This window comes from Streptopelia decaocto (assembly GCF_964273445.1).
Source record: "Streptopelia decaocto genome assembly, chromosome: 1".
Lineage (NCBI taxonomy): Eukaryota > Metazoa > Chordata > Aves > Columbiformes > Columbidae > Streptopelia > Streptopelia decaocto.
The window spans coordinates 148,004,961-148,239,608 of NC_138663.1; the positions used below are offsets into that span (position 1 = coordinate 148,004,961).

At 41.2% G+C, this 234,648-nt stretch overlaps 4 protein-coding genes across 22 annotated transcripts; 3 read left to right on the plus strand and 1 right to left on the minus strand.

Moving 5' to 3' along the window:
• The first annotated feature begins 2,892 nt into the window (after positions 1-2,892).
• On the plus strand, positions 2,893-82,400 carry LIMS1 (LIM zinc finger domain containing 1). Of its 10 annotated transcripts, none has more exons than XM_082069535.1 (10): positions 2,893-3,023; positions 62,814-62,973; positions 69,681-69,747; positions 71,781-71,901; positions 72,867-73,016; positions 74,434-74,584; positions 75,381-75,473; positions 77,367-77,415; positions 79,988-80,063; positions 80,896-82,400. In XM_082069535.1, exons 1-10 carry the CDS (start codon positions 2,992-2,994, stop codon positions 81,008-81,010), a joined length of 1,014 nt encoding a protein of 337 aa, XP_081925661.1. In that variant the 5' UTR covers positions 2,893-2,991; the 3' UTR covers positions 81,011-82,400. The 10 variants fall into 10 exon arrangements, with proteins under 10 accessions (XP_081925661.1, XP_081925666.1, XP_081925663.1 ...); XM_082069540.1 differs by lacking the exon at positions 2,893-3,023 and adding an exon at positions 4,180-4,202; XM_082069537.1 differs by lacking the exon at positions 2,893-3,023 and adding an exon at positions 32,418-32,492.
• Positions 82,401-87,084: 4,684 nt separating this feature from the next.
• On the plus strand, positions 87,085-120,299 carry RGPD4 (RANBP2 like and GRIP domain containing 4). Of its 5 annotated transcripts, none has more exons than XM_082054291.1 (30): positions 87,085-87,305; positions 89,757-89,824; positions 90,325-90,436; positions 91,361-91,513; positions 92,327-92,557; positions 92,982-93,127; positions 94,560-94,752; positions 95,422-95,512; positions 96,466-96,672; positions 97,181-97,359; positions 97,447-97,622; positions 97,939-98,062; positions 98,411-98,572; positions 98,887-99,024; positions 99,115-99,261; positions 99,740-99,922; positions 100,004-100,087; positions 100,607-100,742; positions 100,912-101,009; positions 101,490-106,086; positions 107,119-107,196; positions 111,571-111,738; positions 113,123-113,215; positions 114,128-114,321; positions 114,847-115,075; positions 115,587-115,685; positions 115,854-115,996; positions 117,133-117,406; positions 117,567-117,901; positions 119,687-120,299. In XM_082054291.1, exons 1-30 carry the CDS (start codon positions 87,231-87,233, stop codon positions 119,990-119,992), a joined length of 9,219 nt encoding a protein of 3,072 aa, XP_081910417.1. In that variant the 5' UTR covers positions 87,085-87,230; the 3' UTR covers positions 119,993-120,299. The 5 variants fall into 5 exon arrangements, with proteins under 5 accessions (XP_081910417.1, XP_081910416.1, XP_081910418.1 ...); XM_082054290.1 differs by having other exon boundaries at positions 87,086-87,305; positions 114,125-114,321; XM_082054292.1 differs by having other exon boundaries at positions 87,086-87,305; positions 107,152-107,196; positions 114,125-114,321.
• A 1,600-nt stretch (positions 120,300-121,899) lies between these two features.
• CCDC138 (coiled-coil domain containing 138) lies at positions 121,900-157,955 on the plus strand. Of its 5 annotated transcripts, XM_082071279.1 has the most exons (16): positions 121,939-122,031; positions 122,128-122,231; positions 124,080-124,140; positions 124,768-124,906; positions 125,414-125,523; positions 128,287-128,471; positions 129,368-129,526; positions 132,791-132,910; positions 134,342-134,419; positions 134,499-134,609; positions 136,722-136,886; positions 137,631-137,747; positions 138,803-138,995; positions 142,518-142,694; positions 156,153-156,291; positions 157,328-157,955. In XM_082071279.1, exons 4-16 carry the CDS (start codon positions 124,773-124,775, stop codon positions 157,497-157,499), a joined length of 1,860 nt encoding a protein of 619 aa, XP_081927405.1. In that variant the 5' UTR covers positions 121,939-122,031; positions 122,128-122,231; positions 124,080-124,140; positions 124,768-124,772; the 3' UTR covers positions 157,500-157,955. The 5 variants fall into 5 exon arrangements, with proteins under 5 accessions (XP_081927404.1, XP_081927408.1, XP_081927407.1 ...); XM_082071278.1 differs by lacking the exon at positions 122,128-122,231 and having other exon boundaries at positions 121,900-122,031; XM_082071280.1 differs by lacking the exon at positions 122,128-122,231 and having other exon boundaries at positions 121,907-122,031; positions 124,093-124,140.
• Positions 157,956-169,820: 11,865 nt separating this feature from the next.
• Positions 169,821-234,432, minus strand: EDAR (ectodysplasin A receptor; the record flags this gene model as incomplete). 2 transcript variants are annotated; one of them, XM_082053474.1, is made up of 12 exons in its annotated part: positions 169,821-170,140; positions 171,537-171,597; positions 174,598-174,757; positions 175,516-175,588; positions 175,902-175,976; positions 176,065-176,193; positions 177,404-177,490; positions 188,329-188,414; positions 193,438-193,619; positions 194,681-194,803; positions 195,504-195,572; positions 234,400-234,432. In XM_082053474.1, 12 exons carry the CDS (start codon positions 234,430-234,432, stop codon positions 169,821-169,823), a joined length of 1,398 nt encoding a protein of 465 aa, XP_081909600.1. The 2 variants fall into 2 exon arrangements, with proteins under 2 accessions (XP_081909600.1, XP_081909601.1); XM_082053475.1 differs by lacking the exon at positions 234,400-234,432 and having other exon boundaries at positions 176,065-176,190; positions 195,504-195,554.
• Between the last annotated feature and the right edge of the window lie 216 nt (positions 234,433-234,648).

Consider the following 234,648-nt stretch of genomic DNA (forward strand, 5'->3'; position numbering starts at 1 on the left):
AAGAAAATGCTCACAGGCTTTCATTTTACTGGACTGGAAGGAAAGACCTTTATTTTCTTTGGAGTTTGCAGTGTGTGTTTGTGAATCCTATTAAATTATTTGCTTAAGTGTTCTGGACTGAATTTTACAAGTTAATTAGAATGCCAGCACGCTCAAATGCTATGTAATGGAGAATTAATAACAATCAAGAATTGTTATTTCTGTTGTACAGCAAGACACAACAAAAACTTAAATCAGACCCCAAGGCACAAACTTGCTGCAAAGCGCACAGAGCCTCGGGAGGTACTCTGAGAAACTGAATTCCCGGCTTTTCTTGGTACGGCGTTTCCGAAAGCTGCTCGTACTTAACTTTTGGCAGATGTACATGTTCAGTGGAGGCTCTCCCACTCTCTCTGAATGCCTTTGCTACTTGGAGATTATATTGCTAGTGGATGAGGCTCTAGGGATGTCATCTTTAAAAGCACTGGAAAACTGCGCATGGTGCAATTCACTTGCCATTAAATCTATTAATGTGCTCTCTAAGGGAAGGACCGTAACGGCTGCGCTCGTTGGCAGGCCCTGATGGTTAATTATTTCCAGAGTTTACTGTTTTGGAGTTTGCTGCCCTGGCAGTCACACGTCTGCTCAGCCACCTCCTCCCATTCCAGGCAGTGCTGGTCAGAGGTGCTGCTCTTTGGCCGGGCTCAGCAGCCAGGGGCAGCTGCCTCGTACAGCTCCCCAGGAGGACGGGCAATGGGAAACACCCCAAAAATCCTTGCAGACAAACTGAGGTAATTAAAGACATTCATGAAGCTGCCCCAAGTAGTAGCAGACCGCCCGAAGTTGGTTAGAAAGAAACCCAAAAGGGTACCATGACCTTCAACTGGCACAGAATGAGTACTTAGATGAAGTAAGGAAGCTCTGCTGACAGACTCATTAATTTTTTTTTTTTGGGGGGGGGTCGGTGTGTCTGTTTCATCTTTTAACAGACACACAGACTGTTTGATGTTGTCATGTACCTCTGGAGGTCATCTTGTCCAGCCTCTCTGCTCAAGTAGGGCCACCTTCAGCCAGTTGTCCAGGACTATGTCCAGGCAGCTTTTGAATATCTCCAAGGATGGAGCCTCCACAACCTCCCTGGGGAACCTGTTCCAGTGCTTGGTCACCCCCACAGTGAAAAAGTGTTTCCTAATGTTCAGAGGGAACCTCCTGTGTTTCAGTTTGTGCCCTTTGCCTCTGGTCCTGTAACTAGAGAATGCTGAGAAGAGCCTGGCTTCCTCCTCCTTGCACCCTCCCTTTTCAGGTATTTAGATCCCCCTGAGCCTTTTCTTCTCCAGGCTGAGCAGTCCCAGCTCTCTCAGCCTGTCCTCATAGCAGAGATGCTCCAGTCCCTTAGTCCTCTTAGTGGCCACTCATTAGGACTCTTTCCAGTTTGGCCACGGGTCCTGTACTGGGGACCCCAGAACTGGACTCAGCCCTTCAGGTGTGACCTCACCAGTGCTGAGTAGAGGGGAAGGATTATCTGCCCCTCTTCTGGCATATCATCCTTTCCCTTTTCCAGACATGTATTTTATTTCCCTCTTTGTACAGAAATGTATTCCCTGTGACATTTTGCTCTGTTTGGATTCCTAAACTTGGCAAGCAAAACCAAACTGTGCCAAGGAGCAAACAAACGAACCAAAAGCCAATGGTCTGATGTCTGTGTTTTTACAGTTGTAGTTCTGTCCAGAACCATACTTGCAGCATATCTGTCAAATATGCTTTGTGAATTATATTCCTGAGAGTTTATATTCTTTTCCTAGCCCTGACACATACTGTTCTCCATGTAGATGTAGCAGATGTTCTCCATGACCATGTAGTTTGAACTGCTCTCTGATGTGTATTCACTTGTACCTGCCTACACTGGTTTTCACTGTCTTAATGTATTCCCTGAATGTATTGTCTTCTTGGAGCCATACAGAGACCTCCTTAATCCCAAAAGTCAAATATTTGCATTTTTCATTTCACCACGGCACTTCCTTCTTCTGATATTAAGAATGGCCATGGGTGGTGATACAGATTTCTTAATAATCCTGCGCTTTTTGTAATGCTCCTTCCATTCATTCGTAAGTCCCTAAAACTTGTGTGGTTTGGAATGAGATTGCTTCTCTCCAAGTAAAGCAGGGCCTCTGCCTTCAGGTTTGGCAGCTGTGGTGTTGAAAGTTACTTTTTGGTATTTACTTTCTGAAAAAGGTTGCTGAACCTGAGCGAGGTGCCGGCCTTTTCCCCCGCAATTCTTTATTAATACCGTTACATTTCCAAATACGTTGATTAAAATTGGAATCCTACTCCAGCAAATACTCACCTGGACGTGTTTGGCACCTCAGGGTGAGGCGATGGCTCTCTTGCTAGAAACAATACCATATTATGCAACCACGTGTGAGGAATAGTAAAAATGCTTGCAATTGTTTTGACAGCAATTTTCTGTTCTGGAAAGACGAAAAAAAAAAAAAAAAAAAAAGAAAAAAGAAAAAAGAAAACAACAAAAAAAGAAAACCCAGCAAGAGAGGCCTCCAGAATCTATTTGTGACTCTGGAGGGCTCGCTGACCGTCACCGCTCCCCCAGCCAGGTGCGTTTCCTGACAAACGGTGCAAATACCCTGATTCCGTGGACTTGGCACTGGTTTAACATCCCCCGGCCCGTTGCGGGGTCACTGGGGCGGGCGGTGGGGCCCGGCTCGCCAACACCTGCCGGGGACTTTTCTTCCTTAACGGGGCGCGGGTGATGATGAGGAGGGGGCCGAGCGGCGCCCCCACACAGCCGGGACAGCCGGCCGAGCGCTGCCGGCGGGCCGGGGGTGGTGCTGCCCGGGGCGGGGCCTGCGGCGGGCGGTGGCGCGGGCGGAGCGCGCCCCCTGGCGGCGGCGGCGGGCAGGTGCGGCCGGCCCAGCGCCATTACCGCCGCCCGGCGTGGCTCCTCCCGGCGGGCGCTCGGCGGGAGCGGCGCGGCGGAGCAGCGCGGCCGCCGGCGGGATGCTGGGGGTGGCGGGGATGACCTGCAACAGGTAGGAAGAAGCGCGGGGGCCGCCCGCCCCGTCCCGCCTCCAGCGGCGGGCGGCTGCTGAGGGCGGCGCTTTGTCTCGGCGCGGCCGGGTCGCTGTCACCGGTTGCTTCCCGTTTGCTTGAACCCCCCCGCTCCCGGTGCCACGGGAAAGGCGCTTCCCCCTGCTCCGCCCGACGCCGGTTGGGAGGCGGGCGGCGACGGGACCGCGCCGTGCGGGGCGGAGGGCGGCGAGAGCGGCGTTCCCGAGCTCCGGCGGGGGCGAGAGGGTCTGAGTTGGTCTCTCGGGTGGGTACTGGCATAGGGGACGGGGTCCCGCCGAAGGGCTGGGGGTTGCAGCCGTGCAGGTGTGCCGCCTTCTCGCCCCGTGAAGTTTCCGCGTCACGGGGGAACTTTCCCCGTCCCTCCGGCAGCACCGGGCACGGGAGAGATCCCTTCTCCCTTTGTGCCCTCACTTAGTGGGGTGGTCTGTGCGTCCTGGCTGCAGTAAACTGGAAATAATACACAAAACTCAAGTATAACACATGTTGAATGGAGCGTGTGCGCGGTTTAATGCTCTGTGCATTGAAACACATCCTTTCCTGAGGGAGGGTTATTGTTTTAAAAGTGTGGCGCTAAATAACCTCGGGTCTTTACGTGGTGAGGTTTGTGTAGTTTTATGCATATCCCATAATTACTGAGTAGTTGTATGCTAGGGAGAGGTTAATGGGGATGGGTTACAGAAAGCAGAGGCTGTTCTACTCATGGCCTGGTGTTTCAAAGCCTCATCCATTGTAGCTGTTTCTCGGGAAGAAACATCCCGAATTAAAATACTTGGCAAGTGTTGCTCTAATGCGTTGAAACCTGGGGTTCAGGGAAGGGGAAAGAGTGATTTTGTAGCTGCAGGTTCAGGATTGCTGCTGGCGCACAGACTTTAGCCTGGCTAAAGACCGCCTTATCTTTCCCTGCGCGATTTCTACCGTGAATTCCTCCAGCTCTGCACCACACCTTTGGAGAAAAGCTGTGGCAGCAGCAAAGTCAAGCCCGGTTGGAGCTACCAGTGGCACCCTGTGCTGGCGTGCAGCAAGGTGGGCTGCTGGGCCAGCTCCACTCCTGAGGTCAATGCCCATGGACAAGGGAGGGGACGCGGCAGGATCTCGCCAGCCTTGACCAGCTTTAGCTCTAGCTGCTGAGAAAAAGAAAGGTAATGTGATTCAGATGTTCATGTGTATTAAAGTAACTGTTTTATTTTAGTTGTCTCAAAAGCCACTTGCTTTCTTGGTGGGTGATGGGTGCTTCCAGGCCAGGCTCCCTTCCTGCGTTCCCTAAAGTGGCTGAGTTCTCAGTATTTGTGCTGTGAGCGTCAGTCTCTTGTGACTGCGAGGATCTGCGCGTTGTTCAGCCCTGCACAGGTGCTTCAGCTCCAGTGTGGAGTCTGCCTCTCCGGGTAAATAGAGCAATTGCATATTTGGCATCTGTTCTGCTGAAGTCGTCAGGGAGCGGGCCAGCTGCCCTGCTGGTACACGCTTCCCAGGATATGAACCAGGCTACACCCCTGGCAGGGTGAGAAATTTTGGGACAAAGTCAGGCTAGAGCTGACGCTTGCAGAAACTTGCTGAGACGAAGTAGCAGAGCACTCTGGTGGGAGCCCACCTCTCTCAAAGCTGTCTGGGGGAGCTTCTTCAGTGCAAAATGCAGGCGGTGCATCCCACAGCAGGCAAGGGGGTGGCCGGCATCCAGGGAAGCGGCAGCAGCAGAGCACCCATCCCCGGGTACGGGCAGCAGCTCCAGCATCCTCCCCAGGCAGCGGGGACAAGCCGGGCCGCCTCCTGGCCAAGCAAATCCTCCCACAGCTGGGAGAGTCGACGTGGCCTCCCATCACTGCTGACAGGCTTTGAATATGAAATGCTCACCCAGCAAGGGCTGGACGTGGGACCCCTTGCCTAAACTGGCTGGTCCCCCCTGTAGCTCTCCTCTCCCCATTCTTTGGGTGAATTGGCATATCGAGGACAAGGCGCCGCAGTTAAGGAGGTGAAGGTGAGGTGCTGATTCTTGCACAAGTGTGGCTGTGGGGAGCAGAGGGAGCTGCCGGTCGGTGCAGGGAGCACTGGTCACCTGGCAGGGCAGCACGATGGGGAGAGGCTGTGGGGTCAGCGCCTTTGGGGTAGCTGGTGGCAGGACTTCTAGGCAAAGGGGTTTTCTTTAGATGATTCCAGCCCGTTAGGGACAAAATAAAACAAGAGGGCAAGGTTTGTGTAAGATACATTTCCATTTGGTAAAACACAAGGGCAGGAGATTAAAAACTGGTGCATTTTTTCTTGTTTTGATTCATTGGAGAAAAAAATACTAAAAATGCAAATGTTTAATTCAAAACCACTTTTCAACAAAAATAAGGTCATCTCAAAAGCTTTCCCAGGCTGAAACTCCTAAGGGATTTTGGATCTTGAGTTTTTGCTGTGATTTAGAGAGTTAAAGTAATCTGAGTTTGGGAGAAGAAAACAGAAAAAGGAAAGAATGACTTGAGGTCTCTCCAGATTTAGTACATGAAAGAGGAGCAGACATCTGGTCAGCAGGTACGCACGAAGGGCTCGTTATTGTCCTTTGAAAAACTCTTCTTTTCAACTTTTTTTTTTTTTACCTCTTCACTTTATGGAGTCTTTTTGAACTCCATTTGCTGCCACAGCTTTTGTTTTGCAATGAAAGGAACCTGCAGGCTGGCACAGTAACCTGAACGCCTGTTAGTCGGGGCATGGCCATCGCACTTGGCATCGGGCTGGGAAATCAGATTCTGTCCCGGAGAAGAAGGTTTTGGGCAGGGAGAGTTGTGTGGTTCTCCCTGTAGCTGGGGTGATGCTGAGTAGCAGTTTGGGTTTCAACATTTAAGAGCTGGGTTTTTTTTAGGGGGTGTAAAGGGGATTGCAGGCTGGGTTTTGCGGGTGGCTTTTCCAGCTGCTTGTCCTGAGCTCATACTGATGTATTATAGTTCGAATAACTCTTTTTATGCAGTTCAGAGAAAAACATGAGCTTGCAGTTCAGAACCAGTATTATCGTGAGCTTTTGTAGTTACCGAGCTCAAACTAAGTTTTTCTTTGTAGCAATAAATACAGGCCAGCATGCAGTAAAATACCAAACAAAGCAAGCTGTTCTTTATTCAAAGCATAACTACATTTGAAAAACTAGCATAAACTCACAGTATTTACAAATCTTGGTCCACTGTAGACTGTGAAGCTCAAAACTGGGCAGTTGGTGTTACTGGCTTTGATAGGGAACTCCATAAATAAGAAGGTAAACGTGATGCTACAGTTAAATCTCGGTTGTAACTCACAGGTCTTTTTCTTAGAACTGGCTCCATGCTATTACTGCAGGGGAACCATCAATAGCCTGAAATATACAGAGGATGTTTTGCATAGTTAACAAATTCTTTTTCAAGTTGCAATAAAATATTTATTACTGAAGCACTTAAGGCAGGCTTTTCAGCTTCTGCAATTGTGGCTTTGTACTAAGTGTGTTAGGTTAGACATCCTGATTCATCTGTGTTTTGTTCTCCTCCAAAGTCTGATGTAAAGGTTTTTCACGCCGTAGCATAATGCAATCTCTTATTACTTTTCAATACAGGGAGGCTTTAACTCTTAGCTGTGCTAAAAGCAGCTTGATAGTTGGCAGGGAAATCACTTGCGTCAGGTCTTTCCATGATGGCAGGTGAAAAATCAAATCGACGGTCAAATTCTGATGGCTAAAGCCTTCCCTTGTATGAGCTGCCCATAGCATGAATTGAGCAGCCGTGTACGTGGTCTCCTGTCCTTGTCGTTTTAGGGATGTGTTACAGTGCACGTCACCCTGGCAGCTTGTGCAGGAATGCTGGTGTTGGGACAGAAAGGGCAAAGGGATGGGGGAAGGTCCTGATTCAATCTGACAATTAGAGAAAACACAGCAGAGGGCTGTGCCCTGGGGTTAATACTTTTCTTCAAATTGGGACACTCCTTTGCAATTACTTCGGTATTTCCCTTCCTGCAGTGTCGAAGTCTTTATGAAAGTGCTTACTTGTGTTTTTCAAGCAGATAGAAGGGGAAAAAAAAGTGCTCAAGATACTGTAATTTCCTTGGCTGGATTTGCGTACCCTAACAACCCTTTATGCAAAACAGTTTGAATTTATCTCGGTGCCTGGAGATTGTCAGTGAGGTCCAAGAGGCAGAAGCTGATGGTGTGCCCAGTGACAAACTATTCATAGGCCAAGTGGACCTCTTGTCTGCAGTCTGAAACCACATTCCTGCGCAAAAATGACATAGTTTGGAGTATCCTTGGATGCATGAAAAATAGCGTAACAAGAAGGCCAGCACCCAGGATGAGGTTTTATGCTCTGCATTTTTCATACTAATTGCTTTTCCTTATATTTTAAATAAGATGTCCTTGAATTCCAGCTCTGATCATGCTTTTTTTCCCATCCCTTTTTAACTAATTAAAAAAAAACCACCAGCGACTTCTACAGAATTTGATAAGAAGGTGAGTCCTAAGTCAATGTATTTAGGGTTATTTCATTCACTGCTTGCATTAAATAGTTTGAAGAACTGGGAACACAGTAGTGGATGGGCTTTTAATTGAGTAAAACCTAAATTGGTGGGAACAGTAGAGTTAAAACCACGGGATTTTTTGCTTATATCCGATGGGGAGTTGGTGTGGATAGTCTGGGAAACTAAGACAATGTATTGATTTTATATATGTTTCCTGAGTGGCCTGAGCAGCCTGGGTGAGCTCAGAATTATAAGGGTTTTCTGTATTAATACATTGTTTTAGTGTAGTTGGGGGCACGGGGAAGGACCACAGCAAAGCATTGCAGTAACGCCAGCAAATATTTGGGAGGCAGCAACATGGCAGAGTGGCTCCCGTCCAGACCCCACGCTGACGTGCAACAGCTGTGGGATTGATGTGGGGAGAGGAAAGCAACGCAGAGGAATAGTTTCAAATCTGCCCTGGGAGGGGGAAAGGAGCCCTTGATGCTTTGCAAGGACTCTCGGGGGGGGCTTGGCCATCCCTGCTGAGTCTGGGTGCTGCCTGAGAGGGCCAAGGGACCGGCTGTCAGCCCTTTGCCTTCCGGAGCCGCAGCATCTCCACCTCCGATTTGGGAATGAAAAATACAGCTTGGCAGGCAGGACGGCACAGGCTGCCAGCCGGTGCTGCTGGGGGAAGGCAGCGCCTGTGGATTCAGGGCTGAATCAGCACAGCAGCCTCTGCTCACAAAACCCTTTGTTTTTGGTGAATTCTCTGTCGTGAGGAAGCGTTTACAAGTAGGCGCATAATTTGGTCTGTAGCTTTGCAGATAAACACCGTGCGCTTCTGAACTGCACTGGTAGCAGGCCAGACTTGCGTTTTGTGGCAGAGAGGCCAACATTTGTTTTGGATTAAGTCATTTATTTTTTGCCAGGGCCTGCTGGTCAGTGGACCGAGATTCACTTGGCAGTGATCATCTCCCAGATCCAGCTCTGGCCAGTGTCATGAAGTGGGGCAGACCATTCCTGAGCCATGCCAGGGCAGCTGCTCTTCCCCTAGGCGGTGATTACAGAGACATTTTAATTAAGCATGCAGTCGTGCTGCAGCTGACTATGGTGACTCGCAAGCTCCTGTCCCCCAGCATCTATTGTGCTGGCACCAGGGAACTGACCCAGCTGAAAACCCATGGCAAAAGATATTGGTAGATATATAGATTTAAAGCCGAGTTAGTCTCAATCTGGATCGATTCCTTGATCTTGTGAGTGGTGGTGATGTTGGGGAAGGGGAAGTGACATGGGAAAGGTGGAAATACCCATTTCAGCAGAAGCATGGAGTTGTGCCTGCGCTCTTAGCTGTGGCCTCAGAGAACAGTGTTAAAGGTGGGGTCCCATGAGGAGGTGCTGGAGATCTAAAGGAGTGAGCAGTGTTTGATGGTCTGGATGGGGCTGGTGCTTGCTGTGGTGTCAGGAAGGGGCACATCTGTGCTGCGTTGCACTGAAAGAGGCATCGCCTGTCTGTAGGTTGTGCGTGGAAGATGGATTTCAAAGCACACTTGCGTGCGTTCTTTATGCAGCTTGTCATCTGCTCCTGCAGCCTTGCCTGAATGGAAACCTCCCCAGCAGTGTTTTTTTCATGGCTGTCACAGAAACAGTTTGCAGAAATTCACCTCAGAGCATTTGGAGGAAGGAGACCCCGTGTCCCATCCCTGTGACACATAGGTTAGTTAGAAAGGGCATGGAGAGCAGCAACAGATCGATGCTTGTTTAAATCTGTCTAACATTCATGGGCACGACAGGACTCCATGATCTGAAGGTGCCCAGGGGCTTTCTTCATCCACTGCTTTCAGGTCCCAGAGGAATTGGATGCTGTCTGTACCCACTTGTACTGTTGAGGGGAAAAAAATGGAGCAAGAGTTGTGCCCGTGAGGTCTCGCAAGCTGAATCCCACCATATAGAGACACAGCTGTGTGACACCCATGGCACAGGTGCCTGCTGGCGTGTTTTTCTCAAGTGCTGTGCTGGGGGATGAGGTTCCCTTCTTTTGTATTGTAGGACAAGGTTTCCCTCCAGCTGCTGTGGGAAAAGGGGCTTGATGGGAGCTGTCAGTGAGCTTCACCAGGACTCGAAGAAGGGCAGGAACATCTCAGGTGCAATATTGTGGTAGTACTTTTACATATCCCAGAAAACAAAAGTTTTTTTTTCCTCTCATAAATATATGAAGTTGTAAGAGAGAGGCAATATTCTGATAATATGAGAAAGGAATGGAAGTGGGTCATTTTAAAGCTGCTGAGAAAAAGCTGACTTCCGAAATCTTTGTTCCTTCATTCACATTTTTTTTCTTTTTGTTAGCCAGCCTCAGGAAATGAGAACATTCTTTTGGCTTTCTGTGCCTGAGTCACATCTTTTATATATATCTCTGTCTATATATAAAAATATGTTAAAACATCTGGAGATGTTTGTTTCAGAGAGGTACTTGTTTTGTATTAGGGTTTCTGAGCTTTAAGTGTTTGTACACAGTTGGATGTTTCCAGAGTTTCCCATACTTCTCCAGTTACAAGGATATGTGTATTGCTGACAGAAAGGCCTAGGGGAATATGCTGATAACCTAAAGAATATACAAACAAGTAAAAGTAAAACCTTTAAAGAAAGTAAGAATTTGCTTTTTCTTTCAAAAATTAAACTATCAAAGCGGTTGTTTAATGTGAGTTGCATCCAAATATGTAACTGTTTAATGTTTGACAAGTATATATTAAACAAAAAAAAAAGTGTGAGGAGGAAAATCAGAAAATCCCAGTAGATCTTTTCTTGTTCTTTAAAAAAAAAAAAAAAAAAGGAAAAGGAAGTAATTAAAAGCTCGTTACACCCATTTCAGGCAGCTGACACTCTCTGGGCTCTGGCAGTGCTCGGAGTGCACACTGGGGTCTCGTTGCCTCCCTCTGCCCTCCCACCGGGGTCACACGGGGATCGTGAGACTTCATTTTAAAAGGGGAAAAAAAACCCCTCTCTTTAGTTTAACCAAAGGCCAAATACTTAACTTTGGTGGGGGAGGTGGTGGGATTTAGGAGAACAAATTGAATTTCTACTCTTGGTTGTTTAATGTAGCTACACCAAAAATAATGGGAGACTGGGGACGGTGAGTGCTGGCAGTGTCCCTCTGGGACATGAGGGGAATGTCCCCCCAAGGGGATCCATCTGCTGTGGTCATGCAGCCTCCAGGTGTTCATGGCAGCTTCTCCTGCAGCTCCCACTGAAATGCCCTGGAGTCTATGGCTCAGATAAGAAACCTCTCACTGATCAAATATTTTGATTGCGCCCTGGCCTTCCTGTTAGTTTCTTTGATCTCTCTCATCAGTGGATTACAGTGGACTTGAAAAAGTCGAGCTTGTTGAAATAGTTGTATAAATACGGTCCTCGGGGTAGGTGTTGTTTAGAAAGGTACTTATCTCCTGGAAAAAAAGTCTAACTCTTTTTGGCCCTTCAACATGCTCGTTTGCCATCGTGCGTCAAAGAAGTGTGACTTCTATAATTACATCAAAGAATAGCAGCTTATTGTTAATTGTTTGAAATAATCTAAAGACCGTTGGGCTTATTCTTTTGGCTGATTTCCTGCTCATTCAAACACTGAAGAATGTTTCAGGTTCACATTTTAAAAAGTGTATAAAAGAAACCCATACAGCCAAGAGAGTCTCTCGGGGAAACGGATGGGCTCGTAGCCCTGGGACGAATCCCACTCTGTTGAAATCTCCAGCAGTTACAATTTCTCTCTTTTTTTTCAAAGAGAAAAGGCTCTCCTTCTCCCCATGTCCCCTGTGAAATGGCATCACTCAGCCCCGCTGGATGCCACACTGGGAGCTGGGTGTCTTCAAGTGGTGGCACAAAGCCACTGGTTACCAGGCTGGGTTTAGCTTTGGAGCATGGCCGGGGTGGCAGGGGATGAGTTGTACCACAGCTTTGCACTCCAATGAAGCAAGGGAGGAGGGATAAAACATTGCTGGTGCCTATGTACAAGTGTAAGCCCAGAGGTCAGAGTATCCAATCTTTGTTGCAGACTTGAAGCTGCATTTTCTTTTTTGCAGAATCACAGAATGGTTGGGGTTGGAAGTGACCTCTGGAGATCATCTAGCCCAAACCACCTGCTGAAGCAGGTTCACCTAGAGCAGGTTGCACAGGAATGTGTTCAGGCAGGTTTTGAATGTCTCCAGAGAAGGAGACTCCACAACCTCTCTGGGCAGCCTGTTCCAGTGCTCTGGCACCCTCTGAGTAAAAAAGTTTCTCCTCATATTAAGATGGAACATGTCTGTGCCCATTGCCCCTCTTCCTATCGTTGCCACCACTGAAAAGAGTCTGGTCCCATCCTCTCGACACCCACCCCTGAGATATTTATAAGCATTGACAAGGTCCTCTCTCAGCCTTCTCTTCTCCAGGCTGAACAGACCCAGCTCTCTCAACCTTTCCTCATAAGAAAGATGCTCTAGGCCCCTAATCATCTTTGTAGCTCTCTGCTGGAATACATTTCATTGCATGCAGGATGGGAACAATGGCTCTGGCCTCTCCAGGACCCTGTGGAGAGGGTCTGAGGGTTTTCAGTGGTGGGGGGTGTTTGAAGTGCCCAGGTCAGTTCAGATCCCAGCACTGTTCTCAAGGATGCTCCTTGGTGTAGGCTCACATCTGAGGTAAACCCCACACAGCAGATGCTGCTCTTTGGACCCATCCATTCCTCAGTGTGCATTACATCTCCTGCTGGTCCAGGGCTTCATTTTGAAAATTACAGAGAAAATTAAGTGCTATTTTAAGTGTCGTGTATTAGAGATACTGCTTCATTTTGATGCAAGTGAAGCTCTTTGTGCTTGTGATTGCTTAGCGAGAAATAATTTGGATTTCATGTGTCCAGTTCCATCTGAGTCACAAAAGTGAAAATCAATATTTTTATCATTAGCATGCAGAAATGGGCAAACAGTACAGTTAAGAGGATCATTGACATCAGTCTTGGGAAAATTACTAGAACATGATGAAATGGCAGAGGATCTAGGAGCAGTAATATTGTGTTATTGCTCAGGTTTCGTGAGAAAGCTTTCTGCTCACCTTGTGCTGTTTATTCATTTATAAATAGCTTTGTGAACCCGTATTTAAGGGAAACGTTAAAGGATTTTAATGCTGTCACATGATATTGATATCTTTTCAGAGCAGTTTCAGCATGGACAGATTCCCAAGGTAGGCAGAATTACAAAATGAGCATTTTGTGTCACTTGAGGTAAAATTGGTTTAGTCATTTTTACCTGATGGATTTTGATAACATGTGGCTGAGTAGCTGTGTAGTGGTTCAACTGGCATATTGTTTTTTCTTTTAAGTCCAAAACCACACAGTTTAAAATGTGCAGCGGTGTTACTTCCACGCATGCATCAAAATAAGCGCTGGAGTCTGCAGAGGGAAGTGATGGGGAAGATGCCGGGTTGTGAGTCACTGTGTGCCCAGCAGAGCCAGCACGGCCATTGCAGCCATCACTTGCATGAGTTGGAGTTGGGTGGTGGCAGCGTGGCGCTAAGCTCTTCTGGTGGGGAAAGGGCTCCATCCTGCCAGAGGAGGAATCATGCCACTGAAAGCTGTCTCCAGGTGTCCCACTCATGTAGGCATGAAGGACATTGATGGTACTAATGTTAAGCAGAGGATTTTTCTTTCCCTTGTTGAGTAATGCTCCTTGTTTGGTTTGTATTACAGATATTTACCAGCTCTCCCTGCTACAGTGAGGGGAGATGATAATGAAAAACTGCTGAGTCCAGATTTTCCAACACATCATGAATCCCTTTTCATGAAAGTATTTGAAGAATGAGCAGGGCCTTAGTTCCAGATCAAAAGCTTTTTCTTCCAGCTTAGAAAAACTAAGTTATCCACTGTGTGTTCATGGCTTAAATAATACTATCTTGTAGCTGGTCTTGGGGATGCAAGAGAGAGGCAGGGTCTACCTGAAACAGAAGAAAGATCTTAGTTCATCACAATAAAAATATATTGTTCTGCATTCTACGGAAATATCTGAAGTTCATTTAAAGTTAGTGTTGATCTGAAGTTCAATAAGCCAAAAAAAAAAAAAGTGTGCCATCAATTACTAATATTTCAGATTGAAGTACTGAATGTTTTGTTAATGCTTGAATGGAAATGTTGCAAGGATGTTAGCAGAATTGCATTTACTGAAAACTTTGTTTCACTTGCTTTTTTCCTTACGATATTAGTAGAAGTCAGGAAAGACAAGCAGCTCATATTTGTCTCAAATATTCTTTTCTTAAAGTGAACGTTAAAAATGTACAGAAAGGACATACTTGTTCTTTGGAAATTCATAAACAGCAAAATGTATCTAAGTAAAAATAATTGGATAAGTTTATTTAGTCTGAAGACAACATAGTCCAAATCACACAGAGCACTTGAGTTAAATTCCCGAGTTCACTCAGGTCAAGTTACGAGTTTAAATTTTTCTCGGAGCCAAGAGCTCAAGTGCATGGAGCTGGCACCCACATGTCTCCAGTAACAGCGCCTGGGTTCGCCCTCCTTGTCTGTGGCTCACGCAAGGCTTAAACTGCATCTACGCTGCTGTATTCTTTATAGGCTTTCTTAAGTGATAAAATCATAGAATCATTTAAGTTGGGAAAGACCTTTAAGATCACTGAGTCCAATCGTTACCTAGCACTGCCAAATCCCACTAAACCATGTCCCTAAGAACCTCATCTACATGTCTTTTAAACACCTCCAGGGATCGTGACTCAACCATTTCCCTGGGCAGCCTGTTCCAGTGCTCGAAATACCTGTGTTACAGCACATGAAGGTGAAAGAGTGGCAAGAGAAAATGTAGATTCTTTTTTTATTTGCTACAGTGATTCTGTCATAAATCATTCCTTAACTTTGTTCATTGTGTACAAGCAGGGGTTGCAATAGGATGTTGTCTCTAAAATATTAGTAGCAATTGCCTGGTGAGGTATATAAACAAACACAGGATGCTTCTACTGAAGTCTTCACTCTGAAGCCAGAAATGCACCAACAAGAATTGCTGACATTTTAAAACCGCAGTAGGTGATGGTACGGGGTCAAAAGCAATTTGGCAAGGAGCGCTTCGGTTCTGTCTGTTGCCTTCACAAAATGTCATTGCTGGCATTTTTCTCCTTGGATGCTGGGAAGCTGCAGCTGCCCCTTGGCAGGATGATGCTGCCCCTACCAGAGGAGAGGCCGATGGGGTGGCAGGGCACAGCTGGGGGAGGTGTGTGAAAGGGCTGCTTGGTGAGCAACAGAAGTGACAACTTCCCTCCAGACCTTCCCTCCAGGCTTATCCTAATGGGCTTTATGCAATGAAATGCAAAGTTTGCTCCATGGAAATAAGGAAGGAGTTGAGAGAAGCAGTGGCAGTCTCTGGGGACATCCGAACATAAGGCAGTGGTCAGCAGCCAGTGTGGTGACATGGGTGTGGGTACCCTCCTGGCAACCTCGCCAGGTGGGGATGTCACCTCTCTTTTATTCTCTCAACACCAGAAGAATTCTCTTTCTCATGTAACTTATCATCTTCTATTATCTTATTGTGGCATGCTAGGATATTTATTTTTCTAATAGCTCAGGCGTATCCTGTTGCTTTGCTTCTGTAAATATGCATTTTCTGTGCTAACAAATGTGTGCTTTTACAGAGGACATGTTCAATGCTTCGTCAGTCCAAGCTGCAGCAGTGTCTCTCTCTTCCTCTTCAGCATGCAGGCATGAAGCCAGGTTGTGTGGATATAGATGAGACACTTGGGGACATAGCTTAGTGGTGGACTTCGCAGTGTTATGTCAATGGTTGAACTTGATGATCCTGAAGGTCTTTTCCAACCTACGTGATTCTATGACTATGTGAACCGATTGCACCAGTCCCTTATATACAGGGATGGGAAGAGAGGAAACTGCAGCTGAACTCAGGACCTACTTGCTTATTCATTAGTTCTGAAGAGCCAAACTGAGGTCATTTCTGGCTGCCTGGCCAACGTGCTACTGCTTGCTGCTCTTGAGCTCTCTCTGCAAAGTCGCTGCCTGCATCAGCCCTGTGGCTGTATCTTTTGGGAAGGTGAGACCAGCAGCCTAGGAAGGAGATTAAAGAGCCCCACATTTTTTTCAGGGAATACAGAAATGACTTCTACAGGGGAAGAAATGTGTGTACCTCTCAGAATTGGAGAAGTATGATTCAGAGTTTTCCTGCATTTCCATGTCAAGAGGGAAAGATGGACCACCAGCTGTGTTTAGCATTTTTTTAAATAGAGCAGCTTTTGCAGAGGTATTTTAAAATGGGGAGGTTACTTCTTTTTTTGCTGCTTGATAATGATATGAAAACACCTGAGGAGCAGGTTTTAAGAACATTTCCCTCATCACCTTTTTTATTTCTTTTTTATTTTTAACTCTAAAAAAATGTCAGTTTTGTCTTCCCTGACTCCTACATCTGGAAGATTTGAGCCATGCTTGTTGGTAACAGATATCAGTTTGTCCTGGTACAAAACCATCTGTGAACAAGCCCTAAGGTTTTACTGTGCCATCCCACTTGCTGTTGTCATGCTAATAGCTTTTTCAGTCAGATGTTAGTTTTGTAGCTTAGACAGGAACTGATTTTTTAACTGAGATAATAAACTCCCCAAAAAGAAAAACAAAAGTTGTTTTGATTTAAAAAATGGTTGTCCCAATCTATCTTTTTGCCAGCTTCTACAATAAAGGTTCAAAAGATTACCTGTCAGAAATGAAGGTGATTTTAGCTTATTTGGAATCAAATTCCTTTGAAATCTGCAGGGATTGTATCATTAACTTCAATAAAAATAGATTAGTAGAGCTTTGTGATAATTCCTCAAGACTGCATCCATATAAACAGAGAATTCTGCACCAGTTTAAAGTAATATTCTGCATCTCTTTAGGAACACAGAAATACCTCAAACCGTGTTTGATCACTCATTGTTTAACGTTTCTGATAATGCACAAACGCTAGAGGTTAGCATGATTAGCGTGATTAACTGATTTGGTGCTAATGGATTACAGCAAATCTTTCCCAATTCCCCTCGAAGCCAATTGAAATTCTGTTGTTCTGTCTAATGGGGTTTGGTGTAGACTCAAGGGTCTGTAAGTGGAACATCGATGGCCAAATAGGACAAAATACCTGCTAATATTTGGGAAATAATTCTGTCATTTTTGAAAGCTTGCTTCTACGTCTTGAGTATCGAGATGAAGCTATTGATTTTTTGAGTTAGTTTTGTCCAGATGGTACAGTTAAGCTTGGGAAGATATTTTCCTAATCTATCGTTTCTCATATTTAAAGAAGAGTAGCTGCTTGTTAGATAAATATGTATGGTATGCCTGCTCAGTGTCACATCCCTGTGCCACAGATAAATGCTTTCAACTGAAGATGGCACAGGTTGGATTTTACACCTGGTAAAGTATATTTTGTAAAATTTATGTCTTGCTTATAACCAGTAACTGAAGTTGTTTCAGCTTTTTTTTTTTGTACAAAAGGTCCACATTTAAGTAAAAAGTGATTGTCGTGCTATATGACTCTATGGTTTTCTTTACAGCATTTTTCAACAGATCTTGGCAATGCCCTTTCACTGCTGTAACTGACTTTGCATGGTTTGGCAAACTGTCATGCAAATGTAAATGTGAGAAAGAAAACGAAAGTCCAGACCCGCAGGCTATGAAAAGCGAGTCAGCGCAGGTCTGCTTGCTCAGAAGGTCGACACCCAAGTGACAGTTCAGTTTCAGTCTTACGCAGCAGAGTATTAAAAGTTGTGTATTGACCCAGTATCATGCTACCTGATTTAACTTTAACTACATTTTAGCCCAGTAGCCACTTGGCTGATGACCTACATGACATTCTTTTGGCTTTGATGCAAAAGAAATGGTTACGAATGGGTAAACAAGTAGAAGGTGCCTGTTCATGGGAGCCTTTATGGATCCTGACCAGAAGAAAGACATTGAGGTGCTGGAGCGAGTTCAGAGAAGGGCAACGAAGCTGGTGAGGGGTCTGGAGCACAAGTCTGATGAGGAGCAGCTGAGGGAACTGGGGCTGTTTAGCCTGGAGAAAAGGAGGCTGAGGGGAGACCTTATCGCTTTCTGCAACCACCTGAAAGGAGGCTGTAGCATGGAGGGGGTTGGTCTCTTCTCCCAAGAAACAAGTGACAGGATGAGAGGAAATGGCCTCAAGTTGTGCCAGGGGTGGTTTAGATTGGATATTTGTAAAAATTTCTTCACTGAAAGTGTTGTCAGGCATTGGAACAGTCTGCCCAGGGAAGTGGTTGAGTCACCATCCCTGGAGGTGTTTAAAAGATGCGTAGATGAGGTTCTTAGGGACATGGTTTAGTGGCAGTGTTAGGTTAATGGTTGGACTTGATCTTGAGGGTCTTGTCCAACCAGAATGATTCTGTAATCTTCAGATGAGCTCCAGGGAGTGAATTTTACAGCAATCGTGTTGCGTTTCTGAAGGGGAGACAAGGTTTGGGTTAGCAGTGGGGTTACTGCTACAGATGTGTGGGAGTGGGTTGGGATTGAAGCCCATAGGACCACAGGCTGCGGGGCTCCTGGTGACCTGTGAGCCAGACTCTGCCTCCAGCAGAGGTGAGGTCCTGGTGAACACGAGCACCCATGAGTCTGGTCTGGGGAGTGGTTGCTTGCACCATGGACTGGCAGTGTTTTAGCAGAAGTTCAATTTTGGCAAAGCCAGAACTCCCCTTCAAGAAAGGGAGAGCAGGGAGTGGTGGTGTGTCTCATAGCAGTTGTTGGTGAATGATGTATGTGAAAACAACAGCAGCAGAGAAGATGGCATTTATACATCACCTTGGTCAAAGGGATTTTAATCACAGTACATTCCACAAGCAACAGGGCCCTGGAACCCCTGTGGTGGGGCACTTCGGTACTGAAGAAGGCAAAGAAAGAAGGAAGGAAGGAGGTGAAAATAACACTTAGAAACCACAGTGACTTAGACATCCTAAGGTGCCTGGGTTATTTGTACTGCTTGCTTAATGTTTCTTGTCTTACTTGGCATTATACCAGTGCTTTTCAATGACATTAGGAACAGCACACTGGGATTTAATGGCAAAACCAGGATTTCTGTTCGTTTAGTATCATCCCCCACTCCCTCGTGAACCAGATTTGATTCTGGACGACTGTAATGATTTACCTATGAAGTTGCTGAAACCATAATCTGTGTGCATGTTGCGTTGTGTTTGTGTTCCTAATTAATTTATGCTGGTAATTTCTGCTGAATGTTGAGCGCTGGTTTGGGCTGCTCAGAGCTACCTGTTATTATCTCCTTTATAAATATATATGGAAAAACCAACTTCTGAAGGGAGTAGTTGCAAGGCAATATTAGAACAGAAGATTTGCCACTCTGGCAGCAACAGCGGCAACCAAATGTGGTATTACACAGATGCTTGTGCTACTTTTGCTTCCTCTCTGCAATATTCCCTTCGTAGCATCCCCAAAGGTGAGGGCATGGGAGAGGGAGTGCTTTGATTATAAGGATTGCTAAAAGCCCATAAAATGAGGAGGGTGTCTCCACTGCAAGAGAATTTTTAGAAAAGTTTCCTTCTCCCAGGCTTGTTTTGTGGCTGTGCAGTCTTCAGCAGCAGCAGGGTGGTGAAGAAGTGCCTTGGTCCACCCTGGTCTCTGCTCTCACCTCGGTGCTGCTGCCTCTGAAGGGGCAGTGGTGGGTCCAACACAGAGCTGCTTTTGTGGTCCGGCCTTGCAGGTGTGGTGGGGGACAAGGTTTAGCTGTGGGAGCAGAGAAGGAAAGGATCTTCTGAGAAGTGACTTGACCATCTTCAAGTCCATGTGCTGGTCATTGTTTCACCTGCATTGCTGGTCAGAGGGTTGGGTGTAAATCCAGGAGTTCCTCAGTGCTCTTCCAGAGAGATGCCACATCTTACTTGGTCTTTCCCCAAGCATGCCTGAAGAGTGGAAGACGACTAACCAGAAAAAAGTGGTGTCTGCTTGAGAGGTTTTCCCAGTAACTGGAAAAAAATTCCCATAAAACGCCAAACTTCATGCATATTACAAGTTAACTGTCTTCTAAATCTTTTTCTTATAACAGTGATGCTCTCCAGTGGGTCATCCAGGTGTGAATCCAGACTTTTAAATTGCTAGAGCGTGTTGTGCATGGTCTTGACATCTGAAAAGTTGCCATAGGAGTACAGGGCAACATTTTTAGATATGCTTTATTTCAGTTAAAAGTATTGGCAGATTTTAATTCTGCAATAAGCAACTCTGATTCCTATCTCAGTTCCCGAAAACAAAAAATTGCTGGTGATGTGCAGGGGCACACATGGTGTGTAATTTAACTGTAGCTTAGGGCTGGGCTCAAATCTGTGTACGATGCTGCTCAATGGGACAAATGTGGGTAGGCACAGGTACTTATGGTATTTCTGTTTAATTGAGTAGAGCACACAGCACAGAGTCTATGCCAGATGTGGGAACACTGGTGATAACTTTATGTTAGTAGGTTTTATACTGGGACAGGTCACCTGCCAATATTTAAAAAAAAATATCTGATCTGGATAGGAGAGTTAATAGTGACTTGGTACATAGCATTGCACTGTTGCAGCATGTTTGGTCCAGCCTGAGAAGCTGTGTGTAAACTGTGTCTCTGAACTGTGGTGTCAAGGAGATTGCAGCTTGCAGAAAGCCAGAGAGCAAGGCCAGGAATGGTGTACAAGTTTTGTTGTTGTTGTTGTTTGGGAAAAAAAAAAAGAACTTAAAAGCAAACAAACACAAGCAGCAAAGAAAGGAAGCCTTTGCTCTGCCAAATGTCTTGCTCCTCAGAACATCAGCAAGGAGATGCTCTTGACCTAGCATCCATCTCCTGCCTTAGAGGGAAAAACAGTCTCTGTTTTTACTTAGGGGTGTCTGTTTTACAACCCCTCTGTTTTTATACCCTCAGTTATAGGTTGATTGGACCAATTATTCTCTTTGGGAAGGTGCCTTTGAGCAATCTAAGCATACATTAACGTTGGCCTGAGGAATATTATGTCCTGGAATATTGTGTCCAGTTCTGGGCCCCTCAGTTCAAGAAGGACAGGGAACTGCTGGAGAGAGTCCAGTGTAGGGCAACAAAGATGATTAAGGGAGTGGAGCATCTCCCTTATGAGGAAAGGCTGAGGGAGCTGGGTCTCTTTAGTTTGGAGAAGAGGAGACTGAGGGGTGACCTTAATGTTTACAAATATACAAAGGGTGAGTGTCATGAGGATGGAGCCAGGCTCTTCTCGGTGGCAAACAATGGTAGGACAAGGGGTAATGAGTTTAAGCTGGAACATAAGAGGTTCCACTTAAACTTGAGAAGAAACTTCTTCTCAGTGAGGGTGCCAGAGCACTGGAACTGGCTGCCCAGGGAGGTTGTGGAGTCTCCTCTGGAGACATTCGAAACCCGCCTGGACACGCTCCTGTGTAGCCTCGTCTAGGTGTTCCTGCTCCAGCAGGGGGATTGGAATAGATGATCTTTCGAGGTCCCTTCCAATCCCTGACATTCTATGATTCTATGACAAAACAACCTCCTGCTCCCCAAGTGGAGGATGTTGCTCTGAACCAACAAAAGCGTGGCTCCCCTTTGGGAGGGTGACAGTAGCGTAGCATGATCCCACAGTAACATTCATCCCTCCCTTTGGGTAGGCATGTGCTATTTGGCATGGTAGCCTTTATAATTTTTTTTAAGATTTTATTAAAACCGTACATTTTTCTTGTATTTTATCTAAGTACAAATAACATATTAATGAAGGTCTCCATAGCTGAAAAGAATTTGGTGTGAAATCCTGTGACCAATCTGACCATAAGGAAAGATTTTTCTTTGTCTTTCTTCCCTTTTGCTTCTTACTTCCAGTATCTAATTGCCATTCCACGGTTACTGGCACTGGTGGTTAAAACTGAGGTCTGGTCTCTTTCTTGTTACATCTTTAGGCTCAAAGCCAGGAAATGGAGAGAGCAGAAGTTAAAGGAACTCTGGACAACTTTGAGGGTGTATTTCATGGAAATCAGATTTAATTTCAAATTTTAGGTGCAGGATAGTTTAAGACAATTTAAATCTGGATAATTTAAAAGTTGCTTTTCTGTAATGATTCCAGGAAGAGAAGGCACTGGGTTACTAGTCCCATTTTTGGAACTGCTGAGCATCTGATGCCATTCCCATTAATTTCAGCAGAAGTTCAGATACATTTCGTCAACCATCTTTTTGAAGGTGCTCCCCTTGGTTTCGCTTCCATTTCACATAATTTATTTTATATAATACGGATGTATATCATCTACTCTGGCTGCATTACTGTCTTTAATCCATTTCCTGGAATTCTTGTGCTTTATTTTCAAGCATTTACTGCTAACCACTAATAAATCCAGAACATATTGGGGCTTGGTGGGATGTTGGGCTTTCCAGGATGAAACTTCATTGTTTCCCGTTAGAGGCTGTGGCTGGTAATTGCCTTCTCCTCCCTCCAACCCTCAGTCATTTGAAGTCCTCTCATACTGCACCAGCTCTTTCCACCCCAGCTGTCCCTGCTTATGGCTGCTTTTGTCCCCCCTTCCTGCCGGTGTCCCTTTCCAGGGTGATCCTGCTGGAAAACGTGCCCACAGTTGCTCCTGCGTGGGGGGGCAGAAGCCTCCTGGCACGGGCTCCTGCAAATGCCATCTGAACTGCTTCCTCTGCAATGGCTGTGAGAAATTTTAACTAACCTGAAATGGCTCAGAAGAGCAGCCATGGGCCCAGCATGAGAGAGAAGATTTGAAATAAGTCAAGAGTACGTATCACATCTTTTACTGAATTCTCCTTTTGACCCGTCTTTGTTTTCATTTTAAGCATGTAGGATGGAAAGTGTCTTTTCACGTTTCTGTAAATGCCCAGTGTATTTTGAAGCTCTTACATTAACAAAAAGTAGCCAAATATGTCTATTAAATCCACAGTTGTCGCAGATGCCAGCATTAAGCAGCAGGTTTCATGGGCTGCAGTCTGGCTGACCATCTTTTCACAGTTTTTATGTTTGCAGTTATATGGGAACAAAAGATGACAGAAAGCCTCTGCTTTTCTCCCGATTCCCTCAGCTCACAGGTGACAGCACAGCAGAGCAGTCACCCCCCTGCAGTGACGGAGCGGTACCCGGGGTGAGATGGGGACGGGGGCCCATGGGGAATGCTGTGGGGAGGCAGACTCCCACAGCTGAGCTGAGCTCCCCGCTGCCAAACATGGTTTTGTGTTACGTTGCCTTTTTTTGAATAAAAACTTCCTCTGCATTTTTTTTTTTTCCCCTTAAGTTGCTGGAACCCAAATTGTTTTTCCATGTGTGGTTTCGGATGGAAATGCTTTTCTTCCTCTTTTTCTTTCTGTCTAAAGAACTAGTGGAAATTTTTTTTTTTTAGTATTATTCAAAGACCTTTATTTTTTTTCCCCATGTGCTTACTCTTTACTTTGGACTGATGCCTCATTTTTCAGTAGCAGAGCAGAGCTACCAGAAAAAGTGTCTGCTAGACAAGCAAAGTAACTTTTAAAAATTTTATTTGGCACTCTTTTTGTACATCAAGATTGATAACTGTATTGTTACTGGCATTGCCATGATCTAAAAACGGTAGTAAAGATTCTTGGGTCTGGCACTTTTTTTTATGTCCTGAACGAATTCTGTTATGGGCTGTGTTCAAAATAACTTGGCATCCTTGCAGCTCTGTGCTACTTAGAAAGCACAAAAGAAAATTTTGGTAGTAACTTCTTTCTGTTATTGGAATATCTAGTCCACAAAATGAGTGTTTACTTTTTGTTAGGCACAGCATCTGGGGATTTTGATTTCTTCTGCTAAATCTTATGTCTAAATTAGGGTGGTGATGATTATTCTGAAAGAAATATATCAGATTTTTTTCGACATGTATGGCAGCAGTATTTTCTAATGAGTTCTTCATAGGTTTTGAGTGTTTATAGAACTTCCAAGTTAAAGCACATCTCCTTCTAGAGCTTATGTTTTTCTTATCTATTCCTATCATTATTATGAATGTGTAACTTACCATAAGAGAATTAAGGGAAAAAATAAGCATATAATTCTGAGTTCTTGTACTGCCCTTATTCTTCTACATTTGCCCTGCTTTCCACACAAATAAAATTGACCTGTACCTTACCTCACAGCTGATGTTAATATTCATATTTATATTTAATTATATGCTGAATACTTGATGTATTACTGAACTTAATGATTTGCTATTTTTATAGCAGTAAATGGAAGTAGAAATAGGGAATGCCTGTTGTCAGAGCAAGCACAAATGAAGTGCCAAAAAAACACTGCAGCTTAGTACTGACCTCAGTTTTTAACTGCTTGTTAAGGGTACATCGTGACAGTAATTCTTTATCCGAACATGGTCATTATATGCATAGCACACTTCATATGCAACCCATATTTAGATCTCTTCTGAGATCTCTGTGAATGTTCCTTCTTCACATTCTTTGATGAAGGGTGTGTGTCCAGAGAGACTTTAAAAATTACTTTTAAGGGAAAAAAATTTTGAGAAATACCACACCCTCTTATTCCAAAGAAGCCTTGTGCTGTTTTTTCTTTTGGCTATGTTTCTTTTTGTTTTCTTTTTTCTTCCTGAGATGCATGCTACCTGAAAGTCACCCAGGAGTATTTGATGGTGGTACTGGCGTAAGGGCCTGCATGATGGGCTGGTAGCAGGGGACAGATGGTAGTATTTACATATCACTCTTAAATCAGTGTGGAGTTGTGCATGGGATCATCCTTAAAGTTAAACCTAAAAATTCATCTCCTTTAAATCCAAATAAGGGTGGTTATCCCAGTTTATTGTAGCCAGTTTGGAACAGATCTTAAATCATGGCACTCTTCATGTGTGAACAGATGCACTTGCTCTCTGGCTCTTTGCATGCCCTTCACTTTTGCCATTAGCCTTCCCCCAGCAGACACCACAAGCAGCATTTTTGATTGTGGTGGCTTCCTGAGCAGGTATAGCTGCAGAAGGGTAGAACTTGATGTAATCCTTATTTTAATCCCTGCCAAGGAGAGCAGGCTGTGGAGGGGCGGTTTGGGGACAACTTCACTTGGATGAGCATTTTGGAGAAGATGAGGTGGAAGAAAAAAGGGTACTAGAGGGCATGCCAAGGTACAACCTCCTCATACCCCGTTCTATTCTTCATCTCCTATCTGTTCATCATTTGTCTGTAAATCTCTTCACCTGGTATTGGACTGTCTGGATTTCAGCAGTTGTCTCGCTAGCTGTTGATATTTGTCCACCTTCTGGTACCAAGCGGTCACTGTCACCATGTTATCTGGCACAGCAGTCTCCAAATGGGTGTGCGTGCGCAGGATGATGCATTGAAATACAGGAAGAAAATATTAGAACTTCAGTAGTACATACACATAATTTATAAATATACATAAATATATGTGTATTGGGGGTGCACACTCAAAAGGTTTTGCTAATAAGGGGTACATGATCAAAATACTTTGGAGACTACTTCTCTAGCAGATGGAAAAATCTTTTTTCCCCTTATTTGCCCCCTGATATGTCTCTGCTAAATTCAGCCCTCCACAAATACAGCTCCTTCCCAGCTTTTAGACACTGTGTAATGAAATTAATCCCTCCAGTAACTCAACTGAATACAACCCCTTCTCCAACAGAAAATATAAATGAATGGGTCTGGCTGAAAGAGAAGCGTGCTTGCTGCCCACCTCACCAATGCAATTAATTGAAATGCATCCATGTGATTTTTTTCCTTTTTATTTGAGTGGGAGCTGGTTGGTTTCCCAGTGCAAGCAAAAGAGCTGTTTTCTTTTCCTAAAGTGAAACACCTGGTATCTGATGCTCGATCTATTGAGGTCGGTTAAGGGAAAGAAAGGCAAAGGGGCACAGCTGGGCAGCAGGATGACTGATGTGGAGGGGAGTGAGCAGGGTGCCAAAATTTGCAGGACCGGTGGGGAGCAGCAAAGGTGGAGGTAGAGTGACTCAGGTTGGCCCCCACTGTGCCTCTGGGCCTGGATTCCTCCCATGCTGCTGCTCCTTCTCTCTCCAAAAATGAAAAAGGGGATCCTGCCAAGGCGCTTTGGAGGATGATGGGCATGGCAGTGGGATCCTGCTGCTGGCAGCAGCTGGACAAGCTTTGGGTGAACCCAAATTCACCCTATTTGCTCATGGGCACCCAAGTGGGTGTCCGGCACAGGGGAAGTGATTTGCTCCTCTTTGCAACTCCTGGTGTAAACACTCATGCCAAGGAATAGGGAAAAGGAGTGGGACAGACAGACAAATGGACATCTCTTTTCTAGCTGTGTCCCCAGCCAGTGCTTTCAGGGTCTTAAATGCGAGAGCACCCCAGTCTGGCTGGCAGACAGGCTGCAAATCCAGTTAAGGTGGGACTGTGCTGCTAATGAATGCTTTGGTCATGAGCTTGAGGGCCTTTTTAAACTATCGGTTTTCTTTTTTTCCCCTTTTTAACTAAACAGCCTTTCTGCAAGGGCATACGTCCAGGCTTCAGGTGCTATGAGGTGAGGATGCAAGCCTAGAGCATGATTTGGTTTCCTGTTCTGCACCCTCTCTTGCTCCTGGACTGTAAGGGGTTTTGTCTCTGTCTCAGCTCCACGGCTGCCACCTGGAGCTCTGCATCACCTACCAGTCTTACAGGAGTGCTTGAGGGCTAATAGTTTAAGGACCACGAGATGCTCAAACACTGGAGCCAGATCTGTACACAGCTGAGGGAAGCAACTAGTGGTGGACTAATATGTGAAGAGCTTAATCATCTGGGGAATGGGTCTCTGCCTTGACACCCTCTTCTTCCTACCCGAAATAAGCAAAATCAGGTAAAACTGCAAGAGGAACAAAATTCTGGAATTACAGAGTGTTTAATATTTCATAGGTGGAATTGCATAAACAAAAACACATTGATGGTAAATTAATTCATTATAATTTATTATTCAGTACTAAGCAGCCAGGCGATAAAACTTGATTTATCATGAAAGTATTTTTGTGTCCTCTTAATTATTACTTTTGTTACAGCCAGCAGAATGGAGTAGTACCTTAGGTTATCCTGCAGGTATGCCCTGCTGTGCTGTCAGGTGTGCCCATTTTTTGAGGTGTGAGGGGGAAAGAATCAGATGATGGTGCCAGCTTGGAAAGTTATTGCATAGCTACTGTCACATAAAACAGAATTAATTCCAAGAGCTTTAAAATATGTGCAGTATGTGTACTGAACTTCTACAAACTGGTACTCTTAGCGATTGCCAGTAGCTATTATGTCAAAACTTTATGCTTCTAATGTCAAACACAAGACTTTAATGGTGAATGATTACAGATAAGTTTTTTATCTTCTGAAGGGTATCATTTTGCTTCTTACCAGCTTAAACATGCAGCACACACTCCTGCCTCTCTCTTGCTGCATGTGTTGCTGTACTACTATCAAAGCACTGATACAGACAGTAAGTCCCTGGATAAGCCAGTGGGTGAGAGGAGGAAGGTGCTGAGAAAGGAGGGGAGGGTGAGCAGGGAGCAGCGATCCACCCAGGTGATGTTAGGGGAGCTGGACGAGATGCTGGGATGATTTCTGCAGATGCGTGGCCCCAGTGCTGCTGACCTGAAGGGGTGGAGGAGTTCTTGAGGATACTGCACTGACATGCAAGGCAGACGTGTGGACTAGAAAGGCCTGTCCCATGAGTCATAGAATCATTTTGGTTGGAAAAGATGTTTAAGATCATAGTCTGTGTCCAACCATTAACCCAACACTGCCAAGTCCACCTCTAAATCATGTCCCTAAGAACCTGATCAACACATACCTCAAGCTGTCATGGCCTTCAGAAAGCAATGTTGCATGTATTTCCAGTTGGTTTGGAAGTCCCTCTGCTTGGAGAAGCTGAGTTCTTCTATAAGTCTTTGCACTCTTTTCTCCATCTGCCAAAACAGTGTGTGAGAAGGGCAGGAGATGAAAGCAGCATGGTGGATCAGGTGGGAGGACGGATGGTGAGCACAGAAGTTGTCAGTGCTGTACATATGTGGTAGTAATTTCTGTTGATTCTGCAGTATGCAAATATTGCAACCATTATGTAATACAATACTTCAAAGTGGTTTCATGTTGAAACACAGATTTATTAAAACAGAGGACCCAGCTGATAATGTGAATGAAATCCAATAATCAAAACAGTTACTCGTAGGTGGGATATTTGAATCTGAACGCCCGCAGTCTCTTTCTGAGTCTTTAAAGTACTTTGCAGTCTTGTGAGAGATTGTATCGAGAACTCTTGAAATTTTAAAGGGTGACTCACTTTATTTTCCCCTCCGAAGAATTAAGCTGTTTCACTGAGCTCATCTTCACTGGTCTGATATGTAATAACTTGTTTTTCCCTCTGCTACTACCTAAATTTATTGTTCTAGTGCTGTTGTTAAATGTGAACCTTTTCATTTATAATTTTTTAATGCTATGGCTGATCAGTAACCCAGAAGTTTGTAGCTGGATGGAGGATTGCCACATATAAAGTAGTTCCATGCAGCCTCTCGATCTGGGCATCAAGCAAACTGCTCTTGAAATAAATCCAGTCTTTGCAGCAAGTGGGTTTTCCTGAGTTTTCACTCACATTGGGACAGGTGTTTATGTCCCAGCTCTCTTCTGCTCCATGGTCTAGCACTGATCAAGTGGGCAAGTTCAACCAGGCGTTGACAGACAGAACCATGAGGTGGATGTGAGCTTCAAAGACAAAGTGAATGTCCCCTGATGCCGTGAGTGTGCTGGCTTTCTTCACCAGCCGAGCTGCTGCCATCATCTTGCAAAGGCCAGGGAGCAGGGCAAGCCCTTGCAGTGCCCTGGTGAGACACTGGCAAACAATCCAAAGCTATTTGGTGTTGCTGGAAGGAGGTGGGGAAAGAAATAATTTATATCCCTGACTCCTGACAGGTGAGACAGCGGGGACCAAGAAGGGTCCTATTGGAAGTGGAAGGGTTTCTTGAATTGGTGCTTGCAGCAGGGCTCAGGGAGAGTCCGGAGGGAGGCAGGGCGGCCACCAGCAGCCAGCTGGCCCCGAGTCCACAGCAGCGTGCCTGGGAGGGAGATCCCTGGTTCACTGCCAGCCAGTTTGGGAGGAAAGCTGCTACCAATGGTGTTAGTCAGACTGTGACTGCAGAATGCTGTTCAAAGGGCTGGCGTGCTGTAAGAATGACGGGTTGGGTGTTATCTCATTTCCCCTTTCACATAACCCCAGGGATGAGGGAGACTGTTAATGAAACTCTGGTGGTGAATGGAGCCAGAACCAGGCTGCAATGTGTAAATAATTTCTCATGGGAGATTTGTCATTTGGTCCTTTTGTACCACTCCACAAGCATAGCCTTCCCGTTTGCTTGTTGTTTATTTTCCCCTGGCTGTCACTGTTTCTGTTTAATCCTTAAAAATAATAATATGCAGTAATAATGGTGAAGAAGAATGCTTTTCTTAACATTGATGTCAAACACTATGATACAATTTCCGTAATATTTTGGCTTAATACTATGCGCACAATGCCAGCAGTAGCACTGAATGGGTTCAGAGACTGCTGTAATGCTCATTAGGGATGCTTTTTCAGAGCTCATGTAAGAGGCCCCTGAAGACATGCAGAAGAATGAACACACTATTTGTGTATGAAATGGTGGCAAAATAGGCTGCTGGAGAATTAAAGCTCAGTCAGCCTAACTTTGATCCCTAGCAAGGCATGAATGCAACTAACAGTCAATAAAGAAACACTTACTGAGTAGCACAGCATTAAAAACGCTATGTAGATTTTTTAAGAACAGATTGTTTCAAAGCAGCTAGTTTTCCAACTCTGACAGGTGAGCATGCCTTGTAAACAGAAGGGAGGGAATAAATAAGGTGGATCTGCTCATGCTGTCTCACAGAAAATTTCATAAGCAAACAAGAGAGGCTCTAGAACTAGAGCCACTGTGGTTAACCTTGTTGGAGCACAAGCCCTGCCCCTTCTCTTTCTCTGTGTATCCACCCCTCCTCTCTTGCCACTGGTTTGTTGCTGTCCGGTACTATTCACAGAAGTGCTGCAGCTACCTCCTCCCATTCCTTCATCATCCCCTTGCAAGATGCTTGGACTCAGTGGTAGGTTTCACTGCTGTTGGCCTTGTTCGAGAGAAGCACACAGCAATCTGGAAATAATAGTCTAGGTGAAATTGCCAGAAGGGAGGTGTGCAGCTGCTTGAAAAGAAGCATTTGCTCAGGAATTCATGTTTTGATACAAAGCCATCAATGGGACCCCTGCTACCAGGACCTTTTTGACAGGCCCTTGCAGGAGTTCCTCCTTTCTCACTTGCATTCATTAACTGTATCAGTGACCTGGATGCTAGAGCTTAAAGTTGACTTATGCAGCTTTCGTGTATCCCTAACTTTGAGGAACCTTGCGGGGCACAGGAGATAAATTCAAAACGATCTTGGCAGGCTGGAGAGAGGGTCCATGATGAAGAAGCTGAAATTTCACAGAGAAAAGTGCTAAGAGTGGTACTCATGACGGAGAATCCAAATGGCTGTGACCTGGGCCATTTGGCAGATGTATTGAAAAGACTTAGTATATCTTACGATGTGCTTGTACAGAAAACCAGATCTTGTTTTGGAAACATTATATGTAAAATATAAAGGAGGGTCAACCTAGATTTTTTTGAAGAGACTGTATGTTCATTTCTGAAAAAGCCTGAGAGCTGTTGTCCTGCCAGAGGAGGGTAACAGAGAGGCCTTGTTGAAACGAAAGTACTTGGAGAAGATTGGAAAGAATGCAGCAGCCGCTGGCTGGTGTGTGCTGCTTTACTGAAATCTAGTAACAGGGTTGCCTCTGTGGATGGCAAATCTATTTTGGTTGTGAGTTAATGTATCTGTAGTCTCTGTAAGTGAAACAGGAGGAATATGATAGCCTTACCCAGGAATTACGGTCACTTTTTTCTCCAAAACGGCATTTCCTCCTTCCATGTGCTCTTCTGCCAGAAAGGAGTTGCATACAGCACGGTAGGTAGATGAAGTCAGAGATCCCGAAATGGGACCCATGCCCTGACATGTTCTTGATGAGCATGTGTCAGTTTGGGATAAGAAGTGCCCACGGCTGTGGTGGGCACCCTGCATGCAACAGGGTGTGCACGTCCCCCCATGTCAGGGTGCAGACTGCAAGGAACCATCCAGCCACACTGGGCAATGAGTAGCCGTCCTGTTTGTCTTCGCCTGTCACGGGAGCTGCAGAGGAGGAGGATGTGGAGAATGGCAGGGATGATGTCCTCCCTTTCTGGCCATGAGGATTCTGGGGTTCGGATCTGGTCAGTGCAGCTTTGGACTCTGCAGGTGAAATTATAATGGTAACCAGGACTCACAGCAGATAAACATTAATGTCTTTGGGATTCAAAAAATAACCTGGGAGTAGCATTTATGGTTTTTGGAGCAAATTCCATTGTTTAACTGCTAAACAAGAGAAATGTCACTTTCACTTCTTCCAGAAGTACACTGGTGGAAAGGTAAAGCCTTTCTGCTGTTATTCCTAAGCACATTAGAGGAGAGGAAGCTCTTGACAGCTCCCAACATCAGACACTTCCTCCGATCAGCTGCTGCAACTCTGGTCCCACAGCGCAGTAGGTGTGTCGTGTGCTTGTGCCTGGTACTCGAGTGCTGGCGGTCTGCTCCTGCTCCACTCAGCCTGCTGGTGCTGCTGGGCCCGGGAGAGGACACTCAGCAAGGGGAGCAAATCTGGCCATGGAGCTCATGTTCTCCATCACTCTCTGGTGAAGGCCCTCAAGCAAACAGTGCAGCTCATCCCAGAGCATCACTCTGGGCCTGTATCAGATGTAGCAGTAGCACCTTTTCAAAAGTTGTGTTTAAATATTGAAAGGGGAGAGAAATTATTGTCTGTTCTCTTGTCAGCTGAGAGCAGATTTTATTTATTGGTGCAATTTCATAGAATCACAGAATAGTTTGGGTTGGAAGGGACCTTCAAAGATCATCTAATCCAACACCCCAGCAATGAGCAGGGACATCTGAAACTAGATCAGGTTGCTCAGAGCCCTGTCCAGCCTGGCCTGGAATGTCTCCGGGGATGGGGCATCTCCCACCTCTCTGGGCAACCTAGGCCAGTGTTTTGCCACCCTCACTGTAAAAAACTGATTCTTTATTTGTACGGCTGCGATTTTTGACTTCTTGCCTGAACCTGAGAGAGGCTAGTTTGGACGTCCAACTTTGATTTAAGTGAATTTGCTGTTAGACTGCAAGGGAAACCCCAGTGGCTTTCCTCCCCCCACCCCCATCCCTCTCTTTCCTTTTTTCGAACAGGCAGCGCCTCTACAACTCTTGTGGAGATTTGTGGGCAGAGTGACGGGCACGGCTCGGCCTGGCAGGAGGCGGCAGCACATTTGCATCTGGAATATTGTGTCCAGTTCTGGGCCTGTCAGTTCAAGAAGGACAGGGAACTGCTGGAGAGCGTCCAGTGCAGGGCAACAAAGATGATTAAGCGAGGAAAGGCTGAGGGAGCTGGGTCTCTTTAGCTTGGAGGAGACTGAGGGGTGACCTCATTAGTGTTTATAAATATGTAAAGGGTGAGTGTCACGAGGATGGAGCCAGGCTCTTCTCAGGGGCAACCAATGATAAGACAAGGGGCAATGGGTGCAAACTGGAACACAGGAGGTTCCATTTAAATTTGAGAAGAAACTTCTTCAGAGTGAGGGTGACAGACACTGGAACAGGCTGCCCAGGGGGGGTTGTGGAGTCTCCTTCTCTGAGACGTTCAAACCCGCCTGGACACATTCCTGTGTAACCTCATCTAGGTGTTCCTGCTCCGGCAGGGGATTGGACTGGATGATCTTTCGAGCCCCCTTCCAGTACCTAACATTCTGTGATTCGGGCGGGGGACGCTGTGAAGCAGCCCCTGATCGCGGCCGATCGCGACTCTCGGGCTCCGACTGCCGGTGAGGCCGCGGCGGGGCCGGGGCGGGGCTGCGGGGGCGGGGCCAGGCCGGCTCCCCGGCGCGGGTCCCGGGCACGGCGGGTTCGGCGAGCGGCTGCGGGCGGGGGCTCCTCCTGCAGGTCGGTGCTGCCGGGCGGGGGTGGCTTTGAGGGCGGCAGCTGTAAAAGCTGTTTGGGGCGAAGAAGGGAGGGAGGTGAGAAGCGGCGGTTCAGAGCTGTGGCCGCACGGCAGCGTGAGTCAAGGGTTTTAATTAAGTTGGTATTTGCAGGGGGAGGAACGCAGCTCGCATGCGGATGACTTCTGAAGTGTATGAAAGCTGTCTTCTAATTACAAGTGCTTTACTGATTCCGATTAATTGGCAGAGATGACTGCAAGCCTTGCGAGACCTGGGGTCATCAGGTCCTGAAAAGATGATAAATCCAGTTTTCACAAAGATCCCCTCCATTCCAGTGTACCCATGCTGGTCCCCAGCCTGCAGTGTTACCCCCTGCTGCAAACCTGGCAGGAGGGGATGCGTCTGCCCGTCCTGTGCCTGTTGTCCCAGCACAGGATGCCCATGCTGAAGGGAGCATCTCGCTTTTGCTGCAATGGGGAGATGCTGCTTGCATCTTGCTCCCTTGTGCTGGGTGTGGTGCTCACTGGTTCCTTGCTCTGTCCCAGCTGAATTCAGTAACCCACTCCCCAAGGTCCAGTCTTCTGCTGGTGTGGCAGGTCGTATCAGCTGGGAGAGGGCTCTTCTGAGAGCAAGAGATGGTCTGAAGGAGGGTGCTGCTCCTTGCAGCTAGGGTGGAGCTGAGGGGAAGGAAGGAGTGTGGTGGTGGGGGAAGGAAGAGCATCGGAAAGAGAGAAAAGGAACTAGACTTTGCCTTTTTGGTGTTGGTGAGCTCCTCAATCAGCTCAGTCATCTTCTATGTATGCCCTCAGCAAAGTGGAACAGCTGAGACATGAGTACGTGTTTCCTTCTGCTTGCTTTGCTGGGGGAATGGTGATCTCACGGGGTGGCGAGGCAGACAGCTGCAGGGTGTGACTGTCTGGCTTCTTCGCCAGGTCCTGGCAGTGTGGGCACCTCAAAGTTCTTCTTGCAGAGGGCTACCCAAGCTGCCTGAAGCAGGGAGAAAGACACACACCTGGCCAGAAGCTGCAGAGCGTTGAGCATCTTGGAGCAGCCCTGGGGACCATGGGCTACTGTTCCAGTTCATGGTGGCCTGCTAGAGGAGCAAAGAAAAATACTATGGGAAATGTGGATCTGAAGTGATGGTTCCCTCTCATAGTCAACCTTTGCTTGACAACACTGCTCTAATTTCATGCCTAGTGCAGGTCTAGCCACTCTCCTCTACCTCAGGAGCTTCATCATCACTGCAGAGCTATGGCTGCTGGTCCCATCTTCTGCTGGTGCAGGCAGCCCTGGTGCCAGGATCAAGTTGATGGGCTTGGCTGGGCCATGCAGCTTTGTCTGGAGCTGTTGATGTGGCTTCTTTGCTGTAGTTCCCCTAACACCTGCTCTGGATGACCACAGACCACAGCGGTCTGGCAGTGCTTAGGAGCCTGGTCTCTGCGGAGCTGGCCTTCTCCTGCTTTCCTCAGCTGTAATTTTGTTCACAAGTTTTCTTTCAGCACAGCCCTTTTGGAAAATGGGTTGGTAATAGAATAGGGCCCAACTACTACTGCAAAGTGAACAACACTGAAAAACATAGTTTAGCCAGGCCAAACTGGTTACTAAATGACTCAAATGTGCTTTAAGATGTGTTAATTGAAGGGTTAATGTTGTTTTTTTTTTTTTTCCTAGTTCCCTTTTAACAGATGCTTATTGGCATTCTGCATGAAGTCTTGCAGCTTTTACAGTCATCATGAATCAACAAACTGTCCTTGTCTTCCCATAAAAGTGGAACTGCTGGCATATGAGCAATATATGAAATAACATGCGTTGCAATAGCAAGCGAGGCCTCTTCATTCTCTGTGGCAACTGGTTTATTGTGATTTTCTTTATCCTCAAGAACAACCTGCTCTTACCTTGACATTTGCCACATTATTTTGAGAGACAAAGCTGTAGCACATTCTTTCTCCTATGTTAGTAACCATCCAGTGATAAGTTTAATAGAACTTTGTTGCTGTTTTTGTGCTTGAAGGGCCTTTGCAGGAAGAGATAAAAAGCTCAAATGAGGAAGCACTATGTGGTGGTATGGGAAACAGCAGCTTGGAAAGATAACTTACATTGTTAATTTGTTCACAGAAGAGGGTTAGCGATAATGTTAAGTGGCCTGAAAACAGAAATGGAATGAGCAAGAAGCAGGATGTAGAGAGACATGGTGGAGAAGGGAAAGCAAAATGAGGCTCTCTTGGTACAGTGTAGCATTACTTGGTGCCTATGGTGAAAGGAGGTAAGAAGGACTAACAAGATGCTTGAGCATTGACTGCCAAAAATCTTGTAAGAAGGCAAGATATTGTGCACCAGATTTCACCAACATGCATTGAATATTGTAGCTAAATACACTACAGTGCGCTAAGTACAGTTTTAAATATCTGAATAGAGAAGATTGCTGCATTACCTTTAGGGTCACTGTCAAATGCCAGCACAAATGTCATGTCTGAAATCAGCACATCGGTTTCTCATTTAAATGCTGCTTTAGATCTGGGGCTGGCCCTGCTCAGTTTCACAGCTGGGAGCATGGAGGGCAAGTAGTCATGTTTTCACATGATGTATTTGCTTTTAAGTTATGTCTGTCCATAAACAGACGATAAGTACCCTTCTGAGTGACCAATTAAAAAAAAAAATCCATTTTTTTGTATTTCTTTATAAACTATGCAATCATACTTTGTAACCATTATTGTCAGTGAGTGGTAAAATGAGGATTATGAGGATTAGATATTAGGAATTAAAAATATTATACTTTTTAAATGTTTTTGGCTCCCTCTGTCCAAGCTAATAGTTACATGGAAGAAAGCTGCCTTTAAATGGATTGCATGATACAGGAAAACTGTATCTTTGTATTTTTTTCTTTGTAACCAATAGCAGGCCAAAAGGCATGTTATTAAGCATGGGCAGTGGAAAATGCTGTTGGGTTGATTTGTACGTCACAGAATTACAGAAGATTGGAAGGGACCTCGAAAGATCATCTAGTCCAATCCCCCTGCCAGAGCAGGGACATCTAGATGAGGTTACACTTATAGGTAACCTGGAGCTGTGCTGCTTTATGAGCAGAGCTGGGGACAAGTTCTGCCTGGAGGCATGTCCTGCGTGTCCTCTGTGGACGTCAGGTTGTGGCCTCGTTTCTCTGTCCCCATCACTGGCAGTGAGCAAAGTTTTAATCTCTGATTGATACTGGTTGTGTAGCAAGTGGCAGACACACATTTGTCAGTCTTGCGGATATTGCTGCTTTAACCTGCAAAGGGTTTGGATTGCTCCAGGAAAACTGAGTTTGAGCCTCTTGTCAACACAAGAGAGATGCAGCTCAACTCTTGCTTGGTCATGCAGGTTGATCACCCAGTTGTGCTTTAGGAAGTGGTGGTTATTTTCTGTCCCCATTTAGTCCTTGCCCTGTGCTGAGGTTGTCAGAGGTGGCGATGGTCTTCCAGGAGATGGAGAGTGAAACTGTATGCCTTCATCTCAGCAAAGAAGAAAATCAGAGGGTATTTCTCCTTTTTCAGCAGGTGGGAAGGTGGGGAGAGAGGGTCTTTCCCCTTCCCTTGGCATTGACCAGGTGCTTGAAGTGGGGTGGGGTGGCCCTGTGTGGCTGTTCACAGCTCACTGGTGACCCCAGGGGTTGCTCTTTCCAGGTGGGCACCTAGAACCCTGTTATGCTCATTGAGATGTCTGGGGTTATGGTCACAGAGTTGTTGCCTGTTCCTTTTCTCTTTGTCCCCAGAATAACAGTGTAAAAAGCTACAAGTTAAGGTATAGCTCTGGAGGGACTGAAGTTGTCACAATCATCTTCAGTCCCTGGAATATTAAGAAATTTATAAGATGATGACACCTGAATGATCCCAAGAAGTGGATCTACAGCTGTTGGCTCTTCCCTCTCCGGGTTTTTGTACTTTTGTCACTTAAAAAATAATGGTGGTTATAACTAAAGCTATACCCTTTCCTGCAGGGAGAAGGATTTGCTTCCTTTTCTCCATGGTGGTTTGGGGATGGGGAATTAACATGACACAATTTGTGGACCCAAACTGTGAACTTTGATGAATTTGTCCTCCTCTTTACAGCCTGAAATTTTTACAGGGTGAAAGAAGGAAGTGGTTTGCTAAGTCACTTTTTTTTTTTTTTTCTTTTTTTTTTTTAATCAAAAGGACCAGTAATAACCACAGGGAAAACATACAAACAGTGAGTATTCGATGTAAAGCTATATTTGGGAAAGGCTGCTCATTGCGAACGCACTGACAGCGAGGCTGCAGCCGGCGCGTAAGTGTCCACCCGTCGGTTTGGGCTGGGGGTCTGGCTGTCACGTCTGCCTGGTGCACGTTGTGCTGCTTGCCAAGCTGACAGCCTGGTGATGAACTGCACGGTCGTTTAGCCCTTCAGGGAGAAATTGTTACGAGCAGGAGACCTGTTTGGCAAAGGTGATAAATGAAGTTAGGAAGAGGATAGATAATAGGTTTGATCCCTGGGTTTTATTACTACTAAAAGCAAGCAGCAGCGGTAATAGAGCTTTGAGCGAAGTCCTTCATCGTTCTTGAAATGTGTAGAGGTGTTCTGATATTTCCAATGCTTTTTTAAGCTGTTGCTCATCTGGAGTGTTTTTAGGGACGCTGTTTTGTCCCCACCCTGAACAGAGGATTCATGGTGGGTTTGAAGGTGCCCTGTTGCTGATGGGGGTTTTTCAGCAATGGGGTAACTGTCAGTGCAGATTTGGCTGATGAAAAGGTCACTGCAATGGAGCAGCTGAACCTAAAAATGTCATTTCAGTGGAAGGAATTGCTTTGTCCCATCTGTTACAGAAACTGTATTGCTTCTCGTACAATTTGAGGGAGTCTTTATGTTCAGAAGTCAGTGAAGCGAAACTTTTAAGGTAGGGCAGCTGTGCTTTTTTTTGCTTTAAGGCTTTTGCTCTAATTTAAGAAGCATATTTTTCATATGCTTTAATATATTATGAAAATCCATATGGGATCATATTTTTTGTGCTGAATCCAATAGTAATTTTTGCAGCGTTAAGGGGAGCGGGACGGTGTTTCTGTTTTACATTATTCTGAATTTTTAGGATGAACTAGTTCTGTTTCTTTTGTACTGTGCATTTCTTTTTCAGTATGGATTTTTCTGGGTGGATATGGATTACAAGGTTTAATCACTTTGAAACCAAAATGTATATGCTTAAAAATTAAGGATTTTTTTTGACTGGTTGAAAATTTCACCCTGCCTGTGTTTCTGAAGTCTTTACATATAATCAGCTTCATTTTTCGAGACATGAGCTACTTTCTATGTTCTACATTAGAGAGTACATTAGTTTTTATGTGAGAAACCATCATACTATTAGTCTCTGACCTTTTAATAGTGACATGGTTGGTTAGTTACTTAACTGATAATCTCTAAGGAACCACGGCTTTCTACCTTTCTTGGGAATGCCAGTCAGAGTATAGGTGGCTGTGTGGTATGTTCACAGATGTACAGCCATGACCTTTGCTTCTTCTGGGCTGCTAAATTTGCCATCTCTCACCATTCAGCTTATCCTTCTTCTTACACCAGCAGCATTCAAAGGCTCTGCAACCCTCTTGGGAGCTCAGGGGTGGACTGTCCTTCTAAAACGCCAGCACTTGCAGCCGTAAAGTCGCATCACGTACTACTTGGCGGTCACATTTGGTTGTGTGCCATGAGGTGGTGGTGCCTTGAAGCATGTGCATGTTGTTGGGATCACCGGGACCTCTTCCATCCTTTGCAAGGGGAGCATGCCATCTTCTGTCCTTGGCAGTTTCGTTTCGGTGTAAAGAACACTAAACCTTGGTGAGAGACTTTTCTTTCTCTACTTGTAGTGAGCGCTAGTGATTTGAAAATAATTTGTGAGATGGAAATCAAAGGGGCCAGGAGAATAATTGCTGGGCAGTCAACAGAGGAAGCAGTTTATAGGCTGCTTTGGGCTTTTTTTTTGCCTTTATTTAACCTTGCTAAGTGGTGTTCTGGAGAAAAATGAAGACTTTGTAATACTCCCATTCCTTCAGTGAAAGGGCACACTCAGCCTGGGGCCTGTTTTGAGATCTCCTGCTAGGTCTCCAGCAAAACCAGGTCTCGGCGGTTGCCCGTCTGGATCGGCTCCGTTGGCTCTTCTGTAGCCCTGGAAGGGCTTGCTGCTTTTCAGGGCACACACCCGGCCATCAGAGCAGGTAATTCCTGAAGGTATGTGGGGCAGCAGCTCTCTAGGCAGTTTCCTTCAGTTGCCAGCCATTTTCAGCTTCCACCTTGTTTTTGTTTGTTGGTTTGGTTTGTTTTGTGGATTTTTATTTTTCTTTTTCCTTCTCCTTGAAGGCTTCCTCAGCCTTTTGTAGCATCTGTGGGAAACTTTTCATCACCCAGTAAGCCAGTTGTTACCAGGGGCTTTTACCCCTATTTCCAAGGGAATTTTATCCTATTACAATAAAGTGACCATTCTGGATACATTTGTAGTAGTAGGGCTTGAAAATCTCTTTTGAGAAGAGGTTTTTAATTCAAAGGCAATACAAATTATTCTGAAGGAACGGTCCCACATCTAGAAATGCAGATCGAGAATTGCTTGTTTACTTTACCTGTGTTTTTCCACATATTCTAGGCTATGAAGATTAATCTGAAATCTGAATTTGCTGGCTTTGAACCCTCCCTTCCTTCTCCTTCTCTCTTTTTTGAGTTGTTTATCCCATGGAGTTCAGGGTCCACATGAGTAATTGTACCAATTTTAAAGTTTCAACTGCTTGCAGCTTGTTTATCACTCTTTTTTTTTAAAGAGGCTTATTTACAAATGGCAGGACAAAACTGATTCATGCTACGTCACGTTTTTTTCTTTGTGCACCTGCTCATGCATTGGTCATCCACTGCATAATGGCATAAATTTCTAGCTATAACGCTAACCTGCATCTTCAGCTGCTGCTCTGTCATTCCTTTCTGCTCTCAGCTTGGGCCTGGCTTGAATTATGAAAGCATATGTGGGTTAATCCACACCAACTTTTCCCAGTAGAGGGAGGTATTGTAAAGCTCAGCCAAGGTAGGATTCTACTTGCTGGAGAAAAATGTGCCTTTTGCTTCCCCTCCCCCCCGCCCCGAATATCAAGAATTCGTGGGGCACTGTGTGCAGAGAGCCTGGAAGAGGCAGCTGAATGAGATTGCTCCACATTTGAGTACACAGAAGATTTCCCATGCTTGCTTCTATAGTTTTTCATTATTATTGGAATTTAATAGTTGGGATGAGAGCAGGGACCCCTGCCTTGCCTCACCAAAACCTCATGGGCCACCTGCAGTGGGGGTGGAGACGCCTTTGGTACTGCCAGTGAGAGGAGGGGACCCCATGCTCACTGCAGCAGCCCCTCTGCCTTCCCTGTTCCCCCTCAAATCCCAAAGAACTTCGGTATTTTGAGTGTGATGCTGCTCTGAAGGATATTGACGACACCATCATGTACTGTTTTTTTACTTTACATTGTATGGCAGGGACGTGCATCCATAGAAGAGGTTTTAAAAAATGCAGCAACTACTGTTAAATTGCAGCAAGAAAAGCATGGACATAAACCCATAGTCTGCTTTGCAGTGTTCTGGTAGGTAGTTCAAATGCCTCAGTACGTAGCCTAATCCGCAGATTAAATACGCATGCTTCAGGATTGATGGATCGCTAAGTGGAAAAGGCAGGAAACATCAAAACAGATGTTGGAGTCACATTAGACAAGGAAGGAAACATGTAATTAGTTAATCATTAAACTCCTTGAATTTAGGCTCCTATGAAGCTTTGAATTTTTTTTTTTTTTCAAGGTTCGTGTCCTTAGATTTGTGGCTTGATTTCTCTCTGTTCATTTCCTTTTATCACCGCCGGTCCTAGCAGGGACTCAAGGCACGGTACAGTATTTCTTGACACCCAAACCCGTCAGTGAGGACTCTCCTGGGCAGCCTAATTCAGGGAGGTGTAAACCTTCATTCGCAGTCAGCACGTCGATTGGGTGCTGTGGGGATTTTTGCAAAACTGCTGGAAGGGTCATCGGCACCTTCCTTTGCTTGCTCCAGGGAGTCGTGTGCATTCCTGCTGACATACAAACCATTTCCTTTGCTTTAAAGAGTGTTTTTCTTCCAGACATTGCAAGAAATAGCAGAAAGCCAACACTCTTGGACACATTCCTCTGGAGGGACTCATCCCAGTGATAAACTGGGTGAGCAATATGGGATGGAGAAACATGCTCCCCCTCCTGCCCCCACCACAGCCAACTTTCAACTGTGTGTGTGCTATGAGCACTCCTATACTCTTCTTACAATGCTACTCCGGTTTTTCTTTTTTACCATTTATGCTGCTGTGAAACAAACTTTTCCTGTTGCTTTGAAAATCTTCAGCTAAATTTAATTGAAATTTGGTGGTTTGTTCAAAGTTTAAAAAAAAAAAACCAAAACAAAACTAAGCAAAACAAGAATGTGTCACTGGAGCGGAAAAAAGATCAATCACGTTGATAAAGGCTTCTCTGTGTGGAATGAGAGAACTAAAACTTCGTCTTTCCTGGTTTCTATAGCTAATGTGCGTTATCTGTAAATACAGATTCATGAAGAAATGTACTGAATTTGAAGTACTTGGCATTTTTTGTTATTCATAAATTCAATGACATGAGCTAGCAATATGACCACAATAGCTACTCACTCACCTCCCTCCCCACTCCCCAAATAGTGGGGGAGAATCAAAAGGGAAGGGAGAATCCTGGATTGAGATAAACACAGGTTAATAAAATAACAAAATACTAATACACTACTAGTAAATATATGTCTAAAATAGAAATAGAATATAAATTAGAAGATACTCAATGCAATTCTTCATTAACTTGGTTCACACCGAGCAGCCAGTCCCAGGGAGCAGCACCTGGTACCGAACAGCTGATCCCGGAGAGAGAAAAGAGGAAAAAAGGTGGAAAGGCCCAGAGGCCTCTGCAAAATGGTGAAAGGCCAAACTAAAGAAAAGTCCTAAACAGAACTCCCCTGAACTGTCTTGGCCTTGACAGAGAGAGCAAAGATGACAGAATGTGAGAGAGAGAGAGACCAGAAGATCCCGACTCTCCTTAAATATGAAGCATGATGCTAATGGGATGGAATATTCTTACTGATCAGCCTGGATGTCAGTCAAGCCCTGCCCCATCCATACCCCCCTTCCTCGATGCCTCACACCTGTGGGCAGAACGCTCAGAACGCGCTTGGCTCTCAGGCCAGAGCAATTAAAAACGTTAACTCTGTCACAGGTTAGCTCTTGTTCTTGTTAGCTCTTGTTCTCAGACCAAGTCCAAATAATGACTCGCTGTGAAAAAGAAAGATTTCTAAGTGCACGAAGAAAATTAACTCATTTTCAGTCAAACCAGCACACATGGTTCCTTGCACCATGGGTTACTGTTCACATCCCTTTGAACACAGTGAAAAGTAACCAGACATAACCTGTCTTAAAAGGTTTTTAAATTGCATAATTCTGATTAATACCTACAGTCACCAGAACAACAGTACTTTCACAGAAATTTAAGAGAGAACGCTTCAGGCCTGGTATATCAAGACAAATGCTTTGTAGGACTGCAGTGAAAACTCAAGCTGGAGCCTTGTCCCACATAAGAAAAAGTTATTTATTGCTTGGGATGAATGAAGGACTGCATGGTTTCTGTCTAGGTTCTACCTTTTGCTGCTTAGACATAGGTGACTATTTTCCTCTAATAAAACATTGATAATACCATGCTTATCCATCAGATTGCAGTAGCAATGTTAGCTTTCTCTGGGGTGAGAAGGAGGTCGGTTGCATGAGACACGCACTGAAGAATGAAGACTGAACCTTCAAAGTACAGGGCATAAAAGCAAGCTGCGTATTACCAGTAACAAGAAAAGCTGTGGTAACTTGGCCAGTCCTCAAAAATTCTGACGGAATGTGAAAGGTCCAAGTGGCCTCATCCCACATGAGAAGAATGTAATCTCTCAAAAAAGGAATTATAAACAGCAGATAGGGGCTGAAAGGTAAAAGGGGGTGTGGGGAGCAGGAGGCACTCACTGGGGAAGTTCTTTTAACTGCAGAGTGATGTTCATCTGAGTTGCTTTCTAGTAACCTTTGAGCAAGTTAGTGGAGAAATACCATTTGTATTCTCCAACTTCTATCCAAAATACAATATGTATTTGATACTCAGAACTTAAGATTCGTCTGTTTGAATAATTTCAGATTTGAAACCTTGTCTCTTGTAAGGATTGGTGGAGGATCCCACAGGACAAAGAAGGAGTCTGGTTTGGATTTTGTCATGTAGCAAGCTTTTAGCTTGTCCCCAGGTCCTCCAAGAAAAGTCTTTCCCAAATCAGCTTAGACCCCTATTGGAGTTTTCTGAAGAAACTTGTGAAATAATGCTGTGGAGCTGACTCCCAGGTCTATTTTAAAAAACTAACCATCTTGCCCTCCTTTATACTGAAATGGATTTGATCTCAACAAAAAACAATGTGGTTTTGTGTCTGGACTTCTTGTATTCCTTAAATTCATGTGCTCTGTCTGGTGGTGTTGATTTTAAATTTTAGTAATACAGGTTCAGTGCACCTCTGGTTTCCAAGTACTTTTTAGTAAAAGCCATTTTGTCCCATTGGCTGTCCAAGTACAGGGGCTGTTTGTGCAGATGAACATGAATTTTAATGTGATGTACTTCACACTAACACAGTTTGCAGCAAAGTGGGTGAAGAGTTGTCCTTTAGTTTTTGATAGACTTGTTGCGTTGTTAATAAAGAAGTATTCCATGTACATTGAAGAGACTGCTACTGTAGTGAATTAAAATTTCTGAACAAATTTGTGGGTAATAGTTCTGTTTCATTAGTTTAGAAGGAGCTTTTTCACAGCAAAAAAATCTGCTGTGTCTTCACTTTTTGGATTCTCTAAAATTGATTGTTTGGGCAAAGAGAAATCATTGGTAGACTGATATTTAAAGCAGAGTAAAAACTGTTGGTAATGTATAGAAGCAGCTGTGCTATGAGCCTCTGTTGTCTTCTGTCCTTAACTCCGTTTGTAACAGCATTAACTTTTCATTGAATCACTGATTGACTGACTGTGGGGAACTGGCATTTAATTATGTTTAAGCTTATCCTGCTGCATATTGAGAAACAATTTAAAATACTTTGAAACTGGAATGCAGCGTGTTTAGGCAAATATCGTGACTGTTCTCCCTTTTATTTTCTGAGGACAGGAGCTCCGTGGTATAGCTCTTGTTGACATTTCAGTGTGTGCAGCCTTCTAACATCATATAAATCATATTGAATTTCTTGAACCATTATCTGTTTGGCACATTATGTGACTTCTTTTTCCAAATTAATTTATGTTATTTTTCCATTGTGTTATGTTTTATATTATATGTTGAAGACATTCCAGACTGAAGCACATTGATAGTATTATATAAAACTACTGTGCTTGTGTTTAGTTTGGTAATCCTAACAAAATTGGTGTCAAGTGGCATAACCAGTTTTACATATGTTACGCTTTTCTCTGTTACAGACATTCACTAATGCTCTTTTGTATGTAATCCTCTACAAAACAAACACTTCAATAATGAACTATGAAATTCATACGACATAGAACTTGTTTCCTATCCTAGTCAAAACCGTCCTTGCAAATTGTTAGATTTCTTGTCTTTCATTAAATGCAAATTCATTTAAAAACACACACCCTCTGAAACTCTCAACATAGAAGTAAAAACTCTGAATTAGGTTTTTGTTTATATGTGCCATGGATAATGTTAAAGAAGTTGTAAAAATATTTCAGAAAGTGGTAAGCTTTTCTGAAGCCTCCTTTTAAGTTGAAATGAAGAGTTTTATTACTAAAACATTACTAAGTGAGATGAGATGCAGAGCTTGCAAATCCCTGCTGGTCACCTTCCTGTTTTACAGGAAACCTTGAGCACTTTCATTCCGGTTTTACAATTACACAGGACACTCCATCACTGCAAAATGTGACAAATAGTTGTGGTGGTTATGTTTTGATGGCTGAGAGTGGGAAGAAAAATACATCGCGCTTTTCTTCTGATTCTCAAGATTTGTGCAAAGGAGCAATGTCTGAGCAGCACAGTGCTGTTGTGTTTCCAAAAGAGCATTTTATCTGAAGTTACTTTGCTACACTATTTGCTGCATTAATCTCCCTGTCAGAAGCTTGGGTAACTCTGAATTTTCCTAGCACTTGTGACTTTCTTTTCATCATAAATTATAGCGGGAAAGAGTTAACAGCAGATTGCAGCCCTGCAAAATTTGTAGCTGACTGCAGCAGGCGATGGGGAGAGCGCAGGGCAGAGTGGCTCCCGCCGTCGGGGCGGCCGGACTTGGAAGGAAAGCTGGAGGGAAGCCGGTGAGCGTGTCCTTTAGACATCCCTTAGGTGTGATCGAGTTATAAAGGAAATGTGGTGCCCTTCGGGAGGGTGTGTACCTATGAGAAAACAGGAAGCCGAGCAGCGGCCGCTTGCCTGCCCTGCCCGCCGAGGTGGGTCGCTCGGGCGGGTGCAGGTGTGCTGACACACCGCCCAGCCTCTCCTCTCCAGGCATCTTGGCAGCCGCGCTGCTCCTTGGCGGCAACATCTGGAAGAGGCGAGAGCGGGGGGAGAGAAACCCAACCCAAAGCCAAAACAGCACCCCCCCACACCCAGCCGCCACACACACACCCCTCCTTAAACCAACGCTTCAGGTAGAGAAATATGACGGCCTTGCAGCTGAAAGAGTTGTCACATTCGGGTCTGTACAGGAGGAGAAGGGATCGCCCCGATAGCGTGGGACTGGCCGGGTCGCAGGATGAGAAGCTGAGGTGAGTGCGTATTTGACGGGTACTGCTGGGGCGCTGAGCCCTGCTCGGCAGCCTGCTTGCTTTGGTGGTGCTAGCAAACAAAATGCAGTCACGGCTCGGGAAACTCACTGCAAAGCACATGCATTGGGAAGCAGTCCTGAAGAACTACAGAAAAAAAAACCCAAAGGAGGGATAACAGGAGCCATACGGTCACCTTGTGGGTTTTCGCGATTGTGTGACTCCCTTCCCTGACTCTGGGAAGGGCAAGTGTTACCCAGTGGTTACTTCTGCATCCCTTCTGACAGCCAGCACTTGCCAGTAAATAACTTTCTGCAGCCTGACAACTTTGCTGGGTATGGTTTGAAGTCAGGTTTGGGTCACCCAGACTCTGTGGGTTGCTCTGTTTCTCGGGGGTCTTGGTGCAGCCCCTTCCCTAGGCTGGTTTAGTGGTGGAGGGGCTGGGGCAGCTCCTGGGCTCTGGCTTTCCTCACAGGGGGGTTCTTTGTTGCGGAAAGGGCTTTAGACAAAAGAATGCAGGAAGACCACTTAGCCTGACCTTACCCAGGAAGGGTGACCAAAAATCAGAAAGCCATTTAATGTCTGGCGTTACCTTCCTGATGCTACGTGCCTTTTGAAGGAGCAACAACAGATTTTCAAAAAGCTGCTGTTTGGAGCAGGGATATTAAAGAATTGTTTGTAACCTGACTAAGAGCAGACAGCAAAAATAAAGTAAAAATGCAAATGTTTCTCCCTAACTGGGCTTGGCGTGAAAGCAATCTGTTCCCACTTCAGGCTCCCCAGAAAAGAATCCCTGTGTAAATGCTAACAAAAGCCTCGGAGGAGAGGAAGTACTTCCTATCTCCTAATGCCTGTTCTCTGGTTGTATTTTTAGATTCTTTTTCAGTGTTGGTGGTGGTTGTGCATCAAACTGGAGTGCTGTGTGATTTAAAGGGTTTTTGTCAACTGCGCTTTTGTTATCTGAGTTAGCAATTTCAGAAGGATGGGTATCCAGATTTGGGGGATTTACCCTTTTGTTATAACTAAGCACCTTAATTAAAAATTATTGCGGCAAAATGTCTGGTTGTAACCTACTGAAATTATTTGCTATGAGATATCAGAAATATTGGGTCAGTTATAGGAATGTGTTAATTTGTGGGACTGATATGCGTGGTTGGTGTCTATTTATAGTATTAATTTCCTAGATGGATTTCTAATAGCATTAGCAGCATGTATTCATATGGCTATAGATAAAAGAATAATTAGTAGAGTAAGAGATGTGCAGAGATTCTTGACTTTTTGTGTTTAATTTCTTTTATACAAAACTAGCCATGAGGAAGAAGAGATCTTTTAGGGAAGAGAAAACTGCTTTTAAAATAATATACATAAAAATGAGTGCTAGCTCTCTACAGCTGCATTGCTGTTTCTCCTATTTATATGCACATCCAAGATGGGAATGAGATCCTTTATGGGCTGAATAGGGGGAAGGGGTTGTCTGGATCAGTATAAGTGTAGGCATTTTGATCCTCTTCTGAGCCTCTTCCAGTTAAAGACAAGAAATATGAGAAACAGGGGTTGATCTTGACAAATAAAATCCAAGTTGGAGGAAACGGCAAATCAGGAGACTTAGGAATCAGTTTAGGTCAGGGTATTTGAGATACAAGAAGGTGAACAGAGCAAGGTGAGATGGTGCTCCTAGAGCAGGGAGACAACTCATACCTAAATAAAGAGCTTCTCTTATATTTGCTGATAGCTTAAGCTGGTTCTTATTCAAACTAAACCTTGCTCCTTCCTAACTCATTTTGTGATATTTCAGTGTGTTGCCAGGCAGCCTTATTTGTCATTTTTACTGCATTCTCTATGACAAAAGGCTATGGCATTGTAAATACAAAATAATGACATAAAACCAGGGCAAAGATCAGTCAGGAGTGAATAGAAAAAGTCCTTTAGTTTTCTAAAACTGGAAACTTCTACCTTATTTCATGTGCTCGCCCCGGTGACACTTAGGTGCCTGTCCTTAGCAAATACTTCCAGAGTATCTAGAGTGCCCAAGAAAGACAAGAGGTTTCTTTCATGTCTGCTAAATATAGCTTGCTATCCTCCATGGCTTTGCAATGCCCTCCTGTAGTTTCTCCAGTTCTTTGTTCTAGTGCCTTTGTATTTCATTTTACATACATCCACGTGTTAAATAATATCAGCCCTTGAGGAAAAGTTCATAGAAAGCTGCTTTCTTGGTTCAAGTACCGTATTTTTCTAATCCTGGGCCAAATTGTACCCTACATGCCAATGTCCTCAAGATATCCTGTGAGAATTTCTGTATTTAAAGAAATAGAAATTAAAATCGCGCTTTGTTAAAGTCATATATGATACCTACCAGTTTTCGTTTTACAGCCTTTTGCATCTTACCCCACTATGGGATTTCTCTCTCCTGCCCTTTTTGTGGCCTGTTGCTCCTTTAGGAGCAGTTTCCTGGGATCCAGGCTGGGCTGTTCCTTTGCTAAGGCACAAACCAGCAGTAAGTCACCCAGCAGACAGCCATTCACACCCTTTCACCTTGCTGCAGGGTGTCTGGGGTGGCCTCTGCACTGCTGCAAGCGCCGCTGTAATTGTGGCTCCGGGGTCCGGCCGTCACAGCAGGACCCGGACGCTGCTCAGTAGGACAGGGGCTTGTGCGTCTGCAAACTGCAGTGGAGATCCAGCGAAGTGTTGGCAGTGTCAGCGCTGCAAAGCAGCTTGAAATTCCACCTTTGCTCTTTCCTGGGAAGGTCAGTGTCATTTGTACTTAAAACACACAAGATTACTAATAATTAGGGCACTGTCAAGCAATGTACTGGAACTCCTAAAGGTGTGCAGAACATATATTTATCATATAATGCATCACATACATTTTGTCTTCCAGGAACCAAAATTTATTGAAACAATTCTCTTTACAGTATAAAGTAATTTCCTCTGTTGAGGTAGCTTCATGATAGATCATGTGCCATGGGACTCTGAGCTCCATAACAGGAAGGTGAGCTTTAGCTTCTACATCTGTCTCCACTGATGTCACTTCACCCAGAGGTTTGACTCACGTCATTGTCTTCCAGATCTGCTATTCAGTTTGTGATTAACTAGTCTCCACACACTTCCCTCAGTCTTTTGTAGGAAAGACCGTCGGAATATAGTCTGGCTCTTTCCATTAAGTTTCGTAGCTTGTCATATTTCCATTTGCAGTAGAAGCTCCTAAATAAATGTTTAAATATAACAAGAGTGTCTCCAAACACCTCTTGCTCTAGCAAGTAGGTTCCAGGTTGTCTTGGGGGGGAATCTCATCTCACGCAGCTGTGGGTATCTGCAGGGCCTGATTTGCAAGCAGCAGAGCTTACTTTAGTGCATGCTTTTGCTCATTTTGCCCATCCAGGCATTGTCCTCCTGCAGACAGAGTTCAACACCTTGCCATTCACACACTGCCCTGCTGTGGTATACACGCTGATTCTTGGGGCTAGCCCCAAATCTGCCCCAGCTGCTTCAGTGTTGCAGGTGGTATGGCGCAGAGACTGAGCAGCTGAAGCTGTCCCACTGGCAGTGGTGAGGACCTGAGAGGGCTGGGAAGGGCCACCGGAGCCCAACCAGTTGAGGAGAGTAAGGGTGTTTCAAGTGAAGCCACCCGCAGCTGTAAATAGCAAGCCCTAAGCTCAACTGAGATCAGGACTGGAGTGGCAGGGTAGGACTCACAGAATCACAGAATGTTAGGGACTGGAAGGGACCTCAAAAGATCATCTAGTCCAATCCCCCTGTCGGAGCAGGAACACCTAGATGAAGTTACACAGGAAGGCGTCCAGGCAGGTCTTGAATGCCTCCAGAGTAGGAGACTCCACAGCCTCCCTGGGCAGCCTGTTCCAGTGCTCTGGCACCCTCACTGAGAAGTTTCTTCTCAAATTTAAGTGGAACCTTTTGTGTTCCAGATTGTACCCCTTAGCCCTTGTCCTATCATTGGTTGTCACTGAGAAGAGCCTGGCTCCATCCTTGTGACACTCACCCTTCATATATTTGTAAACATTAATGAGGTCACCCCTCAGTCTCCTCCAAGCTAAAGAGCCCCAGCTCCCTCAGCCTTTCCTCATAAGGGAGATGCTCCACTCCATTATTCATCTTTGTTGCCCTGTGCTGGATTTTCTCCAGTTCCCTGTCCTTCCTGAACTGAGGGGCCCAGAACTGGACACAATATTCCAGATGTGTTGTCACCAGGGCAGAGTAGAGGGGAAGGAGAACCTCTCTTGACCTAAATCTTGACTCATCCCCCTCTTTTAGAAACCCAACCTAGGATAAGTGAGTTTCACTCCATGGAAGCCTCTCTCATCCCCTGCACCCCACCTCCTCCTGTGTAAGCTGTGCACAGCTGGTTCCACTTGCTACGGTGAGGTGAGAGGAGTCCCAGCCCTTGTCCTGACAGCACAGCACATTGGTGGGGATTGGAAATTCAGCTTCTCTTTCCACCTCTCTGACTTCATTTATCACTTAACAAACTCCATAACCTCTCTGGGAGCATTTTAATCTGCTGCTGTGGATGTTACCGGTGCTTTACTGGCCTGCCCACCCCACGTAAAAGGTGGTCTGGATAGCTTGTCCTTTTATTGTACTTGCACAGTACAAAACTGTGCTTGGTTTAGACCTCCACTGGGGTAGGGATGCTGAATGCAGTCCTCTCTTCTGCTGCTTAAGCTGGGCTTACCAATGCATAGACTACCCAGGATGCTCCCCAGTTGCAGGGCTCAACGTGCAGGGGGCTGCCCGGCACCTTCATCTGACCCCATCTGCAGCAGATGCAGCAGCCATTGAACAAAATGCAACCTGAGAAATCTGCTTTTCAGAATGGAGGGGAAGACTTGTTCTTTACCAGCTGTATTGATTTGGTGGGAAAAAAAAATGACATCTCTCATAAATCTTGTCTTGCCTTGTCTTTAGAAATGGCATGTAAAAAATTCTGAACTGTATGCTGAGCTCTTCTTTGTTGCTTTTCTCAGCAAACAGGATGCAAAGGAAATTGTACACATACATTTATGATTAATCATTAGGAGTCACTTAACAGTAGCAGTATGCTTGCTATTTTCGCTCTTTCCCCTTCGCATCCCATGGCCTTTGTAAAAATAGAATGATTCATCTAAAAAAATTAATTTCCGAAGATCAGCACAAGGTACTGGGAAAAGCAGGGGCAATTCTCTTTTTTTTGACAATTACACTTAAAGGGAATTGATCACTGTTATCCATAGTTCTCTTTTCTAAGTTCATATGCATTCAAATGCAATTAAAAATGTAAACAACTTTTGAAGAAGTTAGTCTCCGGTTTTTACCAAACAGTAAATTGCAGCATTTGCAACAAATAACCATCAGCAAGCTTCAGTCTGTGGCTGTCAGTTACTCAGATAGTTCACTGCTCTGTTCTCTTATGCAGAAATCACCATAGACGTTTTCCACATTAATGGCTTTCAAGATCTGCCTTTCTTTTGCTTTCTGCTGCTGAAGCTGGTGGGCACATCTGCATGAGTAGGTGCAGGCAATCTTCTGCTGGGTCCCTCCAGGCTCCCACCTGCCTCTTCACACAGACTCCAGGCTGGAAGGCATGTGGATGCGCCCCAAAATTTCATGCACAAAGGCTCCCTCAAAGGTGAAATAGGAGACACAAGCACATTCTTATGTCCCGCTGAGCCTTGTGGGGAGAGGCTCTGCACAACAAAGCTCGTAGGTGAGTATAAAAGGAAACTAATGAATAAAATCCCTCAAACATCGGCAATGCGGTAGGCCTGAACGCCTCTCTTTATGAGATACAGCAATTGGGAGTTGTGCGAGGTCACGGATCTCCTCAGCTTGCCATCAAAAACCCACGTGTAACAGCCAGCCAAGGTGTGCAGCTGTTTCCAGCTGCACGTCGCACCTGAAGATCTCCTGCTCTACCTATTGGGGAGAGAAGATGATGCTGATCAGGGACTGCCTGGGGAACCAGGGACCCTGCTGAACTTTCAGAGGGCAGGGAAAGGAAGAAAGGAAAGATCTGTCTACACCTGGAAGCATTCTTAAATTTGTTTTCCACTGGTAATGTTTCTTAACAGCATTACAAATGTTAATATTTATATAGCTGCTTTCTGTAAGTATAGGTTTAACTTGCTAATGGTGCCAGTGCCAGCAGGTAAAGCAGTAATTGTTCAATACATTGGTAAAAAGGACGCTAATTTATTAAACCAGGAGGAGCTTGAAAATAAATGTTAAGCCATGAAAAATTACACTTCTTCATTTGTTGTGGTTAGAAAATGTGCTGGAATAGTAGAGAGTTGGGACCTAGAAATACTCATTTGAATCAAATGTTTGGGAACTCTTGATTGAAAAACACTTTGGCTCATTGTCTAGCTGCTGTAATTGAAGAAGGATTTCTCCATGTAAATGTAACACTGAATTAGTATTATTAATTATAGTAACCTGGAGCCAGGAAAAATATGCTTCATGGTTATATTGTAATATTGTGATACTTAGAATTTGCTTTGAGCCTTAGTTTGAGGTATCCAAATGACTAGAGGCCTTACTTTTCATTTGTGCTTTACTTTTCGTTGCTCTAGGGGTTAAAATAACTTAGGAGGAACACACCCTTTTTTCCTTACCTCCTCTCTCACCCCTTGTCTCCTGCATTGCATAACAACTCCTAAGTGATTTTCTTTGGTCACCCTGACTGTCACCTCACCTGACTGCAAATGACCCGAGGTGGCTGCTTGTGTAACAGAAACCCGAGCAATTACTGCTGTTCCTGTTACACTTGCCTCATTGTAATAATCTCTGATTTCAGTAAATTGTTTAGCTTCAATGATTACAGCAATTAAGATTGCTTTTTCTTACAGAATAAGCTGGCTAAGGATAAATTGTAGGGTTTTTTTCTTGTTTTCATGTGTTTTGATAACACCTAATCAGAGATGTTCTCTACAGAAAATGTACTGTGATTGCACATTATTCTTCTTTATAATTAAGTTCTCCTTTGAATGTAACCTGTCACACTGAAGTGAATTTACACACAGCAATATTCTGCAGAGGAGAGAAAAACTGAATTATCTCAGTGTCACCACTTAATAAAAATTACCAACTTGCAGGCATCAGGGAGAACAAACTTAAAGGCTGTAAGTTTGGGTTCCCTTCCTATTTATTTTGTTTTCCTGTGGCCTCTGAGGTGTTCTGGGAAACGTAAAGCTAACAGACATGGTGTTCTTGAGACGACCATGAGCTTTTTACATGATGCTCTCCAGACATGGGAACAGCTCCAGCTTGCCAAGTATGTTGCCTCTGATAGTGACCAAAAGCTGATGCCTGGGGAGCTACGCAGAAGGAAAGAGCGGACCTTTTATGGGATTTCCCTTGGTAGTAATCCCAGCTCGCTCCCAGCTGTGGCTCAGGGACTTCCTACAGGATTTGTGACATTCAGTGTTTTTCCCTTTGGTTAACTCCTCTGGTCTCACCTCACACCTGGGAATCTCAGGGCGTTTCCTAAACATGAGTGACACTCCAAGTTTTCACTTGTGTTATCAGACGCCATGATGCACATGGTTATGGGTTTATAATTTTTTTTGTTGTTTGCTTTGTCATAGGGGTTTTGGGCGTTGTTCAGTTTTCAGCTTTGTATCTGCCAGCTTTGAAGAGACTTCTGATTTTAGGTAGTTCCTGGTAGTATTCTGAAATGATGGTTTCATATATAACGCTCTGTGAATGGTGTTTTTGGATGACACTGCTCAGCTTCATGAGCAGATTTTAAATCATCCTGTGACACATCTTTATGTATCAACAAGATGAAGTTTCATAACCTTTTGGAGCCTTTTGTCCAACAAGAGAGGTTTGGGTTATGACTTCGGTGACATATTTCCCTGTAGTTTTCTGCTTCTATGTGCTCTAATGGCCATGACAAAGTGAGAAGAAAATTAATTAACAGCTATTAGCCATTAACCTCAAGGGAAGTAACATACTGGCAGACACAGTTGGCACTACCTGGCAGCATTTTTCAGCTGTGCCTTTTTAAATGAAAGATTCAAAAGGTTCAAGCTGGTCCAGCAAGAAATGAACAGACAAATGTGAAATGGATGTGAAATAGCCTTTGTCTTTTCAAGCATGTTAAATCCATGCATGCCACTGTCTTCATAGATCATAATGTTCTTGATCCTGAGTCGAGTCTGTCTTTTGAACTCTGTTTCTTTGCAGCTATTGGAAAAATGTTACTTGCTTAGGGTCATGACTCAAAACCGCCCTGGCTGGTCCCCGTCTTGTTCCGGTACGGAAAATCTGCATTGAAAGCTGTTTGTCTCCCTTGATGTTTGGCTTTTCAGTTATTGTTTTTACATTTCTCCTTGCTGATTACAGAAACTGAAGCATAAACTATATTTCTGATATATTAAAAAAGCTGTGTCTTATATATATATCATATATATTTAAAGGACACGGTAGCAGTGCCGCTTCAGACCAGAATAGCTCCATGAGTTACCAGGTTGCAGGTCATGAATTTTGAAGTGTACAAGTAATTGCTTAGTTTTAAACTACATTCCTTTCTAAAGCTAATCTTCAGATTACACCTACATTCTCCATGGTATGTAGCAAAGGGCAAGGAGGTTTGGCACAAAATCCCATTGTCTTCGCTTATTCCTTTGCTTTTGTTCTGCCAAGCAAATAACCTGCACTGCTCCTTCAGATAATCCCAGCAGAATACACTGTTGTGAGGGGTAACATCTACATCTTCCCTCACAAGTCTTATGATATATATATTATAACCATTCTTTCCTGCTTTGCTCATTCAGGATGTCAGTTGCTGGGGTGGAAACCCTTACTTTTAAAACCACCTTGCAATAGTTACTAAAGCCTTTGGTGTGGAAAATGTGTAGAAGTTTTGCTTTGCACTAACTGCTACTGAAATTCATTTGTGCTTACTTGACAGGTCTGCTACTAGTATTGAAGAGCTCATAAATATAAAATACAAGATGAAGACCTTCAGTTTGTATTACCTCAAGTGTTAAGTTCACCATAATGAAGTATGAAGGCAATGTTATTTTGTATTAGCTTTATTTGTCAGTAACGTTACTCATGCTCGACTCTTAGGAACATAAATTGCTTCTGGTTATTCTCTTTCAGTTGCTGAATATTGGGGCCATTATTTAATTCTGCAATGTTAACTGCAGATGGCTCAGCTGTCTGCCATCCTCTGCTGGTTTTAAAGCTCAGTGATGCTGCAGTGAATGTGGAAAATAAAAAATGTGAAACCGAAACTGAGGATGACTAATAATTACAATTTAATCTGTGTGTGAGAGAAGAGCAACAGCTGAGGGGATGTTTTCTCTACCACATTCTACCTTCTGCCCAAAACAAATTAATTCAAGATATGAAAAACTTTGCACTTCCTCATATAAAATAAAAAAAAAACTTAATGAAGGTGAAGAATGGTTTGAGAGGCTATGTTGCTGGAGGTGTAAATTAATAGTAATGTTCGAGAGGAGACATGTGGAAGTGGCATGCTGGTTAGTAAAGCTAAAGGTCCGTTCTCAGCGTAGTGTCTGCAGCGGAGATGTTACTATAATAAGGATGTCGCTACGAGAAGGGAAGCTTGGTGTTGGAGTTATCTCTGCCCTACAAGGAATGGTGTGGATGTAATGGAAGTCTTCTGGTAGCTGGGGTGTTATGTTGAGTCATGGTATTAATTATAGCTACTGGATGAACTGCTTAGATCATGGTGTTCAGCTTGTTTAAACATTGGTTCGAGCTAGTGTGGGCAGATGGTTAAGACAGAAGCACAGGCTGGCATTTGCCTTCTCACTAAGGATTTCGTGAAGGATTTTTGGTGAATTTCAGTGACAGATGACATGAGCTGAATATTGGTGCTAGGAAACTATGACTCTGAAGAGAAACATGGTAGTGCATCATTTTAGAATTGTAGAATAATTTAGATTGGAAAAGATCCTTAAGATCATTGAGTCCAACTGTTAACCTACCACTGCCAGGTCCCACTAAACCATCTCCCTAAGCACCACATCTACGTGTCTTTCAAACACCTCCAGGGATGGTGACTCAACCACTTCCCTGGGCAGCCTGTTTCAATGCCTGACAACCCTTTCTGTGATTCAATTTTTCCTAATATCCAATCTAAACCTCTCCTGGTGTAATTTGAGGCTATTTCGTCTTGTTCTCTTGCTTGCTACTGGGGAGAAGAGACCAATCCCCTCCATGCTACAACCTCCTTTCAGGTGGTTGCAGAGAGCAATAAGGTCTCCCCTCAGCCTCCTTTTCTCCAGGCTAAACAGCCCCAGTTCCCTCAGCTGCTCCTCATCAGACTTGTGCTCCAGACCCCTCACCAGCTTCGTTGCCCTTCTCTGAACTCGCTTCAGCACCTCAACATCTTTCTTATGATGAGGGGCCCAAAACTGAACACAGGATTCGAGGTGGAACCTCACCAGCACCAAGTACAGGGGGACAATCACTGCTCCAGTCCTGCTGGCCACACTATTTCTGATACAAGCCAGGATGGGATTTTCCTGAAATGTCAGAAAATACAAAGGTCAACATCATACATTTTACATATTTGAACTTTAAATTTGTTTCTTAAGCAACAGATGAGGAACACGCATACACTTAGTTGTAATTTGCTAACAATTGCCTTTTGGTAATTTGGTAATGTTTGTAACCAGCAGGCAGAAAATACAACATTTTTTAAAAATATGACTTACAACAGGAACCTGCTATAGTTAAATATTGCTCTAACTTTCTACAAATTCTGTCAGACTGATTTTTCACTGTGCTTGTATGGCTGATAAAATGTTGTGTGGGAAAGTGCTGCTTACCTGTTTATTCCAGTTATATTCATTTCCTTATGGAGACATGGAATGTGAACCTTCTCTGTGGAGACCAAAGCATTTTTTGGACATGTTTATACAAGAATCAATTTATATTGAAGTATATGCAACAGCTAGAGTTGCCTTTTGTTTGCCCTGTTTAAACTCCCACCACATAAGTTTATTCAAGCTTTTTGTGGCAAAGACTAAAGAATGAAACTTGTAGGAGCACTCAGAATTCACTTGATTTTTATTGCAGTGGTTTCAAGATGGTTTTATATTCTTTTTAATAAGAAACAGAAGTTAGACCAGTGCTAGGCACATGTGAAAATCCTACCTTTAATGAGCATTTTTATGATAGAATATACCTTCTTTCAAATTGCCTTAAGAGATCAGCTTAACACAAAAAGTATTTTATTGCTTAAGAGATAAACAATTGCAGCAACCAGAACCCAAGAGTGTTTTTAATTTCAATTAAAAAGATGCGAAAGGTCAATCATTGCTTTAAAAGTTTGGTGCAGAAATCAGTGCGTGGCACTGCAAGTCCACACAGATTTTGCAGCAAAACTTCTGTTCCAGTTGTTCTGTGTTTTGTCTGGAGGGCCACTGTGTAGCATCAGTTTTAATACAATTAAAATGAAATCAGCCTTACCTATGCAGGAAGGGGAGGGATGCACTGTGAATACTTATTCCCCCACTGCATAACCAGACAGGGCTCATGGCTTTCTGACAGTGCCGGTGACGCAGTGACATTTCATGGTGGCACGAGCAGGTTGCCAAGCAGCAGCTGCTTTTGCCAAGCACCTTGTTTGGAGCCGTGACTGCTCAGCACGTCTATTTGTGGCAGGGAGCAGAGCACTCAGCAGGGCTGGCTGGCCACCGAACCTTCTCTGTAAGAGTCCCTGTCTGCCTCGGGCAGCCAGATTTGAAAGGTCTCCAGAGAATCACAGAATCATAGAACAGTTTGGGTTGGAAGAAACCTTCAAAGACGATCTAGTCCAACCCCCCTGCAATGAGCAGGGACATCTTCAACTAGATCAGGTTGCTCAGAGCCTCGTCCAGCCTGGTCTGGAATGTTTCCAGGGATGGAAAAGCAGCGTGTGAGTGGGGCAGCAATTGTCCGTCAGCGATGACAAAGCAGTGCGGATATTTTTGCTGCTGTTTTCTGAAGCCCTTCTCTGTAGCCACGGTGGGACCCTTCCCTTCCCCTCTTCTGCTGTTTCCTTTAGCATCTTCCCCTCCATCAGCTTTGGCTTCTGATATATCATCAGTGTGCCAGGAAGAGCCTCTCTGCCTCCTTCCTTCCTACGTACCTTTTCCAACGAAATCCTGAATTTCTCACTTTTCTCGTCTCCTTATGACTGCTTCCTTAGCAGCAGGCTGGTAGGTTTTGTCCCAGATCCCAGGGAATGCCCTTGGGAAGCTGATACTGCAAATCAACAACCCCTCTACACACTTCTCACTCCCCATGGATGGCTTCACCTCAGAGTAACATAGAATTCCCTAAGGAAAATGCTGTGTATTTTTAACTGCGTATTTCAGCTCTTGGCAGCACTCCTCCAGCAAAATGACAGAAAAGAGAAAGATGGCCAGCTGCTGTGGATTTGTGGACTACCAAACCTTCACAGTAGAAACTATGTTTTGCTTCAGTAGCAGAAGAGCCCTTTTTAAACTCCTGTCGAGCTGCTTTTTTGCTTAATGGAAAACAAGTTGGGAGTAATTCCGCCAGCAGCAACAGCAACAGGCCTTGAGAACCAGGAAGCTTCTACTTACTGTGCATATGGAGTCCCAGGACCATTTTAGGAGTGCTTCTTGAAAAAAGCTAGGAAGATTAAAACAGACTTTTTGGATGGAAATCTTATTGCACTGACTTGCTGTACTACTTGCTTTGCTACAGCCACGCAGAAGACTGTACAGTGGCAAGCTGAAGAAGCAAGGAAATATTTTCCTGTTGACCTCAGAAGACGCGAGGCAGCACAAGTGGCTTCCAGCCACCTTGGTAGTCTGTGGATTTCGCATTACTACAAGGACTAAAGTAGTCCACTGGGAGAAACAAACTCTTCAGGGCTCCCTGAATCTCAGCAGCAGCAGCAGCCTCCTGGGAGAATCGCCTGTGATCTGGTACTAAGGAGATGGTCAGTGATAACAGTAAGAGACAGACTGCCTTGCTGTTTCTTATCATAGTGGCTTGGTGTACCTGCACTAATCCTGGACGAATCAGCATGGTTAGTCCATTGCAGTCACTCTCCCTGGAGATTTTCATACCCACAGAAGCTCAGCGTTTGACCTGTGCAGGAAATGTTGGGAAGCAGCACGGAGACGAAGAGCCAGCATCACTACTCCTGCATCTCCATTAGCAAACAGCACTCATTTTCATCACTCCAGCGGATGCAGAAACCTTTTCTTCCAGTGCTGTTTCCTGCTACTAACCATGTTCTGGCAAGTTCATCATGGCCTAGGGCTACAAGCTGAGCATTACTTGATCTGGAGCTTGCTCCGTGACAGATAAAAATAGGGCTTGAGCCCCAGCCAAGCCATGTCAGTGGTAAGGGTGCAGCTTCTGTAGCCTGTTACAGCTTGTAACTGCTGGTAGCTCTGGTGCAAAATGCATAATCACACCTACAAATGAGTAGATGAGCAGGGTCATGCTGCCTGGGTCCCACCGACTGTGATGTCCTGTGGCTCAGGACATCTTGCACCTCCTGATGACAGGAGTTGAAGGAAAGATGCCTGACCAAACCCATCCCAGAAATTTGGCAGCAGCAGCAGAGATGCAGCGCTGTGTTGGCCAGGATATGGGAAAGACGGCTACATGTGAGCCCAGGCCTGCATGGAGAGTGGCGTGTGGGCTGCTGTACACTTACTGAGCAAGCTGTCCTAGCTAGCGATGAGAGGTATGACCCAAAACCATCATAAACCAGACCCTCTGAAGTACGTCCTAGGAAGTCAAAGGCATATTCAAAAGTAGTAGCCTTGACTGGACTTTCTGTCATGTTGTCATCTTCTAGTCTTCATTTCTGCTCTTGTTCCCTTTCTTCTTGTTTGTCTCCTTCCTGTCCTCCTCTGCCTTTCCATGCCCCCTCGCAGATGAGCAGATTCTTCAGATGCCAAGGCACCGTATGTCATGAGCCCCGAGTGGATGCGTTTCTGTGGTTCAATCGATTGCTGACAAGGCTGAGTGAGTTCAACACAAGGGATAGTTAATCAGAGAAGCTTCTCCAAACCCTGCTTTGTCTGGAGTTACGAGTGGCTGGAAGTCTAGTACCCCACATCTGCTGCAAGCTCTGGGCTTGAAGCAGGAAGAGCTTGCAGGTGTGTAATTATTAGCTGCAGATCTGCAGCTAATCCACCCCGCCTTCCCTAGTAGGCAGTGCACAACAGGTTTTTAAAAATAAAATGTTAAATAATTGCAACATTAGGAGGGCAATCTGTGGTGAAGGAATTATTAATTTTATTCTTTCTGCCTGATTTTGCTCTCTCAGTTCCCTAATATCCACAGTAAATTTCTTCAGTAAGTGTACTTAAATTAGATAATTGTTTTAAATGCAGTACATCACTGGAAATCAAGCTTCATTTATCCTCCTTCATATATTGCCCATCATAGTATACCTGGCAGTTCGGTAAATGGCCTGTGAAGCACAACAGAAACCAAACTATTCATCCATAACTGCCCCTTTTCTGAAATGCTGACAAGAATACACCTATAGATAAATTCAGCACATATGACTTAGAAGACACAAGTGGAATATGAAAGGCCATTTTTACAATGAAAAATAAACTGTAGCATGAAAGCAATATTTACCTAATGACAGAAGTCTTCGCACTTTCCACTGCTGTTTTGCCCATGATCAAATATTATTGGAATCCACCTCCACACCCAGCAGAAGGAAGCTGAGGACAAGTTTGGTGGTGGTGGTGTTTGCTCACGTAGGTGACCAGCACCGCAGCTCTCCTGGGCAGCTTCTGTCAGCAGCTGACAGCAAAGCCCCTCTCCAGCATCTGATTGTGCACAAGGGCCTGGCAGGGGAATGTGCAGCTCCGCTGGCAGCCAGCGTCAGTAAATCACAGCGTGACGGGCTCACCGCCCCGCCACCGAGCTTTTAACTTGAAGCTCTAGCAGGGCGCTGAGTAGCTCCGGCTGCATGACACGGAGCTGTGAAAGTAAATCACTTCGCTGGGAACAAGGGGAAGGCCAGCAGATTGTTTTGCAGCCTGTGCCTACAGCTTCTTTGCAGTATAAGCATAGAATATATACACCTGGGAAAGAAATTAGAGAGAGATGAACTTTCAGCGCAGAGCTTACCCTTACCCCATCCCGGAGGATGAAGAGGTTGCACACAAGGTCGCTCCTGATGCCTACAACTCTGCAGGAAATGAAGACGAGAAACCGGTGTCAAAATTGCAACGTAGGCACAGTGACATAAAACTCTACAAAGAGTTTTGTGACTTTTATGCAAGATTGTAAGTTCATTCTGTTCGTCTGTGGGGTATAACTATGGTGACATTATTGGTGTATTGTACATTTGTACTTTATTATCTGAGCTGCAGGCTGGCTGTGCAAGCCGTTCTCTAATGCAACCTTTGCCACGGTTCTGCTTGATACTTTGCCAGTTGTAATCATCAACGAAAATTTGAGCCGTTGCTTTAAACTTCATAATTAATTGCGTCAGAAATTTTTATCGGCAGTTGAAACAGGGTTGTGATTTGTCAAGTAGTCTCTCTGACTTTATGTTGTTTGCCTACTATTTTGGGCAGACCAATAAACTGCTTCACTAATGCAAAAGTATTATGTACATCTCTGTGTCTACATGTGCATTTCAAATCAAAGTGAAGTGCTTTTGCACACTGAGAAGGAAAGTTTTATACTTTCATTTGGTTTTGAACTTCGTTTCATATTTTGCTTGGAGTATAATTTGTGTCTTACAGCTCTTAACATTGAATAATTTTTTAAGTTTAACATCCTTAGTGCCCAAGAACTGCTGAGGTAATGATGAACATCCTAATTTCTGTTGTGATTATTCTTCATTTAGATTGATAAAGGGGACGGGTGAAGTGATGGAGGTTTTCCTGCACAGAAAGCTCATAGAATCCATGGAGAACATTGGCGAGCTTTATAGTTAACCACAGTTCATACATATAATCACTCTAGGCTTGTCTGTTATGTATGGGGTAGTATGGAATAGACCATTCTCCATCTGATATCCTTGTGAAATTTGCTTACTTGTTGTTTCACTGAGAGAGTGGTGAACATTTGGATAGCAGTTACTGTTTTCCTTTTCTGCAAAGATCTCTAGAGAGAGAGGAAAAAAAAAGGCCAGCTAATAATAACTGGTCAGATGTGACCTTGCCTAGGGCTCTCCTGTGAGAACAGTGTAAGAAAAAGACAAAGCACATTCCTTTTTGAAACTTGTGCCAGGTGTTTGCTTGCTCCCTTGAATGCCATGCAAGGAATGAGTTCAGTTCCTATTGAACCTGGTGGGAGCCAGGAGGTCTCACCCCTTGGAGGGAAAGGCAGTGCGAAGGAGCACCTTGCAGAGGACTAAGGGCTCTGCATTTGCAGATACAGCACGATATCTATATCAAAATGTGTACATGCATGCACACGTTTAAAATGTCAGTTGTTTAATAAGCTTCCAGATAGATGTTTGAGTCAGTGGTTTTGTCAGCTGTGGTCAGATTGTAACGAAACTAGACCATTACCCTGTATTTGCTGTCTGCTATCAAATGGTATTGGGCAGAGAGGTGAACCTGAAAGGCATAGCTTTGAGAGTCTAGATATGAGTGAGAAAATGCTTGCAAAGGAAAAATCAAGTGAGCCTTTTTCTGGCCTTAATTAACTGAAACACAGCTGTACTGTCTGCTGCAGATGTGGACAAGATCCTAGTGAAGTAGCTAATTCCTCTGATATTTTGCAGCTACTCCGTTGTCATTTTATGGTCACGTGCCTTTGAGAAGCCACCAAGGTTGCAATTTGAGTGACTTGGCATGGGGTCACCAGGTCGTGTGGGTCACAGTGGGGCAGCCAGAGCATCCCAAACATCTCCCTTAGCCCCCCTGGACCAACAACAGCACTCTGTGAGCTGACCTCCCTAACAAACCAACCAAAAATCCCAGGGCTTCAAACTAAATTTGTAAAATGACTTCAAGTTATCTGAAGCTTTTAGAAGGAATAATTGTTTATGTACTCTGGTTTTCAGTAATATCTACCAGACTAGATACTGTACACACCTTCACATTGCTTATTTAGAACTTTTGAACTGGTGCTGTTATATGCATTTTAGAATTGGGAATTATTTTTGAATTATCATTTATGCTTTCCTATGTGTTTCCAGTCCTCAGTTATTGTTAACATTTGTACTTGTATGCTGTAATTCTAATCTATTTTGTCATTTTTAAAGTACTTCTTTGAATTGCCTGCCTTTTCTCATCATAAAAAGCCTGAAAATGTATCTTTAGTAATGGTGTCTCTGTTTGGGTTTCTTTGAATTAGTATTTGAGTGCATTGTGGGGATTTTGTTTCTAAAGAGTTTGGGAGCGGGGGAAATGGCACTTTTATTTCTGAGGGGATGCCACAAGTCATTAAGTCCATTGAAAAACTTTTGTTGAGCAGCCTAGCTAGGCTGATGCAGCTGGCTTTGTGGAAAAAAAAAGAGACCCACAACCAGTGTTGTTGCCTATTTGGGCTAATTTTGTTTCTGTTTCCTTTCTTTTTTTTTTTTTTTTATGACAGCAACATGGCAAATGCACTTGCAAACGCCATCTGCGAGCGCTGCAGAGGTGGCTTTGCCCCTGCTGAGAAAATTGTCAACAGCAATGGTGAGCTGTACCACGAGCAGTGCTTCGTCTGCGCCCAGTGCTTCCAGCAGTTCCCCGAAGGGCTCTTCTATGAGGTGAGTCCCTGTCTCACCCCCAGCCTCTGCCTTGTGCGTTCCTTCTCATACAAGAAGTAACTACAGGCAGGTCGATAGCTTAGGAAGTCCTGTGGAAAGAGTGGGGCTCTGAAAGGATATGCCTAATAGAGGGAGAAAAAGCAGAAATGTTTCTGTACCAATTTGGAGGACATCATTGGTGAGGCCACACCTCGAATTCTGTGTTCAGTTTTGGGTCCCCCACTACAAGAAAGACATTGAGGTGCTGGAGCAAGTTCAGAGAAGGGCAATGAGGCTGGTGAGGGGTCTGGAGCACAAGTCTGAGGAGCGGCTGAGGGAACTGGGGCTGTTCAGCCTGGAGAAAAGGAGGCTGAGGGGAGACCTTATCGCTCTCTGCAACCACCTGAAAGGAGGTTGTAGCATGGAGGGGGTTGGTCTCTTCTCCCCAGTAGCAAGCAAGAGAACAAGAAGAAACAGCCTCAAATTGTGCCAGGAGGGGTGGATATTAGGAAAAACTGATTCACAGAAAGGGTTGTCAAGCATTGGAACAGGCTGCCCAGGGAAGTGGTGGAGTCACCATTCCTGGAGGTGTTTAAAAGACACATAGATATAGTTCTTAGGGACATGGTTTAGTGCTAGAGTTAGGTTAATGGTTGTACTTGATGATCTTGAGGGTCTCTTCCAACCAAAATGATTCTTTAATTCTATAGCCTTATTTAAATGTGTAGCCTTATGTTATCAAAGGCGAGAAAAGAGCTGCTGGAGATTTGTCTCTCAGTGCAGACTTCTTCCCCTGAAGCCTGTGAAGACAGCCTAGGTATCACACCAGAAGTGTACAGAGGAAGCATACTTCTTAGAAGAGAACAGTCATCTGGAAGGAAACCCCAGCATCATGTAGTCCATCGGAGGTTTATTGCTGAGCTGAGTGAGGCCAACATGGCATGTGAAAAGTTGCTCAGGGAGGTGACCAATAAGTCAGCATGCTGAGATCAGGGTGTGCAGAGAGCCCAAACCAGATGGGGCCTATGTATGGTCAGCTCTAGGTTTAACAAATTGGAGCATTCAAAATCAGCTTTTCTTATACTCTTTCAAGGGTTAAAACCCTCTCTCACTTGTATTTCTCAGCCCAAGATAGGTTGCCCTCAGCTTAGATGGGTATCTTGATATTAGTGTCATTTTCTTTCACCTGTTGTGGGGATCCAGGATGTGGCTCAGCTATCTCAAGGACAAAGTGGCTTTAGTGAAAGCCTTAGACTGGTTCATAAACTAATGAAGTGACTGGTATAGGGAAGGGTAGATGATGCAAGACAGGGAATTATAGTTTGAGAGATAAGGTCCTGCTCCAGTAGCTTGAAGTCCAACATACAGTAGCAGTTGCAGGATTTATGTCATGCCATGATCTGGAAAGGAAGGTGAGCAAGTGTGTAAAAAGCACAGCGCTGTGCTCTTATATACTGTGTGCCATCTTTCTGGCAAGAGCACAGCAGTAGTATTTCTGATTTTACAGGACCATGTCGACAAGGAGAGGCTGAGGGAGGAGTGTGGATTGGAAAAGAGATGGCAAAGGGGATTCCTGGGGTTTGCTTTCTCGCATCTTGTTTGAGGATCAAAAGACTTTTCAGTGCTGTAGGGATAGTGTTGCACAAATTGTGGTAAATGAGCCACTAGTGTTCCCTAAGACATCAAAAGGTGAGCTGCAAGGCAGTAACAATTAAAAAGAAACAAAACAGAACACCCTCTAGATACTTACACATTACATTACAATTGTTAATATCTACTGAGCTGCTGCTGTCTTGCAGCTGTGGTAAGGAGTCCTGACATGTTAAGACCTGAGGCAAAAGTAGAGTGATACAAATGTTTTAAAACTAAAATCTTTGTAGCTATGTTAATAAAATTGTCTTAAAACAATAAAATGTAGTTTATTTACATAACAAGTACTTTATTCATCCTTTTCCTGACTCAAAAAACAGTGGGGCAACCCAGGGACCTCTTTCAGAAAGTTGAATGGTCCTTCGTTTAAGATAAAATTTTGAGAAATCCTGCTCTGGGCAGGCTGTACCTCCTAGCTCAGGGCTGTCAAACTCATTTTCACTGTATAAATGTAGGAGTAGTTACATTTATACAGTCTTAAAATTGCACTCGGCCCCTTGAAGGCACGCATGAGGCTGATGTGGCCCCAGGTGAACATGAGTCTGACACCCTTGTCCTAGAGGTTGGAGGAGGACCGCAATGGAAGGAAAGTCTTACCTTTGCACCTAATCCAGGAATATGACAGTATCTCTGTTGCTTACTATGGCCATGTCTGGATGTCCTTGGCAGGACCAAGTATCTTGGTGGTGTTTAGATATATTGGATGCAGGCACTTTGTTTCCTGCTGGTACCTTGTTGACATTCATATTAGTCTTTGAGCACTCTTACTGCAAAGTGATGCTCCCTGTTAAAGACAGTTTGTCAGAAGTGAGTGTCGATAGATTTTCCTGGGCATGAAAATAGCCCCGTGTACTAAACACATTTTGGTTAACACTGTTAGGGATTATTTTTTTTTTTCAGGCTGGATAGATGTTTTGTTCTGGAGAAATGTTACATAGAAAGTGGAAAGTTTCAATTAAGAATAGACACTTTTTGCCATAACTATTACAGAGGTAAAATAATTGTGGTGAGGATTAAATGAATACGTAAAGACTTGTGTGGGGGTTGAACCCTTCTATCACACTTCTGCCTCTAGTCTTTGTAGTGTCTACCACAAGATCTTGCAGTTTCTCTCCACACCAGCAAGTCTGTCTGTGGCTGCTAAAGAGAGGTATTTTTCACTCTGCTTGAGCCCTCTGACAGCCTTCAGGTGATAGCTCATACATCTTACTTGGCCTTCCTCCCTCATCTATACTGGCCTGTCCTGGGCATCTTCTAGAGAATGGGGAGGTCAGTAGATATCTGTGCTGTCCCAGCCCTTGTGCCTTTGCGGCTGTTTCAGATGGGAAATCTGCAGCAGGGCATTCTTCTCTATCTGTGCACCCCTTTAGGGGTTCTGTGCATGTCCTGTGCTGCCAGAATGGCTCTCACTTAGCCATGGTGGTCAGTGAGATGATTGCAGTGGAAAACTCCAACATGTTTCCTGGTGGTGCTGCTCAAAGGAGAAGGGGGGACAAAGGTACAGCTTGCTCGTCTTCGTTCCACACCTCTGTGCCAGAGGTGTGAGCATACGGGGTGATAGTGTTTGGGGGAGAGGGAGGGACAGCCCTAAGGAGGTAGAGGGTGAGCTTAGGTTGGCCAATGCTCAGGAGATGACTGACGGGACTTGAGGTGACCTTTATCACTGTCAAGAAAAAATGTCTGGAGAAGACAGGCAGAAAGGAGATCTTGCTCTGACTGGCTTAATGCACTCTTTGAGAAGATGGATGTGTTTGGAGGTGTGGCCAGGTAACGTGCTTTTCTGAGCATGTTCCCTGTGGGTAAACACAGACATTGTTGGTCACCCTGCATGAGTTTGTGTTTATTCTGTGCCTGGTTTAGCTAAGCTAGTGTTTTTTGGAAACAATCTCCAGCTCTGAGCAATGGGGAAGTCAAATATTCTTCCCCTTCTTATCGCAAGCCTTGCTGGGTTTCCCCAGTTAGTCATTAAGCTGCTTATCACGTTTGCCCTCAGACGCTGCTGTGATAAGCTTTCATGCTCTGCTCCATGGGGTGAAGGGGCCAAAACTAGTTTGGCCATGTGGGAAGAAGTTCTGATGCATGGGACATGTCGCCAAACTGTCTGTAGGGACCCCGACCAGCACAGCTCACTGTGGTCTGGCACCAGAGCTGAACCTCTTGCAGGCACAAGCAGTGCCGTGGTAGAGCAGTGCACCTCTGCAGCTGGGAGTTCGCACAGTGTAGCAGCAGGCATCAGCTGTGCCAGTCTAAAAATAAGTAATTCTGGAAAGAGAAGGACTTCCAGGATACTTTTTAAAGTTTTCCACATCTTTTTGATGTTTTTTTAGGCACTCGACCGAAACAGAAATTAGCACAAGTGCATGCCAGCAGAATTTCCAAACTCACCATGCTTGGCCATCAGATATGAAGCAGTAGCAATTCTGCTCTGCTTTTACTCCTCTGCCTGAAAGCCATGTATTCCCTAGAATTGCTGTTGCCAAGTCTTACAACAGGTAGCAGCACACAGTCCTGTACTAATAGCAGCAGAACAGCTGGCTTAAATGGAGAGCTTCAGAAGCAGCGTGCTCAGAGGGACGGGCTGGCCCCACTGCAATCGGTCAGCAGGCATTTCTTCCAAGAGGGTGCAGGAATGGCTCCTCCATACTAGAGGTTGCCTGTGTCTCCTACTGGGGAGTGTGGGCCCCTCGCCTTTAGATATGGAAGGTCTGGAGAGATGAGTCCTACCCCTGGTCCAGGTGCCCCTTAAGAGCCTTTTGCTGGGCACTTTCAGAAGCCGCCAAACCTGCTCTGCATTGTGCTGAGATCAGGGAGATGGAAGGACTTAGCGAGGTGCATCCCACAACAGAAGAAATACAGCAAAATCCTTATGGAGTACTCACGAAAGCTATAATTGAGGAATCTTTATTGTTGTTGTCATTATTCTATTATTATTATTATTATTATTATTATTATTATTATTATTATTATTATTGAATGGCACGTGACTTTTGATATTGCTGATGGTATTGCTTTCAGTTTTGGGTTTTTTTCCTAAGATGTTTATAATAACCTATAGGAAGATTAAAGGAACGTGCGGGTGTAATGCGCTTGTCAGAGTTGTTTCTATTCCAGTTGCACCTTGAGTGTTTTCTTAAAATGTTCTTCACCAGGAGCTGCCTTAGAGGACGGGTCTTTAAAGACTCAGGTTTTGTGCATGTCTTTCCACTAGGTTAGATAAAACCATGGAGATCAGCTGGAGGTTATGTCATGGTGAAATGTTCTGTGCAGAGCCATTTAATGTATGGCCCTCCAGCATACAACAGTCAAATGACCTGGCTTTTTAAAATATGTGCTGTGGGATTTATTGTAGAAGCTCAAGGCTTTCTCTGGTGGATGAACTGCTGGGTCATCCACAAGAGGTAGCGCAAATGAGCCAAGAATGTTGAAAATATAAACAAGACTGAATGGTAACTAACCTGTCTGATGCATATCACAGGAGTAGAAAACCCATTTGGTTTGCCCAGCTCAACATGTGGTGGTTCTGAAATCCAAGAAAACCTATGCATCTCCCATTGGACCGCTTGTTTACACAAAACAGGAAGCTTGTGGATTTTTTTCAGTTAAAAAGTATTTTATTGAGCAGGAAGCAAGTACAATTCTCAATGGACCAATAATTTCCCTTGCTCTTTGAGACAGTAATAGTCCTCTGACTCTCTTTTTTTAAAAAAAAAAAAGCTGCAATTTAAAAAGTCATCTATTTTAGAGTATTACACTGGAAAAACACTTGATAAATTGCTAGCAGACTTCTGAACGAGTCTGTATTGAGCATGTCTTTGTGTTCCTAGTAGGTGCAGTTCAGGTTTGACGCAGGAATTGAATTTCTGATCTCAAGTATCCAGTGACTTCTGGAGTATTTAATTAGATTCCCATCCTGCCAGTGGCTCTGTATATTGCACGAGTAATTACTATACTTATATTGTATTTGATCCATGGAATTTCCTAGTATAAAACAGGTAATCTTGAAGCACCTTGCTGTATTTTCTGTCTGTGCACCAAAATTTAATTTTTGGGTAGTTATTTTATGCGATTCACTTTGTTTTGTGTTAGACCCAGTAAAAAGAAAGGAATGGGGTTTCCTGCTATCTCCTTTTTTCCAGTGTTTCAACACAAGACACTCAAACATTTCGTAGCATACCTAATATTGTCTGTCTGGTTTTGACATGCTAGTTGGCATGTGTCTCTAGTAATGATGTGCCTAAAGGTATGTAAACATTTCCTTTCATTTCAGGACATACTCGCCTACATGTTTTTACATATTTTCCAGCTAAGTTTCTAATGCAGTGCTGTAGTACTTCTTTTTTTTTCTTTTTTTTTTTCTGTGCAAGCTTGAACTGTAGCTGAACTTCTCTAAGCTGTGAAAAAATTCAGATCCAAATCCAAATCCCTTAAGATTGGTTCCCTGTTTCATCAGGTCAATATAGTGAACTTTGTCCCTTAAAATTTGGACTCAATGAGCTTAAGAATCTTTTCAAACCTAAGTGATTCTATGATTCTGTGAAAGAAGCATCATGAAGGAGAAATCTTATTTCCCTTCATGTTTTGTCTGTACTGCTTCATAAATTGCTAAAATTTCTGTTCCTGAGTGTTCCACCTCCCCCTGTACTTACGTCCCCCAGCTTGCTGGGTCATTCTTGCAGGAAATGTAGAGTGGAGAAGAGATCAAATGGGTTCAAGGAAAATGCTTCCCCTCAGGAAAGGTTTTTATGAGCTATTTTCCTGCCTGGAATTCTCTCAGTTGCATCAGAGTTTCAGCAGTTTGTCAGAAATTCAGATGTCTGTTGCAATGTAAATGGGTGTTGGAAAATGCCTTACACCCTCAGCTGTATTAGAGGAATGGCGTGCTATTAATGCTACGTACTAACTAGTAGCTGAATTAAGGTGGGTGGATTTAATGCCTAGCACATAGTCTGTTTTTTTTTGTGCAGCCCCTCATGTTTTACCACCTAATTGCATCTGGAAACAAACTGGTATGTTACAGCATTTATGTTAAGGGCATGCTCCTCGTCCCTCTAACGCTCAGATTTTTTTTCCATTTGCAGTTTGAAGGGAGGAAGTACTGCGAACATGATTTTCAAATGCTTTTTGCCCCTTGCTGCCATCAATGCGGTAAGTTTTACTTCAAGATTAAACACTTCACACTGCTCACAAGTGGGAATGTCACTGGGAGAAGACGTGCAACCCTTGTATATGTTCTTGGGGAGGTGGCCCTGTGCAGTTGAGCATCTAAACTTCCAGAATGAACTGGACTTCAGAGAAGCTGGAGAGCTGCTTTTCCTAGAGGTCATCAAACAATAGGATTAAAAAAAAAAAGTTTCCTTTATTTGTAGAGTAATCAGTTTAGCTGTTGATCCAGCGATCCAATGAACAGGCCATTCATGACTCCTGATTATATATATCTATACATCTGCATGTACTCATATTTGGCCCTTCTCATGCAGCTGAAAACGTGCAACAAGTCTTTGTCATCTGCTTTGACTATTGTAACCCACCTGTGCTGTCCTACTCCCCAGAAGTGGGGACAGTCTTCATCATCTAGTGTTGTAATCAAATGATCATCAGCTGGTCCCCCATTGTATTTTTGAAACAAATATCTTTAAGGCTTCAGCAGCTCACGTCCAACTTACATAACACTGAGGGCTGCTTTTTACTGCTTTTTATTTGCCACTCTTGATGTAAATGCTTGCGTGTCTGCTGTGTTGTAATCATTTGCATGTTTTTTCCCCCCTGTGTGTAACACACCGTGCTTGGGCAGGGCTGGGAAGTGATTACTTGACTGTTACTTAACCTGGTCTGGAAGCTCTTGTGTTTCTGTGCCACCTTGGCAAGGCACTGCGGCTTTCACTTATCTCAGTGAGGCCTTTCCCAATGCAGACAAAACTGAGAGAGAAAGAATTAGATGTTATGGACCTTTTAATTTAAAGCTGCAGATGTGAACGAGCAGGGGAAGAGGAAGAAGTGGGTCAATGGCGATTTGTGAGGAGCTATGCTGCCTATCTCCAGGATTTCTCCTGCCCAGGCAGCACAGCTCCCACTGCTCCTGCCCTGGCTTCTTGTAGGGCAAGCTCCCGTCAAACCTCATCAAGGTCCTGTGCAGAGCTGGGCTTTGCCACTGCTTGGATTTAGTGCGCACAGCCAAAATCAACAGGGCTATTGTCAGCGATGAGGCCTCAAGCATTCCTGACATTTCTGGAGTCTGTCGGGGTTTATTCTTGGAAAGCCGCGGCTTCATGGGAACGCCACAGAGTCGCATGCTGGATGTTATCATCCACATCGGTTACCTGCCCCATCACTCCCCGTTGGCAGCTGTTTGAGTTGTACGTTCTCCAAAGCCAGGACTCATCCTCCCACAGCACTGGGAAGCTGAGCTCCCAACACATTTTATGCAGAGCCTTTGCGCTGCTTAGGGGCCTTGGTCACACCGTCCACATGGAGAACAACTGAATCATGTGTGTGGTAGACATGGCTCCACTGTCTGTGCTGTACAGTCACACAGTGCATGCAAAACAGTGGTTCTCACACTATTTTTTTTAATGCCTCACAGAACAGGACTCCTCATGGTGTGTCAGAAGTTGTGTGTGTTAGATGGGCTTTTCTGCAGCTTCGCTGCACCTTTTTATTTCAATTCTGTGGGGTTTTTTTGCAGGAGCCACCCAAGCTCAGTTCTGTTGTGCTTTGAGCACAGAGCCCCTTCAAGGCCTGATCCTAGTGGAGTAGAAACCACTGCTACTTACGTGACAAGTTAAAATTGTCATCTTCTAAAAGAAGAGAAGAAGAAAGGTGATGAGGACACAAGAAAGCCATATTATATAAAGAACTCCATATATTTCTTAGCAGCTTAAGAACAGATAAGTAAAAACATGGAAGCAATTGAAACAGGATGATTGCTGAGAGACGGTGGAGTATGCATATAGAAGGGCCTGTATGTAAAGAACAGAAGGTGTTCCATCAACAAGGACATTTTCTTCTGACCCACAGCAAAAAAAGACAAGCCAAATTCCAGAGTTTAGAACCAAAGCTGTGACACTGAAAGCAGATCTGGGGGGAGGAAGAGAATGATGACATTGTAGCAATTCAGTCGTGAATTGCTTTTAACTTTGTCTAGTGTGGTATTTTATATCCTGGTGTTGTGTTTCTTACAGGTGAGTTCATTATTGGTCGTGTTATTAAAGCTATGAACAATAGCTGGCATCCAGAGTGCTTCTGCTGTGATATCTGTCAACAAGTATTGGCTGATATTGGATTTGTCAAGAATGCCGGCAGGTAGATGTTCACCCTTCCTTCTGTTACTCATCATGAATAAAGTGAACTAAGCGGGGGGACTGAGATGCTTTGGTTCCTGACACTTTCTAGCTGAGGTGGAGCAACTGAAGCATCTTTTGTGGGGAAAAGATCTAAGCCAGGGGTGTATAAATGTAGGAGTAGTTACATTTATACAGTCCTAAAATTACATTCGGCCCTTTGAAGGCAACTGCAAGGCTGATGTGGTCCCCAGTGAAAATGAGTTTGACACCCCTCGTCTAAGTGCATTACAAAGCTAAGAATGGGTATCTTAAAATATACTCTTAAAATATTACAAGTTTACCTACTTCAACAACAGATTTGTCAGCAAACATTCTTTACCTGGTGACATTTAAAAGCCATAATAAGGGAGAAAACATTCAGATACAGAAGCATTGTCTTTGTTTTTTTTAATATCAGTTTTTACTTTATTTTCCAACTTGGGGTTCCAATTTTGGTCTAGTTTAGCACCTTAGTTATTAATAATTTCTTTAAGTTTAGTGGGATCCTTCACAGAGTAGGATATTTTTTACCAGCTGTAATCAGAAGAGTGTTTTACAAGGGCCATTGGCTTCATATGTATAATATGATCTACATAGTTATCTACAAAATTAGGACCTGTGCACTCATCCAGCTTCCAGTCTAAATTTTTAAGATTTTGAGAGTAAAACATTCAGCATTGAGAATCTATAGCAAACTTTGTTTTCTGTGTTTCAACACAGCTTAAACTCAAATAAGCCGAAGAAATTATACTCCTGCGGTGACAGAAAATAAAGTGATCACCCTGCCTCTTCTGAACTTGGTTGATCTAGCAAGGAAATTTTTTAAGGAGTATTTTCCCTCCAGAAAGGGCTGATTGAAATGAGGTTCTAATAGTTTTTTGCTTCATATTTTGCCCTTTAGTACCTGGTACCAGTATTTAACCTCTCTTTTTTATGCTGTTTCAGGCATCTCTGCCGTCCTTGCCATAACAGGGAAAAAGCCAGAGGCCTGGGAAAGTACATTTGCCAGAAGTGTCATGCCATTATTGATGAACAGCCTCTCATATTCAAAAACGATCCTTATCACCCTGATCACTTCAACTGTGCAAACTGCGGGTAACTTGAGTTCTACACAGGAAACCAGGAAAATGCTGGGTTTATTTTCTTCATCAATATACATGTTAAAGTGAAAACCTGCCCTGTACAACTGGCAACAAGGGGGGCCGGTTTGGGTGCCTTGCAGCCAGATGTGTGTTGCTGCTTTTAGGGTGCTGGAGTTGGGCCTTTAGTTCAAATGACAGCTGAGCTGTTGGGGAGTAATGAAAGGTTTGGGCTCTGCAGGGCAAGGTGGTACCTTGGGAAATGTGGACACAGATAATGGTTTCTGTAGTAGTGAAATGATATCTTGTTATTCTGTTAGGAGAGGAAGAAAAGCAGTCTTCTTTGGCTGCTCAAGTTACTATCTTGCCTGTGTTATTTCTTTTTAGATGAGTGGCATGCAAAACTTATTCTCTTCCTTTAAGGCCTATACATTTCTTAGAAACTTTCTCCCGCCTCATTTTATCAGCCTTTGCAACTGTAGTACATGAAGCTGCACATTGCTACATCCTGCACTGATGCAGAGATCAGGGGACATTGTAGGATATAGCAGAGAATTTTAGTTGTTTATTTCTGGTGAAAAGGAAGCTATCATCCATCTAAACACAAAGAGAAACTTATTTACTTTGAGGGTGCCAGAGCACTGGAACAGGCTGCCTAGAGAGGTTGTGGAGTCTCCTTCTCTGGAGACATTCAAGACCTGCCTGGACACATTCCTGTGTGATCTGCTCTGGGTGAACCTGCTTTAGCAGTTGGGTTGGACTGGATGATCTCCAGAGATCCATTCCAACCCCAACCATTCTGTGACTCTGTGATCATTTCAGTGCCATAGCAAAGGCTGATTGAAATAACGTGGTGTTGTGTCAGTGGCAACCACTTGTGAGTACAATAGCATTTAAAGTTTAGCTGATCTAAGTATTCCAACCACGCAAATTACTAAAAAGTAGAGTGTATGAGATTCTGCAATTGGCAATGAATAAGCATAGCCAGCTCATATAGGTCTGTAGTTTTCTTTCTCTGAAGTTTGATACAACAGGGAAAATGTACCTAGAGGTAGAGGAATACATTTTACTTTCAGTTACAGTTATGCAAATCTAAAATAAACTGGTGATAAGTGTGCCAGACTATAAGCCAAACATAGCTATGGATTGCACACACACATTTGTGCTACATAACCTGAATGCAGAATGACAATAGCTCAGTAGCTGTTCTCAGAGAGATGTAGTGCATCTCTCTTAGCAGCTTCTTCTCAATTTACTGTGGACTTGATCAGTCCTGAACTGTGTTGAACTGTGTCATATTTGATGATGCTGCATTACTGTAGTACAAATACGATTCCATAAACAAATGCTAATTCTTTTTTCTTTTCAACTCTGAAGAGTTGACATTGTTCAGTGGCTTTATTCATGCTCTCAATTCATTAACTTTTGAACAGGAAGGAACTTACTGCTGATGCTCGTGAGTTGAAGGGAGAATTATACTGCTTACCCTGCCATGACAAAATGGGTGTCCCCATCTGTGGGGCATGTAGAAGACCAATTGAAGGTCGGGTGGTGAATGCTATGGGCAAACAATGGCATGTGGAGGTAAACATCAGATAATACATTTTCTTTTCCAAACATAAATACTAACATACTTATCTGGGATTTTGCGATCAGTTTCAATGAAAGAATTAGCAAAGTATTCAGCAGTGATTGGTAAACGCCTTCTCCTAATCCCATCCTCAACCTTCTTGTGGCTGGTGTTCCACTGTGAAATGGGAGTTATCTCCTACCTTACAGAGAGCTTTGACTGTGAAGCTGAAATCAGTAATCAGACGAGGCACTATGAGGTCCTTACAGAAGAAAATTTCAGAGTGAAAGACAGTACATGTGGAAAGGCAGTAAAATTCTGTGGCAACCATAATATTACTGAGCATCATAACACCCTTATGCCTTCCAGAGTCACCTGCCATGTAAATACCTCTAAAGCACTTTATGTGAGGGTTCGCATTTCAAGGCCATGTAGAAGATTTAGGAAGATAAACAGTCTATTCCTTTTGTTGTTTTGAAAATCTCCTTCAGCAAACATATTCACAGGAGTCTAATGTTGGTGCAATGATTTAAAGTCTCTCCATTCTGCTAACTAATAACATCAGAATCTCTTTGCTTGATTTATATTTTTTGGTAACTTTTGGATTGAAATGTTGAAGACATTAAAAGGAGCATTATTTTAATGTCTAAATGTAGAAACAAAAAAAATTAACTCTCCTTTTCAAGATGGCACAGCTAGCTCAGTAGACCTCAGTTATGTTCAGTACTGGGCTTGGTTGGTTTGCTTTCCAGAAAAAAAATACCATTACTTCCAAGTAATCCAAAATAATGTATGCAATTTTCTTTGTAGCATTTTGTTTGTGCAAAATGTGAAAAGCCATTCCTGGGTCATCGTCATTATGAGAGAAAAGGCTTGGCATATTGTGAAACCCACTACAATCAGGTAAGACTGCATATTTCATAAAATGGTGTTAATTGGTAAACTCATGAATTGGTTTTATTAGGTAGAGATGGAAAACCATGGACATTCTTCTGTTTTCTTATAGGCACCTGTGGGTGTAAGGCCAATTAGTCAATGTTCAGTGGCAATTAATTTATACGGATTTCTCTATATGCTGGTCTGTTGCTGAGAAAGAAAACTGGAGGTATTTCACAAAGTCTAGCCAGGACAATCAGTATCAAGTTGTGCAAGCTTGGTGGTCCTTAAGTAGAGCTGTTACCAACTTTTACTTGTCTATGAGATCAGAGCAGCTAATGACATTGAGAAAGACACTGAGGTGCCAGAGCAAGTTCAGAGAAGAGTAACGAAGCTGGTGAAGAGTCTGGAGCACAAGTCCTATGAGGGGAGGCTGAGGGAACTGGGGCTGTTCAGCCTGGAGAAAAGGAGGCTGAGGGGAGATCTTATCTCTCTCTGCAACCACCTGAAAGGAGGTTGTAGCATGGAGGGGCTTGGTCTCTTCTCCCGAGTAACAAGTGACAGGACAAGAAGAAATGGCCTCAAGTTGTGCCAGGAGAGCTTTAGATTGGATATTAGGAAAAAATTATTCACAGAAAGGGTTGTCAGGCATTGGAACAGGCTGCCCAGGGAAGTGGTAAAGTCACCATTCCTGGAGGTGTTTAAAAGATGTGTAGATGACATTCCTAGGGACATGGCTTAGAGGCAGACTTGGCAGTGACAGGTTATCGGCTGGACTCAATGATCTTAAAGGTCTTTCCCAACCAAAATGATTCTATGATTCTGTGGCACCCAATTTTTCCCAAGAAGCTAAAGGAGATTTGCCACTCAGTAGCTGCGGTTTGAGACGAGACCCTAGTGAGTACTGTGGTTTTCCCTACAGCTGCTACTCTAAGATGAATGTGTGTTAACAACAGCTGCATCACCCAGCTCATTCATTAGGTTGCGGAAGACTGCAGACTGAATTTGTCAGAGGACACCACCTAGTGACCACTTGCATTTATATAGGAGTAATATCGCATGGTACCATCTCTCTCCAGACTCCCTTAATTGTGCAGTCCAGCACCACCACCGTATAGACCTTTTTTATTTGGAAGCAATCTGCATTGTGTCACGTCCACCTCTTTGCTTGTATAAATACAAGATTAGGGGTTACAGCTGGGAGTTGTAAGGCATCTGCTAATTACAGACAGATTCTTAATTTGTCAGTGATGAGGGGCAGATGATTGAGATGTTGCTGGCATACTTGTAGACAATAAATGCCATGACATGAGTAGTCATAGTGTTGCAGCCATAATGGGGCAAGTACATGGACCAGACAGGAGTTGTATGTAGTGTGCATATCTTCTTACTGGGTTAACTACTAAACTTAGAAAAAAGACACATGAATTTTTAGGCACTTCTTAATTGTTGTGTTGTGGACAAATGTTAAGCCTGGAAATAGAATAAATTATTTGTGGCATATTTTTTTTTTTTTAATAAAAATAACATTTCCCTACAGTTTTTACCAGAAAGAGCAATATGTTGTTCTAGTCATGCATGTAAGTTCAAACGTTAAATTGGCTGATTAGTAATATTGTGTATGTGACACCGATTGCTGTATTTCAGATGCTCAGGATTAGAGAAATGTTAAAACAAAATCATATTTGCAGAGGATCAAACAGATGTAAACAAATGTTTTTGTCTGTAATATTATAAAGATGTTTTGTCAGAACATGATGCAAAACACATTTGGAAAACCAAACCAAATTTGCCAGCATTCTCTTTATTTTACTGAAATAAATAGGAAAGCTATTGTGCCCATCAGCTGAAATATAGTTATTTTGTTAGTCTCAATAAAATCATTACATTAACAATTATTTACTTCTCTTTCCTTTTCAGCTATTTGGTGATGTTTGCTTCCATTGCAACCGTGTGATTGAAGGAGATGGTAAGCACTTTTGTAACTGTTTCCTCTATGTTCCTTTCTGATGGAAGTTCTCTTTATAAGTGGAAGTAAGGGAAAAGCAGCCTCCTGTTGAATCGTTGATTGCTCTCATTTAAACAAAACCAACCATTCTCTTAATCAGAAATTAGGCTAGAGCTGATTAGTCAGAGACCAAATGGTAAGAAAGCCTTACAGTGAGGGTTTCATTATCGTAGAAGACCACCCAGGGGCTGAAGGGAACTGTGGCCAACTGGAAACCCCTTAGTGAGATGCAAAGGCCATGGATGCTGTGAGATGCAAAGGCCATGGATGCTGTGAGATGCACTGGGGTGGCTTCCTGCTGCACCAGCTTCAAACAAGAACACATGCCAGGGCAAGGATGACCACATGGGCATCTCCTCAAAGGAATTTAGGGGTCATGAACCAAATTTGAAAGTACTTAAATAGTGAAAAATGTGGGTGGGCACCCAGATGAATTTTTTTTTTTAGGTGCCTAGTTTCCATTATTTCGGTTTGGTTCCTAGAAATATTTACCTGTCTATCACAGGCACCCATCTTTTAAAAATCTAGGCTGATAATAATATCACAAACCCAAGAAAGATTGTATTTGGAAAAATGTGTCCTATAAATGCAGAACTGGAAGCAAGTGGTTTAAGTTTAGAGGGTTTTTTGAGGCGGGGAGGGTGGGAAGTGTTTTGGATGGGTTTTTTTCGGACAACCATGATAAAATGCCAAAAAGAAAATTATTCTACCTGAAATAGCGCAACATTATTATGTGCCTGTTTACCCCTGCCTGAAGTAAATACCGTAATACCAGTGTTATCTTCACCTAAGCCAAAGCCCGTAGCAAAGTAGGAGGAAGCCTCTAGTGTGTAAAAAGAGACGTAAACTAGTTTACAGTCATGTAACTACCGGGTGAGACCTACATTCCAGTGATGTGGTTTCCCCACATTGTCTGGACCGGACTATACCTGCAGAGCTACAATCCAAAATGCTTTGGAGGAAACACTGTCCTCCTTTTCCATAAAATCCTACTAGAATGAGCAGAACTGGATCTTGAGGTGAATGAAAATATTCAGATAACTACATCTCTGTGTGTTTCTAACTCTTCACCCTGTAATCTGACACCCATATTGTGTATTTTGGTCTCTGAACTGAACAGAATATAGTGTAATGCAGTAATTTCTTTATTTTCAATGTACATCATCAGTTACATTTCTTCTTGCATTTCTGCACACAAATTTGACACTGCTGTCACAAATTTTAAGTATCTAGTATTGATCTTTCTGGTGAAACAAACATCTGTGGCAGCACTTTTTTAGGAGGGTGTCTATGACTGTATTGCAGAGGTTGCTTGGGAGCATAAACTTTCTTTTAAATAGTATTATTTTGGCAAGCAATGGAATAATTATGCATCTGTGGACATGCTTGTCCCATAGTACAGGAAAAAAAGCTCTGCATAACAATGCTCTAGTTTGGTTGTTGTTGAAAAATGTATTTCATGAGAAAACCATTGTCCTGCATCTTCTAACTCAGATTAGAAGAGAGGCAAATTGTGTCAGGAAAAAGTGGGAAGGTAAATTGAAAGAGAGGAAGATATAGAGAACAGAGAAAACAGTTATGTTCTCTCCAAAGCAAAGAATAAATATACATCCAAGTTTGTCTTGATCAAGTAATTTATCCCTCAAGTCCATTATTTTTTTCTCCTTGGTAGTGCTGTTTTACGAGCAGCGTCCTGACTGCTGGCTTCACTTTATTTCCTTTGGCTGGGCAAGCGCTCCTGTCAATGGCTCTGCAGCCTGAACAGGAGCTGAGAGATGACACTGAGTGAAAACATAAACCACCTACTTGCTGGATGGCTATTCAGCTGTCATAGTCTCCTGATTAAGTTGGAAATACGGCCTCATAAAGCAGTTGCCTGAGGTCAGCATGCTGTGAGGTGGAAGCAGGCAACAGGAGGCAGAAATGGTTAAACTGGTCTTTCTGGTGAACACAGCGTTGTATGTCTCCTCAGAGACAGTTTTGTCAATGCTTCGTAGCCCTGCTGTGCTACACTCACATGTGCCTTCCCAGTCTTGCCACATTACTGTTATAGAATCACAGAATGGTTGGGGTTGGAAGTGACCTCTGGAGATCATCCAGTCCAACCCACCTGCTAAAGCAGGTTCTCCCAGAGCAGATCACGCAGGCATGTGTCCAGGTGGGTTTTGAATGTCTCCAGAGAAGGAGACTCCACAGGAGGAGACTCTCTTGGGCAGCCTGTTCCAGTGCTCTGGCACCCTCAAAGTAAAGAAGTTTCTCCTCATAGTCAGATGGAACCTCCAATGCTTCAGTCTGTGTCTGTTGCCCCTCATCGCTGGGCACCACTGAAAGGAGTCTGGCCCCATCCTCTTGACATCCACCCTTCAGATGTTTGTAAGCATTGATAACCTCGCCCCTCAGGATGGTCCATAATACTTGGGACAAAAATCAAATGACTGTTCTTCATGTCTCATGAGCTTAAAATTTTTGTAATACCTTTTTTTTTCTTGTCTGCAATGCTAATGATTTCTTTTTTTTTCCCCCATCGCCCTAGTTGTGTCTGCTCTGAATAAGGCATGGTGTGTGCACTGTTTCGCTTGTTCAACTTGCAACACTAAGTTAACACTCAAGTAAGTTTACCGATAAGTGTGATGCCTTCAAAACATATCAGTGGTTATCTTTGAAGTGTTGCTGTAGTGTAACTGTGATGGTATGAAAAACATACAAGCAGCACTAAGAAAATATGTGCATCTTTCTTCCTCTTGCTCCACTTACTAATTTACATCTCTTTTAGCTATGTATTCAGGTCTTCTTTCAGTCTTCTTAACTCTTCTCCGTTTCTGTCCTTTATTTTTTCTGTGTTTAACTCTAAAGGGATAAGTTTGTTGAAATTGATCTAAAACCTGTCTGCAAACACTGTTATGAGAAAATGCCAGAAGAATTTAAGCGGCGACTTGCCAAACGGGAACGTGAAGCAAAGGATAAAGAGAAGCAGAAAAAGAAAAAGCCAATCTGTTTGTAAACTTTTTTTCCTTCTCACCACCACCTCTGCTCCTTTCTTCTTTGGTCAGTTCTAAGGATGCTTTTATTTTCAGTTATTGCATGAATTTATGCCAATCAAAACCAAAATATTTTTCACACAACTGCAAGTTCAACATTAAGTTGTTATTCTGTTATCTTATGTTTAGTCTCTTTAGCTCTGCAGTTAGGTTTGAAAGCCTTTTCAAATGACAGTTAATAAATATGGACGTTTGGGTAAAAACTGCATAACTCACTCAACAGGGTACTGTAATTACTCTTTACAATATATAACCTTGTGAAAGTAACTTCATATTTCTATGTATAAGTTGCAGTTGTGATCTTCTGCTTGTGCAGATTTAATTTAATAGGATACTTTTTTTTTTTTTCCCCCCACTATCCCTGCTGCTAAAACTTTGTCTGGTTTTTGCTTTGTTGTTTTAGGAACAAATTTGTTGAGTTTGATATGAAGCCTGTCTGCAAAAAGTGTTACGAGAAGTTTCCTCTAGAGCTGAAGAAAAGACTGAAGAAACTAGCTGAAACTTTGGGAAGGAAGTAAAGGCTTCAGCTGGTCCCCTTCCTTTGTGAAAATCTTATATATATTACTGGGTGGGAGGGGTGCTGCTTTGAGTCTGCGATCAGACAACAAATTATGATGTGTGCCTTTTATCAAATCAAAATATCTTAAGATTTTCTGTTCTCTGTCCATGTACATTTATGCTTATTTGTTGATAAGCAGACCATACTTCCAAACTAAATTAAATACCAGCTCACCTGAAAGGTTTTTGACCCTTTTAATGCAGCTGAACTGATGCAAGTGGCCCATTCTGCACAGTAATCTCTGCGGGAATTTACAGACAGAAAATTTGCTTGTGAATACCTGCAAAAACAAACTGTGCAAGTGTGTCCAACTTTAGGACCATCTATTGTCATTTATATTCATTAAAGTATTAGCCTTCAAATTAAGCATGTACACAAAACTTGCCCAAGTCAAGTGACTTGGGCAAGAAACCAACATACTTCAGCTTGTGGAAAAAGTGACACTTGGATTTCAGGCCAAGTGGTTTCACTAAAGGATCTTTCTTTGAGGTGGTTTGAAGAGTATCAGACTTCTACATACAGCCACTGTACAAATGACCTGCTTCTGATAGATTATGCTTACATGATGAATCTTCGTACATCTGGCTTAGCATGAAATATCTATATAAAATATATATTCCTGGTGCAAGAAACGAGCATACTCAGAACTACTTGAACTTTGCTATATTCCACTCAAAATAACACATTAACTTTTATATATGCTTTTGCATTCTATTTACTTTTTGTGCCTTATTCTGCTGGACCATACATAACAGTGTTCCATTAAATATATATATATATATAGTTTTATTTTTTATTTCATATTTTTATGCAGAAACCATATACAAGGTATTTTCAAAAGATAACATACTTTGCCTTAACTATACAGGATGCGAGAACTATTTTGTTTCAAATGTGAATACCTGAGCTTAAAATTTAGCTTCTGGACTTCACTAAGTTGCAGAACAATACTGAAAATGCGTATTTCAATTAACTGGCAATGTTACTTTTACACCTATGAGTGTAAATATACAAGGTTTGATCCTGCTAGGATCTATTTGTTTAGCCAAGAACTGAGCTCACAAATCATCAGAACTCTTTATAACATACATTTAATTGTTTTATACTATTGACTTCTGTCCATGCAATTCTGTTTTATTTTTTCCTTTCTTATAGAAAATAGTTACTTAGAACTTCTTGATGGTACTACATTATGAAGTATGCAAACTTTTTTTTAATTAGTGACTTAGACAGATTTTATGTAATTACATTTTAGGAAGCAAAATGTTCTTTCCTGTTAATGAAAAATTAGTTGCTCCAAAATATCTGCTTTCCAATGTCATCAATAAAGGCTATGTTATTAAACCTTGTATCACCTCTCTTAAATGACTGCTTGAGAAGGGTGGGAAGGCAACTAGACTCTCTCGGTTCCCCATGCTTTTACGTGTGATTCTATGTAAATACTTCCTCTGTATCCTGATTTAAAGAAGACATATGCCTTTCCGAAGTATCCCGCTGCTTAGGCTCATGAAAGAAACCACAGTTTGTTTCATAAAGAACAACTTGATTCATCTGGATATCTTCTGAATTGGCAGAGTCACTAGGTTTTCCTATAGAAAACAGGCGTTTAAGTGTATGAGTGTAAAACATACACCTTTCTATCTTTTTCTCTTCCTTTCACTGTAATGAAACTGTCACCCCAAACTTCCAATTTAATGTTAGGTAGGGTACTTTTTTACTGTTTTATTCTACGTAGTTATTGAATGCTTGTGATGGATGCACTTGACCCACCCCCACCAGCCAAACAAGCAGCAGTTTGGTCCAAGTTCTAGAGGAGGGAAAGGCCTGAGCTGTAGCCAGGCCAAGATTTTTTGGGAAAGCCACAAGGAAGCAGAACTGCAACTGAACGCTGATGAGTTGTGGGTGCAAGGAATCTCATGCAGACCTTTCCCACTGTATGCAATTTGACTGTGAGTCAACCACTTTATTCTATAAATATGACAGTGTGAGTGAGCCTACTTTGAGCTCTCTCTGCTAAATAAGATGGCTGTATGGTGATGGATTTACTACTCACACACCTGTGGATGAGCCCAATCTCAGTTTCATATTAATCATTTAGCATGTAAAGAGAAGTAAATGCATAGTAAATGCATTAGAAGTAATAGAAGTAAATGCATAGGGAATATAAAGAATCATCGAGAAGTATAAAGTTGTGTGATTTTTAATATACTCTCTGCTTCATGTTACTTAGTAAGCTGGATTTGCTGAAAACTTAAGCTGTAAAGTACTGCTCATATTTACCAAAAACAACTACACTGAACACTTGCAAGACAAGGCCTGTTTTACACTTCACTGAGAAAAAAAAGATTTATTCAGACAAAACAGCACCTACAAGGCTATGGACTATAAACAATGTCTACAGCTAAACAAAACAAAGGTATATATGAGATCAGTGACAAAGGTCCAATGAGAAGCAAGAAGACTCCAAAGTGAAATATTGCTATTGGACTGAATTGTGGTATGAATGGTTTGTGAAAGATAAAAGTCTGTGGTTTTCTAGGCTCAGGTGGGACCTCTGCGCAGGTACTCAGCTTGAGCCAGCCCTCTTGTTCTTCTACTCCATTAAATTTTTTTTCTGAGAATTTTGTTTCCTGAAAGTCTGCCCTGGATACGGTTATCAGGCCTCACCTGAAAGTTTTCTTCTGGAGCCCTAAAATATGGACACCAGAGCAAACAGTTATCAGATAGGTAACGCTTGAAAGTTTGCTTTTGTGAACAGGTACAGGCCTCCCCTGAAAGTTTGCCTTCAGAGCTCAAAAATACAGACTTCAGAGCGAACAGTTATCAGGGGGAGAAGAATCCTGAAAGTTTGCACTGTAACCAATACAGGCCCCGCCTGAAAGTTTGCCTTCAACACTCCAAGACACAGGCTCTGGAGTGAACAATTGTCAGGGAGGGAAGATGCCTGAAAGTTTGCTTCATGAACAAGTACAGGCACCTGGAGAGAAAATTGCATTCGACTTGGCATATTCCCTCCATGCAGTAAATAACAGAGTGAACTTGCCACTGAACTTTTTTAAGTTGCACTTCCCTTTGAGAAATCCAAACAATACTGCAACAGTTCAGTAACTGAATGCAGTCCTATGTTAAAGACTAGAAGAGCTTAAAACATCACCAAAAAAATGTTTACATAACTAGCATGGTAGCACTGCTGGGATTTCAGACCATGCCATGGATTCAGTAGGTCATACTCAACAGTGCTTCCTCTAAATTGTAATCACTTCTTGTTCTAGGTTTTCCACATGACTGTACATCTTTTCCTCCAGCCTACGTATGCGCAGCCCTGCTGCTTAAAGGGTCAGGGAGGGTCCGTAATCCTGAGACTAAATGGCAAGACCTGGCTCACGTCCAAATTGCTTGGGGCTACATTCTACTATGACATAGCAGCCTGGTTGCCTCTCTACAGCCACAGGTCTCCCCTCGGCCCTGTGGTGGCCCTGTGGCCCTATGATGGGATGGTTTTTTCTGTTTCCAAGCTTCTAGTGGTGAACACTGTGCTATGGTTCACCAAGGCAGTGGTTTCTATTTCATGAACATGAGCATTTGTATCTCAGACCCCATGATGTAGCACTGAGAGTATGTGAGGGTACTTGAGGGTTCAAAGCCTGATGAGTCATGGAAAAAGGTTGGTTGGAAGGGGTAGAGATCAGCTAGCCCAACCATCTGCTCAAAGCAGGTCTAACTTCAAAGTTGGATCAGTATTGAAGGTCTTGCCAAGCTGTGAGTGTCTCCATGGAAGGAGATTTCACAGACCTTTGTGGGCAATATGTTCCAGTGAATAATCACCCTCATGGTAAACTTATTTTATTATTGAGGTCTTATGTTGAGTACAGGGTTCCCCAAATCCATACTGCTCTCTTGGGAGCTGTCTTTGGAGTGAACGATCACTGAAATAATAACCCTGGACATTGTCATGAAGATAATTAATTAAAAGCAGTTGCAAAACAGATCCAGGGAGCATGTTAGCAATTAGGCAGCCTGGACAATTACAGGTCTGGTGCTGAAGCTCACTTCCTGGTCTGTCAGTATTACTAGTATTTTGCATAGTTGCACATACTTTCCTGAAAGAGGCAGAGTTTATTATTGTTTTTCTACATGACCCCTACTGTGTCTCCCGAAGAAGGCTATGAGCCTGGGATGTGGAAAGGGATGCCTCAGAAGCTTTGCCCCTTCCTGCTGCGCAGGATCAATCATGCATGGGCAAGAGGGATTTCTTTTGAAGCCCCTGCTTACACTAACAACAAGGAGCACTTCAGGAAGCCCAATGGATGTAGCTGTAGGGGTAAAAAGCTGAGCCTAAAGCCCTTCTGCTATTGGCAGTGGCAAGGCCTGTGCTCAGACAGTGAGCCAGGCTGAGCTAAGTCAGGTTGCAGAGGATAGCACTAGTCAACTGGAGCTGCCTTCCTGGTGGTGTGATCACTGGGTACAACACAGAGGTGCCACTTTCACAGGGATGGGCAAGAAGGTGACCAGTGTCAAGGCACTGGGTCTGAATGAAGGCAAATTCCTATGGCTCCCCATCAGCTTCCTCCAGTGAGCCAACTCCAGCATTTTGCTCCACAACAGCACCACAACTTTTGTTACTTGGGCCTGGCAGGTGCTGATAAATTGTTTGGCAATCCCAGTGGTAGACAAACCATCCAAAAAAGTACAGAGAAAAAAAGATCCTCTTTCTTCTTAGAGAATTAAATCCAGATCCTCTTTCTTCTTAGGAAATTAAATCCAACATCTAAATAAATCACTGTTAATAAAGCAAATAATATAAGAGAGGGTTAATTCTTTCAGCCAGGCTGTCACATGGATGCTGCTCATCTCCTTACAGGAACAAGCTGGGTTATGTTTTTTTAATTTTTCTGGCCAAAAATGGTAAGAGCTTTGGGGATGTCAGTACTTCTTATGCATAACAGAAATTATATGGCTGTCAGTGGGCTGCTTAAGATTGAAAACAGGACAAATTTTTAATTATGCTTCTCTGGAGACAGAGCCCAGTGGCCTAATTTTGCCCAAAGCGCCTGCGGTGGCAGAGGAGAGACGGGATGGGCGAATCCAGTGAGCAGAACCTCAGCCTGCCAGCTGGGAATTACACTGTAGGGCAGGGGTGTCAAACTCATTTCCAGCGGTGGTCACATCAGCCTCACGGCTGCCTTCGACGGGCCGAATGTAATTTTAGGACTGTAAAATGTAACTACTCTTACATTCTGGGCTACAGAGCAACCACGAGTGCTCAGCACCACCAAACTTTCACAACTGTAACCTCAGCAAATTCCACCTGTTTCGAGGGTTGCTGATCTTGTCATCTTTGGTCCCAGCTGTGCCTCAGAATAAGAGTTTAAATACACTCTTCACAGTGGCAGGAAAATAGCAGTTTCTCACCATAACTGCTAGAGGATTTGGAAACTCATTTTCTAGAGCGCTGCATCCCAGTAATAAGGCCCATGCTTATGGATTAAATTCACAGTTTTGGTGAGCCACAAGATACAACATTTGGTGAAAAAATACTGAAGTTTGTTTCCACACTTGAAGGTTTTCCGTGACAGCCAAGGCCGGTGCACAAATGGAAGCCGTTCTAGTAGCAACAGAGCTGCCTCTTGAAGTTCAGCTCCACAAGGACGCCGGCAGCCGTTAAGCCGCGCCGTTACCCCGGCCGCACCCCTCACTGCCTCCGGCCAACGGCCTCGCGGGGGGTCGAGGAGAGGCTCAACCATCGCCTCACCGGGCGGGCTCCCTGAGGGAAGGGAAGAGAGCGGCCCGGACCCCCCGCCACCGCGATCGACCTGTAGGGAACCACGTCCCGCTGCCCCACCCTGCAAAGACTGCGCGCTCCTGCTCACCCCCCGCACATACAACAAGGCCTCGGCGCATGCGCAGAGAGCGGTGCCCGCCGAGGCGCCGCCCTGCCCGCTGCGGGCGGTGATGGGAAGCGGCCGGAAGCGGGGGGAGGGCGTGGGACGGCTCTTGCGCACTCGCCGGAGCCGAGTGCTCTGTACGGTTGCGCGGGAACTTGCGTAACGCACCAGCGGCCGCCGCGTCCTTTCGTCGCTTCCTCCTTCCTTTCCGAAGGCGCCGCGCGAAGGCCGGCCGGGAAGCCGTTCCGCCTGGAGGGAGTGAGGGAGGACGGGCGCGGCCCCCGCCGCGGCGCCATGATGAGGCGCACGAAGCCCGAAGTGGAGCGGTACGTCGCCTCCGTGCAGGCGGCCGCGCCTTCTCCCAGAGAGGTGAGTGCTGCCGGCGGAACCTCCCGCGGCTTTGCGTTTCTCTCCGGCGCCGGCTCCGGACGGCGTTGCGGCTGCTGGCGGCCGCCCGGCCCGTCCTGGCTCGGTGCGGCCCGCGGTGGGTTCCTTTCCCGTCTCGCGTGGGGCGGCAGTGGCGGCCTTCCCTCGCTTGTTGAGCGGCGGCCGCTTCCCGCCCAGGCGGCAGGCCTGGCTGCTGCTCCGGTCGGCACGGAAAAGCCCCGGGGAGGGCCGGGTTGATGACTGGGTGTGCCGGGGCTTCCCGCGTCGTGTCGAGCGGTGAGGTGCTTGGGTTTGGTCTGCTCTGTCCTTCCTCATTGCTGTTGGTAAGAGGGAAAGGGGGTTATGGTGTCTCTGGGTCCGTATGACTCTTGTCTTGAGTCCGTATTTACTCAGGGGTTCTTAAAGTCGAGTGAGCTAAGGGAAGCTGCTGTGAGGGAGGGCTTGGGGTTTCGCTTGCTAGAGGTGCTTTCCCTAACCAGCGGCAGTGGTTTTACCAGGGCTGTGCACCTGCCTTTTACACCTGGTAAGCATTAGTATAGCTTTGAAGAGTCCACCGACTCTCTAAGTTGAGCGTTCTTCAGTTTTGTGAGAGTGTAGTTCATGAGTTTCCCGAGTTTCGTTTATTCAGAAAAAATAAAGAAGTCAAAAAGGGAATACATGAGACACTTTCAGTTTCCTTTCTGCTGTGTGATTAGTATTCTTGTCTGTATGACTGCCTTGTGAAGTAACAGCGTTAAGAGAGGGAGAACTTGGAGGAAAATAACTTTCCTACTGTATTTTAGTAACTGGAAAGAAGAGTGAGGAACTCTGCATGACTGGTTATCTTTCTATTATATCTGGAAAATGGTATACAGGTCACAGCAGTCTCCTGCATTTCTTGGGAGCTATTTAATCCTGAAAGATCCCGTTCTGCTGCTTTTAACTGATTTTTATTGCAGAGGTAGAGTATTCAGCAGTATGTTGTATAGCATGAATACATCCGTGTTCATCATTATGCAGTAGAGCCTTTATGCAGGGCTTGTGTACATCATCATCATTTGTACCTTTTCCAACAGCAACAAAGTTGTCCTGTGACTTTGTTTAATTGACTTGGGTGCTGTTTAGACCAAATAATGTCAAATATATCATTGCCAGAATCAGAGATGCTCTTTAATTGTTCTGATATTCCTACCAAATTCAACAAAAAAAAAAACCCTCTCCTTCTGTTGTGCTTAAGCCCAACTGGTGCACATTTAACTTTTGTTTGTTTTTAAGTAATGCTAACAACTAATTGTATAGTTTAGTCAATGGTGGAAATAGTTACTGGTTTTCTTATGTTGATTTGGGGGGGTGGGGGAATGGGTGTGTGCTTATAAGGCTACAAAGCAGTTATTTTGAGGTTTCATCTGTGTTTAAAAGGAGATGCTAAGTGTGACTCCACTCTGACAATTTCAGTATTTCCTTTTTATAACATACTTCAAAAATACAGACTGAAAACTTGAAGTATCTTAGGAGGCCTGGTTTCATTCTAAAGTATTTCTGAAAGTTTTGCATGAATAGAGGGGGTGGCAGAAGGAGGGAGATGAGTGGTTCAAGTGTATTCAAAATGTACACATGTTTTTGGAGTTATAGATGTAACTAGCTCCATTATTTCTTGGTTCACAGGTAAAATCTGCTTTTGAACTGATACTGGGAATCTCAAGGTTTAAATTTCTGCCTCGTTTAATTCTATCTTGAGGTTTTTGCTTGACTTAGTTCTTTAGCTCATTCCTTTAACCCTTTTCCTGTTGTCCATGCTTTTGCTGTCTAGCCCTCTGCCTCCTCTCTGTTTCTTTTTGTTTTACCTTTTACTTCCTTATTCTGCCCTGCAAAAAAATACACTTGGAGATGTTTCACCTTTTGCCTATAGAGTGTGTATGTTCAAGTTATCTTAGGCTGGCAACATCAGAAATAAACTACTGCATAAATACATTCTTACCCAAACTGAGAATGACTTAGGTAGAAATTGTTTTTTCCTGTGTCTGACACTATGCTACAATGGGGCTGAACCACAGATCTCTCTTGGTTTGTAGGAATTTTTATTTTCTTTGCTATATTGCAACAAAAGGGATTAAATGTAGCAGACCCCATTCTTTCATTCTTCTCTTTATTCAGAAGTGTTTATGAAATGTCATATGTATAAGGGCTTGTTTCTTGATTCACTTGTAATCTCTATTTTGCCCAGTAACCTTTGCCAATTATAGTAAAGACTGCTACTCTTTTCATTCTTAATCCTACATCATTCAAAACCAAATCCTTAAATATGAGGAGTGAATTTGACCTGATAACTAGTTGTGAAATTCAGTCATTTAAAAGTATTTTTGCATTGCTGAAAAGAAGGGTCACTCTGTTGAATTATTTTAAAAGTACCATATGTCTGAAGTATGTCTGTCATGTTTTTTTTTTCTTCTTTAGAAATCGATGAAAGGATTCCTCTTTGCTAAGCTGTATTTTGAAATAAAAGAATATGAACTTGCTAAAAGGTAACATTTGTTGCTGTATGTTTGTTTTTCTGTTCTCTAAAGTGTAAGAGAAAAGCTAAATGAATATGAAATAAACCAGAGAAGCCAAGATCAATATCATGCTGTTTTAAGGTAGTGATAAGTGTGGGTATTGAGTGCCATTTAAATCTTTATAAAACAACAACTTGAAAGAAGGTTAGTTATGTGTTACTTAAAAACTTACCTGATTGATTTTTTTTTTAATTTATTTTTTTTCCTCTCACTGTATTATGTAGTTCTCACTGTTTCTGCAGTCTGTTACTTTTTTTTTTTTTAAATAAAGGTAAATACTTGCCCACAGTTAAGTAGCATCTGTACGTGTCAAACAATGTTACTTCTTACTTTAAGGTACAGGCAAAGTATCTAGAACAAAATAAGGCTATGCTTCCTGTACGGCAGATTAAGTTATCATTATAGGTCAGGGAAGGGAGTATTATTGAAAAAAGTTGGTCGAGTAACTGACTTTCCCCACCCCCCCATAGGTATATATCTACATACCTCAACGTACAAGAGAGAGATCCCAAAGCACACAGATTTCTTGGACAAATTTATGAAGCTGAGGATAACATAGAAAAGGCCTTTGGGTGTTACAAGGTAAGTATTACACTGACCACTAATGTCCTGCCTTATTCCTTTGTAAATGAACTTGTAAAATCCTTCTGTGATGGACATTCTCAAACTCATAGAAGAAGAAATGTTCCTGGAAAAACTGTATTATTGATATACATTTAACCATGGAAAGTATATGAAGCACTGCAGAGGAGATTCTTCACTTGATATCACTTGCTTTAGTAGAATATTTTAAAGTTGATTCTTTGTTTGTTTGTTCTGGACTTGATCTTTGTGCTAGTTGCTGTTAAACTCTTCCAATGTCATATATTGCTTTTTGGACTAAAGATCTGTGACTATGGTAGAATTCCTTAATGTGGACTGTGATGACAACAGGAATCTGGTTGCTACTAGAAGACTGTAGGCCTAGTGGGTTTTTTGTTCAGTTTTGTAGGGGGCGGGGGCTGAAGGAAGAAGCAAATCTAATTTTGATTAGGCAAGCGCATAAATGTCAAATTCGTAATTGGAATGTCTTTGTTCTGTTTTTGGGGAGGGAGGTGATGTGCTCAGTAGTCTGGTTGCCAACACAGCTCCGTGAAGTGCTATCATACTTCTTAAACTGTGTGTCTTAAGTATTTTTTGAAGTGTCCACATCTGGCTAGAATAGAGGTTCTTGTAGTCCTGCTGTCTGTGTATAGCAGTAGCTAGTGGCAGATGCAGAGGAGCTGGATTTTGCATTTTCTCTTATGCTCTTCTGAATTCCATCTGTTTTATCTGGGTGCAGTGAACTAGTTGTGGCATTTAGAAAGGGTGTTTTGGTTTTTTTTTGTTTTCTTTTATAATTGATAAGTCTAATTTGAAGAGGCAGGTCTGTTTGTGGGGAGATAACTTTCTTTCCTGTTTCATATTGATTGTAAGATGAAGTTACTTTTTTTTTCTTTCCTCCTGTTTGTGCATGGGAAAAACTAGCGTTCTGTGGAGTTGAACCCAACACAGAAAGATCTTGTGTTGAAGATTGCAGAGTTACTATGCAACAATGACATTACTGATGGAAGAGCAAAATACTGGGTTGAGAGAGCTGCTAAGCTCTTTCCTGGGAGTCCTGCTGTTTACAGGTTGAAGGTAAATTCCAAGTTATCTCTGTTCTGCGGCTTGAAGAAACTTCCAGTGTCTGACTGGAGTGTTTTTTGCATGTCAACTCGTACAAAACTCTTCCTGGCTAAATTATTTTAAAATCTTTGATATTAAAGCTATTAGATATTACTTTCTTTGTAGTCAGACCTTTTTGTCTAGCTTTCAAGAAAGCTGCAGCTACAGGCTTTCATACCCTTTTTAATTCTTCAAGGTTAACCCTCTCCAAAATGCCGAGAAACCGTGTTAGTTGTCACATCTGAGAAATTAAGACTAGGTGGGCATTACTTGATCTTTTTGTTGTCTGACTAGCAGGAAGGTAGCAGGCCTGTGAACTCGGGCTTTTTGGTTTTCAAATCTGTATTATGATAAACTGCAGAAAGTGATAAATGCTGTAATTCTCAAATACTGTGTAAAAGCTTTCAGTCATGCAATCTCACTTTTGCAGAGGTATATACTGTGTAACTCGGCAGCAACCACATTGAAGTCTTAAGATTTCTGGTTGGCTCTTTTTTTGAGCAAGGTGGTCTATGGCAGAGTATGCTGTCATTGAACCAAATGGTTTGGCAAGCATTACTTACCCTTGGTAAGAGGCAAATTTTTCTGAGTATTTTTTTCTATTATAGTTGTCTCTATTTTAAAATATTTGAGTATTTCATCAAATTTGTGTAATACCTGAAAGCTATTAAGAGTCTGAGTAATGTAGTCTACGCAGTGGAGGAGAAAAAACTGTCTGGTACTGTAGTTGCTGAAAAGACTCACATGGGAAACAAAATATTAACATGTTGCCTTCATGCTTAACAGGAGCAGTTACTGGATTGTAAAGGTGAAGACGGATGGAATCAGCTTTTTGACTTGATTCAAGCAGAACTTTACGCAAGACCAGATGATGTCTACATAAACATCAGACTAGTTGCTCTCTACCGTTCAAACAATAGATTAAGAGATGCTGTACTCCATTGTCAGGAAGCACAGAAGAAAATACCTTTGCAGTCAAGCTTGGAATGGTGTTCCTGTGTTGTAGAGACATTTGAGGTGTTTAATCATATTTTGATCCTGTGATAGTCTTCCATATCTTTTTAACTGGTCTGTTTCTCTTAGTGTGATTACTCTGACAACTATTTCTCAAGTGATTTAACTCCTTCAAGTCTGCTGAAGCCAGTGGAATTACAAAATACTTTTTTTTTTTTTCCAATGGGAATTTTCTCCCTAAAATTAAACCTTGTAGAGCTATTGAGTTTCTAACTTCAAAAGCTGAGTTAGATACAGCAGTTCCATTAGGGATAAAATTGCTCAGGCAATTAGCTCCCTGGAACTTTGCTGCTGAAGAATATGTTAAGGTCTCAACTGTGAAACTGGATTATACAGTAAATGCTACTAATATGTTTTGGAGAAGTACTGCCCTTGCCTTCATGGAAGGATGACTGTTCCTTATCCTGTGATGAACTTTCTTCTTTAGGAATATCTGGAATCTGTACAAGACTTGGAGTCTGATAAAAGTAACTGGAGAGCTATCAAGAAAGATCATCTGCTGGCCTATTCCAGCTTTGTCAAAATGACACTTTCTTCTAGAGATGTTCAGGAATGCAGAGAGGCACTTGAAAGGTACTGTCTTAACTTTCCTATAGAAAAAAAAATCTAAGAATTGTTGTGTTTTTTTTTTTTTCTGGGTCACAATATTTATCACATTTCAAATTCACTGCTTGGTTGTGGAGGGGAGAGGTGATTCTCTGTACTAGCCACTAAGAATGGTTCTTACTGGGTTTGAACCCCAAGCTATCTTTAGACTGAGATGCAAGCCCTGTTTTGCCTGGTCAGCACATGGCCATGGCAAAGACTCATATCCTGGGTCAATTAACTTTGTATCTTCTTTTCCTTCAGTATGACGTTGTTCTGTACTTCAGCAATTGATTAGTCCAGATTTCCCAGGCAATTTAAAAAACAAACAAAAACACCTCTTGTGTATCAGCTTTGTCCTGGCCATTTTGTTCTAAATGAACGCAACACATATGGGAATAATTAGGAACTTTAGGTATATAGGATAACTGGGAAGAAGGAAGTCACTTTCAGTAAGAACACTCTCCTTCAGGGAAAACTGATGGTGTTACAGGGCCAGCTGAATTCAAGGCATGCTATCTGTGGCACACTTACAGTGTAGTACAAAATGATGTTCGTAGTCAATATATTGATTAAGATCTGTGTTCCTTTCTTCTCGTTATCATCCTTTTCTTACTGGCTTTTATTGACTTAACCTTTGTTCCTCAATTATGCAATGGCTGTTATATTTTCTTGTAAAACACTGTTCTTCAGTCTGTTAATCTTGAATGGATACTTGAAGATTACAGAGAATGAATGAGGAATACTTAATGCCCAAGTATATTTTATTTTCTTTTTCTTCTCCAACATTGACCAAAACAATCTTGTGGTTTTTGCTGCGATTTTATTAGAGCCTTTCAAGGTGATTACATCTAAACCACTTCCAGATCACAGCAATGTTAGCAGTCATTGTAGTTTTGTCAGGTAACTGAAAGAGTGTTTTAACTGGTTTTTGGAAAGCCTCTCCTGAATGGGGGTTGTGTACTAGCCTACAGCTACTCAGATTTCTACAGTACCTTCTATTTTTAAAGAGCTTGTCCAGCTGTATTTTTGGCCTTTCTGATAAATGAAGGAAAGGGAAGAGCAGAGTGACTAGTGCCTCCTGCATATCTCTAAATCTGCAGTAAACAAGTTTATCCATGTGGTTTGGGAGAACAGTTTTGAAAGCACCTGTACAAAGATGTTCTGGAAGACTGTAATATTAGGTAATATTAAATAAATAAATAATATTAAATATGTTTTACTTCAGTAAACTAAGTTGAAGCTTTGGGAGTTTGAAACCGTTACCGTACTTTCTAGTGCAACTCGGCTCTAAGCAACTGAGACAGTACTAACCATTGACTCACGAAGTTACTTGATTCACAGTTAAATATCATCACCCAAAACCATCTGCTATAGCTTTTACCAGGACTGTTTAGAATGAGTCTTCTCTATGTTTTAGTTTTGATCGTGTGCTTCATTCGTTGAAGCCGTATGTGAATGGGGCTGATGAGTTGTCTCGTACCTTTGTGGAAATGAAAGGACAGCTCTACATGCTTGCTGGAACTCTGCTACTGAAAATGGCCCAACACAATGAGGCACAGTGGAAAGTTGTGTGTGAACTAGCAGCACTCTGTTATCTGATAAGTTTCCAGGTAAGTATTTTCAGTTTATGCCTTTAGCTGATGCAGTTCTTGAAATGTTCTTGCCTTACATGTGTTGAACTCCTGTATTCTTGAGATTAACTAGAGTTTCTGTGCCTAAGGAAAAACTCTTTCCTCACTCATGAAACCCTACTCTTTCACAATTCTTTAAAAGGTTTCAAATGACATAAATAGGGTAAAAGTGTATCTGCAGCTGTTTCCCTTGTCGGAGTAACCTGATTCTTTAAGGCTAGCAAGTTTATTTCCTGCAGTATATTCGCTTTTCTGTAATACAGCTGAATGCATATGTTAAGCATTAGGCTTATTGCTATAGAGAGGGAAGGGGATGAACTGAATTGTTTTCATGTACTTGTGTAGACAGCAGAACTAAAAAAATGTCGTTTAATTCTTTAGCTGCTTGCATTCCAGGTATGACTTGCTCTTGTGCGTGCTTAATGTTATTTACAATAGCTATAATTGTCCACCCGGGGGTTTTGTATGTTTTGGATGACTTCCTGGCCCCCTGAACTATGTGACATAGTACCTTCAAAATTAATTATGTATTTTTTTCTATAGTTTTCTAATACTAAAAAGAAACTTGTTTCCTAATTCTTAAAACTAATTTAAATGATCTGCTCTTATTGTGAAAAAGCTGTAACAATTTTCTCTTTACTTCATCAGGTTCCTAAACCAAAGTCAAAACTAATAAAGGGGGATCAAACTGGACAAGATGTGCTAGAAATGTTGGCCTGTGATCGAAAAAGCCAGTCTGGTAATAAAAATAGCTGTGTAGTTCCATTTTAGTGCTACAGGTAGTTTAAGAGTCAAGTGTTTGTAAAAGAACACATTTCTTATCTTGAAATGTAATGTTAACACTTCAATATGCAACAATATCTTCTAGATTCTGACTATATATGTAAAACAAACAAACAAAACCCAGAAAAACACCAAACAAAAACAAAACAAACTAGTTTGATCCTGACACCTAAAGTGGTGTGTGTGGATTTTTGTTTTGTTTCATTTTTTTTCCCCTCTTTAGTGTGCTAGTGGAGTGTGTTCTTTTTTTTTTTTTTTTCAAGTGTGGCTTTTTTCATGCTTTTTGCCTTTCCAGCACACTAAGATAGGATTTAACTTGTATGGTCTCTTAACTTCTATGGTCTCTTAATCTACTGGAAATGGCTTCTGCTTGCTGGTAGATACAATTTTGCAAGTATTGTTAGCCCCAAGAGGAGAAGATTACTGTTTCCCTGTCCTTCCATCCTCTTATTTGTTCATCATGTTTGTTATTTTGGCTGTCAAGTATAGGCAGTTTTTCCATCTACATGCTCTTGCAGGGCCTAGATGAAAACAAATGAACCCACTAGACATCAGGTTCAATTATTTTAGAATGGATTTTGATAAGACAGACTTGTATTGCAACTGTCCTTGAAATAAGTAGCTGTAATGGTACTACAGTAGTAGTTATAAGAAGATGGCTTTGTTTTCCCAAAGAACTGGCTTTACAAATGTCTTGGGTTGGTTGTCACTAAAAGCTTGGAAAAGCCTATGTGCTGAGACACTGACCTTATTACAGGGAGAACATAACAATCTCTAGGTTTCATAAGGGGAAATCCTGATTCCCACCCAGCCGTAGGTAACGAGAACAAGCCAATGTATTAAATGTTATTTTTCTCATGTTCATTGCTTTATTTATGTGAAGTGTGAAGTGATATTTTTGCTTTCTAGGCCATATGCTGCTGAACTTAAGCCATGGCAAACAAGACTTCAAAGAGATTGTGGAGTCTTTTGCAAACAAGAATGGTTCATATACATTGTTTGATAGCCTATTTGAGAGTGGAGCTTCTAGAGAGAGATCTTTTATTGGCACAGATGATATTGGGAATGTCAGTACACAAGCACCAATGCAAGTGGAACTTAATAAATACGATATTGGTAAGAGTTGTTACTTTCTGAAACTCAACACAACTTTCTGTACGAGAAGCTCTTCTACAAATACTTCATATTGCAGCAGCAGACAAATACCTTGAATAGCCACCCAAAGTTGCCCTAATGTCCTAGGCAAGGCTTAGACTTGTAAAGAAGTAAAGAAGTGCTTCTTTAATAATTCCATAAAGATTTTGGAGAAATTAAATAGTGCTAAAAGTAGTTGCATATTAGGCTGAATATGGTAAGGATAGAAGTGAAAGGAAATCTGAGAGTCACGCCCCTCAGAAGCTTTAAGGGGTTGATGGCTTGAGCACTCAGATGAACTGTCTACCTGATATGTTTGGCTAACTTGGAGTTTGTAATCTTTCATAAGTGAAAGCTGGAACCTTGGTGCTTATTGGTCTGCAAAGTATCTTTGGCTGCACTGACAGAGTGAAATGTGAAACTCACTTTTGATCAGGTCTTGCTGACTTGTAGGATATTGACATCTGCATCCAACTTTGTTTTTGCATAGGTGCTGTTCGGATGCACAATGGCAGTCTCCAGCACCTTGTGTGGCTCGGTTTGCAGTGGAACTCTATGTCAGTCTTACCCCCGATACGCAAATGGTTAAAACAGCTTTTTCACTTGCCCCAAGAAACAGCGAGACTTGAGACAGATGCTCCTGAATCCATTTGCCTATTGGACCTTGAAGTAAGTAAACTTTCTAAGTTGTTAAACATACTATGCAATTTAAGTTTTTTGGTATTTAATACCTCTTTTTTATTTTTACAAAACCAGGTATTTCTACTCGGGGTGGTATTCACTAGCAACTTACAATTGCAAGAGAAGTTTAACTCTCACTACGATGCACATCAGCCTCAATTCTTACCATTGCCAGTGTGCAAACAGCTTTACACAGAAAAACAAAGATCCTGGTGGGACGCTGTTCGTACTCTTATTCAGAGAAAAACAACGTAAGGCTTTTTCAGTTTGGAAATGTTTCACTAAGCCTTTAGGCAGTTTCTGCTACAGCAGCTTAGATTGGTCCCAGTAGATTCTTGTACAATCAGATTTATTTTTTGACATATTTCGGACATTAAAGCTTTGTGGTAGTATGGACTTGATACGTTTGAAAGATATCCAAGAGTGGAATTTCCATTTCTAACAATGTATTTCTAAACTAGAGAAAGGTTAAGGTTTAAACTGTAGGCTATACTCATCAAGCAAATTACGTATGAACAAGTGAAAAATAGAGAATACTAATCAAGGAATGTTTCTTCTGATATGCAGACCAGGAACCGCAGCAAAACTGAGGCTTATCGTACAGCATGGAATAAGCACTCTGCGAGCACTGGAGAAGCATGGCCTTCAACCTGCCTTAGTTATACACTGGGCAAAAAGCCTGCAAAAAACAGTAAGCCGAGATTATTTTGAAATACACAGAAGCCAAGGTGTTTTTCTCTCTTATTTTCCAAACTATAAACAGCCTATGGGGGAGGGGGAAAGATAATCAGATGAGAATGTGTTATTGAGAACAGTTTCTAGTCACCCTATGAAGTACTCTGTCTTATATATAGAAAATAACACTACAGTTTATGTTATTTTCCATAGCTCTGGAGATAACCCCCCCCAATGTTTCTCTCAAGTGTTAGAGAAGCACTCTTGGAACTTCTCAAGAAAACAGGAGAATGATATGTATGAATAGCATTTTTATTTGAATTTGTTGAAATAGTGTGTGCTTCTGTTCCCTTTTCTCCACCAGGGCATTAGTCTTAATTCCTTTTATGACCAGAAGGAATACATTGGACGAAGCGTCTACTACTGGAAGAAAGTTTTACCTATGCTGGAAACTGTTAAAAAGAAGAGGAGCATTCCTGAACCTATTGATCCTCTTTTCAAACACTTCCATAGTGTAGACATACAGGTACAGATAGATTAAGCCAAGGCTGAAGGTGGAGAGGGTCTATGTCAGAAACTTAGTTTGTGGGATTTTTCTCTGCATTGTACAGCTCATTGTTATTACTGTAAAACTGTTAATGATGAGATTGGGTAGTATCAGTGTATGATAAAGGGGCAAAAAAAGTCCTTACAACTTTATTCTTACCTTTAAAACTGTGTATATGGTTGGAATGCACTGCTTGTACCAACTTTCTTTAAAAGTATTTTCCCTGGATTATAGGAAGAAAAACACGTGTCATTCCACTGTTCGGTATGAGTTGTCTTTCACTTTATTTGTAGGGTTGTCATATTGCAGCATATGAAGAAGAGGCACGTATAGCATTTGCAATGTTGGATGCAGTTGATGGCAAAACTGATGATGCTCTATTAGCATTTGAAGCTATTGAAAATGTGGTTTCATACTGGAATCTTGCTGTGGTAAGTTCATAAATTGCATTACCCCAAATTGTTTTGCTTTACTCAGTTGCCTTCTGACTGATCCTAATTAATCTGTGTCCTGTTCTTTAGATCTTCCAAAGAAAGGCAGAAGAGACTGAAAATGATGCCATGCTGCCAGAAGAACAAGAAGAACACAAACCCTATCTTCGTAAAAGCAAGCATTATCTAACGAAGATCATCGAGAAAAGCTACTCAGATCCCTCAGTAATTGAGACAGTATGTCGTTCTTGCTTTAAAAACTTGTTGCAAGAGATGCAGTGGATTGGTTACTGTTTCAAAATGAAACCTTTTGCATGTATGTCAGCTTTCTTAGACCAGGCTTTGCAGTAGAGCAAGTTAAAGTTGTTTCTTTGTGCAAGACAAATGACCTGCTTAACACCAGTGGGGTGATAATCTCTGAGTAACTTCTGTAACTGAGCAGGTCATGCAATATTCTGACAATTCTGTGGATGAAAGCTTTAATGTAAACAGCTTTTCCCACCATCCTTTTATAGAGGTCAGTAAGTTTGAAAAAATAGAATTAATGTTTGTCTGAATTGTTTTCTTACATTAGTCTTAACACATTTAGAGCTTTGAAAAAACAGTATTTGTGTAATGAAAGCCTTGTGAATTGTTCAGCCAGAATTCTGAGTGTAGTCTGTGTTGCTCTGAGTGAGAATTGCAATCATGACTCACGTTTTAACTAACTTTTTAGTTGCCGGTGTCTATTGAAACTGTGAAGGAAATGCTAGATACAGTGATCCAGGAACTTGGCGAGAATGATGAAGAGGGAAGTCCTGCCTTCAGAAATGGTCTTTCACGAGCTGTAGATTCAGAGGTGAAACATTCCACTCCATCACCAACAAAGTTCTCTCTTTCACCTACTAAGAGCTACAAGGTATATTAGCCAGCTGTTATTTCAGGGAATTGTTATGTTTAAATAAAAATTCACAAGATTCAATTAACTTTTTTTTTCTAGTTTTCTCCTAAAACTCCTCCTCAGTGGGCAGAAGATCACAAAACTTTACTTCAAATGATCTGTCAGCAAGTGGAAGCTCTAAAGGTAAAGAATTTTCTCACCATACTCAGTGAATAACAGCTGGTCTTTTAGTTATGGTAAAGACTTCGTGATAATAGGAGGCACTAACTTAGAGTTCCTAGACTACTACTTAAATCAGTGGAAATATCTTCTCTAAACATCTACCTAAATTGAGTACAAGAATAAATCTTTTTGCTTGAAATCTCTTTATTTGGGACTTGAGCGGGAGTGCAGAGAGAACCCTTCTAAGGGCTGTTTGCAGAAGGAGTTCTGCTTTCATCAGTTTGCTTCTCATCTGCTTGTCTCTGTGTTTGTTGGTTTTTTTTTTTTTTACTTCTGGCTTTAGAACACAATCTTAGTACTTTGTATTGTATGGGCAGATCTTGGGTGATTCTGGAAGGTACCTCTTGACTTATTTATTTATTTTCCCAAGCTTGAACATGCTTTTAAATAGAAAAAGGGTAGGGATCATTCCTTATTTTTTTTCTACAAATACCTATGAAATATATACTTATGTTCTTGATTGGCACACTGTCTTGACAGAATGAAATGCAAGAAATGAAACTTAGCAATTCTAACTCAAATACATCTCATCGGTGGCCTGCTGAAAGCTATGGAACAGATGCAATGTCAGAGGGTTATCAGAGAGCACAGAATCTTCACGAAGCTCCTCTAACAGGTAAGTGCTGCTGAATTTTTAGATAAACAGTTAGCTAAACCAGCTAAAACATTTCTGCAATACTTTGAAAAGTCTTAATGATTCCCAGTTAAAAACTAATTGCTGGAAAGGGTCTATTCAAAACAACAACAAATCAAGTGTAAACTCTTTCCCTGATGTTCCTTTTTAGTTGCTACCACCGGCCCATCTGTTTACTACAACCAGTCACCTGCCTATAACTCTCAGTATCTTCTCAGAACTGCTGCAACCAATGTAACACCAACAAAGGTGAGAATAAATCTATCCGCTTAAACTGCTTCCAGTGATCTACTGAAAATGACTGCTTTTGATTCTATATGTAGCTGGGTGTAATTGCAGTTCCTTATATAGTATATGGTAAATTTGGACTGCTAGGGATAAATTGGTAATTTATCTTTCTGCTTAATTTTGGGGATGTGGGGTTTGGGACAAAAAGTCAGCAAAATGTGTTTGTAATATATTAGTATATGTCCTGTACAAGGTATGTGTGATAAAGTTTTATTTCTCTTTTTTTTCCCCAGAAGTAGTGTGGCAAAAGAAAATAGGGCTTTGGATGCCCTTCAAGATTTAAACTAATTAGTTTAAACTAAGTTAAAATCAGCTTAGATCAAAACTCATATGAGAGTATAGCCTGCTTTCAAGTGTACGTGTTGTGTGGGCTTCAGCACAAATTACTGACTTTGACCTGTATGTTGCCATAATAAGCAAAGCAATTGTTTTCAACTTTAGGCTCCTGTCTATGGCATGAACCGGCTTACACCTCAGCAACATATATATGCTTATCAACAACCGATGCATACACCACCTCTGCAAAACACTTCTGCTTGTATGTTTTCCCAAGAAATATATGGCACACCTCTGCGTTTTGATTCTCCAGCTACTGGCCTCATTTCTCCTCGTGGGGGTGACGATTACTACAATTATAGTGTTCCACCAGCAAGCACAAATCCAGCATTGCCTGAACCAGGCTATTTCACAAAGCCTTCGGTTGCACCACCAACATTAAAGCCTGCAGAATCAAAAGTGATAGAATTTCCAAAACCTAAGTTTGGACAGCCAGGAACAGCAGAAGGATCAAAAACTTCTCTGACAACACCAGCACAGCCAAGTCAGCAAAAAACTTTTAAATTCAACACTAACTTCAAGTCTAATGATGGAGACTTTACCTTTTCTTCTCTTCAAGTTGCAACGCCACCTGCCAATGCAGCTTTTAATAGCAGTGAAAGCCTCTTGGATCTTCTGACATCTGATAAACCTTTACAGGATGATCGATATATCGAACGAAAACCAGTTAACGATCACACAGCTGCTCAAAGAAATGTCTTCAATTTTGGCAATAAACCTATGCCAGCCCTCTCTTTTAGAGAAAGCATGGGACAAAATGCACACAAAAACCTGGGTTTTGAGAAAAGTGATATGTTTAGTGTCCAAGAACCAAGCAAACCTCTCTTTATGACTTCAAATTCAGATTTGGCCAATAGAAGTTATGAAACAGAGGGAGGAAGCACCCATGGTGGAGATGAAGATGATGATGGTCCTCATTTTGATCCTGTGGTGCCACTCCCTGACAAGATTGAAGTAAAAACAGGTGAGGAAGATGAAGAAGAATTCTTCTGTAACAGAGCAAAGCTCTTTCGTTTTGATGCAGAATCTAAAGAATGGAAAGAAAGGGGTATTGGAAATGTAAAAATACTGAAACATAAAGTATCTGGCAAATTTCGTCTCCTGATGAGACGGGACCAAGTGCTGAAAATCTGTGCAAATCACTACATAAATACTGATATGAAATTAACTCCAAATGCTGGATCAGATAAGTCGTTTGTATGGCATGCTTTAGATTATGCAGATGAGTTGCCAAAACCAGAACAACTTGCAATTAGATTTAAAACACCTGAGGAAGCCATGCTCTTCAAAAGTAAGTTTGAGGAGGCACAGAATATTTTAAAAGCCTTGGGATCAAATGTTGACACATCTGTGACTCAGAGTAATGGAACTACAAGAGAAACAACAAATCAGGACACCAAGGAGCCCAGCAGATCCATTTCTGGAAATGTGAACTTTAGCTTTCAGTTCGCAAAAGATGGGGCAAACAGTGAATCTGATAGCAAAGGCAGCCTTACAGCTACATCAACTGCATCTGGCCCTACCACTTTTTCATTTGGAAAGGAAGCCCCACAAACCTGGTCTTCCGGTGGGTTTGGGCAGCATCTCTTGAAGAAGAATCAATGGGAGTGTAAAGTATGTTTAGTTCCAAATGAAGCAACTGCAAAGAATTGCGTATCATGTCAAAGTCCAAATCCAGATGCGTGGGAAACACATGGTACCCCTTTAACTGACTCTGCTGCAAATTTCAAAGCCAGTGGTAACACTGTGCAGGACAACTTTGGATCTGCTTTTGCTAAAAAAGAAGGTCAATGGGATTGCAGTATCTGTTTAGTAAGAAATGAACCCACTGCCTCCAGGTGTATTGCCTGCCAGAATCCAAACAAAACTGATACAGCGGTATCTGGTCAACAAAAGTCCTTTAAATTTGGCCTAGCAATTGCTCCAAAGGCTACTCAAAATGACTTGGGAACTGCTTTTTCTAAAAAAGAAGGTCAGTGGGACTGCTCTGCATGCTTAGTCCAAAATGAAGCAGGAGATATGAACTGTCGTTCTTGTCAGCATCCGAACTCACAAAGTCAACCAAATGTGCCTATACCAAATGTTCAGGCATCCCCTGCCCCCAGGTTTGGTTCCTTTGCTGATGCAAGTAAGCCACAGAAAAATGGATTTGAAGGGCTTTTTGTTAAAAAGGAAGGGCAGTGGGATTGTAGTACTTGTTTTGTGAGGAACGAAGGTTCTTCACCATCCTGCATAGCCTGCCAAACACCAAATCCATCTAGTAAGCCTGCTGGTGATGCTTCATCAACTCCTACTTTTGGCTTGAAAAGTAAATTATCTGAACCTGCTGGAGGACAGCTGGGAACAGGCTTTAAGTGTGATTTCTTAGAAAAGGGCTTTAAGTTTGGTCATTCTGAGCAAGGTAAGACACCATCATTTACATTTCAGATTCCTTCTGATACTGAAACTAAGTCTGCAAAGGAAGGATTCAGTTTTTCAATGCCAGTGCCTGCAGGTGGATTTAAATTTGGAATACAAGAGTCTAGTAAAAATACTACTAAGAAAGAAGAGCCATCTAAAGAGTGCACAACTGGCTTCTTAAAAAGCACTGATGAAAAAGACAAAAAGGAACAGCCTTCAGATAGTGGAACTACATTCAAATTGCAAGAAACAGCAAACAAGGAGAAAGGTGACTTTGTTTTTGGGCAAAATAGCAGCACCTTTACTTTTGCTGAACTTGCAAAAAGTACTCCTGGGGAAGGCTTTCAGTTTGGCAAAAAAGACCCTAACTTCAAAGGCTTTTCAGGTGCAGGTGAAAAGCTGTTTTCTTCACAGGATTCTAAAACGGATCACAAAGCAAACACATCTGCTGACCTTGGTGAGAAGGATGACGATGTGTATAAGACAGAGGACAGTGATGATATCCATTTTGAGCCTATAGTTCAGATGCCTGAAAAAGTAGAACCATTTACAGGAGAGGAAGATGAGAAGGTGTTATATTCCCAAAGAGTAAAGCTGTTCAGGTTTGATCCAGAAACCAGTCAGTGGAAAGAACGTGGGGTGGGCAACCTGAAGATTCTTAAAAACGAAGTTAATGGCAAAGTAAGAATCTTAATGCGGCGTGAGCAGGTACTGAAAGTATGTGCAAATCACTGGATAACTACAACAATGAACTTGAAACAGCTCTCTGGCTCAGACAAAGCATGGATGTGGATGGCAAATGACTTCTCTGATGGTGATGCAAAGTTGGAACACCTAGCAGCCAAATTTAAGACACCAGAGCAGGCTGAAGAGTTCAAACAGAAGTTTGAAGAGTGTCAGAGGCTGCTACTAGATATACCACTGCAGACACCACATAAACTTGTTGATACAGGTAGGACAGCTCAACTTATACAGAAAGCAGAAGAAATGAAGTGTGGCTTAAAAGATCTCAAAACATTTCTGACAGATGACAAAACTAAACTGTCAGAAGAGGAAAATGTAAACTCTGTTTGTGCCAGCAGTACCTCTGGTCTGATTATAAAGCCACATGCTGAAAGTACTGGGCCTACTCTGGAATGGGATAACTATGACTTGCGTGAAGAAGCGTTGGATGATAGTGTAAGTAGTTCTGTATATGCATCACCTCTTGCAAGTAGCCCTGTAAGGAAAAATCTGTTCAGATTCGGAGAGTCTACCACAGGTTTTAGTTTCAGCTTTAAATCTGCCTTGAGCCCATCCAAATCCCCTGCCAAACAGAACCAGAGTAGAACATCAGTAGGCACAGATGAAGATTCTGATGTTACTCAAGAAGAAGAGAGAGATGGACAGTACTTTGAACCTGTCGTACCTCTGCCTGACCTTGTGGAAGTGACCAGTGGTGAGGAAAATGAGCAAGTTGTCTTCAGTCACAGAGCTAAGCTCTACAGATATGACAAAGATGCTAATCAGTGGAAAGAGAGAGGTATTGGGGATATCAAGATATTACAGAACTACGACAACAAACAAGTGCGTATAGTCATGAGAAGGGACCAGGTACTAAAGCTCTGTGCCAATCACAGAATAACACCAGATATGAATATGCAACAAATGAAAGGATCTGATAGAGCGTGGGTATGGACTGCATGTGACTTTGCAGATGGGGAAAGGAAAGTAGAACTTCTGGCTGTGCGATTCAAGCTGCAAGATGTTGCAGACTCATTTAAGCAAATTTTTGATGAAGCGAAGCATGCCCAAGAGAGAGACACACTGATAACGCCTCTTTCTTCTCGTGCCACTACACCAAAGGAATCTCCATGTGGTAAAAATGCTGTGGCTGTACTAGAAGAAACTACCAGAGAAAGAACTGACCTCAGCCATGGTGATGATACTTCTGATGCAACTGCAGAGGTTACAGAGGTGTCAAACACTTCTGAAACACCAACAAAAGCGGTGGTTTCTCCTCCAAAGTTTGTATTTGGATCTGAATCTGTTAAGAGTATTTTCAGTAATGGAAAATCAAAGACATTCACATTTGGAAATACTTCAGCCACTGGTTCTCTCTTTGGCTTCAGCTTTAATCCTCCAAGAAAGAGTGAGGACCATAATCCAGTGTCTCAGAACACAGTGCAGAAAGAACTGGAGGTCTCTGAATTGCCAAAAGGTTCTAGTACTCCACAGAAGCCTCCAGACAGCAAGGTAGACAGCTTGCCTGCTTCGACGCAAGATGGACCCTCTAACTTTTCATTTAGACTTCTGGAAAAAGGTGAGTGCCAGTTGAACTAGGCACTTATTCAACTATGCAACTTATTAAGCAGTCATCTCTATGCTATTCATTACTCTTTGTCTTGATAATAGGTAGTTTCTTTCATTTCTAATGCGGCTACCCATATCTCCACAAGTTCTCAAGAGTTTCAACTAAAGGAGTGAATTTTAAGTCATAATTCATTTAATATAAAAATTAGTGTGTGATACAATATGGAGTTTTATTGATTAGTGAGGAAGGGGATTTCAGGTAGCAGCTATGACTGTGAAATGCTGTGCCTGAATCTCAGGTTTAAGTGCTTAAAGAAGGAGCTGTGGATTCACTTTTGGAGACTTAAATAGGTAGTTGGATTGATAGTGTATATACCTGGGCCTTTGCTCTGAGTGGTAAAGTGTGAGAACAGCAAAGGTATGCTTCAGCTAAAATTTTAATTATCCCTGTGATTGAACAAATGGTATTTTAAAACTACTCTGTATACGTTTGTTTAAAGTTTTAATTATAGGCCTCTGCAATTTCAGATATGTAGCTTAAATAACACCAGACATGAGCCTCTTTCCTTAGCCTGAAAAGAGATCATGTGACTACAGCCTCAATTACACAGTTCCTGACACTGTCTGAAACAGATGTATTTGTGACATGACCACTATAATGTGCTGAAGTGTCTTGGTGAAAAGAATGGGATTTACTAGCATTTTACTAGCATTTTAGTGGTAGAGTGAGGCCTTCTCTTCGAGGCATCATGTGCTGCTTCCCCTCAGTGCAAGACTGGTTAATCAGAATATAGTTTTTGACTTAGATACTAGTCTTAAAATTATGAAGACATACTATTTATTAACTGAAGCATAATAAAGCGATGTGGTGGAAGATGATAGCTGCAGTCTATTTTTGTGGGTTGGATAAACTTCTATAGAATTAACATCTGAAATTTCATGCTTTGAAATACGATTATGGAATGCTTCCAGAACATAAAGTCTGTTTTACTCTTTAAAAATTCCAGGTAAACACTTATATCCAAACAATTTATTTTTTTAGGATTTAATTTTAGCCTTTTTAAATCTAATCCAGTGGCCTTTTGGACAAGTCCATCTTCCTTGCAACCTGATAGTAAAGGTATTTACATAGTGCACTGAATGCGTGATAGAAACACTTTAGCAGGCATGGACGGTAACCCAACTGTGGCCAAGCAGTTGGCTCAGTGATCCTTATAATTAACATGCATGCTGGAGAAGAGTACTTAAAGTTGTGTCTGCCTACTGTATTTGTTGTATTGGAGAATGTCTCTAGCCCTTAGTCTGTTAATACGAGCCAGCACAGTGGATGTCCCTGTTTAAGCTTTTGGCTTGTTTGCCTTATTTTCTGAGGATACCTGGCTTCTGTTTGCCTTATTTTCTGAGGATATCTGGCTTTCACTTCTCTGTCACAGTTTTACTAAACATGCACACTAGACCTCTAAAATTCTCCTTTTCTGAATCAATTAAATTATCCTGTTATCTTTACTCTCCTAGTACCTGAGGTCTTCCACTTAAATGAAGTGCTTGAAGATCTCAAGACAGGCCATACAGTAAAATGCTTGAGTGTATTTAGCATCTCTTGTGGAAGTGTTCATTTCAGTTCTCTGATTATCAATATGTTAACTACTGCACTTTTAAAAACAAGGAATGCACAGAAATGAGTCAGGCAACTCTTCAGCTACTGCTTATGTGTATATACCTCATGTATAATATGAAGCCCACCTTAGATGGTCAGAAGACTTTTGCTGAGTAACCAGCTTGTTTACATTCAGAACCTGTAACCAAAACTATTACAGCTTATAGTTTGATTATATGTCATTATTAGATGTTACTAGTGGTGCTTCTTGCAAGCATGCTTGCTGAACTTAATTCAATACTGAACTTAATTCAATAGCATTTTGATTTTAAAAAGCAAATTTTTATTCTAGTCTGCACAAGATAGTCTTCTAATATTAGTGTCTTAACATTTTGACATTTTTAAACAACGTGTTACAAACACCATTTTCCCAAAATGGTGTTTTTAGAAAAGCTGTTCTTATTTAAACACTGAACTCCTGTTCTGTATAAATAATCTAAAGTCAACCGGTCTGTGTTTTTAGGCATCCCTGTGCATGGAATTTATTAACAATTCCGTTTTATTTTCATAATTTGATGTCCATAATGTGAAGCGATGAAGCATTCTGCACGAATGCGTACACGAAAGAATTTTTGCTACCTCAAACTGATCCTGTTTTTGTATTGGAGGTGTTTGAGGGCAGGTGTGCGTGTATTAAAAGAAGACAAAATGCACCTTTCCGGTACCTCAGACTGTTCTTCTATTACATACATAGTGATTTATTTACAGTCAATAATTGTCCTTGATATAGTTTTTTGGTGGCTTTGTTTTTGAGCTCTGTGACTTCATAAGCAAATGATTTTGAGAAGTCTTTTCTAAAGTAGGTTTTTAATCCTACACAATGCAAACATTATCTGAGACTTTCTTATCGGGAGTATGTTTTGGGGAGCAGCTTCTGAGCTGTGCAAGAGCAACATTCAAAAGAAATTTAACCTCATAGTAGTTCTGCATCTCCATGAAAAAGTATTTAAGTTTTTCTCAAGTCTGGTCATGAACTTTTTAGAAGTGCTTTACAAGGCTGAATCAAAGTTGTGTCAATTGCATGTAACTGTATCAGTTACATGCGTTAAGGTTTAAACTCTGGTGCTTTTCTGTTATATCCAGAAGATATTCTGTGATATATGCATGAGAAAAAAATAGCAGTATTGTGACTAGCTAGATATTTAGTATTATCTGGTCTTAGTGTCAGTTGAAACAAAAGCAAAAGTATAAACATACCAGTGGGAAAAAAAAAAAACAAAAAACAAACAACAAACCTGTTGTGCATGATATTGTTCTTTATTTTGTTCCTTCTGTATACTAACAATGTTTTGTGTGGATTTTTTCCCTGGAGTAGAAAGTTCTATTTATTGTGAAACCAACATTCTTTTAAGAATATGTTGTATGTATGCATGGCTCTTTGTTTCGTGGCTGCCTGTGAAGTTACTTTTAGGCTATTTGTGGCGTTTTTGAATAAGAAAAGTTAACTTTTTTGTGGTGGAGGGTGGATAGAAGCTGACTTAATCAGTGAACATCTTGCTCAGTCTTAACATTCTGAGGGCAAATACGTGTTGTAATCTTTGTTGAACCCTTTTATCACTTTGAGTGGATGTTTGGAACTTGAATCTTAATATAGTGTTTGATAGATCAGCTTCATGGAGAACTTCGCCTACAGATGAATCTGAAGTGACTTTTTAATGTATTTTTCTTATTCAGCTACTTTGTACAAAGGCTACTGAAAAAGATTCCATGGTAATTCTTTTGTGAATACTGTCTTGAATATGATGGACTATATCCTCTGACAAGCTCTGCTAGCTGGCTTCATAGTGGGCGGGTTAAAAGAAGCTCACACTTTTTCCGTCTTGCTGACTGACTTTCAAAGATTTTTTTTTTGTTGTTGAAGGTAGATTTTTGCAAATTCTCTAATCCTAAGAAAAGCTGTTGTTTTTTTCTTTTTTACTGTAACCTTTAGTGGCTGTAAGACTAAATACTCCACTCTTAAACCTCTGTGATGAACTTTGTGTGAATTTACTCAGTACAACTGAGACACTTGCTTAACTAGTCTGAGGAATAAAATGCATGTTAATATGCAGGTTACCTACATATCTTGATAACAGAGTACTAGATATACTCTTGATTCTTAAATCAGCTAGGGTTAGTGAGTTTTTTGCATAAGATTGAGAGAATATATGAAAACATCTATAGCCTGCTGTCATGATATGGATTTAGAAATTTGCTGTTCAAGAGTTGTATCCTACATGTACTTTATACAAGCTCAGAATTGCTATTGAGATATAAAAAAAGTGAGCAAAAGGGATTTCTCCACAAGGCTTTATGCACTGGTCATGGATCTGAGCTACGCTCTAGGGCATAATTACATGAAATTATTAGCTTGTAATCAAAGGAGTCAACTGGGGCAAAAGTTGGGGAGGGAACACTTGGAAAAAAAAATACTTAAATTTGAACTTTTGATTTTGTTTTTACTCTACTGTTTATATTGCTCTTAACCTACTGGAAGATACTAGTGGGAAAACCACTTTTAAAAAGCAGCTTTAGTGTCTCAGTTGTGTCAGAGGATCAAGGGTATGTCTATAAATATTCCATTTCTCTTCTGTCCTTGTCTGTTCTTGTGGTAATGAATATCAAATCTCATGTGCAGGAAAATAAGTATTCCTCAGGAACTGAGTAGTAGTCTGGTTCATAGCTGGAGCTTTAGTTTCCCACTGACTACATTGTGCCACAAACTTACCAAATATTTTGTAATGAAAAGGACAGTGAGCTTTTGAGAGCACCCTTCAAATTCTGCTGAGTAGTTTAACTCAAACCTGGAAAATGTTAACAAATAGGTTGACTTACTAAAGCAATCAGGTTGTTCTTAGAAACAGCTGATGTGTGGATACCGATGTGCTTGTGGAGGTAATTCTTATAAATAGTTAACAAATTTATTTCTCATACCTTTACCCCAAAACTCCCCTCTCAAAAAAAATCTAAAACCCCAACCAAACAGCACAAACAGACAAAACTGGTGTATCTTCCCTCTCTGCTTCCATTCTCTCATTCTATTCTCTTATAGCCCTATGTTTGTCTGCAGTTTTCTCTAGGCTATGCTTTCAGCTTTAACCTTTGATTATGCACTGTTTCTTTCAATACAAGTGGAATGGACAACTTAATGTTGAAGGAGAGAGGGAGAAAAAGCTATATAATTGATAGTGGTATTTTTCCTTGCTGGAAAAGCTAGTTAAATAGGCTGAAAGCAATATTTTTGTTTTTGTTGAAGAAGATGGAACTAAAAATTACTTTTGTAACAAAAGTTTTGGCAATGGCTATTATGATAAATTGAGATTACGTGTGGGAAATCTGAGCTTTTTATTAGCTAGTCTGAAATAAGTTCTATTCAGTTGCTGCTCAATGTTTGTAGAACTTAAAAGCTCTTTTAAGCAATTCAGTAGGACATGTTGCTGTAGACAGCTTCACTTTTTTCAGGCCTGAAGTTTGCCTCTATACCTCTAGATGACACTTAGATCTCTCTTCTCCATAGTTGTATCATGTCTGACATGAAGACTTAATTAAATAATCTTTTTAACAATATAAAGATGCAGGCTTCTTTCTGTTCTGATACTTGAATTTCAGATGCAATAGGATATGATGTAGGTGGACATGCAGGTTAGAACTTCTGAAGTTTTATCAGGATGCTCTGTCCTAGCATCCTGTAACTTTGATTTTTGTTTCCTGAGGTTCAACAGAAAATTTGTGGGCTCCAAATGTATTTTTTACTGCCTTAAATTAATTAAGTTCAGTAATAATGGCAATATGGGGTTAATATTATTCCCTGTTCTGAAATGATTCAATTTTAATGGTTTGTTCAATTTCTGTAAAAAGCCGAGAAGACAACAACATCAGAAGATGATCTCCCATCTGATGACGTCGTAATAGTTTACGAGTTAACACCTACCCCTGAACAGAGGGCTCTTGCTGGCTTTCTCAAGCTACCTTCAACATTCTTCTGTTACAAGAATAAGCCCGGTTACGTGAGTGATGAGGATGATGGTAAGGACTGTCAAAGTTGATCTTTGTGTTGCCTTACTGTGGGGAAAGGATGTAAAACACTGCACTGGTGGGGCCCCACCTCAAGCACTGTATGCAGTTTTGGGTGCCTCAGTACTAGAAGGACATCAAACTATTAAGACTATGTCCAGAGGAGAGTGGCGAAGATGGTGAAGGGCCTTGGGGGCCAGACCTGTGAGGAGCGGCCGCAGTCACTTGGTCTGTTCAGCTTGGAGAAGGCTGAGGCGTGATCACGTTGCAGTCTACAGCTTCCCCAAGGTGATCAGTGGAGGGGGAGGTGCTGATCTCCTCTTTCTGGTGACCAGTGATGGGACATGAGGAAATGGAATGAAGCTGCATCAGGGGAAGTTCAGATTGGACATTAGGAAAAGTTTCTTCAATGAGAGGGTAGTCAGTCGCTGAAACAGGCTCCCCAGGGCAGTGGTCATGGCACCAACCTGTCAGAGTTCAAGGAACGTCTGGTCAATGCTTTTAGTCATATAGTTTAGTTTTAGGTAGTCCTGTGAGGAGAAATGAGTTGGACTCCATGGTCCATATGTATGGATCCTTCCAACTTGAGATAGTCTGTGATTCTGTGGATACTATCAGAACCATTAGACACTTGAATGTTTTTGTTTGGACTGATGGGAAATAATCCCATCAACTTCTTTATGGCCAAAGATGTACACTCAGGTCTTCCAGACAGAATAGTACAATGGTGGTTGACACTCATATTACAAATGCTGTTGGTTAGGTAAGACTAAATAATCGGATGTTTAAGCCTAATCTCATTTGCACAAGAAGCTTCTCTATTTTTAGAGACAGATGAGGCAATCTTTATCAAAAAGGAACATACTCAGGTTTCCTAAATGCTAGACTAATGGCTTATTTTTCCTCTAAAGCAAGTTCCTAACACTAAAACTGGAAATATTTTATATAAAATCTTATTGCATGCAGCTAAATTACTTTCAATTTATTCAGCAGCAAATATGTTAAATGGAAGTTCTGAAGTATTGTATTCAACAGAAAATGAGAGAAGACAAGCTCACTCACACAAATGTTGGAGCTTGCTAGTTTTTATATAAAACATCTTCAGTCTTCCTTCCCAATTCTCTTTAGTGGTATTTTTAATAAAATCACTCAATAAGAAACTTGTTTTCTGAAAACAAAACCTGTGCCACACATCTGTAGCAATCTAGGTTAAGAAAAGTATCAATAGCACATGTATGCAAAATAGGAAATGAAAGCTTACCTGCTGACCTGTGGAACTCTTAAAACGTAAGCGAAGAGTATGCATGATTGTTAGACTTGTGAATCGGGAGGGCTTAGCAGACTTCTCTGTACCTAGAGGATGCCTGAGAACTTATGCTTGTTTCCTGTATTTAAGATGAAGACTATGAAACAGCTGTTAAGAAACTTAATGGAAGACTGTATCCCAGCGATTCAGAAGAAAAAAAGAAATTGCAAGATCCTGTAAAAGGTATGTCTTAAAACACAGCACTTAAAACTTCTTATACACTGAAACATAAGCTCCACATCTAAAGGACACTCAGGCACTGAGATTAATTTTAGGTTTCCTGAGGTAGTTTTTAGAAGCACTGATACTGGGAGCAGAAAAGCTGCGTCTCAAAATACAGCTTTACTGCTAACTAACAGTTCAACCTACTGAGCTTAAAGTGGTACCTGAATGAGAAATGTACATTTCAGGTGGCCTCTAAACAAGAACATCAAAGTGTCTTCCTACCTTGAGCCCTCTCTTCTGAATATGGAGAATTCAGCTTGGGATGATACTGTGCGAGACAGAAGTTGTCTGTGTCTGTGAATACTTGCTACCCCTGCAGACTGTCAATTTAGATTAAGCTTATAAGTCAATATTGCCCAATTAAGATGAAGATATTTGGTCTTTATACTAAAAAGGCAAGTGTAGAAGATAGAATTTGCTGCTTTTGTTTATGCCTGCTTCAACTATGCCTCAGACTTCAGTGTTGAGTAACTGAAAATGTGGGTAGATACTTCTAGAAGTGAAGTTTAGGGATTTTTTTTTTTCAGGATATGGGCTAGAAAGAGGTGGTATATGTTGAGCCAGCTGAAATATGAACACATGTTGAAGGAAGCTAGTAGTAGTGGCATCTGCAAGATTGAACTCTTATAGCTGTATGGAAATTCCCTGATAGCAATAGGAAACCAAGTATGATGAATTTCCAGTTCTAGTCACCCTGCGTGGAGTTAAGTTGGTCTTCACTTCCACTGTTTAAACAGCAATGTTATTTGAAAAACTCTTCAAGTTGCTCTGACTAACATGAGGTTGTCTTACAATGTTTGTACCAAAAAATACTTCAGTATTTAGCTGTTTTCACAGCTATTTTCCACTAATTTTTATTCTTTGCAGTAGGCATCACAGGAAAAAGTGAATTTGACAATGAAAGAGAATGTGTTACTGCTTGGGAAAAGGAACCAACTCCTGAGGAGGTGGCTGAAGCAGAAACTCTGCAGGTTCCTTCTACTTCTGTCTGTGGTGTCAGCAGTGATACTGAGGATGACAGTCCAGAAGACATCCAGGCAGAAGTTATAATTCAAGAAACAGACGTAAGAACTAAATATTTGCTAATCTTTTTGTCATTGAACTTGTACAATCACTTCATATACATGTGAGACTTCACATAGTTTTCACCCTGTGAGAACTAAAATATCCAGTGGTGAAAAACTATTTGACTCTTTTGTGGCTATGTCTCAAATCTTTGTCAACACTGAAACAAAAGCTCAGATCTTAAGTTCCTTTGGGAGAATAAAGGAGGTACAGCTGTTCTCATAAAGTGTAAACTGCTTTGGCTAGTAAAATCACTCCTAATGTGTATGTAAGGACTCATTGATTTCTGGAAGTTACAGGATTTTCTTGAAAGCATGCTGCTGCAAAGATGCTTCAGTCTCTTGTCAAGTTAATGTCCAGTGTGCATTAAATGTAATGAAGAATTTCAGAAAGCTTTAAAACAATTTTTCTTGGTGTTCTTTTTTTACTAAAATGATTGTTCTTCATCTCCCAAGGAGATGGTTTGAATACTAGACTCATCTAGCTTATTTGCTTTACTGCTTTATTTTTTTTATTAATCTCAGGAGAATGAGGTTACAAGTTCAACTGACTTAGTCTGTACCAGTGAGGAAGAAGTACCTATGCCATCAACCGATGAGGTGACAGTACTTGTCCAGTCAGCTACCAACAATGAGGAACCAGATTCCACCACAGAAACAGTGCATGAATCACAGACTTTATCAAGAGCTGATGACAAACCGGTAGACTTGTCAACTAAAAAAAGTGATTCGGATTGTTCAGAGTCAACACAAGGTAAGGTCAGGGGTATGTTCTCATTTTTCGTTGAAACTTAAACTACTGTACAGAAAGCATCTAATGTAGCTGCTGCCTTGCAGACAAGTAGTACCAGCACTGAATTAGAAGTATGAGTACCAATCTAGTAAAAATGTGACTAGGAATTAAAATAATCGTCAAATTCTGGTGTGTTCAAATGGCACTGCTATAGAGCAACACTAGTGTCTGTATAATTTTCATATGACGTACGTTCATTAGCTTACTGTTAAATACCACATCAACACTTCTCTGTGGGTCTGCACAGAACCCACATGCATGCTGAAACTATCTCACACAGTCTTGAGCCATTTTTTCAAACCATTACAAATAGCCGTCATTATGACAAGTCGCATGCAAACTTTAAGTTTATGGGAAGGGAAAAGTACTGTGGAGACTTCTCCAGTTAATTTTTGTGACTACATAACATTAAACACATTTTCTTTAAGAAAGGCAGAGAATAAGCTTTGATTTTTCTTCTCTTATTTGATAGAAAACAGAGTCCCCTCATTTGGTTTTGGCAGTACTGCAGGCTTGTCATTTGCAGATCTGGCTTCGAAAAACTCTGGAGACTTTGCTTTTGGCTCAAAAGGTGAGTTAAACCGGTCTGGAAGAGACATGCACTTGGACTCCTGTTTCATGCAATATAGCTTTTGTGCACCAAATTTCTACTGACTGATTATTTACTAGCAGTTTCTTACAAGTTTTTATCTGTCAGAAAAGCTCTGCAAAATTTAAAATGTAAATATCTTAATTGTAGATAAGAACTTCAAATGGGCAAATACAGGAGCAGCTGTATTTGGAGAAACAGCCCGTAAAGCAGATGAAGATGAAGGTGGCAGTGATGATGAGGTGGTACATAGTGATGACATCCACTTTGAGCCAATTGTGTCCTTACCAGAGGTAAGGGGACTTCTGGGATATAAGAAAAACATTAAGATATATCATGTCTGCTAACACAGCAAGTTTTTAAAAAATGCTTTCCTTAACTAACTTTACTTTCTGTGTTGTGTGATTTGTACTATGTTTCTTGCACTGCGCGTGTAGAAATGTCTGCTGTTTTAAATCCTAGTACAGCTTAGCACTGGGGAGGTGTCTGGCGTATCAGTTAAAATCTTCAAAGTTTATTTCATTATACTTTGAGTGTTGATCAGTATGCAGATTTGCACATAACTTGTAAAAGCTAAAACTGATTGATTATAGCACAGGTGAAAACCAAGGGAGTGTGCCTAATAACCATTTCAAACTTTTCTGGTGTTATAGTCATATCATCTGGATTTTCTATACATAATATAAATTATGTATAAATATAAATATAAAATTATGGATTAGTATAATTATTGAGTAAGACAAATAAGCACAAATAAACAGTATGCAGTGTCCTTTAATTTGAACAGCAAATCTAATGTTCATAATATACCTTCAACCACTTTCAAAATTTTGTAGGCCTTTGCTCATCTCTGTCATATGACTTCTGTGGTTTTCTTTCTTCCCCTACATGCTGATTCTCCAGTCTCATTTTTTCCTCTCCACAAATAGTTGTTTGTCACTTATTTTTCCAGTTCTCTCAAGTGTTCCTTTCCTTCAGAAGATGTGTTAACTAAGGGAAGTTAGAGGGCAGTAATATGCATACATAAAGTGGGGAGATATGGCTGTCAGGTGCCACTGTTTATATTCAGTGTTTATTCTGTTGAAATACAAATATCAAGTTTTTTTAACAATGTTCAATGTTACCATACCACCTGGAATGGTAATAGTACTATATCTTCATTTCTCAGTGTGCACATCATTCAGCAAACCTGAAACTTTCAGTGCTGTAATTAATCTCAAACAATGGAATTTGTTGGGCTCTTAATTTCTAAAAAGGCTAGATGTTTTACTGATTTTGGTGTGTGATGAATATGGTGTTGGAGGAAGGAACACATTGAATAATTTTCCATTGTAATATGTCAGAATGATCCTAAGTGTATGTAATGCTATTATTATTGTTATAGCAGCTTTCTGGGAAATCACAGGTATTCCACTGTGCTGTTTTTTAGGTGGAGGTAAAATCTGGAGAAGAAGATGAAGAAATTCTCTTCAAAGAGAGGGCAAAACTTTACAGATGGGACAGAGATGCTACTCAGTGGAAGGAGCGTGGTGTTGGAGAGATAAAGATCCTATTCCACACACAGAAGAAATACTATAGAGTTGTCATGAGAAGGGACCAAGTTCTTAAAGTCTGTGCAAACCATGTCATCACCAAAGAAATGAACTTAGTAGCCTCTGATACATCAAACAATGCTTTAATTTGGACAGCCACAGATTATGCTGGTGAGTTTTTTCAGGTGTTGGTTGGTTTGTTTTTTTCTTAGGTGGTCTGTGGTTTCTGTGGCTTTGTTTTTTCCCTGGAGTTTATATAAGATGAAAGCTATTTGGTTTTTTTTACTATCCTGAATAGAACTAAAGAACTTGTTCTTGGGTTTATTTTCAGATGGTGAAGTAAAAGTAGAACAATTTGCAGTCAGATTTAAAAGCCAAGAAATTGCTAATTCTTTCAAGAGGAGATTTGAAGAGTGCCAGCTAAGCTTGTCAGAGCTACAGAAGGGACATCTATCTCTGGCAGCAGGACTGTCAAAGGACACCAATCCCGTTGTGTATTTTGAAGTTTCTGCTGATGATGAACCTTTAGGACACATAACTATGGAGCTATTTTCAAATATTGTCCCTCGAACTGCTGAAAATTTCAGAGCCCTGTGCACAGGAGAGAAAGGATTTGGATTCAAGAATTCCAGATTTCACAGAATAGTCACGGACTTCGTATGTCAGGTATGTGTAACAAGCAGACTCTTCACTGAGAGAATGAAAGATATCTTGACTAACAATGGCACTTCAAAAAATCACTTATACAGGATACCTCATTCTTGTTGACAGCATGAATCCAGTGTGCAGAATACTCTCATTTACCCTTTCCCTACCAGGAGATGAGAAATGGTACAAGCAGCACATGCTGCCCTAAGCCACGTGCTGCTTACCTGTGGCTGCCAGCTGCCTGATGCTTTAGTGTTACCTGGTGCTGCCATGTTAGTGGGGAAGCAAAAATTGAGATAGAGATCTCCTCTTACAATGGAAAAGGGCCTGCTGCTGAACAGGAACACCAAGGAAAGCAGGGGTTCCCAAAACTGCCATTCAGCCTCCTCTCTCTACAGAGCGGAACTACCATATGCTCACCTGCCAAGAACACCTACTTTCCAGGCTTATATTTTAGAGTATACTTTGTATATCAGATAATGTGCGCTTTCAAAGTGATATTCCAAATATTTGAGATGCTCAAGTTTTCATCTAAAAGAAGTCTTCTAGATGTCATCATGTAGTGGCCTGTTCCTTAAAATTTTCAGATCTTTCACCAAGAGTATGGGCCTGCAGTGCATCTGAACCCCCATGTAGACACTGTTGGTTTTAAACCTCTGTGAGCATTCAGTAGCACTAGCAAGTTCTTGATAAATACTGAAAGTTTAGGATATTGATCATGGCTAAGACAGACATTTCCTTCCCTAAAAGCCACATAAATAATTCAGTGAGCTTTTAGTGACTTGTAACAGGCAGAATGAACCAACTTCCTTACACACTACACTGATGTTCCTGCGTGTCACTGCATCCATGAAGACACGGTGTGACCTTCTACAAACTCAGAAGTAGACAGTAATATATGAGTGGCTTGTCACCAGAAAGAAAAATTATCCAGTCTCTTGATCAGGTGTCACCTGTGTCTTAAGTGTGCCCTTTATAGCTCTTTTGTTGAAATCTTGTGCCCTTCTAAGGAAAGCAGTGTTGCTTATTTCAGGTTTAAGCTTGTTTCAGGTTATTGCCTGTGCTATAAGGAGCAGGCTTTTAAACAGTTAACTGCATCATGTGTACCCTGACAAAAATAACCATGTATCACATGTAATTAGTATATTCTGAGCTTGCTCTGCCGTGCCTAAATTTTATATAGGTACACTGAGAAGCTTGTTAATGAGAATTAAGTCTTTCCTTCAAAGATACAACCTATACTGTTTCCTTTGCATATATTCAAATAATCAGGAGCAAGAAGCTTGCTGCCTTGCAGAAAGGCGGAAGACAACCGCTCACTAGCAGTAGCTGTTTTCCTGGACAAGCAGTAATGTAGCAAAAGCTGTTGCCTGCACAGAATCAAGAAGTTACTGATCATTGATACTTTAACCTTTTTTAGGTGATCAGTTCTGTGCCTGTAGGGACTAAGCAAGGTCAGGCCTTCAATGAGAACAATGCAGGTCCCAGCTGTCAGGGCCAAGTAACATAAGAAGCAGGCAGTGGGAAAGCCAGGCCTAGAGGAGTGGTCACCCTGCAGAGCAGGAGGACAAAAGGCTGCATTCAGAATAAACAAGGGATAAACTTACCACTACTGCTTGCATTACCATGAACAAAGCTGCTAAAACTGGGAAGCCTTATAGCTAAAGTAAATATTGTGCTTGTGAAAACTGAGAATGAGTTCTTCCGAAGCAACACCTTTACTGTTGAATGGGAATATAATTGTGCTGTTGGTTTGTGTCTTGGGACTTGTAAGTTTATTCTGTGTCTTTTTTTCTTTTTAAGGGAGGTGATATAACTAACCATGATGGAACAGGTGGACGGTCAATTTATGGAACAGCATTTGAAGATGAGAATTTTGAAGTGAAACACACTGGCCCTGGATTATTGTCAATGGCAAATAAGGGCAGGGATACAAACAATTCTCAGTTCTTCATAACACTTAAAAAAGCAGAACACTTGGACTTCAAGCATGTGGTATTTGGGTTTGTGAAAGATGGAATGGATGTTGTGAAAAAGATTGAATCCTTTGGTTCTCCTAAAGGGCTAGTAAATGGAAGAATTGTCATTACAGACTGTGGGCAGATATAGAATTATTGCTTTGAGGATACAGATGTTCTAGCAGTATAAATGAGTATTTAGATGTTATTGACTAATTATTTTAACTTCTTAAAATGAACACTTCTGATGTATAAATGTAAAATTACAGCTTATAGTTGGGTTTTTTATGTGTTCAAAATGATTTTTTTGCATGTTAAATAAAAAGTTCAGACACTGGCATATTTCAGGTGTATTTGTGTTATCCTGACATATTTGTATTAAATGTCAAATTTTAAAAATTAAATCTTAGTCTTGTTAAAATAAATGTCTTCACTTTGCTTTGTTTCAAAAAGAAAAACTTGCATTATTTGGCTCCCTGCTATCATCAATCTCTTTTGAATATACAAATTGTAGGTGCTAATTGCTAGTCACTAAACTGAAGGCGCTTGAAACTTTCTGCACATCAGAGTAAGCATTAAGCTGAGGCAGCCAGTGGGTAGATGCTGGTTTGTGCAGACTGGAGTCTCTGAAGAGCCAGAGTTTGAAAGCTAGAGAATAGTTCTTAAATGCTCTGATGGGATATTTTGCTGGAGAAGTGGACCAACTGTTTTTTTGTACACTAGCGGTAGCTGTTCTCCTGGACAAGCAGTAATGTGGCAAAAGCTGTTGCTAAATAACTCAGTTTAGTAAAATCTACTTAACATTGGGATTTTATCTGATGCTGTGATATAACTTGGTGTTGCTGATAGGGCTCTCCTGCCTCTCAGCATGTTTATCAGCTGTTTCCTGGGGCAGATTTCTGACCTCGCTGCAGAGCTGAGTAACTGTAGCTTAGATGTGCTTGGGTTGTTCTATCTTTTAAAGCTTTGTCTCTCAGTAGTGAATATGCATAAATGAATATGGCTTTTAAACAATTTATGGTCTACACCTCAGTGCTGGCATTATCAAGATTTTTTCTTCAAGGTAACCAATTTAATGTTTTGATCTGTAAACTGGAAATATGTAACTTATATATTCAGCTTTGTTTGTTTGTTTGTTTTTAGGGATAGTGGGAGTACTTCTTCCCTAAAGCTCATACAAAAGCATTAGCCTGTAAAACAAACCTGCCATGGCTGGTCAAGAGAGGTTCTCCTCCCCCTCTTTTCTGCCCTGGTGAGACTGCATCTGGAATTTTGTGTCCAGTTCTGGGCCCCTCAGTTCAAGAAGGACAGGGAACTGCTGGAGAGAGTCCAGCACAGAGCCACAAAGATGATGGAGTGGAGCATCTCCCTTATGAGGAAAGGCTGAGGGAGCTGGGTCTCTTTAGCTTGGAGGAGACTGAGGGGTGACCTCATTAATGTTTATAAATATGTAAAGGGTGAGTGTCACGAGGATGGAGCCAGGCTCTTCTCGGTGACAGCCAATGATAGGACAAGGGGTAATGGGTGCAAACTGGAACACGGGAGGTTCCACTGAAATATAAGAAGAAACTTCTTCACAGTGAAGGTGCCAGAGCACTGGAACAGGCTGCGGAGGGGAGTTGTGGAGTCTCCTTCTCTGGAGACATTCAAAACCCACCTGGATGCATTATTGTGTAGCCTCATCCAAGTGTTCCTGCGCCGGCAGGGGGATTGGACTAGGTGATCTTAGGTCCCTTCCAATCCCTAACATTCTGTGATTCTGTGTGAGGCCGGGACGCAGGCCCCTCTGCGGGCAGCACGAGAGGGAGGCCGGGGCTGCAGGAAGCGCTGTCCCGCTGGGGATGGGGAAACAGTCATTTCAGGGCTTCGCCGGTCCCGTGAAGCCGGGTGCGGCGGTGGCGGGGCGCGAGCTGCTCCGTCCTGGCTCCTCGGGCGGCAGCAATTGCTTCCCGTCGCCACGGGGGAACTAACGCGCCCCGCCCGTTCCCAACGGCCGATGGGACCGTGTGCGCGTGCGCCCGGCCCGCCGGTCCCGCGCCGCTTCCCGCGCCTGCGCATCCCGCCTGCGAGTGGTGGCGGTTTCTTCGAGCGCGGCGGTGCGCAATGGCGGGGCCTGGACACGGCTTCAGTGTGAGCCCCGGCCGCTCTGCCCAGTGTCTGCAGCGGCGCTACCTGCGGGGGCCGGCGGGGGTGAGACGGGAGGGCCGGGGGCTACGTGCCTAGGGAGGGAGGTGGGCAGTATCGGGGGAGGCGGAGGAGGAGGAGAAAGTCGTTCCCTCTCGCCAGGTGCCCTCCCTTGGGGTTCATGGTGAACACTGTGGTGTGACAGATGCGTACAGTGTCGAAGCCAGAAACAGGATTTAAACGAGCTTCAGGAGCTTACGTGTAAAGTATGTTAGTTCTAATCCTGCCTCTGTTTCCTTCTCTGTTCTGGTTGCATTACAGTGGAAGTCATAGAAGCATAGAATGTCCTGAGTTGGAAGGGACCCACAAGGATCATCGAGTCCAACTCTGGTCTAAGTGCTAAAGATTCATCCTTAGCTGAACTTGAAATTTTACTGGAAATTGCGATTCCAAATTGTGTGCATTCCCAAAGCACACTCTGAGCAGTTTGGCTTTACTTTTTGTCTCAAACCTTCTGGTGCCTGCTAGTTGAGCAAGATGATATGTGAAACCTCTTAGAAGCAGTATAGTAGGCATGTATGAAATATATATAATAGGATAACTAATTTCTTTCGTATCTTCTCTTGCTACAGCAATTGCTAGCCTTATTTAGAATGTGTTAGGAGCGTTTGTGGTTTTTTGTAAAGCCTAGTGATTAGCTGTGTTTTCAGGGAGCGGGAAATTGTTCCTTGTGTGGTTAACAAGAGGAGAATCTAACCGATCGTTTACAAGAGACTGCCACAATGAGACAGTAAACAGTGATTGGTATCACTTCCTTGCTGAGATAAAGCAAAGCTATTTCACATTAGAGAATGTCAGGTTCTTTGCACCGACCTGAATGAAAGAACTGGATTGTGATTCCTCTGTTTCTGTCACTTGTGCTGATATAAGCGTTTATAGGTCTACACGGTGGATTAGGAAAATGATCTGCCTAAAAATCCAGCAAACCAGACCCCCCTGCCTTGATGTGCTGGTGTTTCTAAAGTCTTTGACACTTTGTAGAAGGAACACTCACTGTCTGTGCACTTTTATTTTGTCTGGTCTGTCTTTCCCTGTGACAAATTTTTGCAGTTCCTTTATTGCATCTGTGCTCCATGGGTCAAATGCTTCCAGTGTGCCCAGGGCATAACAGACCTTAAATGTTAAAACTCATGCTGCAAGGGAAGTAATATGTTGTAAAAATTCCCAGGAGCGGACAAAGATTGAGAGCTACTGAAAGCTGGATCTGAAACAGACACATTTGGATTGGGAGATCAAGCTGGTCCCGGGAATCATCAAGTAAACACAGAAACCAGCCTTTTTTTTTTTTTTTTTTCTGAGGAAGTGTGGCTTAACATTTTAGGATCAGAAACTGCCACAAATGTCAGGTGAAGATTTGAGTTCTTTAGCACCTAAAATCTGGATGTCTCTGCCCTTAGTTCCTCTAGAAGGATTTGCAGTTCAGGTAGCATTTTGTGGTGCCCTAAGTGTTGTGTTTTTCTTGGGGAATATTGTGCTTTGAACTACAGAACTGTTCTTTAAAGAAAAATATTTTTCAAAAGCTGTTTTTAAAAAACTATCACTGAATTTTTAAAGTGTAATGTTTGCGAGGAAGGACATGCAAGATTTGTTTGTGCTTTTTCTTATTATAAAGCAGCATGTATATACAAGAAAATACAGGAGTTAGTAGCCCAACACTTCCGTAATTTGTTTTTTCAGAATGTAGATACAAGTTAATAGGAAGCAGGAAACTTTGACATAAAACACCTAGATGCAAAGATAGATGGCACTGTTTCTATGATTACCTAATCCTGCGTTTATGCCCTTATTTTATGTCACTGTCTCCATAGTTTCTCAAATATTTTAATATATAACACTATGAATATTTCATTATTAGACTTGGGGGGGATATGATTACCTCTTTATATTAATGTGAGAGGTATTTATATATTAAAAAAACCCACTTCTCTTTTCAAAGTCAGTAGTTTGTAGTAAGTTCTGTCACAAAATGTTGTAACTATTAAACAAGTGAGTTGTAACATACATTTTCCCTGAAAATTCTGACTGTATTATCGTGGTTTTGCACTTACTTTTAGGATTGTCTTTCAGGAGCATTACATACTGGATATAAGAGTGGAAGCTCCCTTGAATACAAAGGTAATACCAAACAACGTTGCTTTGATGTCTTTTTCAGGGAAAATATATACTATAACTGTATAATTTCTGAATTTATTTTAAGTTGTCTTGTATTTTCCTCATTTTAACTGATCAGCGGTTTGTGATATCTGGGAGCCAGCCTGGGAATGTTAAGATTCACATGAAGAGCACAAAGGATGCTTTAGAACAATGGTTCCCAACCTATTTGTGTTTAAGTCCTGCTTGAAGCAGTTATCAGCAGTCCACCTCGTAATGCATACATTTAGCTTTAATTTAAAGATATATGTACACATTTGATATTTGGAATGTCTTTAGGCGTCTTGAGAAACACATGTTGCTGGCGCACACAAACAGCAGGGTGAAACTATGTATCAAACTTCAGTTATAGAAAAATGAATATATGAAGGCAAGCTGTAAAACTTCAGAAAGACAAATCTAGTTTGAAAACTAAGTAATTCTTCCTATAATTCAAGCTGTTAAAATTTTTCATTAATTTGTCAGGCTGCGTCAGTGGTTTTTTTGGTTCTTATATGTACACAATTACACAGCAAGCATTTCTCTTAAGCCCTGTTGATTTCATAATGTCAGTTTCTCAAATGAATAATACAATTATTTTCTATATTCCAGGTGACATGGACAGCTCACTGGAAAATACGACTATTTCTTTATCCAAATGTTCTTTAGTGTCAGAATTTACTGAAAGTGGACGAGAGAACAGCATCAGGTCTCCTAGCGATTTCCTACGAAGTTTTAAAGACTGGGATTGGTAAGAGGTGTTTTCTGCTCACCTTTATCATGTATTATCTCCAATAATCCAAATAAACCACGAATAAACAATACATTCGGATTGCACAGATCTGGAAGTTGGTTTAAGATTCTTATTTTCTTGTTCAATAAAGAACTGTTTGTGGCTGGTGTATGAAATACTGGGAATGCTGATTTTTATGAGGAGTATTGTCTCATTCATTTTCTAATATGTGTATGTTGGAATTGCCAATGGAATACAGGGATTATATAAACTGAACTGGTGATATAAACTAGTTACTGTTACTGCTTTTAAGTCAGCAACATTACTAATTGTTGTGTTTAAAATCTTGTAAATAATAGTGCCTTTCCATCCAAATGATCTAACTCTGCTATTTGCTATTAGTCAAATATAAAAATCTTAGATCAAGCAGTGTTCACACATTTATACAAACTTCTCTCAGTGCTCTACATATAGTACGTTAGAAAGGGACTGAGTAATATTGCTTTTTTGTATTTTTTTTTTTAGTTTGGGTGATGAGCAAGATTCTTTTTGTGATTCAAGTGGTTTAGAAGTAAAGATTATTAATGGCTCTGAAACTGATGCAGTTCAAAATACAGCTATGTATGTGGAAACAGGTAATAAATATTGAATTTTAAATATTTTTACAGTTCCGTGTGAAGTATAACATGTAATGTAAAAAGCGTTCTGGTACATTTATTTCTTTTCAGTTCAGAAATACAATAATCAGCTAAAATGCATTTTAATTTGGCGATTTACCCTTTCATGTAAGTATGAGTAACTCCTTCAGAATTAGTTTAGGAGGTCCAGACATACTTGATGCAATGCTAACATATATTTTAAAAAGAAAAATCAAGCTTTCATAAAACTGGTTGCCAGGTGACTTTATAATAAGAATGAAGAAGCAGGATGGGTTCTGGGTTTTTTTATTTTGTTTTAAGTAGCTAGCTGCATTAACAGATACTACAACTCTGCTAGGTCAGATGTCTGTTGTTGGTTTAAGGATTGAAAACTGGCGAAGAGGAGAGAGAGCGTGTTATCTGTTGTTCAGTTAGCTCAGGAAATTCTAACTGGAAGATTGTAGCAGGGTCCAGCTGGCATTAATTCACTGCACATGTTTGAAAATGCTGCCACAATTGGAGGAATCTGTGAATCAGTGTAGCTCTGACTCGTGTGGAGAGTTTTAGGTTTAGAAGAACATAGCTGAATGCTTTTGAAAGTGTATCTGGAAATGCAGAGACAGACAGCCTGCCAGCCAACAACCCCAGAAAGGAGCTAAAAGGAATCTCAGAAGCCAGGCAGAACAGATCAATGGAACTGTAACAGACTGCCACCAAGAGTTGTATTAAATGGGTGGAGACAGTATAAGAACAGCTTTCTGAAAACACATGCTTTCTGAAAAGAAAAAAATGAACTGCAACAGGAAAAATTTAGTTTACAGTATTTGGGTTCAAAGGTAAAATAAATAAACTTTGATAAATAGGACCCTTCCGACCTGGTATTTTATGATTCTGTGATTTGTTTCAGATATAACTACTTTTTTTCTTGGTTTCTTTTCCTTCCCTCCCTTCCCCCCCTTTATGATTTGTGTGGCATTGTACTAGTTATGCTCTCCTTCTTTACTCTGGGACCAGACACACTGTAGGAGAACAACAGATTTGGTTTCTTGTCCTGTTCCAGCTGTGAAAGGTGATCAACCACAGGTCTGCCAGATGCATACCACCAATTAGCCCTTATTACGTCATTTACTTTTCTAGTAATCTTTTTCCTGTTTCTTGATGCTCCTTATTATCCTTCTTTTCTACAGTTGCGAAATAACCAACCTATCCCTACTTTTTCCTCATTGGCCTGAGTTTTGCTACATCTCTACATGTTGTGGCAGCTCAGCCCCACACAACTGTTTGCTCACTTTCCCCTGCCCAACATGAGGTGAGAGAATCAGAAAGGTAAAAGTGAGAAAACTTGCAAACTGCTTGAGAGAGTCCAGTGCAGAGCCACGAAGATGATGAAGCGGGTGGAGCGTCTCCCTTATGAGGAAAGGCTGAGGGAGCTGCGTCTCTTTAGCTTGGAGGAGACTGAGGGGTGACCTCATTCATGTTTATAAATATGTAAAGGGTGAGTGTCACGAGCATGGAGCCAGGCTCTTCTTGGTGACAACCAGTGATAGGACAAGGGGCAATGGATGCAAACTGGAACACGGGAGGTTCCACTTAAATATGAGAAGAAACTTCTTCACAGAGAGGGTGCCAGAGCACTGGAACAGGCTGCCCAGGGGGGTTGTGGAGTCTCCTTCTCTGGAGACATTCAAAACTCGCCTGGACGCCTTCCTGTGTAACCTCATCTGGGTGTTCCTGGTCCCTCAGGGGGATTGAACTAGATGATCTTTCAAGGTCCCTTCCCATCCCTAATGTTTTGTGATTCTTTGATTTTGTGAGATAAAGACACTTTAATAGGTAAAACAAAAGCTGTGTGTGCAAGCAAAGCCAAACAAGGGATTCATTCATTGCTTCCCACGGGCAGGCAGGTTTTCAGCCATCTCCAGGAAAGCCAGGCTCCATTACATGTAACGGTTACTTGGGAAGGCAAATGCCATCACTCCAAACATCCCCCCTTTCTCCCTTTTCCTGCAGCTTTTATTGCTGAGCATGGCGCCATATGGTTTGGGATATCTCTTTGGTCAGTTGGGGTCAGCTGTCCTGGCTGTGTCCCCTCCCAGTTTCTTGTGCACCCCCAACCTCCTTACTGGTGGGGCAGTGTGAGAAACACAAAAGCCCTTGATGCTGTGCAAGCCCTGCTCAGCAGTAACTAAAACATCCCTGTGTTATCAACACTGTTTTGGTCACAAATGCAAAACACAGCACCATATGAGCTACTATGAAGAAAATTAACTCTATCCAAGCTAAAACCAGCACAGTACCCAAACTTATATTTCTGATACTGTCGCCTAGGTAGTCTTGGCCTGATGTGGTACCTAGGTGCCATTGGCCTTTCCAGATGTCTCTTCCCCAAAAGATCACAATACTTCCATTCAATTATCTGTGAATTTTGGCTATTTTACTGTTTATGGAATCTAGCCATTCCTCACTGTGCTATTTGCAACTTTCCTCAGCTTCTTACACTATAATTTGTGTAATCTGTGTAGAACATAGTTTTCTTAAAAAACTTCATTGATTAGCGATCAATTCAAACAAGTCATGGAACGCAGCTTTGAGCAATTCTCTGTAATTCTTTAAGAGCTACTTTCTAGTTTTGATACCTCTTGCTCTATACTTGTCACTCTAAATGTCTAAAATAAGTTTTTACTGCTTTGGAAGAACAATCATGTCATTATTTATCTAGGACTAATTTTTTTAAGTAAAATGGGTTTTTCCTTTCCATAGGCAGCACCTTACCATCCCATTTGGATACAAATACACAAGAAAATAGTGACCAAAGTATTACCAATGCTTTGGCAAGGAGAATTGTGAATGAAGCTGATGTTCAAGCATGCAATAGTCAAGGCTTAATACCACCTCACATCAGTCAAATTTATGATGAATTATTTGTCATTCATCAAAAGCTACAGGTAAGAACCGGAATCACCTTAAAAATTTTGTTAAGTAATGTTTCAAAGATTCTCGGTTTTGACAGATAATTCAGAAATTATTCATATACTAAATCACTATTACTTATATACTAAAGCTTAATTACTTATACACTAAAGCTTTTACTATTACTTAATCACAATTACTTATACACTAAAACTCTGTCATCATCCACCTCTTCCCCTAAATTAATTCACTGATTTATTAGTGGTGCTTGGGCTTGCACAGTGGGTAGATTTCAGCTTGAGGGAGTGCTTGCCTTCATGGCCTCCAGCAAAAACTCTCCGTTTTGCTTGATCTTTCCTTTTTTGCTGCTGGGGAATCATGACAGTTCGTCCCCTCGGAGGCCTAGGCCACAAATAGAAGAACCTACTATATGGCTGTATTCTGTAATAGCTCCTACGAATCTGCTAGATTCCTTGCCAGGATTGTCTTTTGTAAAAGTAGTTTTGTCCTTCCTCGCCACTCTTGCAGGGATGCTTCCCACTGATTGAAGAAACAATACAATAATCTAGTGCTCAGGATAGAGAGTTGCATCAGACTCTGTCTTAGAGTTAATGCCATTATCCAAGTCTTTTGGAAGCAAAAACCTAGGCTTAATTATCTAGATTTATACCTGAAAAACTGTGTAGGGTTGAATTTTGTATTTTAGGAAGCTGAACCATCCCGACACACTTCAAAATCATGTGGGTTAATGTGCAGGGAAACTGAACATAGATGTCCATCAGGATACTTTTCATTAGTAACCTATTGTGTAACATTGTATCATTTTACAAAAAGTTAAGCAAATCACTGAGAGAGAAAATTCAAATTCAGTATAAATTGTAATAATTTCATGTATTTTAAAGCTCTTTCAACATTTGTTTTCTTGATACAGAGAGAAAGTTCAGCACAGCAGGAGTATGCTCTGCACCTCCAGAAACGAGAGCATTTTCTAACAGAGCGAGAAACATTGCTTTTTAAACATGAAGCAGCTTTAGCTAAAATAAGAGGTGTTGAGGAAGAAGTTCACACAAAATTTGGAATAATAAAAGAGGTGCAGTAATATATTTAATAATGTTTATTGCTTGACATGCCATTTAACTCATTTGTAGTTATCTTAAGTCATCACAGGTTTGCTGGATATTAATGCTTGTTTCTTTAAACTGCTTGAAATACCCAAATGAAGGGTTTACAGAAAAAGTACCAAACAATGTTGTTAGGGTTTTTATATGGCTTCTGTTTCAGAGTGGAGCATTTAGTTGTCTATGTGTAGGTACATGTTACTGTTACAATTTAGAAGGCAAAGGTAACTTGCTTCTAAAATAGCGATGACTATATAACTAGTATTAGAGAAAAAAATTGTGGTCTGTCTGTAATTGTATGTTACCTAAATTAATATCTTTGGGTTGGCTGTGGTTGAAGTAGATTTCCTGGGGAAGACTCTAAGTCAAAAAGAGATCTTATAACAACTACTGCAGAGAGTATTAGCAGAAAAACACTCAAGTTCAAAGAAATAAAATATCAACCTAACTTTGGGAGTGTGGGAGGAAATGAAATGGTATAATTTCAGCAATGGAAAAACTTGTTCAACAACACTGTTCTTGTGGGTGTTTGCTGTTGAATTTAGGTCTTGTGAAAAGTTTTGGTTATTATCCAGAAGTTTGCCAAAAAAGTCCTTAAATATGTGTACTTAGTGTGAAAACCAGAAACTGAGAAATTAATTTCTTTGAAGTGTGCAGATAAACCTTTCCCACAAGCTGTTGAGGGAGGATAGAGTACACATTAGAAAGGGGAAAGGAGTGTCAGAGGAGGGGGACCTCAACCTCAGGGAAGGAATAGATTAAGATGTTAATTTAGATGTTTCAAATCTTCTGGGCTTTAAGAATGTTACACTAGTTATAGAACTAGTTGATAAAAAACAGGGAAAAATTAGTGGTTATCTGTGAAAATTTGTGGAGGCCAAATGGAGTATTAGAAGACTGGAAAAATGTGGTCCCATTCTTTTCAAAAGGGAAAGACTTGTACAGCCATCAGCTTAATGGCAGTTCTCTAAATAAATAAATCAATCCTGAAACAAGCTGTGAACAAACCACAGGAAGCACAATGCAGAAAACAATGCAATAAATAACTACTAGCATATGTTAATCATAAATTGTCAAATCAGTCTCATTTCCACTGCAGTAAGGTAACAGGCATTGAGAATAGAGAAGTAATAGTTATATATATTTCTGGACTAAATTAGAAATTCTTTATCCAGTTTTGCGTGGCATTTTCATAGTCATATTAGGAAAGTGTAACATAGATGTAATGCCATTGGTGGAAAGCTGTATTGAGACAGTCGTTTACAGTAAACTTGAAGGAATGTACATAGTGAATTCTGGAATATCTTTTCAATACGGTATTATTCAGTCTTTTCAATAAGAAGTTTGATGGTGAGGAATAACATATTTATTAAATTCGAAGAAAATAGCAAGTGAGAGGGAATTTCAAGCATGCTGAAAAAGAGCATCAGGATTAAAATTGATCTTGACAAACTGAAAATATGAGAGGTATGATAAAAGCCATTATACTATTCTTAAAGTGTGAGTGTACAGTATTGCACTTGAATAGAAATATCTGTAGAAATAGAGGATGATAAGCAGATGCATGGGTTCAACATACAGGATGAACATGCCAAGCTTCAACTACATAACAGGTTGCAATGAAGAGGATAAAACTAATATTTTTTTCATGTCTGTGATAGGAGAAGTAGTAGTAATGGAATATTAGGTTAAGTATTAGAAAAAACTGGATCTAAACAAAAATAGTTAAATATAGGGGCAGGTAGATTGGTAAGACTGCAAATTTTGTCTTATACTCTTTTATTCAAAGAAAAAATACTGCTTTAAAAAATTGCTGTAAACTGACCGATGTCCCACACAGGGAAAGATACAGGTCCTACAATGCCCCTCATAACTCAGAAAATGCTTAAATGTTTCCAGTACTCGAGGACTTAAGAACACACTAGACAGACATTTGGCAGGAGGGAAATGATATAGATGACTTTACCTGGTTTGCTTATGGAAGTGGATGCCCTAGACATCCTGGCATCACCTACAGCTTCGTGGCCACAACTTAGCTGAGTTGGCTCTACTTCCCTTCCAGATTAATATTTCTATGCAGATTCTTCCTAGAGCATCTATTGAACTTCAAATAAAGCTCTTAACTGTGTACATAGAAAGAGAAAGTGAAACATTGCATGTGATGTGATAGGGTGCACTCAACTCTATGTTGGCAGAGTCTGCATGTGTATTGATAGGAAAAGGGGATCTGTCATTTCATGTTGTCATAGCCGAGTGTGGGTAGGTGCTTTAGAAAATAATGTCTTTGCCCACAGCTGCTTTGATCCTGTTGGCTGAAGAAGAGCAACAGTTGAGAAAAAAGGAATTGTAGATGTTTTTTTCTATGTAGCTGGAAGTTACTGTGATTTTTAGAATCACAGAATATCTCAAGTTGGAAGATACCCAAACCAGAGAAGGATCTCTTTAGGGCTTGCTTCCTTTAAACTTCTGCTATGCTTTATTTTTGTCATTTGCACATGTAGAAAGAAAGGATAGGACTGGAAACTGAAAAGTAGAGAAACAGTGAGTGAATGAGTGAAGAATAGTGAATTCATGGAAGGGGAGAAATTAAAAATAGCAAGTATATAGAACTGGAATATTTTCAGTAAAATAAAACTTTGCTGTTTTATCAGATCTGAGGTACACCAGATGCACTGCTGTCCAGAGACGATTAAATCTAAAATAAGATTCAGGGAAATGAGAAGAATAGCAGTGGATGTGTGGGTTGTACTTAGCAATTCATATGCCTGTGCTATAAACCAGACCACTAGCCTAAGAGATGCAGGATTAATTTCTTGCTCTGCATGATTCAGAGTGAGCAAAGCCAGAAAAACTATTCGAAACCTCAAAAGTTGCTGCAAAAGAGAATCACAGTTTTTCGTAGTTATGTAAGTAAAAGCTTTGCTGTTAGTTTTACATCATAAATCTTGCCCACATTTCACTTGTCTGAGAAATTTACATATTGATATAATCTGTTTTGGGTAGAATCAGGAAAGAATAAAAGCTATTGGTTGTGCACGTTGATCTCAGTTTCTTTTTAGATTCTCCTGAAGTGTGGATGTTCTTTTTCTCACTACTGGTTCAACTTGCCAATTTGGCCATGAAGAATTACAAACTTAAACTTTGAAAGTTTGTCCTATTATTTTAATACTATAGCTTAGAATTGTTTTTAAGATAGTCTCTTGTAAATCATATTCTTAAATTTGATATTTCTATAGCAACACGAGGCAGAAGTTAAGCAGCTGACAGAAGCCTTAAGGGAAATAACTAAAGAAAATAGAAGGCTCAAGTCATCATTTGACACCTTGAAGGAAATTAATGACTCTTTAAGAAAACAGGTAAAAGGACTTATTTCCTGTTATCAATAATTTTACAAGTTACAGTCAACAATTTGAAATATTTGAACAGCTTAAGTTTACCAGATTGATGATTTTTTGTTTCTGTAACACAAGAATTGTATGAATGACTGAAAGTACTTTCCACACCTCTTTCTAGTACTTGAAATTTAGCCTTTCTGATATTTTACAGTACAAAAAAAGTTGGACTTAATCCTCTGACCCACTAGCAACAGCTAATTGTTAGGAAGGACAAATCCTTGTCCTCTGAAGCCAATTGAGAATGGATGGAGAAAAAGTATTGTAAAATAATAGAATCCACCTTGTGCTGAATTGCTGTGCTGATTCTATTAAATAAGAAGTAGAATGTATATTTCTAGCTTTGCTCAGTATTTTCAGTTATTTTTACAAATCTTAACTAAGGCAGTATTTTTTCAGTACTTCAACTGAGACAGTGGTTCATAGTAATACGGGGATTAAGAATTTTCATCTCACTTCACTGTTAAAATGCTGACACACGAATTGCTATCTAAACTACTTGGCCATTGTTTATTCAGTGAATTAATTACAGTTCTGATAGTCTCGGTATGAAAAAAATCTACATCAGAGCCTTATTCTTTCTCTTCAAGAAGGTCTGACCTAACTCCTAGACTGTTGATGGTTCTGGTGCTACCCATCTGTCTCTTTATTTCCCCTCACTATAAAAATCTTTGCATATCTGTGCAAACTGAGGGCTTCCACGATAATCATGCTGTTGATTATTGTATGCATAGAGCATGTTTCTTGTATTTAAATGGAAGTTACGGTTTCCCTCATCTTTTCTCATGGAGCAAACTGGTTTTGTAGTGTGGTTAGTAACTGCAGAGAAGAAAATTTCATTCTGCAGAGAAGAAAATTTCCACCTTCCTCATTAATAAGACTATTAGACCATCCTTAAAATGTGTGCTCCATTTTTATGTCACTTCTTCATGAAAAGTAATAAAATATGTAGTGCCTGTGTATCTGGAGTGGCACTGTGGTGCTTATTCTTCCCCTGAAATCTGAAAGGTTGGGCAGCAGGTCAATGAAGAGCTACTGCTGTCTTATTTATCATGGAACAGGCTGCCCAGAGAGGTGGTAGAGTTTCTTACCTTGGAGATATTCCATAGCTGTCAGGATAAGGTACTGGGAAGCTGGCTCTAGGTGGCTCTGCTGGAGCTGAGGGGTGATGACCTCCAGAGGTACCGGCCAACTTCAGCCATTCTGTGATTCTGTGGTTTGTTGAGGAGGTTTCAATTGATTTGATTTTGTTTCAATGACGTGCTCGGGAGAAAAAAAAATGAACTTAAATAATTCAGCTGCTCAGCAGCCTCATCAAATTATTTCAATGTGATAATTAAATCAAGAAGTGATTTTTGAATTTATGAATGCTTTAATATTTTCTGATTCTTTCAGTTAAATGATGTAACTGAGCTGAACAAGAAGTTGGAAGGTCAAGCCAGAAAAGTACAAGCTCGTTTAGAGAATCTACAAGTAAGGATTTTTCTTACATGTACCTTCTTCCTTTATAGGTAGCAAGTGAAATGTAATTCATTGTTACATTTTGTTGTAGAGGAAGCATGAATTTTTAACGGTACAGAAGTCTAAGAATATATGTCAAGTAGTGCAACAAAGTAAACCTGTCAAGCATGAAAAAGTGATGGTAACATCAAAAATTGCTAAGGTAAGAACTGGGCAAAATGAAAGATTTACTTTAAAGAGTATGGGGTGTTTCAAAAAGATGGACCCAGTTTGAAATAATACTGCTTTGAAATGGGATCCATCTCTTTGATATATCCTGTATATTATGTATGTATATAGTGTATGTATGAATATTTTTATATATGGTATGATGTAAGAAGATATGGTCATCCTTTAATTGAAATTATAACCTGCTTACACTATAACTGGTTTCTTTTGCTGTCAGAGCAAGTCTTAAACTCATTTTGATCAGTGCAAAAGTACAGCATTGTTGTTATGAATAACACCAGCTAAAAAGCATTTAATCAGACATATCGGATAAAGAATTGTAATTTTCTAAGACAGAGGTGTTTGTACTAGCGAGGGGTTTTTTTGATAAATAGTCTTTATTGAGGAAAAGAGAATAAATGCCATGTTCATACACAGTTCCAAAATAGTCACCTCGTTTTCCTTAAAATATCTTCTTACATCACTTAATGAAATTCTTTCTGTCTCCATATTGTTCCATTTAGTAGCAAGTCCTCTGCTAGTATTCTGCCAGCATCTTCCAACTGGTAATGATTTTCTCTAGCTAGAGGCTAAACAGTCAAATGGGAGATATTCACACCACCCTACTTAATTAATCTATACCAGATGCCTTAAAACTGCCCTGTGTATATATAACCAACATATTTCTCTGTTTACATAGGTTTTAGTGTACTTCGATTGCAAGTGAAATATAAACAGTATTGGTAGTTATAGTCCTGAGTGAAGAGGAAAACAGTTTTCTGAAGATAGATACAATAAAACTGTCAGAGTCTTTAGAGACCTGTTCGCACAGCCTTTCTTCAGCTACCTCTGGATATCTGTCATAGAGTATATCATTGCAGTGTAGAAGAGGAACAGAATGACAATTTAATGAAGTCTTTGTTCTTTTTTCTAACAACGCTAGTTACACAGTTAAATTTTAACAACAGTGGATTGTAAGCGATAAAGCAAAGGAGGTCTAATGCAGTGAAATGATTATTTTCATATGTAAAGGACATTAAAGATTTGCTTTCTTCTGTAATTCATTTGGCCACAGTAATAAAATGTAGTGATTCTGTATGTGAAAATCCTTTCCCAGGCCTTTCATAACCATTTCTCTAAGTGCAAATACATGATGTGTGTATTTTTTCACACCCAGAAACCATTACAAATAGTACCTGTTCTGCAATGGGGAGGGGAGTGAAGGGTGAAAGTGAGAGACAATGCAAGGTTCTTTCTGGATCTCCATAAGAAAGACTTGACAACAAATGGCTTAATGAAACAGCTGTTTTTATAAAACAGAGTAAGAGAAGGAATATAGATAGTGAGTACATTTTGCATCCCTTCAGATGCTGGGAACCTTGCCTTTGTGCACCATCAGATAGAGCTCAGGAGGATTTTTCCAGGGCACACTGAGCAGGTCCCATCCATGGAGAGAAGCTCCTTCTTTTGGCCATTCAAGCTATTATGTAATTTTCTAACAAGGAAAGAACTCTATTAATGAAGGATGTTTGCAGGAGAGCTTCTTGTTGCCCTTTTAGACAGAGGCAGGAGGTGTCGCTGGTACCAAGTGGGAGCTGCCTGCAGGCTTCTGTTACAGGCTGAGTTTATCCTGCAGCCAAGCACAAGATAAAGTGTGCAGCTGGTTGATCTGTGCAGCACAGCACAGGCTGTGGCTGCTCGGGTTACCTGTGATGTGGATCTCTGACTCCTCAATGTACTGTGGTGTCCTGGTCAGGATTGCCATCTTCCACCCCTTGATCCACATACAGTTTACATTTACCAGCTATATTATAAGTTACAAGTTATATTAATAACATACAGCCTTCTCAAACCTTGGGTACAAGGTCCAACAGAGCAGATATGGCCTGTTCAAGATCACTGTTTCCTTGAATATAAGGTTTTCCACAGGCTCCAGATGCAGTAACTGACCTCGCAGATTTTATCAGGCATATCTTCACCATCCTTTAAATTATGCATAATATTTCAGAACTAATGTGCTCTCATATATTTCAGTCTGTTACTGTTTTGGCTTAGAAAAATCATTAACTTGAAAGCTGAAATATCTGATCTTGTGGATATATTACAGCTACCATTGAATTCACAAGTTTATGAGCTCTTAACTTTTCTTATGGATTGGATCTCAGACCAGCACCTTAGTAGAATAAAAATACAAGAAGAAAAAGGGGACAGTTGTAAACCTCTTGTTACCCAGACATCCAAAAATACCTGCACCCAGGAAAGGTGTATGAAGGTAAAGTGATTTGGATTGTTTGCTTGTGTTAATATGTTTTCGGATTTATGTGTTTTATTAAATGATTCTGAGAATATAACAGGTCAGCCTGTTTTATACATGCTTTGCATATAGTAATTAAAACAAAATCACTGTTAATAAGTCAGTATTAATTCAGGCAGTGAGGCATAGTAGATAATTTGTAATTCGTAAAGTGTACAGATTGTTTTTAAGAAAAAGTGTGATGTCTCAACTAGAGAGTTTCAACATTTTATTTCAGGTCACTTTTGTCAGTTGATAATTTGTCTTCTGTTTTATGTGTGATACTGTACATAATTCTTTTATTCTAAGGAGATAAATAGGTATAATTTAAAATATTTTGGTGTCTATATCAGACATTAAAGTTTCAATTTATGACTGATAAAATGTGATACTATGCTGTACTTTTAACACATTTATTTCTTTCTGGGGATACCAAGGTTTGGAAATCAATGAGGTGTTCAGAAAATCTTCTTTTACTGGTTTTCTTCATTATAATAAAGATTTATAGCCATTTGGGTTGGCTTTATTGAGATTGCGCTCACATAATGTATCTACATCTTTGCGTGTAAACCTCTATAAAATTTAAAATTCTGTTACTTTTACTGGATCTGCCCAATGAGTATTTGCATATGGAATCTGTTAAGCTCCAAGAGAAAGAAGGTTTTTTGTTTGTTTTTCACTTCATATACTGCATGTAATTTTACTTTTGTATATTTTTTACAGCTTTTACCTATAGCTACTGAGCAACTCCAGTGGATGCCATTTGTGAATCCTAAACTACATGTGCCTGTGATTAAATTTCTTTACTGGTCCATAAGACAGCTAGACAATGGTAATCAGGTAAAAGAAGTGGTCCTCTTGCAGTATGTTTGTTTTTTTGAAAAAACTAAATTCCCAGAAGATAACAGATTTTGTGTTTTAAACACATATGAAAAGTGGATGTTTTCAGGTAGTATATATAAAAGAAACTCTTTTGTCTTTGCAAAGCATAAATTCATAGTGTTTAGCATAGATACTTGGAAAATGAAAAAAATTAATTATTTTTCAAGTTAATTTTAAATTTTGCATTGTGTATCTAAACACAGTTTGCATAAGTATGTGATCTCTATTGTGGTGTCTAAGCGTCTCAGAAATTATATTTTTACATATGTTTCTACAAAACTTTTGCACTCAAAAATGCAATATTTTTAAGCTCACTTTATGCATGAGATTTGTTGAAATTGATGGAAGTGTGTGGCAAAGTAGCAAAGGAATTTAGATTTTACTGTTTTCTGCTCAGTGTCCAACCACAAGACATTCGTTACTCCCTTAACTAGAATTCTGTATGAAAATATTTGGCAGTATAATAAAGCAAAAGACAGTAGCTGTACTGTAAAGACTCAGTGTAGTGCATAGTGCTGTCAATATTGCTTTTGCTAAAACAGAAGATAGGAAACTTTGGAAATACCTTGACTTTAAATTCAATAGAAGTAATATTTCTGTACAGTTTATGATGAAAAGTCTCATAGGTCTTACCTGAACAATGTTCTTAAGGTTTATGTTTAGACCTTCAGTCTGTAAATGCTTTAGCAGGACATAACTTCAGGCATCCATACAAAACAGAGCTGACTGAAGCTGAGCTGTCCTGGAACCAGAGGCAACTCTAATAACATCAGCATATCAGAGGCCCTCACTAACAAGTCTCTTTGTGAAGTGTGTCTTGATAAGGCATCATGATAATGTTCACCTGCTTTTGGAACACAAAGTAGTAGCCTATTCAGATGATATTCGATACATAGTCAAACCATTTGCTATTTAATATTTAATTTCTAGGGGAACATATGTATCTCTACATAGTACACAGGATTTTAATGTGCTTTAATGTTTACACTAACTGTGTGCATTGTTTGAAACAGCATGCAACAATGACATCGACAATGAGAAGACTTGGTGAAGATATTTTCAAAGGCATAGTAAGTAAGGGAAAGCTGCAGAGTTCTTCTGAACAGTCTACAGAGAATAAATCAAAATCAGCATCTTTCTTTAAGAGTTCCTGTATGCCTTTGAGGTTTCTGTCAACTTTAATTGTACTTAAAACAGTGACACAAGGTAAGTTTTGATTTTTTGAAATTTATTTGTTTATTTATTTCAGTCATGTACCTGGACAAAAACCATTTCAGTGATACTGTAGTGTCTATTATGCTTTATTAGTGAAAAGTGGGTTTACTTGTGTTTTACTACCTTGTGAAGCAAAATATACTGGAAACAAGTATGAATCTTGCTATTGTTAATTTCATGTTGGAATTTATGTGTTGTTTTTAGTATGATGACTTCTTGTCAGACAAATCAGCATTTCTGAAGAAGGGGAAAAGAGATGTTGGTAATTCTGTTGAACTGCCACTACAGCAGTGATAGGATTGCCAAGATCTTTACTGCATAGAGAGGCATAGCTACTTACTCTTTATAAACTGAAATAAGTAGCAGATTTTGCACAGTTCTAGAATTTCACTGTCCTGTTGAAGCTAGTAGGTTGTTTACCTGTCCCCTGAAATGCTGATCAGCTTCAGTGTCAAGTGTTTCTTTTCTGACATAGTCACGACTTTGCTGCATTTGTCTTTATAGATAAGTCTGATGATCATAGTTACTTCTAATGGAGCTATAGTCACAAAGACAAAGCTGCATGTGTAGTGGATTAGAATTGCTAGATTGAATTGCGATACCATGTATGTCCTGAAATTGCTTTGTTGCTTGGTCTAAGTTCAGTACACAGTTCATACTCCAGCCCTTACCTGTCTGCTGCTCACCTCTTCTCCTACCAAGTCTGGCACTGCAAATGGCTACCTGTAAAACATTGTCAACATCGAAATTGGCAGTTCTTGGTATTGTCCATTCAGATTCTCCTGTTAAACTTATTTACAAAGGTACCATGTTCTGTTTACATAAAAATGTTTTAGCATTCAAAGCCACCTGCCTAGCATGAAAAATCACCTTTTTATCCAAAATTTTCCAAGTTTTCAAGATGCTGTGGCAAGTCTTGGTGGGGCCTTCTTTGAAAACAGATATGATCTGAAAAGACAGTAACATTTTCTTTAAAGTGATGACAAAATGGACTGCTTCTGTGAGCTCTGACTGTTGAGCACACTATGAGTAGATTTTTAATGCTTTTTAATGCTTTCCTTCCTTATCCTTTTGACATAGAGATTGGTGTACACTTTTCTGTCAGAACCCAGAGAATAACCTACAAAATTAACTTTGGTCATTTAAACAAATTAATACCTATTTCTAGTTTATATATGACTTTGAAAACTTCAACAGTAGTACTTAATCTGAATAATGCTTGAAGGTTCTTAATTGGTAAATCTGCAGATTTGATGAGTAATCCAAAAGAATGTCTTATTTTGACTTCTGTTATTAGCTTTCTCTTTTGATTTAGTTGTCTTAATTAAATGGTGGTTTCAGTGATTGCTATGAAGCAGTTTTGTTCACCTGTGCAAAAAGAGCTCATCAGCATAAAAGCAGCAGAGTTAATAAGTCCCCTCTGAATCCTAAATGCAATATAATTGCCACATAATATCAAGTTGAACTTCTGACTGTATAAAGACTTGATTTTTTTGTGTGTGTATTTATTCCTTTGGAAAAAAAAATAAAATATCTTCTTAAACAATATAGTCCAGACAGCCTTCAGTGCCTGTTAGGAGATGATTGTATCTGCAACAGCTACATCCTTTTCAGCTCATGCTTCTGCCTTTTGTTAACCAAAAAAAGAATCAAGGGTGTGTGACTCTTTCCTTTCATTGTGAGTTTTTATGTGTTTCCACTTTGTTCCCAGGATCCTCCCACCTTTCACACTTGGCAGAAGGTGTATAATAGTAGTGTAAGGTATAATTGTCTATTTAAAACCTATATAATTTTGTGCTGGCAAAGAAGCAGGGGACGTTGGGTCTTCACTACCTCATGGGAGAGGGAGCAGGTAAAGGTTTTGAAGTAGGCACTATGAGTTTACAAGGATCAGATTGTGTCTGGGCAGAGTGAGAAAAAATGAAAAACAAAAGAGTAGCTGTTCTCTTGGCTGATTTGTTAACTGCTGCCTTCAGTTATGAAGCCTTTGCTCTCTTCAAGGGAAATGGGGAAAAATAGGTGCTGTTACAGATCCTTTTTATGGTAGTCAGGCAGAAAACACTACTTACATACCATTAAGAGCAAGTATAAGAAGTGATTACTGCCTACCTGCAGCAACTTAGGAGTACTGTGGTGCTGCGTAACTGGGATTTTCTGCAAGAATGAGTTCTACAAGCATAGCATGAGAATGAATCTATCTGTAACCCTTTTCCAACTGCTTGTGATACTAGCCACTCATTTTTCCATTTTCAAAGACATTTTAAAAGCACAGATCTTTTCGATAGCATATAATTTTTCAGTGGGGTTACGATTATGAGCAATCTGATCTAATTTCAGAGATGGTCCTGCTTTGGGCAGGAGATTCCAAACTAAATTATTCCATTATTCTATTTTTGCTATCTTTTTCTCAGAATGGTTTGTATTTTAAAACGCCTTTATGCTTAACTGACTTGTGCTGTATTTATATTGTATTTACAGTAAACACAGGATTTAAATGTGGTAGAAGACTACCCTGACATCATTAATGAATATATATGGTATTTCAGCTGTTGGAGGGAACTATTTCAGTTGAGATATTTTGGTGAAGCATGATAATTACTCTTAAATTAAGACTCACATTTCTAGAAATGTTTGATAAAAATGATGCAAAAAGAAAGTTATTGCAGAGACTTACCCTAAGCAGATGAATGCTGTTGATTAGAATGAATCACTTCAGTTCTCATGGTTGCTTTTTACTGCTGGCTTCTATAACATGGAAAATATGATCTGTTGATAAACGTATGTGGAATATCACTGTGTATGAATTTCGATCACTCTGACCACATGGCACTAATCATCTAGTGATAAAGTAGCACGTTTGGTTTGAACAGAAATCCTGTATTCTTCAAAATGTCAATATCCAGCAGGGGGCGCCGTGGTTAAACTTTTGCTATCGGATAAACTTTCCTTGTACTAAATTTTCTGTGCTCCAGATGATCAATGCTATTCCAAGATACTGAGAAAGATTTGACTTCAGGAAATTAAGAAAATTAGATTGCTTCACTTAATCGACATTCTTTGTATAATTTAGTGCACTCCACAATGGATGGGTATATAGAATGTATGCAGTGAAACTTAAACTACAGTTTTTTATAGAAAGGAATGGGAGTAGTTGCTCTGATGAAAGTAATTTCTCTTATTTAGACAAATCAGTCCTTGACTCCTCTAACAGAACTTTCCCAGATGTTGAAACCAACATTGTCTCAAACTGTGCAAGCTCATGTTTTCTCTTAAGCAAAATATTAGAAGGGCTTTGTATTTTTCTTCAACATATGAGTTGTATTTAGTCTTTTTCTTCACTTACAACAAATTCTTAAGGAATAAAAACAGGCAGAGGATTTCTTTAAATAAAAATAAAATTTAATCTTTTCAGCCATTTGTCTGCAACAGTAACTCTCACGATAGCTATTCACATATTGCTTAATGGAACTATGATTATAGAAGTTTTATTGGTTGTATTCTGATATCTTTCAGTGGATTACCTGGCTCAAGCATTGGATTCCCTCTGCACTGACTTGAAGACAGATGAAGGGAAGGCCCTATTTTTGGAATACCAATGTATTCCTGTAATTTTAAGTCACTTAAAAGTATCCAGTAGAGGTCTACTTTCCAGTGCTCTTGATGGATTACTTCAGATGACCATGGAATCTGGTAAATTGGGGTAGTTTTTAAAAAAAGTGTTGAAAACAGGTCAAGTAAGCATAAATAGAGCATAAAAAATATCATGATTCTTCTGTATAAATAATCTAATCTAGTATTAACGTTTGTATCATGTAAATTCATTAGAGACATAAAATGTATTTCTGTATTGTCTGTCTCTTTCTGACTTATCTTGTCTTCTCCCTCTCAGCACCTATGTTTCATATGTTGTCCTGGTTACTTTCTTATTTATTGGTGTCACGTTTTTTGTGCTATTTTTGGTTTGGCTTTTCAATTTATTCCCCTGTTTTACCTGCTGATGTCTTTCATTTAAGTCAGGCTGTGTCACGGAAGCCATATCATGAAAACCTGCCAGGAGGTGGAGATAAAAAATGGACTTTATTTAAATTATTTTTCTAGTTTGGACGAACAGTTTATCCTCAGTCATTTTTCAGTTTCTAATAATTGGAAATACATTTCTGGAAGAGATGGTTACGTTTTTCTGAATTTTACTGTGCTGTGGCCATATAAAAGGGTCAATAATCTAGTTTGTCACAGAACTTTTCCAAGTGATACAGGCTGAGAATCAGCTGGTAACCAACTGGATGAACACAAAAGTAGTGGGCATTCCAGTGCCATGTTGAATATACTTTGTGACTGTGTTTTTAAGATAAAAATCACTCACTGCCTTTTAGAAGAGAAAAGAAGAAGGGGCTGCTACTATTTTTAAAATGTATATTGTTATTCTGGAAGTGTTTTGTTGCCATACATTGGTAAAAATGGAAAGCATGTTTGACTTGGGATGGAACAGCAGGTTATGGTTGGACTCGATGATCCTGAGGGTCTCTTCCAACCGAAATGATTCTATGATTCTATGAATTAAAAGCTGTTGCGTAGTGAGATAAGTGGCAGAAAGATTTAGCTAAAGCTTTATTCTTCCTTGCAGACTCTTTTTCTGACCATATAGTTAGCATAGTCTTACACCAAAGTGTTATTCCTAATGGTCGTAACTATGATTGGTAAAGTGTTTGGGAAAGAGGTAGTTGCATGCACTAAAGTAACCTAAGCAACATGGATAGTGTCTGGTATTACTTTAGGCACTGCCAGTGACACTACATCTTCTATTACCTTGCAGTAGTTGTTCTGATACATTAGATCCCTGCATTTTGAAGAATAATGGAGATATACAATAGTTTTCGTTGGTCAAAGGTCAATCTAGTCCAACCCTCCCACAATGAGCAGGGACATCTGCAACTAGCTCTGGGGTGTCAGCTTCACCAGCCTTGTTCTGGGAACAGATATGTTGTGGGAGACTCATGTTTTGCCCTGTTCCTTCTCAGAGAAAATGTATATATGAAATCAGAGAAGGATGTTTAATTCAATTGACATTTGAGAATTTATTTTGTGGCAACTGGATATAAAGCCTTTTGTAGAGCCTTTATCTTTGGTAGAATAAATTGCCAATACACAAGTTATAGGCATTTTCTTCTCTTTTCTAATACATAGTGTTTGCAAGAAATTTTTAACAATGAGAAGTAGTATTGTTGATAGGAAATCATATTTTTATTTCTTTGTGAGCTTCTTGTTAAAAAGTCATCAAAAGACAAACTAGAATGTGGCAGTAGATATTCTGAGGGCTCTCTGTCTTAGATTAAAACAGAAATGCATACTCAGTTAGAAAGTTTTACTGGTGTGCCACCTAAATATGAATTAGCTGGTCATATGCTAAACTATGGAATCATGTTACTGGAAAAACAACATTTGATCAACAGACAGCAAAGTCTAGGTTTTTAGTTTTCCCTGTAAGATATGCAATCCTAGGCATTCTTTCAACTTGCTGCAATAATTTTCTGGCTCTGTAAGAGTATTCCAATATTTTTGTACAAAAACATTATCTGTAGAGCTGAAGTGATAAGAAATTAGGTTGGAAAAAAAGCCAGTGCTTTATTTTTTTCCAGATATTTTCTGTAACTTAATTTTTTAAGGTTGTTTTTTTTTTTTTGTGAAGTATTTTTACAGATTCAAATGTTAGTTGTTTGGACCGAAAAATGTGGATCAGATATTAAGTAACTACTATGTGGCACTATTGCTCCCTGTAACTGCATGTACCTTTTGTTATAATAACCAATGAATGCTAATGGTTCTGTACAGTCCAGACCTGTCTGGGGGTCCTCATGTAGGTTTTCTTCCTTGTAAGAAAATATCTTCCTCATGTTCCAGAAGTAAAACCTAGATTTCCCTTATATTTTAAGGTAAATTACTTAAGCTGTGTATGAAGAAAGTACCTGCTGGTCTAAGATGGGTATTTCTGTGCTTTGGTAGAAATTATAACAAGAGAGTCTGCAGTACTGCTTAAGCCCACTGACTAATTCAGTATTACTAGGCACATTTTCAGATTTTAGATCGGTATGGTTGCGTTTGGCTTCAAAGTGCATCTGGTACAATGGGTCCAGGACCCAAGTTTCCATTGCAAGTCCATACAACATTGTCAGCGTTGATAAGGCATTCAGTTACTGAAAACATGATGTCAAATGCAACAGTTGAGGCACTGGCATCATCTGTTTTCTGTCTATGTACAAGATCTTAATGTCAAATTAAAATTAATAGTCTTACTGCTGTGCATCTTACAGGCACACAGCCTTTTGTGTACTCCCTCTCCATTTCTGTTCAGGAGTTTTGCATCAAGAATCTAGGAGAGTCCTGACACCACCATTTCAATGGTAAATGGTGGAGGACTGAATGGTAACATTCTTCAGTACTTTTTTTTCTACCTGTGATGTTATTAGTATATGCTCATCAGTCTTGGCCAGCTCAGCATATCCATTGATACGCAATTTCTTCTACTGTTCTGATTGTTGCCTCCTTCTGTTAGATCTTTCTTTCACAAGGAAGAGAAGGATCTGCAGGCAGAGGTGAAGAAATAATTAATTCTAAAGTGTTTTATTTGTCTGAGAAAGCTTGCCAGATTATAAGGTGGGCCAGAGGATGGCTTCAGGGCATTTCAAAACCTGAAAAAAAATGCATGAAGTTCAGTCTTCAGTTCCTCCTGGAAACTGTGGCCAGAAAGCCAAATAGTGTGTTAAATGTTTTTAAATGCTTTTTTGCCTGCTGGACTGGGAATAGCATTCAACAAGGAATTTTTTTGATAATAGAACTGCAGTATCATTTTTTGGCACTTTAGAGATTCCATTATTCTTTCTAGGGCTTTTTTTTTTTTTTTTTTGTATCTCATGGCTACTCTTTGGGAAAGATTGAAGCAACAAGGATCATTTAAAGTAAGTTTAGTTTAAATTTTAAAAAAAAGAAAGGCAGTAAACCAGGATTTGTTTGGCAAGATCTATTTCTCTGTCACTCTCTAAATGTATATTGGTTATTGACACTCACTATGGGCTTCTGTCAAGGTAAGGCTAATGAAACAGCTTGTCTGTTTATAGACTCCCACAGAGCGGTGGGTTCATGAAGTTTGCCCGAGTTGACACGTATTCTGTACAAGAGTGGATAACACCAATGCGCCTGTTCAGCTAAGCCATAGAAACACAGTGGCCTTAACACCACAGGAGTTGCATGAAGAAATGATTAAGATTTTTGGTACCCTTGGGAAGCTGTGTGTGTTGCTTGAAACTTAGGTGCCTCATTGTAGCATACAAAGCTCCAGAGCTCCAGAGCCCATGTTACAGGATACAATACAGTCACATTATTTCTTGGAAGGATTCAAGTTATGTGTATTTATCAAATTGAGATCTCAAATTACATACATGTCACCAGACTACATTATGGTTCAGATATCAGAACTTGGAGAGTATTCCAGCTGCACAGGCATTTCCCAGACATTAGTGACTTTTCATGCCATTGTGTAATTCTGAAGTACAGTGCCAGCCAAAAATAATCTCACTCTTTTGTCCCAGTCATTAATGGGTTTGGAACTGTAACAGTATGTCATGAATACAGAATATATATATATTTTTTTCCAATCTTATTTGCCTCACCTCTTTTACAAAAATATTAAAGCCTAGGGAGGAGGGCAAAAATATTATACCGATTACTGCTCTTGTAATATATAAATACATTAATATTTGGAAGAAAGGCTGACTTTTAAATGTCGGGGCTGAAAGAAAGTTGAGGGTAGTTTTGGCCCGCTCCTCAGGGCAGAAGAGTGAGAGGAGCTGCTGGAGTTGTTAGGCAGTAATTTCAGAGCTTTGTGTCAAGAAAACTTCAATTTCAGCTTACTTTCGTACTGTAAAAGCCTTTTTGGTGTTTTGTTTTGTTGTTTGGGTTTTGTTTTGTTGTTTTGGGGTTTTTTTTGGGGGGGGTGATTTTGCTTTGTTTTTTTTTTTTTTTTGTTTGGTGGTTTGGGGCTTTTTTTGTTTGTTAGTTTGGGGTTTTTTTTGTCATCTTCCAGTACTTCTGTGGATTCTGCTCGTTACTATTACTGTTACTACATTTGAGGAAAGAAGCTTTGCAACCAAGTGAAGTCCTTCCCTAACCATTTGCTTTCTGTTAGCAAATGCTTGCTTCATTTAACCTATACTAGAAACTGGATATGTAGCTGAAATGAAGGTGTAAGTAATTATTAGGGTAAACAATATAATTTTAAATAATTCATGTTTTGTGTTGTGTCGTTTGCATGCTGGAGTGATTCTTTTCCTTTGGATGAGCTCAGTGGCATAAGTTGAAGTCCAGTTGGTTTAGTCTTTCTTCAATGGAAGTCATAGGTTGCTTCTAAATTCCACAGTTGGGAGAGTTAACAGCTTGTTTTGAACCTGAGAGTAGAAAATCAACTCAACAAAGATATTTTACCCCTTTTCTCTTACTACACTCTACTAATATTCTTGTCTAAAAATGTCGGTAGTGGTGCATAAAGTGATACATTTCAACCTGTTTCGCCTTCTATTTTAAGTGTTCTTTCCAGTAGCTCATACACGGGAACCCAGCACCAAAGCAGTGTTTTAGCTATATTTTCACTGTAGCTATCTCATCAGTGCTGGTTTTGTTTCATGGTCAGATGGGATGAGTGCCAGTTCAGATTTAGCCTTTTCAATCTCTTCCTTGGCTCTCCATACCAAATACCAGGATTTCAATCCATGTTCATTTGCTGGAGGATGCCCGTCTTTCCTTTGCTGCAAAGATTGATTGATAAAACCAGAATGAAGGGAGCAAGTCCTACAGTCTTTTTTTTTTTTTTGAGTGATGGTGGCATTTTGCTCAAATCTGGGGCTTCAGATGGGTACCATGAAATTCAGCTTGATCATTCTTTTCATCTTTGAAACTAGTGGATGGTCTATAAAGACATTTTTCTCGCTTCCCATTGAATAAAAGGGGAAGAGATATATTCCTGATGATTTGACAGGGGAAAAAAGATTTCAATACCAAGGCTTTTGAAGGTTTTCTTACCTTAGTTAAGGAAAGAAGACTACCAAGCCATGATGTTTGGTTTAGTCCCATCTCTCAGCTATGAACCTGTCTGAAGACAGAAGTAAGAACAAAACCTCTGGTAGTATTGCAGAATCACAGACTGTTAGGGATTGGAAGGGACCTTGAAAGATCATCTAGTCCAATCCCCCCACTGGAGCAGGAACACCTAGATGAGATTAAACAGGAATGTGTCCAGGCGGGTTTTGAATGTCTCCAGAGAAGACAACTCCACAACCCCCCTGGGCAGCCTGTTCCAGTGTCTGTCACCCTCACTGTGAAGACGTTTCTTCTCATATTTAAGTGGAACCTCCTGTGTTCCAGTTTGAACCCATTGCCCCTTGTCCTATCATTGGTTGTCACCAAGAAGAGCCTGGCTCCATCCTCATGACACTCACCCTTTACATATTTGTAAACAGTAATGAGGTCACCCCTCAGTCTCCTCTTCTCCAAGCTAAAGAGCCCCAGCTCCCTCAGCCTTTTCTCATAAGGGAGATGCTCCACTCCCTTCATCATCTTTGTTTGTGCTGGACTCTCTCCAGCAGTTCCCTGTCCTTCTGGAACTGAGGGGCCCAGAACTGGACACAGTATTCCAGGTGCGGTCTCAGCAGGGCAGAGTAGAAAAGAAAGTAGATTTAGTGTCTTGATAAACTCAGAATGTGCTCAGTGATAGATTTCCACAAATGCAGTACTCTGACCACCTTTAAAATTTTGGGAGCAAAATATATTAACTGCTGAATACTGACATGTTTCAGTTTAATAATACTTATAATGTATTTATCGCTAAAAAAAGCTTTTACCATTTCCCATTTAAACAACTATTACAATGTTTAATAATTGAAGTAATAGTTACTTATAATCATCCAAGTTGTAATATGTTACTAGTGTCTTCCATGGTGTCTTCTTGCTCTCTCCCTATCACTACAAATTTATTTTCTCCACAGATCTTGTTTCTAGGACAGCAGTTGCAACACACTGTTCAAAAGAATTCCTGGATGGCAGACATGAAATGTTTTCTGGAAACAGTCTAGCATGACCTCAGCAAGAAAATTTGTTCTGTGGGTGTTGAAGAACATCACATCGTTAGTATTCAATCACCCTGTAGCTGAATACTTGTCATATACAATTTTGATTAATATTGTTGTTCCTGTCTTGCTTCTCACACAGCTCACTCTGGTTTTTAACCTGTGAATCAGTTAAAACAGTTCCAAAGGATGTTATGAGTTTATCGTCACCGATCAAAAATACCGTTGTTGAACTGCCGGCTGATTCACGCCTGATTTGAGACCTGTGATTAGCAGAGACCTGCCTGAGTTTCACTCTTTGCACTCTTACACAAAGACAGTGTACGTGTTAAATTCTTCCCACAGCGATAGGTGACTTGTGTCATGTAGATCAGTAGGTTCTGCTTTCCCAGCCTTATGTTCATTCAAAGAAATCAAAATCTACTTGCTCATTAGACATTACAAAGCACTGGCCTTTGCTTTAAATAAAGCTTACATTTACTTTGCCTTCAAGCTTACTTCTGAGTATATTTTGCACTAGCATGTACTTATTCACAAATTGAGAAGAGTGCATATTGAAAAAAATATCTCTAAATGTCTCTCTTATGCTTGGTGTAAGTTAAGGCACATTCTGATAGGGCTTAAGTATGATTTCTTAATCATGTTAACTTTTAGTAGCTGCAAAAGTGAGCTGTATTTACACGTTCATCGAACCTTCTAATTTTTTTTTTTTTCAAGAAAATTTTCTGGTCATGGATAACCAAGTCTGTGCCCAGATTTACTCATCCCGTAGAGAAATTAATCAAGCCAGAGGAGATAAAAAGATTAAGTTTAAATAATCACATCTTACTACGGAGACAATCTTTTTATGTGGACCGCTTGTATGTACGCTTTCTCTCTTAATCCGAGTTGGAATGTTTCTGTAACCAATACGAGGTATTCCACAATTCACACTATTCTACAGGTACTTCTAAAAAGTCAATGATCAGAATCTGCCAAGGAAACCCAAACCCACTGCTTTATTTTCTTCTTGAGTCTTAGCATTTTGAGACTTTAAAGGCTACGAGCAGTGAAGGTATAGAGTAAAAAAATGCCTGTAGGCTTAAAGAGATTAAAATGTAACTGTATTTTTCAACATATTATCTTTAGGGGTAGCTGCAGGATTGAAACTTTTCAAAGAGGTTATTCTGTAGTACCAAAAGGGTAAAAATGTGGAGTCTGTGAATACCATACTAAGGTAGGATTCCCCCTCACCTGTGTGAAAGGCAGATGTGAAGTTATCCAGAGGAACCGTGTTTGAAGCTATAGTGAAAGGAATGATTTACAGCTTATGTGAGATAAACACTGAAATACAAACCATTTAAAAGGAAATCCTTCCTCTATTATCCTATCTTACCTTTGTGATTTTTCAATTAATTCTTCTGAAAACAGTGAATAATTATGTTGGATTAATAGATGTTTTAGTTTAATATTTTAATCATAGATAAATATCTCTGACTCTGTTAAGTGGAGCCTATGATAATGTTAGGACTGACCTGTGTAGCTGCCAAAAGCAAGCAAGTACACCAAAAGTTTGCACACATTTTTGTGAATTAGTTGCAAGTGTAGTTTGAATACTTTGATTTTGATAAAATACACATTTGCAGGTTTTAAAAATGACTGCAGTAAATGGAATAATGTAATTTAATTGCTACTGAAGTCATAGTAGCCTTCTCTCTAATAAGAAAAAAATATTATCGCCATCATTTTTTTCTTGTTCTAGTAACAGTTTGGAACACTTAGCCGTTCTGAATTTTGGACCAAAGTAAGAAATAAAAGGGACCATTAAATGTAAACTTATGTAGAGCCAAGTAGTCACATTGTGAGTAAAAACCTTCACTGTGCATTCAGGGTAATACTGTACTTTGTAAGCAGCATACCATTTTGAAGGCAGTTGACCTGAAAAGGGATGCATATATCCAAGTAGTGATACAAACAACTCATTTTAGCATCAAATACTTATAACAGTGCTCTGTTACCCTCACTGCGAAGAATTTTCTTCTCATATTTAAGTGGAACCTCTTGTGTTCCAGTTTGCACCCACTGCCCCTTGTCCTGTCATTGGTTGTCACCGAGAAGAGCCTGGCTCCATCCTCCTGACACTCACCCTTTAGGTATTTATAAACATTATTGAGGTCACCCCTCAGTCTCCTCTTCTCCAAGCTAAAGAGACCCAGCTCCCTCAGCCTTTCCTCATAAGAGAGACACTCCACTCCCGTATTGCTGTCATGTGTTCTCCATTCTCCCAGCAGATCCTCATGTAATTAGAAATGAGGCAAAGCTGTAATCGTTAATTTGTTAAAGCATGAACTTAAAATTGACATTTCTGACAGTCTTCATTTTCTGAGATGGCATAGCTTTAGGTATAAAACAGAATTTTCTGGGTAACTATAGCTGCTGAGATTTTATGCTGTGAGTGACTGATTACTTTGAGGGTAAATTTCAGATGAATTCTGTCAACAGTGATAAATTGCTCATTGTTCATTGCAGTCTACCAATCAAGTTAAGCTAATACAACTACAACATGCTGCAATTTTTAAGGAAACCAGTGGAGGCTTTTGCAGTTCATTTTGAATTGTGCCAAGGTCTTGTCAGGATGGATTTCAATTTACTTTTTCCAAAATAGTTAGTAAAAACAAAATCTGTGCAGATCTAAACCACCACAATATTTTAAAATGTGACGCTTATATTCTTTTAGTTCATCAGCTAGACATGTGTTTAAATGATATGCTTGTTTTATACATTTTCCAGTTACTTAATCTGCAAAAGCTTATCTGAAGCAAATATATAAGCAGGGTCAGAAAAGTCCATTTAAATGTGTGCCTTTATCAGTTTGATTTCACATAATTGAACTTTGTGAAAGTTCAGAAATTTCTACTTTGTCTTAAAAGTAATGCTTATCTTTTACGTTTGTTTGTAAACTTCACAGTCAATACATTCTTAGAGCATATATATGTGTGTGTATATCTACTTTTTTTAATTAAATATTTTTAAGGAACCAGTAAGACCAAGGCAACAAAGAAATATCCAGGTCAGTTGAATATGGTATTTGTTTACCCTTGCAGAAAAGGGATGTAAAGCATTTTATGGCTATTTAAGGATAGATTAAGAGCAACACGACTGGTGAAGGGACTTGAACATAAGACCTATGGGAAGAGGCTGAGGGAGCTGGGGTTGTTTAGTCTGGAGAAGAGGAGGCTTAGAGGTGACCTCATCACTCTCTATAACTACCTGAAGGGAAGTTATAGCCGGGTGGGGATTGGTCTCTTCTCCCAGGCAGTTAGCAATAGGACAAGGGGGCATGGGCTTAAACTCTGCCAGGGGAAATTTAGGCTGGATATTAGAAAGAAAGTCTTTACAGAGAGAGTAATCAGGCATTGGAATGGCCTGCCCAGGGAGGTGGTGGACTCACCGTCCCTGGAGGTTTTTAAACTGAGATTGGACATGACACTTAGTGCCATGATCTAGTAAATGGACTGGAGTTGGACCAAGGGTTGGACTCGATGATCTCTGAGGTCTTTTCCAACCCCGTCGATTCTGTGATATTTATAGGAATAAATTATAGGACCACCCTCTTCGTCCCAGCAGTCTTATTACCTTCTCTCATGAATTAGAGCTCAGCTGAGTCAGAGTTATATTAAATGAGGGGTGTCTGAAGTTATTTGTTGTTTGAACAGGCAATAGAATGAAGAAGAACGTTTCTTTTCAATTTACTTCTTGAATGTCAGTGTTCTCATACGCTTACACTTTTCTTACCTTTCTGGTAAACATCTTCGGTAAGTAAGAGATACTGTTCAAGTTTTTATTGTTGAAACAGACTTCATCATTGGTCCCATGCGCATTGATAGGGCCCTTTCTTTTTCTTGCAGATAGGCAGTCATTTGTAGGAACTCTAGCAAATTATAGAAGAATTTCTATAAAGTTGTAGTTCCTGAGATTTTTCTTGCTTTAGAGAAGGTTATATCTTGTGGCTATTTGTATAAGAGTTTTTCCTTCAGACACTCTCAAGTGATAGAAATGTTTGGATACAAAGTACTCTTAAGGTGGTAGGATTGTGTTCATTGGGCTTTGCTTATTTGCTGTTCCTGTTTGTAATTTTGCCACCTTTTCCCATGGGTTTTAACAAGTTAGACTTACTCAGGCATGATGCCATCATATTAGAAGTGAATTGCAGGTTAATTATTTTTCCAGGTTTAATACACTGTTTTATGAATTTAATAACTTCAGAGTTGTCATAGAGAGCAGTGGCTCAATACAGAGTGCTGAATCTTGTGTGTATGTCAGTCACACATGCTAAATTTAGCACATAGGGTGAACCCATCTAATGATTTTCTGCTTGCTGTAATTGACAGGTAGTAGCCCTGAGTTTTTGATGTCACAGTTTCTGAAAAAAATAATACTCTCTGCAGCAAAAGTAGAAAAATATTAAAAGAAATATGAAAAGTGGTATGCCCTCAGTAACTATGTCATGGGGACCGTGTTTGCACACACCAAGGGCAAAATGCAGCCAATACTGACTTCTTTGGTTGGATTCCTGGCAAATTTGTTCAGTTCTGGGTTTTTTGTGGGGAGAATCAGCATTCCATTGTTCCCTTGCAATATCTGATTAAAAAGCATTTTCAGGTCAATTCAAACATATCCGGTTAATTTTGCACATGTATAAGACGTATTTCTTCAGCATGAACCTTATTTTTGACCTTAAGGAGGCTGTGCCACTTTCTTTGTTCCTTTTAGGAATTCTACTGCAGCTTCTAGTCTTCAGTTCATTTGCTTTTAATTTCTTATGGTGTCTGCAGGTCTATAGAAATGCAGTCATAGGTTACTATTCCAGTATCCAAGATGTTTTTCTTGACTTAGAAGTTGTCAATGGTACTTAATACGTCGCTTCAGTTACAGCATTCTGTCCTTGATTAAAGACCATAAGCTAAAATAAAATGAGAAATAGTATCTTTACTGACAGAGGATAAAAATATATAGGTACTTATCATTTTTAGTTTATTTAACTGATTACTGCTTACATTTCTACTTTACTTTCATTGTGTTTTTTTATTTATTATTGTTACAATTTTGAGACAGCAAATTGTAACTGGAAATATTATCATACTAAAAGTGAGAGGAGAATATACATAAAACCATAAGTGGATTGAACATGGTACAAAGAGTGCAAGAAAATATGGAAGTAGAAGTAAACAGAAAAATAGTTTTTAACCATTTATTGCCTTGATAATTTATGTCTCTTGGAATATATGTTTTGTGTTGCTTTGGGTTTTTTGCAAACCACAAAACATCTGCCTGCCTTTTCCAAACTTCATAGTGTATCAGTTGACATCTTGCTTTTAATTGCTGCAAGGTTGGCCCCTTGCTACCAAAGTCTATTATCCTACATCTGTATTGTTTCCATACATACATACTACATATTTTGTGGATTCTGCCTGTTGAATCCAGACTTTTAAGTCAATTCTACCAAAAGCACCTCAATTGACAAGAGAGGAGAACTCACACATAACCGTAGATTCTCTGATCTGTGCTAAAGGCATTTGCTGTTTCTCGATCTCTTCGTCTGACGGTGTAAAGCAGCAAAGGCCCAGAGATCTCCTTGGCTTCACTCTAATGCACGATAAGGTGCACTCGGCATTGGGGGGAGCGACACTGGGTCATTAGTTGGTGTAGTCAAATGACATGCCATTGTTTTGTAAAAAATACAGGTTTTGAAAAATCTTCTTCCTAACATTAAGGTCCAGGAGTTACTGGGTCTTTACTAAATATTCAGTATAAATGCCCAGCTCTGAGAAAATTTAGTTGTTTAGGCTCTCAAGCTGACTTTAATTGCCAGGGTTTTGTTGGCTTCTTTTTAAAGCCCTATTCCAAACAGTTTTCTGTAGCATCTCTTCTGATTTCAGCCTCCTGAAATAAATTAAAACCTTGAATTCACTCCAAGGCTACTTGTTATATTTAATAAGTTGTGTGTCCTTGGACAAGGAGATGGAAAATTTTGAGCAAAAGTGACATTCAGTCCTCTTTGAACTGATAAAAGCAGCTTGACATCTGATTTATAAATTACAATTTTCAGCATGTGTGTGAATATTTTTTTTAAATGTCTATGTTTATTGGTTTATGGCGTAATTTGCATGTTGCAGTTTCTTATTAAGTATAACACATTAAATATTCTTAACATTATGTAAACATCAGAATGTTTTCCTCACATCTGTATTCTTCTAATGCAAATGTCCTGTGCTATATGAAAGACTATTAATTAACAAAAAATATCAGTCGTTACTTACTTTTTTATGTTTTTGCTATACATTAATCTTTAATATCAGAATAAAGAATGAGATTATGAGGAAGCAGATTTAACCTTATTCTGAAGTGATCAGATTTTGGGGAACAGGATAGAGGCAAGCGTTATGTAATGTGATTTAAAAATTCATCCACAGTGTTAAGGGAGTTTCATTGATATTTAAGTGTTCTTATCCAGCTCTTACTTTTACCTCTCTATTATTATTTTTCCTGTCTTGAAGCAGAGTACAGTGATGGTATTTTGATAACGAAGGGCTGTCAGGCATCACATTAACTTCTACATGTACTATCCCTGTCCATGTGATCTGCAGCAGCTTAAAATATTTCCTTGTGAGGCTTTTTGCAGGGCTTAATATTCCCCTCACATGAACAAATGGAAAGAACTGTGATTAATGAGCATTGAAGAAATATGTTCAAGATAAGAATTTTTATTTGAGTTTAAAATTATTCTGTTCCCTGTTTTCCTTTGTTCTCAAGGGAATAGGCCTTGTTTTAATACAAGGGTCAATAATGTCAGAACTCTTAGGAACTTGCGTTTTTTCAGTTCCTGGTTTTACCTGAGTTTTGCATCACATACCTAGCGTAAACTGAATTATTTCATTTTTCTAATAGTTGCATAACACAAGGCATTTAAAGCCCTCTAAAGGTATCAATAGCTGTGTTACTTTTCCCTGCACAGAAGAGCTCCATGATACATTTAAAAAATCATTTTCTTTTACAGGTTTCTTACAGCCTTTCCTGGAAGCCTGCAGTAACGAATCCTTCTTCCGTACTTGCTCTGTATTGCTTCGAAGTTCTAAGCTGGATATTCAGGTTTTGGAAAAGCTCTGTGTTATACTACAAAAACTCTCCAGAATAAAGTAATCCTTTACTACCATTATTCTGTTAGTTATTATTAAATCAGCAAACCAGGGGACCTTCATCTTTCTGCTTTTTCAAAACTGATCTCTGTTTTGCTGTTTATTTGCCCTGCAATAAACCTGGACTTTCTCTGGTAGCAGTTAAATTTAAACTTTGTGTCACAGATGTGTAAGACAGGACTCTCAATGCTTATATATCCAGTTCAATTTACAGAATACAAACTAATAAAAAAAAAGAAACTAAGCAACCCTAGCCTAAAGAGGAGATGTTCCTTATGTATGCAGATGACAAGAATATTTAGAAGAGAACCCTATTCTTTTCCCTTGACCTTCAGTTTTACTCAGGCATTTGGTAATATCTGCTTTGAAAATACAGCCTCATCTGTGACTTGCGTTCCTGTTTCATCAGTTTTCATTTCCTTCGAAAACAAAATTTCAAGTCTTGAACTGTGTACGCCTTTTGGGGATTGTTAATCTTTATAAAATATGTTGTTGCTCACTAATTGTTAGGTTATTGTACCAAAGGTCTTCATGCAATACTTAATGGGATTGTTTCATTTATAAAAGCAGGTATCTAAACTGAGCAATTTTTTACATTAGACTTAAAGTTGTTGACAAAACTGAGGTTTTCATTTGACTTTATTTGGAACAAAATTGAACTCTAGGAAAAAAATATGGTTTCCTGTAAAATAATCTAATACAAATCATAAGCTACATTGGAAATATACTAAAAGTAAAATTTGCTGAGAAATTCTTTTTTTATTTATTGTTTCTGGAATCTTAATTCACGTTAGTGAAACCCTGTTACAGCCTTTCCTTGAGCTTTCTTTATATAACATGTAAATACCACTTACTCAAGTAAAATGCATTGAAAACCTGCTCCGACACTATACGCAATGTAGAAGAATTATATGAAACTCCCAATATAATGCATATTTTTTCTTAATTAAAAAAATAGTTTTCTGTAGAAAACTTTTCTTTAGATGAAACTTCACCGTTTTCAATTGACAATTATTTTATGTAAAATCTTTTGCAGAAGCAATAAGAAGATGTTTGAATTGTTTGCTCTTCATCAGGTGATCCAAGAATTACACAGGACTACAAATCCAGATCATGCTTTTCTCTGTATAAACCTCAATTCAATTCTGTTGAATTTGGGATTGTCGAGGAGTAACTCTCTTACCTCCAGCCTAAGCACAAGTCAGTAGCACTGTCTTTCAATCTGATTATTGTTCTGTATAATTTGTCAACTGCCTGTTACTTGAAATGTGGATATTTTTTTTACTGTTTTCTGTAAATAAACTAAGCAGAACCACAGTAGTCTGTAAGTTGCTCTGTATCATGTGCAATCTCATTGATATTTCCCTCATTGACAAAAAGGAAAATGAAAAACTGCATAATACGCTAAATGGCTTTCTTCAACACTTTTTAAAGAAGTGAAATAATGCTGCTGTTCTGAATGACTGATGCAATCGAAGGAATTGGATCCCTTGAGTAAGCAGATCAGAAATACCAACTTTTCCTTACAGGTATGAATCTTAGTTACCTCTGACTCTTCAGAGAGTTTTATAAATTCATTTATTTATTTCACTGTTGATAAGTAACAGGCAGGTATCTTCCCAAATTGTCTTTTGAGACAATTACAGTTTTAATTATTAAAACCAGCTTTTGATTTAACATAGCTAGATGTGTTGAATGAGAAATGCTGTTATTGTTGTTTTGATTTCAGAATGTCTTAGTGTTTGTTTGACCTTTTCTTGTAATTATGTAACATTTAGTATTTTACCCTGCTTTGTATGAATTTCTAGTGTAACTTTGGGTTGTAAGATCTCTGAAAATGTAAATAAAAACATTTCTTAAAAAGCTTGCCGATAGTAATCCCTAATGTATAATTATTATATGTTATTGTTTCTGCTATATTTTTTATTAATTTGCATTACAATCCTCATCTGATCTCTTTTCTGAGTGTGATAATACAGCTCAGTGTTCACACATAGGAAATAGGATACTTTTAAAAATTCAGTTTAGTCTTCCATTTCTTATTTCTGTTTTGTACCGTAATTACTGATACTCTTTAATTGTAAAATATATACTGCAGTTAAAATTAAAGATCTATTGTATGTTAGTCTTTGACTAACACTGGCAGTCAGTATAAAACTTCAGAGAAGTTTACTTCTCATTTTCATACGTTTTTTCTTGCTTTTCCTTTGTATTTCTACCTTTGAACTGCATCTTTGAAGTTGAATTCTAACTGCAAATATTTTTCTAGCAATTCGACTTACATTTCTGACAAGCTTTCCTATGAAAGGAGTCTACAGCAGATTTGGCACCAAGTGTGTCTGGAAGTGAGAGCGAGCAGTGTGTGCTCTTTGGGCAGGAAACCAATCCTAGGTAATTTTAAAATATCACTAATCACAGCTAAAAGCTTTTGCTGACAGTGGATTATGTTTTGGAATAAGTATTTCTTAATCTGTAGTTTTGGTTTTCTGTCAGATTTACTAGCAGTGCGAAAGCTTGCATGTAGCTTTGACTGGAGAGAAAATCCTCCTTCTTAGGAAATGTCTTCGCAGTCCTCATGTGCTAAAATATTAGAAAATTAATAACAAAAAAAAGCACGCTATACGAAGTTGTTAGATTTCCCATGTCTACAGTAGTGTTGCTTGTGCTCTTGGCTTTCAGCCTTCATCACTGTTTGTTAGTCTGCTGATCTTCCTTGTGGTACCAATTTAACACAATGTGCTCACATCTTATAATTGCAAAGGTGATGTGGTAAAGAGATGCCCAGAGTATGGTGTAGCTTTTACTGCTGGTCCCTTGTGTTTTATATGCAGTAGTTTTTACAGCCTGAAAAGATGAATTGCTGTTGATTTCAAGTTTTTATGATCTAGAATGTTTCTATTTAAAATGCAGGGAAAAAAAAGAAGGTTTTTGGATCTGTTAAATGTTAATGTAGTTAAATTGATTGATGAACTAAAGATGAGACTAATTATTTTTAAGTAACTTTTAATGGAGCTTTGAAGAAAAATACAAGTTCTTGGTTTCACAATAAGCATGAAAAGTATCAAAAATAAATAAATAAATGAATTATGGAAATTAATATGAACTGGCTTGTGAAGAATAGATACTTCTATAAATAAAAAAGCTATAGTGAAGTTCCAAAACGTGCATGTGATTTTTGACTGAGGGTAATAATTCTTGGCAAAAAAAATGAGAGTCACATATACACTGTAGTAGAGCCATATGGAGGCTCAACTTGCGATGGCAGAAGTGATAGTTTTGAAGCCAGTTGCTGACAGACAATTTACAGTTCCTCAGTACATTGTCCTAAAACTTCACAGTGAAGATCTTTAGAGAGTATGAACCATGCCATGTTTTTTCCCAAATTTATCACTAATCCTGTTAATGCAAAAATATTTATGAATCTTCCTAATATCTAGAAAAGTAAAACAATTATGAATTTGGAACTGGTTTTATTTGCCATTGGATTTTCAGTTTGCGTTAGATCACATCTTTAAATGTACATGGTTTCATGGGACATATGGACTATAAACACATGTGAAATGATTGTCTGACAACAGTGTGATTTCAGGATCAGAGACTTCAAGGAAAGTAAAATGTCAGTCTACCAAAAATTGAACTAAAATGATCGGAAATAAAAAAACTGAAATGGAGATTTTAACTCTGTTTCAATTTGTAATTGATTATCTGGAGTAACTAAGCTAACTAATAATGCTGTCTACATTAGAACCATAGCTAGCCTAGCTTGCCTTTGTCATTAACAGCCAAGGAGGTATTAGGATAAATTTTGTACTGAAATCACAGTTATTTATATATTTCTGCTTCTAAATACTTGGTATATCAGCTTTTGTACACACCTGCTTGTTTTGTTGTCTTGACCATCACTCTTGTGGTCCAGCCCATCCCAGTTGTCCACAGCAATCCACGTTGTGGCCTTGCTCCAGCATCCCCATCCTGTTACCGTTCCCCTGAGGGACCTTGGCAGCCTCTGTTGCGAAGGGGAATGAAGGAAGCCGGTTGCCTTCCCAGCTGTCTTGGCGGTGTGGTTTTGGCTTGGGAAAGGTAGATTTCTGTCAAGTTGTCCACAGTTTTGGCACCTCTTTATCTAGTCTTGCCTTCTCAGATGGAATCTAGACTTTCCTGGGGGTTTCTGCTTTTGCAGCATGTGGGTATTGTAATGTGAGTATGAATTTCAACTACTTTATCCTTCTCTCAGAAGACTGCCTACAAGAAACATTTGAAAAGGTAACTAACTCCAGCTATTTCCTGCGGTTCCTGATTCTCTAAGGAAATAAGGTTTATGTGATCACCGTCTGTCTGCATTCCTGAAAAGGGATACGCTGTTTTGAATTTGCCAGCTACCTCTGGCCAGATGTGGCAGCAGGCAAGAGAATATTAATTTTTAACTGGGTTTTTTTGAGGTCATTTGAGAAGAGAGAGACCTTATGAATACTTGCACCTAAATGAAAGAAAGCAACTCACACTTTCTAGCAGCAGCCAGCTGGTCAGTCAGAACATGTAGCTTCAAATGGTCTTGCTTACTACCAGTTAACTACCATCACTGGCATGAAACAAAGTTTCTGGTAGTCACAACCTGTCACTTCAAAGGAAGATAAAGAATTGATCCACAATTTTATGCTGCAGTGTTTTTGAACAGCTGGATCAGAGACTTCAAGGAAAGTAAAATGTCAGTCTACCAAAAAATGGCACTAAAATGATCAGATAAAAAACTGAAATGGAGATTTTAACTCTGTTTCAATTTGTAATTGCTTATCTGGAGTAACTAAACCAATAATGCTGTCTACATTAGAAGCATACCTAGCCTAGCTTGCCTTTGTCATTAACAGCCAAAAGGAGGTACTAGGATAAATTTTATACTGAAATCACAGTTATTTATATATTTCTGCTTCTAAATATTTAGTATATCAGCTTTTGTACACACCTGCTTGTTTCCTTGTCTTGACCACTCTTGTGGACCAGCCCACCCCAGTTGTCCACAGCAGTCCATGTTGGGTCCTTGTTGGGAAAGTCAACAAGAATATTTCACCTGCTTATGTTAGGATAGATTTCAGCCAAGAAAAGGCCACCCAACTTGAAGAGAATGTTTGGGTTTTTTTTTACAGACTCATCTATTGTAGAATTGTAATTGCCCTTGCTGTTTATCCAAGGCTTCCTATCGATTAATAGGCAAGACAATTTACAAAGTCTAGATTGGGCAAACCCGTAAGAAAGGCTGTTCCCTTGGCAGGGAGCAGTTGTACCTTGGCAGATCTAAAGAAAGTAGGCTACCATTACCCAGCCTGCACAGGTGTGCTCTGTTTCTTTATATCTGTGACTTTGACCAGCTGATAAAAGGTCTGTCTCTTAAACTGGGATTTCACAGTCATTTTCCAGTTCTCTTGAACATGACTGGCTTGCATATTTTTTAATGTTATATAACTGAATTCAATATTATGAGGAAAAATTTCTTGTAGCAGATAAATTAACCTGAAAGGTGAAGTATGCTGAAGGCAACATAATTTTAAAGTACTTCTATTCACGACCAGCATCAATGTCTAGAATGCATGATTTAACTTACTGGCTCAGATTTAAAAGAGGCTGTAAGCAGAGCTTGTAATTTAGAGCTGTGACACTGGATCCTTTAATTATATACTGAATTTTTCACCTAAAACTTATACAGCTTCAGGGATTGATGGTCTGATAGAAAGCGTTTATCTTCAGGATAACATTTTAAATTTAGTCCAGAAAGTCTGAAAATTTGATCTATGAGACTATTTGGTAATCTTCCACTTTCCAAACGGTTAGAGGAACTGTGGTGGCAAAGCAGTGACCCCTTGTGCTCCTCTTAATGATATAATGTGCACATGTTCTTAAAATTTACAAAGATTTTTGAAGTGATAGTGCTGCGTAGTGTTGTGATCCTACCTTAGACATCTCCTTGAGAAACGCTGTGATGGGCAAAGGCACATTTATGTGTCATACTGACAATCATAGTGTTCTGTGTCAAAACCACCACTACCCGCTGTCAAAAATAGATGCATTTAGGGCTGACGGAATGCTTTAATGCCATCTTCTGACCATGGATAGGAACATTCCTGGCTATTAGACTTCTGCTTTTCACATAATTTTGAAAGCAAGTGTCTTGTATATTTACGACTACCTGATCACTGCTAGAAGAGATAACTTTGAACTAAATCACTTAGTGTCTAATTGCTTGTAGCAGCTTTTTTTGAGTGACTGGTCCTGAGTTGAAATTTAGCAAGACATAACTCACATTCTGACCTCTGAAGTCACACTGAGAGAATTACCGGATAAAAAGAAATCCGAGAAGTCATATATATATATATTTATTTTATTTTATTTTTATTTTTTTTAAACCCAATTCTCTTTGTGCCCATCACTGAAGGATATTTAGACTGGTCCCAAGGAATATTTCCCTGAATATACTACATCTCTCTGATCACTGCAACTTAATGGTCAGTAACCACTCTGGTAGACATGCACAAGCAAGGGCTGTAAACTCTGTGGTCAGGATACTGCTAACAACAGCAGCTGGGAAAGCTCAGCATACAATAACATTCCTATTAATAAGTTTGCTGTAAGGTCCTCTTCAGCTCCATAAAATGGCATCCTCAGTACATGGAGAAAAGAAACTAAAATAATCTGTTCAACTTACAGGAAAATGAAAGTATCATGTGGTACAAGAGTTCCAACAGGAGCATAATAACCCACCCACACATCAGCATTTTGGAAAAGCAGCATGCCTTTGAAGAAGGTTGGAGATAACTAGTGTTGCCAGACTGGTTTTTGTCCTTGAGAAGAAATAGTATTCTAGTATGTGGATTCAAGAGCTATTTATATAATAAGAAACACAAATAAACAGGATTTCTGTGTTCCACTGTCCTCTCCAAAATGTAGCAGTTTCATGTTCTCCTGGTTTGTCCTCCTCCACACTGGAGCATGACTATGGCTTCTTTCTTCACAGCAGCCTTGCACACCAAGGCCAAATTCCAGAAATACGTGCCTAACTCTGCTTCCTCCCTGTTTCATTTGTCTTTCTATTAATTGGTCTCCAGTGTTACGTCCTCCTGATTTTTCATTTGCTTCTATGTGGTGGTTTAAATTGGAAAATCATTGTGTATTCCTGAACTGTCTTGCCATACTAACTTGAATCCTATTACAAGCTTGTTTTTAAAGCAGCCCCTCTCACCAACGATACATATTTATCTATCTATCTATCTATCTATCTATCTATCTATCTGTCTATCTATCTATCTACCTATTTATTTATTTTAAAGTTGATGGACAAATGAGATGGCTCTGTGTGTGACCTGTATAACAGCTCATCACTGACATCTTCTGCAGCACAGCATGCAAGGTTTCTTATCATTCCTCCATAATATGAGTATGCAGACAGTCTAGCCTCACAGAACTCTGGCAAAAAGGAACCAACGTTTTTTTGTCCTTGAAGAGCGGTTGAGAGTGATAAATTAATGCCAGAGGTAACAGGTGCTACGCATTATAATTCATATCACAATAAATAATCAAAAGAGCTTATTTGGGTGTGGGGGAAATAGAATATATATGCAATATTATGTGTCTAGAAATAGATATAGATAGTGCATTCTCACCCTCTTTATATTAATATATTTACTGGAATATGCACTAGAAAGCCTGTCCAATACATAATAAGGGTATAACCTCTCTTTGCTTTTCATTATCACAGAGGAGTATAGAGGTTGCTTGCAGAAGAATGATTTCTGCATACAGAAGTCATTGGCTCACCTCTGGGTCATGATTTTCACCTCCAATGGTAAGTTTGTTTTGTTTTGTTTTGTTTTGCTTTCTCACCTCTTAAATGCACCATTCTTATAATGAAGCAGGACTTCTAAATTGTAAGAGGCTTTGAGGTTGCTGGGGAGAAGTTAAACTGGCTTTTTTGGTTCATCCTCCAACCCCTACTGCTGGGCATTGACACACGTTATCTTTTTGTTCATGGATAATGGATTAATGATCCCAAATTCTCAATCTGCAGAGGCAGACAGCTGTTGTTGCTTTATGCTACAAGACTCATGGTTTTCAGCCCACCTTACCTCTGTTGTTTCTTTTTATTGGTGCCATCAGAGCAAGACCATCAGAAATCAAACACCATGTAGAGGGCAGTTCCTGACTGCAACCTAAGATTAGAGAGAGTTTGCAAAGTCAGGCAAGTTTCTTTACGTTAGAACTGGGATGATACTGGTCAGGCTAGGAAGCTGGGGTTAAGAGGGAAAGGCCTTGCAAGGTAGTAGGTACTAATCTTGCCTGGGAGGGACTTTCCACAAGGGCACCCAAAAGGCTGGTGATGGAGTTTGGAATAGGTTTATCTGTAGACACAGAGCTAAGTGTTCTCTCTAGCAGGGCCTGCTGATGTATAACAAAAGAAAAAAGCCCTAATGCCATTTTTACAGTGTCCATGGCACAGGCTATAGGAGTTCTTGTGGCAAAACCTTGAGTTGACTGGAGCTTTGTGTGAAACTCTTCAGTCTTTTATTTTAAGTAAGCATTTCCGAGGACCTTAAAGGGTCTTTTCAACTTGAAAGTTTGGTTTTATCAGAGTATAAAGAAGAACAATTACTTTTTAAGGAAAAAAAAATGCACATCAAAAAGGAAGCAAAAGGTCTTGTAAATAATTTTCCCCTTGACCCACTCATTTCCTTAGGGGTTGGGTCTTACTGTCCAACTCTAAAAACTTTCTGTCTGTGAAAATTCTGTGTATCTCCCCTAACTCCCAGAAACATTCTTTACACAACTATTTGAGGCCTTGTCCTGTACCTGCCCCATGCATACCAGTGGCCTCCCATTCCCTGCTGTGCTGCAGAACCTCTGCTTTCTCACTTTTTCCCCCAGCCTTTCCCACCTTGCCTTCTGGAAGCCCCTCTTGCTGTTGGCGCGCTCCTTTGCTCTGAAAGAAGGCACCATTTTCCCTCTGTCAGGAGGAAAATCCTGAGATTGTGGCAGTCAGGACAAGGTAAAACAGTAGCCTTTCCACTCTACTGTGAAAAGGCAGCCTTTTAAAAGAATATTCTATTCTACTGCGACAATTTATATTTTTTTAATCACTAAGACACCCTTAGATTGTGTAGAACTTGTTGTGGTAAGACAACAAACTTTCAGGGATGATCAAAGTAGATCTGTAGCTGTGTAAAGACATTTTATGGGTTAGTCAAGGTGAAATCACCACCTGAGCGTTTACACTGATGTAACTACCCCCCCCCACCTCTGTTCAGTCTGGTCTTTCAGCATTAGATTAAAAAGCTGAGACCAAGATAATGAGTGTTTGCTAAAGAAATGCTGTCAGGAGCTGAAAAGAATAAGTCTTTTCTAAAAGCAAACATACAAATTGGCTTCTCCACACCAAAAGCAGGATTGATATTTTGCTCTGAAGAAGACAGTCTGTAGTTGATCAGCTGCTTGCCAGAGCAGTGAGGAGCCACTTCTAAGCAAGGGAGGTCGTGTTTTCTTCAGAATCTGGATCATTGAAGTGAGGTTTGTTTAAGACTGTGTGGTAAGAAATGTGTTTGTATTGGAAGTAAAGTCACTGCAACGGATTAAAATCTTTAATGCTCTTATGATGTGAAAATTTAGAAACTTCTGTTTAACTTCTTGTTACAAATTCCTTATCATATTTAGAATTTAATAGTCAATCATATCTTTAATCTTATATGAGCCAATTTGCTGTACATAGTAAGAACACTAGTACACAATGCCAGAGAAATTAACTTAAGTACACCTTGGCCATTCATCTATTCCAATTATTCCCTAAAACAGCACACTAATTAACATAATTTATAACAGTTCCATGGTTCATCTGCATCCTACATGTGCTGGCTGCAGGTATTTCAGAGATGTTACTGAGCTGAAATACAGTCACACACCTATAATAAGTTGGTTACTTGGTAAGATTCAACTCATCTAACCGTGGACCTCTGTAGAATATGTGTTTACATCAAAGCTTGTCACTCCAGGACCTCTTTACAGTCTAGAGACACTATAGCCTATAGTTTGAGGACGCAACCCATCTTGATTATTTAGTGTAAAATGAATCTCACTGCAGGCACCTGTATTTGCACAGGTACAATACAGTGTGCTGGAAGCTCTGAACTTAAATCAAAAATTAAAAAAAAAAAAAAAAGAAGGAAAAACTGAAACAAAGACAACATCTCACAGTGCCTCTCAAGTGCTTTGTTTGTTATGTTTTGCTTCATTATTTGACACAATGGAAGGACATGGATATTTTACACAGATCTGTGCTCTGTCAAGTTAAACCCCAGAAACCAAAGTTTCTTCTTTGGCTGGTTGTCCATAAGCACATTGAAGCAGAGAATGCTGAAGTCTTTTTGACAGCGATGTGTTTAGATGCAGCAATGCCTGTTGGAGTGAGCTTCACTCCATGTTAACTCCTGCACATATAGTGCAGGGAGTAAAAAGACAGTAAAGTGAAACTCAGAACATCAGCTTCTCTCAATTATCCAGCAAACTCAAAGCTTTTGTTGCAGTTTCTGGAGCCTTTCTGTCCTTTAATTGTTGATGGAACAAGAACATATTCATTGTGCTGAAACCGACAAATGAATCTGAATAAGCAAAGTCCCAAACTGTCCCAAAGTAGGAGAGTTTTTCTTACATTTAGGATATGTTTCATCTGTATGAAATACTTGGAAAGTCTTAGTTTAATCACCAGGGTCTGAGGGAAATGCAAGTTGATGCTCTGTTTTTTGTAGAAGCTGGTGGTTCTGCTGGCAGTCTCACCGGTGCAGCCTGAGACTGGATGAACATCATTATCCTGTCATGCAGTGAAAGCTTCCAGTTGAGATTGCCGATAATGTGGGATAGTACTGCTAATTTAGGAACACACATTAACGAGAGATTATTGCTACTGTGAGATTACTCACCAGTCTCACCGTCTGTACCAGCTCTCAGTACATACATAACAACTTACAAACAGTTTCTGCAAGAAGTTGCTCAGTTTGGCATTTTCATAGAACCTGCAAGGTGATTTATTGATCCAAAACTATATTGACAAAGGAAGAATGGTTTCTGCTTTGAAAGTTCCCAAAGTACAGAGAAGCAGTATCCTACAGGAACACAAAGATTCCTTCATGTATGTTACCTAGACACTCCCATACCACAGGAATGTGCCTGCTAGCCCCTGGCTAACTCATTTCATTACAGATTTAGAAGGGAATATGTGATTTAATCAAAGAAATGGCTAATACAACTGTCTTTGACTTATTTCTTTTATTAGCATATCTTATGTTCATATTTTACAATATAATAAGTTATATATACAGCATTAAACAAAATTATTAGAAAGTAAGCTTTGGCAAGACCTACAGGAAAAATTTTCATTCCTGTAAATCTTTTGTGTAACAATAAAAATACTGTATACTAAATAAAATAATGTTAAATAGTTTGTATTCACATTGGCACCATTGATTTCAAGACCCTAATTTTTCAAGGCCAAATAAACATAAAAAAGAGGATTCCTGTATCTTCTTTTAAACAAATAAATGGCGTGTACTATTAAATGAAACATGAAATTTAGGAGGCAGTCCACTAAATAACACTGTAGTTACACACTGGCACAAGAAATAATAGAATCTTCCCATTTTTGGTTGGTTGGTTTGGTTTGGTTCATTTTTTTTAGTAGCAATAGTCCTAAACTGTAAATTCAGGGTCTTGAAAATCCTGTTGAAGATTCCTGAGTCATCAGGAAATCTAGGAATCTTATTGAAGCCTGTTGAAATCTGCATTAATTTGCCATTACTTTCAAGACAGCAAGCATTTCACCCCTAAATTAAACACTAATCAGCTAGTTAAATGTTCAAATAAATGCAGCTTCCCGATTCCTTTAAAGAAAAGTCAAAATTCTCATCAGACTTGGTATATGTAAATTAATGAAGAGTGTGTTATGATATGAAATAAATGGTGGAAGACAAGGAGAAGGATAGGTTTTATGTTGCAGTCTGTACTTCCTCTGCTATACAAATCAAGTGCTGAAAAGATAGAAAATATAGACGTTAAAGGGTGATACTGAATGTTCCGCACAATTATGATACTACCATAGATAAGATCTAGTTACTAACTGATGGAATACTGATTGTTAACTTTGGGGTTATAGTTAATATTTTTATAGCATTTTGTTCAGTCATGCATTTTGGAATTTGAAAAGTATTACTTTGTAACTGTCACATCTCTTAATTTAGTGGTTGCACTTGTTGAAATCTGCCATCACCCAGTTTAGCTACAAATTAAACGAATAGGTTTTGTAACAGCTACTGGTTTGTGGTCTGTACAAGTTTTAGAGAGCTTTTCACTAGGAAAATCATAGATTAGTTAAAGGGGGAAAAAAAAAATAAGGTCAATTTTTGTTGCACACAAGCTCAAAATATTTATCTTCCATGGGCTCTGATTTTCACCTGTGAACTCTGTGCTCACAGTCTACATTTACAAGAGTAGAGCATTTTAAAAAAACACTTATTCTTCTGCATTTAAAGTATCTCTAGATAAATGTACTCTTTTTGCACTTAGTGTACGACTGTCGTCTGCTGAAATTCCTCTGCTTGTAATATAAGGCTTGTAATAGAACTTGATATATAGGTGTCACTACTGGAAAAATACATTTTTCATGGTAGTGGACAAGATGTTTTCATTGCTTTTTTTTTTTGGTATCAGTGCAGAAGGGAAGAACTTCTTGCTCTCAACTTACAAGGAGTGACTGCCAGCTTCTACTGCACACTTGCTAACCAGTTTGTCCTCAGCAAGTCAGCAGGTTGAATTTACAATTTCTGAAATGTCCATGTTGACCAAGAGTGCATTTATGTGCATTATGTACAGCATTTTGAAGCACTTCAATCTGTAAATCATGTTGACTCCTTTTTCATACGATATAGTTAGTTAACCTGAGGACTCTGTATATACACCTATGCACACACTTCTAGATTCAACAAACCCATGTTAAGTATAGAAAATGAAATTAAATGTGTTAGAGCCAACAGGAATGTACGTGCCTAGTGTGTATTGATTGGCACTGTAGCAGTGGTACTGCTTTTGACTGACTATTAAACCATGGAGCAAAGCCCTAAGAGGCAGCAATATTGTCAGAGAGCAATTCAATGGCTTTCTTGCAGGCCAGGCAGGAAGGGTATCAGCAGGGTTATCTGCACATATGCTCATACACAGACCACAAAATGGATGTTTGTGTGTCCACAGATTATCAGTAACTGTTTAACACGATCATTTTGCTAATGACATGGTTCATACCAAGCTTCTTGGGAGACTTCTGCCCTTGTTTTGGTAGATGTGTAACTTCAATTTTTTTGGAAGTCAAAGAGAACAGCTTCCTCTTAGTCATCAGGAGCGATTACGTAGAAGAAACATCAATGGTCTTTTGTCCAAAGTCTTTGACATGGTGCTTGCTGGACTCACGGTTCTTGTGGATGATGTGGAAGCACAGGTCCCAGGCAGGAGAGTCAGGACGTCGCTGCTGGTTCAGGAGCCGGCATCGCTTGCGCCCACTCCAGAATATCCGCACACAAGGATTCGACAGCATCCAACCGCTCGATTTGCACCAGTTTGGTTAGCAGTTCTGGGATGCTGTAACCTGCCGTGCTGATGCGATCAAAGAGCTGCATGCCATCTGTCATACCACCTATCTCATCTCTCTTCAGTCCAAAGCTCTCAGCAAGGTGGCGCCACGTTTTCACTATGGCTTTTTCTGTGTTATAGGTCGAGCTGAGCATTCGGCTGGTCTTCTCCAGGCAATCAAATGGCAGCTCCGTAGGGCTCAGACCTGCAAAGCGAGGTGCTTATTATCAGATAGCTCTGTGCACACATCTTGACTATTCAAGACATTTATTAAAGTACTACAGTATACACTGTTAGCAATAAGTACAGCCAAAACCTTTAAGCGATAGTCCATGATAAGTATATCTAGCTCTAAAGTTATTACTTTATATTACCAAATTAATTCTTCCTAGTGACAGTAGGTTACAATAATTAGAGTAAAAAGTTGTCAAAGAAAGAAGTATTAGATAGGTTGTACAAATTCCCCTGGCATTGCCACTTCCTTCAACAATTTACTAGCTGTTAGGAAAAGTATATTGCAACCATATCCGTAGTGAGCAGCTCCATTAATATACCTCTGCACGTCAGGCACAGTGTGTGAGCTCGTGAGACAGCTTTGACCCTTCTCTGCGTCTGTCACCAGCAGCTGCTGCAACTTCTCTGTAATTGAAAGTTGCCCTTGTAGGAATGTGAGGAGGGAGGTGAAGCAATGATGCCAGATGCTTGCGAGCATGAAGTCCCTGCAAGTGCTTCAATTGTCATTACTATCACTGAATCTCTAGAGAGGATTTAACATTCATCCTGTGGGGAAAGAGCTATTTTTTTTCCTGGACATTCTTTTTCTATGTATTCATGGTTACAGAATAGAGGAGAGAATCAGCTACAGCATTTTTCCAAAACCAGACTTCTGTTTCTGTAGTTTCCCTGCTTCAGCCTCAACAGCAGTAATTTGATGGGAGATAGAGCTCTCTGAGCCACAGAAAGCTCATATGTACATGCACACATGGGCACACCAAGTATGTGTGTGTGTGGAGGGACATAAATGCAGTTGTGTCTTGTGCAGGGAAATTAGTTCATGTCTCTTCTGCCAAAACAGTCCAGGTAGTCAAGTGCTAAAGAGGCCTAGAACACTTAAAACACTGTCTTGGAAACTCCACTCTTTTTGTCATAAGAAGTGGGACAGCATTTAGAGAAGCAGAGTAGGTCAAGACTTTTGTCTGAAATGCAGTCCTCACCCTCCCCAAATCACATTTTCATGTTTGGAACTAGTTTCTCTCTGTTGTGCAAGGGACTAGACACATGCACCAAACAGGTTTCTTCTAGATGGAGCATGTGAGAGCTTCTCCAAAACTTGGTCTTTGTGCATGTCCCAGCATGACCCAGCACCACCCTCCTTGCTCTGCGGCAGAAGGAAGCTCATGGATGGTCCTGGAAAGAAGCCATGGTGTGATCCAGCCCAAGCCCAGCCTGGACTTGGCTGCCTCAAATCTGCCTTCAGAGGGTCTTTTCTGGATTGGGACTTCCTGCTTTCCACAGGAAGGCAGAGGCCTTTCTTATTTTATAGAAAAGACTTGTGATCTAATTTTGTGCTGTTATTATAGGAGCAAGTTTTGTATACTCACCTTCTGCAACGTCGCATACGTTAGCGTACACGTCGAGTATCTTTTTCCTTCGACTTTGAATCTAAATGAGAAGATTTTTGTTTCATTAATTTTTCAGTCGCACGAGTAAGCAATTAGCAGACAGCAGTGGAAAACTTGTGGGAGTTCCTCATTTCATGGTGCTAGGGGTTGTCACATAATGTCCTCAAGAGTCCCTTGGAAGACCCAAAGAAAAGGACACAGCATTCATGTGAAGCATAAACCTATTTCTCATTTCACCTTCCACTGCTAGAGATCTTTCTTTCCATCTTCTAGCCTTTTTTAAGATCAATTACTATTCTGCTCCAAGGGTTTGTATATTTTATTTCTCTTTTAGACTGAAGCAAACTCCCAACAATGAGGACAAATTCAATACCGCACACGCAGGTAATTAATGCAGGGATGTCCAGGTAAAGCAGAGCAGGATTTACCACAGGGAACTAAATTAAGACTGGAATTGCTTTCTTCCAGTAATCTAGGTGGACTGTAGAGGAGGGGGATCTTCTTTTCTGTCATTTGACATAGAACTGCTTAGTGTGTTATTAATTAACTGCATGTTCTTCTGTGATATTTTGCCTGGTTGAATCTGAAACATTTTACAGATAGATTAAAACAAAAATATCAATGATGCTTTGGACCGGGAAAATCTGAGGTCCAGGGTGCTCTAGTCATTTTTGACAAGAAAGAAACTTGGACTGAGAACCTGACATTTTCCAAGCTGAACATGAACATTTTGATATCGCCTCATTTAGCAAAAATATTCTCAAGATTTGGCTTTGGATTCAATGTGAAGTGAAAACAAATGTCAAAATGTCATGAGTTCTCAGGGACTGGAATTGTCATCCCTCTGCCAGCTCTCATTAGGGCTGAGCTTTCTGAAATGCTGTCGTTTTGATAGGGCCCTTGCATTATCTCTACAAATTTGTGAGTTTTCACTGCGAACCAGGCTAGAAAAAAAAGCTCCACTTTCACCACTTTGTTTTGTGGAAGGATTTTCCTCATTTTATTTGGGCTCTAAAGGGCAAGGCACATCTATTGCTTGGATTAACAGACTTGCAGCTGGAGACCACAGAGTGGTTGCTGCTCCTGAACAAAGCCCATCTCACAGGTGCAGATGCTGCGCAAGTGTGTTGTATCGCAATGCAGTGCAAACACTGATTGTCATTTACATATTCGTGGTATAATTTACTTATGCTTAATCAGTTGTGTTGCTATTGTAGTCTTGGATTAGCTGTTTCAGAACCTTGTAAACAGGAAATTTTCTTTTAATGAACTTTATTAAAACTCCTCCTAAGCAAACTATTGGACACTTGTTTTCAGTCTCCTCTCATTTTTAGGGCAAGGGGGGAGGTTAAATACTTCCATGCCCATGAAGAATTATGTAGGATGCTCTTTTTACCAAAGCCAGAGGATGAGAGATCTGTAACACTTATGCTGAGAGCTAACAGGTAAAGTTGAGCCCGACGATCCTTCATTGCATAATGATTTTTGTTTTAACTAGGAAGGAACAGACTTGGATAAGATCAATTTTCTTTACCCTTGTCCAACAGCTACATAATACTATTTTGTGTAGTTTAAATGTTACTTAATCTCTAGCCTGAAGAAAATTACTTCTTTTCTAACTTCTGACAACTGCCTTAATTGTGAAATCTTCGGTATTTGGGTAGACGATCTTGATGCAGTCTGCACTTTCTTTGTCTTCAACCTTGTCAGCAGGCTTCAGCCCATGAGGAATGTGTTAGAACAGAAAGTCTGGAAGAAATAGTTCATGCTTCAGATGTGCTTATGAGCTATCTAGCTAAAAGACTCCGGAGAATGTATCTATATGGTCTTCAGAAGGTAACCCACTTCTCGTTAAATGTTCTGATTTCATGCCTACCCAACTTGTATTTCCCAGTTTCAACCAAATGTATACATAAGATAGTAACACTGGGTATTTAGAGAGACCTTAGAAAAATAATTTTTAAAATGTGAGCATTGAAGTAGTCAGTTCTTTTCAGATAGTCATAACTGCCTACAATTAGAAAAATGTTTATCTGCTGTTGCGACTTTTTGTGTCTGGTCTCAGCTGAAAAATGAGCTATTTTAGAAAGTTTGATCTGAAACATTTCGACAATTTAAAACTTGAAAAGTTTTTTAAAATAAATATGATGTTTGATATTAATGATGTGAATTTGTCCTAGCTATTGCCATTTTAAAATTATTTTTGAAGCACTAAACCCATAAAAAATATCTGAGCAGACACTTTCCTTTTAAGGATAGTTTCATGTTAAAATAAACTAAAGAGTTGTGTGGGTGATTTGTGTCCTTAACTATACCTTGGAATGCTACAAGTGAGATAAAACACCCTGAGCAGTATATACTCAGCAGGAAGAAGCAAAGGCTGAAGGCCTCCCACAGCAAAACAAGCAGTGGATTTACAGTGTCCTTCAGAACACAGGAATGACCTTCAAAGCATGTGTGGTTTTTGCAAAATTATACACGAAAACCAAGAACAACACCGGATATTATTGAAAAGTCTGTGCCATGGAAATACCGATGCTACTGGGTCAAGGTGCTCTGATGTTAAGATGTCATATTATTTTACTGTCTTGGATTTTCTGTGGTAAATATAGCATTTGGGTTAGTCATATTAGCATTAGCTATATTGAGAGTTTGCTGTTATTTGTTATTTCTTTCTTTAGACTAGAAATATAATACTCAAAAAGCAAAGTTCTTTAGAATATAAAATATAATACCCAAAAAAGCAAAGATATTACTCTTGTAGGAAATCTGCTTTTTCAGTCCTGAACAGTATATATATCTACATATATGTCACTATGCAAAAGAGATTCTGTAATAAGTTTGTCTGGAGGAGCTCTTGTAAATTAATCTGGTTTCCACTATCATGCATTTTGGGAGGTGATCATTTGTATATTGTTCTCTTAAAAAAACAAAAACCAAAACCAGAAAACCCAACCCAACCAACCAACAACAAAAACACACACAAAAAAAAACACTACAGAAAAACGCTCTTCGTTTTTAAATCTCAAAATAGCCTTACCCCAGTTGATTTATTGATTGTAGAAGATTTATCTCTGGCCAAATGCACTAAAGATAACAAGCATCTCTCTGGAGTCCCTTGCTTGTCAACTGCAGCTTCTTCATCACTATCCATACTACGACTTAAAAGTCTTTCATTCTCAGAAGATGCATCATTTTCACTGTAAAATGAAGGATACAATTATCTTAGGGAAGCCTCTCATGAGTTGACTCTGATCATCTGCCTTTTGCAATCTTAGAGTAATGGAATAAAATTGCCTTCCATTTTTTAAAATGCCTTTCCTCCAAAATCCTGTGAATGTAACTGCATTCCCCTGCCCAGGGTATAAGTACAATGACCACCAAGTCACACAGCCATGCATAGCTTGCAAGAATCCTTTTATAGAGGGATTTTCCAACTGAGGACAGTGTGTAGCCCACCTTAATCACGTTACCCAGACAGGTTTGGCAACCAGGCAGATGTAAGGTGAGAAAAACTATCACACTGTGCCACACAGATGGTGCTACAGACAAGGAGTTTCCTTGAGGCCTGGAGCGGCTATTTTTACTCTTCCTGCCTAAAATGAAGGGGAACCTTACTAATGATATGTATGTGACAGCGGCACTGAGGTCCCAAAAATAGACATCTCAAAAGAGGAGATGGAACCCCAAGAGCTGAGGAAGTGGTCATGGAGGGAGTGTGGAGGACACAGGTTTCTCTTTGGTGACATCACAGTATCACAGTATCTCATCTGTCAACCTCTCTTAGAAATCAGAGAGGGAAAACCTGACTAAGGCATCTAGTCTTCTCCCTGCTGCAGCAAACTGCCTGCGCACCCATCTAATTTGTTCTTCACATGTTCCTCTGCACCAGGATGAACAGTGATTATGTCCCTTCCCCACTTCAGTCAAACTGGAAGTATGATTATTTTTTACCCACCTTTTAACAGCTTTAGCTGGAGTTGCTGTAAGTTTTTCAAACTCCTCCTTCTCAGAGAATATTACAACATTATCTGCAGACCAACAGTTAGAGAATTTAAATTGGCAATGTGTTTCCAAACCAGTGTTTTGTCTCAGGAGCTGCTTCTGCTGGTGACCTTACTGCAAACATAAATCTCTGTGCTATCTTTTAAATTGCTATCAGAGGATTAAGTGACACTCTGGAAGCACAAAACCTATAATACACAATTCTTTAGTAAACTGATGTGATTTTTATACAATTCAAAGGAGAACTTGTAATTAAGATAAGTGTACTTATATTTAAGCCCAATGTTGTCTTGGATGGAAAAAAAAAAAAAACAAAACCAAAACTAAAGCAACGTATACCTTGCACTTCTTTCTTCTCTTCTTGTGTGTTAGCTTGGGCTTCAACATTTTTCACTGAGTGGCTCTTGCAACAGGCTAGAATATAAAAATATGACACTAATTATTCTCAGAAACTATCTAAAAATAACATCTGCAGCCAAAATTTTATGTGCTAAATAATTACCTTGAGCAGAAGGTTTTGTTTTCACAATGTAAAACATGATGATAAGGACAATGGCAATAGCCATTATGAAGATCGTAGACATTGCAATTATAAGAGCTGTAGCCAGATGTCCTTGTCCTGAAAGATCTGCTGGAAGAAACAACAAAAAAAATTTTCATAAAGGAGTGTCTTTTAGGATGAGAGAATAGTTAACAGTTCGCAGTCTGCTCTGCACTTACATTTGCATACTCATTTACTTGATCTGAATTTTGGTTACTTGTTAAGCATTGAAAAGCTTAGTGTTGAATCTCAAAGGCAAACTAATCAACAGTTTTTCAAAATGGTGACATTTATGCCGCAATAACCAGTTAACAGTATTCATTAAAAATATTTGATGACATGATCCATCAGATACAAAGATGTAGGAAATTATGTTATATCTGCTAATATTACTGGAAGCTATATGTAGGCAGGAGGACCAGCTTTCCTAATGCTGTATTCTGAGAAATAGCACAGGGAAGAAAAAACCCACAAACAAACCCAACCAAACAACCAGCCAAAACACCTCCCCCCCCAAACCAAATAAACCAACCAAACAAAAGCAACACACAACTATGATTAGTGATAAAATGATAAAATGATTGTTGATAACTATGGCTGCCTCAAAAACTTTGCAGTAAAAAAGAGCACACAATACACATGTGGAAGCACTGATATTTTTCTAATAGAGACAAACCGGTATGGCTAGAAAATGAATTTAAAATAAAGTATATGAAAAGATATTCAGAAGCAGAATTTGAATGCAACAAACTAGAACTGAAAAGCCAATAAAATATGCAGAAAATGACAGCTGTGCTAAAATGCATGAAAACATTGGTTTTTCTGGAAACATGATCCTCATCATCATGTTTCCAGATAATACTGGGAAGATGAGTATTGTTGGTACCTCAGTAACTTCATCTTTCCTGTTGTGTCTTCTCGGGTTCGCATATATTTAAAACCTAATAATAATGCTGGAGAACTGTTTATGTTAGCTTAATAAGAGACCGGCTATATTTGTACATTAAATTATTTTCATCTGTCTAAGCTAAGCTTTGCTGAGGCACAGTGCCATTTATGTATGGCTACAAATAATGAGTTAAATTCTTTGCTAGCATTACTGAGCACAGTTCCAATCCAATTTAAGTCCGACTAAACCAGTGGTGTTGATTAAACAAGAAATAAAAATTAATTTGGAATTATTTTAAATGGCAGTTTTAGCAATTAAATTCACAATAGATATTTTCAGTTGAGTTGCAGTTTTTGCATGTTATTTTCAAAACCAGCAGCCGCTAAATTAAATCCGTGAACGCATTCTTACCTTTGTGAGCATGCTGGTAGGGTGAGAAAGTGCTTGTGCCAGAGGTACTCGGGAAAATGGCCGAAATGCCAGAGGCAGCCCCTGCACCTGCAACATAAAGAGAAATGCCATGAACTTCCACGGGTACTTTGTCCAGCCAAAGCAATAGCTTGGCCCAAGTAAAAAGAGCCTTTACTTAGCTTGATTGCATTTCTATCATGTTGAAAATTGCATTACAGACTACATATTTTGCTCAGCATCTAGAGAGTGTGGAAGAAGTCAAAGTTCGTGAATGGTTATGAGCTTAGAAGAAAGCCCAGCATCTTCAGACACAGGCAGGGCCACCTGTTATGTACAGATTCCTGCATTACAAATCTGTCTTGGGTAGCAGAAAGTTTTCCAGGATCCAGTTGATGTATCAAACCATTTACAATGCCCACTCCATTATTTGCAACTGCAGACCCCAAGTCCCAGCTGGTAGATTCATCAAATTAGTACTTCTCACAAGCATCCTTCACTAGCAGGATCACTGTGAAACTCTGATGGCATGCAAACCTTCATGACGCCACAAAAAAACCTAGGAAAAGTCACAAATACTACTGTTGCATGCTTTTCTTTTCCATGGAGTTGTACTATCATAAAAGGGAATATTAGAATTTCCTGCAATCTATTTGGGTGGTATGTTTCTTCTGATTGCCCCTGTCAGTCCAAACCTGTATTCTGGGGAGGGGGGAAATCCGCAAAAACAGTGAAATTAAGAACTGAAAGGAATATTTAATACTGGCAGAGGGGTGAGATTGTCCAATAGGGGTTTCCATGTTTAAATTCTGCAGTTAAGTTTTAAAGTGAATGCTATTCTTTCAGATGGTGTCATACACCAAGTTTTCAAAGCAGTAAACAAAGTCATAAATTAATATCATTTGACAATACCAGACAATACTGGATATTATTGGGAATAAGGCTCTTGATGGGAATGCTTTCCTACAGGATGATGTTGGCATAGCATTCCAAAACAAAATAAAAACATTAGAGCTGGGAGAAAACATTCTATTCATTCTCAAATAAACTTTAGTATAATTGGTAGGCAGGTTGCACAAACAGCTACTATCAACAGACACAGAAAAACATCTTCTGGCTTGGAGGGTGTATGAAAACCCTCCTGCTTTGCAGTAGCTGCCTATGAAAAAGTCCAGTGATCATTAAATTCAGCAGACCTAAAGGCAAAAGACTGTCCTCGTCATCTGGCAAGGTACATATGGCACATGGCTCCACAAGCTGGTTTGGCAGCTAGAGTAGCTGAGAACTAACTGTGCCATTCTTTTGGCCTAGTAAATATTACAAGAAATGAAATCCACCAGGTAAACTTGACCGGAAATTAGGTGGTCTGGAATGGTCTGAGAAATGTTCCATGGTTGAGAACAAAGTAATACACATGCTCTTCAAATTAAGAGAAATGCTTTCTAACAAGAAAAAAACAATGTATTACCTGACATAAAATGTGGCTGCATGTAGTGAATGAGAAATGTAGACTCTTAAAGTGGTCACAAAGTATGAGTTGCAGATGTCTTCAAAATAAATTTTCTTTAACAATAGTAAAACTTCTTTCAAACCTCATTTGTTAGAAGGAAGCAGATTCATTTATTATAATTGTGTTTATTTCAAACTGAAGAAGTGTTTTCATACAGTTTTAAATATACCAATTTGTTAATTCAGATGCTTTTCATATTATGAAAATGACAGGCAGATTACATAAGTCTTGCCCCTGGTCCCTTCTCTGTGACAAACTTCCTTCTAAGAATTAGTTATGAATTCCAGGAGCTGCAATATAGCAGTAGAGCACCTAAGTATCAGTAGATGAAGGTGCCATCTGTGTGTAGTGGAGATTAAAGACTTTTTTTTAACAATTTTTAAACATTTTTAGCAGTTCACTGAAGTGAATTACCCTTGGTCTTGACTTATCTGTTTACTCTTTATGGCTGGACAACAGAGGAGGTTTAGTAAATGGCAGCTGCAGCCTGATACTTTCCTTCAAGTTCACAGCTACCAGGCTTATGCCTCTTGTTGCAGCCCCCCGGCAAATCCAATTACAGCCAATTGTAGTTCTGTGCAGTTCTTGCAAGCTACGACAAGCCAACAACAGCTTTTCTTACCCTGCCTCTCTGTGAACACCGACAAGCTCTGCTCCTTGGTCTGCTTGGAGCTTATCTAACAAGCTTCAGCTCATCTACTCCGTAAGCAAGTTTTATCAAACTCTCCTCTCTCTTTTTCTTCATCTGAAATATGAAGTCATTGAAGTATTTCTGCCTAATCAATCAATCAGTCATTTTCTATTGTTAAGCTCATGTTTTTCACCTGTCTGTGAAGGGAAGCAGAGCCTTCCAAGGTGGGAAGTCACGCAGCAGCACATAGCACAAGGAACAGTAAGGAGGAAGGTCATCCATTCTTCATTCAGCATCATCATCAAGCTTCACCCAGCTCTACCCCACATCAAGATAAGGTGTGTTGCCCACACCATGCACACACACACACACACACACACACACACACACACAAAAGTATGAGCCTCTCCCATGCACAAGAGTGAGCACCTTCAGCTCCAGAGCCTACGTGCAGAATTTTCTTTGCATGGGAACGGGGCCACCTCGTTTGTTCTGTAGTGCCTGTCGTGGCAAAATCGAGGCTGGTGATAGAACGTGATGGTCTTTTACATATGCCTAGGTGGGAGTTAGTTGTTATGCATATTTTAAGCCTATTATCAAATTTCATAATTTGGCACATTCATTGTGAGCCAAGATTTTTCTTAGATGTGGCTTAGAAGAAAGTGCCAATTAATGCACCTGCACTACAAGAGGAACCAAAAATGCCAGCTTCTGCAGAAGTTCAGTTCACATCATTCTTGTGTGAGGAAAAAGAAACAGAACTCGTAGCTGTTGCTTTTTCCCAGTCCAGCAGTACACCCTGACTGCCGTGTCAGTTGTTCCTGTGCACATCCACTTTTGCATCCTGATCACGTTATTAATTGTGGTTCCAATATACATGACACTTTTAGACAATCTGTGAAGATTTAGTTCAGGCAGAGACATCCTGAAGTGCTACAGTACAACATATGGAAACAACTTTATTTTAAGGCCAAAAAAAGACTGACGGCTGTAATATAGCTGTGCAAAAGAGTGGCTTATATTCCTACACACCTGTAAGTAATATTGTAGGAATGTCATGAAGACATTAGGAAAGAAGTTTATTACTGAAGTTTGGTCAGCTGTTGCATTATAAATGTTTTTATTCAAACATTGTAATTTAGTTCTAACTTTCTTGGAGTTCATTTAAAACACATACTTATTGTTTAAAAGAACAATTGAACTTGCAGTCACATTTGAATGTCTGGGGCTTTTTACTCAAAAGATAGCTCTAACTTAAATTGCCGTGCAGTCAGCCTTTTGTCCCCATAGTGAACAAATGCTGGGCAATAAAATAATTTTTTCTTTGTTTAAAAGAAACTTTCTGCTTTATGCAACAGGATGATTACAGTTGTTTACATGCCTTAAGACAGATTTACAAAAAGAAATTATGAACTAAACCCCTAGGTTTGTGACAGGAGGGGCGGTATTCATAGAATCATAGAATGTTCTCAGTTGGACGGGATCCACAAGGATCATCAAGTCCAACTCCTGTCCCTGTACAGGACAACCCCACAGTTCACACCATGTGTCTGAGGGTGTTGTCCAGTCTCTTCTTGAACACTGTCAGGCTTGGGGCCGTGACACCTTCCTGGGGAGCCTGTTCCAGTGCTCCACCACCCTCTGGGTGAAGAACCTTTTCCTAATGTCCAACCTGAACCTCCCCTGGCACATCTTCCTGCCATTCCCTCGGGTTCTGTCATTGGTCACCAGAAAGAAGAGATCAGCGCCTGTCCTTCCTCCTCCCCTTGTGAGGAAGCTGTAGCCACCATGAGGTCTCTTCTCCAGGCTGAACAAACCAAGTGACTTTAGCGTCTCCTCATACGACTTCCCCTCCAAACCCTTCACCAACTCATGTTTTAGCAACATGCCCCCTGGCAAGTGTTTGTGAGTGAATAAAATCTGGTGCAGTAGGAGACCATATGTACTCCTGACATATGTTGCTGTGGGTGTCATCTTACTGGTCCATGCAAAGCACTGTTGCCCACAGCTAGCAGCAGCTTTTTTTAAAGTTTATTTAATACTTAATAACTTCTTATAAAAATAACCAAAGTTTGTATATAGCAGACTATCAAAGTGATCCTGATATAAGAAGCCTTTTAAAGATGCCTTTGTGTATATATGTATCTATTTCTTGCCATCGCGTGCATCTTGCTCCCTCCTGCTGCATCCCCCTTCTCATAACCATGGTCCTTTTCGGAATGGCAATTCACACTCGTTACTGCCAGCCAAGCTGCCAGTGCTATCATTGAGAGTGTTTTATGGGAGCAAAGTAAGATCAAGCACACATGCAAATATATAGCTAGCAGCCTGGAATATGAGATGAAAAATAAATAATTTTGAGTTGAAATTCAATAAAGGTTGACAGTTTATAGCTGACAAAGTAATTGAAAACTGGATTATAACTAAACCCAGTCGTAAATAATGACCTAGATATTTAGAAAGCACAGGTCAGAATTTTCAGATTAATGTAAATCTGCATTCAGGTACTTGCATGAAAGGTTTGGTTTCAAATTTGAGGAAACAACAGTTCATATGGAAACCCTGTACACTCAGAAAGTCATGGAAGCTGAAGCAGCAGTCAAACCCAAACCACTCTCTAAGACGTCTATGTATGACTTCAGCAATCAAACATTAACCAGCTCTGAAAATACTGCATATTAATTGCATAAATATATCTAACAAAAGAGATTATCTTAGACAATGGAGGATTGCCTGGCTGCTTTTTATTTTTCTGCCTTTTCAGGAGACATACAGAATACTGTAAGACAGGTTACTCTATTCCCTGGAGCCACATGTAGATACTTCAGTTAGTGTAGGTAGTTATTAAAGCAGGAAGAGTGTGAAGTAAATGGATTCCTGAGATGGAAACGTCTAAAAAATGTTGATAGCAAAGTTGTCCCAGACTTTTATTTTAGATCTGGTCATTCTCACTGTAAGTAACCACTACTGTTCAGACACATGAAATGAAATATTTTATGCTATTGTGCATATGTTAATATCTTTGACTGTTCTCTTTCTCTCTTATTTTGCCAGGGCAGGGAAGTAGTGATGATTATAGGCTGTGTGGCACTAAATTGCAACAGATGCAGTTTATTTGCATCTGTTAAAGTTTTGTTTAGGATTCACTGGGAGCTCTGATCATTGCACAGTACTGGAAGGTCAGAGGCACACGCTCCGTGAGTTCAGCCTGTCCCCAGGAATTCAGTGTTATCACCACTTCCTCTGTGCAGCATGAAGTGGGGGGATAAACACTGTTTAAACCCTGCTACAGTGACTTCAGAGCATTGGAAGAAAGAGATTGGACCTGCAAGGAGCTGCTCTCCCATCTCCCCTGTGCCGTAGTGGCCAGGCTGTACAGGCAATGGAAATTTGAAGCTCTGCAGGGTTTGCAGTTCCTGCACCTGGGCAGAGCAATGCTGCAGAAACCTGCAACCTTTCCCATGGGCAGGTGATGCTCACCATGGGACCACCCAAGTCATTGGAGTTTTCTTTCAGGAGAGCTGCACTGGGACCAGATGCCCTCTTGTGTGATACGTGGGCCCAACTTTCTCAGCCGGCAAAGACAGCAAATCCCATGTTTGCTTCTCAGACCCCTCCCCTTGAAGGTTTATGGCTGAGGCTGGCCATTTCTGTCCTAAGATTAGGTTCCTTTCCATCCCTAAGGGAATGAGAATTAGGCCATACCACCAGTGAACAATAAAGCACTGCCTTCAGCATTTCTCCTGTTCCACATGTGAAGGGGAATGGGGTGTTCAGAGATCAAACACGATACCCCCCTGGCCCCCCAAAAAAAGAAAAGTTTGTTAGCTCCAGCTAACAAGCCTATTCATTTGCAAGCATAATTTGAAACAGAAGGGGAAAAAAAAGTCCTGATGTTGATCATATTACAAAAGGACAAAACTGGCAAAGAAAGAAAATTAGTGATATAACAAAGAACGGACAGTTAAAATAAAAATATCTGAAAAAATTACTTTTCACTAGTACAAGTGGGTTTGGCATTAGGCTTGTTTGTGTCAAGCATTTCAGTTAAGAAGGCTGAGTGCTCAGCCTTCAGTACATCAGTATGGAAGTGACCCCCTGATTACAGTTCGTCACACGAAGCCGTCAGGCTGTTAGTCATTTGTTCCATCTCCTCTGTTTAGTTGTTTTTCAAATTTTAATGTTACAACAATAAAAGCGATCTTTTATTTTTCTAGATGCCATTCACTTTGTGGTAATTAAAAAATAACTTGACTACATTTGTTTTCCTTTGTTGTTTTTCTTTTTTTTTTTGTTAAACTATCATTGGTAGGTATTAGACTTAAAACCTTACATCAGGTTGATTATTACATCTGTTTCATATATACAACCAGCAAAAAAGGTGAAAGGAAATAACAGTATTTTGTGCCTATGCACACTTATGAATAGATACAGTAGATTAAAAAGAAAACCCTCAATCAGTTGCCAAAGTTCTCTAGATCAATAATTTGTGAGTGCAAAAGGATTTGCGTATTTGATATAATTATGTAAGTAAAACGTCAGGGTAAGTGTTCTTCGGGTTTTTGTAGTGGGATTGATTTTGTTGTCCTCCATTGTTTTTGAACTGGAATGGCAAATATCAAAGCACGAAGGGTGGAGTTCATACACAAAAACTGATAGAGAATTGCAGCTGCTAAAAGACAAAATCTGTTCCAGCAGTAACTGTACCTCTCTGCCAGAGAAACTCCATGTATGTTAAAACCTTCTGTCTTTCACATATACTTTTAAATTGGATAAAAGAAAACAGAACACAACAAAAACACCCTGTGTAGTCAGAGGCCTCAAGTGACTCCAATTCCAGAGGTGCTGACAGAAAATCCAGCACCATTAACTATGGGAAACCACATCTTAAAGTGGTTTGCTGTTCATTACTTTCCTTCTTTGATTTGCATAGAAAACCTGTGCTGCGGTTTATCACAGAGGTACCATAGCCCAGTTTAGGGTCAGCAAGGCGCACTGGTGGCTCATGGTCTGCTTCATGCACAGCTGAAGGTCTCACATCTTTGACGTTTTGGCACTGTGCTCCTCTGTGCTTAGCAGAACAGCCCTGAGGCTCCTACACAGTAGACATGAGGAGGCTGCATACTGAGAGCCCAGAAGTCTGACAGAGGTGCTCCACTGTGCACAAGATATGAAAATCTGCAGTCTTTTGGGTGACATTTACCCTTTTCCCAGTAAGAGAACACACATCCTTACGCTCACATCTACACAGCCCCTTCCCCTATGTGCCCACTGCCCATCAGCTGCCGCTGAAGTCTGATATCCCTCTCAGACTACAGAACACTAGTTCTTCCATCCTTCAGTCCAAAGAGAGAGTTTCAACACCACAACATTTGCCTCAATTAAATCTCTAACCTCTGTGAAATGCCTCCCTCTCCACCCCCTCTTTTCTGTGTTATTTTGTGCTATTTATGTCTCAGGTAAAGGTGATACATGGCCATCAGGGAATTCTTTCTCAGTTCCAGACCTTTTTACGCTAGTATTTCCAGACGCTGGGACACAGGGTGTTCATCTTGTTTCCTCAGCCATTTCAAGGTTTATTGGCTGCACAGGAGATGAAAGTTGCACAGCAGGTTCTTGGAGTTGAAAGCTATTTGTTTACCCTTTGATCAAAACCTAATACTTTTCTGCCAGATAAAATGTATTGTCAGGCAAATTCTTTGAGCAGGTTTCCATGCAGCAGCTCACACACCAGACTTCGCCCTCCTTCTGGCCCTCTGAAACAGCCAGGCCAGACCCTTCCCCAGCAAGGTATTTTGGCCACTAAGGAGAGCACCACTGTCCTCCAACCCTGTCTCAAACCTAATGATGGCCTGAAAAGGCATTTATCTGCCCCTAGTTTCCTGTTTTTAAGTACTTCGGTGCCCTTGTTTCCTTGCAACCCACTGGGTCACCTTTTTCCATCTGTGTGCTGTACACAGGAGTATTTGAAGAAATGGATCTCTAGGGGAGAAGCATCCCTTTAGTGTGTGGTTTGGGCTTCTGAATGCTGTTCAGTGCTATTTTTGAAGTCTCATGAAAGGAATAGAAGACTCCTGGGACTATAAGGAGTTCTCATTCTGGGTCCTCTTCCATAACAGCAGGTCAATAAATGAAGTTTGTTCTGTATAGAGGAACCACTCCTATCAAAGAGCTCATATTATCCTTCATATGACAGACACTGCATGCTCACAATAAGGTTATGTGCTGAGGGCACAGCATTTAGATGAGTTCAGAATTTATGAACCTCAAAAAATTATGCAGTTGTGCAGCACTGACATGTCACCTTTGCTCTGACAGGCATAATCTGATGACAGTGAAGCATGTGATAAAGATCATTTGCTAATACCAGAATTTATGCTGCCTGCCACAACAACAGTGAGACTTTCAAGAGGTTCCTGAAGAAAAGCTGATTTTCTATCTAGAGTACAAATTATTGCCTATGAATTAGGGAGTTGCCATTCCAAACAGGGTCCAGAGGTTTAGACGTCATAAATGAAATTATCCAAGCTTAGTGATTTGAGGGATTTGGAGTTTAAGAAGCTTTCCCATTTTTTGAATACTTGTAATCAAATGATTGGTTTCACAGACTTGATTAAAATGGTAATGTTTACTCTTTCTAGGACTAATGTTTTCTCCTACATTAGTACCCGGTCAATTTGTTGGTTTATGCACCTGCCTAAATACATTGCAAAGATAATAAATACTTGTGTTTGTCAAGTTAAAAGTTGCTTGTAGTTAATCAGTTGTGCAATTCATACTTTCCTCACAGAAATAAACCCTTATGTGCCAGATTTCCAATATAAGCCAAGATGTGTTTTTTGAATTGAGTACCAGAAGCCGCAAGATCTTCTAGTAGTTCGTTGTCAAATCAGTAAGCTGCCATATGTTTGATGCCACTAGAAACCCATTTCAGCATGTGTGGGAGACAGACCCTCAGAGCTGAGGCAGTAATTCACTTCTGGCTATCAGCAGCAGGTATGGTTGTGTTCCCACCAATAGGGCATCCAGTCTACATGTGCATGCAGGAGAAGGTGTCTCCACATCCTTACCAGATACCCTCATCTGGTGGGATGGGGCCAAACTCTTTTCGGTGGTGCCCAATGATAGGATGAGGGGCAACAGACACAGACTGAAGCAGTGGAGGTTCCATCTGAATATGGGGAGAAACTTCTTTACTTTGAGTGTGCCAGAGCACCGGAACAGGCTGCCCAGAGAGGCTTTGGAGTCTCCTTCTCTGAAGACATTAAAAAACCCCCTGGACACATTCCTGTGTGATCTGCTCTGGATGAGCCTGCGTTAGCAGGTGAGTTGGACTGAATGATCTCCAGAAGTCCATTCCAACCCCAACCATTCTGTGATCTCCCACCAAGACTCCTAACCTCATGTTTTCAGTTCTCTCTCCACCTTCTTCCCACGTCTCACATTTGGGTCCTCCTTAACCCCCTTACCTCCTAATGCAGACCTTATCACACCAGAATCACACTCCCCCTGTCCTCACTCCCACTTTCGCAGGCAGAAGGGGATGGCTCAGGACCGGGTTGGTCTCTGCAGCTGAGCAGGGTGAGTAGCTTTACAAGGGACCAGCCACTTTGCATGCAGACGGATCAGGGAAATGCCTCCATCCAGGTTGTTATCACTCACCAGGAGCTTTGTGAGATGGTAATTATAGCCTGGCTCATCTGAGCTCTTGCACTTTAGGAAAGGTGGTGGCTGTTAATGACCTATCCTCCTTCGAAGTGGCTTGCTGAGCATCAATGATACACAGTGGAGCAGCATCTGAACTCAGTAATTGCTATTTATGTACACAAATAAATGCTCGGAGACCTTTGTGTCAACCTCTGCTTTCAAATCAAGCAGGCAAAATATTGCAATTCTTCTTCATGATAAAGACTTTTAAAAGAACAGAACAGGGCAGGATTTTGGGTTTAGATGCATCAAGTTTCTCTCAGGGACTGCTCATTTTATTTATTTATTTATTTAAGATTTTTTTTCCCCCTGATCTGTATCAGATTCTCTGAGGCAGTGTAAAAGTAATTTTTTCATTCAGAGTCAATCTAATTTTTCCTTTTTCTCACTTTCTTTATCCCCCAGAGGAAAAAAGCAGTCTTCTGGGAGTTACTTCTGCACTACAGTGCTGGTTCATGTCTGTCCACCCTCTCCATAGCATGAGGATGGGTAGCCATTGCACACATGCGGCATGCAAACAATCAGGTACTGCCAGGGTATCACACATACATGTACATTTTTTTTTTCAATTAGCAAACTACAGATTATTTCATCAATGAAACCTTCAGAATTAGTTTTCTTAACAATGTTGACTACCACATACCAGTGTCAACCCTTTTATCACTTTGAAACCAAAGCATATAAAAAGGTGTGATACAGTTTTACTAGGATCTACAAAGTGTTCCCTGTTTTCTCCATAGCTGAACTGAAACCGAATTTTAAAAATAATATGAAGATTTGTGACTTCCTGTACCTTCTGATGAAGTAACCATAATAAGTCCTGTACTGGATGACTTAACAGATGAAAACTGGAGCACAACTGAACAACAGCAGGTCCTAAAATCAGGGGTTCTGATCCATCCCCAAATGTTCAGCATTTTCTCCCTTCGCTGGCAAGGCGAGTTGGAACAAAAAATTGTTTCACTGGAGACAGACTTATTGTTTGAATGCAATAATCATCACTAAAAGACTTCATATGGAGCTTCCAAATGATTCCAAGTCAAAACCAGATGAAACGCATAGAAATTACAGAACACTTACATTCCTTGGTGTTAGGAGGCGCCAACAAGCATGAGTAGCAAACCATCCCATATATGTTTCGAGGTCTGTTTTCCAACATGTAGTAACTGAAGGGCAAGATGAGGCAAAACAGTGTAAATTAATATCCTACAACTGAGCTTGGATCAGCAGCAACCAATTATACTGAGATAAAATCATTTAAAAAGCAACTTTTATAAGCAATTTGATGCAAAGATTATTATATTTTTTTTCCAAACAGTCTGAATAGAGACAGTGTTACTCTTCTTCCTTTCCCCCTACAAGTTAATTAATCAACCATCAAGACTGCATGACAAGAAGTAGTATCATTGCCTAAAACAACATTATTCTCCCTGCTGAGTTCAAGCTGCAGTTTACAGCATGCCCAGAAGTAAGATTTTTCAAAATAAGGGAATGTTATTTTTTGAAGCAGTAATCTTTCAGACAAGACCACCAGTTGGACATGATTGGTTGATTTTCTTCACTAGTGCCATAAGAATAACCTCCTTAACACTAGAGTTAAATCTGAGCCAAATCGGAATAAAAAGCATAGGTAAACACCATCCTTACAGAGAAAGGCAGATGAGGTTTTACAGGGCTGGGGTTTTTTTTACTTCCTTGCTGCATAGTTTATAAATTAGTCCTTGACAGCGGAATTACAGCACGAAGGCAAGGTTTTCATGATTTGAACTTCTGGGCTGCTAATAACGTTAGTGTTGAAATAAGATAATTGGTTATGCAAGAACTGGATCCACAGGTAACCTAATCAGTAAATTACACCAAAATCATACACAGTTGGTGATATGGATATGTCTTTACAAATCACTTGTAAATCACTACAAATTTTAATGAAGAAACTAAAGAATTTATAATCCATTCTGTGTAGACAGGTACTTAACATAACAAACACTTCATGCAACGGGGAATCTGTTTTCTGCTCTTATGTACTTGTCTATGCATGTACAGTAAGCTTTTTCTGTAAAATGTATGCATTGTTAGGAAATCACTCCTGGAGCTGCCTATCAAAATCAGTTGGTCATTAATGAATGACCCAGCCTACAAATAAGGGTTATAGGTCCAGGAAATTGAGTGTGCAGAGATGCAAGTTGGGTACAGGGATCTGAGGTACCTCAGAGAGCACATAAACTAAACATGGTTCCTCCTTTCTTAATGGTTTTAAAAAATTAACCATCACTCTTCCCTTTGAATGTCTCTTGTGGCTCTCTGACACTCTATCCTTCTCTCAGGAGCAAAACTTCATCTTTTCTCTCTTATGGGGGCCTGTGTTACTTTAGCTTATAAAGCAGTTAATAAATAGGCAGGAAATGAATGCCAAACCTTAAAAAAAAAAAAAAAAAAAAAGAGAGAGAGGCAGGCCAGAGATACATAAACATCTATAAAGCAAAATACAAGACAGTTAGGACCCAGTCTAATAGCCACAGTGGTTAGGAAACACAAACAGCCCTTCTGACAGTTAATTAAATCAAGCTGGTGGAATATTTATTGGGTTTTGCCACAATGCAGAATGGTGAAGAATGTGTAAAGAAAACTGAAGAGGATACCCATGACAAGCAACTGTTCACCCAAGTGAGTAGGAAGCTCTGTAGCTGCAAACATTAATGATTCACCCTTATGAAGTTCCAGCAACAGATTTATGTTTCTGCCTGCTTTGCAATGCACCAAATATTACAGGCCGTGTTGGAAATATCTGATCCCCTTATATCGCTAACTATAGAGAAGTGGCCCAGTAATAAAGTAATGAATTTTCATGGTGTTACTCTTCCACTATAAGACTCATTATTTCTCTTTCCTTAGCACCTTCCAGGCTCAGATTTTGAAGTGTTATAGGGAAAATCCAAGAGTAAAGGCTAGACTGAAAAATGGATGTGCTTTCCTGCTTAACACCATGGTGGTTTATCTTGGGCTAACCTTGGTGGTGTCATGACACACTCGGGGACTTTGCCCCAGGTTTAAATCTACCCTGCTGCAGAGACCAGGGCACCTGGGACCAGGGGCTGCTCTGTTCTCAGCTGGGAACAGTCTGCAGAGACACAACAGGGAGGTGATGAGCACAGAGGTGGAGGCATCCTCTGCCTTATCCAGAACTGCAGGGGGTACATTATTTTGTTAGAAATTAACTGGCTACACCTTTTCATTCAGAAAACAGAGGAAAAAGCTCATTCCTTTTCTCAAAACATGAGAGGAGAGGAGAGGAGAGGAGAGGAGAGGAGAGGAGAGGAGAGGAGAGGAGAGGAGAGGAGAGGAGAGGAGAGGAGAGGAGAGGAGAGGAGAGGAGAGGAGAGGAGAGGAGAGGAGAGGAGAGGAGAGGAGAGGAGCTGCATTTGCTGCAGCTATGGATGAACACTTGAAAAGGGGAAGCACTAGTAGTGGAGCCATCTCTGGCTACATTTTAGAAAAAAAGGAACTCTTTGCAATTCCATCTTGTGAGGTGACCAGGGACTTACTCAGAGCTGAAAGTAGGTGCTGGGTCAGCATGAGGGATATGTATCATATACACTGGGCCTGTTCTTACTCCTCTGTGGGTTTCCACTTAGGGCTGCTACTGAAGATAGGCTAGAGGGACTCTTGCTCTGACCCTCTGTGGCTGTTCCTAGTTGGTTGTGATCTGAGTCACACTCCATAAACACCTAGTGGATCACCTCATTGAGGGAAATACTCTGAGTTGCACCTACTTTCCACATTCTTGATCTGTCCTGTTTACTGTGATGGAAGAGCTTCTGAGCAGGAGCAGAGGATGAAGCCTGCAATATCCCAGAACATTATGTCTAAGTATCTCCAAAGTCCACTGGCAGCTGAACTTTGGTTTTGAGGATCACAGTTTCAGAGCTAAGACTTTAAACTCCCCCACGGTGACAGTCTTGCAACCTTTTTGAGAGCTTGACAGATACTGTTATTCCTATTTATATGAAAGAGAACTTGGACACAGAGAAACACTGGGTGACCCATGCTCTTGTACAAAAAGTCTCGTTCTTCCCTAAGACAAATCATCAATAATAACGAAAAAAAAAAAGAAGGAAAAACATATAATTATCCAGCACATTTTTTAAGGCAGTTGTAGTGACTGGGAAAAGGCTGCCAGTTCAGTGGTGTTTTCTCTAAAATCTTTTGGTCAGGATGTGCCACACACTCATCTTTTCCTCAGGATGCTTTACTGAGCTGGTCAGGGATGTAAGGGATGAGATGCCCCTAAATATAAATGGCAGTATGTGAGCTGTTGCTTTGGGAAGGTCTGCGGTGCATTACAGAAGAATAGTCCTCTGAAAATGCAGACTTTAATTTTTCACTCCCATTGAGGCCACTCACCCATACCTGGCTGACCCTGTGCCACCAGGGCCAAGTGGAAGGGTGACCGGTTGGTTAGCGCTGCTCACCAGCTCTCTCCTCTCTTTAATTTTTCACTCCCATTGAGGCCACTCACCCATACCTGGCTGACCCTGTGCCACCAGGGCCAAGTGGAAGGGTGGCCGGTTGGTTAGCACTGCTCACCAGCTCTCTCCTCTGACACAAAGGCTCTGCATTTCCCCACCATCACACAGGAGCACCCTCTGGGGTCTCTAAGTTGCATGAGTCACCAAGTTAGCCTCAGAGCTTGTTTTAGCCCATATTTAATTTATCTTAAAAATTTCATTTCTTCAAGCTTGGAGTGAGAGGGTGTTTTCCCATATCTGCTGACCTTGCCAAACTATCCCAGGATGTGAGAGTCACACATGGAGCAGCTCACAGCCAGACTCCAGCAGGCCAGTTTCTGCTACAGGTTACACCTGTGCAAACACAGTGTTTTGAGATTACTCCCCAAGCACCAGCTGTGCAAGCTGATTATTTTCACCTAGCACTCCGCTCACACCTGGGTGACCTCATTAGTCCTGACAAAAAATTGCAAAACAGTAACTGTGGCCACTATTTAACTTTCTTGCTCTTTATGATGCATGAGGGGAAGTCAAGAGGGAGCTCCTTTCAAATCATGTCATCAGTTTGCTTGGCTGGCAGCTAGACAAGTCCTTCCTTTTATTTGTAAACTGTGAAAATTTCACACAGGCTAACTGATAGAATAAACCTGGAAGCTTGTGGGGCCTCTTTAACAGGGTTTCCTGCACTCTAAGTAGTGTGGGTTATATTGCATCTGCAAACTGCACAAAAGCCAAATGTCAGCAGGAATTAGGTTTCTAAACCAAAGAGGCACACTAGCAGAAACTGAAAAGGTATGTAAGGTGAGGTTATGTTTTAGAGTGTTTACCCACCCTACAAAGAAAATGTTGAGAAAGCAAGTGTATTTTTGGGTTTCCAGACTTCAAAAGGCAATATAGTCAATAATATATTGTTAACGTATTCAATGTAGAAACTGCTTTCTCACTATTACTGTCAGAATTATACTGAGTGTAGGAGCCCATTAAAAAGATAGACTTAATAAATAGCATCTATTTAGCCCCTTCAACTGGCTCTGGAAATTATTTTGACTCTGAATAACAGCACACACAACACATTAGCAGCTCCTTAGACCCCTTTTTGTAGGATAGAAAGGACCCTGAGGGACTAAAACGCCTTGGCAAATCTCACCTAACAGCTATGTTAGCTAATGCTGTCAACTGCTGAAAAATTTGCCAGCTGGTCACATCTGGAGAGGAGACATTATGTGTTCCTAGATATGCTGTAGTGGGAGCATGGACCCTACACGGTGTCCAAGGCATCCTCATGGAGCTCATTCATATGACGCAGGACTGACAAGGTGGTCTTCTGAAGCTGCAGCTGGAGCCCAAGCGGGATTTCTTACAGCATCTAAAATGTCCCTGTAGACTCGTGCTTGGGTACATGAGCTGTTCCCTTTCCACTTCTAATGAAAGGAGAATCTGCGGTTTTTTCTGGTGTTCCCAACAGTTGCTTCTTCAGTGAGATTTCAGTAAGATTAACATCTTCTGATTTACTAAATTCACTTATGCTTTTGAAACATTTAAATGTATTGATATAGCAGAGACTGAAAAACATAATTCACCAGCATTGTACCTACAGTCAGCTAGGACCTGAAGAGAGATTGTCAGAGATTTTCACATTAAAAAATGATTTTGCAGTTCCTTGGGTCTGCGGTTAAATCCTTACCCGGGAAGACATGGCCCACACTCTGCATCATTCTCCTGATCACCAGGTGTCATGACTGTGGCTCGAAAAAAACCCTCACAGTCTTTGTGCCGTCTGCATATCTGGTAACCTCCTCTGGAAAACTTCTCTGAAGGACAGGGGATGCAGCCATAGTCCTCATCTTTGGTGCCATATCCGCATGTCTGCAAGAACAATAAGTCACTGAAAAACAGGCTCACCCTGCACCCCGGCTTCTAGCTAAAGGGAGTATTCATAGCGTGTCCCGTTGGCTTTGTATCACAATGTCATACCACAGGAAAACAATTTGTTGTTTGGTCGCTTAGTGGCTGTCCTAAAAAGGCCATGGAGGGCTATAAGGAGGGAAAATGGGAACCAGAGCATCAGACTCCTTGAAAGTGGCCCCCCATAGCTATTTATATCTTATTCGAGCAAGTCATGGAAGTGAATTCCAGCTGCTGCTCACATAGAAAGTGAACTGAACACTGAAAAGAAGATTATAGGGGAAATACAGCTGCAGCAGGGACATCAGCAATCTTGCTTTCATGCTAGGAGAGGCCAGAGGTAACATCACAAAAAGCAATGTTTGTGTGAGATTTCGTAACTCCTGAACTCACATGTCCCAGTGGAACATTACATTTAGATTAAATAAAACTAAACCAAACTGGTTATTATTCAAACAAACTTGTTCAGGACTACCAACTGTGTGAAATTCTTGCAATAGGATGTTTATGCCGTTAAAACCAAACAGGATTTCAGTAATTTATTTTTTAATAAGCAACAATTATCTGCTGTAAATCAAATGGTTACTTAGGAACCATAATTTAAAACGTTGAAGAAACATCCAAGTTTCTCTAGTGCCAAAATATCTTAGTGAGAACGCAAAATTAAATTATTGGTGTGAGGGGCCAGTGAGCATGCCAGACTAACTGATTTATCACACCGCGCCAGAACAAGAGCGTCATATATTAAATAACTATTGAGATGAGCAGAGGCTGTGTGTGAAACTTCTACATTACAACTTTTACATTATCACTTCTAACAGGCTGCTCTTGGGATATGGTACACCGGTGTGCACACACGTGGTGCTTCGCTACCACAGCACCCTCCTGATTAAGCATCTCTGTCCTTACCCATTTTCTCTCCTATCCATATATTACTGCCATGTAACAAAGCTTTCTTGTGTGTGTGTGTGTGTTTGGTGCTTGATGTGTGTCCCCCTGCCATCAGAGGAAGCTGAAATTACCATGTAAGGCTCTTCTCCCGGCTCGCACTTGGGGCAGTCGTGGCACATGCCGGTGGTCTGGTTGTAGTATTCGTTTTCGCCGCAGTTGGAGTATTCAGCACTGGCGGAGTACACCAGGGAGACCTGTCACCAGAGAGCGTCCCAGAGCACTGTCACTTCCACTGCCTTCGTCCCCCATGCCTCATCTCCTCCCCTTTCCCGGCTCAGAAGGTGGCAGGGCCAGCATTGCAGCATGAAATGCCCGTAAAGCTCAGAAAGAGAAGTGGTGCCACTACATGGGATGGAGGTGCATATGGTTTTCAGCAACCTGGTTCTGCTAAGAGTTTCTCAGAGCACTGATGTTCATGCTTGTTGGCACAGCTGCTCCTCAAAATACTGAATGTGTAATTCCTGACCTATTAATTCTCACTCTTTCTTGTGCAGTAAATGCCTGAGTTTGCACCTCCAGCCCTTCCAGCTCTAACGAGACTTCATAAATGTGACTGCAAGGGACAATTATAACAACCTGAGATAATGAGCTGCCTCGGGCCTCAACCATGATAAAGCTGTAGTTTCATGTGACACCGAGACTAATTTGCTCTTCCAGTGCTTTCTGTCGCTCCTCCTCCCTGGGTCCTTCTCCTTCCCCCTCCTGCCTGGAGGCCTCAGTCCAAGCAGCACATGCCTGGGTGTCTTATTGAATGGAAATGGATCACTGCATTGGTCTTCAATCCCTAAGTCATCCATAGCTGTACCATGACAATTCACAGATGTTTGCAAAGACCCAAGCAGAACCCAGTTATCTTTGCATGCTGGAGAGACCTGTACGTACATGAATACCTACCACCAGAAAAGGGAAGACATGAGTCCATTTACATTCACCCAGGTGAGCCATGCTCTCTTGATATTTTACCTGAAAAGACAGAATCGGAGATTGTTTATGAACATGAGTAAATATTTGTGTGTGTCGCCAAAATAAGAACAGAAGGGCTCATAAGCAGAACAAAGGTTACAAGGGAGCGATGCCCGGAGGTCTAAACAGAGAGAAGGGGAGATGTGCAAGTGTGCTCACACACCTGCTACACACCCTCACTGCACACCTCTTTCCTCTCTTTGGGAAGACCGACGGCATAGGGAGCCTGGTCTTGCAACCTTTATAAAAATCTGTGAAAGACGAGGAACCAAGTCTGAGCCCCGGCACTTCTTGGCTTGCTGAGAAATTCTCCAGCTGAGGAACCGAGGGCTACGTCTTGACTGTGAGCAAAAGAGGAATGGGGATCAGTAGGCTGGCTTGTGTCCCCACCGCTTAGTGCTAGACCCTGCTCGATTGCGTTTGTCTAGGAAAGATCTAGATGGAGCAGCTAAAAGCAGAGCCAGGGAGTGAACCAGCAGCAAGCAGCATGTGCAGCTGGCATTTTGGGGCCGCACTTTCCTCACCGGCTCCTGCAGATCCACCAAGAAAGCCCTGAGCTGCCTTTGGTCAGAAGTGTGGGCTGCTTTTTTGTTCTTGATAAGCAAACTTTAGATTTAAGAACTCAAGGAAGAAGCCAAACTTTATATTTGAAGTGCTATTACAATAGTTGGGGATAATAAAAGCTGCAATCTCTATTATAAACAAGCGTGCTAATTTATTTCATTTTTTCAAATAAATAAGAGCTAATGTTACATATTCATGTACTGTATTTCTTTCTAAGGGGAAATAAGAGACAGGAAAAGGAGGCACAAATTGTTTCATTAGCATGATACAACATATTTCATGGTATTGTTACAGCACATAAACTGCCCTAGGGATTTTACAGCTTCAAATTACAAATGTTTGAGATACAGTTGCAACACTTTGGTCCTAGCAGATGTAAACTACTCTTTAAATTTTCCAGATCTCAGACATTGCAAGACTTTTGGTATCCTAGAAGAATACAATTACTGCTTTGTGCCACATTCGAGCATAAAACCTACATGAGAGCAGCACTCTAGTATTTGAGATAGCCACTAACATTTACATTTTTAAACACTGAGTAGATTAAGCAAAGATTATATCACTCAAGCATCAAGCTGTGAACTTGCTTTATATGTTCCTTCCAGCAATTGGGCTAGCTGAGACAGGCAACTTAGGTGGGTGGGTGGACAACCTGAATTATGAGTATATTCGTTTCTGCAGGAAATTGAGCTTTGAAACCTAGAAACAAAAGAGAATCAGAGATAAATTGTCCTAAATCTGGAGGTAAGAGATGGAAAATAGTCATGCAATTGTATAAACTGTCAAACATTTAAGTTGGACAAAGGCTCTGGCTATGACAGTACAGTTACTTGGAAAAGTTCCGAGGATGTAAAGTCTTACTGCATATGTCTGTTAAACTGAACCCTAATTATAAGGGAGCTTGTTAGATTTTAAATATGAATATTATTAAGGCTGTGTCCCTACTGATACAGCAAAATGATTGTATTTATTATAAATTGAGTCTGAGGCTGCTCAGGAACAAAAATTTCTCTGGTAAAGTCTGAATCTGTAGCTTTACAGTAACAATACGTCTTACAGTAAAAACATGTTTCAGTTGCTTTCAAGCCACCCAGATGTTTGCTGTTTGAGGTACTTATATGCAATCATAGCCAGATTTAAAAAATGGAAATGAAGAAGTGTAGCCCATTAATGTATAGCACAATATTATCCATCCATTTGGCATTTATTTACATAAAATGTTGAAAATCTCAACATACGTAGAATATTTTTCTGTCTCTCAGTATAAATAAGCATGTGGGGCTATGTTTTGTATGTAAACATGGATTTTTTTTCCCCTGCATTCCATCATTATACATAGCAATATGTCAAGCATATGGAAAATACTTCTTTAACTGGAAAAAGCCAGTTCAAAGTGCTGAATACAGCCAGATTAGAACTCTAGGGGGGACTTTAGCCACAAACTGGAATACCAAAAAGCTAAATTAAATTTTAATTATTCTTCCCCCCTATTCTAGTACACTGCTCTAAACTGGAAGTGTTATTTTCTGGTTTGGGGAGTTTTTTTTTCCCCCTCCTTTGGAGTTAAAAACCCAAATGCTTACTTTATTTTTATAAAGATGCATGAGGTTGCTGGTAGTAGGGCCATACGTAGCTCCTCAGCTGGAATGATACCTGATGGTATCTACCGTGACATGTCAGGCTGCTCTTGTGCTTGCTGCCAATTTTCAAGCATATTAACTTACACCTATACTGCACTATCTGTTACTCGTTAATCCCATCCACACAACAAGGAATCTTCTAGTGCTAAGGTTGCTTTTGTCCGTGAAGACACACAAAGCTTGGATGGTGAGCCTGCATCTGCCAAGAAGCAGGAAAAAGAGTGACCAGTTGTTATGGTGCCTAATCAATGAAAGTCATTAGTTCTTAATGAGTCAACAGATGCTGCACTGTTCCTTCACATTCTGCTGTGCTTTGACTAAAGCAAATGTCTCTGGTGGGATGGCAGGCAAAGACGAGCAGGAGGGGATGAAGATGTGTTTTCACTGGGACCACACGATCGCTCCTCGGCGATTTGGGGTCTTCGGCAGCTGATCTGCTGAGCCCTCTGCAGACCCTGATCGGTGCTTTTGTTTTCAGGCTGTATGGGTGTCTCCACGGAGGAGGTGTAAAACACAGACTTGTGTCTTTGTGGATCAGGTGTGCAATACGCAACAAGCCTCGTCATGACTAGAGGGGGTTGCTAATTACAGCCATATTTGCCTTTCGGGGCATATTCGTTAATAGCTGTTAAGAATATACACATAAGCTGACAGGAAAAGGAAGACTATTTTCCCAGTGGCAACCACAGCAAGAAATGCTAGAGACTCCTTGTCTCAGCTTCTCCCCTGTAGACTGCAAGGCACAAATTTGGCCCAGGGGAATAGGAAAAGAGACGCCTGGAACCCAGTTGCTCAAATATTTCCCCTCCCAGGTGGAAGGCCCTTTTATATCGTCTTTGTACCTGATACAAACAAATCAATGAAAAAATCCCTGAAGAGATAATGCCTAGTTCATGCTATCCAAAGGAGAATAAACATCTTTCGCAGTAGTCAGCTTTTGAGTTTGATAGTTTACTTAGATGCTTAGGTAGCACTGCCACAATGTTTACAGTACCTACGAGTAAATGGAGTAAATATAGTGAAAGTGCAAATCGTGAGGTTATCACAGCTGGTGGTCTAAGCTAAAACTTACAGCTTTCAATGGATGATCTTAGCTGTTATTTTAATTCTGTGGATTCAATAATTAACACAGTGCAAAAGCTAATTTCCTACCATAGACCTTTTTATTCTTAAAAATATGGTTGAAAACAGGAGGAAAACAAACTCATGGACTGAAATACAGAAAAATGTGTTTCTTAATATTGTAGAGAGGAGGGGTTTTGGGGTGTCTCTGCACTTCTTTAGTTTCATCACTGAGGTAGATATACTTCAAGGATACAAGACTACTTTGGAAGAGGGAAAAGGACAACTGCTCTCTCAGATAACTTCACTGCTTTGATATTTCTGTATGCATTTCTATTCTGGCATTTTCTAAGAAGCAGTTTGGTTAGCAGGTCTGTGATTATGAATGTAATTCCTGAGTAGCTGGCAAATTGGTATCAATCACAAATCCATATCCAAGATCTCCACAACTAGCAGCAACAGCAATGGACAGCTGAATGCGAGACAAAAAGGCTTCATATAAATAAATGTGGGCAGGTTGTATGTACTTCACAAGTGCCACCAAAAAAACCTTTAGTATTATGAGAGGAACCTCGCAACTGGCCTTTTCCACAGATTATTACAGTTTTTGTGTGTGGGCTCTTTTCCACAGATTATTACAGTTTTTGTGTGGGGGCTCAGTAGATAATCTCTGCATGTTCCTGATGCTGCTAAATCCTTTTTAGCTGTGATAAGCATATAATCCTCACTGCAGGGCCTCACGGGCTTCAGAGTTCAGCAGCAGAGTTCAGTCTGACTCCAGCCTTATGTGAAAAGATGGGGTCTGAGTTTTTGTTTCAGGAGGAAACAGGGTTCCCTGAGCCCACCACCAAACGACAATGAGAGAAAAAAATTAGAGAAGTAATAGCAAATGGAAACATAGGGAGGATGAAGAAAACTATCTGTAGCCTTGGTTACAGTTTGTATTGTTGAGAAAAAATATTACGAAGAATAATATTACATTTGTAGGACAACACAAACCACACTGTTCCTCACATCTATTTTTTAGTGCTTTGACCTCAGAAATACGCCTTAAAAATTACCTCAGAGAGAGATGTAAAAAGTGTTAAAATGATGTATCTCTCTTCCTTTTACCTGAAACATCAAAAGTAAGTGAGAACAGCTCAAGCTACACATGAAACTTTAATTGACTCTGTGATCTGTCAACTCTGTCACAAAAATAATTCATTGTTCAGACACAGAAACAAGATTTTTCTAGTGGGAGCTGTGTTGACGAGAGGGGACATAAAAGACTCTTTAATTTGGGGGCACTGTGTGCTGAGGACGTGGGGGCAATCAAGTCTAATGAGGGTTATCTGTCTCTTACAGACTCACTTATCTGGAAGATTCATCTGGATGTCTGTATTCAAGCCTGATTTCTCATCTTACATACAGGCACGTGTTGGCTCTTATGTAGATAGGCCACCAGCTTTCTGAAAAGATTTTCAGGAAAATAAAAAAAAGGATATCACAAGGTAGGAAAAAGGCAAGAAAGAAGGAAAGACTCTTTTCAGCGAACTTTGCATGGCTGCTATATGCTCCTGAAGAAACAAGGGCACTAATGAGGTATGGGGGCTGAGGGGACCCTGGGGTCACCCTGCCTGGCCCCAGGGCACCCACAGCTGCTTGGCACTGAGCCATCTGCCCTCTGGCCCCCTTATTACTGGCATGGCCCTGATTCGGCCTCCTCCAGATTGATGGAGACATTCAAGGCCAGGCTGGATGGGGCTTTGAGCAACCTGAAGATGAAGGGAGGTTGGTCTATATGACCTTTGGAGGTCACTTCCAACCTGAAGTATTCTATGATTCTGTGATGTTGGCCTCATCTGCCAGCAGCATCCCTCAAAAACCCAACCCCACCAAACCAGGGCTACCCAAGGAACATGGTGGCCTCCATCCCCACTCCGAAGTCCTCCCAGGGCAGGTGGCTCACAGGCAAACCCCAATCCCTGCTGCCCCAGCAGCCTGAGGTGCTCGGGGAGGTCAGCAGGGAGTGAGCATGTGATGGTTTTTTGGGCAGGAAAATGGTAATTTGTTGATCCTGCAACTTGCCACTGCAACACATCGGCTTCAGTGATGTTTCCACTAGAAAGGCTGATATTTTGGTGGGGAAGTGATAGTGTAGGAAAAAGACACTCATGACCTTCTGCCATGGAGGCTGCTGAGGTAGCTCTCTTGTTGGTGCTGCTTTATACAAAGAAGCAAATACTCCTTAGGGAAAAACATGAGCAGGGACTTGTAGGTCCCCCAGTCAAAAGGCTGCCCTGACCCCTAGGCTGAGTCACACGATCTCTTTTGTTTTCTATAATTAAAAAAAAAATATAAAATATCTAGGATTTGTTCTGATGCACAATTAAAAAAAAAAATCTGAAACATCATATTTGTAATAGGGAAACAAATCTTGACTTTTTTGCCCAGTCCCCATGAGGATTTTCCTCAGTGGGAGAGGCTTGCTTTCCATGTCTCCAAAACTAAAATTTTTCTAAGGTGATTTACATGAAGACTTCCCAGTTATTTTCAGCTCCTCCTAATGTCTGCCAGGAAGTACTACAATTGACACAATTACTCCTGGTTCCCTTGCTTGTTTGCTTACTTCTTTCTTTCAGAAGTGCTTAGGCTTTTCTTTTCAGAAACGTTGGCAATGGCAGCGGTGGGAACAGTGTGCTGAAGGCACACCAGAGCTGCACTCCATCTTCCCCCAGAGAGCTCCTGCTCCCCAGTCCAGGTAAGCTTGCCCTGCTGCCAGCTCACGACTGCTGGAGGGCACCCGAGTTTTCCATGGAAATAGTTGCAAGAAGGATCTTACATCATCACAAAAGGCTGCAAATGAGCACATTAGACTCCCAAGCCTAATAATTCTAAGGTGAGAATTAATGAGCAACAGTATAGTCCTTCACTGTCTAAGGGGCTGTCCCAGGGCTGCATCAGCTCTGTGCTTTCTCCATCACCACTTCCTAAGAAGTTTCCTCATCTGAGAGGAAGCTTGTTTTTGGCATTTGCTTCTGGGAGCAAGGTAAAATTGCTGATTTGAAAACAACTCATTTTAGATTCAGTAGCTCTCCTTAATTCCTAAGACAAGTATTACTTTCTATTTGGAGCAGAAAATTAAAAGCTTATTAGGAAAATGCAAACCACTGAAGCAATGATGATGTTTTTCTAACATATTTTCCTTTTTCACTGGGCTTTATGCTTTCTAGATGACAGATAAGCTAATAAGAACAGTCTAAGTCTTGGCTTATTAAGATTGATAAGCATTTGAGCGCACACTTTGCTTCCGTTTCTCAGGGTCTGATTCTGTGAGCTGCTGAATACCTTCAAGTCTCACAGTATTTGGGAAGGGCAGGATTTTTCATATTGTGCAGAGACTGACATCTTTTTTATACAATAATGGTTGATGGGCAGGACAGAAGTAGAGAAATTTAGAAATACTTTACATGAAGAAATTGAGGTGAAATCCTACCGTGACCAACAACAGAATTTACAGAAACTGTAACTAGAACAGAAATAACATGGTGACCATCAATAAATAATGCCTGCTCTTAGCTCTAAGCCAGAAAATTGTTAGAGAAGCTAACACGCAGTTCTGCTTTTTTCCATGGTTTACATGAAAACATGAGAATTACTGCATCTTGCAGGCACAGTGAATAGCAGCTGGGGTGCTGTGGGAAGGGGCTGCAGCAGAGCATGGGGGTCCCTTCGGAGGGTGAACCTCCCCTGAGCAGGTTGCTGCATGGAGGAGGATGTCATTGGGAGGGTTCCAGCCACAAACTTTCTTTCCCTCTACAAGTGCCTGAAGCAACAGTGCAGCAATTACACTGTGTTTGGCAAATGTAATGAAGTCAGTATTAGGTGGTGGCCATTTATACTTTGGTACTTGATTTTCGAGTCCCAGAAAAGCCTCTTGTTTGTCAACAGGCCTCTGTCTTGCAGACAAAAGGATACATATGCTGCCAACAAACATTAGGGGTTTTTTATTATTCTGCTTTTTACACAACTCTGTTTGAAGGGGGTTTATTATTTTTGTAAACTAAAGGCTGGCTGCATTTAAATTAAAAAACTACATCCCAAGCTGCCCAGGCCACCATTGTTGGGAAGAGCAGGGAGAAGGAGCACAGGGAGGGGAAGCTCTCTGCAGGGAACAGGGGCCACACAGCAAGCGGGCGCCGTGCCAGGGGGTGCCCGAGGGGAGAGGTTGCTGGGGGGCACAGCACGGGACCCCTGCAACACCAGCCAGGGCTTGTGGGCCCCTGTAGTCTGAGCAGGGAGATGCAGGGTGGTACATGGGAGCAGTTCCCCCATGTGCCCCATCCACCCACCCACCTCGTGGGTGTGGATCCCCCAGGGGGAATAGAGAGAGGATGGGGCGTAGAGGCCAAAATGCAGCTCCTGGTTCAAGGCCAGGCAGAAGAACATGCCACAACAACCAAACCCTCCATATCTGTGGGTAGTTGCGAGCTACAACCTGCTGGGGCTGCTATTTATGCCAACCACCATGCATAGAAGTGAGAGGAGGAACAACCACCACTTTTGCTAATAGCAGCTGAAGTCACAGCCCACTATATGGACATACCCATAGAAATTATGTGTTTACAGGCACACAGGTGGATTCAAACACATCTATTCATACCTACATCCCCTCAGAGAGACTGACTGTCCCTCAGATCTCTGTTCAGCCTGGATCTGCCCAATATCAGACAATGTCCCCATGGAGGGGGATCTCTGTGCTTAACGTGCTGCGTAGGGTTACAATTAGGAAGTAGATTGCATCCGTTTCTAAGGAAGGAGGAAGAAATGTCTTTCTCTGTTGGAATACTTTCTCTTTTGAGTCAATAATCATAAAATCTCTTCAGAATTTCTCTGAGGCCCTCATTTTTTCTTTTTTTTTAATGAAGGTGTTTACATTCCTAATTAAGGAGTGCATTAAGCCTAGTGGTACCTTATCTGATAAACCTGTTACAAGGCTATGTCAAGCTGAGTTATCCCCTGGGCTGGAAATGCACAAGCCAAGAGCTTGCAATTAACTTGGGTTAATTACAAAATACCAAAAATGTAATAATGTATTTAAAATATAACACAGGTGCTAATGATCCTATTTTTTTTTCTTTCTTTCCCACCTCCTTTTTTTCCTTCTGTAGGATCTTAAAGCCTGTCACTTCGCTCCCAGGTAACACCCCCTCCCCCCAACTCCACAGGTGTTAACCACCTTTTTTCTCTCATGTGGTGGGATTGATTAGCATAGTGAGATTGATCCAAGAGTGAGTACCTCTGCCTTACAGTTAGTACGGCTTTTACTGCTGCTTTTTGCATCTGCTGAAGGGACTAGACCTGAGGTGTTTCTTTTGTCTAGATCTATTGGCTGGTCTAATAAAATACATGATTTCTCTCACCATGTCTATTCTCCCACCGCCAGCACTGTCATGCACATCATGAGAACTTTGAGACAACGCCACCAGCAGTGCCATGCAAGATGTAAGCTTGTGTGAGTAACCACTCAGCTTCCTTCCCACGAAGCAGCAACCTTATGACTGCATCCTGGCCATTTCAGCAGGGGTATTGCCTTGCAGCTTGGTGGGCTCAGCTAATTCTGATTGCAACTTGCAGCCCAGAACACTTAAATCAGACTGGTTTTGAGAGACCAGGCAGGAGCCTTCAATTCAGTAACTGATCTTTTGACATGATCCATCCAGAGCCCTCTGCTTGCTTATGTTTTACCTGTTGGACCTATCCCGTATTCCTTATGCTTATCAGTGTCAAATGTTTTATTGAAGTCCAGACAGCCCATGGTACCTGGTCTATTAGAAATAAAATCTTCCTGTCAAGGATAAATTAGGAGCCTGGTATCACAGATCCAAAGGGAGTCTCTATTTCTTCCATGATCTACAGCAAACGTAAGCGCATTTCTTGTGCAAAAAACACTAATGAAACAGCTGGAGCTATTGACCCCAAGTGTAGATGGGGAGGGGAGAATATTTTCAGGATTAGGGAATCACCAGCCAAAAGTGTTACAAAAACCAACTACCTCGACCCTGGAAGCACCACAGTGGACTGCTGAAACCACATGAGGCAAGCAGCAAGGCAGGGCATGAGAAGGTTGAACAACTGTGGGTACAACCATCCCAAATCCTCCCTAGCTACAAGGGGTGTGCAACGGGGGAGAAGAGCTTGCTGAGGTGAGTGGGAGCAGGAGCAGGTTACTACCCTGTTTCCCTGAAAATAAGACCTACCTTGAAAATAAGCCCTAGCATGGTTTTTCAGGATTTTTGAGGGTGCTCAAAATATAAACCCTATTGCAAAAATAAGCCCTAGTTACAGTTCATAAAAACAGGTAATTTAAATAGTGTCCAGGCAGCTATACGTGTAAAAAAGTAAGCATCTTTTGGAGCAAAAATTAATACCAACCCTGTCTTATTTTTGGGGAAACAAGGGCCAGCAGGATCCAGGGGTTGCTCACTGCAGGTAGCTCAGGGAGATTCCTGCCTGCATGGCCACCCTAGGGCAGATGTGGGGCTGTCTCCTGTGGGCTCTGCTGGTGTCTCAGCCTGGATGCCTGATGCCTGGGAACTGGGGTAACTGGAAACCATTGCACAAACTACTGTCTCCCCTATAATATCTGAGGGTCAGGTTTTGCCACATGCTGACCTGACAGCAAAAACTGCAGAAGGCATGGGCAAAGGGGGGAGTTCAGGCAGGCAAAGTAATGCCCTGGAAGGCAAGCCAGGTGTTTGGGTGCATAGGGCGTTTGGAAAGCCAGGTATAGGGTGTTTGGAAAATATCTATATAGAAAGGAAGCTATACTCCTTCTGCTTGTGCTATGCCACACTGCTTCTCCCATATGTGCTACAAGGGTGTTCATGACTGTCTCCCCACGTCACCCTGGGAGGGCTGCTGCCTGCTGCTGGCCTGAGTACCACTAAACCCAGACTACATGTCCTCTTCTAATATACTGTATTTCACATTGGCTTTACCTTCCCTCCCCCACTTAACTGCTCTTTTAGCCAATTCACATGCCTTTTATGGTGCTACAACCTGACTATGCTGTGAACAGAAATGGATATTTTTGTTATCCCGACACACATCTATTGCCTCATCCCATTCCAGTGACACAAGCACACGAAAACAGCAAGATGCGGTTTCAGAAGCATTACCCTGTCCTAACATAGAGGTGATGTGGTGGAAATGTAACAGAGCACTGTGGGAAAAATGAAAGGGATAACACCAGAAAATAGTTGAAATGATGGTGAACATCATGGTCTTTTGGTCTTGGTTTCTAGCATCTAGACATTTAGTTGCATGAATTTCTAAAATGCGTGTTTGTTTAAAGCTGCTTTTTGATAAAAGAGCCTTTGGACATGTCAAGAGTCTTACTATAATGGTGAACCAGATCTAAGGTTTTATAATATTCTGTTTTGCTGTAGGGAAAACTAAATAATGATAGGAAAGGGACCTCTGGGAAGCAATAACAGTCCTAAGAAGTCTGGAAGACAAGAAGCCAGTGAGAGGATTTAAAGTTATCTCTAGAAACATTTAATATGATCAAATAAATATAATCTTTTCTGTTACAAACCAGAAGGTGACACACGTTCCTAGTGGATGATAGGGGATTTTGTAGCGAATAAATGCAGCTCCTTCCAGCTGTTTTAATAGTTGTTTGTAAAACCTTGTCAGCCTTGAGAAATTTTGGATTTGGCTATTCTTTAAAAAGGAGAACTTCCTATAGCTCCCTTTAGCAGCTCTGAAATGTAAAGTGTCATCCACAAGCAGCTGAAGACCTTCTACTCCTTCTGACTGCAGTACTTGCTGAGAAAGGAGGTATTCTGGGATAACGCTATTTTGTACTGCAAATTTAAAATCAGATGTGAATTATCCTCTCCATAAAACACCTTTGAATAGATTTAATAATGCCCCACCGATGGTCAATTTGATGTTTTGATTTAATGTATGTCCTGTGAGTGTTTTCTTTACACGCCTTACAAGAAAAGGCCTGAAAAGTTGGGTCTCCTAAACCAGACCCTGACTCCACTGGGGGGCAGTGCATTAGCATGCATATCAATTCTGTACTCACCTTCTCCTGAGAAAGCAAGTTTTCCCAGATAAATATTTACTTATCATGCGAGGTTCTGCTTAATGAAGCAAATACGGTCAGGCAAATATCTACGGTGAATATCTCTCTTATACATGCTGTTAGATTACTGATTTGCTAGCTAAACGACTAACACTAACCTGAGAATGAAACCAAGCCTGAGTACAGAGGCAGTTTAAAGATAAACTATTTATTGGCACGAGGATCAACAGATTCTAAATTAGCTACAAAGCTGCAGGGAATAATGACATGTGAAGTCAGTTTTTCGTTTTTCGTTTTTTTTTTTCTTTAATTCTTAGCCCCTCAGGAAATTTGTGATGGTTTGATGTTCATCTGGAGTCTTGTCAAAATTCTATAGAAACTTAATAGCCTGCCAACATGGGTGGTTGTTGCTTGGAGGCATTTCAACATGGCAAAGGTCCTGTCTGCATGCTGCAGACCTGTATCCGTCAAAGGCTGCTTGGAATGACATGAAAACAGGAGCTGTGTGGTGTCAGAATGCCTTGTGCAGGATTGTAGGGGTAATATATGCACATCCCTGCTCACCTGAGGCAGCCAAGCTGTAGGAGGAATCCATTTGGCCCCTTAATTATTCCAAGCACCACCTAAGCTTTAAACCCCACAAGGTGCTACCACACCTATATACCAGGGTTTGGGTGGGACAGGGCTCCCAGTTCTCTGGTTAGAAGAAAAATGAAGACCAGAGGGCAGCTGGGGAGGCAGGATGAAGCTGGGTGGAAGCACGAACCAGGGCAGAAGTCTAGGCATGGAGCTGGAAGAAGCATGGAGGCTGGTGTCCAGATCAGGAGTCCTGGGCTGGAGAAATTGCACCAAGGGTGAGAACAGAAGTGGGAAACATGACATAAATGGAAGGCAGCAGAGGCAAGCACAGGCTGTGGTTGACCTTTGGTGGGATGCCACCATCTGGTCGTTCCGCAGCAAGCTGTAAGGACAGTTGTATGGTGGGGTCTGTGTAACATGACTCCACAAAATGTCATGGGCCCTCCAGGGTTAAAGGCAATCACAATGCATGGTGCCTACAGGGTTGGAAGCCATTAAAATACGAGGGAATGGTATGGGCTGGCAAAGCTTCAGGATGCAGAACTAGATCCACCCTGTACTGAGTGGTGGGATGGGTAAGAGGACGAGCCTTAAAGCACTGTTGTGATGAGGTTCAAGCTGCTACTTGAAGGCATGGGAGAAAACAGCATGGGAGAGCAGGGATGTCTGCCCCATGGCAGTGCAGAGAGCTGCTTGCACTTCCCACAGCAACGCTCTGCTGTGCCATGCCAAGCATTTTGGGATGGTGACAAGAATTAGAGTGAAGAATTATTTGGTAGAAAAAAACCTTGGTTACACACCACCATGGAAGGAGACACATAATTATTTTGGCCTGAACCCAGGAACTGGATAGCTGAGGGATACATACACGTGGAACAGCTACCATAGGTGAAACAGTGGAGCTGCACCACAGCAGAGAAAGCACTTGGGCAAGTTTTGTGCGGGTGTTGTGCCTTTCCAAGCACAGCCCTTGGCCTGAGTAGTGCAAGTGGGGGAACTGCTTAACAGCGAGAAGCCTGTGCTGGCAGGACTGCCACCTAAGGCTTCTGAGGGAGCTGGTGGAGGTGCTCACCAAGACATTTTCCATCATTTATGGAAAGTCCTGGCTAAGCGGGCAGGTACCTGTTGACTGGAGATCAGCCATGTGATGCCTATCTACAAGAAGGGCTGGAAGGCAGATATAGGGAATTACAGACCTGTCAGTCTGATAGTGCCAGGGAAGGTTATGAAGTAGATCATCCTGAGTGTCATCACAAGGCACATACAGGATGACCAAGTGATCAGGCCCAGTCAGCATGGGTTTATGAAAGGCAGGTCCTGCGTGACCAACCTGATCTCCTTCTATGAAAAGGTAACCCACTTAGTGGATCAAGGAAAGGCTATGGATGTTGTCTGCCTGGACTTCAATGAAGCCTGTGACACCATATCCCACAGCATTCTCCTGAAGAAACTAGCAGCTCATGGCTTGGACGGGTGTACTCTTCACTAGATAAAAAACTGTCAGATGGCCGGCCCCAAAGAGTTATGGTGAATGGAGTCAAATCCAGTTTGCAGTCACAAGTGGTGTTCCCCAGGGCTCAGTATTGGGGGCAGTTCTGTTTAATCTCTTTATCAATGATCTGGATGAGGGAATCAAGTGCGCCCTCAGTAAGTTTGCAGATGACACCAAGCTGGATACCCATGTTGATCTGTTGGAAGAGAGGAGGCACTACAGAGGGACTGGCTTGATTGATGGGCTGAGGCCAACTATACAAAGTTCAACAAGGCCAAGTTCCGGGTCCTATACTTGAGTCACAACAACCCCAGGCAGTGACACAGGCTTGGGGAAGAGTGGCTGGAAAGCTGCCTGGTAGAAAAGGATCTGGGGGTGTTGATCGACAGCTGGCTGAACATGAGCCAGCAGTGTGCTCAGGTGGCCAAGAAGGCCAACAGCATCCTGGCTTGTATCAGAAATAGTGTGGCCAGCAGGACTAGGGATTGTTCCCCTGTACTTGACGCTGATGAGGCCCCCACCTCAAATTCTGTGTTCAGTTTTGGGCCCCTCACTGCAAGAAAGACATTGAGGTGCTGGAGTGAATTTAGAGAAGGACAACAAAGCTAGTGAAAGGTCTGGAGAACCAATCCTATGAGGAGTGGTTGAGAGAACTGGGGTTGTTTACCCTGGAGGAAAGGAGGCTGAGGGGAGACCTTATCACTATCTACAACTACCTGAAAGGAGGTTGTAGCATGGAAAGAGTTGGTCTCTTCTCCCAAGCAGCAAACAATAGGATGTGAGGAAATGGCCCCAAGTTGCACCAGAGGAGATTTAAATTGGATATTGGGGAAAAATTTCTTCACGGAAAGAGCTGTCAGGCATTGGAACGGGTTGCCCAGGGAAGTGATGGAGTCACCATCCCTGGAGGTATTCAAAAGATGTGTAGATGAGGTTCTTAGGGACATGGTTTAGAGGTAGACTTGGCAATGTTAAGTTAATCATTGGACTTGATGATCTTAAAGGTCTTTTCAAACCAAAATGATTCTATGATTTGATGACTCTGTGGCTAACCTGACAGGGACATGTGCTATGGAGGGAGCACTGCCTCTCAGCAGGGCCTTAGTTTGCTCTCTCTGGGGCCCTCACAGTGTTTCTGTAGTTGCATGGCTGTACCCTTATAGAGGATACAGGTGTCACTCTGTGTCTTGTGTCAAGCTGTAGAGAAAGTGAGGTACATATCAGATACCTGCGCCAGGACTGTACCCATGTCTGATGACTTGAGCTAGTCCAGATCATTGCTCTTGTCCCTGTTTGGGTACATTAATACAGGTTCTGGAGCAGAGCTGGGCAGAAGTGGTAGAGCTATTTAGGATCCCTCTAGGCTAGGAAGAGGCAGAACTTGCTGGAAGTTCATGCTGACTCATCAGTTCCTGGATTTGGGAGCTTGTGGAGGAGGTTCTCACTGTGCTTTGTGGGTTTGGTTTGGTTTTGTTTTACTTTGCTTTGTTTTGATTTGTTTTTCAGGGCTGAACATGCCATGGATGGCTTTGTCCGAGAGCCTTGCGGCCAAGAACACAGATTTACCTTGTTCCACAGGTTGGTGGAACACATCTGGGCTTTGTAAGGAAAAGACTTCTGAAGCATGAGGAGGAGGAGGCAGAGGAGGCACTCAAATAAATGGCCTTACTAGGTCCCACGCAGCAGATAAACTATATTATGGCCATGGGAGGATGAAGGGTGAAGATGGATATGTTTGACTCTGGATAGGGGAGGTGGGCTGTTGAGAAGCAGTGCAGTAGGTTCCTGACAGAGGAGAAATGTTACATGTCTAGTTGAGGGTATGTCATTCCACTCAGCTTGTGGGCAGAAGAGAAGTGCAAAGCAGAAAGCAGAGCTGGCTAAAACTAAGATAATTCTAAGATTAAAAATAATTTTTGGTAATTAATGGATAATTCATGTTTATCAGGATTATAAGAAAGAAGAATAGCTTACAGCTGTAAATTCAAGTACATTTTTACTTTCTAAGCATTTAAGTACTCACTGTAATTGCAGCAATGAAATGCTGAAGGCTCTTCTTGGATTAAACTTGCCTGCAATTCAGAGGATACTGCAAACACTTCTCCAGATCACATGGACCTATATTTGAAAACTTGGATCATAGATGCCTACTAGTTTGGATATCGCATTTCCATCTGATGGCCTTCATGAAGTTTATTACTAAACATGGAAAAAAATAATTCTCCCTATATTTAATTTCTATCACCTCTGACAGCTTTCTAGTTTGTGTCTGTGTGTGCAACATTGTGGCCAAGTTTTTTGACACAAAAATTCCTTTTGCAAGGCTAGCATGGATGTTTTTCCTATACTTCATCTCCCTATTTTTGAAGGAGTGATTTTGATGATGAAGTAATTGTAATAAAATAAAGCTTATACTGAAACAAATCTCAGAGCTGCATTAATTTAGCCTAATTAAAATAAGATTCTTGCATCTTCTCAGCTATACTTTCTTTAAAAGTCTATGTATCTCCGAGACACATTGAGTGCCAAAACCACCAGACTATAAAGCCATTAGATTTTACAGAGAATTATATAGACCTTTGCCAAATCAATCTATCAGTACAGTAAAATGCATCCTGTCAGAAGAAAATATGGTGATTCTGAGATCTGTGCTTATTATGTAATTATCAGTTATCAGATAATTCAATCATTAAAAAAAGGACTGAATGGCATCTTAAGAAGTTATCTAATCTACCCCTCTGTTTCACACTAAGACAAAATCATTTTCCACCACCAGCAAACATTTATCTAACTGAGTCTTGGGAACCTCCAGTGACCGAGATTACACAATTTTTCCCTCGTCTATTTATTCCAGTACTCTGCCATTCTTGGCGTTAGGCAGTTTCTCTTAATGTCTAATCTACATCTCTCTTCATTCACTTGAAGCTGCTGCCATTTGTCTTATCCATCACAGATGTGAAGAACAGGTTATTCCCTCCAGCTCTATAGTATTTGAGTCTGATCTGATTTCTCAGTTTGGTCATATTTTATGCAAAACTGTCCTAACTCATCCAATCTTGTATTTCACTGGTCTCTTTTTCACACACCTGAGGATGAAGTTGGGGTGCCAGAGCACTGGAACAGGCTGCTCAGGGAGGTTGTAGAGTCACCTACTCTGGAGACATTCAAAACCCACCTGGACGCCTTCCTGTGTAACTTCATCTGGGTGTTCCTGCTCCGGCAGGGGGATTGGACTAGGTGATCTTTCAAGGTCCCTTCCAATCCCTAGCATTCTGTGATTCTGTGATCCTGTGATAAAGGTCCTGCAGTCAGCAAGGGGTTTACTGGAGACCGTAAAATCTCATCTTTTGAGCTACTACATGTTTGAAGTTGATGAGGTTTTTGACTTGTTCTTCTGTTTCCTTCCTTGTAATCTATATTGTCATTTCCACCAAGATGTGAAAAAAATATCTTACATTTGTAAGACATATATCAATTTTGCAGTGTTGCTACTTATATGCCAGCAACTACATTTCTTTTGTGCCTAATGACTGCCCTGGGTTTTTCATTCTGCTGGAGCAAACTCCACCAAATTTGTTGTTTTGCCAGCAATGCCATAGCAACACTTTCCCATTCTCCATGCTCCTTGCTTTGCCAGGTTGATGGAGGGCATGTTGAGACTGCCATGGTAAGAGTGTTTTCATCTGGAGAACAAAAGCAATCTGCACCCTCAGAAAGCTGTCATCGTATCTCCTGCAGACTGCTGAGCCATGCCAGCTCGAATCTTTTCACTGTGATGCTCGATGAAAGCAATGACTCCAGCATCATGAGATGCTATTTTGAGTTGGATGCTGAAGTTGGATGCTGAAGCTGGCAGAACATCTTTGCAATATTTCCACTACAAAAATCTGCTTTCATCCTCAAATTCTAATGTCTCTTTTTGAGGACTGAATGTATTATGGACAAACACACTTGTGTGGTCAGAAGGGAATCTAGTTGTGAGGGCTGGCAAGAACGGTTCTGCTTCAAACAGAGCAAAGAAATTGCTCCCCTTGTCTATTAACCTCTCTGAGTATCTTGTATGTCTCTTGATGGCAAACCCTGAGCTCAAACTACTGGAGGATGCCTTAATAGATGACCTTTACTTCAATAAAACAGCACAAAACTATTGACCTCAGCAAATACATATTTCAGATATTCAGTTGCTCTTTGGTCAACCTTGTTAAAATTAATTCCTTGAGTGACCTGTAGAAAAACTGGACTCGTTCCTTGTGCATTTAACTGCTGTTCGGAAGCAGAAAAGCAAAAGCAGAATTATGGGTAATGTATAGGGTCTAGAAGATGTCACAGGGAAGCTTATGTCTTATCTCTTTGGGGTACACTTGCAATGCTTAGCATTGCATGTACTTTTTTCTGTGTGAAAGACTGAAGGATGGCTTTCAGATGGAGACAGTGAACTTCTCAGAAGATTTGGTTTGTATAAAGCAATGACTGCTGCTGTGGAGACAACTCCTCTGTATTTTTAAGACCAACAACTTAGAAGAGACAAAGGAAGCCTCAGTTTCATACAAACACTCAGATTTTCCCATTGTTAACACTATGTAATTCCTACTAAATGGAAAATTAAGGCATTCAGAGAAGGAAATTTCCACATTGCTGCAGTAGAGAAGTTTAAAGGACCCCATTTTACAGCTTGCAGGGTTATCAAGCCCCAAAGAGAAATGACCCCGATGATGAAATTATCTGGATTTAGCTTTTTACCTTTTTTTCAGTCGCCTCAGACGACAGTGCATTAAAAATGGATTGGAGTGCTTTTAGGTCTATTATTGCTTGTTCAAGTTTGCACCCAGAGAAAGCAATTGCTGGAGTCAAGTATCTGCTTTGAAAGGAGTCTAACAAATGGGTCAAAGCTCTACTTACACTATCACATGAGTTAGCCAGTGTTAGCTGAATGCTCTTTGAGAAATACAGTAAGGGGAAAAGATTGTGTGCCTGATCTGTCTGTCAACTGTTCTCAGTCCTAGCTGTTGGGATGGGACCATGTAGTTTTGAGTTTATCCTGAATAGAAAGCTAGCATGTACATCAAAGCTTGGTCTAGTCCGATGGATTCATCTGAAAGGGAGGAAGCCTACTCTTTTACTGGATCAGCTCACGCAGGACTACTTTATACTGGCAACACCTCCTTTAATACTTTCTGGAGGACCCTGAGGTGTTATTTAGAGTTAATGGGATAACCTCCCTTCCTGAGCAGGACAGATTGTGAGATCCACCTCCCAAATCAGCTTGATATATTTTAATCAGTTAAATTTTGTGTTAAATACGTTTGTGTTGCTTCTGCAGGGCAAGTTGAAGAAAACCCTTATGTCCAGCAAAGCAATACCTCCACATCTGGGGTGTGATCTACAAAGGTGTGATTTACAACAGCAGGAACGGGAGAATGGTGGTGCAGGTAGGGCATGGGTGGCTTAGCAAGATAAACAGCCCAAATGGGACACAACACTAATGCTGGGTGTCTTCTGCTCCCAGGCACCGTACAGGCTCAGGAGGAGCTGGTGCTGCTGCCTGCACAGCTCAGCATCCAGGTACTGGGAGGAGGCAGGAAGCAAGGCAGGACAGGCAGTAAACCCACAGTCTTAGAGCCGAGGAAGGTCAATGGAATAACTGTTCAAAGAGCCAGAAGCAGAAAAACTTTGTGTACTCCTTAAAGCCTAAAATGTTATACAAATTAGAAACAGAATAGATGAAATGTAGCAGAATGACAGAGTTTGATTTTTCTTTTATAAACATCTTTTTTTGCTTCCTGGTGGCTGGCAGGACAGCCAGCCACTAACCTTCTCTAGCCATTTCTTTTGCTTGCCCTGGGGCTGGGTCAGATGTTAGTGACAATCTCACCTTGAATTTTTCTTAATACAAATAAATATGTTTCTAGGGTGCAGAACTCAGGCCCTTTTTCATGGCAAGATCTCTTGACTGCCCTGAAATCATGGCTGCTGCCCATGGATTACCATGTCTTCTACCTTAACTACACTGTAGATGGCAAATCACACTTATTTTTGCCAATTGGTTATACCTGGAAGTACTATTTTGCAGTCCTATAAGCATCTAATAATGATTGCTTCGAAGATTTTGCAAACGGTTGCATGGTTATCTGGAGGCCAGAGGCATATATGGTAAAGTACTTTAAGGTGTTAGTGAACCTATTATACCTAGCCCAAATTTTGGGGAGGTATAATTCTAAGCAAAAAATTTTAGGGGGGTGAATATTCCTTATTGGTCACAAACAAAATTTAAAGTAGTCTACCCATCATCCTCCAGGTTAAAATATCTGCAGGTATTGATACAGAAATAACCCAGACAGACAGTCCTAGATCACACAGGTGACTGCGGTGTTCAGTAGATATAAATAACAAGGTACTAGCTCCTCTTGGAGAAGCTGTTTTGGTAAATTCAAGTCTAAACATGAAGCAAGCAAAACATAAATTTTAGATCTTTCCTGTCAAACACAATGTCTTGTTCCACTGGTTTGGAAAAGATCTTAGCTGTTGTTTCACTGAGAACAATATGAAAGCCTTGGGGAAAATTAAATAGATGAGAGATTCAGTATGTGAAATATACAGCACAGAACGCGGGAGAAATCTCAGTCTGGATGTGAAGAATCACTCTTATCATGAATTTACAGGATTTTTATCCCTCATTTGCAGAAAACTGAATTTTGGGGGCTAATCAGCGTGTCTCCTAGGTGAGCCATTTACTGGCTGCGTGATGCTGTGCCGAACTGCCGATCCTCAAACTCCAAGTCTGAATGTGTTGAGAAAATCTAATGCCAAAGGATGTGTGCCTCTGTAAAGCAAGATGTTGTCAATTAGTCTGTTGCTGGAGAATATCATTCGAAGAATTTTTGAAAGAGGAAATGCTAAGTTTCTAGTTAAAGTTGTTGAGTATCTCTAGCAAATTTGAATACAAAACTTTCTCTGGAGAGACTATAAAAATAACTGTTTGAGCCAAGTAAACAATGTATTCAATGTGACAACTTTTGTCATCATGTCAACTCTGATTTTCACAGATTATGATGAATGCAAGAGCGAGAAGCTAAAATAACACTAAAAGCTTGTAAACACAGAGGGAGTCTGGGAAAGGAACTGGAGTGGGGGAATGAACTAAATCCATGAAGCTAAAGCACATTAAACCTGGAAGACTTTTTCTGAACACGGCTGCTGCAGCGTTCTCAGTCTGCTTACTTCACTAACTTAACATACAGCATGGAAAAACCTGGAATGGTCTAAGAGTTAAATCACTGAGCAGCTAAACAAGCAGTCTGAGGGCAGCAAATGTGGTTGTTCTCTAATGCTACACATAGTTGCCACTGACGTCCTGTGCATAAGTCCCGCATGTTGGCAGTGCTTGTATCTTTATCTGAGATGTGTGAATACAAAACTCGCTGTCTGCTACAGCTGGAAAACAGTAGTCCCCCCTCATTGGGAAAGACAACATTTCTCCATGGGTGTATTAGACATTACTCTACTGTGTCAGAAAGGACTAATACTAATTTTATAACTTGTATGAGGCAGAGGCAGACCTCGGATGCGTATTCTTAGGTAGCTCAAACACGGCATGCCAACCCTATTGCACAGTGCTCCTGCTGCTGCTGTTCTCAGCCTCACATTACTGAAAGTTATCCATTAAGCCATTTTGGAGGGAATGGAGGTTATCCTGAAAGCACAGAGCTTGATCTGCACAGGTAAGTGGTCTAGGAGAATTTTGTTTGTCATGCTTTAAAGTGAGCGGCTGAAATACAGAAGAATAATTCCTATGATAGACTGACTGCAGTAGATCAGTTTGGAAGCAGCAAATATGGGAAGCATTTGATCTCTTAGGTAAACGTGATTATTTTTTTAAGGCCTTGGACCTGTCTCAGAAGGGTGAGCTCATGTGCAGCTGAGTAGACCTTAGTTATCTTCTTATGGATCAGCCTGACAAGTTGCCATAGGTGCTTCAAATGATTTAGAAAACCTGTAACCATTCTTATACCCTGCCTGTGCACTTCAGTGGTTCACTGGAGCTCTTACAGTTGGATACAAGTTAAAGTAGCCCTCAGGCTACTTTAATACTGGGGCTAAGTCAGGAGACGCAAAGCACAAAGCATACATCAGCCTGTGTGCTGAGACCAGCCTTGCCACACAGATATATTTCTTCTGCTGTGCTAACTCCATGGTGTGCATGCAGTAACTCCTGGTCACACCTTGCAGGGTGCTTGTCTGCTGTAAGTAAAAGCAATTCTGTCAGCCCTGTCTTGTTTTCTAGGAAGACTTTTTTTCCATGCCCTTTAGAGTTTTTCTGTTGTATTAGAGATCTAAAACCTGCCATCTCCATCAGAGGCAGAGGGTCACGGCTGCATCTCTGCGTACAGTCCCACACACCCTGCATGATGGCATCTGCTTCAGTCTGGTAGGGTAGGGTGGTAGTCACAGAGGTCCCCGCATCCAGACCTGTGGGGGTAGAGACAGCAGTTCCTAGACTAGGAGGGGCTGAGACACTCAAAAGTACACACGTTGTCTAAACAGCCCTGGTTCAAAGGAAGAACGTGGAGTTCAGGGAAGAACAAGACTGCTCCCTCCCTGAGGTGGAGCATCAGGCACAGCTGCGCAGGTGAAATCCCACTGAAGTCTGCGGTGAAATTCTGAGTGATCCTGGCGGCATCTGGATTTGAGCCATGATGCACAGAGAGCACACTGAGTATGGTAGTTGACAGAATTAATAAAAGAGGATCATGTAGATAAAAACAGTGTGTTCACTGCACTCAAAGGAAGTAGTCATATAATTACTTTGTGAAAACAATACCACTACAAGCACCACGGACTTACCCTAACATAAACCCGTACTTTGAAGGCTGATCAGAAACCTTAAAATTCTCTTGAAAATACCCAAATCTTAGCTCAGAGCCTGAAATGCAACATTTTCTATATTCTGAGTAATGGAATAGTAACTAGCACATTAACAAGTAATAGTTCACAATTAGTGAAAATATGAAAAGTTCTGTAGCCTTTTCTGTACCAACGGGCTTATTTGTAGTCTGTTGCTTGCATCAAAATGATATGTTACAGAAAGATGAAGGGAGCCTGTCACAGCCCATTTGAAAAGTCACTGCTTCTAGACAAGGCAGTCTGCTTTCATCCTTCTTTGCATTATCAGCTGAACTGCTGGCACCAGGTATTCAAGGAATTTCAGAGGGAAGGAGGAGAGCACAATATTTCCTTGTCACTGTGATAGATTTGACAGACCATTTGGGCAGTACATCTAGCATCCTGTCACACAAATTGAAATCTTTGGAAAGCCAACAGGCCTTAAGAACAATACTCAGCTTACTCAAGGACTGGGATATTAGGTTATGACTAGATGCCTCTTTTGCTCATGAATCACTCACTTTCATCCTTTAAATGTGTTTAGAGAACAGGGGGTTGGGATAGCTCTGCAACAGTCTGCCTGGCTTGGTAATTGAAGTGCCCACATCCATTCTTTGTTCACATATACCTGCATCTCAGGAAACAGGTTTTCTCTGGTAAAGATGGAGTTACTCCCCAGCTGTTGCACATCTCAGAGCAGATTAATTGTGTTTATAAAGGCTATTTATTGTATGTGTGGTGTGTGGTCATCAGGCAAAGCTTTAGGAGAGATCCTGGGCTTCACTAAAGGGGCAGGTTTGACACTGGTGACTAGAGGTGAGACAAAGAGGAACGTTGGTTGCCGTGCCAAGTGGTGTGGGCACCCTTCCCTCAGGGTGCTGGCACCCAACCAGCAACCCAACAAGATCTTTGAAGTGTCAAGCTGCTGACAGTGCTATTTAAGATCAGTAAACAGGCATCCTATTTAAACCATGGTTATGGAAGGATCCTTGGTGCTTGGGAAAAAGGCTGTAAACAAGCTAGAATTTGTGGAGCACAGGGCCTCAAAGGACCAACTCATTTTCTGCAGAGCGGCCATACAACCAAAGTCCTGCTACTCTTTCTAGATTTGATAGTTGAGCCACCTCCATGTTGCACAACCCAGAGCCCATTTTTGTAAGTACATTTCACCAGCTGTCATTTTCCTGTAACACCTAAACCACCACCTTTCCATTCACATGCTTCAAACTCATACGCTCCAAATGGACATGGAAAGTATTGCTGTGCTGTGTTTTCCACCCTGCATCATGAAAGCATGCTGGTATGAACAGGCTGACTCTCAGGTACAATTTGTATATCCTTCTGTAAAATCCTTCCAGGTGTTTTGGGATTGAAGTTATTATATGAACAAGACTGAAAAGAGTGTCTCATGTATTGCCTTCCCCCCATTTCAATAACCTCTCATCATCCAACTGCATGCTGTTCCTCAGTAGTACAACATGGTGTGTTGGACCTGTACAAATTTTGGACTTCTGTACTTCAGTGACATCCTCAGTAAACTCCTAGAATGCTCTAGACAGTACTCTGACTATGAAAATATCCCAGGCAGACACATCAGAAAGCAAGTAAAGGCATGGTCCTTGGTTCTGATGGCTTAATTCTTCTTATCTTCCACTGCCTATTCCCAAGGCACAGATTGCAAATGTTTCTAACCTTGTCATACTCTGCCCATTTTTACTTTCAAGTCAGAAAAGTGCACACTTCCAGCAAAGACTGTTTCCATGCCAACTCCAAGCTTTCAAACTTCATCCATCTTTCTGTCACTTTGCGCAAGGAAGTGATAGTTTAGAGAGGGCAAAATAGCTTCTCGCCTACTTGAAAATCTGAGAGCTCATTTTCCCAGTCTTTTCTTCATACAGTTTACCTTTTGGGGCGAGATCAAGTACAGACAATTGTGGAAACCTTTTTCTTGGTCATTATTAGGATACATGGAAGAGCTGTGTTGCAATAGCTCACCTGAAGTGGTTAGGTCTAGCTAACCATATTTCTAGGCTCCCATTAGGAACAAAGGAGACCTCTGACTTGTTTCAAGAACTTTTTCTCCTGTACATAGAGGGAGTAACATTATTTTCCCTTGGCTGTTTTGGAGAAGTACTGGATAGCAAAGGGCATGTTTGTTTGGTATACAAGATCAAGTTTTCTGATGATTTCAAAGAACGTACCCAAGCTTACATGATCAAGCTTGCCAGGCTGTGCGCGCTCACAGCCTTTACCTTCAGCTGTGCAAAGATATCAATGGTGTTACAAGGAGAAAGCAAAAGAGGAAGTAGTGTGTCTAAGTAACTCCTTGATAAGAGGATTAATTTAAAACCATACACTTTGCTCTTTTTTTTTTTTTTTTTTTTTTTTGGGTGAGGAAACATAAAACACCACTGTAATTGTACTTTGGCCTCTGGGACTAATACCCCAGAAATAACATCTCTACTCAAATTCTGGTAGCTTAAGATCTCTGTCAGGCTGCTTCTTTCACTGCAAGACCTATAATTACCCATCCATTATGGCATTGAGCAATAATCCTGATGAAGCCCATATTTCCCCCTGAGCACCATATCCCGAACATATCAGTGAGCAGGCAGGCAATGCTCTACGTTTCCCCCTCCTGCTCAACCCATGCAGCTCAAGGGATCAGAGATGCTCCCCAGGGCACCTCACAGAGCTCTTAAGCAGGGACACCCCTGGGGGCACCTCGCTGCTGTCACGTGTCTCATACTGTGTGTCACACTGAGCATCGGGCTTGCAACACTCTGAGCTCTAAGGCTACAGTGGTGTGTTTTGGTCTGCTTTTCTCCTTTCTTTTTGCTTTGGGGTGAGAAAAGAAAATACCTTTCCATTTAGGAAAGATGTGGAAGCCACTAAGCCAAGCAATCATCTCCTCTGGGAGGGGAAAATTTCCTCAGCGTTTGGATCAAGCTTTGGTGATAGGGATGGCTCCCTGCTGCTGTTCCAGGTCTGACAGTCACTGCCTCTGGAACAGCTAAAGCTTTCCTGGCACGACCAGAGGGGACACTTCCAGGAACCTGTACTGAGCAAACCCAAGACTGGGTTCAGAGGGGGTAAAACACATATGAAGAAGGCCTGGCTAAAGGTGTTTCCCCATGGTTTTGGGAAAGATTTTAGCTTCCATTAAAATAAATAAGCAATTTTCTCAGGTAAAGTACCATAAGCATATAAACTGTTTCACATAGTGAACTCTACATTTGAATCAGTTTGTATTTTCCAAAGCTTTTTCCCAGTTTTATTGTCTAAAACTGTTTTACGAATCAGAATTGAATTTATAAATGGTTTCAGTTGCTTAGAAACAGCATTGGCAGGGTTTGCGCATTTGTGTGAACAATCTACCAGCTGAAAAGACTGACCCTTTCTATGGGTAACCTTTATTAACATTAATGCAAAGTTCTCCGCAAAAGTGGCCTAGAGAACTCTGTGGTCGTAGACACAGGGCTAATGTGACCAGTACTTATCTTGACACACTCAAGGTGCTGAGATCAGTGTACAGACAGCCCTCAGGTGTGACTACATCCCTTATACAACTTACTCTGAACTCCCAGCCAGCCTAAACTTATATTTAGAAAAAAACATCGAAACCCTGACGTGACAGCTCTGCTCTGACGTCTGATGGCTCTGACTTATGAACATGGGATCTCCAAGGCTCAGTGGCATCAGGAATATTGTTTCAAGACAGCTCTCGTGTTATACCCTCTAGCTTCGAGTGCAAGGTAAAGTAAACAAGGTTTTTTACAAACACTTCATTACTACAGTCACCACACACTCAAATTTGCTTTTCCCAAATTCAATGTAATAGGGACAAAGAGGGTTTCTATAAAGTACTGGGAATTTGGGGTTAAGGGCATGAAGGCATGCAGGAGATGTAATTCTCTGCAGACTTTTAAATGTGATTATTCCTCACAAGCAATATTGTATGTTGATCCTTACCAGCTTACTACCACCGTAAGAGACAAATTTGTGACCTGCCCTAGACACAGATATACCTTAACTTCACTTTGTCATGTGTCTTTAATAAAGAAATGGATACAGAGAGAAGCAAGTTTTGACTAAAAGGAGAGGTCAAGTTTTTCTGAAATTCCTGATGATCTTCCTCTCCATGATAACACTGAATTGAAGGTTAGGAAAAAGTTTTAGATTAGATCTCTAGACACTGCAATAGATCAGGCTTGAAAAAAAGCATTTTGCATTTCCAGTTAGGTGCACTTTCTTTATCTAGCAGTTGTAGTACGTGTTGAAGTAAATCTCATATTACTTGTTTAGTAATGTCACAGGCCTGATCTTGTTCCAGGCTTTTTTGGAAACACAAGGCTGAGCTGCACAAGGCATAGGAAATTTATAGTAATAAGTAGAGTGAGCTCACTTTTTGGATTTTCAATGTTTTTGGAACTAGAACTCAAAAAAACTCTTGCTTTGATCTTGCCCCTCAACCAATTTTTTGGTGTTCTGTTCTCGCTGTGATTTACTTAGAAGTTTGTTAAGAGTTAATAATTAGTTCATATTTGTGATATTAAATTATCAACATAATTTTGAAACCTTACTAGGACATAGTAAAGTGATCATATCTATATTCAAGCTAGGAATCCATTATATGCAGTAGTAAGTATAAAAGTTGTGATTACTTGGCAGTCCGGGGGCCACCATGGGAGCAAGAAAGAAGAAATGCTCGATGCGTTTAGGGAGAAAGAAGTCATCTGATGATCAGGGAGACGATACGGAATTTTCTGGAGCTTCCAGCTAAGCAATTCTTCTGGTTGCTGGATTCAACAAGGGCTCAACACAGCTGCCATGCACAAGTGCCTGCTGCTATTTGAGATGAGCGGCTAAAGTCACCTGGTCTGTTCAGCCTGAAGAAGAAACTGAGGGGAGACCTCATCATGGTTACAGTTTCCTCCCAAGGGGAGGAGAAGGGGCAGGCACTGATCCCTTTTCTCTGGAGAGCAATGACAGAACCTGAGGGAATGGCAGGAAGATGTGCCAGGGGAAGTTTAGGTTGGACATTAGGAAAAGGTTCTTTCCCCAGAGGGTGGTGGAGCACTGGAACAGGCTCCCCAGGGAGGTGTCATGGCCCCAAGTCTGACAGTGTTCAAGAAGAGACTGGACGACACCCTCAGACACATGGTGTGAACTGTGGGGTTGTCATATGCAGGGACAGGAGCTGGACTTGATGATCCTTGTGGGTCCCTTCCAACTCAGGACATTCTATGATTCTGTGTCCTATGACACCCTGCCTGACTCCAAAACACTTTAGGTCCCCTCTGGGTTCTGCGTTAAACCTGCCAGCCTCACATGGACAACTTACATGGCACATCTTAAATAACAGTAGCCACACATAGGCAGGTGAATGAATGCAGCCCTTCAGAAGGATCCTTAAATTGTTTAAAATCACAGGCAGAAAAAGAAGCAGCACTGAAGGATCTCATCTGTAAGATCACATAAAAGCAAGATGCAGATTGATTTTTCCGATTTCAGGTTATGATAGTAGTCAGGGAAAGAAAACAAACATAAATTTCCAGTGGATGCTGCCCACACGATTACTTATTCCTACATGAACTGAGAGTGAAAATACCATTTCTCTGACTTGCTTTGTACTCTTGCAGGTCACCAGAGAAAATAATCACGTCATGTGAGAAAGTGCCATACAGAATCAAACTAGCCGTGTTCTTACCTATAAACTGAACATATGTGTAGGGATTATATGGTATAATAAATAAAAGTAATCAAAGACACTGCTCCTCCGACTTTAAAGCAGGCCTGCATCATGAGAGCAGGATAAAAAATCTGGGGCCTCACACAGAAGATCTGTTGGGCAAAAGGGGACAGGCTGGAAAGGCAAAGACAAACCCCAAATTGCCTCATTTGCCTGAGCAAGTGGAGCCTATTAAGTGTGAGCACAGTGACCATAACTTTTTAGACCTTTCTAACTCTTCTCTGAAAATGTCCTTATCAAAACTTTTTCATGATGGTTGCTGCAATTAATGTACAAGTTGCATCAGGCAGAAAAAAGCTGAGGAGCAAAGCTGATTGCACTGGCAACCTCAGTCGTGTGCTGACCAACACTGTGCTTAGGGCTCTCCGAATGAAATCTTCAGATGGCTCCACATTCTATCATTTCGTTTTGAACAAAAACTACCTTATGTCCACACAATTTCTCAGTCCCTTCTTAATAGTTAGAAATGAACACCCTTGACACCCTCTTAAACCACGTTTTTTGGCAACTGTTTTACAGTGTAGGCAAACATTTGAGTTTAGTGTTAAATATGCTGGGTGTTGTACAGTACACAAAGACTGTCTCTTTCTCAAAGATCTTACAGTCTGAAAGATAAGAAGATGAAAGAGTGCTTGGGAAGATGAGTAACCGAGAGGACTGTGGGAGGGGTTCACCTCAGTTAAAACGTAAAAACCTGGAAGTTGCTCAAAGAACATATGGATTTCGGTACTGAAATTGTGTATTTTTTTATCTATAATAGTTTTGCAATTAAGAAAAGAAGGTGAAGCTGTTGACATTTGCTTGTGCCTGTTTTTAGCATTGCTGCTAATTCTCATGACACCCCCAAGCCGGGCATTGTGCTACTCTGCTGCAGACGGTCCCTGCAAAAAGCCAAATGTTCTCGCTCAAACCAGTGGTCCTGCTCTCATGGAAACACTCTCATATCAGCATCCTGACATCTCTTCCCACAAACAACTTGTTGGCTTTTAACCTTGAGACAGATTAGGGGGAGAGCTTTAGAGACTAGATGTCTCTAGTATGTGGCGGAAGACTGTTCATTTAAATGTTATAAATTGTTAGACTTCTTTTGCTTGCACATACTTAGGAAAGATATGAGTCAGAAAGTAAACAGAAATAAATATGATGTAACCAGCATGTGAAACTTTCCACGATTCAGTTTTGCAAACATTTCTCCAAACTGAACGTATCTACCTTCAGACATCAATCACGGGTTAAATACAAGGACCCCTTGGTCACAAGGGCAGCAGTCTGCTCTTTCCCTGGGAAGAAGTAACTGGGAAGGAGACTGGTGGGAAACAGCAGCTGGTTACTCAGTGCTGCCTTGCACCTCTTGCTCATTTTTGCCTCCAAGTTTCTAGAAGCAGAGTTTATTGTTACCGGAGGCAGAGGCACTTGGCATCAGGTAGCACAAACTTTTCTAGGGTACAGATACGGTGTGGTGGAGGTCCCCAGGTTTTAACTTCTTCTTTGTAGGTCACCTTCCAGGTGACACTTGCATCCCAAAAGAAAGGACAAAGTTTAATTCCTCTTTAATTCTTAACATGGTTTAGTACACATCAGATGGTGCCTCTGTTGATTTTGGGATCACACCAGGATTGCTTGTTTGTCAAACAATATTTGAGATCAGACTTATCCCAGATCACATAGATGACAGATCTGGCTTTGCCTTAGCAATGCCAGAACAGTTCTGATACCAATAGGAATGATGTAGCTGCAGCTTCTCTTTGCAAAGTGTTAGTAAAATGCCACATGCATTTGAAATGAGTGATCTTGAGCGTAATGAAGTCATGCACCTGTTGTTTGTACGTAAAGGCAAAGCACACCATTGTTTCACAAATCTGAGTGACACACTTAGAGTGATTTGTGTTTTAAATTCAGGACAGTGAAAAACAGATTTTCCTTTTGCTAGAGTACCTGAAAGATTGATGGAGCAGCAGGCAGCTGGTGCCAAGGTAAAACGATGAACCTTTCTTGTCATATGTCTTCAAGTGATACATTCCAGAGTTGTTCTTCATTTAATCAGCCAGAGGTAAAAAAACTACTACTTATCAAAAACTAATTGTTTTTTTAAGCAGCATAGCTAAAAGATAATCTGTGCTGCAGAGTTCCTACTTGTAAAGACATTCAGGATTTTTTACATGCAAAATCATTGAACTGCTGTGATGCATTTGAAGTTTTAACAAGCACAGGAATTTGCTTGAAAACTGCTACGCAAGCAATAAACACTGTTGTTTGTGTCTCGTCCTTCAAAGGACAACACAAGTAGTTCTGCACTTAACTTTGTGGGCTCAGCCCTCACAAGTCTAACCTGGCTGATAACATTTTTGAACAATGTGTTTATCTCTCAGTGCAATTAAAAAAAAGAAAAAAAGCTCTGGTTTTAGTATTGATTAGTCTCCTCAACAAAAATTATGTTTGCAGCCAGAGCACTAAAGAGTTGTGCACAGGAAAGAGGCTTAACAAAGACACTTTGAAGGGAAAAAACCCCAACACAATGCCTTTTTCTTTCGCTTCTCTAATTGCTGCAGATGTTGTGTAGTTGCACCTAGGAAAAGTTAAATATTATGTCTCTGTAACATTTTTGATCTTCATTAATTATAGCTCAGAAACGCTTACAAAAAGCAGCCTGCCTCTTTAACACAAATAAGATTAATCGCATGGCTGTTCAGAAAACGAACCCCCAGTAGTTAAACAAAAAATGTTTGTCTTTAAGCAGCCCTTGGATGATTTTTTTTTAAACTGTTACAGGAAGTGAAGAGGCTGCCAAATTACCATGCCCGTGAGCCCCACTCTCATTATCAGCCTAAACGAATGCACACACCCCGCCACTTTCATCCTCTTCCAGGTCCAAGAAAAAGAAAAAGGAGGTATAAAAAAAAAACAACCTTTCCACACAAAGAGGTGTCTCTGAAGTCTGGAATGCACCCTGGCTGTTTGAAGACAAGATTTATACCTGACACCCTCCTTTAAGCTCATTGTTGAGACTCGCCTGCGTTCAAATCAACCGCAGACTGGCTGCTGCAGGTACTTCATCTTACAACGACCACATCATCTAAGATAAATGCACCAGGAATTGCTATCACTTTGAGGTGAAAAAAAAAAAAAAAAAAAAAAAAAGAAAAAAAATCAGACACTTTATGGGAAAAACAGAGGGCACAAAGACGTGCGTGGGGGCGTGCCCAGCGAGGGAGCTGGGGATGGCCGACTGTCTGCAGCATGAGGTGCAAGTGTGAAATGGGTTTGGCCGCCTGTGCGGGCACCTGTGTTTTCTTCACAGCCTCCCCTTGCCTGAGGCAGCCAGGCTGCAGGAGCGGGCACAGGGATAGATGCTGGCACCGCCGCTGCTGCTGGGGAAGCGGGAGCGTGCTGGCTGCTTGTGGAGGACTGAAAGGAGGTGTTTTTGACTTGGTGGGAGGTGGCGAGAAGGACTGTGGCATCAGCTCATGTTGTGCCTGTGGTTTCTGAGACAAGCCTGGTTTCCTCATTTTAGGTGTATCCATCCTCTCTCTAAGCCAGCTGTGGTTAGACACTTTCATTTAGCCTCTTAAATTCCTCTGGAAGAAAATCCTTGGTAGTAAAGACTTAATTTGACACTGAACCTGTCTGACGAGAGGCAAAGCCATAGAGCACTGAGATATACAAAGTGAACAACAGGAGGGAAAGAAGAGAGTGCTCAGGATGGTGTCGGGACAGAGAAACACAACTGCATATCCCAGACCTCAGGCTGCTGAAACTTTAGCATTAGCAGGTGTTTTGCTAATTACCAAAGGCTTTGAAGTGACACAAGCAGAAAAGGTCTGTCATAAAGAGAGAAAAATGCCTGGCAATTTGCAAAGATATTTATTGTTTGTTTTGTTGAATCATTCAAAGGACAAATAAATTTGGCCATGCCATTCATGGAACAGAATAAGTTAAGGAGCATTTTCCAGGGTGAAGAATTACCATGGTATTTGGAATAATGTTGTATTAATTCATGGCACTAAAAAACATTTGTGAAGAGATGTTCCGAAATCAGACTGATAGAGAAAAGAAGGTGGCTAATATAAAGTTTGCCCTTCTCAAGCATTTCATAATCCCTATCTTTGATCACTGGAACAGAAAGCAATATGGGATTAACAACAAGACTAAGGATCCTTAAGGGCTGTTTGAGCATCACAGATTGGCTCTGCCACTTGGGAGGACCCATCAGTATATTCTGGATTTAACCCAATAGAAAGTTCTAGATTTGGTTTTCTGATTCTCCTTTTTTTCAAGCAGCTCAGGGCCAGGCCTTTAGGGGACTTCTTCCAAAATTTATGGGTTCACATGGATGTTTGGGATGTTGAGATCTGGGAAGAAGAAGCTGGTTTAATCCATTTCAGCTATAGAGCACTTTCTATATTTAGGATTTTAAATTATGTTTTATTAAGAATGCAAATTATAAGCATTTCTAGGACTCCAGGTACTTGCATGTCCCAGCTAGCACATAAACCTCATGCCATTAAAATCTGAATAAAGCAGGTTAAGTTTGCAGCAGATTTAAAATAGGGCAAAAGGGAGGGTGGGAAGAGAGCCCATACAACATGTTGAACATCTACTCACTAGAATGGGAGGAGAAACATCTACACCTGAGCTGAACTGACACAACTGCCTGTGAAGCTGCAGCATCAATCTGAGTTTGGCCACAAATATCTGTTTGAAAGACTTACCATTTATACTTTTTTTCTTTGGGATGTTTTGTTGTTTCTTGGTGTGTTGTGTTTTTGTTTTTGTTTGTTTTTTTGTGTGTGTGTGTTTAGTTGTTTTTTTGTTTGTTTGTTTGTGTTGTTTTTTTTTCCCTTGGGGATCATGTCCTCTATCTGGTGCCAGCAGGAGGCATGGCTCCATGGCATCAACCATGGGAATCTGTTGCGGACACTTAGCCTGAAGCCTCCATAATTTCTGACACCGAGCATCTGAGGAAATAGCATTCGGTATTTCATTCTGACATTTCAGCTCTTGACAGCCTGCTACAGAACGCTGCTTGAACCCCAAGTCAAATGCAATGAACGGAGCACAGCTTTGCAAAAAAAAAAGAAATGTAAGCAAGGCCAGTTCAGCTTGGCCTATCTCACAGGGAGTCGAGAGAGGGAAGCAGAAATATGTGGCTTTAGGCAGCTGTTCCATTTCTGTGTGACTCTTAAAAATAACTTGCAATTTTCAAAAAAGCAGTAACAGGCACTATCAGGGCCCCCTGGCCTAATGAGAGTACCAGCAATGAATTAGGCAGCAAATGCCCTGGATTGCCCAGCAATTTCTTCTCAAACTCCCAGAGAGATGACACATTTCTCCTCCTCCTTGTAACATTTACTCTCTTTGTGCCCATTCAGTCCTTTGCTTCATATTCATTCAGCTTCTACCTGTGTGCTTTGTGGTGCCAATGACTCCACCTTAGCTCCACATTACCCCTCTCACTGCCTTTCCTCACTCTGCTCCAGCTGGAGCAGCGCCTTGGTGGAAAGCATCTGGTACCCCTTTCCCCTGCCCACACCCTATGTTGTTCCTGCAGCCACCACTCATGTCCCCACTGCTCTTCACTCATCTGGGAGCCCAAACAGGATTTAAGCATCTGTCCCTCAAGCCTCATGTGGGCTGCATCCTGATGCTCTAATCTACCTGCCTCCATCATGCAGCCACTTTCTGTAGCCATTCAACTCTCCCATAAACTCAAGGCAACAAAGGCATGCTGGGCACATGCTGCCTCTGCATTGGAATGATCCCACCTGGAGTGAAATCCCAGGCAGCTCACTCTCACCTGCTTGTGGTCCACTGCCACCAGGGCAACGTGGCGTCATGCGTCATCAGCCTCTGCCCGTGAAGGGGTGGGTAATGACAAGATTATCTTGCAAAGTGAAAGGTAACAACACAATTATATCTGTGACTTGGGAGGGCTGTGAATAGAGCCCCTTCCTGCCACCTGGCACAGCCGCTACTCTCCAAGAGTTGAGGACAGCTTGCCTGTTCCAGGCAGTCCCCTGAAGTCCCCCAGGCCCTGGTCTGGGGTAGCTCTTCGAAGATGGCTTAGCCTGACTAAATGCATTGCCCTGTGCAAGCAGCAAAAAACCTCACACTTATAGCTGTAGCAACGTATTCTATAGCAAAACTCTATAACAGAAAATGATTTACTTCCATGACTGTTTGCTTGACGTAAGTAAAGGGTTATAGAATTTCTGGAAGATACAACTATCAAGTGCACAACAACAACTGAGGAACTACATTTCTTTACAGCTTGTCTAAAATGTCACACTGTGCAGAGACCTGGGGGCATGTTTTAGTGATGTGCTTTAAATGGTGAACAGTGAAAGCTAATTCTTCTCCCAAAAAGGATGCAAGCAGGAAATTTGTTTAAAAGACAAAGCTTTCAATGAATAACAAGTGCTTGTGTTCACATGTGCGCTCAGGTTGCTTTCAGGGTTGGTTTTTGTCTGTCTTGGCTCTGCTTTCTAAAACATCTCCAAAAACTTATGTATGTGCCTAAGTGCCAAACGTCTATAGTGCATCTCAACTTCGAGAGCAAGTGACAGTTAATTAAAACCATACATTACAGAGAATTTGTCCTTTCATGATAAATGATGGTATTGACAGATGAATTATTTTTACATTATGCTTAATTACATTGAAGCTCGACCCACCAGTGTGCAAGGGAAAGGGTAGCATTTTTGTTTGATACTAATAAGCTGTGTTCATTACTTTTCTTCTGCACTATTGACATGTAGTGAAAAGTGACCCAAATCCTCATACATTATATGTCAAACCAATTTCTTTTTTGGTGTTATGTCATGACATACTGGTCATACAGATCTGTTAAAAAAAAAAAGCCATAAGACTGCCGTGTCTCTTGGCACCTCATGGTGATGTAAGTCTAAAGCCTTAAGGAAACAATGACTGAGTCTGCCTGTGCACATGGTGTCAGTTCTGTACATTTTCCTTGCTCAGACTGTTGCGCATATAAAGCTCCTCATCTGAATCCTTGAGGTCCTGTTTATCTCCCACACATCCATTCTTCTTGTAGGAAGAAGCCAAAGCTGGATACAGAGCTACAAAATGGCTCTCCCTACTTTATGTGCCTCATAAAAAAACTTCTCCAAAAGGGAATATCTTTAGTCTTCAAATCATAAAGACCAGATCGTGCTGCCCCTGCTAGTGGAGCAGCATAAGCAGCTGAAATCAGTGGGCCTACTAAGAGAAAAGTGTATTAGCACAGTTAGGCAGATCTCCTAAATAAAAACCAAATACTCTACAATAAAAGCATTTTTTTGAAGTCTGCCTTCAGTGTTCAGAAAATATTACAGTTGCTGTAAGCCGTTTTTATTTCAAAGCCAGTCAAAAGCCTGGAAATGAAAACCTAAGATGACCACATTCATATCACCTATTACCCCTTCACAGAAATTTGCCCCTGCGACATCTTATTTCTGAATCGCTGCAGTGCTCTCTACTTGCACTCTGAATAGCTATTCTTGAACAGATTAAAAAGCATTGCTACTCTTTCCAATAAGCACTAAAGGCTTGCATTTAGGGTATGGTTAGCACATTTCAGAGGTTTCCACAGATAAATTTATTAGTGGAGTAGTACGACACACTGTGTAAAATGGGACAACATCAAATACTCCCTCTGTTTAATTTGGAACAGGGAGCTGAACTTCGAACTCCTGTCTCTCAAGAGAGTGCCAAAACCAGAGGGTTATTGGATATTTGCAGGATGGTGCTATTTTTTTTTTCTTTTTACTTTATTTAAATTGTTTCACCCAATTTTAGTTGGATTCCAAAGCAAATGGTGCTTGTGTGGCCATGACGCAATTTCCCACCCACTCTCCCTGGCATACTTGTGCAGGCCCAGCCCCTGTCCCAGCAGTCTTGACTACCAGGATGGGGCAGGGAGGAACCCACTCCCCGAAGGTTTCATGATGCAGGTGGCTGGGCCGGGCTGCCTGGTGCATTTCAGCGTGGGAGGAGGTTGTCCTGTGAGCCACCAACAAATGCCCATGGCAGCAAAGTCTTTGCAAATGTCCCAATGGGGAGAACTGCAGGTGGAGCTGGCAATCAGCCACAAAACACTGATCCATCAGAAATAAACCTTCATCCATGCTGGTGCTTGTGGAGCTACTTGCCTCTTAGCCATCCCTGATTTAAAACAGCCTGTGCTAATCTCTAGCACATTTTTGGCTAAGAAAGCCCTGTGCTTCAGCAGGGATCAGGCCAGGTTCACAACAGGAGCAGTGCCATGATGGACTCAGTGCTCTGTGGAAGCCATGGGAGGTGGCAGCATCCTTGCTACAGCCGGGGCCTGGGGAGAGCGAGATACCTCAAAACAGAGATCCTCAGAAGCCAGTAGATATGCCTTGGCCATGACACTGGTGAGGCATAGGAACCTGGCAGGGCTTTTCCATCCAGTCCTCAAAGCTCCCCACAATATCCAGCCTACAGAATGTCTCCTTCAGGCCACTTCTCTGTCACAAAACACATCACTAGTGGTGCTTCATCTCATTGTCCTTAATAATCCGGTTATCCATGAGGTGATGCAAAGCCAACACCTCTGCCTGCCTGCAGAAAGCATCCTCCTTTGTTTGAACATCAGTTTGGAAATCTCTCCCTTCAGAGGCTGAGGACAGGCTGGGTGGGTTCCCAGGAGAGGGGACAGCCCCGAGCCCCCAGCCAGGCAGCTGCATGGGGTTCCTCACAGGGCTGTCCAGCTACCTCCTGTTGATGCGTTTCTGCTTTGCATGAGACAGTATTTTTCTCTTTTTCACTCAGACACATGACTCCCAAGCCTAGCAACTGGGGCACCACCTGGGATAGGGTTTGGAAACTGAGCTCCAGTTCTTACTCTGACAAAAATTTGAATATCTTATATTGAGTATTTCCCAGAACCCACTTCTCCACACATCCTGCCAAGTACCCTAGCCAACAGGCAGCAGTATTATTTTACTTTTGCTCTCCAAGTAGTCGCTAATGCTTAGGAAAATGTAACAGTTAAAAAAAAAAAAAAAAAAAAAAGAGGGATGGACAAATGCCTCTTCCAGAACACACAAGAACCAGGGTTGGAGGCACCATTGTGGGAGAAACAGCAGGTCTCTCCAGGCACAGGAGCACATCAAGTCCAGATGTCCCAGTCGAGCTCCCTAAGCATGGGCAAAATGTAAAAGTGCAACCATTCTCATCAGCAAGACTTAGATGTGGTATGTGGGTCTGTTCATCCAGCACAGGCCAGGCCAGGTAAAGCATGTCCAGAAGCACACGTTCAGACATGCAAGGAACTCAGTGGATGGAAACGTGGGTGTTAAGGAATGTAGGCACCTCTGGGGTGAAGGGGCAGGGGAACAAGTTTCTTAAGATATATATTTTAGACTTAGCGTGTGAAGTGACACATCCACTAGACACCAAAGTTCCTCCATCAGATTAAGTTCCTGAAGATGATCTAATAGAAAGTGTCTGCTTCCCACCTCAGAGTGCTCCCAAATCAAAGATTCGAAGAGTGCCTGCTGTTCCACTCACTTTTCACACACCCATTGCTAATTGCTTTTCTGTGATTAAGGAGAAGTGTTTCATCTGTATACACGAAAATGGGTGAAAACCCTAGAAGAAAAATATTGCAAAGCTAAACACGACTGTTTATGAACTTTCACCTGTTCTGCAAAAATGGTCATGTTTATGAAGCTAAGCAAAGGTCTGTCTGCAACACTTGTTAAATTAATCCAGCTAGAATCGGTGATGATAGAGGAAATACCACAGATACCAGGTTTGCTTCTGTATGTATTTCTGGGGAACTTGAGCTGCTAGCACCACTTTTTGCACTTGGCTTTGCAAGGAGGAAAGCAGATGCTTTTCTCTTTCCTTCATTTTGATTAAACTAATACAGTTTTGGCAGCTTATGCAGCAATTGTACCTTTTCTTTAAATTTTTGTCCAGTTCAGTCATAGGCATGGGCAATAGCAAATAAAAGCACATCTGCAGTTTGTTAAAAGACACAGCAAAAACATGACATCAGGACTGAGGGAGCATCTCAAATCTTTCCACCTAAGTCTTTCCACCAAACTTCTTTTAAAAAGGATGAACAGAAAGTTCTGAAGGAACAAAACAAATCCAGACACCATGCCACCCTCTCGTTTTCTTTGCTTCTGTGTTTTAGAATTCCAGAGCAAAAAGCCACAAGCACAAACAAAAAATTACTTCCTTTAGGTGGTAACCACATACATCATTCAACTGTTGGTTGGTTGTTTTTTTTTTTCTTATTTTTCTCACATAATTTTAAGAAATAACTTTGCCACATTTCTTATGTGCACCTCTGAAATTCTTCAGGGATGCCTGGATGATTAAGAAGAACTTACTGAATTAATAAGCCAGAGTACTTTGCAAAGGCATTAAAATAATGTAAGTAGGAGGCACACCCAAGGCTGTGCTGTGGGTGAGCAATGTGTGGAGCTGAGCTCGACTACAACATTTTGCTGAAAGCAAGTATTCCCTTCCAAAGCAGACAGCGGCTCTACCAGCTACTTCGCAGTGGCAGCCTTGTGCAGTGATGTCGTACAAAGCCTTTTTGAGCCTCTACAAACCGCAACAAGTTCCAAACCTGACTCATGTCTAGAACTTTGCCTCGCTCGCTGTTGCCGGCTTAGTCATTGCCAGCAGCCCTACATGCATCTGCTAATCCTGTGGTATCCTCAGCACCCTTCCCTCCTATGGGAAAGCCCTGGTTAGTCAGCCCCTCGCAGAAAGGTAGGGTATTGTGATATTTCTCTTACCATTGTGCTGCTTTGTTCTTCTTGCATTCCCATCTTAATGACGGCGTGTGAGCTGTTGGCCTTCCACACTTTCTTTGTGCCTATGTAAATTCAGTGTTTGATGCTGAAGAGGCGGAGACGATTTCTAAGTCAAGGGGCAGGTGTGAGTGAAAGGAGCAACCCAACAGCCAAACTATTTGAAAAAGAAACCTTTAATGTCTCATCAGCTCAGCACTTGAAAAAAAAAAAAAAGCCTTCATAACTTGCCTT

Coding starts and splice junctions, on each gene's coding strand:
- LIMS1 (XM_082069541.1), top strand. CDS start 60,363: ATGAACTTTCAGCGCAGAGCTTACCCTTACCCCATCCCGGAGGATGAA. Junction 60,545..62,813: donor TGTGACTTTTATGCAAGATT/GTAAGTTCATTC, acceptor TTTTTATGACAG/CAACATGGCAAATGCACTTG. Junction 69,748..71,780: donor CCCTTGCTGCCATCAATGCG/GTAAGTTTTACT, acceptor TGTTTCTTACAG/GTGAGTTCATTATTGGTCGT.
- RGPD4 (XM_082054290.1), top strand. CDS start 87,231: ATGATGAGGCGCACGAAGCCCGAAGTGGAGCGGTACGTCGCCTCCGTG. Junction 100,088..100,606: donor AGCAAGTGGAAGCTCTAAAG/GTAAAGAATTTT, acceptor CTGTCTTGACAG/AATGAAATGCAAGAAATGAA. Junction 106,087..107,118: donor ATTTAGACTTCTGGAAAAAG/GTGAGTGCCAGT, acceptor TTATTTTTTTAG/GATTTAATTTTAGCCTTTTT.
- CCDC138 (XM_082071278.1), top strand. CDS start 121,945: ATGGCGGGGCCTGGACACGGCTTCAGTGTGAGCCCCGGCCGCTCTGCC. Junction 134,420..134,498: donor CTCGTTTAGAGAATCTACAA/GTAAGGATTTTT, acceptor ATTTTGTTGTAG/AGGAAGCATGAATTTTTAAC. Junction 142,695..156,152: donor TCAGATGACCATGGAATCTG/GTAAATTGGGGT, acceptor TTTCTTTTACAG/GTTTCTTACAGCCTTTCCTG.